The sequence below is a fragment of the Homo sapiens genome, chromosome 2 (assembly GCF_000001405.40).
Source record: "Homo sapiens chromosome 2, GRCh38.p14 Primary Assembly".
Lineage (NCBI taxonomy): Eukaryota > Metazoa > Chordata > Mammalia > Primates > Hominidae > Homo > Homo sapiens.
Window position 1 is genome coordinate 113,822,265 of NC_000002.12, and position 288,358 is coordinate 114,110,622.

At 40.3% G+C, this 288,358-nt stretch overlaps 1 protein-coding gene, 5 long non-coding RNA genes and 2 other non-coding genes across 13 annotated transcripts, besides 17 other annotated features; 2 read left to right on the forward strand and 6 right to left on the reverse strand.

Annotated features, from left to right (window-relative positions):
• Positions 8,512 to 9,711: an enhancer, noted in NCBI's record as "MED14-independent group 3 enhancer chr2:114588353-114589552 (GRCh37/hg19 assembly coordinates)". NCBI's record gives its function as "activates an origin of replication core promoter dependent on BRD2, BRD4, P300/CBP and CDK7 cofactors, and independent of MED14, by STARR-seq in HCT116 cells {active_cell/tissue: HCT116}" and the evidence as "EXISTENCE:reporter gene assay evidence [ECO:0000049][PMID:35650434]".
• ACTR3-AS1 (ACTR3 antisense RNA 1) lies at positions 8,919 to 68,728 on the reverse strand. Its single transcript, NR_110174.1, has 5 exons — positions 68,629 to 68,728; positions 39,200 to 39,297; positions 21,000 to 21,089; positions 9,266 to 9,321; positions 8,919 to 9,164 (listed from the first exon to the last, which is right to left on the reverse strand). It is a non-coding gene; the product is annotated as an ACTR3 antisense RNA 1 (long non-coding RNA).
• Positions 25,869 to 25,972, reverse strand: LOC124906165 (small nucleolar RNA U13). Its single transcript, XR_007088753.1, has one exon. It is a non-coding gene; the product is annotated as a small nucleolar RNA U13 (small nucleolar RNA).
• Positions 39,735 to 39,784: a silencer, noted in NCBI's record as "silent region_11887". NCBI's record gives its function as "represses an Ori minimal core promoter by ATAC-STARR-seq in GM12878 lymphoblastoid cells {active_cell/tissue: GM12878}" and the evidence as "EXISTENCE:reporter gene assay evidence [ECO:0000049][PMID:35858748]".
• Positions 56,199 to 67,503, reverse strand: LOC124906071 (uncharacterized). Its single transcript, XR_007087205.1, has 3 exons — positions 65,799 to 67,503; positions 59,510 to 60,055; positions 56,199 to 57,725 (listed from the first exon to the last, which is right to left on the reverse strand). It is a non-coding gene; the product is annotated as an uncharacterized LOC124906071 (long non-coding RNA).
• Positions 64,338 to 64,387: an enhancer, noted in NCBI's record as "active region_16428". NCBI's record gives its function as "activates an Ori minimal core promoter by ATAC-STARR-seq in GM12878 lymphoblastoid cells {active_cell/tissue: GM12878}" and the evidence as "EXISTENCE:reporter gene assay evidence [ECO:0000049][PMID:35858748]".
• Positions 64,398 to 64,507: an enhancer, noted in NCBI's record as "active region_16429". NCBI's record gives its function as "activates an Ori minimal core promoter by ATAC-STARR-seq in GM12878 lymphoblastoid cells {active_cell/tissue: GM12878}" and the evidence as "EXISTENCE:reporter gene assay evidence [ECO:0000049][PMID:35858748]".
• Positions 67,196 to 67,505: an enhancer, noted in NCBI's record as "active region_16430". NCBI's record gives its function as "activates an Ori minimal core promoter by ATAC-STARR-seq in GM12878 lymphoblastoid cells {active_cell/tissue: GM12878}" and the evidence as "EXISTENCE:reporter gene assay evidence [ECO:0000049][PMID:35858748]".
• Positions 67,626 to 67,715: an enhancer, noted in NCBI's record as "active region_16431". NCBI's record gives its function as "activates an Ori minimal core promoter by ATAC-STARR-seq in GM12878 lymphoblastoid cells {active_cell/tissue: GM12878}" and the evidence as "EXISTENCE:reporter gene assay evidence [ECO:0000049][PMID:35858748]".
• On the forward strand, positions 67,670 to 140,332 carry ACTR3 (actin related protein 3). 3 transcript variants are annotated; one of them, NM_005721.5, is made up of 12 exons: positions 67,825 to 68,059; positions 90,908 to 90,963; positions 94,620 to 94,744; positions 105,081 to 105,191; positions 109,037 to 109,132; positions 112,015 to 112,122; positions 117,695 to 117,838; positions 119,922 to 120,095; positions 129,215 to 129,307; positions 129,456 to 129,581; positions 133,359 to 133,442; positions 135,096 to 140,332. In NM_005721.5, exons 1-12 carry the CDS (start codon positions 68,016 to 68,018, stop codon positions 135,189 to 135,191), a joined length of 1,257 nt encoding a protein of 418 aa, NP_005712.1. In that variant the 5' UTR covers positions 67,825 to 68,015; the 3' UTR covers positions 135,192 to 140,332. The 3 variants fall into 3 exon arrangements, 2 of the variants coding, with proteins under 2 accessions (NP_005712.1, NP_001264069.1); NM_001277140.1 differs by lacking the exon at positions 67,825 to 68,059 and adding an exon at positions 68,334 to 68,514 and having other exon boundaries at positions 135,096 to 139,290; NR_102318.1 differs by lacking the exon at positions 94,620 to 94,744 and having other exon boundaries at positions 67,670 to 68,059; positions 135,096 to 139,290.
• Positions 67,748 to 68,403: an enhancer, noted in NCBI's record as "H3K27ac hESC enhancer chr2:114647589-114648244 (GRCh37/hg19 assembly coordinates)". NCBI's record gives its function as "activates a minimal SCP1, AML or CMV promoter by ChIP-STARR-seq in naive H9 embryonic stem cells {active_cell/tissue: H9 hESC(naive)}" and the evidence as "EXISTENCE:reporter gene assay evidence [ECO:0000049][PMID:30033119]".
• Positions 67,796 to 67,855: a silencer, noted in NCBI's record as "silent region_11888". NCBI's record gives its function as "represses an Ori minimal core promoter by ATAC-STARR-seq in GM12878 lymphoblastoid cells {active_cell/tissue: GM12878}" and the evidence as "EXISTENCE:reporter gene assay evidence [ECO:0000049][PMID:35858748]".
• Positions 68,096 to 68,355: a silencer, noted in NCBI's record as "silent region_11889". NCBI's record gives its function as "represses an Ori minimal core promoter by ATAC-STARR-seq in GM12878 lymphoblastoid cells {active_cell/tissue: GM12878}" and the evidence as "EXISTENCE:reporter gene assay evidence [ECO:0000049][PMID:35858748]".
• Positions 68,486 to 68,535: an enhancer, noted in NCBI's record as "active region_16432". NCBI's record gives its function as "activates an Ori minimal core promoter by ATAC-STARR-seq in GM12878 lymphoblastoid cells {active_cell/tissue: GM12878}" and the evidence as "EXISTENCE:reporter gene assay evidence [ECO:0000049][PMID:35858748]".
• Positions 68,586 to 68,765: an enhancer, noted in NCBI's record as "active region_16433". NCBI's record gives its function as "activates an Ori minimal core promoter by ATAC-STARR-seq in GM12878 lymphoblastoid cells {active_cell/tissue: GM12878}" and the evidence as "EXISTENCE:reporter gene assay evidence [ECO:0000049][PMID:35858748]".
• Positions 79,854 to 79,943: a silencer, noted in NCBI's record as "silent region_11890". NCBI's record gives its function as "represses an Ori minimal core promoter by ATAC-STARR-seq in GM12878 lymphoblastoid cells {active_cell/tissue: GM12878}" and the evidence as "EXISTENCE:reporter gene assay evidence [ECO:0000049][PMID:35858748]".
• Positions 144,568 to 144,862: an enhancer, noted in NCBI's record as "tiled region #10480; HepG2 Activating DNase matched - State 5:Enh". NCBI's record gives its function as "activates a minimal TATA promoter and a strong SV40 promoter by Sharpr-MPRA in HepG2 cells {active_cell/tissue: HepG2}" and the evidence as "EXISTENCE:reporter gene assay evidence [ECO:0000049][PMID:27701403]".
• On the forward strand, positions 147,058 to 205,818 carry LINC01191 (long intergenic non-protein coding RNA 1191). Of its 4 annotated transcripts, NR_148507.1 has the most exons (3): positions 147,058 to 147,339; positions 148,365 to 148,489; positions 184,755 to 185,046. It is a non-coding gene; the product is annotated as a long intergenic non-protein coding RNA 1191 (long non-coding RNA). The 4 variants fall into 4 exon arrangements; NR_148509.1 differs by lacking the exons at positions 147,058 to 147,339; positions 148,365 to 148,489; positions 184,755 to 185,046 and adding exons at positions 157,305 to 157,864; positions 205,577 to 205,818; NR_034128.1 differs by lacking the exons at positions 147,058 to 147,339; positions 148,365 to 148,489 and adding an exon at positions 157,305 to 157,864.
• On the reverse strand, positions 155,405 to 157,720 carry LINC02992 (long intergenic non-protein coding RNA 2992). Its single transcript, NR_034130.1, has one exon. It is a non-coding gene; the product is annotated as a long intergenic non-protein coding RNA 2992 (long non-coding RNA).
• Positions 157,173 to 157,322: an enhancer, noted in NCBI's record as "active region_16434". NCBI's record gives its function as "activates an Ori minimal core promoter by ATAC-STARR-seq in GM12878 lymphoblastoid cells {active_cell/tissue: GM12878}" and the evidence as "EXISTENCE:reporter gene assay evidence [ECO:0000049][PMID:35858748]".
• Positions 157,413 to 157,602: a silencer, noted in NCBI's record as "silent region_11891". NCBI's record gives its function as "represses an Ori minimal core promoter by ATAC-STARR-seq in GM12878 lymphoblastoid cells {active_cell/tissue: GM12878}" and the evidence as "EXISTENCE:reporter gene assay evidence [ECO:0000049][PMID:35858748]".
• LOC124906194 (small nucleolar RNA U3) lies at positions 183,176 to 183,391 on the reverse strand. Its single transcript, XR_007088772.1, has one exon. It is a non-coding gene; the product is annotated as a small nucleolar RNA U3 (small nucleolar RNA).
• Positions 205,819 to 219,803: 13,985 nt separating the features above from the next.
• LOC124907876 (uncharacterized) lies at positions 219,804 to 221,063 on the reverse strand. Its single transcript, XR_007087206.1, has 2 exons — positions 220,915 to 221,063; positions 219,804 to 220,296 (listed from the first exon to the last, which is right to left on the reverse strand). It is a non-coding gene; the product is annotated as an uncharacterized LOC124907876 (long non-coding RNA).
• Positions 279,256 to 279,757: an enhancer, noted in NCBI's record as "H3K4me1 hESC enhancer chr2:114859097-114859598 (GRCh37/hg19 assembly coordinates)". NCBI's record gives its function as "activates a minimal SCP1, AML or CMV promoter by ChIP-STARR-seq in naive H9 embryonic stem cells {active_cell/tissue: H9 hESC(naive)}" and the evidence as "EXISTENCE:reporter gene assay evidence [ECO:0000049][PMID:30033119]".
• Positions 279,758 to 280,257: an enhancer, noted in NCBI's record as "H3K4me1 hESC enhancer chr2:114859599-114860098 (GRCh37/hg19 assembly coordinates)". NCBI's record gives its function as "activates a minimal SCP1, AML or CMV promoter by ChIP-STARR-seq in naive H9 embryonic stem cells {active_cell/tissue: H9 hESC(naive)}" and the evidence as "EXISTENCE:reporter gene assay evidence [ECO:0000049][PMID:30033119]".

Below are 288,358 nucleotides of genomic sequence, written 5' to 3' on the forward strand. Positions count from 1 at the left end.
TTGGACCTGAGATAAGTCCCATGACAATTGTGCTGTCATCAGAAGATTAATTTATCTCAGACATGTCAGAAAAGGGGTTGCTCAGGTGACCTAAAAGTTCATTCGCTCTACAGCTGGAAACTTCACCTTATGTGAGGTGGGATTTTGTTTGATTTTATTTAGCTATAAGGAAGACAGCTTGAATACACGTTTCTCCAAAAAAGACATACAAGTGGTCAGCAAGCATGTAAAAGGATGCTCAACATCAGTGGTCATCAGGGAAATGCAAATCAAAACCACAGTGGGGCACCACTGCAAACCAATAGGATTTCTAAAATTGAAAAAAAAAAAAACTGGGAAAATAGTCCCAAGTCCCTCTGGGGAATCCCCACAGTGCCAGGCAAATTGAGATGATTGCTCACCCGAGGGCCACCGATAAAGCAAATGGACCGTGGAGAGCTGCTGTTTGTATTGATTCCTGTAACCAAAAGGCCACGGCGGGCAGAAGTGATTACAATCTCTTCTGCCATAGGAAATAGATTTCTATGTCTTCCCCTGGTGTCCTGGGGCTCAATGCTGCCTTTACCCACCTTGGAAGAGTTACCAGAGTCCAGAAACAATTCATGACAATAAATCATAATTCAGGTTTAAAAGCACCAGAAAACACATCCCACTGGTGAAATTCTGTCTCACCCAAATATTAGCACCATGCTGGAAATTTACAGCAAAATTTAGAGTATATCGTACTGAAGACAAGCCAGGAAGAAAAAGAAAAAGAAAAAATATATAATATAAATAGAATTCCTGCCAACAAGCAGAGATTAAGTAAATCATAAATTCTAACCTGAAATTAAAACTATTGATAAAAAGTGTTCACGAGAGATGAAGACTTTCAAGATTCTATGTGCTTCCCCGGCTAAAAAATGTCCTAGAATCTTAATCACAGCTCTCTGAAACATCCATTTAATAAAATTTATAAATATACCCAACCTCAAATCCGATCTATCAGAATAAGCAATATAATATTAAAGGATTGTCATTTTATCCATCAAAACTAAATTACTTGTGTTCCACAGGGAAGATATAACATCCATTTATAATCAGCTACCAATGCTTTTGAAAATACATATTTTCTTTTACAATGAGATACATTAATGTTTTGAGTTTGGGGAACCCCAGAGACAATGACCATCAGAAAGTAGGTCCAAGCCCAGGCGATATAGGGAGACCCCATCTCAACAAAAAATTCAATAATTAGCCAGGCATGGTGGTGCATGCCTGTAGTCCCAGCTACTCAGGAGGCTGAGGTGGGGCCCAGGAGGTCAAGGCTGCAGTGGCCTGTAATGGTGTCACTACGCTCTAGCCTGGGTGACAGAGTGAGACCCAGCCCCTCCCCACCCTCACTTCCCCCAAAAAAGAAAAAGGAAAAGAAAATTCCTTCTCCAGGAATTTTATTCAGGCTCCTACATTCTATCCAAGAAACTATAAAGGAAGTGAACAAATAGTAGTAGCAAAGCTTTATGCAAAAGAAGTTACATCTCAATAGCAATACCAATGATGTGGGCCTACCCTGACAGTTCCTTAGCTTCTGTGTAGCTCATCCAAGTGATGTCTTACCATCAGCAGAACCAGACGGTTTTATAAAAATAAACTGATATGCAGACCTTTTCTCCAGGATTCATGCAAAGAAGATAATTACAATTTAAGATGAGCTGCCAAACTCTTCCTCTTCACATGATGAGCTTGTGATTTCTTAGCTGTTGCACATAAAAAAGACATTTGACCAAAAATGACTCAATTTGTTATATACTCTATAAATTTTTTTAAAAGACACCCCCTTTTTCTTCCTCCCTTCCTATCTTTATCTATATACCATCTATCTATCTATCTGTCTGTCTGTCTATCTATCTATCTATCTATCTATCTATCTATCTATCTATGTATCCTGATCTATCTATCTATCTATCTATCTATCTATCTATCTATCTATCTATCTATCTATGTATCCTGACTTTCTACAAGAGAGAGAAAAATAGAGAGAGCCAGACAGTTTTACAATTGGCAGATGCCAAAGGCATTTTATGGCTTTGGAAGTCAAACACGTTTGTTACTCAGTTGATAGATTCCACATGACAATCATAGGATGAGTTGGTTGTTTTTTCCAAGGCGTCACTACATCATGCTTCTCCTCTTGCTTAAAACTGCTCAGCGTCAGTGGTGTCCCATTCCTCAGCAATACACTTCTTTGTCATTAACTTAAAGCCAAATTCCATACTACTTCTATAATGAAACCTAAAAGAAAATCTTGGATTTCAGTGCATCCTGTTAAACTTCATTTGGTAAATGAAGGAGGCAGCTGCTGAGGAAAGCAGATGAGAAGAGGACGTGGGCTTCTATCATCTGCTACCACAACACCTGAGGCTGGTACGCCTGTCCTCAGGCCCAGGGCCCTCTTTCATTAAGCCGAAATAATAGGACTGCCTCTTTCCCTCTCACGTCCCTCTATTCAGGTTGTCTTTTAAGGACTTTTCCTCGCTCTGTTGCCCAGACTGGAGTGCAGTGGTGCAATCTTAGCTCATTGTAACCTCTGCTTCCCATGTTGAAGCAATTCTCATAGCTCACCCTCCCAAATAGCTGGGATTACAGGGGTGCACCACCGTGCCCAGATAATTTTTGTATTTTTAGTAGAGACAGGGTTTCACCACGTTGGCCAGGCTGGTCTTGAACTCCTGACCTCAGGTGATCCACCTGCTTTGGCCTCCCAAAGTGCTGGGATTACAGGCGTGAACCACTGCACCTGGCCAGATAAAGCTATTATTACCCAGATATAGTTTTATTTGATCCAGCTTCTCACAGCTTCGGAAACAGTACAGGATCCTGCTTTCCTTGAAAATAGATGCCTTTGAACCATCCACGTCCTAGGATAGATGTCACACTACATAATTGTAGTAACTACAAATTCAAAAATAGTTTAAGGTGCAAGAAGGCCTTGCGTGTTCCTCCCACCTTACTTTGGGCTTAAATGGATCAACTTTCCATTGTTTCAACTGTGAGTTTTTCAATGCAGGGAAAGAAGTTCCTCTCCTCAGGAAGGGAAAGTGTGGGAATACTTCCGGGGAGGAGTGCCGTGTCTCGTTGAAGAGTAGGGAGAAGGAACAGAGCGTGCTCAGCTGAGTCCCTTTGCTGTATTCTGTTTCTCTGTCCTGCCTCTCCTCAAGAACCCCTCCTTCTGAATCTCCATGAAGTAATACGCTTTTTATATCAGGATCTGGCCCTACAGTGGAGAGACCTAAAGTTTGGGATGGGTTGGATCAATTTAGAGGGAAGTTATTAGGGAACCCGATTTTGTCTAATGTCTATGCTTTATTCTCCAAACTAGCCCTTTCAGTAATAGAACTGGGCTTTCTTTTTTCTCCAAGCTGCCTGATTTTTCTGTTCACTTCTGAAGTGGCTTTTAAGTCAAAGGATTGATAGGAAATTATTACTTCTATAGAAACAAAGAATCCCCAAATCCTAATGGCTAAAACAACAAAGATTTATTTCTCACTCCTGATACATGCTCACTGGGGGTCTGATCATGTGTTTGACTGTGCATTGCCACACAGTGGGAGTTTAAAGTTCTTTTTTTTTTTTTTTTTTTTTTTGAGACACATTCTCACTCTGTTTCCCAGGCTGGAGTGCAGTGGCATGATCTTGGCTCACAGCAACCTCTGCCTCCCAGGTTCAAGCGATTCTCCTGCCTCAGCCTCCTGAGTCGCTGGGATTACAGGCGCCCACCACCATGCCTGGCTAATTTTTGTATTTTTGTAGAGATGGGGTTTCACCATGTTGGCTAGGCTGGTCTTGAACTCCTGACCTCAGGTGATCCACCAGCCTCAGCCTCCCAAAGTGCTGGGATTATAGGCATGCACCACCACGCCTGGTCCTTTTTTTTTTTTTTTTTAAGAGTTCTTAAAGACCAATTTCAAGTATTAGCACCACTGAGTAAGACTTTATTAGAAAATAGAACTAGAAACAATTTTCAGATTTGAATCCTGGGATGTAATTACAAGGACTGTGCCAGAGTAGTGTTTTTAAACTCAACGCTTTCTATCGGGGAACCACATTTATAATAAACAGCAAAAAGAATTATCATCGACAACTGAATAGGCCTTTTCACATCCCCCAGATCTGCTGAGAATTATTTTTGGGAATACTTAATTCAGAGCTTTTCTTTCAGGGTGTTGGCACTTTCCCTTTTTGGATATGAGTTATACAAGACTAACCTCTATTATTTCTGGATTACATGTCAGTGATGGAAAATGAATTGAGTGCTTTGAGGGGGAAAGAAATCATTACCAGAAAGATGAATAGACCGATTGTACTGGATTACTAAAAGTCAGGGCTCTGGAAAGATCTTTGGTTTGATTTTCCGGGAAACGTATCTTCTTGGATACTCTTCAGAGTTGTGATAAATTCCTCCAGCAGCAGGTGGGAGGTAGGCCTATTCATACCACACTTTCTCCTGGCCCTGGGCTTCCTAGGCTGACTTCAAAGAGAGGCCTTTTCTTTGGTATGTGGTGTTTAAAGAAAAAAACTGCTTTGAACTCTCAGATTTCAGGCATTTGGGAGACAGTCAATAGCCAGCCAGATTTACATGTTTATCACTTTTGCCATAGGATGCAGAAAACTTTTTTTCCCTCACTCAGTGAACAATGGTATTTATCTGCTCCATAGGTATATACTATGTGCCAGGTAGTACTGTGTACTGATGATACAACAATGATCAAGTCTGATACAGTTCTTACCTAACAGAGCTCTCAGTTATGGAGAGGGAGATGGATCTAGACAGGTAAACAGCTTACAATTCAGGGTGAGAAATACCATGATAAGGACATACCAGATGCTGTGGGAATCATACAGATAACAGAAAACCAAACACCACATGTTCTCACTCATAAATGGGAGTTGAACAATGAGAACACATGGACATAGGGAGAGAAACACCACATACCAGGGCCTAATGGTGGGTGGGGGGCTGGGGGAGGGACAGCATTAGGATACCTAATGTAGATGATGGGTTGATGAGTTCAGCAAACCACCATGGCACGTGTATACCTGTGTAACAAACCTGCACGTTCTGCACATGTATCCCAGAACTTAAAGTATAATAAAAGGAAAAAAAGAAAAGAAAAGAAAAGGAGATCAGAGAAGACTTTCTTAAAGAAATGACTTGTAATTTTGATCTCAGGGATCGTAAGTCATAACTAGAGGAAGAGAGGGTGAGCAAAGGCCCTGAGAGTGGAGAGAGCATGGCATATTTGAAGGACTGAGGGTAGAAAGTATGTCTGTAGGTGAAGGGAAAAGACACATTTTTTAGGGAATTGTTGAACAGGAAAGGAATAAGGTGTGAAGTTGTGCAAGGTCCTGGAATGTCTAGAAACACCTGTTAGGACTTGTGGCCTCTATCCTCAGGGAAAGTCACTGAATGGTTTTTAGCAGATAAGATGCATAATTGAATGTATGTTTCTGGAGACCACTTTGATTGTTTTATTGCAAATGGATTAGAAGAGACAAAGTCTGGAGACGGGAGTTGGAAAGACCAATGAGGCATCCAGGTGAGAGATGGTGGTAGCCTGAGATTATGTATTGGTGGTGGAAGGCACAGACTGGGTGGATTTGAGAAAAGCTTAAAGGTGGAATTGACAAGACTTGGTGACAGACGTGATATGGATGGTTTAGGAAAGGGAGGAATCTAGCGTAATACTGAAAAGGCTCAAGGTTCTGGGTTGGCAGTGAGATCATTTAGTGAGGCAGGAAACCCAGGAGAAAGAGCAGTCTTGGAGGTTAAGATCATGAATTCAGTTTGGCGCATGTTGATTTGAGGTATTTAGTAGATACTGTTGATGACCCATTCATATCCCCTTGACCAACCATTGAAGCGAGAGGCAAAATTGCCCAGTGGCTGAAACAACAGGCTATGGATACAGTCAATGCATGTTATAAATCCTAGTTCTTTCAATTAACTAGCTGTGGGTCATGGTACAACTTCTCTTATCTGTTTCCTCCTCTCTAAATTGCAGACAGTCACTATGTCATGGGGTTGCTATACATATTAAATACCTGTAACTTATAATATAATTTCCCATGTAAACTCCATCATCAAGCAACATCTGAACTCTGCATGGGGGAAGGCTCTTCTCTCCTTGTCCACTAAGCACTTGATATTTGTGTTTGTAATTATATTACAGGTATTTTCATATCAGTATTGTCTTTATTGACATAAGCCCTCAGCAGTAGTGTATTAGTTTCCTACTGCTGCTGCAACAAATTAGCACAAACTTGTTGACATAAACCAACACAAATTTATTACCCTGTAGTTCTGGAGGTCAGAAGTTTGAACTGGGTCTCATGGAGCTAAAATCAAGGTGTTGGCAGGACTACATTCCTTCTGGAGGCTCTGGGGGAGAATCTGTGTTTTTTGCCTTTTTCTATTCCAATTTCTGCATTCCTTAGCTTGTGGCTCTTTTCCTCCATCTTCAAAGACAGCAGGTAGCATCTTCAAATCTCTTTCTGCCTCACTCTTTGGGCTCCCTCTTCTACTAAAAGGATCCTTGTGATTACACTGGGCCCATGCAGATAATCCAGGATAATCTCCTTATCTTAAAGTCAGCTCATTAGGAGCCTTAATTCCATGTGCAACCTTAATTCCTCCTCGCTACGTGTGTTAGTCCATTTGCATTGCTATAAAGGAATACCTGAGACTGGTTAATTTATAAAGAAAAGAGGTTTATTTGGGCTCTGCAGGTTGTACAGGAAGCATGGTGTAGGCATTGGTTTCTGGTGAGGGCCTCAGGAAGCTTCCAATCATGGCAGAAGGTAAAGGGGTGCAGGAGTGTCACATGGCAAGACAGAGAGGGAGCAAGAGAGGAAGGGGAGGTGCCAGGCTCTTTTAAACAACCAGCTCTCACAGAAACTACCAGAATGAGAGCTCACTCATTACCACGGGGTGGGTACCAAACCATTCATAAGGAATCAGCCCCTATAATTCAAACATCTTCCACCAGACCCCACCTCCAACACTGGGGATCACATTTCAATATGAGATTTGGAGAGGACAGGCATCCAAACTACATCACTATGCAACATAACATACTCATAGGCTCTGGGGACTTATGGATTCTTTTTTATTCATAGCTCCATTTTTCATACTGTCTTATCATTGCGTTGTGTCAAACTCTTCTAGGACTAACATTTCCAAATCTTGTGATATTCTTGTACGTAATACATGTTGTGCAATAAAAGTATATCTGGCCTGAAAGCAATAGTGATGATTTTTATTTTATTATTCATAAGTTATATAAGAAACACAGAACTCAAACTTTCAAGTGATATACTAAATATGTGGTAGAAAATAAATATCCATAGGACATTTTCCCCAGTCTTCCTAACAGTGACAAGATAGCAGCTGGAAGATTATGAGAAAGCAATAAATATTAAACACCAATGGAAACAGTGGCTGCCTAAAGGCACCCAGAGCACACGGTCGATCTTTACTAATGATTCTTCCCCAGACCTAAAGTTCTCTATTGGCACTACCCCTATAAAGCTTTAATGAGCTCTATTCCACTCCGATCTGGGAAGGGAGAAGTAAGAAAGGGAAGCAGAAATGTAGGTGTCATAAATATGAACAAAGACCCTGGAGTATGAGAAGGCAGCCTCAGCCACCCACCCAACCATCTCTAGTGCAAGAGGCCAATTCACACAGGGGCCACAGCCCAGGCTGCCAGGCTGACCTGTGCTAAAAGAGGCGTTCCCTGAAGGCTGCTGAATGGTCCCAGCTGGCCACAGCCTGAAACACTTCTTAATCTATCTGTCTCTAAGTAGAAAAGTCAAATAAAGTCATTAACATCTCTGCAATCTCTACAAGATTGATCGGCAGATTAGCAGAGGATCCAAGAGAATGGGACCCCAGCCTAGCAAAGAAGCAGGCAAAGTTCCCCAAAGGTATGTTGTAGGTAACCCTAGGCAGGGTAAAGGAACTGTGCACCAAAAGCATTTAAATAACTTCCTGGAACCCCCCACATCCTCATTTGCAGATACATAAAATTGGCATTAATGACCTATCACATGAAAATTGCTTCTACTTTCTGAATATGAATTAAGCATCAGACCTGGCACTAGGTACATGATAAGTATTATCACTAGTTCACTGGGTTCCTTTCAGCACCTACAATGAACAGAGAGGGCCAATTGCGGTGGCTCACGCCTGTAATCCCAGCACTTTGGGAGGGCAAGGCAGGCTGATCACCTGAGGTCAGGAGTTCAAGACCAGCCTGGCCAACATGGTGAAACCCTGTCTCTACTAAAAATACAAAAAATTAGCCAGGCATGGTGGTGGGCGCCTGTAGTCCCAGCTACTTGGGAGGCTGAGGCATGAGAATCGCTTGAACCCGGGGGGTAGAGGTTGCAGTGAGCTGAGATAGCGCCACTGCATTGCAGCCTGGGCGACAAAGTGAGACTCTGTCTCAATAACAACAACGACAACAAAACACACACACACACACACACACACACACACACACACACACACAGAGGGATCTGAAGCCAGAGAAGTTCAGTTACTTACCTAAGGGCACACAGCTGATACATTTCAGGGCTGGGATTCAAATTCAAGACTTCTGACTCCAGAGCCCTACCGTTCAACCAGGAAGTACCTTATACAGTCTTTTCCACAGATGGTTTCTTCCTCAGTGGGGGAGTGATTCAAATCATCAGCTCATCTTGTCCTACGACAAGTGGCTTTTTCTAGGTTTATTTGGGACAAATGCATAAACTAAAAGCTATGCAAGAATATCAGCAAGGGAAATAATGAATGAGAGCTAGGTATATTGCTCCATTCTGGATCTCCAGAAAGGGTTAACTTTTGGCAATTTAGCTGAAATGTGGGAGAACAGATGTGTAATACTTTATATCAACAAATACTTATTTAGTGACATCGCCAGAAACAAAGATGGCTTCTGGTATTTCACACCTAGCCTTCGGGAAGGCCTGTTAGACTTGATTTTCCTCTCTGCCTTGGAGAGACACGAAGTTGCTAAGCTACCATGGGGAAGGCAACTTCTGCTGTAATTGCTTTCCCAGTTTTGGTGCTGCCCTAGAATCTTTGGTTCTCCACGTTTGCTGAGTCATCTTCACACTGGCACCTAGAACAATGACAACGAACTGTAAAAGCATGTCACTGGGTACGTCATGACCATCCACCAAAGTCTAATTAGCTGGTGCTTTCACATGGGAGAGTACTTACTGTCTATAGCCACTGTGTTCTTGTAAAAACAGGCTAGAATTACTCCCTCGCTCTTTCTGAAAGAAACAGGGAGAGGGTTAGGGTTATTGTGTTGAAAGAGAACAGGACAATTACGGCCACAAAATCAAATCACAAGCAAAACCTCGTTGATACAACTCTATTTGGGGTTTTTTGTTTGCTTTTTAAACTTTTTATTTTAAATATTATTATGTAGTGGTTTTGAGTTTTTAAATTTAATTAATTAATTAATTTATTTATTTTGAGACAGGGTCTCACTCTGTTGCCCAGGCTGGAGTGCAATGGCATGATCTTGGCTCACTGCAACCTTCGCCTCCCAGGTTCAACCAATTCTCCGGCCTCAGCCTCCCCTGCAGCTGGGATTACAGGCATCTGCCACCATGCCCGGCTAATTTTTTGTATTTTTAATTGAGACAGAGTTTCACCATGTTGGCCAGGCTGGTCTTGAACCCCTGACCTCAAGTGATCCGCCCGCCTCGGCCTCTGAAGGTGCTGGCATTACAGGCGTGAGCCACCGCACCCAGCAGATCACCATGATAAGGATACAGAACAATTCCATCACTCCCTAAAAACTCCCTCCTGTTCTCCCTTCATACTCACCTGGCCCTAGCTTCCGAAAACCACTAACCTGTTCTTTCTTCCTATAGTTTTGTCTTTGAGAATGTCATGTGAACGGAGTCTGACAGCCTCTAATCTTGAACACTGGCTTCTTTCAGTTAGCATAATGCCTTTCTGATTTATCCAAGTTGTTGCAGGTATCAATACTTCCCTTTCTGGCTGGGCACGGTGGCTCATGCCTGTAATTCCAGCACTTTTGGAGGTGAGTCAGGGGGGATCACTTGAGGTCAGGAGTTCGAGACCAGCCTGGCCAACGTGGTGAAACCCGGTCTCTACTAAAAATACAAAAATTAGCTGGGTGTGGTGGCACACACCTGTAATCCCAGCTCCTTGGGAGGCTGAGGCAGGAGAATCACTAGAACCCGGGAGGCAGAGGTTGCAGTGAGCTGAGAGCACACTACTGCACTCCAGCATGGGCGACAGAACAAACCTCTGTCTCAAAAAAAAACAAACTTTCTTTCATTTTATTGCTAAATAAATTTTTTTGGTATTAAACTTTTTATTTTAACTATTATTATATAGTAATTTTGATTTTTTAAATTTTATTTATTTATTTATTTTGAGACAGGGTCTCATTCTGTCACCCAGGCTGGAGTGCAGTGGCACGATCTCGGCTCCCTGCAACCTCGGCTTCCCAGCTTCAAGCAATTCTCCTGCCTCAGCCTCTGCAGTACCTGGGATTACAGGCACATGCCACTACGCCCGGCTAATATGATGGCCGATGAATGTATCATCATCCTTAACATCTTAAAAGTTAATGTATTTATTAAATTGAGGTATAATTTATATACCATAAAATTAACCACTTTACTTTGGTTTTGAAAAAGAAGAAATGGATCACGTGATAATCCTCATCCTATAAAAAGATAACCTTTAAGCTGGAAACAGATTTCTGAACATGCCATGTTTGTCTAACTTTCTCTGGCTTCCTGCCCCTTGTTCTTCTGCCTTTGGAGAAAAAAAATCAAATTATTTCTATATTTGGAGAATTGTTCAGTACAAGTTCCTTCTCCATCTGCTTGCACTGATGTTATTAAAAAATGTTCACTCTTTTCTATTGATTTCATATTGGCTCTCTAACATTCTACATAGTATTTTTATTAATTAATTTTTTAAAGATAGGAATACTCATATTTTGCACAAAACACAAAGTGAAATACTGGAAATACTGAGGTAAGTCTCCCTTACCCTCTCTCTTCCAGCAACTCAGTTCCTTTCTGAGGCCAAAATTTTCTCAACTTTCTTAGGCATCATTAGAGAGCTATCCTATTAATTTACAAATATATACATATACCAATGTATACAAATATATGTATATAAACATATACAGAAGTATACAAATATATGTGTATATGTGCATACAAAATATAGATAGGTGCATAATAAAATAAATGCATATACATACATACACATATACCTTTTCCCACACACAAATAGGGGCATATTCTACCAAATGTTCTATGCTTTACTTTTTTCTGTTAATAATAACCCTATTCTTGGGATTCTTTCCAGAAAAGTACATTTATAGGAATCTATTGTGTCCATTTTACTATATTTTAAAAGTATATCATAATTTACTTAAAACCATCCCATTACTGGCCGGGTGCAGTGGCTCACACCTGTAATCCCAGCACTTTGGGAGGCCGAGGCAGGCGAATCACGAGGTCAGCAGTTCCAGACCAGCCTGGCCAACATGGTGAAACCCCGTCTCTACTAAAAATACAAAGATTAGCCAGGCATGGTAGCGGGCGCCTGTAATCCCAGCTACTCCAGAGGCTGAGGCAGGAGAATCACTTGAACCCAGGAGGCGGAGGGTACAGTGAGCTGAGACCGCGCCATTGTACTGCAGCCTGGGTGACAGAGGGAGACTCCATCTCAAAAAAAAAAAAAAAAAAAAATCCCATTACTGTTATGTACATTGCTTCCAAACTCTGCCCTTACAATGTCTTTTTTCTTTTTTTCTTTTGAGATAGAGTCTAAGTCTGTCGCCCAGGCTAGAGGGCAAAGGTATGAGCTCAGCTCACTGCAATTTCCACCTCCCAGGTTGAAGCGATTCTCTTGCCTCACTCTCCTGAATAGCTGGGATTACAGGTATGTGCCACCACGCCCGACTAATTTTTGTATTTTTAGCAGAGACGAGGTTTCACCATGTTGCCCAGGCTGGTCTGGAACTTCTGACCTCAAGTGATCTGCCCACCTCGGCCTCCCAAAGTGCTGAAATTACAGGTTTGTGCCACTACGCCTGGCCTGCTGCCCTTATAATGAATACGCAATTTTATTTAAACCATTTCACACATGTGAAACCAACTCTGTAGGACAATTGCTTATAAGCGGAATTTTTGATCAAAAAGTATGTACGTTTCTGCTTTTGAAGGGTATTGCCAAATTATCCTTCAGGGAAATTGCATCAATGTGCACTCTGTTAGCAATGGAGCACAAAGTTTCTACATAGTCTATGTATACGTAGTAACTATTATAACATAGTTTCAGACTAATTAATAATAAATATTCAATGATTAATATCAGGAAATTAGCATTAATGGTTTCTCAATCTTTATTTTCACAACATTAACATTTTTGAAGAGTGTTGGCCAGTTATGTCAAAGAATAGCCTTCAATTTGGGCCTGTTTTTTTCTGTAAAACAAAGAACCAGAGGGGGCGGGGCAGCATAAAAAAACAAAACAAAGAAACAAAAAAACAACAAACAGCCAACTGCAGGTGGGAGGCGGTGGCTCATGCCTGTAATCCCAGCACTTTGGGAGGCCGAGGCGGGCGGATCACCTGAGGTTGGGAGGTTGAGACCAGCCTGACCAACATGGAGAAACCCTGTCTCTACTAAAATGCAAAATTAGCTGGGCGTGGCAGCACATGCCTGTAATCCTAACTACTCGGGAGGCCGAGGCAGGAGAATCCCTTGAACCTGGGAGGCAGAGGTTGCAGTGAGCCGAGACTGTGCCACTGCACTCCAGCCTTGGCAACAGAGTGAAATCCGTCTCAAAAAAAAAAAAAAAAAGAGAGAGAGAGAGAAAGAAAGAGACAGTGAACGAGGACAAACAACTGTGCATGTGTATTTCCAGACCATTTTCAATTGGAATAAAAAATCCGACCTTTTCTGAATCCAAAGCCCTTCTTGATAATGAATATTCACTGTCGCCCTCCATATGCAAATAGCAAAGTTATATGATTATATGTATACTATAAAACAAAATGACCCTTCAAACTTTCTTATTATTTTATTTATTTATTTATTTATAGAGACAGGGTCTCACTATGTTGCCCAGGTTGGTCTCCAACTTCTGGGCTCAAGCAAGCCTCCCACCTCAGCCTCCCAAAATGCTAGAATTACACGTGTGAGCCACCACACCTGGCCTTGATGTTTTGATATATGTATCAAAACATATTGATACATATATCAATATGTGATTGTAAAATGATCACCACAACAAAATTAATTGACATATCCATCACCTCACATAGTTACCATTTTCATGGCTCACTGCAGCCTCAACTTCCTGCACTTGGGTGATCCTCCCACCTCAGCCTCCCGAGTAACTGGAACCATACATGCATGTCTCCCATCCTGGCTAATTTTGTAATTTTTGTAGAGATGGGTTTTCGCCATGTTGCCCAGGCTGGTCTCCAACTCCTAGGCTCCAGAGATCTGCCCTCCCTCAGCCTCCCAAAGTGCTGGGATTACAGGTGTGATCCACTGTGCCCAGCTTCTTTTTTATTCTTGTTTTTACTTTGCATTCTCTTTCCTTTTGGATATTTCTTCTTTCTTTTCTTTTCTTCTTTTTTTTTTGAGATGGAGTCTCGCTCTGTCGCCCAAGCTGGAGTGTAGTGGCATGATCTCGGCTTACTGCAAGCTCCGTCTCACAGGTTCAAGCGATTCTCCGGCCTCAGCCTCCTAAGTAGCTGGGATTACAGGCACGGGCCAACATGCCCAGCTAATATTTTTGTATTTTTAGTAGAGAAGAGGTTTCACCATTTTGGCCTGGCTGGTCTCAAACTCCTGAGGTCGTGATCTGCCCACCTCAGCCTCCCGAAGTGCTGGGATTACAAGCTTGAGCCACTGCGCCCGGCCTCTTCTTTCTTTTCTAACTTCTTGAATTGTATATTAAATGCTTAATTGACTTATCCTTAATATTTCTTTTTGGTGTAAACACATTTTAAGGCTCTATCACTCAAGATGAAACTTTAGCTGAGGGTGGCATAAAAGCAGATTTCCTGGGTCTGGATCCCAGCTCTTCACTTACTAGCTACAAGACCTTGGGCAAGTTATTTCATTGCTCTGTGCCTTGGTTTTTCCTTCTTGTTCAAATCACTTATTCTTTGTCCTTATTATGTTTTAAATAGTTCATCCATCATTATCTGATGTGCATGTGTCAATTCTCCCAGTTTGAGAATTAACATATTCCAGGACATTTTTTCTTTTTTTAGTGCATACAAGTACATGATGATTCTATCCTCTTGGTGAACTGTTCCTTATCAGGGTGTTGTATCCCTCTTTATTTTTTTATTTTTTATTTTTTTTAGACGGAGTCTCGCTCTGTTGCCCAGGCTGGAGCGCAGTGGCGCAATCTTGGCTCATTGCAACCTCCGCCTCCTGGGTTCAAACAATTCTCCTGCCTCAGCCTCCCAAGTAGCTGGGACTACAGGCACGGCTAATTTTTTGTATTTTTAGTAGAGACAGGGTTTCACCATATTAGCCAGGATGATCTCGATCTCTTGACCTTGTGATCTGCCCGCCTCGGCCTCCCAAAGTGCTGGGATTACAGGTGTGAGCCACCGCACACGGCCCCCTCTTTATTCTTAATAATGCTTTTTTGTCTTAAATTGTATTTTTGCAAATATTAGCATTTTTATACCAGGTTTCTCTTGTTTGGAATAGGTGTTGACAGGTTTACATTTTTTCATATCTTCATTTTCAAAGACACCCAGCTAGCGTGTGGCAAAGCCAGTTTTATTCCTGCATCCCCTAACCCCCAGTCTATTATTCTTTTTTTCGTGTCTCAATGTCTCAGGTCCACCTTCTTTCATGATTCAACATAAGTCACTCTTCACTTTGAGGCTCCCCCAGCAACTCAGTCTATCATGATTGCTTCCTCTTCTGAGTGCTCAATGTCCACAGTACCCATTTGGTCCTTAAAATCTTAAAAGTATGCTACCTTGGTTTTGTGTTGATCTCTATCCTGGAAGTTCCTTGAAAGCTACAATATGAATTATATCTCTTCTGCAGACTGCTCCAAAATTACTTTACTAAGGGGGGCTAGTGGTACAATCTGATTGGGAAGGGAGTGCGTAGGGGACTTGTCTGGAAGCTGCATTTGCATAGCAGACACTTCATTTTATTTGCAGTGATTGAGGGTGAGTGTTACAGAGTTTAGGAAGAGGTAAGCTAATGCCCCCGTATACCACTCTTTCAGCTGTCACTGACCTCTACCGGCTTGCCTATGATAGTGGTTTCCAACAAATTTAGCTGCTCTTCAAAATCACCAAGGGAGTAAGATTTTTTTAAGTACTTATTTTCAGATCTCCCTCCAGAGCCACTGAGTCAGAATCTCTTGAGTGGAGCTTGGGAACCTAGTGTTTAAGGAGCTCTGTTGAAATTCAAGACATCTAAGCACCTGGTCCGTAGGCAATAACTGCTTGTAAATACAGGATGGGTACCAAGTCGGGAAGCAGAAAAGCTTTAATTGACATTCTATAATAATATATAAGAAAGTGATATCTGTTTCCAAACTCCCATTGCTACAAATGGTTTAGTGTAAAATAAGCTCTATTCAATCCCATTTAGTAAGCATTTCTATATGAAAGAGGCATATAATAATAACAAAAGTAATATCTGACGTCCGCTGAACACCTAATACACACCAGCACTTTGTCGAATGTTGTATGTACACTGTCTCATTTATTATTCACCAGGCTTCTCTGTGTGCTCTATAATCAGGGTCAACTTATCCATTAGGCTCACTAGGCACTATGTCAAGGGTCCATGACACTATTAGGGGCTCATGAAAATGTTTTTGTTTATTTTAGCATCAGAAAGGAAAAAAAAAGAACAGAATCCCTGTTGAATTATATTAGCCTTTTTACCAACACAGTCACAAAATATAGTTGGTAATCATTTTCATGGAGAAAGGGGCCTATGAAGGCAAAAGTTCCTTGGGCCTCTGAAAGTCATAATGCAAGCTTCACCATAATCATTCCCATTTAACAGCTGAGGAAGCTGAAGATCAATGAAGATGAAAATTTAAACTTGCCCAAAAGCCACATCTCTAGGAAACGGCAGAAGTGACCTTTGGACACAGGTCTGTGGGACTCTACTGATGACCCTTTCAACCACCACACTGTATACTGCACAGCATTATTTAGCAAAGAAGCTCATACTAAGTTGAGAAAACAGGTTTGTTGTACATTAACCAGTTAGAAAATCCTTCAAGAAAAGAATATAAATTAATGTCTAAATTCAGGGACAGACCCAGATTGCGTGGGGCCTGAGGCTTTTACAATTTAAATGATCTTCTTAAGACAATACAAAATTATAAATAAAAATTAGCCACACAGTCTTGGAGGGGACTGTCCAAGTTAAGGGGCCCTCAAGTGTAAGCCTCCTTAGCAACATGGCCCATCCGCCCTTGCCTAAATGTCTTTGGGTCTAAAGAAAGCCAGGGTAGGAATCAGTGTAAACCAGGGCATATCAGCAAAGGACTCAAGGAGGAAATGGGACTTTGCAGTATGGCTGTGAGTTGGGCACCCTGAGTGCAAACCCTGGGGGCCAAGTGTGAGCATAACATGTTTAGAGGAAAGCAGAGAACTCACCCAACTGAACCTACTGTGTCCGGGGTAGGGAGAGGATCCAGGGTTCCCTGAGGAAAGTGAGGCCTGTTTTGTTTAATTCATTAATTTATTTATTTTTAAGACAGGGTCTCACTCTTTCACCCGGCTGGGTGCAGTGGTGCAATCATGGCTCACTGCAGCCTTGACCTCCCAGGCTCAAACAATCCTCCCACCTCAGCCTGCTAAGTAGTTGGGAACTACAAATGGCTAGTTTTGTTTTTTGTTTTCAATTTATTTTTTTGTAGAGATGTGGGGGGAGGAGTTCTCCCTGTGTTGCCCAGGCTGGCCTTGAACTCCTGGACTCAAGCAGTCCCCCAGCCTTGGCCTCCCAAAGTGCTGGAATTACAGGTGTGAGCACTGTGCCTGTTTTAAATACCAGGATGGAGGCCAGTGGGAATCCTTATACTTATTCCTGGGTCTTATGTCATTACCTAATAGTAGGGCAGGACCCTTGGGAGGGTCAGGAAGAGGCAAAGAGGTCTAATTGGGGGGATTAATCTGAGTGTGTTTTAATAAGCACCTGAAATTATGGTTGGCTGGGAGGAGGGAAGAGAAAAAAAATGAGTAAGCGTCAAAAAGGCTCAATCAAGTAGATAATGAGGACTACAGGGGAAGAAGAGTCAGCGATCATTTATGCATTTCGAGCATGGATCACTGAAGGAACGGTGTGAGATTGCCAGAAATGTAGAGACCGGTTACGTTTGGTTCTAGAGAAGTTAAATCCAACAAAATAATCACAACAGAGAGGCATCCTGAACTAACTTGACCAGACCCGCTGGCCTTAGCCTTTGCTGTTGTTTTCCAGTTACCAATGCCCCATCTGATTGACACTTGTTTTTCTCAGTTGTGTTAACAGCATTAAGACATTACAGTCAAGGTCGGCCTCCTCTTCTTTCTGGCTAGGAAGCTGTGGTGTTATTTTATACACACACACACACACACACACACACACACACACACACACACACACACATTTCCGTCCACAGTTCCTGGACCATATCTCCCAGAGCCCTCGTTACAACCTTTCGTTATAAGGTTGGGTGTGTTAGGCCTCAGGAGCAGATTCAGAAAACAGAATCTCTCTGACCTTTTCCTGCCCTTCTTTCACCTTCTGGAAGGCAGGACTCTAGTCTTACCCCACCTTTCTGACTACGGGTCTTAAGATCCTCTCCAGAGATGCTCCTGCCCTATAAGCCGGGGGAAGAAATGCTGATATCATGAATCTTCCACAAAAACCCAAGAGGACTGGATTCAGGCAGCTTCCAGATAGCTGAACACACGGAGGTTCCTGGATGGTGACCGCCAAGGGAGGGGATGGGAGTTCCGCGCCTCTTCCCCCATACCTCACCCTGTGCATCTCTCCGTCTGTATCCTTTGTAATGCCCTTTATAACAAACCAGTAAACTTTTTTCCTGAGTTCTGTGAGCTGCTCTAGCAAATTAACTGAACGCAAAGAGAAGGTGTAGGAACCCCAGCTTGAAGCTGGTTGGTCGGAAGTCCCAGAGGCCCACATCTGCAATGGGTGTCTGTGGAATGGGCAGTTTTGGGGACTAAGCCCCAAGCCGATAGAATCTGATGCTATCTCCAGGTAGACAGTGTCGGAACTGAATTGGAGGACATCCAGCTGGTGTCTGCTGCTATGTGAGTCGGGAAATTCCCCGCATATTTAGGCAAAGAAGTCTTCTTCTTTGTTGTTGATTGCTGCTGAGGTGGTGTGAGGGCCAAGAGAAAACTGGGTTTGAGAGTATTTTTCGAAACAGAAGCACTTTGCCTTTAACATGGCTTTTGTTAAACACCATCATTAGAAGATTAGTTATAATTCAACTCCCAGAGTTACAACCCTCTCCTCTGCCTTTCCAGGTGAGCGGCCAGAGGACTAGTCACAACGAAAATAGAAAGAGGAGAAGGGATTCAAGAGGGCATTACAGAGGTATAAAAATCAGAGGCCCAGAGCAGTGGCTTATGCCTGTAATCTCAGCACTTTGGGAGGCCGTGGTGGGCAGATCACCTGAGGTCAGGAGTTCGAGACCAGCCTGGCTAACATGGTGAAACCCTGTCTCTACTAAAAATACCAAAAATTAGCCGGGTGTAGTGGCGGGTGCCTGTAATCCCAGCTCCTCAGGAGGCTGAGACAGGAGAATCGCTTGAACCTGGGAGGCAGAGGTTGCAGTAAGCCGGGATCGTGCCATTGCACTCCAGCCTGGGTGACAAGAGCGAAACTCCACCTCAAAAAATATATATATATATAAATAAATAAAAAATCAAGGAATTATACAGAAATGGCGAAAGAAAGGAAAAAAGTTAGATTGGTGAACAAAGTGCAAAGAAGTCAGCAAAATGAGGAGGAGGCTCAAAACTAGAACTTGCTTTTTGGGATATAAATTTCTCTGTAAGGAATCCTCTCCTCGCGCCCCCCACAGGAAGTGGGGAACATCTTTCCTTTACCCCCTGTGACTCCCCAGGTTGCAGTCAGTGCTTCCCATTGCAGAGCCTACCAGGTTACCAGAGACCAAGGGAGCTGGGAAATGCTAGTTCCTTTTTATAGAGGAAGAGTAAAGAAGAGTTAACACACAGAGGGGTTAACTATCCTTTTGCTCCTGATTTGTAACTTTATTATATTGTGATCAGGGAATATGGTCTATATAATAATGACTGTGTTGTTTGTTGACTCACTTTGAGACATAAGACATAGTCAATTTTTGTAAACTTTTTTTTTTTCAGATGGAGTCTTGCTTTGTCACCCAGGCTGGAATGCAGTGGCGCGATCTCGGCTCACTGCAATCTCCGCCTCCTGGGTTAAGCTATTCTCCTGTCTCAGCCTCCTGAGTAGCTGGGACTACAGGCATGTGCCACCATTCCTGGCTAATTTTTGTATTTTTAGTAGAGATGGGGTTTCACCATGTTGGCCAGGCTGGTCTCAAACTCCTGACCTCAAGTGATCCGCCTGCCTCGGCCTCCCAAAGTGCTGGGATTACAGGTGTGAGCCACCACATCCAGCCAATTTTTGTAAATGTTCTAAGTGTTGTTGTGTATTCTTTATTTGTGTGTGTGTGTGTGTGTGTGTAGTGTTCCACATATTTCCGTAAGATTTGGATCATTAATTGTGTTATTTGCACAATAAAAATAAATGTTTTTGAGTCATATGACTATTTTGTCTGCATGAAGTCAGTTTTTGAAAGAGGTTTTTACCAGCCAGGTACAGTGGCTCATGCCTGTAATCCCAGAACTTTGGGAGGCTGAGGCAGGTGGATCACCTGAGGTCAGGAGTTTGAGAACAGCCTGACCAACATGGAGAAACCCCATCTCTACTAAAAATACAAAATTAGCCAGGCATGGTGGCACATGCCTGTAATCCCAGCTACTCAGGAAGCTGAGGCAGGGAAATCGCTTGAACCTGGGAGGCCGAGGTTGTGGTGAGCCCAGAGAGCACCATTACACGCCATTACACTCCAGCCTGGGCGATAAGAGTGAAACTCCGTCTCAAAAAAAAAAAAAAAAGAGGTTTCTAAAAATCTCTCATTATGATTATGGATTTATCAAATTCATATGTCATTTATATGGAGAATAGTCTATAAAGGAACATTAATGGAAATAGTTGGAAGGCTGGTGCAGTGGTCTGGGTGAGACATGGTGGTAGTTTGGCCTAAGATGGTAAGAATGTGGAGAGAACAGGAGAGAAAGCAATTAATCCTGATTCTTAGGTTTCTGGTGTGGACAAATGATGGTATGGTTGGTGGTACCAATTACCAAATGGCATGCCACTGAGCAATGTTTTTCCTTGAGCACATTACATAAACTCTCTGGATTCTATTTTCTTATTTATCAAAATGGATATAACAATAGATTGTATTTCATAGTGTTATTGGGATGGTGAGAAGAGTTAATATATGTAAAGTGCTTAGCACAATATCTAAGTCGTTGTTCAATGTGTGCTTTTGTTATTACCAATTAGGATATAGTTAAAGGAGGGAAACTTTGGGTTTGAAGTGGGAAATGAAGTTTTTCTGCGGAGGCTCATGACATGTGAGTTGTTTTATAAGTTATCTTTCAGTAAAGAGGGTCTGAGTCATCTTCGCAAATGCTGGCAGGGCTGAAAGAGAATGGAAGTGAGAGAAGACCACTGGAAGGTCAAAGGCAACTTTCAAGAAGTAGCAGAATGCAGAAAAGATTTTCTTAAGGTTGGGAAGGTAAATTATGGTTTCAGGCCGAGAATGGGGAGACGTTTCACAAAGAGATGAAATAGCTGACTCTACTTACTTTCCTTTTTTTTTTTTTTCAGTGTCCCAGTGTGATTGATTCTGGGTAAGATAGCCAGCCGTCCGCAAAACGCTGCAGGAGAGCACAACTCTGGGAAAAAATGACAGCAATTAACAGAGTAACAGGAACTTACAGAACAACAGTAACTTACCTCGAGTGTGATTTATCATATGATTTTAGTAAACAGATTACGCTAGCGACAGTTGCTAAGAAGTCTGTTTTAAATTTTTGGTGCAAAAGGAAAAAGTGATTAACTTGACAAAGATTCATAAGCACATATGTTTCCAGCTCTGAGCTGTGGGGCAGAATGAAAACTGAAGTTGTGGATTCTATAGTATTCACTGCCTTGGCAGATTTCGATGTGAGATTATGCATGACTACACCCCTCCCACAAGTTTCCATAGGCTTAGGAATTTTCTTATTAAGGCTGTTATGCAACCTGCATTTTAGCAAGGGCATACAAACGCACGGAAAGAATATTCCCATACAGAAATCTTTTTTTTAACTTTTGTTTTTGTTTTTGAGACAGTCTCGCTCTGTCGCCCAGGCTGGAGTACAGTGGTGTGATCTCGGCTCACTGCCACCTCCGCCCCCAGGTTCAAGCTATTCTCATGCCTCAGCCTCCTGAGTAGCTGGGATTACAGGCATGTGCTACCACACCAGGCTAATTTTTGTATTTGTAGTAGAGATGGAGTTTCACCATGTTGGCTAGGCTGGTCTTGAAATCCTGACCTCAGTTGATCCACCCACCTTGGCCTCCCAAAGTGCTAGGATTACAGGCATGATCCACCGTGCCCGTCCCCCATATACAAATCTTGACTTATCTGTATGCCCCTTCACTGGGTTAGTGCTGAGTTGCTTTTTCTTTTCTGTATTTTTAAGGAGAAAGACATTGCTTTAAGCCTACTGTAATTGAAGCCATCTTTCATTAACCAGTTTTAGATCTATCACAAATAAATTATAAGCTAGATTCAGTTATGAAGCCATTAACACACTTCCCGTAAATAGAAAATGAAAAGCAAGCTTTGCGTAAAGGTAGGAGACTAACATACAATTCTATTTTGTTGACTTCCGGAAATCCCAGTAAAACTACCAGTAAATAGATATTTTAAGGCTTAAACCCAATAGATGGAGAGAGCTGAAGAAGGGACAATTTTGGAAGCTGGAAAACAGATGAATACATAGGGATAAAATGAGCAGATTTGAGAAATTTAAATCCCACCAGGCAGAAGAGAAAACTAAAAACTAATCTGATTTATAGCATATCTGAAGACTTGGAAACTAATGGCAGCAGGTCCCTGAAGAAGTGAGGGTAAAGGGGATATGGACTAAATAAGGAGGATTGTTTGGAAGTATTCTTTAGGAGGAATTTGATTGGATCCGTAGCCTTCTCCCCAGATCTGTGTAGCATCCCAGAGACTGCACCTTCCTTAACTGGCAAAAGGGTGAAGTTTATTTCCAGAATGGGGTAAAATAGATGGTTCTACACTGGGAGAACACCAGTGCAGTTGAGTGTGAGAGAATTGTACTAAAAATAGTGGATTAAGTGAATTCATGCATATTAGCTTCTGGGATACCCAATACATATCCATCTTTTCCTTCTCTGGGCCAAGAACACTGAAAGTTAGACCTTCACCCTCCAGGCAGGACATGGAGTCTTCTCTGGGAAATATGCTTGGTCCATGATGAAAGACCTGACCTTGGAAAGATATTGACATTGGAAGTTCCCTCAGTAGACCCAACCCACCGTGATGCTCTTACAGTGAAACCCACATCAGACCAGCCCAGCTCTCATATTCTCAGGGCTTCCAGCCAGTGTTTCAGTATCTCACTCTTAAATATTATCAGATACAAAGATGATAAGATATGTGAGGAAAGCCTTTAACTTGGAAGATAGAAAATGAATAAAGAAAAAAAGTAATGTCAAGGAAATGAAGATAAAATAAAAGTCAAACCTCTCACAAAGAGAAGCTACTATAACCACAAGACAAGAAAAGAATTCTACGCAAAAATAAACAAGCAAATAAATAAATGGAACAAAACACATACAGAAGATCTTGAAAATTAAATACATAGCTGAAAGGAATATTTTATTTTCTTTCTTTGTTTCTTTTTTTGAGACAGGATCCTTCTTAGTCACCCAGGCTGGAGTGCAATGGCATGATCATAGCCCACTGCAGCCTGGACCTTCTGGGTTTAAGCAATCCTCCCACCTAAGCTCCCTGAGTAGCTGGGACTACAAGTGCATGCCACTATGCCTGCCTAATTTCTTTTACGTTTTGTAGAAATGAGTCTTACTATGTTGCCTTAGTTGGTGTCAAACTCCTGGGCTCAAGTGATCCTACAGCCACCGCCTCCCAAAGTGCTGGGATAATAGATGTGAGCCAATCCACCCAACTAGAAATTAATATTTTCAATAGAAAGGTCAGAATGTAAAGTTGAGAATTTTTCCAGCAAAAAGAAAAGGGAATGGAAAACAGGAGATACAAATGTCAGACAATTAGGAAATTGGTCAAGGGTGTTAGCATCTGTGTCCATACCCAAATCTCATCTTGTAGCTCCCATAATTCCCATGTGTTGTGGGAGGGACCCGGTGGGAGATGGCTGAATCATGGGGGTGGGTCTTTCTTGTGCTGTTCTTGTGACAGCGGATGGGTCTCATGAGATCTCATGGTTTTAAAAAACGAGAGTTTATCTGCACAAGCTCTTTTTTTTGCCTGCTGCCATCCATGTAAGATGTGACTTGCTCCTCCTTACTTTCTGCCATGATTGTGAGGCCTCCTTAGCCATGTGGACTGTATGTCCAATTAAACCTCTTTCTTTTGTAAATTGCCCAGTCTCGAGTATGTCTTTATCAGCAGCAGGAAAATGGACTAATAGAGCATCCAAAAGAAAAAAATGAAGAGAAGTTAATAATCTGAATTTCCAGACAGAAAAATGTATTAAGTGAATACAGTCTTAGGCTAATGCACACATTGTGAAATTTCAAACATTGAAGACAAAGAGAAGATCCTGCAAGATTGTAGAAAGGGGAAAAATATACAGGTCATATACACAGGATCAGAGATTTATGAGAATAAAAATGTTCCCCAAAACTTAGGGAAAGGCAGTTGTTCTGTAGTCATAATAAGAAGTAGCTATCAAAAACTGGTTTTAAACCCATGTAATCAATCAACACAATTCCCCTCAATGTACACACTTTTACAAACCAACACATCAGAATCAGGTCTTTGTTTCTGAAAAACAGCCAGTCATAGATGGATTCACTCCTGTAAAAACACCTTTGAGTGGTGAACGATCAATAAAGTTTCCCCTCCCCTAAGGAACTGTGATTCTGCAAATGATGACATCCTACTGAAGTCTCTGAACTCCCTGAACTCATGCTTCCTCAAAACCGTAGTAGTCTGCTCCACATGGAAAGACAGTTTCTGACCATCATAGCTCTCACTAGAGCAAGGAGTAAATTCAGCTTTGTCCTTTTATTTCAGATATTAAGTGGTGGTCTCATCATCTTTTGGCATAGACTTTTAACTTGTGAACAGGAGGACTGGCTACAAAGCAATGGAGAAAGGTTTTCAAAATGTTAAGAGAAAATAATTAACGATCTAAAATTCTACTTCCAACCAAACTAGCACTTAAACACAAGAATCGAAAAAAAATTAAAAAAAAAAAGACATTTTCAGACATGCAAGATTTCATACAATTAATTTACTGCTCATGTACTCTTCCTTGGGAAGTCACTGAAGGAAATCAAGCAAGAGGAAAATGTGGATTACTAGAAACATGAGATCCAATACAGGAAAAAAAGCAGAGGACAGCCCCAGGATGATGGTAAAGAGAGATCCCAGCATGGTATCTGATTCATGCTGCAGCTTGTATAAATTACCTTGTGCTGCATAACAAACCAACTCAAATCCCAGTGGCTTAAAACAACCATCTATTTAGTTCACAATTTTGCTAGGCGGTTCTTCTGGCTGATCTTAGCTAGGCTCACTCATGCATCCATGGTCAGTTGGCAGTTTAGCTGGGGCTGACTGGTTCCAGATGACCTCACTCAAATGCCTGACACGTGTCTTGGTGTTGGCTGCAGTGATGAGATGACTGGACTATGTTTCCCTCCTCATCAAGAAGGTGAGCCTAGTTCATCACATGACAGCGGGGGTCCAAGAGCCCAAACCACAAGGACTCTTCAAGCCTCTACTGTGTCATATTTCGTTGGTCAAAGCAAGTCACATGGTCAAGGTCAGAGCCAAAGTGGAAAGTATACTCAGAGTTACAGAGCAAAGGAACACAGACACAAGAAAGGGAATCATTGCTATTGTTGCTGTTGCTGGCCTCATTTTTTTTTTTTTAAGTAAGGATAAGGTTTTGTTTTGTTGCCCAAGCTGGTCTCAAACTCCTGGGCTCAAGTGATTCACCCACCACGATCTCCCAACATGTTGGGATTACAGATGTGCACCACCGTATTTCATGTTTATTATTTTTTTCATTATTTCATATTTAGTTTTTTATTAGTTGTCTCCCCTAACAGAATGTAAAGTCCCATGTGGGCAGCCATATTTGCCCCCAGGTGCTGAAAACCGTTTCTTTAGAATAAATTAATGAAAACAAAAAATACATGCAGAAAGGAAAAAAAAAACACAAATCTTTATAGTGGCTGCTTTGAGAGAGGAATTGAGAATTTGAGTGTCAGGAGTGGAAGAGCAGGAGAAATGGACTGACTTTTACTTCTTTAGGTCCCCCTGTCTTCCAATCCCTACAGGCTTCCGGGTCCAAGTGGTGGCCTCCACGGCGCTGCACACCCACAGAGATTCATGAGAGTGTCGAAGGGAAATGTGAGAACATCTATTTATCTGCTATTTATTTTCATGTCAGATGGGCAAAATGTTGACATCATGACAAGGTTTGAGGATGGCACATCCCACACTTGAATGTGAACACCTAATCATCATGCTTATGAACTACAAAAGCATCAACATATTTATGTTTGCTTTCTTCCTAAGAGAAAAAAGGCATTATTTGTATTTAATTTACAGATTTTTAGTACTTGCTTATAATTTATAAATTATATTCTAGATTGCATGCTCAGTGATTTTGCTGACAAGAGTATGGAATCAAAGACATTTGGTCTGAAGAAGTTTAGTTACAGACTAATAGCCCATAGGTCTTGTAAATGGTGAACGTGTTTGACTTGTCTTGTACTGTTTTAAAATGATTTGAATAAAATCCAGAGATTTCACATAAAATTCCAGATTTCTGGCTGTTTTTTTTTTTTGTTTTTTTGTTTGTTTGTTTTTGAGATGGAGTCTCTCTCTGTCCCCCAGGCTGGAGTGCAGTGGCATGATCTCGGCTCACTGCAAGCTCTGTCTCCCGGGTTCACGCCATTCTCCTGCCTCAGCCTCCCGAGTAGCTGGGACTACAGGTGCCCACCACCACGCCTGGCTAACTTTTTGTATTTTTAGGAAAGATGGGGTTTGACCGTGTTAGCCAGGATGTTCTCGATCTCCTGACCTTGTGATCCGCCTGCCTCTGCCTCCCAGAGTGCTGGGATTACAGGCGTGAGCCACTTCTGGCTTTTTGAGACACTAGAGGAGCTGGCATTACTGGACCTGTGATGTGCTGGAGCTGGTGAGCATGTGAACGTTTAGAGGTGTGTGGGTGTGTGTGTGTTTGTGTGTGTACGTGTACTCTTGTGCACCAAGGTCTTCCTAATGGCTTCCTGTGGGTTCTCCTATTCAGTTCACTTCACTCATTTATCAGCCTGGCCTTGCAGACATTTTAGTTTCTGGCCCTTTTCTGACAGTTTCTCAACATCAGCCAAATCATTGTGCCTGCTAGCAGGGAAAGTGATGAGATTTGCTAATAATGTAATTTTTTTTTCAAAAAAAAATGACTGATTTCAGAGCTACTGCTACCCTAACACTACACTTACTCACTTTCAATCCTGGTGAGTAAGAATAATAGGGCATGTGTTGACACACCAGAAACCAGGCTTAAAAGGGGAGTGTGTCCTTGTGAATCACCATTACTCAGGTGCGTTCTGGCTGAAAGCAGGCTGACAACCACTGATCTGCAGTCCACAGTTTTGTACCTTGATATTCTAATTATGTGTAGTCCTCCTTTGTTACATATGTAACTACAGCTTCACAGGAACTTCTTGCAGGTACTGCTTTATCACATATATCACCATGGTTTGCATAGTGAAATATAGAGAGATGGTAAAGGAATACACACACAGATGTATGTACATAGAGTAAAAGCAGGAAGAGAATGTCTCATTTTTGTTTTGTGGTCTGTCTTTAATATCATTTTCTCATTCAATCCTCATAATAGTCATATATGGGTAGTATTTTTCTTTTTATCTTAATTTTAGAGATGAGAAAATGATGCTTAGAAAAGTGAAATAAGGGCCGGGCATGGTGGCTCACGCCTGTAATCCCAGCACTTTGGGAGGCTGAGGTGGGTGGATCACGAGGTCAGGAGTTTGAGACCAGCCTGGCCAATATAGTGAAACCCCGTTTCTACTGAAAAATACAAAAATTAGCCGGGCGTGGTGGCGCGCTCCTGTAGTCCCAGCTACTCAGGAGACTGAGGCAGGAGAATCACTTGAACCCAGGAGGCGGAGGTTGCAGTGAGCCGAGATCGCGCCACCGTACTCCAGCCTGGGAGACAGAGTGAGACTCCATCTCAAAAAAAAAAAGAAAAAGAAAAGAAAAAAAGAAAAGTGAAATTAGTATTCCAAAGCCCCATAACTACTAAATGGCAAATCCAAGATTCAAACCCAGGTTTAATTCCAAAGGCAATGGTCTTTACTAAGTAGTATCCCCTACATTCCAAAAAACAAAAAATCTCTTAATAAGATATTGAAATTTCTCCAATAATATATTTCCAACAAATGATTTAATTGTCACTGAAAATAAACTATAAAATCAATATATTCTGCTACAGCCAATGGAGAAGTTAAAGATGTCTTCAGCCACATTAATAGAGGGAAAACTACAAAGGGTGCCCCAGAGCAGAATTCAGTGCAGGTTTAAGTACATGGCCAAAAAAAGCTAAAACCTTAACATTTAAAAATTTTTATCAGAGGTTAGAGATAACCTTGAAAAATAATAGACCATTTACTTGTTTCAAAAATGACAGATTGCTTCTTGGCCGCAACTTCTATTTACCAGAGACAAAAAGTAGAGACTAAAAGAATTTTTTTAAATACAAGATCAAAACTCCAGTTTCATTCATTCAGTAGGAGGCTTTCCAATATGACCAAGGGGCACTGTTGGACAAAAGAGACATAAACAGTTTAAAGCCTCAGGCTCCACTCACAAGAAGTTTATCATTCACTAGGGGAGCGGAGGAGTCTACCTCTGGGTGCAAGAAAGTACTAAGTCAAGTGAGGCCCCATTCCAAAGGGTCCTGACAGCCAGGCAGAGAATTTTGGACTGACAGCTGTCAAAAAGGGAGTTTGGGGCAGCAAAGCATTAAGAGGCCACTCTGTGCCCAGGCTGCATTAAACTCGGCGTGTGTACTACTGAGAAAAAGAGATGTGGTAACCAGAGGCTTTCACAATGAGATGAGATAAGGTAACAGTCTAAAATAAATTAATCGAAATGGTTCTGAACATGATAAGATGTAGGGTTTAGATGAGAGAGGGTGAGGCAGCTGCTAAAAAAGAAGAGATGTACATATTTCTCCAGCAGAAACAGGTTATGCAATCCAGGGCAGCTTGTACAATGGAAGGAAAATATGTTAATTAGATGGAAAGTGGACTGTCTACTATGGGTGTGTGTGTGTTGGGGAGCAGAATTATAAGTGAAAAATCAAAGATGAACTCCTAAGCAGAGCTTTCATGGGGTGATATAAGGGAGGTTTTGGGTTGTTTTTTTTTTTTTTTTTTTTTGAGATGGTATCTCGCTCTGTCTGTCGCCCAGGCTGGAGTGCAGTGGCACCACCTCGGCTCACTGCAAGCTCCGCCTCCCAGGTTCATGCCATTCTCCTGCCTCAGCCTCCCGAGTAGCTAGGACTACAGGCTCCCACCACCACGCCTGGCTAATTTTTTGTATTTTTAGCAGAGATGGGGTTTCACCATGTTAGCCAGGATGGTCTCGACCTCCTGACCTCGTGATCCACCCTCCTCGGCCTCCCAAAGTGCTAGGGAGCCGAGGCATGAGACACCGCGCCCGGCCGGGAGGTTTTTTAGCTTCCTTTTACAATTTTTCTATTTTTTTCTAATTGAATAACTAATACATGAATATATTTTCCTTGAAAAAGTTACAAAATTTATAGGTCAAAATGAAGTCCCCTTTGACCATCTCTCAACTCTACCCTGCCAAATCCCAACACCCTCCCCAGTGTATCTTTTTTGGAAATCTGGAGTACAAGCATATGTAGTATTTCAGCATGATGAACAAAATTAAAAAAAAAAAAAAACAGGAAAAGGAAAGCTTGCAGTAATCATAACACTAACACCCTTTTATTAAGCAGGGGCTGTGTTAGACGGTTGCAGATAAGCTATTAGCTCATTCAGCAAATGTGCTGTGAGCAACTACAAAGTACCAGGAGCTGGGAATACAACAATGACCTCAAGGCGAGCATAACCACTTCCAAGGTTGGCATCATTTCCCACAATATACTGATAAGGAAAGTGAGACTCAGAAAAATTACACAACTCACCCAAGGTTACTGCAAGTTGAGCGGTAGTGCTGGGATTCAAATTCTGGCCCTCCTTCTACAACTGTCTTCAAAGCCTGGCTCTCCTTCTACAACTATCTGATGGTTTTTAAACCATTTGTTACAAAAGTGGAAGTCTTTTTAAATTTTTTAATGAAAATATAATAAAATTACTATATTGTAGTTCAATATAGAGAAAACAAACGTAAAAGTGGATGTGCTCTGGTTCATTTGAAGTGGCCTACGCAGAAAGATGATTTTGTTTTTATCAAGAGGACGGGAAGAGATTGCTTATATGAAATATCCCAAAGGCCCAAGTCTTCTATTGCCAAACAGCTTTAGGTGTAACTACCAGGCATCCTTGGTAGAGATCATCAGGGCCAATGAATTACATACTGGGCAATGCCTGGGAATTACAGATTCCTATCCTCCTCCCACTACTTGTGACCCTCCATTGCTAATTTTGAATTCAATGGGATTCAGAGATCCATTGTAAAAGGGTAGTTAAAAGCTACCCTTTGGTGACTCTGATGATCAACCAGGTTTGAGAAGTAATTCTAGTACAACTTGTTGTTTTGCTTAATTCATCTCCTTTAGGGATCCTGCTTTGCCACCCCATCCTCCACCCACTCTTTCGATTTAGAAACAACTGACGAGACTTGTGCCGTAGGGACACTTGTGTGGTATGCCCAGCACTAGTGGATTACCATCCTGGAATGCCTTGGTTTCCTTCCTTCTGCTCTGATTTTTTATTTCTACTCACCCTTCAGTTATGAACCACATAATCCTTTCTAGAATGATACAGGTCTGGTTATTCCTGGCCCTAGTCTAATCATTGCTCCCTAATTACTGCTTTAACTTCACATTTATCGTTGGTGAAGTTTTAAATTCCCTCCCATGTAATACCAGGGATATTTCATGCGGCATCTACGCTTTTTTCCTGATGGTGTGTCCTAGTAGGACTCCATGTGCCTCTGCTGCATGAATCTTCCCAGATCAATCCCAGCTTCTGTACTCAGGACACTACTGTTTATTGCAGCAATCATTTTTATAATATCCCCCAATGAGCAGTTATTCAATGTCTGCTTATTTCCAATAATAGAAAATTCTTTTTATTAAAGAACCTGTTCTGCTGTTGAAGAAGAGGAACTGCTTTAAAGAAAGATTCCACCAGATCTTGAGCTAAACCTAGCTTTTCTGTACTTTCTGCCCATTGGTTCTTCCCTCCTGAACAGTGGTTCTCAATGTGGTTCAGCCCCAGCAGCAACAGCTTCACCTGGGAACTTGTTAGGATTGCAGTTCTCAGGCTCCACCCTAGACCTACTGAACAGAAACTCTGGGGAAGAGGCTTAGGGATACAGCCCCCGAGGGATCTGATGGACTCAAGTTTGAGACCCTCTGCATTAGAAAGCAAAGCTTCTTCTAGACCACTGGTCTGGATACTTTTAGCCTGGCCTGGAGTTTCGGATCACAATGAGGCTACATGTGTTGTTGGCTCAATCCCCAAAAGACCCTTTAGTTTTCCAATGCAGTTTATCTCTTGGTCTAAGGGCATAATATTGATTGTAGCCTTTGGAGGGGGTGGAAACAAGTGAAGCTTTCAGTTCTGTGTTTCTGACCATGTTTAGGCTTTCCTGGGGACAAAATATTCCTTAGGCTTTTTCACACCATTGACCAGGCACACAAAGCAGTCAATATATTTCCAGCATAAACACAGAATACTAGTTTTTGATACACAGTGTGTCTTGTATATATTTAACAGATAGATGGTTTGGAATACCTGGGAGCTATGAGGGTCAGTTTTGGTCAACATCAGGGGTGGTTAATCACAAGGACTTCATGAGGGCTGTGAGAATTATGGTGAACTTTGATAGATGGAAGTAATGCAATTAAGTTATTAATTAGTTATGCTGGAGTTAATCAAAAGAGAGATAACCCTAGGTGAGCCTAACTTTTAGAAGATAACGTTTGGCCAGGCACGGTGGCTCACACCTGTAATCCCAGCACTTTAGGAGGCCAGGGCAGGAGGATTGCTTGAGCCCAGGAGCTCAAGACCAGCATGGGCAAAATAGAGAGACTCCATCTCTACAAAAAAATATTTAAAAATTAGCAGGGTGTGGCAGTGTGTGCCTCTAGTCCCAGCTACTAAGAGGCTGAGGTGGGAGGATTTCTTGAGCCTGGTAGGTCAAGGCAGCAGTGAGCTGTGATTGTACTACTGCACTCCAGCCTGGACAACAGAGTGAGACTCTGTCTCAAAAAAATAAAAATAAAAAAGAAGAAGGTAACTTTCTTGAAGGTGAAGACTCAGAGAGACTCTGCTGGCATAGAAGAAATCAAACCGTCCTTAAGAAGAGGTATGGGGAGCTGCAGGAGCCACTTTGTAAGAAGCTGAGGGTGACCTCTTAGAGTTGAAAGCAGTCCCTGACTGAGAGTTAGCAAGTGTTAGCAATGACCTTGGTCACTGTCTTAGTCTGAATGTGCTGCTATGACAAAATACCTTAGTCTGGGCAATCTATAAACAACAGAAATTTATTTCTCACAGTTCTGGAGGTTGTGACAGTGAAGATCAAGGTGCCTGCTGACTCAGTGTCTGGTGAGAGCCCACTCTTCATAGATGGCCCCTTCTCTTTGCAAAAGGGCAAAAAGGGCAAACAAGCTCTCTGTGGACTCTTTTATAAGGGCACTAATTCCTCCCTCATGACCTACTCACATCCGAAAGGCCCCGCCTTTTAATAACATGACTTTAGGAGTTAGAGTTTCAACATGTACATTTGGGAGGGGGGACACATAAATTTAGACAATAGCAATCAATGTACTGCAAGGAAATGAACTGTGCCAACTACCCGCGCACCTGGAGGAGGACCCTGAGCCTCAGATGAGGTCATGGCCCCAGCTTGCAACTCCTTGTCTGAGCTGGTGAGACCCACAGCAGAGGGCCCAGGTAACCCACACCTGCACTCCTGACCCACAGAAACTGTGAGAGAACACATTTGTTTTAAGCCACTATGTTTGTAATAATCTGTCATGCAGCAGTAGAAAAGCAATGTACTACACTTCAGCAAATTGTTGCAGTCAGAGAGAAAAGTTTCCAAAGTTAGTTACCACTGTGCCCCCAAAACAGTGAATGTTGAATAAGCCTTGACAGTAGGTGGAAGTTTGGATGACCATGTTTGAGAAAGGAGGGTGATGAGGGGCAAGCGTCCTGTTGAGAAAGAGGAAGTTATGTGCTGCTTTGTGAGAGGGCATGGTTACTGATGTGCACGTGGCTACGTGAGAAAGGCCTCAAGCCCTGTGTTCTTTTAGGACCATTTAGGAATATTGGAGAGATGTTTCAAGACCCAGTGGTAGGAGATTGAGGCACCAGTGGTGGAAGCAGTCTCTGGTGAAGTGAAAACTGAGGACCTCTGCAAGGCCACACTCATTGGGTCAGGAGGGTTTTTCTCCACTAAGGAAGATAAAATCTTGTCCACAGATCAACCATGGATCCTGACAATGCAGCAGTCAGTAAAAAGGGCTCCTGCACCCACTGAGTAATGAGGCAGTGTTTCTCTCTCAGACTCACCCGGGGCACTGTCCTCTGAGCGGATGCATCCTCCCTCAGACTCACCCAGGGTGCTGTCCTCTGAGCGGATGCTTCTTCCTCTGCCACAGACTTGAGTAGCATCTGCAGTGTCCCTCTGCCTGACTTGCAGCTCGGGGATGTCCTGTGCTCAAAATTCCTCTTGCCAACTGAATGGACTCCCTCACCTTCCCTCTGACTGTTATCTTATTAAAAACCTCTTCCTGAACTGACCCCATCGAAGCCTTACCACTAATTTCTGCTGGTTTTGATCTAAATAGGGTCAGCCTCAAACACTATCCACAACTGCTCTGATTTCACCAAACTGAATTCTTATTAATGTGACTGAATAGGACCCTTTTTGAAAGAACACGTTTTTTAGGAATTGACTGAAAACAATTAATGGGTGGACAGCTTTCATGTGGTTTGAACTTAGGAGAATCTGAAGTGGTAGAACATTGACTAAATTATTAAAATTACATACTGAGGACATACAACAAGCAAAGTGCTATATCACATACTATGAAGATTCAGAAAGTGGAAGGTGTGGTTCATCTTCATCTCATCTTATTTGGTAGATAAAATAGAACATAAGAAATTAACAACACAAAACACACATAATAATTTAATATGGCAAAACAGCAGGCTGATTACCAATGAATGATAAGAATAAAAACTTCGATACAAGTTCTACGAGGACCAAATCACTGTGAGCTCTTTGGATCAGGAAACTTCCTGGATGAGAAGAAAAGAAATTCAAATAAAATTTTTTTTTAAAGAGACACAGTCTCACTGTGTTGCTCAGGCTGAAGGTGAACTCCTAGGCTCAAGCAGTCCTCCTGCCTCAGCCTCCTAAGTAGCCTGGGGTGGTAGGTGTGTGCCTTTGTGCCTGGTAAGAAGTAAATTTTTGATCTGGATTTTAAAGGCAATGCTATGGGCTGAATATTGCCCCCACCCCCAAATTTAGATGTTGAAGTCCTAACCCCTAGTATGCCAAATGTGACTGACTGTATTTTGTATATTTTAAGATAAAATCTGCTATGGTTTGAATTTGTCTCTTCAAAAATTTAAGTGTTGCCAATGTTATCGTATTAAGATGTGGGGCTTTTAAGAGGTGTTTAGGCCATGAGGGCTCCTTCCTCATGAATGGAATGAGGTGCCCTCATAAAAGGGCTTGATGAAGGAAGTTTGTCCCTTTTTGTCCTGCTGCCTTCTGCCTGATGAAGGGAGTTTGTCCCTTTTTGTCCTTCTGCCTTCTGCCTGATGAAGGAAGTTTGTCCCTTTTTGTCCTTCTGCCTTCTGCCATGTGAGGACACAGCATTCCTCCCCTCTGGAGGTCATGGCATTCAAGGCACCATCTTGGAAGCAGAGATAGGACCCTTACCAGAAAATGAACCTGCCTGTGCCTTGATCTTGGCCCAGTCTCCAGACTGCTAAAAATAAGTTTCTGGTTTTTTTTGTTTTGTTTTTTTTTAACAAATTATCCAGTCTGTGGTATTCTGTTATAGCAGCACAAACAAAGACAGGTTCTATAAAGGGATAATTAGGTTAAAATGAAGTCATTAGGGCGGGCCCTATCTAATATGACTGGTGTCCTCATGAAAAGCATAAATTAAGACAGACACACAGAGAGGAAAGACCCTATGAGGATACAGGGTGAAGATGGCCATGTACAAGCCAAAGAGAGGCCTCAAAAGAGATGAACCTTGTGGACACATTGGCCTTGGATTATAGCCTTCAGAATTGTGAGAACAACTTCTGTTGTGCAAGCCACCCAGTCTGTGGTATACTCCATTATAGCAGCCCTAGCAAAGCAATATGGGAAATACCTGGTAACATTTACTCTTTTGAATATAGAGAATTAACTGATTCTATAAGGGAAAGAGGAGATAAAGAGAGCAATAGAAGAGACTGGATAAAAACAAGAAGATGAATTTCAGGAAATAGTGAAGATAGCAATAAGAGGATAAGAAAAAGTGCACCAGGGATCCCCAACATGAACTTTTGCTGAGGAAAGAAAATCAAGATTACTTACTCCAACAGGGATACCTTTGTCTTGAGACAGTGGAGAGAACTTCATGGGCTCAATGAGAAAAAGGCAAGGAAGAAGCAGGAGAGAACTTTAGGGAAGTGAATGGAATGAAACTAAAAGGAAGTGAGAAGCACTATGGAGATACCTCAGCTACTTAAGACAGAATACAGGAAGGGGAAGTAACATGAATCCCAAGACTAAAGAAAGTAAAACATGAAGAATGTGAGGGAGTAAAAGGAGTTTGAAGGAAAACTGGAGGAGCTAAAAACGAACCATACACATATGGGCCAAGTGTTATATAAGCGAGAAACAGGTCACTGAGATAGCATTAGATCATTCGAGCTTGGAGTCACTGTTTACAGGGATCAGAAAAAAAAGGAAATAGGGTTTAATTTTAAGATAAGAAACAGGCTGGGCACGGTGGCTCACGCCTGTAATCCCAGCACTTTGGGAGGCTGAGGCGGGCAGATCATGAGGTCGGGAGTTCGAGACCAGCCTGACCGACATGGTAAAACCCCATCTCTACTAAAAATACAAAAATTAGCTGGGCGTGGTGGCATGTGCCTGTAATCCCAGCTACTCATAAGGCTGAGAATCATTTGAACCCGGGAGGCGGAGGTTGCAGTGAGCCGAGATCATGCCACTGCACTCCAGCCTGGGCGACAGAGCAAGACTCCATCTCAAAAAATAAAAATAAAAATAAAATAAGAAACAAAGTTATATGGGAAGACTGGACTTGGACATCAACTTTTTAAACCTTTCCTGGATCCTGTGAGCCAATAAATTCCTCTTTGTGTCTAAGTTAGTTCAAGTTAGGTTACTGCCCTTTAAAATCAACCAACCAAAGTAATAAAAACTGTCAATGGAGGAGGAGTGAGACATTTCTTTTTGGCTATGTTGAATAGATGAGATATAATTTACCCAAAGTGTAGTTTACAGACAAGCCAGTCACCACACAGCCCACTTCTGGGGGTAACTGCAGAGCCTACAGGTCCTACTAAGAAGGTGGCCATGTTCTATGCCACGTTCTCTGCCCCGCTTCCAGAACCCCTCAGCCCCCAGTTCTCCCAGCTCAGCTGACTAGAATCAGGAATGTGCTCATGATCCAAAGGCCATCAGTTTTTCTATGGGTTTATGGCCCACGAGGAGGTTTAGCATATAGAACCTCTGCTTCAATAGGGATACTACTGAGTCAAACAGACATTATTGCCTAGAAATTTCATGTGGAACTGACAAATTGTGAATAAGTTGAAGTTTTGAGTTATCAGAAAGGAGGAGTGAGCAGTTATGAACAAGCAGAAGCTATAGGTAAGCCAAAATCAAACGGTATTTATAGGAGAGTTGAAAAATTAGTAGAAATGGGAATGGTAGCAGTACAGTTGGAGGGATGCTGAGTCACTGCATTTATGGGATCCCTGAACTTGCCAAGGCAGCAAGAAGATGACTCAGATTGGTGACTCTTCCACTGGATGCTTCTAGTTCCTGAGTGACTTCCAGAGTCCAAGAGGCCCAGCTCGACAGCTTTTCTTGATATGCCAGAAGGTCCTTAAAGTCCTTATTTCCATAAATACCGTCACGATACCCCTGCTCCCATCACCCAGATGAACCGCTGTTCTTTGTAGTGAAATGGTCTTAACAAACATCTCAATAATAACATTGGCTAACACTTATTTAACATGGATTATGTGCCAAGCACTGAGATATTAATTTTACACATTGTACCTCACTTAATTTTCTCAACAATCCTATGAGGCAGGTACATATTATTCTTACCAATTTATGGATGGAGAAACCTAACTTAGAGAGGTTACCTTGCTTGTCCAAGTCACATCTTCTGTAGGGGAGCTAAGTCTGAAGCAGATCTGTATAACTCTAGAGTCCAAACATGTAATTATATTTAACTTCTCTCAAGTTACTCAGTTCCCTTGGGATCATTTCGGGTGTAGAGAGTGTAAGTAATTTAACTTTAAGTCATAAAATAAGAAATGTAGCAACCAGAACTAAAAGGGGAAAAAAGACTCATCATGAATATCACGTGTTATAAAATAATCATGTGTCTTGCTGAAACTTCATAAAAGAGAAGTTCTAGAAAGTTATCCCAAAGCAAGAAGTGGTGAATGGGAATTTATTACTAATTTTAGATACATAATATGTGCCAGATGTATTGTCCTATTTGAACAAATGGCTAAGGAAAATATGTATTCTTTGTAGTTTAATAGTGGCCTCAATTTTCCTAATTTGCTTCATAAAGTCTTACGCTCTTGACAGGGAATTCTCCTGCAAAGGGGTTTTTAGAAATCAACCATGGATGTAGAGAAGAGACTACTTTGCATAAAAAAAAGAGAAGTGAAACTGTAGAGTTTAAAAAAAAAAATGTGGCCAGGGACGGTGGCTCATGCCTATAATCCCAGCACTTTGGGAGGCTGAGACAGGTGGATCACCTGAGGTCAAGAGTTCAAGACTAGCCTGGCCAACATGGTGAAACCCTTTCTCTACGAAACGTACAAAAATTAGCTGTGTGTGGTGGCGTGCGCCTGTAGTCCCAGCTACTCAGGAGGCTGAGGCAGGAGAATTGTTTGAACCCAGGAGGTGGAGTTTTCAGTGAGCTGAGATTGTACCACTGCACTCCAGCCTGAGCAACAGAGCGAGACTCATCTCAAAATAAATAAATAAAATAAAAAATATATGTGTAAGAAAAATAAACTGTGAGATATGAAGTGTAAAATTTCAACTCTTCTAATTATGCTGAATTAATAACTAAAATTTATTTTTCAAAAACTGGAAAATTTAGCAGAGATGTAGCTATTTAAAAATGAATAATAATGTTGAATATGTGTTTGCTCCATGAGGGCATAGATTTTTGTATTTCCTTCACTACTGGATCCTTAGAAGCTGGAACAGACTCTGTTATATAGTAGATGTTCAATAAAAATCTGTTAAATAGAACAAATAAATGACTGAACTCAGAAAACTGAGATTATTCTCTGAATTGTATCTCTAAATGATATACGAGCAAGTCATTTAGCATATTTGGATGCAAGTTTTATTTATTTATTTGTGAGATTTTTGTGTTATAAAAGATACTGCAAGGAGAGGGAATTTGTTCTACTAGACATAAAACCGAACAGCATGGCACTGGTTTAGGAACAGGCAATAAGTCAAAGGAACAGACTAGAAAATGTAGAGATAGACTTTGTATACACACATACACACACACTCACACTCACACTCACACTTATTTAAACAACATCAGTATATAATATAAAATGAATTGTTTATGACATCAGGCCATTGATTAAGATAAATAATATTAATTCCCTTTCAAGCCATATACAAAGCTAAATTCCAGATAGATCAAGGACTTGAACATGTTTTAATAAAAAAGCAAAGTATAGTCGGGCACGGTGGCTCATGTATGTAATCCCAGCACCTTGGGAGGCCAAGGTGGGTGGATTTCTTGAGGCCAGGAGTTCGAGACCAGCCTGGCAAACAAGGCAAAACCCCATCTCTACTAAACATACAAAAATTAGCCGGGCATGGTGGCACACACCTGTAATCCCAGCTACTACTCAGGAGGCTGAGGAATGAGAATCACTTGAACTTGGGAGGTGGAGGTTGCAGTGAGCTGAGATTGCACCACTGCACTGCAGCCTGGGTGACAGAGCGAGACTCTGTCTCAAAAAAAGAAGCAAAGTATAAAACTACTAGGAACAAAATTCACAAATTCATAGAAATGTTTTTTATAACCTTACCGTGGTGTATCCTTTGTAAGAGTAATGCCAGGCTAGGCCCAGTGGCACATGCCTGTAATCCCAGCACTTTGGGAGGTTGAGGCAGGTAGATCGCTTGAGCCTAGGAGTTGGAGACCAGCCTGGGCAACATAGTGAGATCCTGTCTCTGTGAAAAAAAATAATAATAATAACTGGGTGTGGTGGTACATACCTGTGGTCCTAGCTACTTGGGAGGCTGAGGTAGGAGGATTCTTTGAGTCCAGGAGGCAGACGCTGCAGTGAGCCATGACTGCACCACTGCACTCTTATCTGGGTGACAAAAAGAGAACATGTCTCAAAACAATATTTTAAAAAAGAGTAACACCAAAGCCAAAACTATAAATAAAACAGATTACAGTATGAACAATTATGTGCATTAGAGTGCAGGAGAAAATAAAAAGTGTTATGGAACTAAGAGGAAAACTTGGACGATTGAAGATGGTACCATACATCCAGGCTAATGATGTTACTTTAAAATATTTCTTATGCCTGTCACAGCGGCTCACGCCTGTAATCCCAGCATTTTGGGAGGCTGAGGTGGGACAATTGCTTGAGCCCAGGTGTTCAAGACCAGCCTGAGCAACACAGTGAGAACCTGTCTCTATGAAAAATAAAAAATTAACCAGGCGTGGTGCCATGCACCTGTGGTCCCAGCTGCTCAGGAGGTTGAAGTGGGAGAGTCACTCGAACCCAGGAGGTTGAGGCTGCAGTGATCGCACCACTGTACTCCAGCATGGGCAACCGAGGGAGACCCTGTCTCAAAAATAAAATAAATAGAATATTTCTTAAATTATGAAACTTTTATCGCATTACCAAAACTTTAGGGAAATAGAAAATAGAAAAAACATCCCCTGAGTACAACACAGTGACTATCATTTTTGCTTATTCCCTTGCAATATTTTTCATAGGCATTTTTTTGCTAAGATATTTCACATGCCATAAAATTCACTCCTTTAGAGTGTACACTTTAGTGGATTTTAGTATATTCACAAAGATGTGTAAGCATCACCACTCTTTTAATTCCAAAACGTTTTCATCCCCCACCCCAGAAAACATGACGGCAACCCATTAGCAGTTACTGTTCACCCCCACTCCCTCAGCCAAAATCTACTTTCTGTCTCTGTTTGTCATAGGCATGTTTTAAACCCATTTGAATTATAGAAGCCTTCTTTGTTTCATTTAAGTGTCTATCAGAAACAAGCTTTCCATAAGTGAACAGTCTTCAACCTTTTGTACAGAAAATCAACTCTAAAATGTTTGCAGAGGGCAAAATATAAAAGGAAGAAAAACAGAAAGAAAAAGGGTCATTCCAGGATACCAATTAAAAGATGAAAATGTACACAATTTATAAGCAAGTATACAACACAGGTCAAGAAGTGAATAGGGATTCTTTGATGCTTTCACTTTCTTAGTAAAAAAAAAAAAAAAAAGAAGAAAAAGTAAATAGGGCCAGGAGCGGTGGTTCACGCCTGTAATCCTAGCACTTTGGGAGCCAAGGCAGGTGGATCACCTGAGGTCAGGAGTTCGAGACCAGCCTGGCCAATATGGTGAAACCTCATCTCTACTAAAAATACAAAAAATTAGCCAGGCATGGTGGTGGGCGCCTGTAATCCCAGCTACTCGGGAGGCTGTGGCAGGAGAATCCCTTGAACCCAGGAGGTGGAGGTTGCAGTGAGCCAAGATCGTGCCATTGCACTCCAGCCTGGGCAACAAGAGCGAAACTCCATCTCCAAGAAAAAAAAAAAAGTGAAACAGCACTAGGTCAGATTATTGAAGAAAGGAACATTTTCTGGGGTCTGATGGTTTTACTATTGTGTTATCCTCAAAAAAATTTTTTGACCAAGGCAGTACACGCACATATTTACAAAAAAGTCAACAATGCTGAAGAGCTTATTGTAAGAGGTAAGAAAGCTTTGCCAGTCCTTCCCACCCCCAACCCACCCCGTTACCTTCCACTCAAGCCCTAGAACAAGTCTGACTTCTTAACGGCTACAGTTTCAAAAATTCTTCTGGGTGGTTACTTCCCTATCTCTAAATAATACAGTTATATCACCACTTCTTTATTTATCAGACAGACAGGCTTTATCTGTGGACTTCCTTCCTATTCTGATAGATGAGAACTTAGTTCACTTACACCCTCCTCCCTCCCAATATGGATGTCTCATTATTTTTAGTTCCTCTATTGTAATTTTAGGTAACTTATTTACTTGAATTCCTCTTTGTAATTTTCTTAATATATGAATATTTGCTTCCTGTTCTGCTAACTGTAACTTGTATCTCTCAAGTCCCCACTTTGTGTGGATCTTCTTCCCTTCTACTTCCAAAATTCTGTCTGCATGTTGTTTTCTAGATTTCAATAGACTAAGTGAAAAAGTTCAAAGGACCAGCACAATGGAATATGAAGTTTTAACAAATGACATTCAAAAAACTGTGAAGTGGTTCACGCACATAAGCAAGAAACTAATATAGGAACACACATCCATCCATCATTCAGCTTTTTCAAATCTTAACATTATCACATATTTGCTTCCCTTTAAAAAGAGAAAGCATTGTCAGTCCACTGAGACCCCATGTACTATTGATTGTATTTCTCTTCTACCTCAATATTCATCATTATATCAAAATCGCTCTTATTAACTCAGCATTTACCATTCTACCACTTGATTTTATACTTTTGACACATACTTTGGCATCCATAAACATTGTATATTAGGCTGGGCATGATGGCTCACTCCTGTAATTATAGCATTTTGGGAAGCTGAGGCGGGTGGATAGCTTGTGCTCAGGAGTTTGAGACCAGCCTGGGCAACATGGTGAGACCCTATCTCTACCAAAAATACAAAAATTAGCTGGACATGGTGGTGCACACCTGTAATCCCAGCTACTCGGGAGGCTGAGGCAGGAAAATCACTTGAACTCGGGAAGTGGAAGTTGCAGTGAGCCGAGATCGTGCCACTGCACTCCAGCCTGGGTGACAGAGCGAGACTCTGTCTCAAAAAAAAAAAAAAAAAAAAAAAAAATATATATATATATATATATAATATACAATTTTGTATGTCACACTTAAAATTTAACATTTTTATTGACACAATTTCATTCATTAGACTTACCATTCCAAATATCATTTGATAGTGTGCCTATCATCCTAATTGCTTACTATTATAAATGATGCTGGTATAAGTACATTGGGTATTCTTAGCATAAATGGGGGAAGGGAACGCTAAGAAAAATTAGCAAATAAATTTTTAAAAGAAAAAAGATAAATGTGGGATATTTAGAATTTACCTTTGGATTCAATGGAACTGGGTTCTGTCTCTTATGCATTAATTATGTTTTAGCCTAACCTAATAGCTATGAAGTTCTGCTCACAGAATTTAAAAAGATCTGGAGACATTTATAAATGAGAAAAAGCATAGATGATAATAAAAAATATATGTGTACCTACAATTAATCAATGTTCATCACAGTTTTTTTTTTTTTTTTTTTTTAGAGGCAGGGTCTTGCTCTGTCACCCAGGCTGGAGTGCAGTGCTGTGATCATGGTTCACTGCAGCCTTGAACTCCTGGGCTCTGGCAATCCTCCTGCCTGAGCCTTCTGAGTAGCTGAGACTATAGATATGGGCCACCACACCTGGCTAATTTTTAATTTTTTTTAGTAGAGATGAAGTCTTGCTATGTTGACCAGGCTTGTGGGAGTTCAGTCAGGCTGGTGGAAAAAATTTTAAAGATAGTTATAAGAAATAGACACAAACCTTCTTGTAAGGCTGGAGAGGGTTTACATTGCTTCAGTAACAGATTTGGCTGAAAGCAGCCTAATCCTCTCTACCTTTAGCTGATAGCAAAAATGAAAATAACAAGGGAATGTGAGGAAGTTTATCTAAATAGCTTGCTTACTCATGTGGTCCTAAAACCAAACTTTGATCAACCTCAGGTGCATAATTGCTCTCTACTCAGGGGGTGAGCAATGTTAATTACCCTCTAGTGGTGTTTACTCGAGACCTTTGTCATTTAATCTGTATTAAATAAATGTGAACTTTGCTAGCTTATTGAGGTGATGCTCCAGATGCAGAGCAGAGCCCCTTAGCCAGACTGACAGGCAAAATATCTGTGTCAGTGTATGTCTCTCATCCATCACTGGTTCAGGGTCTGCGGGCTGGATTCCTGCACAGGCTGGTCTTGAACTCCTGGGCTCAAGCAATCCTCCCGCCTGAGCCTTCTGAGTAGCTGAGACTACAGATATGGGCCACCACACCTGGCTATTTTTAACATTTTTTAGTAGAGATGAAGTCTTGCTGTGTTGCCCAGGCTGGTCTTAAACTCCTGGGCTCAAGAGCTCCTCCTGCCTTGGCCTCCCAAAGTGCTGGGAGTACAGGCATGAGTCATGGTGCCCAGACGGACATTTTTTTAAAAATAAAGGAATACTCCTGAAACGCTGAAGTCTTCTTTGTACCCCTCTGTGATAACATGAATAGCCTCTTAATGACACCAAGGAGCAAGACAAGTTAGTCCCAAAGTAGCTCACATAGATGATGATAAAGGAATGAGGGGTGGGTGTGATCTATGCAAAAAACCCTTACTCTTTAATGGGTTGCTGTTTCTAACATAATTGCAACAGTACCCTACATTGCTATAATGCATTATAGTTTTCAAAGTGCTTTTGTGGCCTCCATAATAGAGAGGTTGTGAGGTAAGCTTCAACCACGGCTGCCCTACTACCCAAGAGTGGACACACAATGATGAATAGGTCAATTTCTGCCTCTTAGTTTCTTAGCTAGGGAGGGGCACTTACTGGAACAGCACAGAAAACAGAGTCTTTGGCCCAGTTGGAGAATCTTTATCAGGTTATGCTACTTCAAGCTTTCCTCCTGTTAAATGTGAGAGGAATAAATCCCTGTTCCTTGGATCAGTGTGACTCTGAAACAGCTGGAGGAGAGACAGCTTTAGGCAGGTTGAAACAGAGAGCTCCAGCATATGTACTTTTTTTTTTTTTTTGAGATGGAGTCTCGCTCTGTCTCCCAGGCTGGAGTGCAGTGGCTCGATCTTGGCTCACTGCAAGCTCTGCCTCCCAGGTTCATGCCATTCTCCCGCCTCAGCCTCCCTAGTAGCTGGGACTACAGGCTCCCGCCACCACGCCCGGCTAATTTTTTTGTATTTTTAGTAGAGACAGGGTTTCACCATGTTGGCCAGGCCAGTCTTGAACTCCTGACCTGAGGTGATCCACCTGCCTCAGTCTCCCAAAGTGCTGGGATTACAGGCGTGAGCCACTGAACTTGGCCAAGTGCACTACTTTTAAAAGTTAAAGTATTATGCAGCCATGAGGGAATATTGTGCAAGAAGAAAGCTTTTACAAGAAAAACTTGAAACATTGGTATTTTTGCCTCCTTTTTAACAACTAGAGTCGTTTTGGGAGTTGTTTCTTGTCGAAGAAACAACCCATGTTTATTTTCCCAGTATGGCAGGACCATGTAGGAAAGCAAAATTACCCCTCAGGAGAGGAAATTCTCTGACACTCTATAAGGCTCCATAACCCTCCTCTGAACTGTGGCCAACAAGATTGGGTAGCACTTTTTAAGGTAGTTTAAGAAAAATAGGCTGTGCATGGTGGTTTATGCCTGTAATCCCAGCACTTTGGGAGGCCGAGGTGAGTGGATCACCTGAGGTCAGGAGTTTGAGACCAGCCTGACCAATATGGTGAAACCCCATCTCTACTGAAAATACAAAAATTAGCCGGGTGTGGTGGCGGGCACCTGTAGTCCCAGCTACTCGGGAGGCTGAGGCAGGAGAATTGCTTGAACCTGGGAGGCGGAGGTTGCAGTGAGCCGAGACTGTGCCACTGCACTCCAGCCTGGGTGACAGAGCAGGACTCCATCTCAAAAAAAAAAAAAAAAAAAAGAAAGAAAGAAAAATATATAGTGAGCCCAATAAAGCTGTATAATCTAAATCAAACATGACTTGCATGCCTGGAGACTTTGCACTAGAAAAATATTTCTACCTAAAAAATCAAATTTTATTTTCTTTCTCACAAATATTCAATCTGCTTTCATCTCAGTTCTTCCTACCTTGTCAAACCTCTCCCCACATTTCCTATTCTTTTTCTCTCCAGCCTGATATCTCTCATTATACTGCTTAAGAGAAATGTTATGTTACTATTCTTTTCTCCCAGAACTGTTTCTCTGGTTCTTTAAGGTGTCTGAGTACACACTGTGCCTTCTTCCTTTTAGCCCTCTCTTCTCCTTGTTCCCTGAGCCTTACCTTTATGACCTTAGAACTTCAAGTTCCCACTACAATTTTAAATATAGACTATTTTGCTTTTCCTCCTACTAGGGAGCTTAAATTGCCTCTAATTACACTGTTTTCCCGAGTCCTTCCTCTCCTTTGCAATTTAGATATAGCACAGAAGCACATTTTGCTTGACTGTCCTCTGAACTGTCATGCTGTTTTGATGTGGTTCTATTGTCCAAGAGTCTTGGTTAAATAATAGCCCAGCATCCCACCTGTGTTTAAAAGAACTGCTTCACAGGCAAATCAAAAAGCCCATGGATCCGAAGTCACAATGGGCGTTGCTATTCAAACAGCACCAGATTGCTATTCAACGCTTGGTTGAAAAATAAATTTCAGTTTCATTCACCTAATATATTTCCTTCTATTTTGTAGGATGGTATGCTCTTACTTCAATTTGGACTTGTTCACAATTGAACGTTAACATAGCCTTATAGATTAGCCTGTTTTCATTGGTCCAGAGTATTCTCCAAATAAAGCAGGGTCTGTGCATTTTAAGCAACTCCCCTGAACAATTTCATGGGCATTCTCAAATTTGAGAACTACCTGAAAAGCTGTGTTGGAGAAAAGAACAACCAATGAATGTGGCAGGACAGAATATTGAACATTAACTTCCCTTTTCCTCTTCTCCCATCTGTTCTCTTCCATTATCCCTACCCGTCCGCTCAGTCTCGTTATTCAGGCAACAGTTATTTTGCCATTATTTCCTCAAGAAAGGAACAAAAGTAAACACAATTGCTTTCTGATTTTTTTTTTTTTTTTGCATTTTAAAATGGACTTTGAAACCATAAGCAAAGAGGTGTTTAAGAGTCTTTCCAAAGCCAAAAATGAAGGTTTTGAAATTTCAAAGTCACTGCCTTGAAGAGACTCGAGGTTTGGAGTGTGTACAGTATGTCGGAGCTGGACTTTTCTCCTTCCTGAGACTAGATAACGGTCTGAATCCAAGACAGTTTTCATGATTTCAGAGGAAGTGGTCAAGTGGTCTGTGAGGTAGACCTTCTGCTTAAGAGCAGTCAGGAGGCCGGGTGCCGTGGCTCACGCCTGTAATCCCAGCACTTTGGGAGACCGAGGTGGGCGGATCACCTGAGGTCAGGAGTTCAAGACAAGCCTGACCAACATGCAGAAACCCTGTCTCTACTAAAAATACAAAAAATTGGCCGGGCACGGTGGCACATGCACTCCAGCCTGGGCAACAATAGTGAAACTCCATCTCAAAAAAAAAACAAAAAAAAGAGAAGAAAAGAAAAGAAAAGGAGCAGTCAGGATGTGTGCCTCCAAAGCTGAGGTAGACAAAAAGATACCAGAGTTCTAGAGGCCTGCCAGGCACAGCAGCAGCAGCAGAAGGAAGGTGTGGGCGAGAACAGGGCAGCCAGGCGTGTGCCACCTCCCAGACACAATTATTGGGAATGGAGGGCAAGTGGTGATGGGAGAAAATCTTGACTTAATTGATGTCAAGATTAAAGAAATGCCACCTGGTGGCATTTAAGTTCACACATAGGTAAAGAAAGTTATGCATTTACTGTGAAAGTCATCCCACTATTTAGTAGAAACAGGAGATCTGGATTCTGGTCAAGAGTCTCTTTTGCCAACTGTGGCACCACTGAGCAGCGGCACAGCTTTTGTGAATCCTGGGTTCTTCATTATTAAAATGGGGACATTAGCGTTGGGTTGAGTATAAGAAATGGACATTTTTGCAGGTCAAAAATGGTTGAATATTTGCATTTTCATATGATTCAACCGAATACTTACTTCACAGGCATAAGGAAAAAAATAGAATAACATACTAACAACTGTCCCTGGAGTAAGTACTTAACAAATACATGATTTATAAAGAAGATATGTGAAAGATATTTGTAAGTACATGATTTATAGAAAGATATGAAAGTATGTAAACCCTTGTGGTCTAATGGTCACAGAATAATCTGAGCTTAATATCCCTGCTCCCTACCATACAGAAGGCAAAATGCCTATTAGGGGTTTTCTTTCTTCACCCTCTCCTTCTTTTTCCTCCTCCTCTTGACTCCTCCTCATCCTCCTCTTTCTTCTTCCCCTTATTAATGTCTAAAAAGGGGCTGAGCATGGTGGCTCATGCCTGTAATCCTAGCACTCTGGGAAGCTGCGGCAGGTGGATCACCTGAGGCCAGGAGTTTGAAACCAGCCTGGTCAACATGGCAAAACCCCATCCCTACTAAAAATACAAAAATTACCCAGGTGTGGTGGCAGGCACCTGTAATTCCAACTACCCGGGAGGCTGAGGCAGGAGAATCGCTTAAACCCGGGAGGCAGAGGTTGCAGTGAGCCAAGATTGTGCCACTGTTGTCCATCCTGGGTGACAGAGGGAGACTCTGTCTCAAGATAAATAATAATAATAATAATAATTTCTAAAAAGGTAATACATTTTCATAGTTCAAAAACCAAAAGGTATAAAAGGAAATACAGTAAAAAATTTCCTATCATATCACTGTCTAGAGTACTATTCCTTATATATTTTCCTGATTTTTGAGTATTTTAAAATGTGAGTGTTGGATATGAGTGTTGGATTTAAAAAGTTTTATGATAATTTGTGTATATTTGTGTGTGTGTGTGTGTGTGTGTGTGTGTATAGTAGTCCAAGACTATCAGTTTATGAATAATAAGAGGAGACCCATGGAAAACCAGTCCCTTTGACCAAGTTCACTCAGATAATCAGCAGCAGGGCTTGGACATTAATTACAGTTATCCAACATCCTTTGAGGTCTCACATGACAAATTACAAATATGGAGTGTAAATGTAACCCACTTTGCTAGGCAAAAAAAGCCCTGTTTTTTTAAAAAATATATATTTTTGGCTTATGGGCAACAGAAGCCAGGGAGACGTACAGTCAAACCTCATTTCTCATGGCTTTCATATCTGCAAATTCTCCTACTCATTAAAAGTTATTTATAACTCCCGAATCAATACCCACAGCACTTTTGTGATCATTGGCAGACATGTGCAGAAAAGAAAAAAAAATTGAGTTGTTGATTGCACACATTCCCAGCTGAATTTCAACAAAGCAACACTCTGCCTTCCCACTTCAGCTTTCTTACTATATGTGTGTCCTTTTTCTGTTTATTTAGTACCATGTTTTTCACACTTTCGTTCTTTTTGGTGGTGATTTTGCTGTTTAAAATGGCCAACAAGTGTAGTGCTAAGTGCTGCGTAGGGTTCTTAAGCACAAGAAGGCTATGATGTGCCTTATGGAGAAAATACGTGTGTTGGATCAGTTTCACTCAAGCATGAGTTATGGCGCTATTAGCTGTGAGTTCAATGTTAACAAATCAACAATATATGCTAAAGTGTCTTTAAACAGAAACACACATAAAACAAGGTTATATGTTTGGTTGGCAAAAATGTTATAACCAGAAGCTTGCAGAAACCTAACCCTGTATTTCCCTTAAGAGCAATGGTTCATTATTCACTAATTCAATGTTTACAGCAACTTTATAAACTATAACTACCATGAATAATGAGAATTGACTATGTTTTAGATCATAATACCTGAAGTGAAGTTTTCCATCATGGTTTTTAGTTCTTAGAGTCCATTTAAGTTTTTTAAAAATATGATAGCTATCCTATCACATCCCACATTCTTGAGATTAAAAAATTAATCTTTTATTTGGTACAGAAAAGGCTCCTGCGTGCATTTTTGGAGGGGCTGGACCGCTGAGGAAGTCATGGTTGGCTCAAGTGGTTTAAATGCATTGCTAATTTCATAGCCTCTGAACCACTTATGAAACAATACTGATGATATGTCAGTAGCTATGTTTGCAGCTCCTTCAGGAATGCTTATATCTTTTACTGCTGGTAAAGAAGAAATTTATAGTAATAGATTTTTTTTTTTTTTAGATAGAGTCTCACTCTGTCGCCTAGGCTGGATTACAGCGGCTTGATCACGGTTTACTGCAGCCTGGATCTCCCAGGCTCTCCTACTGTAGCCTCCCCAGTAACTAGGGCCCCCACACAGGCATCACCACACCCAGCTCATTTTTTTATGTTTTATAGAGACAGGGTCTTACTATGTTTTCCAGGCTGGTCTCAAACTTCTGGGCTCAAGCAATCCTCCTACTTTGGCCTCCCAAAGTGCTGAAATTACAGGCATGAACCACTGCACCTGGTTTATGGTCATCTTAAGTAGAGACTTATGAGTGCGTATCATTGTATCACCAATCTGAGACTCAATTTTATCTTTCTGTTAATAGACAATGCAGTTTTTCTGTTAATTACAATGAAAATCAAGGGTTGCTTAGCAAGTTTTTACTCATAACTCCAAGTTTTGTGACTTATAGTGAGAAATGGGTATAATTCTTTGTGATTTGTTAAAATGCAGTATTTCGAGGAGGGATAACATATAAAATTTAACAGTTTCCTATCATTATTTTTATCCTTTTGAACCACTGTATACTACAGATAGACAAAGGCAGCTTTGGCCACTTACTCCTCAGTGTGACTAAGTTGACCAGATGTTTTCCAGACCACAGGTTCTGTCAAGAGACAGTGTGGAGAGAAATGGGTAGGCAGGTATGGAAAGAAGAGTCAGAAACAGATAGTGAGCTAATCTCTACAAATGGCTCGTTATGGCCTGAGCTGTGTTCTCCTCCCCGCAAAAAGATATGTTGGAGTCGTAATCCCCAGTACCTCAGAATGTGGCCTTATTTGGAGATTCGATATTTACAGAGGTAAGCAAGTTAAAATGAGATCACTATAGTGGGTCCTAATTCAATACGACTGGTATCCTTACAAAAAAGGGGAAATTTAACCACAGATACAGACACACACATAGGGAGAGTGCTAGTGAAGGTGAAGTCAGAGATTGGAATGATGTAGCAGAAGCCTAGGAATGCCAAAGATTGCCAGCAAACCACCAGAAGCTGGGAGAGCCACATGGAACAGATTCTCCTTCACAGTCCCCTGAAAGAACCAACTCTCCTGACACCTCGATTTCAGACTTCTAGCCTCCAGAGCTGGGGTCAATGAGCTTCTCTCATTAAGCCATCATCCAGTGTATGGTACTTTGTTACAGCAGTCTTAGCAAATGCATGGTTCCTCACTGGAACCATGAATTTCCATGCATTTATTTCATTTAAATAATAAAACGGATCCCCTTTGTGGCTTGTAGTTCTGTTCCATTTCAAAAATCCAGAAAAAAGATTTGTTCAGAAGCTAGAAATGATGAACTGGATCTTGCCCAAGGTCATAAAACCACAAAACCCTTTACAGAGCACAAAAGTCTGATTTTTCAAAGCTTCTCTCAAAAGATGGGTCACTCCTTAGTCATTTAGGCCACTGACAACTGCCCTGGACTCTTTATTTATTTATTTATTTATTTATTTATTTAATTTTTTTGAGACAGAGTCTTGCTTTGTCGCCCAGGCTGGAGTGCAGTGGCGTGATCTGAGCTCACTGCAAGCCCTGCCTCCCGGGTTGACGCCATTCTCCTGCCTCAGCCTCCCAAGTAGCTGGGACTACAGGCACCCGCCACCACGCCCGGCTAATTTTTTGTATTTTGTTTAGTAGAGACAGGGTTTCACCATGTTAGCCAGGATGGTCTCGAGGTCCTGACCTTGTGATCCACCCGCCTTGGCCTCCCAAAGTGCTGGGATTACAGGCGTGAGCCACTGCGCCTGGCCTGGACTCTTACATATAATAAGCTTGACTTATCGTACAACTTATAATTGATGCTTTCACGTCATGGGAAGATCAAATTAATGCAGAGAGCGACTACGTTTCTGGTGGGAGAGCAGCAGGGGTCTTGAGAGGAACAGCAGTGTTGACTGTTTCGCTACCTACTCTGGGTGCTGATTACATCTTTCTTTCGTGCAGGCAAATCCACTTGGAGCTATTTTGGGCTCACTGTGGGCATCATTCTTTGTATACTCTGCTCCTTTCCCCCATAGTTTCTCTATTGATGGGGGATTACTAAAGAATGAAGAAAAGAACAAAATGAAAGTGGCTTTTGAAAAATTTTAAATGACTGTCACTATGTAACATATTCATTATTTCATGTCTCCACTGGACATTTTGGAGATGTGAGCCTTGCAATACCTACATGAATGCTTCTATGATTATGATTATTGTTTTGCTCTTCGCCTAACAACTTGCCAAGTATTGTCAACCTCAGTGTGTGAGATGGGGTCCACTCAAACATCAGGGCCGAAGTCAGGTAGTTCAGTTAAGTGAATTTGATACCAGGAACTAGTTACAAAGGAGTTGGAAGGGCTGGAAAGCCAAACTGGAGAAGAAGGGGAACCCCAGAGTAACAATAGCAGGAAGCCTCTACCGTCTACCTCTAGAACTGGGGAGGAGCTGAGTTAACAGAGTCCTGGAGCCATTGCTGGGGAAGAAGAACCCCAACTGCAGAGGAAAAGTGGCCATTGTGAAGAAGGTGATGGTGGAGAAGTCGTCTGAATCAAAGGGGAGAGGATATGTTGGCTCCTTTATCTTTTTATCTTTCATTGTCCTAATTCCTTCTGGGCATGGTTAAATGAGCCCAGGAAATGCAGTTGGCAGGAATCAGCTTCCTGTGACATAGACAGAGTAAGAGAAGGACAAAAATAATGAATCTGAGAGCAAGCAGGCAAATGACCAGCACATTAAGCCTAGCACACAGTATGTTATACGGGATTTGGGGTAGCAAAAGATGAAGGCAGGTCAGAGAAGCCACAACTAGGGGATGGGCAAGGTCAATGAGGTATGACGGGTATTGTATACAGGAAGAGGGTCATAAACAGGAGTGGAGTCAATACAGGAGACTAACATATACACATCATAAATATTAGTAGAGAAGCATAAAATAGTCTCCTGGAGATCAGGGAAACAGGAAATTATAGGTTTTCAGGATAATTCAGCCATATCCAGGAAACACACACAGTGAAGTAACAAAGAGTCAATAGGCTTAGAGTGGTACAATTCATTATGCACATGTAGGAATTCATTCCAAATAATAGGCTGAAATGTAGACATGAGAATCCAAAAAAGATGTTTTCTTAGTTTTTGCCAATATCTTAGCTACGTTTTTTTTGGTTCAACAAAGTAAGTTAACAGTCATATCTGCTTGGAAATTGTATTTAGGCCAGGTGCAGTGTCTCACGCCTGTAATCCCAGCACTTGGGGTGGCTGAGGCAGGAGGATCCCTTGAGCCCAGGAGTTAGAGGCTGCAGTGAGCGACAACTACACCACTGCATTCCAGTCTGGGTGACAGAACAAAAACTTATTAAAAAAAGAAAAAAAAAAGGTCGGGCGCGGTGGCTCACGCCTGTAATCCCAGCACTTTGGGAGGTCGAGGTGGGCGGATCACGAGTCAAGAGATGGAGACCATCTTGGTCAACATGGTGAAACCCCATCTCTACTAAAAATACAAAAATTAGCTGGGCATGGTGGCATGCACCTGTAGTCCCACCTATTCAGGAGGCTGAGGCAGGAGAATCGCTTGAACCCGGGAAGCGGAGGTTGCAGTGAGCTGAGATTGCACCACTGCACTCCATCCTGTCGAGACTCTGTCTCAAAAAGAAAAAAAAGGAAAAGAAACTATTGAAATAGCTGATATTAGTTTGCTTACTTGTCGTTACTCTTTTTCATGATGGATTATAAAGAAAAGTTATAACTATTTGAATTTTCTGCTGATTTGAAGTCTCTATAAACAGTACATTCCTTTTTGGTACACAGAGGGCACTTATCTGCAAGAAAGGCAAAGAAAATGGAAAAGTTAATGAAAGAGGAATCATCCAATCCACGAACAGAATGAAACCACATACACAGTGAAGAAACTTGTCTTACATTTTCTTCCTTATATTACTTATCATTCATGGTAGTGACTACTTTGGGGCTTGAGTAAAGCTTCTCTAATTTATTCCATGTAGCATCATATGTGAAAAAGACAAATAGATACTTTAGACATGATAATAACACTTTATTTTTTATTTATTTGTTTATTTTGAGACAGAGTTTTGCTCTTGTTGCCCAGGCTGGAGTGCAATGGTGCAATCTCAGCTCACTGCAACCTCTGCCTCCTGGGTTCAAGCGACTCTCCTGACTCAGCCTCCCAAGTAGCTGGGATTACAGGCACGCATCACCACGCCCAGCTAATTTTTTGTAATTTTAGTAGAGACAGGGTTTCTCCGTGTTGGCCGGGCTGGCCTCAAACTCCTGACCTCAGGTGATCCACCCACCTTGGTCTCCCGAAGTGCTGGGATTATAGGTGTGAGCCACCATGCCTGGCCCATAACACCTTATTTAAAAATAATCTGTCTGGATCCATACAACTTGTCTGGATAACTAAATTGGAAATTATTCCTTGTTTTAAAGTAATTCAATTGAAAATTTTTAAATTTTTTTGTTAATCAAGCACTTTTTGGTGGAATCTAAATTAACACATGTAGGAGATGCCTGTTTCACTAATTACACAGGCATCTTGCAGTAATTAATGTCTGGGAGGAAGGAATGTCTTTTGCTTACTCTCTTCTTCTTCACAAAAATGTGAATTTTGGAAAGCAATAATGGAAGCATGTAGAATTATAGAAATACAAATGTATATAACTATCACAAAAAAATGAGGCCAAAGGACTATTCAGATATAATTAGGCTATGGTAGCTGTAATTATCTAGGAAATTAATAAAATTCATTCACCTAGAAATTATTAGTGAGCATCAAATATGTGTCAGCACTAGGCTAGGGTCTCAGAACGTACAGATAAATCATAGTTCTGGCTTCAGGGAGTTATATAGATTAGAGATAAAACCTAACTACAGGGGCTGGGCACGGTAGCTCATACCTGTAATCCCACCACTTTGGGAGGCCGAGGCGGGTGGATCGCCTGAGGTCAAGGAGTTTGAGACCAGCCTGGCCAACATGATAAAATCCTGTCACTACTAAAAATACAAAAGTTAGCCGGGAGGTAGTATGTGCACCTGTAATCCCAGCTACTCGGGAGGCTGAGGCAGGAGAATCTCTTGAGCCTGCGGTGGAGGTTGTGGTGAGCTGAGATCACGACACTGCACTCCAATCTGGGCGAGAGAGTGAGACCCTATCTCAAAACCCCAAACAAAACAAACAAAAAAACCAAACCTAACTACAGGGCTATGAGAGATGACTACTGGCAAGGAGCCACAGGTAGAACAAAGGGGATGTGTCCCCAGGCAAAGGGTAGTCAGCAAGCCTGCAACCTCAGGGTTCCCGGATCTGAGCCTCTGGCTCTTGGCTAGGCAGGCCCCAAGCGTTGGCCTCCTGCCATGGCAAGCTCCAGCCTGGTCTCCCACCTTGAGCTAACATTCATATGTTGTAGACACAGCCACGCTTCCTGCTTACCTGTCACTTCCAGTTCTCGAAGGCACCCTTTTCAAATGAAAATCCGCCCCTTTTCACATCAAACAGCTCATCTGGTCCTGTGGATTACATTTCTCAGAAATGCCTCTGAACATTCGCCTCCTCTCCACCCCCACTGCCTCTGCTACAGTGCAGGTGCTCGCCATTTCTGATTTGTTCTGTCACACACTCGTTTATCAGGTCTCTCCATCTCCTGTTTTGACATGCTGTAAAGCAATTTGCCACTGGAAAAAAGGGCTCTCTTTTTTTTTTTGAGACGGAGTCTCGCTCTGCTGCCCAGGCTGGAGTGCAATGGCATGATCTCGGCTCACTGCAACCTCTGCCTCCCAAGTTCAAGTGATTCTCCTGCCTCAGCCTCCCTAAAGTCTGGGATTACAGGTGCACGCCACCAAGCCCGGCTAATTTTTGTATTTTTAGTAGACGTGGGGTTTCACCATATTGGCCAAGCTGGTCTCGAACTCCTGACCTCAGGTGATCCACCCGCCTCGGCCTCCCAAAGTGCTGGGATTTCAGGTGTGAGGCATCGTGCCCGGCCTCTCTTTCCAAAGTATGTTATTATTTTTCCCAAGACCCTTTGACGGATCCTCATTTCCTACACACAGTGGTTCTCAAACTTGGATGTACTCCAGAATTACATAGGAAATTCTTCATTTTTTTAGACGAGGTCTTGCTATGTTTCTCAGGTTGGTCTCAAACTCTTGACCTCGTGTGATCCTCCGGCCGCAGTCTCCCAAGTAGCTGAGATTATAGGCGTGCCACTGAGCCCAGCTGGAAATTTTTTTAAAACACAGATTCCTCTGAATCAAAATTTCTAGAAGTGAGGTCTGAGCAATCTGTATTTTTAACAAGTTATCCAGATGGCTCTTTACTGTCAGTCTGGTTCCAGCTGAGGGAGTTTTAGAATTACAAGGCAAAGTCCAAACTTAGCACACAAAGTCATTCACATCAACTCTTCCCCTGTACACACCCTATGTCATAGCCAGAGTTGTAACCCATTTCTTAAACACCCAGGGTTCTTTTAAGTCTCTGTGTCATTGTATGTTATTTTCTCTAGAATTGCCTTTAACCTCCTTTCCACCCTGGAAAGCATTCCCTAAGCCATCTTTGAAGCTTTCTTTGATCTCTAACTTAGAGTCCTCCTCTCCTTCTAAAGCCCTGTGTTAATCACTTGTCATGGTGTACTTTAATTTTTACTTGCCTGTTTCTCTTTACGGTACTTTGACTTCAAAGGGTGGGGCTGCAAATTAGTCATCTCCTTAGAGTCCAGCCTTGTTCCTAGTTCCTAACTGGCACTTAATATAAACGAATGAATGAATGGACAAATGAAGAGAATGCTAGTTATGATAAAGAATTGGCCGTGTATGAGACTACTTCTCTTTATGAACTAAATAATTATATGCCTTTCAATAAAATACTAGTACACGTAGCTAGCACAAGCTCATCAGCATTTGAGATGATATGGAAACCAAAATAAACAAATGCTACCACAAAAACATAATGACTGCTTTCCCCAGTGCAGGACTGATGGAATCATCAAACATTGAGATTAATGTAATGTTTGGCAGATGTCCAGTGTTTTTATTTTTCATTTGCCTTTGTGTTCATTTATGGACTAACAATATAATAAACACACACATACTCACAGTACATCTTTTTTTTTTTTTTTTTTGCAAAGCCCAGTTTTCTTCATCGCATATCTTTGTTTTCTTCAAGTATCCCCTTACTTAATGTTGGTAGTATTTTTTTTAATGAAATATAAATCCCTAACCACCAAGCAAGAAATGAGACTCTTAATTGCATCAGTTTACAGTGCAATGTGAGTGTAAATAGTGTAAATTGAATTTTTAATGGACTTTTTTTTTTCCCGTTTTTGCTTGCCTTACATTCATTATCCCTCCCTGGGTAATAAACATTTATTTTTCCCTTTGTAACCACTCCTCCCCTTCTGTCCATGTGGTTCTTTTTAGTGGAGCTGGTGGTAGGGATGTGGCATGAGATTCAAGCTTGGCCACCTGGAGTCACTGTGTTGTGCTCCAGAAGGACACCTGATCCAAGTCAGCCAGTAAGAGTGAGCCCCAGGATTTTTGCTTGGACCACTGAGGAAAAGTGTACTCTGCCCTGTGGCTGATCAACCATTAGGATATAAGCCATTGTTGTAGCTGTGTGAGTCAAGCTACCTGAGAATGAGGACAACACAGTGGCAAGCAACACCAAGAGAGAAAAAGAGGCAGATTCTGATGACATTTTTGAGCCTTTGCATCCAGCTATGCCTGAATCCAATTTATCCCCTGGAATTTACACTTACTTGAGCTCCACCCACTTGAAAGAAAACATTTCTTTTTATTCTTAGCCTGATTTGAATTTGGCCTCTCTCATTTACTACCCAAAGTGTCTTGACCACTAGAATATTATGCCAGACTTTACAGCATCATTGAATTTGCCACTTTCCAGAAGAGTTGTGTGAATTTTCAATGTAGCTTTTACCTTCTATGAGTATCTAGAGATATATTTAAGTAGAAGTACTCCACTAGTTTGTTGTGAGATCTTAAGTCACTTAATTTCTCTGTACCCTAGTTCCCTCATTTGCTAGACCTAGGGAGCTATAATGTTCCTTCTGCAAAATTCTTATTTTGTGAAATATTCTAGAATGTCTAACTGATACACTGCTAGAACAACTGACTGCTATTTAAGAAGAGTTGACTGCTATTTAAGGATCATAATTCTCTAGGCATAAGTGCTGTGACGGCACAGCGTGTGCATCGGGGCTGAGGGGTGGGGTGGAGCAGAAAGTAGGAGGAGAAAGTTTGATAAACTTCCTTTTGGATAAATTGAAAACAGTCAAATAATTTATAATTTCTTATATTATCATTATTAGCTTCTTCTATAATTAGGAGACTTGTTCCAAAATGTGAGAATTGTCACAAGTTGTCAAATTCATCAAAGGAAGAAAATGGATGTCTCACAAAAAAGTATGCTCAGTCCAATTTCTTCTCGTCACACTGGAACAAACTGAACAGTTTTACACAGAGATGAGAAGCCTGGACATTTTTCAAATATGTTTTGAAGAGAATGGCAATGCCTGAGACAGAAGTAGGAAAAAGCAATGAATATTTAAAAATCTGAGCTGGTGTAAAACTAGAAATAGTTTTAGTAAGAACAATGTGATGTGCTACACTAAGTGAAATGTATACATTGGGCCACATTATAATCAAAAATAAGAATGTACTTTTATTCATCTTTTATTTAAACAATAATCAAGGTGGCGGGCGCGGTGGCTCATGCCTGTAATCCCAGCACTTTGGGAGGCCAAGGTGGGTGGATCATGAGGTCAGGAGTTCAAGACCAGCCTGGACAACGTGGTGAAACCCCGTCTCTACTAAAAATACAAAAATTAGCTGGGTGGGGTGGCATATGCCTGTAATACCAGCTGCTCGGGGGGCTGAGGCAGGAGAATCGCTTGAACTTGGGAAGTGGAGGTTGCAGTCAGCCAAGATTGTGCCATTGCGCTCCAGCCTGGGTGACAGAGCAAGAGACTCTGTCTCAAAAGGAAAAAAGAAAAAAAAAAAATCAAGGTACCATTTGTACCATTTCCTGGAATTTCTCCAAAGTGGCAAGGTCACATGTTTATACATTAGACTCCCAGTTTAACACACAGCAGACAATAACTTTTTTTTTTTTTTTTTGAGATGGAGTCTCGCTCTGTCACCCAGGCTGGAGTGCAGTGGCACAATCTTGGCTGACTGCAACCTCCGCTTCCCGAGTTCAAGCGATTCTCCTGCCTCAGCCTCCCGAGTAGCTGGGATTACAGGCATATGCCACCATGCCCAGCTAATTTTTGTATTTTTAGTGGAGATGGGGTTTCACCACATTGTCCAGGCTGGTCTCAAACTCCTGACCTCATAATCCAGCCACCTCAGCCTCCCGAAGTGCTGGTCCACCCTTCCTTCTTTTCTCCCTTCCATCCTTCTCCCTTTTATTCCATTTTTCTAAATATTAGACCATAGTACAAATCAAAAGTCACAAACTGATAGGCTGCAATGTAGATACAGCTGGGAAAATGTTTTGTTTGCAGAACACTGGGGAAATTTAACATGAAAAACTGGAAGATCTCAATCCACATGGCCACATGGTAATATTATTAATGTTGCAGGGGCTTTCCAATTCAACATGTCCTCTGCATCCCTACTATTTATACTGCCACTCATCCACCTTTCTGTATTACTGGCCTATCACCTATACACGTTTGAGTTTATATTCTTCTGGCTTTACTTAGCAACTTACCTTTTATATTTAACATTACAACATGGTATTATCAATTAGTATTCGATTCAGTTGCATATAACCAAAAATGCCAAATTATACTGGCTTAAACACTAAGGATTTATTTTTCTGTCATATAAAACAAGTCTGGAGGTGGGTAGTCCAGGGCTAATATGACACTCCAGTGTCACAAGGTACCTGGGCTCCTTCTATTTATCTTTTTTTTTTTTTTTTTTGAGACGGAGTCTTGCTCTGTAGCCCAGGCTGGAGTGCAGTGGTGCGATCTGGGCTCACTGCAAGCTTCGCCTCCCGGGTTCACACCATTCTCCTGCCTCAGCCTCCGGAGTAGCTGGGACTACAGGCGCCCGCCACCACGCCCGGCTAATTTTTTTGTTATTTTTAATAGAGACGAGGTTTACACCGTGTTAGCCAGGATGGTCTCGATCTCCTGACCTCGTGATCCACTCATCTCGGCCTCCCAAAGTGCTGGGATTAGAGGCGTGAGCCACCGCGCCTGGCCCTATTTATCTTTTATAGGACATGGCTTCCAGTCTCAAGTTCAGTTTGTCACCCATAATGGCCAAAGAGCAGTAGTCACCTTACCTGTTTCAGGCAGGAAGGGCAGAGGGCAAGAAACAAAATGGTGCTCCTCCTGATTGAGTCAGCGTTCTTTAAAGATGTTTTCCAGATGTTCCACCCAGCCGCGTTTTTTTTTTTTTGAGAGACAGGGTCTTGCTCTTGTCACCCAGGCTGGAGTACAGTGGCATGATCATGGCTCACTGAGGCCTCAATCTCCCAGGCTCAAGCGATCCTTCCATTTTAGCCTCCCAAGTAGCTGGAAGTAGCTGGGACCACAGGCACATGCCACCATACCCTGCTAACTTTTTCATTTTGTGTAGAGACAAGGTGTCACTGTGTTCTCCAGGCTGGTCTGCAGTTTCCAACTCCTGAGTGCAAGTGATCCTCCTGCTTTGGCCTCCCAAAGGGCTGGGATTACAGGTGTGAGCCACTGTGTCTGGCCAAGCTACTTCTACTTATATCTCATTGGTCATAACTTGATCACACAGCCACATCCAGCTACAATGGAGATTGAGAAATGTAGTCTTTTGGCTGGGTACACAGCATCTGAATAAAATCCAGGCATTGTTACTAAGGAAGAAGGAGTAAGTGTCAATCTCTGCTCCATAACTCTCTAGGTTAATACACACAGATGGAGGAGATTGCTAGTTGCCCCTCAAGATCCAGCCTTGCCTTCTGGGCTAAGAAAGCCCCTGAGATTTACCTGGCCATAGTGGCACTGGGAACAAACAATGTATTTCTAAATCTTCTGATTTTAAAATCTTTCAGAATCACGATTTCTCCGACATCAGTATTTTTATGTCTTTAGAATTCAACAAAATGAAATTCCTAAGTCTAATATATGTGAATATTAAGTTTTAGCAGATACTGCTACATAACTTTCCAGAAGGGTGTGGCAATTCACATCTCCACCAGTGATCAGCATGTTCATTTTCCATACAGCTCTGGATATTTTGTCTATTTTAAAATATCTTCTTCTAATCTATAATTTAAAAATGTAACTTAGTAGGAATTTAATTGTTCATGTAACCAAATCTTCCCATTAATGGCTATGGGTTTCTTCTTTTACTTCAGAAAGTCCTCCCCACCTTCAGAGTATATAAACATTTTTTTCTAAATTCCCTTCTAATTTCTTATAATTTATAGTTTTATTTTTGTTATTTGATTCATTTATTCTCTCAACAGATATTTATTGAGCACTTATTATACGTCAGGCTCTCTTCAAACTCTGGTGAGAGTATTTTCTAACTGGGAGAGACAACCCTAGTTGATAAGAAACAAACAAACCAATAAGTAAATAAGACATTTCCCCCAGATAATTAATACTTGGTGACGGGGGAAGACAGTGAGACAGGCTACTTTACACTGGCAGGTCAGGAAAGGCTTCTCTGAGGAGGCAAGTGATTCAGGATTAATTGATGACTGGTGGAGAAGTCCGGGGAGTGGACACAGGTGGGAACAGCCTGGTGGGTGTGAACAGCAACAAGAAGGTTAATGTGGCTTCATGGAACAGGGTGAAGATGAGACAAGCTGAACACTGAGGTGGGCACCAGAACATGGAGGGCTTTGTAGGTCCCAATAAGGAGTATGGATTTTATTGTATACTGGAGATTTGTCATCCATCTAGAATCTGTTTTTATATATAAGAAAAGGTGTATATGTTTGCGCAAGTGTGTGTGTGTGTGTTTGGGGGGGCGGGGTGGGGGCAGACAGGGCGTAACTTTTCTTTAAATTAGAGTCAAAATTTAATTAAACTATTCATTCTTTACAGGCAGTGAGGGGATTAGGATCTTATCCCACAGAATCTCACCTCATTTCAAATGTTGTACAGATATTATCTGAGATATATTTTCAGGCCGGGTGCGGTGGCTCACGCCTGTAATCTCAGCACTTTGGGAAGCCGAGGCGGGTGGATCATTTGAGGTCAGGAGTTCAAGACCATCCTGGCCAACATGGTGAAACCCCATCTCTACTAAAAATACAAAAATTAGCCGGGTGTGGTGGTACACGTCTATAATCCCAGCTACTTGAGAGGCTGAGGCAGGAGAATCGCTTGAATCCAGGAGGTGGAGCTTGCAGTGAGCCGAGAAAACGCCACTGCACTCCAGCCTGGGCGACAGGGCAAGACTCTGTCTCAAAAAAAAAAACGAAAAAAGAAATATATTTTCAATGAAATCAAGCATATAATGACTATTTTTATCCCAGCATCTTGGCTTCTTCAGGCTGCTATAACAAAGCATCCCTAGTGGAGCATCCCTAATCTGAAAATCCAAAATCCAAAACGTTCCAAAATCTGAAACCTTCTGAACACTGACATGACACCACAAATGGAAAATTCTACATGTAAATACACGTAAATACAAACTTTGTTTCATGCACAAATTAAAAATATTGTATAAAATTACCTTCAGGCTATGCATATAAGGCATATATGAAATATAAATGAATTTTGTGTTTACCCATGGGTCTCATCCCCAAGATGTTTCATTTTGTATATGTGCATACTCCCAAATCTGAAAAAATCCAAAATCTTAAATATCTGTAGTCCTAAGCATTTTAGATAAGGGATATTCAATCCCTTATCCATAAACAATTTATTTATAAACAACACAAATTTAGGCTTTGTAAAAAATAGAAATTTGGCCGGGTGTGGTGGCTCACGCTTGTAATCCCAGCACTTTGGGAGGCCGAGGCAGGCACATCACTTGAGCTCAGGAGTTTGAGACCAGCCTGGTCAACATGGTGAAACCTTGTCTCTACCAAAAATACAAAAATTAGCAGGGCTTCGTGGCATGCGCCTGTTGTCCCAGCTACTCGGGAGGCTGAGGCAGGAGAATTGCTTGAACCCGGAAGGCAGAGGTTGCAGTGAGCCAAGATTGAGCCACTGCACTCCAGCCTGGGGGACAAGTGAGACTCCACCTCAAAAAACAAACAATCAAACACAATATAAATTTATTTCTCATAGTTCTGCAAGCTGAGAAGTCCAAGATCAAGATGTGAGCAGATCCACCTTTGGTGAAGGGCTGCTTTCCATTTGATAGATGGCTGTCTTCTTGTGTCCTCACATGGTGGAAAGGGTGAGGCAGTTTTTTGAGGTCTCTTTTAAAAGAGAACTAATCCCATTCATGTGGGGGTCTGCCCTCATGACCTAATCACTTTCCAAAGGCCCCACTTCCTAATACCATCACCCTGGGGGTTAAATTTTCAACACACAAATTGGTTGGAGAGTGAGCGAACATAGACATTCAGTCTATAGCCCCCAGGGATGTAGCCACTGAATAAAATAATCTAGAACTTCATCTAGAGGCAGTTTATAAGTCACATAAGAAAACCAGTTTTACTTATAGTCACATAAAACTTTTGATAAAAAACAACCCTAGTTGATAAGCCATTTGTTTACTGGACTTGGCTCTGAAGAAATGACTTTTGGCTAATCCTCAAAATGAAATCTACTCACAGAGGGCAAGATCTGCCACCAGTGAAGATGTTTAAAACAATGTGCTGTAGGCTTTGAAGGCAAGTCTAAAGAAGAGCTTCTAAAAATATTTTGCACAATGGTAGCATTAAAAGAGTAGGCACATGGGCCCCAAGATAACATCTGTGAAGAGGAGGACCAGTGTGTGTTTCCTTTTGTATGTTTAAGTACTAAGTCAGTGATTACTTTATAATTAAACCATATTCCTCTTGATCTGTCCATAATAAGGTCACTCTGTAATTTATAATAGGCTTCTTACCAAATTCAAGCTTTACAACAACCCTATAGGTTAAATATTCCTGTGAATTTTATAGATGAAGAAACAGAGTAAGTGAAAGAGTTCATACTCAATTCAAGTCTCTTGAGTCTAAAATCAGTGCTCTCTCTACATAAGAAGTTAGTTGCTAAGATCACACAACTTGAGAAGAGAGAAGACAGTTTTCACAGTCCCTCCCCTCTGACCACTAGGCTGCTTGGGGTACTTTTACAACTTACCTGCTCTGAATTAAGGCTCTCTGTGAATCTGATTCATCTGCCAATTTGCAAACAGTCAGCCCTGTAGTACGTACCTAAGTTGATTTTTAAAATACTATTTCTCATCTTAAAATAATGGAAATTGAGTGACATAAATTTCCTGGACACTTTTTAAGATCCAAAGACAATTTGCTAATTTGTCGTTACAATTAAAGAGCCCCCCAAAAGGCGTAAGAACTGGATTTTGACTTGGACTTCTGTTCCTTAGTTTCTTTAACATATTGGGGGCCGGGAGTGGTGGCTCACACCTGTAATCCCAGCACTTTGGGAGGCCGAGGCGGGCAGATCACGAGGTCAGGAGATTGAGACCATCCTGGCTAACACAGTGAAACCCCGTCTCTACAAAAAATACAAAAAAAAAAAAAAAAAATTAGCCGGGTATGGTGGCGGGCGCCTGTAGTCCCAGCTACTCAGGAGGCTGAGGTAGGAGAATGGCATGAACCCAGGAGGCAGAGCTTGCAGTGAGCCGAGATCGCACTACACTGCACTCCAGCCTGGGCGACAGAGCAAGATTCCATCTCAAAAAAAAAAAGAAAAAGATATTGGGAAAACTCACTTAAACTCTATGGGCTTCTGTACCACTAAGGCTTCTCAAATTTGATGCAAGTAATGGGAACTTGCTGTGGCTAACTTGAGCCACAGGAGAAGGATACTGCAAGACTCACAAATGCTTGAAAGTTTCGGAACAGGTTTGGAAATGGGTAAGAACCAAGGACCGGGTTGACCTGAACTGAAAGGAAATTGAGGTGCTATTAGGGACAAATATGAAATGAAGGATGAACTGTCTCTGACATCCTTTGCTTCTGTGTTTGGAGATGAGTAAGCAGGGAGTGGGTGCATATGCAAACAGGGTGGTCAGAAATGCTTTGGCCGGATGTGTGACTGAAGGCTATGTGCAGCTGAGGAAGGCTGGGCCACCACAGTAGCAGAGAGGCTGACCAATTTGGCATGCAGCAAGCAGGAAGTAGAAGGGATCTTAAGCAAGCAAAGTGTTTGGGTAGACAAGATTATGAGGAATGAGCACCAATGACATTTCCAACAAGCACTGAAAGCTTCCAAATGCTTCTAACAGTTACTGCCTGTACAAACACAGGACAGTCTTGACTATGTGAGACTGTGACAGTTTCCTCATGCCTATGAAATGAGAGACAGTACTTAGCACTGACATGAGCTTCATATTTGAAGGCAGCAAACTACTGAACCACATGTAGCTTCCGAAATCAAAAGATGCAAACTGGCAGACCACAGGTCAGATATGACATGCAGAAAAAAATTAGTTACTATCTTAGCCTAGTTTGTGCTGCTTACAGAATATCAGAGACTGGGTACTTTATAGAGAACACAAATTATTTTTCATAGTTTTAGAGGCTGGGAAGTCCAAGATCAAAGGGCCATCATCTCGTGAAGGCGTCCCTGCTGTGTCAAAACATGGTGGAAGGCATCACATGGGCAAAAGAGAGAGAGGGAAGCGGGGGCAAACTCCTTTTTATCAGGCACCCAGTCCTGTGATTCATTCATGAAGACAGTGTCCTCCTGGCCTAATCACCTCTTAAAGCTCCCACCTCTCAGCACTGTTGCACTGGAAATTATATTTCTCACACATGAACTTTGGGGAACACATTCAAACCATTACAGTTACCAAAGATAAAAATGCAGATTTCAGATTTCTCTTGGGGAAGAAAAAAGGCTCTGGCAATACCAGGGCTGTATTTCCACATGGCAACAGTTGTCTGTTGCCTTCTGTTGGGTTGTGGGCTCTCACATTGCCATACCCTCCTCATGGCCCCCTTCACTCATAACAGTACCTGCCTAGACCTCGAAGCACTAGTTTCCAACCCTGCTTGAGTTAACTACTTCCATGACAACTGTGCAAGGCCAGAGTGTGGGCAGCTACCTTGAGGGCCACCGGCATGGGCTGCCCAAGTGACCGAGGGCACTAACCTCTGCTCTCGAAACTTCTTTGGTAGGATCTCTTCACTCCTGACTTACTACTTGTAACTGCTGGAAACAACCATTTATTCTACCCCTACTAAACCACATCTGTCTTTTCTGTCAGAGCCAATCTTCAAGCATATGCTTCCTCAAAAGACTTTAATTACCAGGTAGTAGAAGCGGCAGCAAAGAGTCCCCATCTAGCATCTTCTAAAATGTAGTGGAGAAACCAACGACAACGAATCTGAGACAACCAGTTGTTTGACTTCTCTGAAAACAACCTCTAAAAAAAGCCTTCTCTCGTGAATAGCTGCAGACATGCTGGGCACTAATTGATGATGATGCCCTTTAGTGAGTCTCCTCTGCACATACCTGATTCCATTTGGATGCTGGCCCTCACATACTTCTATCTGCGAACTCCGGAACACAGAATATCATACAATGTATGATTCAATCTGGACTCTGCTGGAGCCATTCTCTACAAAGCAGACACAACTTTTTCTTGCCTAAATCCTTTCAAGTTGCTTTATTTTTATTTTTAAACTAATTACCATAAATCTAATTTATCAAGCTGCTTTTAAGATAAACTTTAAAATGCTTAGAGCAGTCTACAAATTCTTGCACTGTTTCACTCTTCCTTATCTCTCAGTCTTCATCTCCCATTGCATCTTCTCTGACTCTTTCATATGGATCTTCTTTCAATTTGTGGAAGAAGCCAAGCTTGTTCCTGCCTCAGGTCCTTGACACTTGCTGTTCACTCTCCTGGGAGACTCTTCCCCCCATCTTAGCTTTTAAATACCAGCTGGTCAGACTCCTTACCTGCCTTCCACCTTCCTCTCATTCTCCCACTCCTCGCCTTCATTTCTCAGAGTCCTCCGCTCTCTTCTTTCTATTGCTCTTAACACAATTTGTCTGTTTTCCGCTAATCTGTAAACTCTACAAGAGCACTTAACTATTTTGCATCCCACCGAATATTCGGAGTCAGCACAGACCCCGTCATAATAGAGTAGGTAAGCAATGCTTACCTGTCAAATGAATGAATGAAACACCCGATTCATCCCCCAAGCCAGCTTAATACATTAGATGATCTTATGGACTGAATAAGACATCCCTCCTTTTAAAGAATATTTTTGTTTTAGCTTCACATCAGCAAACCCCGAACGGTTCATCCTAAGATAAGCCTGGTAGAGAGGAAAGATACTAACCTTCTAGGGTCCTAAAGTGGAACTAGGAACTTATTAGATATGCACATTCTCAGGCATTATTTCCGATAGCCCAGTCAGAGAATTCTGGGGGTATGGCCCAGCAATCTGTTTTAACAAACCTTTCAGGTAATTCTGATACACACTAAAGTTTGAAAGGTTTCTTTAAGGCTTTCCAGTTTTCTTTTCTTTTTTGGAGGGATGGGGGGGGGTCTCCCCATGTTGCCCAGGCTGGTCTCGAACTCCTAGCCTCAAGCTATCCTATCCTCCCACCTCGGCCTTCCAAAGCATTGAAATTACAGGCATGACCCACTGCGGCTCGCCTCCGTTTCTAACTTAAAAAAATTTTCTTTGGAGGGGAGCCTTAATCCTTTCTATTATCCTGCTAGTAGAATCTTACTACTCCTGAGGGTAATCTTTGTCATAATCCAAAAGCCTTGAATAAAGGCCTATTTGTATAGTTATGCAGAATATATTCCTGGGAGGTTTGCCTTCCTAGGAGCACAGGTCGGCCCTGGGAGGTGGGGGTTGGGGGGCAGGGCTGCATTCTAAAGTCCTGTAACAACGCACAAGTACAACTGAATAGAACTCGGAACAAAGGCATCAGGGCCACGGTGCAAGTCTTTGTTCATCCGTTCCCCGACTGCTCACCCTGTCTGATACCGCTCTTTTCCACCCAGAAAAGCAGCCACTCAAGTTTTAAGAATGGATGTATGCCGCGGACGTTTTCGATTAGGCCGTTTTCTCTCAGGCACTGGAGGATATTCGTGGCTGCAGGAGGCGCTTCCACCCTTTCCTCAACCTAGCAAAGAAGTAACTGAAACTAACCCAAGGGTTACAACCGAAAAGCCCCTTCCAGCTTCAGAAGCAGAACTGGAAGCTCGGATAGACTTCTCCGCCTCTACACTCCTGGAAAACCCGCAGTGGATTTCACCAACTTCAGGATCGGAGCCCAGGCAGGCGAACGTACCTTATTGCGCATGCTCGCTAGCCCCTCCCGCTCGGAGCGGAAGGGGGAGCGCTGGGGGCCTGGGCCTGGCCTGGCCGGGGCGTCGGCACCGGCGGCCATCTTGGCTTCCCGGGGAAAGGCGGCGTGAGGGGAAGAAGTTGTAGGGTGGGGGCAGGAGTGAGGAGGAGGGAAGAGAGAGGGGGAGGAGGCCGCGGCGGGGCAGGGCGGGGACTGCCTGCCTGCCTGGGTTGCGGAAGTGATAGCCGCCGACCGAGCCTGCTGCTTTCTTGCTACTGCTTCGGCTTCCCGGCTACCCCCCGGACGGTGAAGGCGGCCCAGCTGTGGATGGTCAGATAGCCCTTGTCTCCCGCCGCCAATCTCTGGCCCCTAGCAGCACGGAGCAGACGGCGGCAGCAGCAGCAGCAGGCGAGGAGGAAGATGGCGGGACGGCTGCCGGCCTGTGTGGTGGACTGTGGCACGGGGTAAGGGGGCTTACGGGCGGGGGTGGGGAAACTGAGGCGGAGGAAGGAAGATGGCGGGGGAGGGAGGAGGCCGGGAAATGAATGGTGCGGCGAGGTGCCGCCGCCGGCTGTCAGTCCTAGACCCGCCGGCCAGCGAGGGGTGGGGCCCGCAGCCAGGGCCTCGCGGGTCCCCTCGTTTCTCCCTCCTGGGACTGGGGCGGGGGCGCGGGCCCGAGATTCAACCCCCAACCCTCCCAGCGGCTTTCTCCGCGCGACCCCTCCCGGCCCTTCCCCCACTACGGTGGGCAGCGCCGCCCAAAGGGCGCTGGGGACGGTCGTCTTGGGGGTGGTCCCCGGGCCCGACCCATCCGGCTTTCCTTTCCCTCCGCGCCCGTTTTTGCCAGTCGGTTTGGGGACCCAGGGGCCGAGCTCGGGGACTGGCCTGGCAGGGGAGCTAGAAAAGAGAAGCGCTCCTGGTAGGTTTGACAAGATCGCTGTGACAACATTCTGCCCAGGGTGTGGGTGGGGAAAGGGAAGAATCGGACTCTGAAAATGGGAACCTACAGTGGGGCTTTCATTTGACCACCCACCTTCTCCTTTCGACTCCTGGTCATTTCCATCTCCCTCTGCGTTTTAACCGGTGAACCAAGTCACATTTTAATTCGAGGGAGAAAGATGTCATGTGTTACTTCTGTAGCCTCAAAAAAGTCCCCCAGTGAGCAAGCGCGCTGCAACTTCCTTAGTTTTGTCAAAGCCGCTTCCTGCTTTCAGTCTTTTATACCCTTATAAGGTAGTTTTTAGTTTCCAACCTGAGCACATCTTACTAGAACTTTTAAGCAGGTTTTAAAGAGACTGAATTACCGGTGCTTGGTGTCCATTTATATGACTTAAAAAAATGTACTTATGTTTCATGGAGTGGGGGAAAGGAAGCACCCTGGAAAATAAACTAATTTAAGTTGTATTCGTTCATTCTGTGATGGTATCTTGAAGGAAGCAGGAAGGTATAGAGGTATATAGGAGGGTGTTTAAGTTGCAAATAGTTACTCGTAGATATGTAGGGTAGTTTGCGAAAATGTAGAGTGGCTTTAAAGTGTGGTCGTTCATTTTGTATTAATAGACGTTTTAGAGAGTTGTACCACACTCATAACTGCATAGAGAATAGACTACCCTTATTTTTATGTAGAATCACTGCTTCAGGATGACATATAGGAAAGTGGTTTTTTTTTCTGTGCTGATGACATCTCTCCAATTCCCAGAACACTCCCAGTTTTTTTTTTTTGAGGGGGAAGTCAGTAAGAGGTGGACTGTCAGGCTTTTTTTTTTATTATTAATTATAATTATTGATTTCATTATTGTTACTTAAAAGATTGTGTGTCCTTCACTCTTTATGTGAAATTTCTTTAATCTTCATTCTCATAACTAGCTAGTGTGGCAGTTTCTAAAATCCCAGTTAGGTAGAGAGAAACCACCAACTTCTTAATATTCTCCTAGGAAAACACTAGCCTTGGAACTTCTATGTATTTTTTTGATGAACACTTTATTTAAAAGTTTTTCCTTAATTCAGTCTCATTTCTCTGAACCAATAATTTTTTTTATTTCTCCCTTCTTAGTCTAATTGGTGAGTATTTTTATGTCTAGGTTCAGTTTTAAAATTAGATTTGGCCTGAGTCAGTAGGATAGGACTTTTCAAATGTGTTTTGTTAAAGTGACGAATATTGCTACATAATTAATGCTTTAGAAATTACTGCGTTTTCAAAAAAATAGTGTAAATAATTGTGGCCCTGAGAAATAATATGGTAACATCTCAAGTAGTATGTTACTTTTCTAATCTCCATTTTCCCCCTTTTGAAATAGTTTCGAATTAGTATACAAGATGTTTCATTGAGATAAACTGTCCTTAAGTGACCTCCTTTCCTAAAGGGCAACCTTGAATTTAAAACATGCTGAATGACCAGTAGGATCGGGAAGAGGGGTTCAATTTAACCTAGGCTATTTCTGTTTTAAAATTACGATTATCACAATAGTGTATTTTTAAGTTATTACATTGGTTTCTCCAATAAGGAGAGGTTATTAACTGCACATTGATGATTTGAATGGAACTGATTAGGAGTCCCCTTGCCACCTCACTCTCTTTTACCATTTGTCACAATCTGAAATTCCCCCTTTAGAGTTTCAGTTATTTTGGTTCTCAAAAGCCTTTTTGGTCTTACAAGTTTCCAGTGGTGCCTCCTGGGAAGTTACACCTTCAGCTTTATTTGCACATGGAGGATAAGTCCTTGAGGTTGAGGACCCTGAGATAAACATCTCTAAGTATGGCCTTAACAGGGAGCTTTTACATTTCAAAATTCTGTGGTCCCCGAATGCAAATTGTGCACCTGTAATTTGTCTAATTTTTTTTATGCTTTAGAGAATGCATTCAGCTCTGAGGTCTCTAAATTACAATTACTCACTTAGTTTAAGTAAAAAGTTATAACCTGAATCAGGTTGCTCATTTCATTCATTATATAAATTAGGGGAAAGGTGGCTGAAAAAAAGTGGCCATCTGTAAAACTTGATCGTCTTAGATAGGAAAGCTGTTAAGAGTTAGGAAACTTGAAACTTAAGCCCAAAACTTTTAGGGATCGTCCAGCAAAACTCAACATATGAATCACCTAGATTCAGGTCATAAAAGAGAATACTTATTTTGAAAAGAATTTGAAAAGAAATGCTTCATTCACATTGATACCCTTATCTACACACTTTTTTGGTCTGTATTGGAAAGCATTGTAAAATACAGTTGGGGCACATAGATTCCCATTGGTGGCTTGAAAACTAAATAACAGAACTCAAACCTGCTATTAGTGGTGAGAAAAGCATTTTCTTTAAAAGGCATTCACAAACATTTTTTAAAAAAACATTGTAACACTTGTATGATCATCCTAAGGTTTTTTTTTTTCTGGGCGGTGGAAGGGATCGTTTTTTAAATGTGTTTTTTGCTTTTTGTTTTTTTGTTTGTTTGTTTGTTTGTTTTGAGATGGAGTCTTGCCCTGTCGCTGGGCTGGAGTGCAGTGGCACGATCTCGGCTCACTGCAACCTCCACCTCCCAGGTTCAAGCTATTCTCCTGCCTCAGCCTCCCGAGTAGCTGGGACTACAGGCACATGCCACCACACCCAGTTAATTTTTCTCTTTTTAGTAGAGATGGGGTTTCACCATGTTGACCAGGATGGTCTCCATCTCCTGACCTCGTGATCCACCCGCCTCAACCTCCCAAAGTGCTGGGATTACAGGTGTGAGCCACCGCGCCCAGCCTTAAAGGTTTTTTTTAAATGCATGTTTTTACTCAAGTTTCTCCATCATTCAAGCCAAATGAGGGCGCTCCTTATTAACTCCTTGTTATATCGTAGCTTGGTTACAGAGCTGCATTGTGAATTTCCTTTTCCCTTTTATGTCTTTTTTTTTCCCCTGGTAAATAAAATATTGGTAAATTAGTTCCACTGATTATGATAGCAGAGGTTAATATAGCCCTATGGTCAAAGTCTTGGATATATTCATATCTGGAGCAGATTAAGGAATTTTGCTAACTGACTTCAACTTCTTAGCAATCTTAAAATGTAAGCTTAAATATCTTGTAGGTGTCAGTGAAAGAGGAGTATGTTCATCTTGTGGCCACAATTCAGCAATTAGTGCAGATAAGAATGATCTTGTTTGAAGAGCAGTGGGGAAAAGCTGGGTAAATGAAGGAAGGTATATGTGGGAAGTTCATGTTTCTTCCATGAATTCTGTGCGTATTGTTTAATAATAATGCTGTTTCTTTTTTTTTTTTTGAGATGGAGTTTTGCTCTCATCGCCCAGGCTGGAGTGCAGTGGCATGATCTTGGCTCACTGCAACCTCCTTCTGCCTCCTGGGTTCAGGTGATTTTCTGCCTCAGCCTCCCAAGTAGCTGGGATTATAGGCGCCCACTACCACGCCCAGCTAAATTTTGTATTTTTAGTAGAGACAGAGTTTCACCATGTTGGCCAGGCTGTTGTTGAACTCCTGACCTCAGGTGATCCACCCACCTCATCCTCCCAGAGTGCTGGGATTACAGACATGAGCCACTGCACCGGCTTAATAATGCTATTTCTTTAGCCATCTCCAAAGGCAGAAATATTCACAATAGCTTCTTAACCAAAAAGCACTCATTGAAATTCTTATTCCTTGATGAGTCATGCTTTGCATGCTGTTTGAAGTAAGTACAACAGACATGCTCCTAGTGAGAAGTCAGACTCTTACTTAGACTTAGCGAAAGACTCTCCCTCCTTTCCTGCCTGCCAATTTTGTGTTGAAATATTGACTTTGGATTGCAAATACTATATTGCGGTGAACGAACTTTCAGGCTTATTGTAAAACACAGTTCAGAATTTTAGGCACAGAACGGAAAGGTCCTGTGGAGGACCTGCTGGCCATGCTTTCTGTGACAGCTATTTTTTAACCTAATTTTATAAGTGAAAAAACAGAATGAGAGAATTTAAATTACCTTTTTGATGCCGTCTACCTGGCAGGTGGTTCGATCTGCTATTTGGACCTGAGTTCTGTATTTAAGTCCTGTGTTCTTTCTGTTAACACTCCGGGGACTCCTGACTGCCTTTTCAGAACTTTATGTGTTGCTTCATTGTTGTTAGTAAAGTTAACTGTATTTCTGTTTAAAGAACTCTTACAAAAAAAAATCTCAGCCTTATGAATTTGATTCACCTAATTAGAGAAAACCCTCTGTGTAATCTTTACTTGGTTTAGGTTCCCCCCCCCCACCCCCCTGCCGATATGTGAATGCCTAGACTATTTCCTTGTTACTTTGCTTAAATTTAATCTCTAGAAAAAAATTACTCTCTAGGTTGTGTTTCTCAGGAAATAATAATAGCTAGCATTTATCGAGAATTGTATGTCAGCCCCTGTGCTAAATGCTTTATATTATCTCATTAACTTTCACAACAACCTGGAAAGTATTATCTTTGTTTTATAGGCTAGAAAATTTAGTCTTAAGAGAGGTTAAGCTACTTACCCAAGATACTGTAGCAAGTAAGTATGGCAGAGCCACTACACTAGATCTTCCTTCCGTAGAAGATGAACGTTTGACATGGCTTGGTGCATAGTAGGAATTCAAATCTTTGTTGTATGAATGAATGAACAAGAATTAGGAGTATGGTTTTTAAAAAAACTGTGCATCAGAAACACCCCATACCCAGTGACTCAGAATCTCAAGGGTTGGACTATGAATATTCATTTACATAGGCTTCCTAGATGATTCTTCAGCAGCCCATTCAAGGGCTAACTTTGCAGAAATTCTGAAACCTGGTATTGGCGGTGGAGTTGGAGCAGAAGAGATAAGTTAGGAAAAGATTGGTTTTTTCCTTTCTTTTTACGTTTCTTCTGGCAGTTATATTTCGTGTTATTTTATTTACGGGTAGCAAAGGCTTTGTAGTTATCTGTTGTTGAGTTCAAGCTCTATCACTTAATAGCTATATGACTTTATACACTTCAACCTCTGCAGGTCTTATTTCTTCCCATCTGTAATTTGGAGATGATAGTGTATACCTTATAGGTTTTTTTTGTTTGTTTTTGAGACTGGGTCTCTGTTGCCCAAACTGGAGTTCAATGGCAAGATCATGGCTCACTGCATCCTCAAACTCCTATGTTCAAGCTGTCTTCCTGCCTCAGTCCCCCGAGTAGCTGGGACTACAGGCACATGCCACCATGTGTGGCTACTTTTAAAAATTTTTTGTAGAGATGGGGTCTCACTGTGTTGCCTCAGGCTGGTCTCAAACTTCTAGCACAAGTAATCCTCTTGCCCTGACCTCTTAAAGTGTTGAGATTACAGGAGTGAGCCACCATGCCCAGTTTTGTTTTGTTTTGTTCTGTTTTTTGATAATGTGTGAAAATGGTTCAGCACAGTGCCTGGCACACAGTAAGGGCACAATATATTTTAAATATAATAATTGGTTGGCTTTCTTTTTTTTTTGAGTTTCAGTTCTTAAAGAAAGGAATACAGTGTGTTATGCTTATTTTCTTATCTCCTGCAGGCCTTGGCCTGCCTACCACACACAGTTCTCTGCACAGTCAAAATGTTTTTGCTGATTTGAGAGATTGAAGGAGGTATAGCTAGGACTTGGCAGTTGATTCCAGTGGATTGTAAATAGGCATCAATGAATAGTTCAAGATTGTAAGCCTGAGTGATTGGGACAATAAGGGAGTTAGTTTTAAGAAACTGAGTAAAATTGGAATTTGTTGTTGAATTTGGAATGATGATTTATAATTGGAAACATTCTAGAGGAAATTAAAAATACAGGACCTTTGGGAATGAAGGTGGATATTTGGGAATCATAATTTGTTAACTGAAGCTAATAAGATGAGAGCATTCAGAGAGAAAAGAACGGAAAGATTGAATATCAGTTTCCCTTCTTTAAAAAAATTGTGGATATGTGATCTAGCTTCTTGAGCATCACAGTGACTGATTGGCTCGTGGTAATTGATCGCTATGCTGACAATCTTATCTCCACCTATGTCATTCAATTTTCTAAGAGGCAAAATCCTTAATCAGGAGGAGAGTTTAGCTCTAGCTAAATTTCCCTTGTCCAGCATGCTCCTGCTCCCCCAACTTGTGGAAACAGCTAAAGGATTGGACTAGGAGCAGAAGTTTGGAATGGTTAAAATGTAGCAACATGTGTTTCCTGAAACAAAATTCCACTATAATAAAAAAAGCATTTGAATGCTCCCTTGTAATTCTGTTGGAGCTTGTTGCCTTTTTTATGACACAACCATAATCAGTGATAGACAGTAGCATAAAGAAGCAAGAGCAAAGCAATTAAGTAATAATAGCACTACAAAAATGTGTGCTGTAGCTTACCAAACACGACATTTATGAATTATTAGATAGGAGATAAGGTGATGTTATTGGATTGTTTTAAATTTAGTTCTTTGAAATAGGATAGTGACTAATATTAGTTTGTGTGCTGATTTTATAACTTTATATGGGCCTTTATATCAGGAAACAACGTAACCTACATAATTGACTAATACCAGAGCAAAAAAAAGAAAAAAAATTCTAGTTTTTTTAAAGGACGATTTTGCAGAATTTTAATAATAATTTTGTTTCAGAATTTTCAAAATTCTTTCCAAACTGTCGATTTAAACTCAAGCCATTCTTACATACTCCTTGGAACCAGGAAAGGAATAGCTTGAATTTGTGTGGCCAGATGTTATTTTTTTTTTTTTTTTTTTTTTTTTTGAGGCAGAGTGTTGCTCTGTCACCCAGGCTAGAGTGCAGTGGCGTGATCTTGGCTTGCTGAAACCTCCGTCTCCAGGGTTCAAGCTATTCTTCTGCCTCAGCCTCCCGAGTAGCTGGAATTATAGGCACCCGCCACGATGCCTGGCTAATTTTTGTGTTTTTAGTAGAGACCGGGTTTCACCATATTGGCCAGGCTGATATTGAACTCCTGAACTCAAGTGATCCACCCGTCTCGGCCAGATGTATTCTTTCAGCTTTCCTTCTGCTCCCCAACCCTAATACATACCTGAGAAGAATATTCATCTGTTCGGATACTCAACATGCCATGTTTTCCTCCTGCCGAAGGACATTACCTAAACGTTTTATTTTTAAACATTTTGTCCTTGCTTTAAGACTTTGTGTCATTTGTGAAAATGCAATGCTCTTGGGAAGGGTTTCTGTGCTTTTCAGTATTTAGTGTAAAGGAGAGGTTACAATGAGGAGGATAAAAGTCCTAGAGAGAGAATTAGGGTGCAGAAGACCTTGTAGTTTAGGGTTGGCTTAATCTACTGTAAACATGTAAACCATGTTTTTAGTATTAGTGTATGACAGGACACAAGTGTTTGCCTAGTTATAGAGATTATTTTAGTTAAATCTAGTGTGCTTCTGCTATAAGCATTTTTAAAATTCAGTTACTCAAGGGTACAAATATAGCATTTAATGTGTATTTGTGAAACTTGCTTTAGTAAATTAAGGGAAATGCCTAATGACTCACACAGAATTATAGAGCTGAAAAGGGATTTTGAGAGATAATTTAATCCAGTCTTCATTTACAAATGAAACAGAGGCTCAGAGTTGAGAAATGTCTTTTGGGAGTGTTCCTAATTATTAATTGATAGTATTGTTGAGTTCTCTTAAATTTTCTTGTGAGTTCACATTTATGAGTTAATAGTTGAAATTAAGTAATTGGAATAACATAATGTATTTTATTTATAGTTAAAGTAGTTTTAGTTGAAGCCTACATCAGAATTCTTCAGTGTTTCGTTGTAATGCAGAGGCATACTGTATGGCACACATGAGAAACTAATTTTATGTTTCCCAATAATAATGTTTTAAACCAAGTTTAGAGATATTTTAAAAGTTGTGCTCTGTAGGTGCCAGGACAGATGACTTTCATAAAATGAATGCTCTCTTTAAAAAAATTTTTCTTTATGGTTTCAGAGATTTATATCTTTGGATTTTAATTATTAAAGATGTATTAAATGGGATGTGTACCAATCAGCCATTTCAAGGCCCTTTGCACGTTTTGTTTTGGATGTTATTACCTTTTCAGAAGCCCTGTGAGGTAGTTACTGTTATAAATAATCCCATTTCAAAGATAAGTAGTAGATTTAGAATTTTAGTCCTGGGGTAGTCTCATTCCAGAGCTCACTGCTCTACTGTTCCCTAATTGAGATACATCCAAGGAGAGTGGTCAAATTATTAGTCCAGTTTTTAAGAGTGTCCATTTTATACATACTTAAACCCAAAGCTACTAATTTTTAGTACAAATATGAAACATATAGGGAGGTCTTAGTGACCAGTTCACTGATTTGATTAACCTATAACACATTAAAGTGAAATATGGATTTGCTTACTGCTTATTTGAGTATTGCAAGGACTGATAATTGCTGATAAATTCAGGGCAGCTCAAGGAAATGATGCTAATTACATATATCTTCAAAAGGAAGGCATACATATTTCTGAAGCTGCAATTTGAAAATGAATAATCTCCACTGATGCATTACTTACTGTAATTATTTTACTCACTATGTATTATGTGCTCATTAATGACTGCACAAAACACATATGAAAGTAAAAAAATAGAAGAACTTAAAGTAATCAAGTATTTATTTCAGTCTCAGTTCTGTGCTGAACACTATGGTATATACAAGAAAACTAAGGCATGATTTTATACTTGAGGTTTACAGTTTAGTTTCAAAGATGAAACTAATATGTGTGAAATAATTATGGATGGCTTACTAGCATTTAATTGTTTGGGCAGATTAATAAGGGCTGTAGTATTTGGAGGATGATTTATGAAGAAGCTGAACTTGATCAGATCCTTGGAAAAGCATAAATAGGATGTGATAGATATATGGGAAGAAGGACTTCAAATCTAGGATGTGAGCTAAATTGAAAGCTCCATAGTGGCAGGGATTATTTCTTTTTTGTGCATTCTCTATTCAAGTGATAGCGTCCTGCATGATATTTAATAATGCCCAGCAAATATTTTACTGATAAAGGGAAGTCATGAAGGAGTTTCAAAGTATTTGGGGGATGGGTCAGTTAGGAAATTGCCCTGCCTGGAATTCAGATATTTCTGTTGGGAGCTGTGGGACAGCAAGTAGTTTATTTACTCATCTTGCCTTATTTCAGAAGGATTTTAAATGGGGCAGAATGGTTTGCGATTTATTTGATAGACAGTAGTGGATTGTGTAGATCATTAAGCAAAAGAGTGATAAAAGGTAAATTTATGCACTATTAGTCTGGGTCTAGTATTTTACTTTATACAGCTTTATTGAGTTATAATTCACATACTGTAAAGTTTACTCTTTTAAAGTGTGTAATTGAGTAGTTTTTAGTATAGTCACAAGGTTGTGCAACTATTTCCAGTCAATTTCATTTTTTTTTAATGCCTGGATGCCACTTATTGGAATCCAATCAATTTTAGAACATTTTCATGACCCCAAAAAACCCTACACCCAGTAGCAGTCACTCTCCGTTACCTCTACCCTCAACCCTTAGCAAACACTAATTTACTTTCTGTCTTTATGGATTTGCCTATTTTGGCCATTTCATGTAAATGGAATCATACAATTTGTGGCTTTTTGTGACTGATTTCTTTCATGGGGCAAGTGCTGACTGCTGTAGTCGTTGTCTTCAGTGGTGATGGACGTATAGCAAAGGGACTGGGAAAACGTTGAGAATCTTTGAAAGCAAAATTAAAGGAATGGGTAGAGGGATAAAGGAAGGCCTATGGATAAAGGAAAATCATCTTGGGAAGGAAATGTTTACCAAATACTTAGTGAGTTTTATTCACTGTTAGGTCCTTTAATCCTTATGACAACCTCATGAATTTAGTTTTATTCCCGATGCATTAGGGATAGTCTATGATCACAGGATCACAGGCTAGTAAATGGTGGAACAAGCATTCAGTCATGTCTTCTTTATTTCAAGGTTCATGTTCTCCCCACTAGTGAAAAGGAGTTAAGATTTTAAGGTTTAGGCTTGAAGGGACCAGGAGAATGTTTCTGTTGACACACAGAGTAGGCGTCCAGGTTCTTCACTCAACAGTCCATCAGTATTTTTGTGTCAGGTTAAACATTGACTTGCATGTCATGAGAAAAATGTTGGAGGGAATTGGAAAAGTTTTTTAAACCATTGCTGTTTATCTTTATAGCTAATATTGTCTTACTCTACTTGACAAATTTCCCTGTGAATCAGCCACTGCATTCTTGTTTTAAAAGTTTCTGGCTGGGCACGGTGGCTCATGCCTGTAATCCCAGCACTTTGGGAGGCCGAGGCCGCAGATCACCTGAGGTCGGGAGTTTGAGACCAGCCTGACCAACACGGAGAAACCCCATCTCTACTAAAAACACAAAATTAGCTGGGCGTGGTGGCGTGTGCCTGTAATCCCAGCTACTTGGGAGGCTGAGGCAGGAGAATTGCTTGAATCCAGCTACTCGGGAGGCTGAGTCAGGAGAATCGCTTGAACCTGGGAGGCAGAGGTTGTGGTGGGCCAAGATCGCGCTGTCGCACTTCAGCCTGGGCAATAAGAGCGAAACTCTGTTTCAGCAACAACAAAGTTTCTAACACCAAATTACCTTTTTGGGCTTTGGTATTGTATGACGAAAACTGGGTAAGCTGAGAATTAAGATATTATGGGAGTAGGCATTGGGATCAATTAGTAAACTCTGTTTTCATTTGGGATTTATTTGGTAATCATATCTTACATAAAATTATATAAGATGTACTTTATTTTTATGATATGGTAAGAGTATAAGCAAGTCATTCATATTAAGATAGAATTATTTGAACTTTAGTGGTTGTCAGTGTTAAGGTTTTGGAAAGAGTTGTGCTAGATCATTAAAGTCTCTTCTATCCTTAAGCTCTGGGGTCTTATATTTATTTTGTTATATCATTTCATTTGTTGAACTATTGAAAGTTAAAACTTGTTCCGTATGTAGAGGCACAGGCAGAGTAGATTTAGCATCATTCTTAAGGGCCCTATAATTTTCAGAATTGTAATGGAACATTGGCTTCAAAGTCACCACTATATTAGCCCCTAGCAAGAGAGTGTAATTGTACATGTTTTAATGTACAAGCATTTGCAATTTGTAAAATTAAAAATAATATCCAAGGCAAAGGATGTTAATGCTTTTACAATGCAGGCATAAGTTGTTTTACTACTGAAAAAGATTCTATTAATGGATTTCTTTTAGGTAGGTACAATCAATAATATAACAGATACCTGCATTTGTTAGAATTATGACCCGTGAACATTTAATTATACTTACTTTATCTTTCTTGTTTTAAGGAACAAAAGAGCATTATTGATGACTGTCCCCAAATCCACTTCCCCTTTCCTCAGAGGCAGTTACTGTTGTGACAGACTCGCCTTTTTTTTGGTATAAAACTCATCTTTCTTTTGCTGTTGATTTCTGCCAGTCCAGCCTCCTCTCTCACCTAGCCTTCTTATATTTCTACTATTATTCTTCTAGTCACCAAGGCTTTGATAGCTTCAAAAGTGCTTTTGAATTCTTTTCTCTATATTCCTTTCTCTAAGCAAGTTGTTTTTCTTTTTTTTTTTATGTAAAATGATGTATTATATATTTTATACAAGCAAATTGAGTACAGCTAAACCTCAGCTACAGGATTTTAGAGTACAATAGCAAGTTGTTTTTTAAGTCCCTTACCATCTCCCTTTCGCAGCCAAAATCAGCATTGTAGATTTTTTTCATTACTGCCATAGTAAGAGCTTTTCTATATATTTAACTTGTTTCTCTAGATCACAAAGAGACATTTTTGGTTTAGTTTTTTTTTTTCTTTTTGGAGACAGAGTCTCGCTCTGTCACTCAGGCTGGAGTGCAGTGACGTGATCTTGGCTCCCTGCAACCTCTTTCTCCCGGGTTCAAGTGATTCTCCTGCCTCAGCCTCCTGAGTAGCTGAAATTACAGGTGCCCGTCACCACGCCTGGCTAGTTTTTGTATTTTTAGTAGAGATGGGGTTTCGCCGTGTTGGCCAGGGTGGCCTCAAACTCCTGACCTCAGGTGATCGCCCGCCTGGGCCTCCCAAAGTGCTGGGATTACAGGGATGAGCCACTGCTTCTGGCCACAACATGGTGTTTTGATATAAGTAAACCTTGTGTCATGAGTCTTACAATCAAGCTAATTAATGTATTTGTTACCTGACATAGTTACCTTTTTTGTGTGATGACACTTAAGATCGCCTTTAGGCAAATTTCAACTGTAAAATACTGTATGTTATTAACTGTGGTTACTATGCTATAGCTTAGATCACTAGTACTTATTCATCTTATAACTGGAAACTTGTATACATTGATCAACAGCTCTCCAATTCCTCCATTTCCCAATACCTGGCAACTGCCGTGCTACTTATTTATCAGGTTCTATTTTAGATCCCCATATATGAGTACATTGTTTTCCTTATCTTTGATTTTCAGTGGTTTGTGCCTAAGTGTGGTTTTCTTTATATTTATTCTGCTTGGGTGTTCTTGAGCCTCTTAAATCTCTAAATTTCTGTCTTTCACTAAATTGGGAAAATTTTTAGCTACTATTCCTTTTTATTTGTTTGTTTCTGAGACTGAGTCTTGCTCTGTTGCCCAGGCTGGAGTGCAGTGGCGCAGCCTTGGCCCACTGCAACCTCTGTCTCCCAGGTTCAGCAATTCTTGTGCCTCAGCTTCCTGAGTAGCTGGGATTACAGGCTTACACCACCATGCTCTGCTAATTGTCTTTTTTTTTTTTTTTTTGAGACGGAGTCTCGCTCCGTTGCTGGGCTAGAGTGCAGTAGCGCGATCTCGGCTCACTGAAACCTCTGCCTCCTGGGTTAAAGCAATTCTCCTGCCTCAGCCTCCCATAATTTATTTTTAGTAGAGATGGAGTCTCGCCGTGTGGGCCATGCTGGTCTTGAACTCCTGGCCTCAAGTGATCTACCCACTTCGGCCTCCCTAAGTGCTGGGATTACAGGCGTGAGCCACCCCGTCTGGCCTGTCACTATTTCTTTTTAAAAATATTTTTACTACACTCTCTTCTCCTTCTGGGACCTAAGTGTGTCACTTTTTTTTTTTTTGAGACAGAGTCTTACTCTGTTGCCAAGGCTGGAGTGCAGTGGTTTGATCTCAGCTCACTGCAAGTTCTGCCTCCTGGGTTCATGCCATTCTCCCGCCTCAGCCTCCTGAGTAGCTGGGACCACAGGTGCCTGGCACTGCGCCCGGCTAATTTTATTATTGTGTTTTTAGTAGAGACGGGGTTTCTCCTTGTTAGCCAGGATGGTCTCGATCTCCTGACCTCGTGATCCGCCCACCTCGGCCTCCCAGAGTGCTGGGATTACAGGTGTGAGCCACTGCACCTGGCCACGTGTATCACCTTTTTGATATTGTCCTTGATGAGTCCCTGAAGCTCTTTCCTTTTTCCTTGTTTTCTTTCCCCCCAATTTCAGAATGAATAATTTCTACTGCTTGGCCTTTATTTTCATTTATCTGGTGATATTTCCTTTATTATCAATTACAGGTCTATGTTAATACTCATTGTTGATTGGAAGTCTTTATCTTATAATTCCAGCATTTGGGTCATGTTAGAATTGCCTTCTGTTGAGTGTCTTCTCCCAGGAGAATGGGTTATGTTTTCCTGGTTCTTCCTATGTGAAGTAATTTTGGTTTGTATGAATATAACACTCTTGTTTATTCGTTCTCTTGTTAAACATTTGTTTTTCTTCCAGTTTTGGGTCTTTATGAACTATTCTGTTGTGAACATACATGTACACAATTGTGTGGACAACTGTTTTTATTTTTCTTGTTTCTAGTAGATTCTAACTAGAGGTAGAATTCCTGGGTCAGATGGTAAGTGATAGTTAAATTGTTTTCGTAAGTGGCTGCATCATTTTGCATTCTAACTAGTAATGTTTTTTATTTTGTTGTTGTTGTTATACAACCCTCCCTCCAACTAGTAATGTTTGAAAGCACCTCAGTGCACTTTTAATTTGCATTTTAAAAATCCCATGGAGTTGAGTCTCTTTTCATTTAATAACCATTTCTGTTGTTCTGGGAATGGTTAGTGTCTTTTTGCCTTTCCTTCTTTTGTTTCCTCCCTTCCTGTCCTTCCCTCCCTTGTCATTAACATCTAGGTACCCTTTATATGTTAAAGAGATTATATCTGTCTAGATAATTTGTGTAGATAATTTTTCTCTGTTACTCATTTTTCTTTTGGCTACTTTGGGTGTGTTTTTGTAAAGAAGTTTTTAATTTTTACATAGTTGAAATAACCTTTTATAGTGTATGGGTTTTAAGTTATAGTTAGAAAGTCTCCTGCACTCCAGGGTTATAAACTATATCACATTTTCTTTTAAACTTTATATTTGATACATTTAGATTTATCCTGCTTTAACATGTGCGGTAGGTATCCAGTATTATTTTCTTGGTGGTAACTGCTGAGGCTGGCAGGTCACGAGGTCAGGAGTTCAAGGCCAGCCTGGCCAACATGGTGAAACCCTGTCTCTACTAAAAATACAAAAATTAGCTGGGCATGGTGGTGGATGCCTGTAGTCTTAGCTACTTGGGAGGCTGAGGCAGGAGAATCGCTTGAACCCAGGAGGCAGAGGTTGCAGTGAGCCGAGATGGCGCCACGGGACTCCAGCCTAGGCGACAGAACAAGACTCCGTCTCAAAAAAAAAAAAAAATTTTTTTTTTGTGGTATAATACTCATAAAGTTTACTGTTTAACTATTTCTAAGTGTGCAGTTTAGTGGCATAAAGTACATTCACATTATTGTCTAACCATCACCATCCTCCATGATCCATAACTTTTTTATCTTCCCAAACTGAAACTCTGCGCATTAAGCAGTAACTTCCCGTTCTCTCCTCACATGCGAAGTCCCAGGCAAATACCATTCCACTTTCTGTCTTTATGAATTTGACTTTTCTAGGTACCTTCTATAAGTGGAATTGTACAATAGTTGTCCTTTTGTGATTGGTTTATTTTACTTATAATGTATTCAAGGTTCATCCATGTTGTAAGCATGTATCATGTGTTTCCTTTTTGAGGCTGAATAATATTCCATTGGAAGTATATATCATATTTTGTTTATCCATTCACATGTTGATGGATGCTTGGGTTGCTTCCACCTTTTAGCTATTGCAGATATTGCTGCTATGAACATGCATGTATAAGTACCTGTTCAAGTTCCTGCTTTCAGTTCTTTTGGGTATATACCCAGAAGTGGAATTGTTGGGTCGTGTAATTACTGTATTTAATTTTTGGAGGAACTATTTTATAGTTTTCCACAGCATTGCACCATTTTAAACTCTCACCAGCATTGCACAAGGGTTTCAGTTTCTTTACATCTTCCCCAACATTTGTTATTTTCTTGATAATAGCCATCCTAATGGGTGTAATGGGGTATTTCATTCTGGTTTTGATTTGCATTTTCTTTATTATTAGTAAGGTTGAACATCTTTTCTTGTGTTTATTGGCCATTTGTATATTTTCTTTGGAGAAATGTCATTACAGGTTGATTGCTGATTTTTCAGTTGGGCTTTTTTTGATTGTTGTGTTGTTCTTTATTCTGGATATTAATCCCTTACAGATAGTGATTTGCAAATATTTTCTCCCATTCTGTGGATTGCCTTTCCACTGTTGATAGTGTCCTTTGATACACAAGTTTTTAATTTTGATGAAGTTTTTCTCTTTTTTTCTTTTGTTACTTGTGCTTTTGGTGTCATAGCCAAGAGATCATAGCCAAATTTAGTATCATGAAGCTTTTCACCTTATGTTTTTTTTCTAAGAGTTCTATAGTTTTAGCTCTTGTGTTTAGGTCTGTGATCAACTTTGAGTTAACTTTTGTGTATGGTGTAAGGTAAAGGTACAACTTCATTCTTTTGCATGTGGATATCCAGTTTTCCAGCACCATTTGTTCAAAAGACTGTCCTTTCTTCATCTTAGTAGTTATGGCATCCTTGTTAAAAATCATTTAATTATATATGTGAGAGTTTATTTCTGGGCTCCTGATTCTGTTAGTTCTTATGCCAGTACCATACTGTTTTGGTCACTATAGCTTTGTAGTAACTTTTAAAATGAGGAAGTGTGAGATCTCCAACTTTGTTCTTTTTCAGGATTATTTTGGCTATTCAGGATCCTTTGAGATCCATATGAATGTTAGGATGGATTTTTCTATTTCTGCAAAAATGTTATTAGGATTTTGATGGGAAATGCTTGAATCTGTGGATCGATTTGGGTAAATAGCTTTCAGATATGAAAGTTTGTCCCAAGTCTGAATTCTGTACTAAATGCAATTATCCAGATGGCAAATTTAAGAAAAAATGAAGCCATTTAAACTTATTTTTAAAGCTTATTAGGAGGGAATGAGATCAGGTTGTTTACTAGCTGTCCAAAAGAGAGTTTTTGCTAAATGTAACTTAGAGCAGGGGAGAAGGTGCTTTTATGAATTACTTTTTTGTTTATTTTTTATTGTAATTTTATAATAATTTTTTAAAGACGGGGTCTTGCTCTGTTGCCCAACTGAAGTGCAGTGGGGCAGTCATAGCTCCTCCATGGCTCAAGTCATCCTCCCTGCCTCCCAAGTAGCTAGGACTACAGGTGTGAGCTGCTATGTCCAGCTGATTTTTAAATTTTTTGTAGAGATTTGGATCTTGATTTGTTGCCCAGGCTGGTGTTCACCTCTTGTCCTCAAGTGACCTTCCTGCTTTGGCCTCCCAAAGTGCTGGGACTACAGGCGTGAGCCGTCACACCCAGCTCATGAATGACCTTTTTGAATATCCAGGAAATCTTTACAGAAAATTGCAAGGGCTGTAGAAAAATAAATTATACTGATAGGATTTATAAATTCAAAGCAAAAATTTATTTTGGAAAAGTAAGGTTAAAAGTGGGTTGTTGGCCACGCACGGTGGCTCACAGCTGTAATCCCAGCACTTTGAGAGGCTGAGGCTGGCTGATCACCTGAGATCAGGAGTTGGAGACCAGCCTGACCAACATGGAGAAACCCTGTCTCTACTGAAAATACAAAATTGGCCAGGCATGGTGGCGCATGCCTGTAATCCCAGCTACTTGGGAGGCTAAGGCAGGAAAATCGCTTCAACCCAGGAGGTGCAGAGGTTGTGGTGAGCCGAGATCTCGCCATTGCACTCCAGCCTGGGCAACAAGAGCAAAACTCTGTCCCCCAAAAAAAAAAAAAAAAAAAAAAAAAAGTGGGTTGCTGTGATACACTTGGTCAGGATCCTGAAGAACATCATTATTCTTTAGAGAGCAACAAACATGTATATATGCTTAGAGAAATGCTTAATAGGAAAGTCATTTGAAACCTATTTGTATTATTACAAAAATATTTGAACTTTGTGTCACTGAAAAACAAGAGCCTTGAATTTAAAGATAGTGATTACATCCTTAAATTACAATTTAAAAAGTTCATATGTCAAATGCCAATTAGCTGTTAGCAGTTTTTTTTTTTTTTTGTCAAAGAAAAAGCGAGAGAAACTTCTACCATCTACTTGTACAAAATTTCTTCTTTATGGTGACTATCGAATTTTTAGAGTTCATAAAAATATCTTAAGGATAATATGTAGTTATTTCATGTGTAAAACTCAATAGAATTGGTAGGTTAATGGAGGCTAGTTTACATTTGAAAAGCTTTTATTTTGGAGTTTTAAATAAATTTAATATTTAATATACTTTCTAATTTTTTTCTTTTTCTAATAACAATTTTCAAACCTCTTCCTCTCCTTAAATGTTTCTCATCTCACATATAAGCATTAAAGTATTTTTATATGAGCATTAAAAAGTATTTTTTTAGTCTGAGATTTCTACGGTTCTGTTCTTATTTTTAAAATTATTGCAATGTATTTTCTGTACGCTTATTCTCTGAACTTTGACTTGTTTTTTTTAATTTTCAAATCTTAATTTTTAAAGTTTGCTAGTAGTATAAAGCGAGTGGTTTTAAAGAGTGATTTTTTTTGTCATTCAGCACTTTACTCCCTGCGGGAGAAAATGTGACTTTTTGAAGGTTGAGCCTTCAAAACCTTTTTTAAAGTTTAGTAGATAACTTTACTTTTTTAGATTGTGTCCTGTACCACATTTTTTTTGAGACAGGAACCAAATTAGCTTTTAGAGTCTAAGCAACTTATGAAGTTAAGTAAACTGTGATATTTCCCCTCATATTTTTTAAGAATTGGTGAAAATATTGTTGTCTATGATTATTATCAAATGCTGTAATTTAGCAGTCTGCCTAACTAATGTAGACAGACTTTACATGATTTAGTTCTTTTGGGATATTTAAAATTTAAATCTAAGGTAGTAGAACATTAGTTACTGCTCCCCAAAATGTAGTAGATTATTTTGCTGTGGCATTTAAAATACATTAGAAGTGATTAAATAAATTATGGTATATCCATACAATTGGATACTGTATGCATTTATTCTTGTGTTTTGAGAAGAGCATTTTTGTTTTGATTACATATTGACTGTTTTGTATTAGGTTCATTTGATCCTTTTGGTGTTTATTTTGAAAGTAATTCATTGATGAATATACTCAGCCTAGGAAATTTGATTTTGGCCAAGAATGGGGTCTTGATCAGTCTGGTAAGCTGGTTAAATGAATGTTTCTTAAGGGAATTTCTACTGTAATGTGGTCTGTACTTCAAATATTACTGTAATATTTAGGAGACGATATTTACACACATAAAAATATGTGTGGCTTATGGTTGAAATGAAGATTAGTCAAAAGAAAGGATGCCTGATAGTTAAAATGATCAGGAAAGACTTCCTGGAGAAGTTTTAAGTTGTGATAAAAGTTTTTTTGTTGTTGTTGTTGTTTTTTTTTTTTTGGGAGGGTGCAGTGTGAGCGTAGATAATATGTGAGGGGGGAATAGGGAATAGACAAGATATAAGGGAAAAAAGAGTAGCAGGTGTAGTATGCTTAGAGCTGGGTTTATGTAAGCAAGTGATAGCAGATGCTTATAAAAATTGGAAATGATTATGGAGAACTTTAATATTCAGCTGAAGGAATCAGAGAATGATATAATTGTTCATGTGGATGGGCCTTTAGGAACAATTTTACAATGAACAATTTTACAGAAATGGAAACAAGCTTGTACTTAATCTTGTAGCCAGTAGAGCATCATTTGAAGATTTTTGAGTTAGGCCGTTTGAAATTGGGAAATATGTATTTGGTCTTCAACTCCATATTCGGACATACAACTCCTATAATTCTTAGAAACTCCAAAGTGACGTCTGTTTGAGTGCTAATGGGATGACTGTTGGCTGGCAGCCCCTAGGTAACTTCAAGATGGGGCTGGTCACTTGAAAGACCAAGGCATGATTAGTGAGTTGGGACTTCCAGCCCCACCCTCCAACCACTGGGGCTGAAGGTTAAGTTGATCACCAGTGGCCAATGGTTTAATCAATCCTGTCTATGCACTGAAGCCTCTATAAAAACCCAAAGGACAGAGTTTGGAGAGCTTTCAGATAGCTGAACACGTGGAGGTTCTGGGAGGGTGGTACGCTCGAGAGGGTGTGGAACGTCTACGTCTCTTCCTACACACCTCACCCTGTGTGTGTCTTTATCTGTATGCTTTGCAGTATTATTTATAATAAACCAGCTAATGTGTTTCTCTGAGTTTTGTGAGCCACTTTAGCAAATTAATTGAACTCAAGGAGGGAGTATGGGAAACTCATCTTCAAGCAGGTGAGTCAGAAGTTCCAGAGTCTGGGGCTTGTGACTGGTGTCTGAAGAAGGGGGGCAGTCTTGGGGACTGAGCCTTCAACCTGTGGATTCTGATGTTATCTCCAGGTAGATAGTATTGGAATTGAATTACAGAACACCCAGCTAGTGTCCACTGCAGAATTGATTGCTTTTTTGTTGTTGGGAGAAACCCTCCACACATTTGGTCCCAGAAGTCTTCTGTGTTGATTGCTGTGGTGGTGGTGTGTAAGCAGAGGAAAAAACAATTAGAGCATTGTTTTTAGGTATATTATTCTCTTGTCCTTTGTAGGAGTTCTAGAATTGGAAATACTGTTTTGTCCTGTTTTAGGGTATTGTTGGGTATAGCAGCTTGAATTGTGGTGGTGACAAATAAGAATAAAAGTAGAGAGATTAATATGTGGGATCAGACCAAGGAATAGTTAGGTATTAATAATTCACTATTGGTTAGATAGTAGTAGGCTTTTAGGTAGAGTGTTTTGGTTCAACAGTTTCAGACTGCTTTGTATTAAACAAGTTTTTATTTTGGTATAGTAGACTAGTCATTTCCATTTGTCCACTGGTAAGGTATTAAACTATACTGGATGGGAAGGAGAGCATCTAATGTAGTAGGAGCAGTGTTAATAGTGGCTTGGTGGCATGAAATGAGTTGGAGTGTTGAGAAATTGTCAGCTGTTTTTATGGTTAGGGAGTTTAATGTGGTGTCAGGGCAGCTGGGAGAGGTCAGAGGCCAAATAATAAAGGGACTTTTTTGTATACATTACAAGGAAATTTTTTGTTTTTCGTTTTTTTTTTTTAAAACGTGAACAGTGGGGAACTGTTGAAGAGGTTAGTCAGTAGACCAATATCACTTTTTTCAACAGTTTATGGTTTCCCCTTATTTTTAATGATTTACTCTTATTTGGCACACTTTTTTTTTTTTTTTTTTGAGACGAAGTCTTGCTTTATCACCCAGGCTGGAATACAGTGGCATGATATTGCCTCACTGCAACCTCTGTCTCACAGGTTCAGGCAATTCTCCTGCCTCACTCTCCTGAGTAGCTGGGATTACAGGCGCCCACCACCACACCCTGCTAATTTTTGTATTTTAATAGAGATGGGGTTTCACCATGTTGGTCAGGCTGGTCTCGAATTCCTCACCTCAAGTGATCCTCTCTCCTCGGCCTTGGCACACTCAGTTCTTGAACTTAATTTGGAGGCTAAAACATTCCCCAAAGATATTGTTTATTTATTTGTTTATTTTTTGAGACAGAGTCTCACTCTGTCTCCCAGGCTGGAGTGCAGTGGTGTGATCTCGGCTCACTGCAACCTCCGCCTCCTAAGTTCAAGCGATTCTCTTGCCTCAGCCTCCCAAGTAGCTGGTATTACAGGTGCCCACCACCATGCCTGGCTAATTTTGTATTTTTAGTAGAGTTGGGGGTTTCACCATGTTGGTTAGGCTGGTCTCGAACTCCTGTCCTGGTCCCGTAATCCACCTGCCTCAGCCTCCCAAAGTGCTGGGATTATAGGCATGAGCCACTGCTCCCAGCCTAATTTCTATAGTTTTAGTAGCGAGGGTGTTTCACCGTGTTGGTCAGGCTGGTCTTGAACTCCTGACCTCAGGTGATCCACCCACCTCAGCTTCCCAAAGTGCTAGTGTTACAGGTGTGAGCCACCACGTCAGGCCCCCAGCAGATTTTTTTTTTTCATTTTATCTTAGAAAAAAGATTCTTCAGATATTAGAGTCCAAGAATGTCACAGCAATTACCTGTCTGCTATTTATCAGTGAGTTTGAATATGGAATAATATAAAATGTTACATTCTCTTTAAAGCCTGCTTATAGTTAATAGCTTTTCCCACATAGCTAAAAAATGCCCCACTATCTCCTAAGTAGCCCCCACATACTGCTTGTCAGAGCTCAGCTTTTATAATTTCTAATCCTTATTTATGTTGTTATTTTGTTAGAAGAATGTAGGCCAAGTCTACTGTGACAAAACATTAAATCTTATATTTATTTTTGAATAGTAATTAATTTGAATGGTATGAAACAATGTACAATGAAAACAAATCTCCTTCTCATTTCTGTTCATCATGCCCCAGTTCCCTTTTTTGGAGACAACCAAAATTATTCTTGTGTAGTCTTCCAGAGATACGTTGTGCCTATACAAAATATTTCATATGTTTTTACTCCTCCCCATTAGTTTTATACAGATATACCATACTTGATACATTGTTCTGTATCTTTGTTCAATAAGTAATATATTTTGGGAATTGTTTCCTATCACTATACTAAGAGCTTCCTCATTCTATTTTTTGTAGCTGCATAATATTCCATAGTATAAACTTAGCATATTTCAATAGTTTCCAGTTTGATTGATATTTAGGTTATTTCCAGTCTTTTGCTGTTAGAAGCAAGATTGTAGCTAATGACCTTGATTGTGTATTATTTCACATATATTCCTGAAGGATCAATTTCTTGAAGTGGAATTTCTTTTCAGAAGCTCTGTGCATTTATAATTTTGATAGAATTGTGAAAGTAGGGGTTAAATGAAGTGAAACTATGGAATTTGGTATATTATTTACCTACGATGGAATCTCACTTCATAACAAATGAAATTCTAAGAAAGAAATGTATAATTGCTAAAATATTAGTGAAATCTTTATAAATTATTTTGTTTTGCAGGTATACAAAACTAGGATATGCTGGAAATACAGAACCACAGTTTATCATCCCTTCCTGTAAGTATTTCTTTTAAGCCACAAATGAGCTGATTTAAAAGATCCCCTTCCCTAATAATTTAAGTAAAAGAAGTAATCAGTTCTGAAATCCTAAAAGATTTAGTCCTTTTAAAAACATGATTTGCCAGGTTCTAAGTGTGGCCTCATTTTTGTATGTCTGACTATTCATTTCAGCTTTATGTTTAGCTCCCCATTTGCCATGTCTACTAAATACCTCTTTTTAAAGAAAAAAAGAAATTAGCTGATAATGAAACAGTACCCCAATTTTTAGGGTGATATTGCAGTTAACAGTATGGGGGTATAACTAATTATCAAGTAGTCCATTCCCCATCATATACCTATGAAGACTGTCCTTTGGTTTGTGGATATGACTACTGTTTGTAGGGCCCGTATCTGTTGACGTCCTCACTAAGTGCCCATGTTTCAAAATATGGATGGAAGGACAATATCTCACTATCTCACCTTTAGAGATGTTGACCTCAGCTGTTTTCTAATATCCCATAACCATACTGTTGTATGTCTTTAGAGTATTTTTGTTTTATCCTATTTTTGTTAATCTTGCTTAAGCTGACCATTAACTTTCAGTAGTTTTTAAAAAATATTCTGACATTGGTTTGTTAGTGCTCGTTTGTTAGCATAGGTCTGTTCCTTGATTAACGTACTTTTACACTTTTGACTTGCAAACAGTTCACGTTTTTTGTACATAATATAGTAACACTTCTGATCTATTTGTCTTACAGCCAAATTAAAACTTTTGCATACCAAGTGACAAACCTTTTGAGCCGTTGCTTAGTGGTTCTCCTAGACATTTTAATTTTGAGAGTGTCACTGATTTTTCACAATCTTATTTATGTGACTGAATTTTTTGTATTTCATTGTTATTCATTATGAAAATAAGAAAATGGAAAAATGAATATGTAGAGAGTAATGAAAGCAGTGTATGTTTCAGAATCAATGAAGTTGAGAATAAGATGTTAGGCTTTGCCAAAAACTGGATCTTTAGTATCACTTGAGCACTCATTGGACACAAGAGGTCAACTGTTTTGTCATTTGTGTAGTAAGAACAAAATTAAGTGTGTGGCATTAAAGAAATAACACTGTCTGGCCGGGATCGGTGGCTCACGCCTGTAATCCCAGCACTTTGGGAGGCCGAGGCGGGCAGATCACGAGGTCAGGAGTTCGAGACCAGCCTGACCAACATGATGAAACCCTGTCTCTACTAAAAATACAAAAATTAGCCAGGCATGGTGGTGCACACCTGTAGTCCCAGCTGCTCAGGAGGCTGAGGCAGGAGAATCGCTCGAACCCGGGAGGTGGAGGTTGCAGTGAGCTGAGATGGCGCCACTGCATTCCAGGCCTGGGGGGTGACAGAGCAAGACTCAGTCTCAAAAAAAAAAAAAAAAAAAGAAAGAAAAAGAAAAGAAATACACTTTCAAAATTGCACCTAAAAGGGGAAATGGTTTTAGGGTTTTTATCTACTCCTCACTTTCTAGAAACAAACTTATTTGACTTGTGTGTTTCTCCTATTTTGATACACTTTTCTAGGAATCAATTATGTAAGAACTTAGGCTACTGCCTAAATCTAATACTTCTTTAAAACCCAGAATGGATTTTAGTTGATATTGATGAAACAGCTCATTCGTGTGTCTAGTGGCCTTTATTATTACCTTTTAAATATTTTATTCATGCATGTTTGTTATCTACTGAACATGAAGAATAGGTTTGCTTTTCTTTGTAGTTTTTCTCACATTTATATGTCAATACGTTGATTGTTTTTTGTCTGTTATTAAGAATTCGGTGATACATGTTGGCTTTATTGCTGACTAATGTAGAGGTACTTCTTTGGGCTAGTACTTGACTTTAGTCGTATTTCAGTTTAGTGTTAGACCATCGTGTATGTACTTACTGGTTTCTTTAAGCTACCGTACGTAACACAGTACCAAAAATTGGGTGGCTGAAAACAACAAACACTTAGAATTCTGGAGTCCAGAAGTACAAAATCAATGCGTCAGCAGGGTCATGCTCTTGCTGGTGTCTTCTGGCTTCTGATGTTTCCTCAGGATCCTTGGCTGATAGATGCGTCACTCCAGTCACATGGCTGTCTTCTTAATGTGCGTCTTTACATCATCATCCTTCTGTATCTGTGTTCAAATTTTCCCTTTCTATGAGGACACTAGTCATATTGTATTAGGGGCCACCTTGATAACTTCGTTTTAACTGTGAAGACCCTATTTCCAAACACAGTTACATTCTGAGGTACTGGCGGTTAGGACTTCATATCTTTTTGGTGATACACAATTCAACCTGTAACAATGCTGATGACTTTTAATCTTTTGTGTATAATCTTTTGTTGTGATTGTATATTTCAGGAGACTACTAAAGTTATTTCTGCCATCTTAGCAAAATTGGTTTTGGTTATATTCGTAAATGGCTGTGTTAACTTTTTGTTGGAGGCCTATATAATCTTGATTTTTTGAACCATTGGATCTCATCACTATTGAATCCATTTTTTATCTTATCTCTCTGCCAAAATATGAAGTCTTTGCCATGACTAGTTGCAGTATGTTAAAAATTCATTTGCCTGCTGTAAGAAGGTTTTTGATTTTTGAGTGTTTTTTCTCACCCACCCAGTTTTAATGCTGCAGGTACAGTGTTTATAATTAGCAGATAGAGACATTGCCACTGTCTTTTACTAATGAGTATTGATATTTGATCTGGAAAGCCTGTGCAAGTGGTTCAAGGTTTTTTTTATATACATGCATATTTATTTTTAGGAAATTTATAGTGAGCCACCTGGATGTCTATGTACACTGTAAGTAAATTGCTGGAGAGAATTTCTAGCATTTAGAAGGACTAGATGGTGGATTAAAAATTTTTTTCTTCCAGTTATTTTCTGCCCACTTTCTTAAGGATATAGCTGTTACTAAATGAAAGTAACAGTTGAATGCCAGATCAGTTTAAGTGCATTCAGACAATTATTTTGAATGAAGAACTGAACTTGATGGATTCGTACATTTATAACTTAATCTAAAAATACATAACAAGTTTTAGCTTTCAAACTGTATGCTGGATTTCTGCAATTATTTAAGGATATTGTTGTGGGTTTCACCTAAATGAATTGAGATTTCCTTTTATATATGTAGTTTAACAGATCTGTATTACATTTAAATTACTAGACCACAATAGTAATTACTGTTACTAGACCCAATCACTATTACTAGACCCAGTAGTGATAGGGTAGAGATGTAAAGAAAGTTTAAAAAATTATTCTTGAAGTTTTTTTCTCATTTGTGTTTTTCAGTTTTTTTCTTTCCAGTTGTTCATCAAGCATATGTGGATTTGGTGGGATTACAGTTTTACTGAGAATCAAAGGAGGATTTATATAATTTAAAAAATATATATTTGAAACTTTCCCACAGATGTTGTTTTTCTGGCTTTTTGCATTTGAGGTCTTGTCTCTGAGTGGAAGTTGAGGTTTCGTTGTGTGAAATGAATTTTGTCACTGGTTTCTTATGACTTTTGTGAATTAGTTTGACAATTTAAATAGGCTAGGTCATGTTTTACTTTGTAGTACTTTGTAATGGGAGAAGTGTAAGGTAAAAGTTTTTCTCATTTGAGGAAAATGAATTCTTTGACATGTCTAACTTATTTTAAAGGTATTGCTATTAAGGAGTCAGCAAAAGTGGGTGATCAAGCTCAAAGGAGGGTGATGAAAGGTGTTGATGACCTAGACTTCTTCATTGGTGATGAAGCAATAGAAAAACCTACATATGCAACAAAGGTATGTTTTTATGATTTGTATAAATAACATTTTCAAAAAATAGTTTGTTCGATGCTTGTGCCCTCTGGAATTCACTCTATAATAGACCTTATTAATATCCTCAAACCTCTTCTCAGTAGAAATTTCTTTTTCCCTATGGCATCCTTCCCTGTTGCTTTAACTTTTTTTTTTCTTTTTTTTAATAACCCCTAAGAGGAAAGTTTTAGCCCTTTCAAATGAGCAGTATTTATTTTTCCACACCCACTGGATCTCAGGGCCCTCAATAAAATTACCTTTACTTCCACATTGCTACTTCTGCAAACTTTTTTTCCCCATCTTTATTCAAACTTACACCATTTTTCTCTTTTTTGAAGTTTATGCCATCTGTAAGTGCTGTTCTCTTTCTCCCTCTTTTTCTTTTTCCCTTTTTCTTTTCTACCCTTTTCCCTCCCTCTTTTAATTGAGGTGTAAGTATGTAAGTGTTAATTATACAGTTCGAAGAATTTTTATGACTGTAATCATAACAGGTAAAGAAACAGAACAAATCTAGTAACCCTGAAGCTTTCCTTGTGCTTGTTCACACAGTCACTACTCCATTCCCACCAAAAAATAAATGCTATTCTGACCTTTATCATCTTATTTTTTGACACTGACTTTGTCTGATTTGCAAATATCCTCCTTTGTACTTCTTCCCTTCTCATAATTTATTCATTAATGAACAACTACCATGTGTAAAATACTTTGCCATGTATCGTGAGTAAAATGGTGTATAAAAAAATTTCCCCGACTGCAAGGCTATTATAATGTGGTGGAAAGGAAGACATTGAAGAAATAATTACAAGTGTGTTGGGGGTTAGAAGAAGGGAAACACACACACAGTGCTCTGTGCATGTATCACAGGAGTAGCTAACCTAGTGTGGGGAATCAGGAATGTCCTCGAGGAGTAAATCTTTAAGCTGAGGCTTGAAGAATAAAATAGGAGTTAGCTGCTGAGGTGGGCAGGCTGAGTTGTTTTAGGTAGAGAAACCAATATATGAAAAGGCTTTACAGTATGAGAGGGACTAGAAGTGCATGACCAATATGCCTGAAGCATGGAGAACGAGGTGGAAAGAAGTGAGGAGGCTGTATAGGTAGGCAGGAAAGAGCACTGAATATGTTGTTAGACCATGTTAAAGAATTTGAACCCTATCCTATTGGCAACATTAATGAGTATACCTAGAGGAATAATTTTTGCACTTAAAGTGCAAATATTGGAATCTGCCTGTTTGAACTTGAATCCTGTCTGTGCTAATTTCTAACTTTGTGATATCATTCAGTGACTTAACCTTTCTGAATTTTGATTTCTTCGTCTGTAAAATGGAGATATTATTAGTACTTGAAGATTTTTTTCTTTTCTTTCTTTTTTTTTTTTTTTAAGACAAAGCCTCACTTTGTTACCCAGGATGGAGTTCAGTGGCATGAACATGACTCACTGCAGCCTTGAATATCCCAGGCTCAAGTGATCCTCCTACCTCAGCCTCCCAAGTAGCTTGGAATACAGATGCATGCCACTATGCCCAGCTAATTTTTTGTATTTTTGGTAGAGATGGAGTTTCATCATGTTGCCCAGGCTGGTCTTGAACTCCTGGGCTCAAGCAATTTGTCCCCTTGGCCTGCCAAAGTGCTGGGGTTATAGATGTGAGTTACCACGCCTGGGCCAGGATTGTTATAAGGCTTAAGGAGATGTGTATAAAGAAATTGTTATACTCTAGTGCTTTGAACATAATGGTTACTCAATATATGTTGGCTTATTTTACTTAGAAAAGATTACTCAGGCCACATAGACAATGAAGAGAAATTATTTGGGTAAGGTAAGCATGATTCTGGGAAAACCAGATAATTGACTATTGCTATAGTCTAAGCAAGAGATATTAGTGACGGCAGTGGGGATAGAAATGGAAATTGTGTAAGTGCAATCACACACACAGACATTTAACTTTTATTGTGGAAAACTTCACATGTCAAAGAACAGAAAATAATATAATGAACCCCCATGTGCCTATCATACAACTTTGGTGGTTATAATCTATGGACAATCTCATTTTGTCTATATAATCTTTCCACCCTCAACCTGCAATTATTTTAAAGTAAATTGTACATACTATTTCACTTAACAAATACTTAACTCTTAAATATGAAGGCTTTTAAAAAAGGTAAATATGACACCTTAATTTAGTATGCAGTTTCTTTATCTGATATCTAGTCATTGCTTAAATTTCTTTGATTATTTACTATATTGGTTATTCTGTTTGAATCAACATTAAAATGTGGTCTACTCATTGGATTTAGTTGATAAATCTCTTAAGTCTCTTTTTATCTATAGGTTATTTTCCCTGTGTGTTATGTTTCTTTTCTTTTTTGTTCTTGCCATTTATTTATGGAAAAAAACTTGAGATGTCTTGTAAAATTTCCTATATTCTAGGGATTCTGATTATTACATACTCATTGGGTCATTTAACATGGTACCCTACTTCCTATATTTACTTTTTTTTGTTGTAAATGGTAGTTAAATGTAAGTCTGATTAGATTTATGGGAGGTTTTTGTTTGTTTGTTTTGACAAGGAAAAAGTGGATAATTAAAGAGTAACAGGGCGTGATGAATGGGATATTGGTGATAAGCTAGATGTATCAATTGAGGGTAATTCCCAGCTCCGAGATAGTCTTATTTATCCCTTATCTGCTGAAATTGAGAATGTTAAAGGAAAAACATCTAAAAATTATTTTATTTTATTTTTAAGACAAGGTCTCAACTTTGTCACCTAGGTTGCAGTGCAGTGGCACAATCACAGCTCACTCACTGCAGCCTCAAACTTCTGGACTCAAGAGATTTTCACACTTCAGTCTCCTGAGTAGCTGGAACCACAGGCGTGTGCCACCATGCTTCGCTAATTTATTTTATTTTTATTTTTATTTTTGAGATGGAATCTTGCTCTGTCTCCCAGGCTGGAGTGCAGTGGCGTGATCTCACCTCACTGCATCCTCCACCTCCTGGGTTCAGGCGATTCTCCTGCTTCAGCCTCCTGAGTAGCTGGGATTACAGGCATGTGCCACCACGCCGGACTAATTTTTGTGTTTTTAGTAGAGATGGGGTTTCACCATTTGGCCAGCCTGGCCTTGAACTCCTGACTTCAGGTGATCTGCCCACCTTGGCCTCCCAAAGTGCTGGGATTACAGGTGTGAGCCACTGCGTCCGGCCTTTTATTTTATTTTTTATAGAGACAGGGTCTCCTTCTGTTGCCCATGCTCGTCTCAAACTCCTGGGCTCAAGTGACCCTCCCATGTTGGCCTCTCTCAAAGTGTGGGATTACAGGCATGAGCCACTGTGCCAGGCTTTTAAAAAAATTTTACTTGACATATAATAATTGTACATATTTATGGAGTATGTAGTGATATTTTGATATGTACAGTGTGTGGTGATCAAGTCAATGTAAGTAGCATATTCACCTCAAACACTTATTTTTTTGTGTTGAGAATATTCAGAATTCTCTGTTCTAACTATCTGAAAATATATAATAAATTAACTGTAGTCATCATATAGTGCTATAGAACACTAGAACTTATTCTTGCTATCCAGCTGTAATTTTGTATCCTTTATTCAAGCTCTCCCTATTCCCTTCTTTCCCCTACCCTTTCCAGCCTCTAGTAACCACTTTTCTACTCTCTACTTACATGAAGTCAATTTTTTTAGCTTTTGCACATGAATGAGAACATGCAATTTTTTATCTTTTAGTCCCTGGCTTATTTCACTTAATGTCCTTTGGGCTCATCTGTGTTGCCAGGAATGACAGGATTTCACTCTTTTTTTATGGTTGAATAGTATTGTGCATATATACTACACATATCCGTATGGACACTTAGGTTAATTTCATATTTTGGCTATTGTGAAGAGTACTGCAATAAACATGAGGGTGCAGGTATCTTTGATATAGTAATTTATTTTCCTTTGGGTATATACCCAATAGTAGGATGGCTGGATCATATGGTAGTTCTATTTGTGGTTTTTTGAGGAGCCTCTGTACTATGCTTTATAGTGGCTTTACCTATTAACATTCCCTCCACAGTATATATGAGTTCCCTTTTCTGCACATCCTTGCCAGCATTTGTGATTTTTTTTGTCTTTTGGGTAATAGCCATTCTAACTATGGTGAGACGGTATTTCTTTCTGGTTTTGATTTGCATTTTCCTGATGATTAGTCATGTTGGACGTTTTTTTCATGTATTTGTTGGCCGTTGATGTGACTTCTTTTGAGAAATGTCTATTTAGATTATTTGCCCTTTTAAAAAAATCAGTGTTTTTTTTTTTTTTTCTTGCTGTTGAATTGAATTCCTTATATATTCTGGATGTTAATCCTCTGTCAGATGTACAGTTTGCGGGCATTTTGACCCATTCCATAACTTGTATTTTCCCTCTGTTGATGGTTTTCCTCACAGAAGCATTTTAATTTAATATAATCCCATTTGTCTATTTTTGCTTTTGTTGCCTGTGCTTCTGAGGTCTTATTTGTAAAATCTTTTCCCGTACCAATGTTGTGAGAGGTTTCCCCTAAGTTTTCTTCTAGTACTTTTATAGTTTTGGGTCTTAGATTTAAATCTTTAATTCATTTTGAGTTGATTTTTGTATAAGGTGAGAGCTAGAGGTCTTGTTTCATAAGGAGAAACACTTTTGACTGGGTAGTGTAGAGAGGAGAAAATAAGTTTAATTTTGAACACATTGTGTTTGAGGTACTTGTGAGACGTCTGAGATTTTGTTAGAGTCAAATATGTGGATTTTGGAGGTAAGAAACAAGGCAGAGCTGGAGACAGAGATTCAGAAAGTGTCAGTTACCTTAGACGGGTTGACATTACCTAGGGGAACATATCACAGGGGAAGAGAACTAAGACAGAGCAGTGTGCCAGTTAGGTTTGAGTAGAGGAGGAAAAGTCTGCGAAAGAGACTGAGAATGCATGGGTAGATATGTAGAGGTAAACACTGTAGAATGGTGCTGAGATGAGCTAGAGCCCATAGATAATTTGCTGTCTTTCGCTACAAGGTGGTGATTTGTAACCTGAATGAGAATAGTTTTAGAAGAGTAGTTGGGCTAGATGAAAGTAGGCTTTTGAGTGATAGGCCAGGAAAAAAGTAACAGTAAGAGTACTGTTCATTGAGTTTCAATTGTGATTGGGAGGGAGAGAGAGATGAAGAGACACATTTCAACGTTAAGATGGAAGACATGTCTGAATGCTAATATGAAAGAACTATTAGAGATTAAAGTAACAGGAAAGATAAGGTATAATCAAGGTCTCTGAAAAAGCTGGAGGGATGAGATCCAGAACACAGATGACTGAATTGACATGCGGAATATCTTACATTATAATGGAAGTAAATGAGAAAAAAGGCTAAGTATGGAATCCATTTTACAGATTTGAATTCCTGACTGTTGGCTTCTGCTGCTTCTGCGAAATATGTGGTGGCATCATCTGCTGGTCATGGATGTGGGGAGAAGGTGAAATCTTAGCGGTAGGGGCGGCATTGACACTCGTCATTGTGAAGAGTAAAGAGGAACAGAGTAGAAGAGTAAAGGCTTGCCAGGCAAGGTTAGGTCCATTTGAGAATAATGACTATGAATTCTTAGTCTTTAGCACCCTAGTGCAAATGCTTCTGCGGTATAATCAGCATTCTGGATATAGGCAAGTTTATGTTAGGGATATATGCTGGGTTGGATTTTGGTAGACAGGATGAAAAAAGAACATGTGAAATAAAGGTGATGGGTCAAAATCTAGACTGTGTATATTGATGGCTAGGGAATAATTAAAGCAACCAGTGGACCAAAAGTCTTAATTGGTGTTCAGAAGAGATCTCTTGAGGTGGTTGAGTATGCTAGAATAATAAGAGGTTGTGATCAGAGAAGGGTATACCTGCATTTCAGCGATTGAGAGGTGATAGTGATGATGATATAAGATCTATACTGTGGCCAAAATGGAAAAGAGATACCACTGAAAGTGATGAAGTCAGTCAGTCGAGAGGCCAGAGTTCCTTTCCACTGATTCTGTCCACTCATTTTAAACGCATTTTTAAGTCTTCTAAGTGCTACTAACAAACCAGAACAAAACTTCTCTCAATCTTTATTCCTACCTTCTGTCCTCAGCAATTTAGCTATTTTTCTCTTTCCTTTTAAAACGACACTTCTTAGTGAGTCTCAAGATATTTGATATGCTCTTTGTTAAATCCAATTATATGTAACAGTTTTCATCCTTCTTGATTTGTCTTTCTTTTGCAGGATTACTCTAATGGTTATCTTCCTAACATGGAATATTTGTTTGTTTGTTTGTTTGTTTGTTTGTTTGTTTTTGAGACGGAGCCTGGCTCTGTCGCCCAGGCTAGAGTGCAGTGGCGCGATCTCAGCTCACTGCAGCCTCGACTTCGGGTTCATGCCATTCTCCTGCCTCAGCCTCCCAAGTAGTTGGGACTACAGGCGCCCACCACCGTGCCCGGCTAATTTTTTATATTTTTAGTAGAGATGGGGTTTCACCGTGTTAGCCAGGATGGTCTCAATCTCCTGACCTCGTGATCTGCCTGCCTCGGCCTCCCAAAGTGCTGGGATTACAGGCATGAGCCACTGTGCCCGGCCTGTTTTGTTTGTTTTTATTTGTTGTTTCTATTGTCACTGATTTCTCCTTTACCCACTACTCAAACGTTGGTTTCTCTAGGCACTGCTTTCAGTTCTCCTTTTTTTTTTTTTTCTCTTCTCATAAAATGGGGTGACTCAATGTTTTATTCTTTCATTAAAGACTTTCTCTAGGTGATCTCCTCCATTCCTTTGTCTGCAACCACAGACCAGATCTCTACTTTCAGTTCCTTGACTACATCTTCACCTACCTATTTCCTGGCTCTTGAGTTTTAGTATATCTAAAACAAAACGTATTATATATACTCCACTCTTGTTTATTCCAAGATCAGACAAAACACAATTTTTATGTTTTGATTAATGGATCTGGTCCATCCTAACTTCAAAGCTGGAAACCTGTTGGCATCTTCTGACTTTTTTCTCTTTTTTTTTTTTTTTTTGAGACAGGTGTCTTGCCCTGTTGCCCATGTTGGAATGCAGTGGTGAGATCTTGGCTCACTGCAAGACCCTCCACAATCACTTTGACCCTCTGGGCTCAAGTGATTCTTCCACCTCAGCCTCCTGAGTAGCGGGGACTACAGGTGTGTGCCACCACACCTGGCTAATTAAAAATTTTTTTTTTTTTTGTAGAGACAGGGTCTCACTACGTTGCCTAGGCTGGTCTCAAACTCCTGGGCTCAAGCCATCCTCTCACCTTGGCCTCCCAAAGTGCTGGGATTATAGGTATGAGCCACCATGCCCAGCCCTTTCTTATTCTTATTGACTGAGAAATCTTCAATGTGGCCCCTTGTCGTCCATACCACTATTGGTACTCTTGTTCTCACTTGGTTCTGTTAAGCTTCATTTGAGCTTTCCCAATGCTGCTATAATAGTCTTCCTAAAAATTAAAGCTGTTCTTATTCCCCTGCTTAAAAATTTCTCTGCTGTTTTATTTCTTATAGAATAAAACCTAAATAAAAGGAAAATTTTTGAGAATCTAGTCCCTTTGATCTAGAACTGGTATATCTCTCTACGCACCTTCAAATCTTTTGGCACATAAATTTCTCATTGATAACTTCAGTTTTGTTTTTGTATACCATGCAGTGTTTGTCTTTCTATACATCTTTTTCTGTTCTCCACAAGTTCCTCCATACCTCTCATTCCCCTGCCAAAAAAAAAGCCAGAAAGCAGAACTGAGTTAAGACCCGGCTTAGATATGACCTCCTCAGCGAAACCTTTTCTCTCACAAAACAAGGTGGTCATCTTATTCAAGGAACTATTTATTTATTTATTTATTTATTTATTTGACAGAGTGTTACTCTGTTGCCCAGGCTGGAGTGGAGTGATGTGATCTTGGCCTACTGCAACCTCTGACTCCTGGGTTCAAGAGATTCTCCTGCCTCAGCCTCCCCAGTAGCTGGGATTATAGGTGCCTGCCACCATGCCTGACTGATTTTTGTATTTTCAGTGGAGATGGGGCTTCACCATATTGGCCAGGCTGGTCTTGAACTCCTGACCTCAAATGATCCACCCACCTCAACCTCCCAAAGTGCTGGGATTACAGGCGTGAGCCATCGTGCCACCTTTTTTTTTTTTTTTTTTGGAGACAGAGTCTTACTCTATCGCCCAGGCTGGAGTGCAATGGAGTGATCTTGGCTCACTGCAACCTCCGCCTCCTGGGTTCAAGTGATTCTCTTGTCTCAGCCTCCCGAGTAGCTGGGATTATAGGCATGCACCACCACGCCTGGCTAATTTTTGTATTTTTAGTGGAGACGGGGTTTCACCATGTTGGCCAGGCTGGTCTCAAACTCCTGACCTCAGGTGATCTGCCTGCCTTGGCCTCCCAAAGTGCTGGGATTACAGGCATGAGCCACCACGCCCAGTCGGAACTTTATTTTTTTTAAAAACCTGTAGTGTAATATTTGTTCGTATATATTTCTTTTGCTAGACTGAGTTTTTTGTATGCTGGATGTCTGTGTCCTTAGCATTTGTGCCAGTGGCTTACAGTAGGTACACAGTAATAATTGATGAATAAATAATACTTAAAACATTTGAATTTGTAAACTTCTAATAATGTTAAAAATTGAATGATAAAGTAAACTGCAATTTTTTCCTTCCTTAAAGCAAACTGGGGAGTAGAAGTCCTTTTATAAGTATAATGCCTTAAAAAGTAGTGTGGAAACTAGAGTAAGAAGTAGATGTTAGGGATTGATACTGCAAGGTATTTATTTCTTTGTTCATTAATTTGTTTAACTTTAGGTATTGAATGTGTATTATGTTCATGGAATTATATTCTGTTGCAGAGGTTCACAAACTTTCTCAGTGCCGTTAGGGTCTCAGTAACGTTTTTCACTGTGCCACCTAGATCGAAAGAAATGTCTGATAGTTCTGTTTATTAAATACCTAGGTCCAGGCAACTTAGTAGCCACTTGAAAAAAATAAGACACTTAAATTGGAAACGTTATTTCACTGCTGAGTAATCACATTTCTGTTAGGATGCTTAGGCATCGCTCAGCTTCTCAAACCTGGAATCAGATGGGACATTGCCACCCTGATTTCTTGTTTTATATCGATGTTATTTTATGTGATAACTTGGTTTTTATGCCAGCAACTGCTGACAAACCAACTTCTGTAAGAAATAATGTCATTGAAAGGAATATATAATAGTTTGATTTATTGTTGAAACTGAATTACTGTGACTTGTAGATCACGCAGTGTCCAACTGATGTTGAGTAACACTATATTTCCCTGGAAAATTTAAAATAACTTTGCGGCGCCCTTGTGAATTTATGGTAGTACACTGGGGTGCTGTCTCAGTTCATTTTCTGTTGCTATAATGAATACTTGAGACTGAGTAATTTATAAAGAAAAGAGGTTTATTTTGGCTTGTGGTTCTGGAGGTGAGGAAGTCCAAGATGAGTTGGCCACATCTGATCAACCTCTGGTAAGGACCTCATGCTGCTTCATAACATGTTGGGGAATGGAAGAGGAAAGGGACAAAATACAAGGGACAACTTCACTTTGTAACAGCCTGCCTTCAACCCTCTGGAGAATTAACTCAGTCCTGCTGAGAACTGCATTAATTCCTCTAATGACCTGATGACCTCTTAAAGGCCCTACCACCTCTCGATACTATAACACTGGGAATTAAATTTTAACATGAGTTTTGGTGGGAACACACCACATCCAAATCATAGTAGGTATCTTAGCACACAGTTTTGGAAGCATGACTCTTAAACATTTATAAAACTTTTCTTATAACATTTTATGTGCTTGATTCTTACAATTATTCTAGGTATGTACTTACAGGTGCACTTTTTATATTCGGCATACAACAAATACTTGTTAATGGCCTAATGCATTAAAAATTAAGGAAATTGTGATAAAGTATAGTTTTTTAGGCTTAATTTTTGTAGGCTAACTTATCCTTTTATTACAAAACTTTTAAAATCTAGAAAGACTAGTACAATGGTCTTCCATGTAGATTTAACAGTTTTTAACATTTTGACATATTCACTTTGTTTTTATTGAACCATCCATCTGACAATGCGTTATTGAACTAATTTATCTTTAAATCCTTAAGTACACATCTTTTAAGGATGTTCTATAGTATCACACCTATGAATATATCCTCATCTAATATCCACTAATGATCTGATATTTCCTTTTTTGTATTTTTATTTGTTTTTTATATTAATAAGATTTAATTTGTATTTCCCTTTTTGTTTTAATAGTGGCCAATCCGCCATGGTATAGTTGAAGATTGGGACTTAATGGAAAGGTTTATGGAGCAAGTGATCTTTAAATATTTAAGGGCAGAACCTGAAGACCATTATTTTCTTTTGGTAAGTTACAAGTTATAATTTCACTGAGGAAATTTTTGAATACACTTAATGAGAACATTTTCATCATACTTCTTTGGTATACTTTGGTTATTAAATTGTCATATGTCTAAATGACTTTGTAATAAAGCTGTATCATCTTTAAGACCATCTAGTTATGGCTACAGGAGAATAGTAGTATGTCAAAGCACCACATGTTAAACACTTAAGAAGTGCTTTTGGTAGTTAATGTCTAATCTTTATGATAGAAACAGTAAGTAATGTTCAGAAAAATGTTGGAAACCTGTGGCACTTTTTTGCTTAAAAAACAATAGTCTGATTATTATATCATTGGTATTTCTTCATAACAAAAATACAATATAATCTAACTTTTTATTAAACATCTTTTTATTAAAGCAGTGCATGTTCATAACTTAAAAAATCAAATGACTTTATAAGATTTAAAACAACAAAATAACACTTTCCTTTCTTACCTCTCCCAACCTTTGGTTCATATTCCCCGGAGGCAAACATTTTCAATTTTAACAAAGTTTGCCCTGCTAGTAATCTTTTAACATGTTTCTTTTATTTAACATTTTTTTTTTATTTCTTCTGTCTTTAAGAATATTATACATTATTTACCAACTTCCTAATAGGAAAAATGAGAATTTCCCTTTTTACCTTTTCTCTCCCTCAACACAAAATACCTATCCTTTCCCACTCCTCGCATTGTAGTTACATCACAATTTTTGGTTAAATCAATATTCTGTGTCTTTCGGTGATTGTGATGGACTATAAAGTTGAAAGAACCATACTATGGACACTCATACACCCACAATCTAGATTCGATGATTAACCTTAACATTTGGCTATAATTGCTTCATGACGTCTATCCATCTTTCACTTCATTTTAGTTTTTAAATCACTTCAAAGTGAGTTGCAAATGGGAGTCATTTGACCCCTAAATACTTTAGCACGTATTTCATCAACTAGAGCTATCATTTGTGTATGGTTATTCTTTTCATATAAAATTTACATATCATAAAATCACCGGTCTGCACCATTCAGTGGATTTTGACCAGGGTTTGGCAAACTTTCTAAGGGAGCAGATAGCAAATATTTTTGGCTTTGCAGGGGTTATAGTCCCTGAGGAAACTTAATGAGAACTTTTTATACAATGGTCCCTGTCACAGCTACTCAGCTGTGCTGTTGTAGCATGTTAGCAGCCATAGACAATACTTAAATTCATAGGTATGTCTGTGTTCCAATAAATTTTTTTTTTTTACCAAAACAGGTGGTGGGCTGTATTTGACCTGCAGGATGCATGATGTGATTTGTCCAATCTTTGTCAGTTACATACATCTGTGTAACCTAAACTCTTACCAAGATATAGAGAAATTACTATCAGCGTGGAAAGTTTTCTCATGCCCTTTTGTAATTAATCTCTGCCCCCGTGCCCTAGTGACAACCACTGTTTCTTTTTCATCTGAGATTAGCTTTGCCCATGTTTGAGTGTCAAATAATGGAATCATGCAATATGTGCATTTTGGTGAAACACTTTTACTTAGCATAATCTGGAGATTGAATTATGTTGCATATACTGGTGATTTGTTGCTTTTTGTTGCTGGGTAGTATTCCATTGTATAAATTTGCCTCACTTTATCCATTTTCCTGTTGATGAATACCTGGGCTATTTTTGTTTTTTTTTTGTTTTTGTTTTTGTTTTTTTAAGACAGGGTTTTGCTCTGTTGCTCAGGCTGGAATGCAGTGGATCAATCATGGCTCATTGCAGTGTTGACCTCCCAGCTCAAACAGTTCTCCCAGCTCAGATTCCTGAGTAGCTAGGACACACAGGCCCGGGCCACCACACCTGGGTAATGTGTTCTGGTTTAGAGATGGAGTCTCACTTTGTCACCCAGGCTGGTCTTGAACTCCTGGGCTCCAAGTGATCCTCCCGCCATGGCCTCTCAAAGTGCTGCCACCATGCCTGGCTTAGTTCTAGTTTTTGGTTATAATAAAATAATTTGACCATTGTGAACCTTCTTCTACAAGACTTTTTGTGGACATATGTTTTCATTTCTCTTGTCTAAATACGTAAGTATGGAATTGCAGCGTCATAGGGTAGGTACCTGATTGGTTTTTTAGGGAAACTCATGGGAACTTTTCCCAAGATGGTGAACCTTTTTGCACACCCCCCAGTGATGCATTAGTAATCTGCTTGCTCTATTCAAGATTTGGCTTATCAATCTTTTATACTTTTTTTTTGAGACAGTCTTGCTCTGTCACCCAGGCTGGAGTGCAGTGGTGTGATCTTGGCTCACTGAAACCTCCCCGCCTCCCAGGTTTAAGGGATTCTTGTGCCTCAGCCTCCTGAGTAGCTGGGATTACAGGCATGCACCACCACACCTGGCTAACTTTTGTAATTTTAGTAGAGACAGGATTTTGCCATGTTGGCCAGGCTGGTCTTGAACTTCTAGTCTCAAGTAATCTGCCCACCTCGGCCTCCCAAAGTGCTGGGATTATAGATGTGAGCCACTGCGCTGCTAGCTTGTCAGTCTTTAAAATTTTAGCCGTTCTGGTGGGTGTGTACGATTTTTCATTTGCTTTTAATTTTAATTTTCATTTTCTGATAATTATGTTGAGCAGTCTTTCATGTACGATTGTTATTATTAGCTATTTGTATATTTTCCTTTGTGGGGTCCTCTGATTATCTTTTATGTAGATTTTTTTTCTTGGAGTTTATAATTTCACTGCCTTGGTTTTTAGTTTACTTAATTTTGTATGTATTCATCAGTAAATTATCTCCAGACTTTTAAACATAGCTCCAGAACTCTTCTAAAGAAGTTTAAACACCACAGGGAGTTTAGCTTATAAAGGTTTTATGTAAGGTAACAGTATACTTAGTTGTTTTGCTTTATATTTCTTTTGAAATAATAATTTTAAAAATATTTAATTTTTAATGGATTCAAGTTTTATCACTTTTTCCCTTTGTGATTTGTACTTCAGAAATTTAAGGAGTTATTCCTACCTTAAGGTCAAAAAGAGAATTCTGTGTCTTTTTTAAATTTAAAAATTTTTCTTTTACATTTAAGTATTTGAGATACCTATTAGATTGCCAGTCAGACTCACAAGAATCAGAGGTCTTACCCAGTGTTAATCTTTAAAAATTGAAACAGTTTAAGTGATCATGAGGCATAGGTGAAATATGAAGTCCAAGACTGCCAGATCTCTGAGTCCTTCCTTGCCTCTTTAGAGTGTGTTCTGTCCCAGACTTAACCTGTGAGGTTTCTAAGTGATGTATACAGTCACATAAACAGAAGAGTGCTCTGCAAACATCTTGATTCTATGCTCTTAACAGGTAAATTAATATAACATTTTTCAGAAAGCTGTACCATTAGATCTGTAGAATCTCGGCTTGTTTACTGTAATCCTATATACTTCGGGGACATTCATCTAAAAGCATTACTTAGATGAGGGCTCTCCCACTGGCAAATACCATTGATGTTTTTTCTGGAGGTTTGTCATTACCATATTTAAAGGATGATTTGACTGGACCACCTTTTCCCTACCTCCAACCCTCTCTCTCCCTGCTTCATTTCTTTTTAATGTTTAATCTGTATAAGTGGTATGATATAGGCATTCAGGGTATTTTTTTTTTAAAATGTGAATTACCATACTGTTTTCATATATGTATGGATGTTTGAATTCTCTATAGTTTTCCTTTGATCTCTGTGTCTGTCTTTCTACTTGTAAATTTAATGCATTTTAAATAAAATGTTTGAAATAAATTACTTCTCATTTAAAAATTGTCAAGAAAGTTATCAAAATAATCTGATATTATCTATTTAAAATGTTATTTATTTCAATAGACTGAACCTCCATTGAATACTCCAGAAAACAGGGAATATACTGCTGAAATAATGTTTGAGTCCTTCAATGTTCCAGGCTTGTACATTGCTGTGCAGGTAAGCAAGTTCATACTTTCTAAGTTTGATTCTTACATTTTAACCTAGTTTAATTTGCTGCCTAAAATACGTACTTTTTTTTTTTTTCTGCAAAGGTTTAAACATAATGTCAAAGCATGTTATACTTCTCTCCTGAATTGTTAATTTAGAAGTAATATTATGGGAAGTGGAGATATTTAGTCAGGAAAAGAGAAGTGTTAAAAAAGTAAGTTAGTGGTGTTTGGGTATTTCAAGGGCTTTCATAGGACAGAAATGAAGGAACTAATATTTATGGAATGCTTTCTCTGTGACAAGAACATTGTATATATATTTATCCTTGTAAATAATCCTTTATCATTTATCCTTATAAATCTTTTTGTCCTTTATTGTAGTCTTTTTTGATTGACTTATCTTTAGGTATATTTGACACCCTAATATTTCACTTCTCTTAATTTGTACGTTTATCTGTATGGAACAGCTTCTCTCCCACCCCTCAGGATCAGAGCTGACCTCATTTTTTTTTTTTTTCCCTTGTAGCAGAGGTAATCCCTGACATAACACAAATGCTTTATATGTGTATTAATTCATTATTTCTATTAAATGTAGATATTTTTGTTTCTGTTTTTTGTGGAGGAAGAAAACTAAAGCTGGAAGGCACTTTATTCATAATTAAATGGTTAGCTGTGATACCAGGCAGCTGAGGTCTGTCTGACTTTGCTCTTTCTTGGGATCACACTGGTTTTTGTAACTCCACGGTACACAGAATCAATAAGTGATAATTATGGATGAATATTTTAACTTGGATAGCAAAGAACTTTTTAATGTTTAATGCAATCCATAAATTTAATGAACTGCCTTTTAAATTCTCTGCTGCTAAAAATATTTAAGGAGTCACTTAAACCTGTCATGAACTTTATAGAAGAATTCAGTCTTGAGTGGGAGGCCCTTTTTTAGTTCTTAGAATATGAATAAAATGAGGAGTTGGGAAAATTCATCTTTCACTTGGGAGTTTTTGCTTCTCATCCTATGTTAAATATAATAAACTTATGTTTAACCATATTGTCAGGTAAAGCTTACTTTAAAACACTGGCATCATGAGCTTTGTTTCATTCCTCTGGAGTCGTAATTTGGTTTTTCAGTGATTTCCTTAGTGGCCTCTGAGTGCTCTTAATTTCATTATTTAATCTCTGTTCTGTTTTGTTGATGTTCAGTAGTCAATAACATTTCTGTAACATGATGTGCTGATACATATCTATTCTAGTTTGGGACCGTAACTGTTTACAAAAGACTTGTAAAAGTGATCAGAGATAATTCTTGGTTGTAGATGATAGTTTTGAACTTACTTATAGAGGAAGGATATCTCATAATGAAGTCTAAACAGTATATATATATATAACTAGTATTAGGATGGAATTTTTCATTTTAAGATTGTCAAAAAATAATGTATAGTTCTGTTAGCCTATAGTGATTATGTGGTGATTGTGTTAATATGATCTTGTGTTCAGATAGGAGGGTGACCTAGATAGCTTTCTAGGTCCCTTTTAGCTATTACAGTCCAGGTAGGTAAAATAAGTCCAGTATAAGTTTAGTTGTTTTTAATTACTAGTCATATACTTTGTTTGAGGCTTGGATTGTAAGAAATTTAGTTTTTTAAAAAATGAACTATGTTAATTTCTTAATTCTCACACTTAAAAAAGAATTGTGTTGTATTGTCTGTACCAAGGTTTTTCATAGAAAAATTTTATCAACGTTGCTCCATAATTAAATCATAGTAGTATTTGGAGGTGTGCGATGGCGTTTTCTGTATGTCATATAGTCCTAAACACATGTTACCTTAAAAAAATTTGAAGGTAGGCCTGGCACAGTGGCTCATGCCTATAATCCCAGCACTTTGGCAGGCTGAGGCAGGTGAATCACAAGGTCAGGAGTTCAAGATCAGCCTGGCTGAGATGGTGAAACCCCGTCTCTACTGAAAATACAAAAATTAGCCGGGTGTGGTGGTGGGCACCTGTAATCCCAGCTACTCCGGAGGCTGAGGCAGAGAATTGCTTGAACCCAAGAGGCGGAGATTGCGGTGAGCCGAGATCGTGCCACTGCATTCCAGCCTGGGTGACAGAAAGAAACTCTGTCTCAAAGAAAAAAAGAAAAAGAAGGTAATCTTTTAGTAATAGTTGTTTATAGCCATATATGTATTGAATAACTGGAGGTAGGGTGGTTGTGTACTTTCTGCCTTACATTGCAGTTTGTAACAGGCCAGCCCACGTGGACATAGTTTAAGTTCTGGCAAGTTAGTTCTATACAATTTTTTTTTTTTTTTTTTTTGAGATGGAGTCTTGCTCTGTCGCTCAGTCTGGAGTACAGTGGCATGATCTCGGCTCATTGCAAGCTCCGCCTCCCGGGTTCACGCCATTCTCCTGCCTCAGCCTCCTGAGTAGCTGGGACTACAGGCGCCCGCCACCGCACCTGGCTAAGTTTTTGTATTTTTTAGTAGAGACGGGGTTTCCCCGTGTTAGCCAGGAAGGTCTCGATCTCCTGACCTCGTGATCTGCCCGCCTCGGCCTCCCAAAGTGCTGGGATTACAGACAGTTAGTTCTGTACTGTTTAATGCAATCTTCCACATTTTTAGCTTTAGGACAGAAATAGCCTTTATAAAATATGTAAATCTTACAAATCATGCTCCTAAAAGCAAATGTAAACCTCTAAGTTTGTCTTAATAAAATGTAGGGAGTGAGCTATTTTATTGCATAATACAAAATTAATTTTATGTATTTTCTTTCCACAGATACTACATTTAAAATTGAATAAAGTACTCCAGGGAACTAGTTTTTTTTTTTTCGATTAACTCTTTGTTTTTTTGTTTTTTTTTTTTGTTTTTTTGCCTTTCTTCTTTCTTTGTGCTCAAGGCTGTTCTTGCCTTAGCTGCATCTTGGACCTCAAGACAAGTAGGAGAACGGACGTTGACCGGTACGGTAATAGACAGTGGAGATGGTGTCACTCATGTCATTCCTGTGGTAAGGCTATTTTACAGTTACTGAACAGAACATGAAATAACACATCTGGCAAAGTTAAATTATACGAATTAATGTTACTTTTAAAAAACTTTAAATGCTGCACTATAATTTGGCCATTTGTCCAGTTATAGCTATGTTTTGCTCACCGTTTAAAACTTTTATAAACAATTCAAAATGTTTCTTTTACTGTAGGTTTGTACTGCAATTAAGAAAATTACAAATTGCAATATCTGGAATGGAAGTATATTAATGGCTTTCATTCTGTTTTCCAGTTGGATGTGTGTTAGCCATTTGATGACCTCTTTTATTCATAATTAACAGATTTCAGACTGGTGTACAGGGTAACTGTATAACAGTTAGTTTTAAGTACCTGAACTTTAGTAGATGCTTTATGGTTTGTACTTAATAAAGCATATTAAGAAAAATGCATCAAATTAGATTGTCAGAAATAACATTTTTCTTCCAAGGCCGTTGTGCTTCAGTTCTTAATGATACATCAAGTTTTAAAAAAATTATGCCTAATGAATTCAAAATGACTACTAGAATTCATACTGTTTATTATTAAATGGGTATATAGAGAAAGGTTTATCTTTTAAAGTAATTTTTATATTATAATGAATATCACTTAAGGATTTACATTATTTTGAACTTTTTTTTTTTTTTATTCTCACTCCAGTGTTTAATGCATCAGGCAATGTCTGTTAAAGATTACATCCTCAGGGTGACTACCTTTGGATTAGACTCCTGGTCCTCCACCACTTTCACCCTCATGATATGTCATAATGGTTTTAGTAATAACTGCCATTGTTTAACGATAGCTTAAGATAAAATTCATATACCATACAATTCACTTCTTTAGAGTGTACAGTTCATTGATTTTTAGTATATTCACAAAGTCCATCCGTCCCCACAATTTTAGAACATTTTCATCACCCTACAAAGGAACCCTGTAACTATTAACAGTCACCACCCATTTCCCCTTGATTCCTTCAGCCCCTGGCAACCACGAATCTACTTTTTGTCTGTGTTAGATTTGCCTGTCCTGGCCATTTTATGTAAATGGAGTTAAACACTGTGGTCTTTTGTAACTGGGTGCTTTCACTTAGCCGAACATTTTCAAGATTCATCCATGTTTTAGCACGTATAGTATTTCATTTCTTTTTATTGCCAAATAATATTTCATTATGTGGATATATGAGATTTTATGTAGCCTTTGGGAGGATTTTAGTAAGCTTGGAAATTAGGACGTGTCCAGCATTTGATAGCTTTTTTTAGTTTACTTGGCAGTTTATTTTTCTTTCTTAGTGGTACATAAAATAATTTTTCATCTTAAAATTATTGTTTAAATCTGAAAATCAGTCTGTGATAAATATTATATTTTTCTTTGAGTACCTCAGTTTACTCATTAATAAAATGCAAATAATTGACTTGCCTAAGGTCACCAAATAATAGGTAGTGAGGCTAGGATTTGACCTGGTTCTGCCTTTCTTCAGTCTTTTCTTAACAGCTGCACATCTGAGCAGTACTATCAGCATGTTGATAATTAGAATAGGTAATTTGCAGAATAGAAGTTATCAATATGTAAAAGAATGAGTTTTAGTAAGGACATTAAGAGTGGGTATTCTGGCTGGTATGGTGGCTCATGCCTGTAATCCCAGCACTTTGGGAGGCCAAGGTGGGCAGACTGCTTGAGCCTAGGAGTTCAAGACCAACAGGGCAACATGCTGAAACCCTGTCTCTACAAAAAATGCAAAAATTAATTGAACGTGGTGGTTCATGACTGTAGTCCCAGCTACTCCAGAGGCTGAGGAGGGAAGATAACCTGACCCTGGAGAGGTTGAGGCTGCAGTGAGCCATGATCTCACCACTGCACTCTAGCTTCTCTAGCTTGAGCAACAGAGTGAGACCCTGTCTCCAAAAAAAAAAAAAAAAAAAAAAGGTTGGTGGGGGGGTGCTATTCCTTTTTATTGTTTACTTTTCCCGCCTTCTTTAGAATTAGTAGAGTATTTTTTATTATTCTGTTTTCTCTTTATTGACTTATTAGCTATGCTATATCTGTTGTCATTTGTTTGTTTTTGGTGGTGGTTGTTGTATGGGTTGTAGTAAACATCTTTAACTTACCACTGTCTAATTACAAATAACATTCTACTACTTCATAAATAATAATTATACAACAGCTTTGACCTTCTAGTCTTTGTTCTTATATTGTCATTCATTTTACTTTTATATGTTGTGAACTCAATAATACATTGTTAACTTGTTTCATTTTGAGTGGTGTATTAGTTTGCTAGAACTACCGTAATAAAGTACTACAGACTGGGTACCTAAAGAATAATGTATTTCCTCACAGGTCTGGAGGTTAGAACCAAAAATTGTGATATAACTACAATGTGAGGAGTGGGAAAGGATAGGTATCAGGATTTTGGCAGGGTTGGTTTCTTCTGAAGACTTTCTTCTTGGCTTCTAGATGTCCATCTTCTTTATATGTCTTCACATAGTCCTCCCCATACATGTCTGTGTCTTAATCTCCTCTTCTTAAGGACACCACTTATATTGGATTAGAGAAAGCAACCCTAATGAATTCATTTTAACTAGATACCACTTTGAATACCCTATCTCCAAAAAACAGTCACGTTCTGAGATAGAGCTTAGGACTTCAGCATGGGAATTTGGTGGGGAGGAAAAACACAATTTACCCAGTAGCAAAAAGTTATCTTTAAAAGATAACTTTTTTGGAGACAGAGTCTTGCTCTGTCGCCGAGGCTGGAGTGCAGTGGTGCGATCTCAGCTCGCTTCAACCTCTGCCTCCTGGGTTTAAGCGATTCTTGTGTCTCAGCCTCCCGAGTAGCTGGGATTACAGATGTGCACCACCACACCCAGCTAATTTTTTTGTATTTTTAGTAGAGACGGGGTTTCACCATGTTGCTCAGGCTGGTCTTGAACTCCTGCCCTCAAGTGATCCACCTGCCTTGGCCTCCCAAAGTCCTGGGATTACAGGCATGAGCCACTGTGCCCAGCCTTGAAATTGAGTTCTTTTATTCACGTACCATATCTAGTGCTCTCTATTCCTTTGTGAAGGTCCAGATTTCCACCTAGTATCATTTTCCTTCTGTCAAAATGACATCCTTCAACATTTCTTATAGTGCTGATCTGCTGGCTTTGAATTCTTTCAACTTTTGTACATCCTTTGAAAAAGTCTTTATTCTCCTTTAGTTTTGAAAGATGATTTTTGCTTGGTATAGAAGGTTGACAGTTTTCCCCTGTAGATGTCACTCCACTGTCTTCTGGCTTACCTTGTTTCTGAAAATAAGTCAGCTGTTATTCTTGTGTGTGTTTCTTTGAATGTAATGTTTATTTGGGTGGCTGTCTTCAAGATTTTCTTTTTATTCCTGATTCATTGGTTTTTAGCAATTTGATTGTGATGTACCTAAGTAAAGTTTTCTTTATGTCTCTTCTCCTTGGGGTTCATTGAGCTTCTTGTATATATAGTTTGTAATTTTCATCATATTTGGAAAGTTTTTGTCTGTTACTGATTACATATTTTTTCTCTTCCTCTTTTCTCTCCTTTAGGTACTCTAATCACATGTATATTAGGCTGCTTCACAGTGTCTCAAAGATCATGATGCTCTGTACATTTATTTTTTTATAATCTTTTTCTTTTTTTTGGATAGTTTTTATTGCTCTGTCTTCAAATTCACTATTTTTTCTTCACTGTGTAGTCCACTGTAATCTCATCTAGTGTTTTTCTTTTCATCTGGTAGATTTTTAAATTTTAGATACTGTATTTTTTTCTTCAGAAGTTCCATTTGGGTCTTTTTATATCTTCCATTTCTCTCTTCCTCATCCTCATTGTTGACCTTCTTCATTATATGGAGTATATAGTTGCTGTTTTATTGTCCTTGTCATTCCTCTGTATTGTTTGGTTTTTCTCCTCGTTAAGTGTTGTGTTTTTCCGCTTCCTTGCATGCTTATAATTTTTGATTTGGCACTCTATACATTGTTGTGTATTGTATTTTTGGAGTTCTTTATAAGTATTTAGGATTTTTTCCTGGGACATAGTTAAGATACCAGGAACTAGTTTGATCCTCTCAGGGGCTCCTTTTAAATGTTATTAAGCAGGTCCGTAACAGGTTTTTGTCCAGGGCTGGTTTGTCCCCATTCTTGAGGCAATATTCTTCTGAGGACTCTACTTCATGTCTTGTGTTTGAAAACATCTTTCAACTTTGGCTAGTGGGATCAGGAACTATTTCTGGCTATGTGTGAGCTCTGGTGGTGGTTCTGTCTACTTTTTTCTAGAGGTCCTTTCTCTCACCTTGATGGTTTCCTCACAGGAGTGTGCTGATCAGTATTCAGTTAAGGAGGTACTCTCTTCACATCTTCCCAGCTCCCTGTTGGTTCAACTCCTCCCCCTCCAATAATTTGGCCTACAAACTTCAGCCACTTTGGCCTTTCTGACCTTTAAATTCTATATCCCTAACTTAATGAGACCAGTTTGAGTTCTCTTTCCTATTGTTGTGGCCTAGTAACTCTCCCTAGGCAGTAGGATAGAGTGTAACATTCACGTTATTTGTTTCCCTTTTCTTAGAAAGTATCTCTGCCCTACTCTGCCGATTGTCAAATGTCTGAAAACCTTTCTTTCTTTCTTTTTTTTTTTTGAGACGGAGTTTCGCTCTGTCGCCCAGGCTGGAGTGCAGTGGTGCGATCTCGACTCACTGCAAGCTCCGCCTCCCGGGTTCACGCCATTCTCCTGCCTCAGCCTCCCGTGTAGCTGGGACTACAGGCGCGCGCCACCATGCCCGGCTAATTTTTGTATTTTTAGTAGAGACGGGGTTTCACCGTGTTAGCCAGGATGGTCTCGATCTCCTGACCTCGTGATCCGCCCGTCTCGGCCTCCCAAAGTGCTGGGATTACAGGCGTGAGCCACCGCGCCCGGCCGAAAACCTTTATTTCTTATAAATTGTCCTGTTTTCTCTTTAAATTGAGAGGGTAAGTTCAATCCCTAATATTCTGTCATGCCAGATGAAGGCATCCTTAATATTCTTTCCTAATGAAATTTAATTTTGCCACACTATTTGTTATACTTCTGACACATCAGTAAATTTGTGAATCAGTTCTACAGAATTTAGTTATTTGGCATTATGATGGTGTGTGGAAAGCTTCAGGTTTGTGAAATGGATACATACTTGATTAGGAAAATGATAAGCACTTTGTCACATTTCTTATGAAGCAATCTAAATTTTTTACTGAAATTATAAATGATTTAAAAATAGTACCATCTGATATAAAGTCTGCTATCTAAACCATTTGATATTTATATTTTGAAATTTATTATTTCTATATTGTTGAGTTATTTTAGTCATAGTTATAAACTGTCAGTGGGAAAATAAATCTAAGTTGCTGGCCATTCTTAGTTATAGTTTCTGAGGAATAAAGGTAAGTTCTGAGATAAAGCAGTACTTGAGACTATAAATACACTAACTTAATAAATTGGTCTTTATTGGTTCATATTTTTGGGTTATATTAATTTTCAAAACATTGAAAGTAAATTTGGTATCTTTTTTCCCCTCTCTAGGCTGAAGGGTATGTGATTGGCAGCTGTATTAAACACATTCCAATCGCAGGACGAGATATAACATATTTTATTCAGCAACTGCTGAGAGACCGAGAAGTAGGAATCCCTCCAGAACAATCCTTGGAAACTGCTAAGGCAGTAAAGGTAAAAAGTGTGATAGGAGTGTAATTTAGTTAAAAATTAAAATCACATTTATAACATTAACGTGAGAAATTTTTAATAGAAGAAGAGTACTTGAAATAATCTTGTTAACCAGTTATAAATTATTACCCTTAAATATATTTACATTTTCTTTGTGTTTCTTAAAAGAAAATTATTACAGCAGTTTGTCTTCTGTTTTCTTCATATTTTATATTTGAGAGGAGTAATATAAGAACATTTTACCAAATGACATTAACATAAATTTTTGTGATTATTCTCTTTATTAAAAATAAATAATTATTTCACTATAAAGTCCTTGCATCTCAGTTTCTTCACTGAATTCTTTATTTTAATTCTAAAAGCTTTTGTCATAAAAATTATTTTGATACAATTGATTCATTGTGCTATAGTATAGAAGCAGTGCTTGGCTCAAGTGATAGGGCACATAGAAGAAAAACATGAAGGCTATCTAAAGTATTTTATTAATTTTTTTCTGCCATGTAAGTATTATATCAGTGCTTCATGCAAACTATCAAAATACTTTAGCATCGTCTTTCAAACTTATTATTTGCCACATAACCAAAAAATTTCAGTGGGTTTCACGTGTTTTGAAAAGCAGAACTGCCATGGCAAAAGTAACTTACTTGTCTCTGTTTCCATGGTTTTTTTTTTTTTAATTACCTGTAAATTTTTAAAATTTTTAATTTCTTATTTTTATTGATTTTTTTTTTTTTTTGTAGAGATGGGATCTTGTTCTGCTACCCAAGCTGGAGCGCAGTGGCACACTCGTGGCTCACTGCAGCCTCAAACTCCTGGGCTCACGTGATCCTCCCGCGTCAGCCTCCTGAGTAGCTAGGACTGCAGATGCATATCACCATGTCTGGCTAAGTTTTTGTAGAGATGGAGGTCTTGCTATGTTGCCCAGGCTGGTCTTGAACTCCTGGCCTTAAGCAATCCTCCTGCTTCGGAATCTCAAAGTGCTGGATGTGAGTCACCATGCCTGGGCCTCTTTGCTTGTTTATGGGATTTTCCTTGCTCGTCAGAGCTTAAGAATGAAAATTTATCAACTACTTCCTAGGTAGTAAATTAGTAAATGACTACCAAAAGTTACCCCAAGTTGGTGGCATAAGAATTAAATATATAAAAAGTTAATGTGAATACTACTGATTCAACATCTTTGGGAAATCTGTGAAATTAAAGCAAAACGAGAAAACACCAGAGATTTAAATCTATTCCAGAGAAGATTGATGGTCATTCTGAATGTCTTTAAAGGAATATCATTTCTTTGTCATTCTCACTTCCAAGGTTTGGAGAAGACCTCAAATAGTGTAATCAAATGTCTTCGGATTCCAGTATTTTTTCTCTTTGTGTATTTTGATTATTACTGGTAATATTTGCATCTATCTTGGATGGTGCCTGTGATGTGTAAAAATACTGGAAAAGGAAGTTTTTTTAAAAAAATAAAACAAATATTGGTTGGCAGTTGGGAGTTTATAAATTACAAATATGATGTTATAATCTATAATATATTTTTCAGTGTTTTTGATGAAAACTTTTACTTAGGTCATATAACCAAATATGCAACAAAATAGAGTAATTTATATTTTTAGCCTTTTTTCTTTGCTCTTTTATTTACTCAGACCGTAATCAGTTTTGTTTCAGATAGATATTAAGGATCTATATTAATTTGTGTGGTTATCACAATTATTACTTATTCTTCAGTTCTGTATTTTATTTATTCTCCTTACCTACAGCACAAGATTCATTATTACTGAGACAGAAAATGTTGAATGACATTAGTGAACATTTTCAGGAAATAACATTGAAATAGTAGAAGTCAGCTCTCCAGTCTCTCAAATACTGTTTATATTTAAAGTCAGAAAATATGTGTAGGAGATGAGTATGTTTATTTGTACTACACATATGATAATATCCTAACAAATTTTTCTTCCAGCTTAATTTCCTAATTTTATTTTCTGAAGAGTTTTTTTTTTTTATTGGATTATAGTTTACTGAAAACATGCCATTCTTCTTTACTGTTCCTATAATAAGCAAAAAAAGTTACTTTTGTTTCTTTGTTTTTCAGGAGCGCTATAGTTATGTCTGCCCAGATTTAGTAAAAGAATTTAACAAGTATGATACAGATGGGTCAAAATGGATTAAACAGTATACTGGAATCAATGCTATCTCAAAGAAAGAGTTTTCTATCGATGTTGGTTATGAGAGATTTTTGGGACCTGAAATCTTTTTTCATCCAGAGGTAATTTTTTTTAACGGAATTGTTTAAAAGTATTCAGCAGCAAATATGAATTAATAGATATTCAGAGAGAATTAATCTCAGAAACTTTTATTAGTACACTAAAAGTTTGAGTTTTTATGAAAAGTTTATAAAACATTTTATGAACTTTTTAAAGAAAAAATTTGCTTTTGTTAAAATAAGCAAAATTGTTGCTATTTTTTGCAGATTTAGAAAAAACTTTTTAAAAAATATGTGTGGCTTATGGGGGGGTCATGAAAAGAGGAGAGCCCTTAAATTTTTTTTTTCTTCCCTCCATCATGGACTCAGGTAAAGTTTTGTAATTGAAATAAAATATTTTGGGAAAGGTTCTAGAAAGCTCCCCCCCTCCCTATTTGTGTAAAATGACCATTATACAAAGAACCTTCAATTAACCATTAAAATATATAACTAGTAGCAAAATAGTCTTCTGTCTATGAAGTTTTAGCAACATAAAGGCTTTATTAAATTAAGAAATACATACTTTTAATAATGGAAAATTCTTCTGGTAACTTAGTATCAGAATTGTAACTTTATTAATAGAATTACTAATATTACGTACTTACTCTGCTTATTTAATGTTAAGAATAGTTATTTTTAAAATTTTGTTTATTCACTCAGCAAATGTTAAATGGTTTGAATTTTCATGATCTCAGCTTAAGCACTGGGTATTCAAAGATGAAAAATTATTTTATCTTGCTCTTACTGAGCTCAAAGAATAAAAGAGATGAGTATTTAAACACGTAAGGTTATAGTTGCTTTAATGAGTGTATGTATCTGCTGAGGGCACAGGAACAAAGAGCATGTAAGTCTGCTTGGGAGAACATCTCAGGGGAGATAATGGTTGAACTGAGACTTAAAGGATGAATGGGTGTTTGTCAGTCATGTGTGGTAGGGGAGTATATGTATTTTTGTCAGAAGGTTAGCTAGGCAGAGGTCTTAGACATGAGAGTGCTGGAAAGAAAAGTATAGAGGACAGATTGGTAGGAGAGGGATCCAGATAGGTATTCATGGACCCAGTCTTGAAGGGCAGATATGTTATGCAAGGGAGTTAGCTAGATTCTGTAGTCATGCAAAAATTTTAAGCATAGAAGATAATTGTGTACCATATTAGAAAGGTTACTCTCGCAGCATTGGTTTGGACGGGTTGGAACAGAGGTGTGAATTGTGTTGGAAATAGGTGATTTTACTATAGTATTTTAGATGAAAGATGAATAGTATTTGTGGGTCAGTGAGAATGAGGAAGGAGGTGAGAGAAAAATAGAATCAACATAATCAGTAATTGCTTAGATATGAGGGGAGTAAGAATATGAGGAATCTGTGATAATTCACAGGTTTGTAACTTGGGCAACCCAGTGTGCCATCCACTGAAATTTGTAATACTGAAGGGGAGGAGTAGGTGAAATAGACAAAGATGAGTTTATTATATGCATCTTTTAAAAGGTTCAAAAACAAACACTTGGGTGTTGTAAAGTCATCACCCTTTGTGGGGCACAAAGGAAGAGGTTGGCTGAGAAGGGGCTGTGGAGTAGAAAGGTGAAGAATAGGGCCTTCGTGAACACAGACACGTGGACAGGCTGAGTAAGTAGAGCCTGCAAAGAATACTGAAGATGACAGAGAGGTAGAAGCCAAGCTAAAGGATTATGGTCATAAAATTGAGAGAAGTGAATGTTTCAAGAAGGGAGGGTAAATAGTGCCAGTTGCTGCAGTGAAGTAACATTAGAGGAAACCTTAGAAGTACTTGGAGTTTTTCAGCATCTAGGTTATTGATGATCATAGGGGAGGCGTTTCAATGGAGTGATACGTTAGAGCAGCTTGTTACTTATCTCAGTGAGAGGTGAAGGTTTGGAAATCAGCAGTCTGGACATTCTGAGAGATGGCTATGAAAGAAAAAGACAGTGGACGAGTAAGAATTCAGTTGCAAGAATAAGGCTCAAGATAGTTTTAAATTTTTAAGAGGGCTTACTCCAGTTACAGGAGGGAAGGAATTAAGTATAGGTACAGGAAAATGAACTAGGAAGGGCAGAAGCACAGGTAGGTAGTTGAAGAAGTTCATCATCATAGTTCATAGTTTTAATTTTTTTATGAGGTGGAATCAAGCTTATGTTTTGGGAGAAGGGACTGGACTAAAATTGAGGCCGAAGCGGGCAGATCACGAGGTCAGGAGATCGAGACCATCCTGGCTAATATGGTGAAACCCCGTCTCTACTAAAAAAAAAAAAAAAAAAAAAAAAAAAATTAGCTGGGCGTGGTGGTGGGCGCCTGTAGTCCCAGCTACTCGCGAGGCTGAGGCAGGAGAATGGCGTGAACCCAGGAGGTGGAGCTTGCAGTGAGCCGAGATCACGCCACTGCACTCCAGCCTGGGCGACAGAGCGAGACTTCATTTCAAAAAAAATTGAGGGCTTGTGAAGAATAATGACTTTCATATTTACTGTTGAGGGGAATTGAGAGGGTGACTAGTGAGTACATATTAATAGTATGGGGCATCCATTCTTTACTCAAGGTAGCAGGTTAGATACCCAAAACTTTTAGTTGTGCAATAGTGTCCTCTCGCCTCCCCCAGACAGTTGTGGGAAAGGAGGAAAAGGTTTTGATAAAGCAGAGATTAAAGTATTACAGCATAGAGGAGAGAGCAAGTCCTGAAAGCTGAATTACCTAGGGATAGTGAGGGTACAGGTATTGGAGATCATGATGAAATGACACATAATAATTGTGAATTGGTAGCAGAGGAGTGAGCATGAGAAGGATAAGGAATTGTGGTCAGACTAGTATACTGGAGTGTGAAGGTTTTTGGTGGTACATTTTCTTTGCACTTTATCAAAACATAAAGATTAAGAGGATGTATACACACAATTTTAAAGGTCAAATAACACTGACAGACTTAAAATTAGCAGCTCTTCACCCTCCTGCTGCCATTGTGTTCTATAGAGCATCCACTAGCTTTTAGTTATTGCTCTTGGTAGTAACCCCCAGATTTCTAAATACTGTGATGGTATTGCAGGAACATGGATGGAGCTGTTTCTTGATATGTCACTGTTAGTGGTTTAAATGCTAGCCTCCTTTCAGATTAGTTCTTTCTAGACTCTCTTTTCTTCCAGCCTGCCAACATGTTAGGTTATTGTTATTAGGTAAATCAATAGTATTGTAATATTTATAGTATTATACCTGAGACTGTTGTTCACTTTTGAGGCAAGTAGTGTAATGTGATTCTTTTCCCTTAAAATTCAGCTTTTCCTACACTTTCACCTTGTTTATTCATTTGCTTCATTTTCTTTTTTTTTAACTTTAAGTTCAGGGGTACATGTACAGGTTTTTATATAGGTAAACTTTTGTCATGGAGGTTGTACAGATTGTTTTGTCCCCAGGTATTATTAAGTCTAGTATCCGTTAGCTATGTTTCCTGATCCTCTCCCTCTTCCCACTCTCCACCCTCCGATAGGCCCCAGTGTCTGTTGTTTCCCTCCGTATGTACATGTTTACTTATCATTTAGCTTCCACTTAAAAGTGAGAACATGCAGTAATTGGTTTTCTGTTCTTGCACTGGTTTGCTGAGGATAATGGCCCCCAGCTCCATGCATGTTCCTGCAAAGAACATGACCTCATTCTTTTTTATAGCTGCATAGTATTCCATGGTGTATATGTACCACATTTTCTTTATCCAGTCTACCATTGATGGGCATTTAGGTTGATTCCATGTCTTTATTTTTGTGAAGTGCTGCAGTGAACATACATATGCATGTGCCTTTATGATAGAACAATTTATACTCCTTTGGGTATGTGGGATTGCTGGGTTGAATATTTATGTTTTAGGTTCTTGAGGAATTGCCACACTGTTTTCCACAATGGTTGAACTAATTTACACCTAATATACACCAAGAGAGTATAAGCGTTTCTTTTTCTTTCCAGCTTTGCCAGCACCTTTTTTTTTCTTTTTAAATTGTATTTATTTTTTAAAAATATTTTCTCTTTCCTTCATTTTTTAGGAGGGATGGTGTGAGAATATTTTTTGAGTTTTTAATAATAGCCATTCTGACTGGTATGAGATGGTATCTCATTGTGGGTTTGATTTACATTTCTCTAATGATCAGTGACGTTGAGCTTTTTTTCTTAAGATTTTTGGCCACATATATGTCTTCTTTTGAAAATTGTTCATGTCCTTTGCCCACTTTTTAATGGAGTTGTTTTTTCCTTGTATATTTATTTAAGTTCCTTATAGATGCTGGATATTAGACCTTTGTCAGATGTGTAATTTGCAAAGATTTTCTCCCATTCTGTAGGTTGTCTGTTTACTCTGCTGATAGTTTCTTTTGCTGTGCAGAAGCTCTTTAATTAGATCCCATTTGTCATTTTTTGCTTTTGCCATCTTCATCATGGAATCTTTGCCCATACCCGTGTCCAGAATGGTATAATTTGCTTCATTTTGTTTGTACAGTCATTTATTCATTCATTTATTTATTGGGGTTTGAATTAACTTTCTTGTTATACACGGTCTGGAAGGGAACCGAGGAGGGTGGGTCTCATTCTATATAGAGGATTTTAACAGTTTCTTTTCCAAACAGGATTGAAATATTGTATTCATTGTTTTTTTGCCCCCTGATTCATCCTTGGTCATTTACCTTTCCTTTTAATTCTCTTGCTGTCATTTTAGCGGAGAGTCAAGAGACGGGAGAGATAACCACATGTAGCTGGAAGTTAGGACAGATTTTTGTATGGGCCATTTATATGTGAGTAGATTAATAGAAGTGTGTCAGACCTCATTTCATTTAAGGCACATCAATTAACTTGAAATTGAAATCTTAGAGAAGAATATTAAAGCTCCAAGTTGGGGACAGGAATTAGAAAATTGCAGAAGATCCTGAGCAAATGTCCTGCATGAATAGGATCATGACCACACGATGGATAATAGCATGGGATATAGGAGATGAGCATTTGAATGGAATATGCTTGACAAATGAGCTTAGCTGATGCCTTGGCTTTCTTAAAAACCTTGAAGTAGGCTGGTTGTGGTGGCTCACACCTGTAATCCCAGCACTTTGGGAAGCCAAGGTGGGCGAATCACTCAAGCCCAGGAGTTTAAGACCAGCTTGGGCAACATGGGAAGAGCCCGTCTCTACCAAAAAAATACAAAAAATTAGCCAGGCATGTGGCGTGTGCCTGTAGTTCCAGCTACTTGGGAGGCTGAGGTGAGAGTATTGCTTGAGCCCAGGAGGTCCAGGCTGCAACGAGCTGGCATTGCACCATTGTACTCCAGTGTGAGCAACAGAGCAAGACCCTGTCTCATAAATAAATAACCCAAAGCTTTAGATATGTAAATAAAATGTGTTTCATATTGCTTAGGAAAGGTATAGTTGGCTGGATGAAAATGTGTCTTGCTGCTAATGTTTCATATATCATTTTTTCTATTAATTTGAATAACCTTTATTGTTTCATACACCAATTTTTCTTTATTTTTTAACTTTAAAACATTTTCTGTTGTCTATAGCTTTATGTTCCTTATAAGTAATTTCTTCTATGAGAAACCTGTTTCTCTTTTTAAAAAACCTGTTTTGTTTTCTTTTTTTTAAAGGCTGTTTTTAAAAATCAGTTATATATATGCACATGGTTTAAAAGTCTTGGTCTGCGTATCCTAACAAAAACTAGGGGTGCCCTGCATGTTTCTTTCTCTTGTTTTGTATTTCTAGAGGTAACCACTTCAAACTCTTCTTAGTTGCTTCTTTTGCTGATTACCTCCTTAGCTATGAATTGCTTGGTTATATTGCAACTTCAAATTTTTTTTCAGTGTTAGGCTTTTCTTGTTTTCTTTTGGAAACAGGGTCTTGCTCTGTCACCCAGTGCAGTGGCTGAGTCATGGCTCGCTGCAGTCTCCCCAGGCTCAGGTGATCCTCTCACCTCAGACTCCCAAGTAGCTGGGACTACAGGTATGTGCCACCACTTCCAGCTAATTTTTGTATTTTTCGTAGAAACAGGGTTTTGCCATGTTGCCCAGGCTGGTCTTGAACTCCTGGGCTCGAGCAATTCACCCATCTTGCCCTCCCAAAGCGCTGGGATTATAGGAATGAGCCACTGTGCCCAGCCCTGTGTTAGGCGTTGTCTGTCGAATTCCAACTATGGAAGAGGAAGATTGTCTTTTTTATCCTTCTTCTGTCATCACAGACAGGACCTTTCTATTCCCTTTTCATCTCATTTGTTACATTATAATTTCAAGTAGGTTGAAATTCAGTGCTTATGTTTTTGTGACCACAAATTTTGTTCATATCTGAGCCATGTAGTTAACCATGAAATCTTTTCCCTTCCTATAAGTAACTTTGTTTTCCAAGAAGTCATTAATAAACTGTTTGCTTAGTGCTAAAATAATTACCATTCATTCACCTCCAAACTCTCTTCAGTAGTTATATAAATCTCTTCTCAGGATATTCAGATGTATAGGGTTTATTCATCAGTTTAATTTTCTGAAGTGTCTTTTACATCCCAATCTGAACTTGCTTCTGTCGGTTCCCAGTATAGAGTTGCCATATTCCTTTACTATCATTCTAGGGATTCCCTTTCCCTCTCTCTTGTGTTGGATCTCTTTTTCGTATATCCTATGTCTTTTTCACTCCATTTACATGATCTAAATGAAAAGATTTTGTATTAGTATGTGTCACTTTGATAACATTAAATCTCTTTTCATTGTATGCGCAGCCTGTAAATAATTTAGAACTAATCTTAAAAACTGGAAAAAGGCAGGGCGTGGTGGCTCACACCTATAATCCCAGCACTTTGGGAGGCTGAGGCAGGCGGATCACCTGAGGTCAGGAGTTCGAGATCAGCCTGGCCAACATGGTGAAACCCCGTCTCTACTAAAAACACAAAAATTAGCCGGGCGTGGTGGCGGACGCTTGTAATCCCAGCTACTCGGGAGGCTGAGGTAGGAGAATTGCTTGAACCCAGGAGGCAGAGGTTGCAGTGAGCCAAGATTGCGCCACTGCACTCCAGCCTGGGTGTCAGATCGAGACTCGGTCTCAAAAAAAAAAAAAAAAGAAAAAAAAAAAGAAAAAATTGACACATGCCTAATAATTATCAATACAGTTATAGACTCAGTTTAATAAATAAAGGAATAATGTCTCTCAACTAGGACAACCTAATGATAAAAATGAATGGCTGAGGAGATATACAATACTTGTTTGTTTTTCACTAATTAGAGCTAGATTTTGATTATTTATTTAGAGACAGAGTCTCTCTCTGTCACCCAGGCTGGAGTGCAGTGGTGTGATCATAACTCAGTGTAACCTCGAATTCCTAGGGTCAAGCAATCCTTTTTCCTCAGCCCTCTCAAGTAGCTGGAACTACAGGTGTGTGCCACCATGCCTAGCTAGTTTTTAAATTTTTTGTAGAGACAGGGTCTCGCTATGTTGCCCAGGCTGGTGTCAAACTCTGGGTCTCAAGCAATGGTCCTGCCTTGGCCTCCCAAAGCACTGGGATTATAGGTGTGAGTCACCATGCCCAGCTTCAAGTTGTTTTTTGTTTTTGTTTAAGTTAGTTTTTTAAAAAGTATGTTTTTCTTGAGTGCCAGCTGTTTGGAAATAGTAAGTTTATTTTGACTATGGTATATCATCGTTTGAATATATAGCTGATGTTTGTTATTCAAAGTAGATGTGCCAAAAAGTTCTTGAGAGCGCTGAATTAGTGAACACTGAGCTAGCTATTGCTCCTAGGGGAAATACAGTATTAGGTTTCTTTGAGCCTCTGGTAACATTTTTGTTATCCCATTAACATATACCCTTGTTTCATGTGTGTTTCTTTTTAAAGGCACTGCATTTAGTATATCATTTTAGTATATTCATTTATATTCAATAGCACTAGAACACATGTCTGAACAAAGCTATCTAACTTGCTTTTTCTCTGTAAGACACATCACAGCCTCCTTGTGTTTACTAGCCAGCACTTGAGCAGTATGCTTGGGGGCCATTTTAAATAATGAAATCACTAACAAAAATATGAAAACCGTGCCACTAAATAGAACTGTGAAAAGGACACTTGTTTATAGTATGAGAGCTGAAACTAGATAGCAGAGTATCATCTTGTTCAACCTCAATGGGGAATGTGCACATCAGTGGACTCAAATTTTTGTTGCTCTACACGTGCATGTCCATGAATAACCATATTTTGATTTGGGGAGTAACAAATATGTTTTAGCGATTAGGTAAATTCACAAATATGGAATCATGAATAATGAGATTAGACTACATTTATTTATTTCATCCCCTATTGATGGACTTAACGGGTTTTTCCTCTTAGAAACAAGGCTATAGTAAATATGCATATGTAATAGCATACATGTTTGGGGAGTTTCTTCAGAGTTTGTTGTAAGAAGTGGAGTTACTGGTATGTGCATTTAAAATTTTATTAGCTATTTGTATTAGTCCGTTTTCATACTGCTAATAAAGACATACCTGAGACTGGGCAATTTATAAAAGAAAGAGGTTTAATTGGACTTATGGTTCCACGTGGCTGGGGAAGCCTCACAATCATGGCAGAAGGCAAGGAGGAGCAAGTCCTGTCTTACATGATGGCAGCAGGCAAAGAGAGAATGAGGAAGACGCAAAAGCAGAAATCCCTGATAAAACCATCAGACCTTGTGCAACTTATTCACTCCATGAGAACAGTATGGGGGAAACCACCCTCATGATTCAATTCTCTCTCACCAGGTCCCTCCCACAACACGTGGAAATTATGGGAGTACAATTCAAGATGAGATTTGGGTGGGGACACAGAGCCAGACCATGTCACTATGTTACTATTGCCAAATTATTCTCCATAGTGGTTACATCAGTGTATACTCTCACAGCGTTATATGAAAGTTTCCATTTACCCAGATTTTTGCCAGCTCATAGTATATGTATGACTTTACATGTTTGCTATTCTGATAGTTATAAAATGGTATATATCATCATAATTTTGAGTTTTCTCTGATTTCAGTGTCTTCAATCTGAATCTGTTAGAGACCAGTATTAGTGGTTTCTAAAAGGCCTTTTGTTTTTGAACTGAAAACTTTGTTTAACCTTTTATTGTGATATTTGTCAGTAGTGATATGATCTCTATTATATATCCAACTTATTTTTCAGTTTGCTAATCCAGACTTTACACAACCTATCTCAGAAGTTGTAGATGAAGTAATTCAGAATTGTCCTATTGATGTCAGACGTCCTCTCTACAAGGTATTTATAGCAAAATTGTTATTCAAGGTCTTACTTTAAAAAAACTTAAACACCTCTCATAAAAAGGATATAATAGCATTTCAGTACTATATATTATATCTTTAAACTTTTCTCTTTTTAAATATTATATTTATTTTCTCTCCACTAGAATATTGTCCTCTCTGGAGGTTCAACCATGTTCAGGGACTTTGGACGTCGCTTGCAAAGAGATTTGAAAAGAACTGTAGATGCCCGGCTGAAATTAAGTGAGGAATTGAGTGGTGGTAGATTGAAGGTTGGTTTTCCCAATTATTGGTGAGAAGGTTGAGGGTGCCTTCCTTGATTAGGATGAGAAATATTTGCCAGCATTCACTCTGATTTAGAAAAATAAGAGGAACCTGTCAGGTATTCTAATGGAAATGGTTAATGTTATAGATTTATGTCTGTGATATTCTGGATCATTTGATTCTTCTAGGATATTGTCTGTATTTCTGGAAAATAATTCTTAGTAATACCTGTGGAAAGACTTTTTTTTTAAATACCTCTCTCATAGATAATTAATATAGTAGATTTCTTTGCATACACCAACAATCAAATTAATTATGGATCCACAAAATGTTTTATACTATAGAAGGACAGCAAAGCTGAGTTGAGATTGATGCCATTGTTGAGTAGTCAAGCCTGCTCTCAAAAACTGACTTTAGCTCCCACATAGCAACCTCAAAGTGTGCAGTCAAATCGGTGGTTTAATAAAGTAACCTTTGTATTACATGTCCTGGACCTTTAGGCTTGAGGTTAAAAAAAATCAAAATTAATTTAAAATTCTTAGATGTCTACTTTCTATATTTAGAGATAGATTCTTCATTTTTTTCATCCTTGTTAAATATTGAAGCAGAACGTTGATTTAGAGGAATGATATGGCTTTTTTCAAAGCTGTTTGAAAAAAGGTATTTCATGTGAATAAAATACCTTCTGCTTGGAAGATTACCAAGAATGAGGACTTTATCTGAGACTTCCATAATCATTCAGAATTACTTAAAAGTAAAGCACAGCACTCTAGGGTTTGCTGATTGTTGAGAAATTGCATGATGGCTGACTGTTGTCAGTGCCTATATTTTGATTATCTTGAGTAAACCTATCCCTAGGAATGCAGTAAAAAGTATATGTTTTGGGTGGAAGGCAAAATATTGAACTCTGTCCCTATAATGTCATGACTTCACACTTCAGGAAGTCTACTCAATAGACTTTTAAAATGTTGTGTTTGCTTTTGCATCCCCTTCCCAACCAACCAAACCACCAGCCCACCCCCATTCATCCATTCATTTGCCCATCCGTCTACTCCCCTTACCCACATATCTATCTACCCTACCTCCTACCTAAAAAAGAAGTCATTGGGTTTTGCAAGTATAAATTCTCTGTACTGAGAATCCTACTAACCACATTGATTATGTGAATGAACATAGTGCATGTTCTGGTTTTTTTGTTAGAATACTTAAAAGATTGAAGTTGATTGTCCTAATGGTATGGTTATGGATGTATTAAAGTAGCTGTTTAGTTTTTAATAACTCATTACAGATATATAAGTACAAAACAATGCTGTATGTTTCTGAGTATAGTATTTTAAAAAAGTGAGATTGTTTAACATTTTTAAGCTCTTTTTACACTTGTAAATAAGAAATAAATTTACCCAGTGATCAGTACCGTATCGACATATTGAAAGAAACAGATTGGGTGTCCCTTTTTTGAATTGCTTCATACCAGAAGTGTTGCAGGTTTTGAGTTTTTCTGGATTTTGGAGTATTTGCATTATATACTGGTTCAACATCCTTAATCCAAAAATCTGAAATTCTGAGCATTTCCTTTGAACATCATGTTGGTGCTCAAAAAGTTTTTGGATCTTGGAGCATTTTGGATTTTCAGACTTGGGATGCTCATCATGTATAGGAAAAACCTTGTGTTTTGGAGGACTCTGCCTTCTTCACCTTAGTTTTACTTGCTAGTAACTTTTATAGATCTTAATAGCATGCCTTTATCTATCTATCTCTGGCTTTATTTTCCTTCAGTCTGTAATTTTTAATGGCAACCAAACAGTTTTGAAAAAAGCCATATCATTCTGTTTCTATAAATAGGTGTGTGTACACACACACACACACTAAATTGTAGATATGATGGTTCATTATCCCCAAACATTTTAGTATATTTCTAAAATCAAGAACATATTACAATTATCAAAATCATGAAATTAACCTTGATCCAGTGTTATCTAGTTATAGAACTGATTCTAATTTTACCGGTTGTTTCACTAATGTCCCTTATAACAAAAGGAAAACAAAATACCTTCTTCCCCCTTATCCAGGATCCAATCAAGGATTGCATGTTTCATTTACTTATTGTGTTGCTTCAGTCTGTTACATACTCAATGTTTTTTGTCTTTCATGAATGAATGTGACATTTTTGAAGAGTACAGCCATTTATTTTGTAGCATATCCTTCAGCTTGGGTTTGTTTAATATTTCTGCTTGAGTAGGTTCAGATTATGTACTTTTGGCAGTGATGCCACAGAATTGATATTGTATCATTTTTAGTGCATTGTATCAGTAGACACATGATAGAATTTGTCCTGTGTGTGAATTTTGAGCTTTTGGTTGAAGTTGTGTCTGCCAGGTTTTTTCACTATAAAGTTATTATGTTTTCCTTTATATTTAATAAGAATCTAATGAGGAGACACTTTCAGACTATCCTGTTTCTCTTTTAAGTTTCAGTCACTAGTTTTTAGCATCCATTGTGATTCTTCCCTAAAACAGTTATTACTGTGGTAGTTGCTAAATGGAGTTTTGCAATTTCTGTCATTCCTTCTATGTTTTTAAGACTTGTTTTACTATAAGCAAGAGTTTTCCCTTCTCCCACATTCATTTATTCTTTTAGTAATATCTATATGAACTCCTGATTTCTCATTTTGTGGTCTATATCTTTAATATCACTGTAATATCATAATATCAGTAATACCACTCATCATTAATTTTAATCCCACATTTTTTTTTTTTTCAGATTTGACCAGTGGGAGTTATTCAAATGGCTCTTAGGTTTTTTTTTTTGATGCAGCCACATCTTTTTTTTTGCCTACTTCTGTACTTCCCGGCACAGCAAGGTGTTTCAGGCTGATCTTGTACTTTCTCTTTTCTGGCCCTGGAATCAGCCCTTTTTTTCTCCTTTTCTTTCTTCAAGACACCCTTGTCTTATTCCTGTTAGTGGAGAACGTTACTAAGAAACCAAGCTTTGTGCTCATTGCTGTTGGGGTATCACTGAGTCTAGGCCTTCTCAGTGATTAGAGCTAGGGGTGTGTGTGTGTTTATACATCTATATCTAATTCTCTACATAAATTAAAACCATGAATTTTTACAGACGTCTCCAGTTATAGAAGGTTCACTCTAGTTTTCTGCCCTTCCATATTGTAATGCCCTTCTCTGACAGTGAGAAACCTGGCTCCTATTATCTATAATATGTTTATGTTTTTGCTTAATCCTGGAATATGTATATGATAGTTTCAGAATTGTTAATCCACACCACTGTGAAAAATAGACCCAAAACTAGAATTCAATATTTGCTTATATTTTATCTTCAGCCTGAAGGCTTATAAGATTCAAAATACTATGCTCACAAGTTGCTTGTGTTAGTCCCTTTCCTCACCTTAGTGTGCTTATGTTTGAAAAAAGTACAATTAGTTTAATTTGTTTTTGTTGTACTTTGTTTTGCCCCAACCTCCCCTTCTTTTAAGGTGTTATTTTTTAGTATGTAAAACACTAACATTTAGATTCTTAAAGTCAGAACTGTATAAAACATGTGCTCATTGTTATTTCCCTTCCATTTATTCTGCTCTGTTCCCTCCCTGTCTCTTCCACAGTGTTCCCAACCCCTTTCCTCTGAGACAGCCAATCTCAATTGTTTCTGGTTTGTAAGATACCACCTGAATTTAGTACAGATATTATTTTTGTATATGTACATTTAAGGTTAAATGACACAGAAGTTGTTATTTGAATTTACTATGAAGATGATCATACTATGTCTTTCTTTAGCCAAAACCTATTGATGTACAAGTCATTACACACCACATGCAGCGATATGCAGTTTGGTTTGGAGGATCAATGCTGGCTTCCACGGTGAGTGTGATGAAGCTTACTTTTATTTTATTTTATCATTATTATTTTATTTATTTTTGAGGTGGACTTTCGCTCTTGTCACCCAGGCTGGAGTGCAATGGCATGATCTTGGCTCACTGCAACCTCCACCTCCTGGGTTAAAGTGATTCTCCTGCCTCAGCCTCCCAAGTAGCTGGGACTACAGGCATGCGTCACCACACCTGGCTAATTTTGCATTTTTAGCAGAGACTGGGTTTCATCATGTTGGCTAGGTTACTCTTGAACTCCTGACCTTGGGATCTGCCCACCTTGGCCTCCCAAAGCAAAGTGTTGGGTTTACAGGTGTGAGCCACTGCTCCTGGCCTTTATTATTATTATTATTTTTTATTGAGATGAGGTCTTACTATGTTGGGCCAGGCTGGTCTCAAACTCTTGGGCTCAAGTGATCCTTCCACCTCAGCCTCCCAAAGAGCGCTGAGTTTACAGGTGTGAGCTGCTGCGCCTGGCTGAAGCTTATGTTTAAATTTATATATATATATTTAAGATAGAAGAGTCCATCAATACTTGGAGAAGAACAAAGCAAATTCCTTTAAATTGTATCTCAAAATAATAGGAAACTTTGTATATATGTGTTTGTAGTATTTTAAAAATTGGAAGTAATTTAAATTTAATTGGAAGTCATTTGAATTTAATTTTTTTTTTTTTTTTAGCTTGCTAGACATTATTTTAGAGTGACCATTTTATACTATGTTTTAAAGTTTATCTGTAGGGAAAGTTCTGTTAAAACTGGTAATTTAGTCATCAGAAGGTCCTTGTTTGTTCTGTTTAAGTATTTAAAAACATTAAGGTAAAAGTTAAGCTTCATTGCATAGAAAGTATGATGTTTTACACTGAATAAAGGGAATTATTCTAAGAATCCTGTCCCCAAATTAAAATGTCTTTAAAGCCCCCTAAAAAGGTGTTCTAGTGTTCTAATACCATTAACCTAGGAAGTATTGGTGCTTTGTTCTGGTAGTGCATGCAATATTAAAATGAAGGAGCTTTTATCTGAATTATTGAATAACTGTACAACTTTGGATTTAAAACCATTTCCAACATAAGAGGTGAAAGTTATTTTTTTCCTCAATTTTAGTCTTCTTCAATTGGGCCATATAACCTAGTTGAGTTTGTGACTTTGCCTTGAGAAATGAGGTAACACAGCATGGAACAGTCTATCTTTTCCAGACCTTGAATGAGGAAGGCAAATGATCTAGACATTTCTTAGAACTAGACGAAAAATAGTCATAGCATGACTAGGAGTAGTTTTATCTGTAGTTAGGCGAATGCCGCTTCTTTACATTATTGGTGCAATGAAAGTATGGGAAAGTCTCAACAGAACAGACTGGACATTTGAGAACCTTCCATTTTTCAAAATTTCAGAATCCTCGCAGCAGGTGTGTGAGACAAGGATTGGGGACAGGAGTTAATTGCTCTTTTGGAGTTCCGATAAAGATTTATAGCTGATTTTAAGTCATGGCTGCTAGAATTTCTAAGCTTTCATGCCATGAATGGACTAATAATAAACATTTTAGACTTAACATCTATTTTAAAGCATCACTCTTAAAGTTTATTTCAATATACCTTCAAGATGGTAGATTTTTGACCCTTATAAAAATACATATTTTTTGTTTTCAGCCTGAGTTCTACCAAGTATGCCACACCAAAAAGGATTATGAAGAAATTGGACCTAGCATTTGTCGTCACAATCCAGTGTTTGGAGTCATGTCGTAAAATTGGCTTCATAGTTATTGGGGTTAGGGAGGTGGGGAAGAGATAATCTTTCTGATTACCTGTTTTGTCTGGATGGCTGGTTTTGAGGTTTTAAACCTGACTTGAAATAGTAACACCAAACATGATTATACAGGAATATTTTAATAAGTGTATCACCATGCAGATGTAGAAGAGAGCGAAAGTGATTGTGTTTTTCTTTAGATTGAATATTTGAATCTTATGTGTAACAAAAAGAAGTGGGTTTTAGTTCTTTCTGTGCCCTGATATTTTGTATATTAATGAATTATCCAAGATTCGATGGGATTTATCAGTGTGTAGATAGCTCTATAATGCTTGAATTGTACACTTCTAAGTGTGCAGTGCAAGAGCTTGTTTATATTTCATACTTTTTATACTTTGAGGAAAAAAAGTCAAAGAAAAATTGTATTTGAGGGAAAAAACCATGACCAAGTAAAGGATAAATTCAAAAAATAGCCTCATGAGACTTGGCATACACACTCGTGGGATTCCAGTTATTATGGAGTGCTTCCATCCCTCTCCACCCCTTCCCCCCAAAAGGTTTTCTTTGCAAGTGCTTTTGGAACTAAGAGCTAGTATCTTGGATTAACTGATGCCTGCTAGTGCTTTCTGATTACTCGCATTCTGTTTCTTGCTTTAAAAGAAGAGTAAAGACAAGAGTGTTGGACCAGTATTGCAGTTCTGTAGTGTCATTTCTTATAAAAAACAAAACAACAACAATAATTTATCAAAATTGGCATATTTAAAGCCTAACATTCTAATAAAGGCACAAATTTCTTTTTAATACTTGTTTCAGCCTCTTTAATCTCTTTATAAGTTAACTAATAAATCTATTTTCTTCAGACTTCTGCAATAGTTCTTTAAAATCACAACAGTTAGCAAGCTGACTTTTGTAATGTGCTCAATACAAATACTTGTGAACTTTTAATATGTTGAGTGCTTTCATTTTGATAACTGGATCTCCATTTGATATTTTCATTTGTATAACTCATTTGCAGTCTGAAAATTTTTTTTAGTGCCAGTCCCTGAACATATCATTGAAAGTTAATTTTCTTTGCATTTTAAAATATCTGGATTATGAAGAAAAAGTGATGAAAATAAATTAAAACTGAATTACCTTTTCTAATGTTTTTTTTTTTTAAGTAATGTAATTCTATTTTGTTTTTATGTATGTGATATCTGTTTCTGTTGAGATTTGGGAGTTATTGAAATCTCTGTAATGTGTATGGTAGAAAATTTCTTGTGACCTTAAAATTTTACCAGTTATTTATAGAAAGAGAAAATGGGAAATGTTTTATAGGCTTTTTACTAGCAGTATCAGTGAACACTTGAACTCCATTATTCATGAAAATAACACGTTAGGATTGGAATACGTCTATTCAAAAGTGAAAGAATATAAAGTGTTTAGTTTTTTGTTTTTACTCTAAAGATAGAATTGGGGAGTAAACTTCAGTTTTTGTTTAGAGTGGATCTGAATATTTAAAATCCTATAATAATTTTTGTGAATCTTCATTCTTTGAGTATGGGATTGTAAAAGACAAACTATATCCTACAGTAGTATCATCATCAGTATCAAAGGTCTCCTTTTTTTACTTGGAAAAGTAATTCACAAACATTATAAAAATACTATTCAAACAGTACCAAAGAGTAGATTAGCAAAAGTAAGTTTTTTTCCCTAGCCTGTCTCATTTTTCCATCATTACACAGACTACTTGGAATGTCTTAGATGTCCTTGTATTGTAATTTTCTGTGTAGGTAGAAATAAATGTAGCTTTCTTATTTTACACAAATAGGAACTTACTGTATATACTGTTCTGCACTTTGCTTTTATTAAAGATCTTTTGATAAAGAACTATATTGATAAGCAGTAAAGATGTCATGCTCCTGGCCCAATAAAATATTGTTAGCATTGTCATAAATATGTCTTTTCCACCGGCGATGGTTGGGTAGTTAAGTGAATAAGCTAGAAAGACATGTTTATAAAGCTATTTGATGACAATCTCAGGCATATTTATACAGAGATGTTCTTAACTGTTTGCTACAAAAACATGAAGATCAAAAACTTTCTTGAAGCTTACGCTTAACTTATTTGGGGAAACAAAACTCCAGCCCTTCTTGTGTATGTTCTGATATCCCTTTGCTCTACTTTTAGAGGAGTGAACCCTAATAGGATGGTAGCAGCATTCTTGTTTCTTTATATCTCTCCTCTGTGATTGTATACCGTTTTTTCAACTTAAAGCAACTTCAGCTGGAAATATGTAGAGGTTGGCCAAGGTGAACTAAATAGTCTGTAACATTGATTAGATATCAAGCAACGTGAGCATGGTAGCAAAAGCACTAACTGAAGCCAGTGATTTAATTTTTAATTCTGATTCTGATAATTGATGATATAGCTCCTCGAACTTTGTTTTTTGTTAAAACTTGGAAAATATATTTGTATTATTTTGGACAAATTATTTGAACTCTCTGGACCTTGATTCAATTTATATATAAGGTAAAGGCATTATACTGGATTATCCTGCAATTTCTTTGAGTTGTTAGAATATAATGTAGCTTATTAATAGCAATATTAGCAGTGTAGTAGATTCTGACTGCAAAACCTAGCCTTTTCTATTGATTCATTAGTGGTAGTAAAGGTATTATCTGATTTATCCTTTTTAATAGGCAGTGCTTTGATCAAGTGGGAAATAGTAATGGACAAATAAAATCAATGATCATTATCTAACTTGATGCCTGCTTTTCAAAAAGTGAGCAAATTTCACATCTTCACCCTTAGACATTAATTCATGGCACCTACTATAAGTACTCATCCTCTTCTTACCTATCTTCTTTTCTATAGGAGATAAAGTGGTTATTCAGACCCCCCAATACAATTTTTTGGTTTGTTTTCACAGCTACTTAAAAGATTAAAATAACTATTCTTGCAGATATTTCTAGGAATATTTTTAGAAATAATATGAAATACAGGGATAATAGGCCAATTATGATCTTTATTTTTAATTTCTACAGAAAAGTACTAGAGAATATATCTATAGAAACTTCTTTCAGATAACCCTAAAGATGATACTAGAATGTTTATAAAATTATTGAGAAGATTATTTGTGTTATAAAGCTTATTTGTACCATAGTAAAGGATGTTTTTGTTCCTCTTCATTCTGGGCTAATCTGTCAATACTGAAGTCCAGTCTTTTCCCCCTTTTCTTACCAGCTCAACCTTGATTCCTGTGACCCATTCTTTCTGATCTTTCGTAGTTCATAGTCACCAGGCATGAGTACCTTGGATAGCCCTCTGAAGTCTGTTACCACCCAGATTTCCAACTCGGGTTAATTGGTACTAATTCTATTAGCTGGTATAAATAATCCAAAATCTGTGCAGACTCTGGGAGCAAAATGTTCTACTCAGTTTGGAATACTGTGCCTTAAAATATATTTCATTGTAACAGCACCTTGTATATATAGTTGGCCAAGGACAGAGTTGTTACAAGTTACGTGGAACTTTCATAGCAAATCTTGACAGTAAATACCTTGTTCTTGTATTAGGTCTATATCCTGAATTGACCTTTAGCAAGAATCTTTAGATCTGCTGGAGGGCTGGGATGGCTTTTGGACTTCAGTGAAAAAGAATTTCTGCTACTCATTGTTGATAACGCTTCAGTACTGTATAAATGTTTATCCTTTTCCACGTAATTTGTTTTCTATGATATGAGAACTTTTATTATAATTTGCCTCAGTCTTGATAGAATCTTAACAAAAATAAAATCTGTGGTCGTCTGAGGTATTCTCCATGCTATAACCCAGTTTAGCTGATGCATTTGGAGCTTGGGTGCTGAAATTAAATATAACCTATTTGAGTTAAGGATTTATTACTAGTGCTCCAGTGGTCACAGGAACAATAAAAAAGGAACAACGATAGAAATACGTGATCTAGGAAAGAAGGCAACTGAAAAACCTGAAAGAAAAAAAATGAAAGATTAAAAGTATACGATATTCTATTTTGATTTAGCAATTACTTGTTTTCTAGTGTTCTGTCAATTTTTGGTGACTTTTATAATTACATTAAAACTAAGATGCTGAATTAAAATAAAGTTTCTCTTTTATTCAAGCACCAACATTCACTTATATTACCTATATATTGCATCAAGTTTTGAGCCTTCAATCCCAGAAGCATTGATTGACTGTCTACTGTGGTTCAAGTACTGTGCATAAAGATGAATAAATATTCTGTCCTTGGCTTAGTCTAATAGTAAAGGCACTCTTAGAGGAGGGACAAATATTTTGCCTAGATAAGATTTGAGAGATAGTAAGTGCGGAATTTCTCTTCATAAAAATGGTAGTGTTAGTTGTTTAGAGGGAGAAGTCCAGCTATGTAAGGTGAAAGTGGGGCTTATAAAAGTGGATCTATTGTTTAAAAATTAGTACTTTGCTCCTAAAATTTTTACCTAAGTGTTACATCCAACAACAGATGAAAGTAATTCGACAGTAGCATCTGCTTTATTCATTTCATATTTCCAGTGCCTGACATATTGCTTGGCATATAGTAGTTTAGTGGATGTGTTTGATGAATGAATGAGTAAAAATTATTTTTCATGTTAAAATAAAACTTTGAATTACATGAGTATACAACTTTTGTTCCTTCAAAATACCCATATTTGTCAAATATGACCGAATTACGACTTTTTTTCTGTTCCACTAGTTTCTACCTTAGAAGTGACATTCTGCGTAAGGTAGTGGGGGATTACTAAGTGATCATGACTTTTCTGAAGCAGGTCTTAAATAATTATCTAAGCCTTCAGTCATTTCAAAATCTCTGTAGTGTAAATGATCACAGGCTCTAAATCAGATTGTTGTACAAGGTAATTGACATGTCCTGAAATGTAACATTCAACATTAACAGTAGAAACAGGCCTCATTTCTCCCTCTGGCTTTTATTGATCAATTTTGATATTGTCCAGATCCCATGTTAAACCACTTGATTTAGAGATGACTTAATTCTAAACTTCCTCCATTTTTAATTAATAAGATTCAAGGTTGCAGTAAATTGTTAATCTTATTTGGAATTATATTAGAAAGTCGATATCGGAATTGGAACCACACATCTTTTTCTTATTGTGGGTACATGGGATCTTTCCCAAATAAATTCCTGAGCAACAAGAAAATCTGAGACTTGTTTTAAATGCTAAAATGATTAGTTGGAATAATGTATACATTCATGAGATGACTAAAGCACTAGTGGGGTAGTTTCTACTGCAGTAGACTGATTTTTCTTAGCCCAAACCTTGAAAGATGAATGTTTTAGTAGATGGAGAGTAGGTGGGGATGATATTTTAGATATGGCAGAAGCAACTTGAGTTACAGCAATTGGGGAGGGGATTAGAATATTGTGATTAGGAGAAGTGAGGAGAAGAGTGGGAGAGAAGACTGAAGGATATCTGACACCTTCAAACACACCCTCAAACACAAACATTGGCTAAAAAAGTTGATGCAGTTCAGGGTGAAATCACACACATGATTGACATAAATAACATTGTGGAAAAGTGACTTTGCAAAGACCACACAGGTAGTTGCAGAATAGAACTTACTGGTTATAATTTTTTTGATATTTTACTGAATAGCATATGGTTTATTAAATTTTTTTCAAAATTAATTTGGCAACATTTCTTAGCTTCTCTGACTCATTCTATTGGGAAAGCTGATAGCAAGATTCCTGTGCTAGACTACTAGAGGGAGGTATCAGATGACCAAGTCATGTCTGATACTATAGTTACCAGATAGTTACCAGGCTAATGTGCTGAACTAAGGAAGGAGCCTAAAACTCAGCAGTCTTTTTGAGATTGGATTGGACTTTATGAATAGGCAATGAGCTCTTAAAAACGACATTCCATATACAGAAAAACTATGGGGATTTCAGACTGCCTAATTTAGCTTCTCCACGGGGCATACTTGAGGTCGTTCACATTTTGGCTATGTATCTCCACATTGGTGCTAAGTTTGTGTACCTCGTTTCTGATTTCACTAATGCTGAAAGTTCAACTTGCCAGTGACCTAAGTGGATCTTTTATGAATTAGAAAGTACCTCACTTGGCTTTTGAAGACTGGTAAAACATTTTTAGGCTACAAATAAAAGGGAAGTTTGTAATGATGTTATAAAATACAATGCTTGGCATGTGGCAGATGCTTAAACATTTGTTGAATAAAGTTATCTTCCTTTTAAGATGGTCCATTGAAAAAATGGAGCAGCCGTTATATGTCTATATATGTTTTAATGACCTCAAGCTCAGAGATCTGCTAGTGATCTCACCTTTAGATAACATCTGAGTTGAATGTCTGTGGAGTCCCCTGCCACTGGTATATCTCAAAAGAAATAGCATTATTTGGTCTGGGCAGTACTGTCTTTGTCTATTTATCTATCTTCACCTCTATAAAGTGGGAGGTTGCAACTCTGTGGGCAGTATTCCTCAGGGCACTAGAACAATGAATGAAATGGTGTTACGTATTTTCCCCTCAAGGAGAAATGACTTCTTAAACCCCAAGTGGAAGATTTTTCATTCCGTCATTAGTATTCTAGTATTCTTTTTGAAATTGAAGTAGCAACATGCCTTTGACCTGTTTCACAAAGTTGACAAACGACTTTTTGAGACATTTAGCCAAGAGATGGAAGGAGTGGCAGATGTGGCTTCTGAGCTTACTCCTTCCGTCCACCCACTAGATGTCTCTCTTTTCTGCCCTTATCTGTAAGTGAATATATTTAAATAAGGCTTGCTATTAAAATCAAATTGAATCTGGACTATGGAAATAATGCATTTCATTTTCTTATTTAAAGCATGCCATTTTCAGTAATATACCCATGACTTGAGTAAAACCAAAGATGTTCTTTAGGGTATGACAGTAATTTGCAGTGGGATTTATTTATCAGCAGTATTGATTTGGAACATTCTATATGCTAAGCACTCTTCAAGATGCTGGGGGTAGTGGTGAATGAAATACGTGATTTTTGCATTCTGGAACTTTAAAAGTATATTCAAGCTACAGCAAAGTAACGTTAAAATTTCAAAATCAGAAATAAGATTGTTTACATTCTTGCATTAATGAAATCCAGGAGAGGTAAAGGATTGAGTAACATTCTAAGATTTATTTTTTTTTGCCCTTGAAATTCTCTTTTTACAGTACTTGCTAGTGTTCTCTACATTTTTTTAAGGTTAGACTTTGTACAGTTTCTCCAGTTGAAAAGATGCGAAGTTAATTGCATAATTACTGAAACGTAAGACATGTTCATCCCTTAATATTACATTACACATACATGATAACTGGCTTTAATTCATCGTGCAGATTTGAGGCACTCATAAACTGGCCCTACATTTGTCCATTGAAAATATATGTACTATAAATGAAGGTTTCTTCCCTGGAAGAGAAAGTTCAGAAACTGTTTCCATATTTGCAACATGTGATCTAGAACTACATAAGTGGTACGTTTTTCATGTTTCAATCTGAATCCTAAGTGATGGCATGGATTGGTTTAACCAGTTGCTCTGTATTATTTTAGCATAGAACTGACCATTGGCATCCCGCTCCCAAGATAATTTTCCTAAGGTGAGCTTTACCATGGAAGAAGATTGTGATTTTGATTTTATATCCCAAAATATATTTACTCAAAGTATGCTTTCCTCTGTATCCTAATAATTTAAGTTGGCTATTTTCCACAGAAAATTTCAATAACTTAAAAATGCTCAAAGTTATAAAATTACCTTAAGAACGAACTCAAAATGTATGGTGTTCTGAGGTCCAGGCGTTATGTGCTCGGGGTCCCTTACATCCTTGGCTAGATCATTACCCTTTCCAAAGTAGCTGGCCTCCTTGGGCTTATTATAAACTTACAAATGAGCAACTATAGAAGGAAGTAAAGTTCCTTAAGAAAGTGGATGCGGGCCATTTTAGCTTAAGTAGTAAGCAAACGAGCTGAAGCTACACTTATCAAGAAAGCAAACAGCTTTCTTCCATGTGCTGCCAAATTCTTTTAGAGTATCCTTATAAAACCTGCAAAATGGACTCAAAATTTATAGCTTAAAGCTAACACTTATAAAGAAGATCCGCATCCCAGGTTGTGAGTTTTGGGGATAGCACTTCAGAATGAGATAAAAGCTGCTTGAGGTTAGATACATATGAAGGCTTGTAAATATTTTGAAAAATGGAATTAATATGTGTTCTGGCAGCACAAAAGTCTTTTAGGTAGCCTTGAGTTATTTTAGAGTGAGGGAGCTTTCCCTTCACATCTCATTGTGCCAAGTAGGACTCCTGCTCTAAGATGTCTTACACACCTGGCTCTAAGCAGCAGCTGTAGTAATGCATATGTGATGTCGCTGCTGACCTCAAGAGGGGGCTCCACACATTGAGTAAAAACAAAGCAATCTTACATGGAGAGGCCTTCCTGACACTTGTCATCACTGCTGCCTTTGAATGTGTACCTTAGTGTCATCTCTGAGATAAGGGCCAGTTCTAATACATGTGGCTGATCAACAGGACATGGTTGAATACTTGGTAAGGACTTCTCTTTAGGAATGGTTTTCATGTATTAATCTAGTTTTAATTAATCTAAACATTGATGAACTTGATTATATTTTGGTGCAGAGCTGAACTGCTTTATCAGATGGGAAGTTTTGTCTCATGTTCACTAAATCCAAGTAAGTTTACCCTAGAATTATTAAAAACAGAGAGAAGTTCTAGTTTCATGTCTTTCACGCTTCTGAACAACAACTTTTTGTGCTATCTGTTCTCTGATTTACACCCACCAGACTAATTTACAAACAACTCCTTGCAGTGTATTAACGTTTCATGATGAGATGAAGTGGAAAGTGTTCTATGACACAAAAGCCCTTTACTCAAGGGGTACCGCAGGGTTGAGAAAAGCTTTCCACTCCAAATGGTGTCATTATGTTCTCTATAATGGGTGCGATTGTTTAATAATGACATATTTGAGCTGAGATGATTGAACATACATTATTTGAGTAATAAAAACTCAATAGGCTATGCCTTTTTAAGCAGTTAATGTATGCCTAGGGTAAGATAAGACAGAAAAGCCTCGTTGTCATCCTCCATAAAAAGAGCAAAATCTTAAAGGTGCAGGTTTGAAAGTATATTTCTGTAAACGGGATTTACACAGAAGGCTATCCTGTGTGCATAGCTGTTTCCTTTGAAAAGTTCCCTTTGTAGGAGCAACTTTGTTGAATAGATTCCTATTGAAATCCTATTAAAATAATGGTTTTTTTCCAGCTGAGGAGGATTGGCTTGCCTTCAGTTTTGCAAGTGGGAAGCTCTTCTAATTTTAGGAGAGCTCCCTAACCTGCCACTTGACCTAACCTCTTTAGGTTGATGAACTTGAAATACTGCTGCTTCTTGGTAATCAGGTTCAGTCCAAAATTTTTTTCTAAGTATGTACCATATAAGAGACACTGTGCCAGACCTTGGCGGGAATACAGTGTACTTTGTATTTACAGTCTCGCATGGAGACAGCCCTGAATATTACTAACCAAAATGCAGGACAGTGTGTGTTTAGTGTTGTAACGGAAGTGAGTAAGTAAAAATTAACTCAGACTGAGGAAGTATAAATCTGTCTTGTCCTTCATCACACACAGATAAAGCCAGGAGACAATATTTCTCCCAAGGACCTGCTACAGCTATAACCTGTCATAACTCCCTTCGAGTGACTATTTCCCTTCTTACTCGCTGAGAAACTTTCTTCTCTAAAATCACAGACTATCAGAAAATCTACGGTTGAAAGTTCTATCAGTAAGAATGAAACATCCCACTTTTACATAATTCACTTTGACAGAGAGAAGCAGCCTTGATTCCCAAAGGAAATGCAGAACTTCAGATAAGGACTTCTTGGACACACATTCCACATCTATCTTAACTATAGTTTCCATGGATACAGGATCCTAGGCCCACTTGCACACCTGATCCCTTTAGACACAGCCCTGCTTTGTTCTGAGCCTATGGAAATGCTGATTCATTTGAATTTTACCCTACCCTTAAATCTTAATTTCTGTGGTTCCTCTGTGTATAGTTTCCTTCATGATAATGGGTCATCTTTGTCAGACTATAGGTTTGTTAACAGTATTTGATACTGCAGACATGAGACCACGAAAACTGTATTGATTTTTTTATTTCAGTAATTCTCAATTTAGCATTATATATGTGTGTGTATTTACATAATATGTAACATATATCCCTTTATCCTGTTTTTTCCACTTTTAATGGTTTTGCCTTTTTTTTTCCTTTTTTTTTTCTTTTTTTCTTTTTTTTGAGACAGAGTCTTGCTCTATCACCCAGGCTTGAGTGCAGTGGCTTGATCTCACCCCATTGCAACCTCTGCCTCCTGGGTTCAAGTGATTCTTGTGCCTCAGTCTCCTGAGTAGCTGGAATTACAGGCATGCACCACCACACCCAGCTAATTTTTGTACTTTAGAGACGGGGTTTCAACATATTGGCCAGGCTTGTCTCGAACTCCTGACCTTAAGGGATCTGCCCAACTCTGCCTCCCAAAGTGCAGGGATTACAAGCGTGAGCCACCGTGCCCAGCCAGTTCCACCTGATTTTTAAAATTGCGTTGGCCAGCATTGGACACACAGTAAATGTTTAATAAATACTTTCCACGTTGAATCAAAGAAGTTTCCTATCTTAGCTATTTCCTTGAAACTTTCCTGAAGTTTGAAACCTAACAGATCATCAGTGACGTCCTCATCACAGTTTCACCTCTGCCTAATAAAGCACAAATTACTCTTAAGCAGTGAGGCGCTGTGCAGTTGAAGCCTTTTATAACTCCATTTGTCTGCAGTCACCTAAATGTCAGTGGACAGATGTGTTTGTCATAGTGTGTGATAAGTGCAAATAACCCTTGTTAGTAGTGTCATTAGAGGTGAAATAGATGCATAGGAACTAAGAGGTCATAAGCTGTCAGGTTTTACTCTAAGGAAATATAGAATGTCATTTGCACCTGAAAATGTGCAGAAGTAAATGGACAATTCTTCACCCCAATCTGTTTTTCAAAGCTTTGCATGTTTACATTTGTTCATCCACTACCTTAGTCACAGCATAGTGAAATAAACCATAAATTAAAAATAGCTCAGCGTACCACTGAAGAATCAATAGATCTGAATATAGTAGCGTAGAAAAAGCTTCGGTTTACTGGATGTACCTTCAAGGTGGACCATACCCTTTAGGTAGAGGATTAGTGGAGAACAGAAATCTCTGCCTCTCTATGGCTAGAAGTGGATCTATGTCATTGACCTACCTACAGTGGCACTTTTCCTTACTTGAAAGTTGGGTATACAGTGACCTCACCTACTCATAGAACCTGCAAAAGTGGGAATTAATAGAAAAAGGCTTTTGAGTAGCCAAAAAGGATTTGATAAAGTTAATATTCTAAGTTAGCCTGTTCTCTTACCACATAGTATGTCTCCTCAGTTCTTGTTTGCTTGATGCAAAGTTCTGAAGCTTAGTGACAAGGGACTTACCTTTGTCCCTGTTCCTACATCCTTCTAGGCTCTAACTGGTTTGATGAAGCGTGAGTAGCTCAGAGATATACATGCCAAGAACGGCCTGGAACAGTTTTATTGCCCCTCCCCTGCCCAACTCATTGAAGGAAACAGGAGGGAGTGAACCCGTCTCTTCTGCTGAATCCATTGCAGTCCACTTTTTTGTGTTCTAATGAGTATATTAAAATTGCAGTCTGAAGTCATTTCAGAGCTCCTATCCTTTACTACAAGCTGACTTAGGTGGGACTGCTCCAGCAACTTGGGGCTAAGAGGCACAGGGTCTGACTTCTCTCCCTGCTTCCCTACTCCTGCTCCATTAAGGGTGAGAGGTTGGGGAGTTTGCTGTCCTCTCTGTGATGACTTGTTGCTGCCAATCTGATTCCTAATGCTGTAGATTTATTAAGGCTAGATGGTGGAAGATTGGGCCCTGATGACAACGGAGCCATCCTGGGTTCCTCTGACCGTGATGAACCTCCTGGGAGAGGCAGCCACAGCTGAAGCACACACAGCTCCCTTCTGCTGTGGCAGCCCCACGAGCCTGCAAACCCCCATCTCATCACAGCCTCGGTTCTCAGCTCTGAGGCTGGCCAGACCTCCAACTGGTGGGTAAAACGCAGACATTTCCAAACACCAGGAAATATTTTCTTGGGTGGGTGGGAGTTGGGGGACAAACTGAATTTCTCCCTTGGACCATGAGAAGGAGAGAGAACCATTCTTGAGAAGAAAATTATTGTGAGGTGGTAACGCTCTCTCCCTCTGCAGCTGTCTTTATTGCCCCAGTTGGGAAACACTGTTTTATACATCACTATCTTATGTGTCTGCTGATGGAGTTTGCTGATGCTAAACAATGTCTCCAGGTCTCCAGGATGGTTTTCTTCCTGTCTGGGTCTCTTTCTACACCTCCTGCCAAGTCCTGCCTGCCCCAGTCCTTCTCTGGGGAATGGGTCTAGTTTTCAGGACCAGATGCATTGCCAGAGATTGTCAGACTGTGTCGAGCTCCTTTTCTCACATTTGATGGAAACAGTCTACACACATCAGCAAGCCCTGAATGCACTGTGTTAAATTAAAAATAACTATAAGCTTCCCAGTCATGGTCTTAAGTCTGGTTTTGATCATTTTTCCATGAAAGATTATTTAATTAAGTTAAATTCTTTAAGATAAATTGGGTTTAGAAATGATTAATAAGAGAAAGTACTTAAAGGAGTACATCCGGAAAACAAAGCTGCCAAGTAGGTAAATATAAAATTACTATCAAGCACCTACTATGTGCCAGGCAATGTTTTAGATATTTTGCATTTGATCCTGCAACCATTTCATGAATTAGCGTTGCTAACTCCATTTACAGAGGAGAAAATTGACAGTTGGTAAGGATAAAAGACTTGACCAAGGTTACAGAGAGTATTGCCTAGACCCTTTTGGATACAAGTAACAGAAAACTCCAATTCCAATTATTAATTAAATAAGAATGTCCTCTCACATCAAAGCAGTCTATAGGTAGGTGTCTCCAGGACTGATTGATTTAGTGGCCCACCAGCATCATCGGGGGTCCAGTATTTTCCCACCTTTTGTTGTGTCATTCTCAGCATGGAGGCTCTGTCCTTAGTTTGTCTTCTCCCTTTGTTGACAGATGGTGGTTGCTATTTCAGGCCCAGACATAATCAAATCCATGTGAAGAAAAGAGATTTCTTCCTGCGTGGCCCTTTGTAAGAGAAAGAAAATGTTCCTACAAGTCTTCCAGAGGAGTTCTTAATGGTGAGAACTGCACCATGTGTCTAGGTTGAATAGATTTCGAAGACAGGCTTAGTGAGACACCAGGTGAAAGGGTGTGTCCTACTAGAACAAAACCAGTTCTCTGTTTGGAAGAGGTGGGGAATGTACACGTTCATTGTTGGATACACACCAGCATTGTCTGCTGCACACAAAGTAGAGCAGGGATTCAAACCCCATTGTGTCTCATCTCAAACCTGCGTTTGTGTCTCATTCCCTAAGTCACACGCATGTGGGGGCTTACTGTGTTTGGCTATTATGAAAAATAGGATTGTAATAAACCCCAGATTTTGAGCAATTTACACTTAAGATTATGTTTGGGTTAGATAAACATTAAAATTTGTTCACTTTCTCTGAACATTGGCCAAATGGTGTGTGGAACCAGTTATGGTCTTGCAGAGTGTGGCTTTCTAATATTTAAAGCATTTAAAATTTATTTCCTTCTATCTGGTGTTAATAATCTTTTTAATATAGTGTCCCTCTCTCTCTCTCCCCTACTGGGGAGTGGTGGCTAATGAGGTTGGAAAGGTAGAGAGAGAGAAGAGGCCCTTGAATGTTAGGTTAAAGGATATAGATTTTTATGTTCCCTAAGGAATATGGAATCATTGAAAGTGTTATCCAGAGAAAGACATCACCCAAGCTATAATTAGGAAATTAATTTGTCGGAAGTGGATGAGAAGAATTGAGAGAAAAATTTGAGGTTTTACTTTTGTACGGGGTATGGCTCTCAGTCACCTGAGTCTGTTTTGCAGGAAATGCCCATTTCCTTATTTTCTTCAGGTTGTGTTTCAAGTTCCATTCTGCTGGGCTTGTAGGAAATTCAGTCTGAATATCATGATTTGGTACTCCTGCTTTCCCAAGCATGTTCTCAAATACGGAAAGATGACTAGGAGTCTGGGAGTCCTGGGAAGGATTCCTAATTTCCATCCCATCATGGTTGCCGTGGACGTCTTTGAAGCTGGGAGGCCTCCTGTGGCTTAGGGCATAGGAGCTTGGTCTCTAGGGACCAGGCTTTCTAGAGACACCACACAGCCATCCCTTCTGAAGTAGTGCTGCCTCTTCGGGTCTGCCATCAGTATGGCTTAGGAGGTTGCTCTCTTCACCCTCTCAGTCTCTGACCTCTTTGCAAACTGCATTCGGTGAAATTTATAGACCTTATTTATAGTTTGATGTGCTCTGATGAATTGAATACTCACATAAGCACACCCCAATCAAGATATAGCATATTCTTGTCACTCTAGAAATTCTCCTGTGCTTCCTTCCAGTCCATCCCCTCCCTACCTGGAAGCAGTCACTCTTCTAAATGTTATCCCCATAGTCTAATTTGCCTGTTCTAGAAATCCATATAAATAGAATCACGCAGGATACACTCTATAGCGTCCTGCTCCTTTTACCCAACATTGTATATGTGAGACTTGCCTGTATTATAGAAATCAATAGTTCATACCATTTTGTTGTTTAGTATTTCTTTTCTGTTGCTGAGTAGTATTCCACTCTTTTATCTTTTAGTCTTTCCCTCTCCTCCTGTTGTCCTCAAAAGCACTAACTGTGCTTTCTTCAATAAAAGCCAGGAAGCCTTCACCTGAAGCCAAGGATGCACAGGGTGCTTATTTTTTCATGGAATAGAGGAGGGAAAAGGCAGCACAAAAAACACAAGTTAGTATCTCAGGCAATTGGTCTGCCACATAATTATTCAGAGAAGAGACTATGAAGGCCTGGATTAGGGTGGAGCATGGGAACAGGGAGGAGAGGGGGCTATGAGAAGGCTAGTGCAGTGGTGGCATTGATGGGATTTAGGACATAATTAGACCTGGGGAAAGGCAGTGGAGGAAGGCCAATGCTGAGTTGTTTAGCCTGGGAGGTGACTGAGGTGACTGGTGTAGAGGTGAGGATGGATGTTGGTACAATATCTAGAATAAGAGGAGCCTATTTAGGAGGGAAAATGGTAAGTGCAGTTTGGTACCTGTTGATTTTGAGGGGTATATTGGAGATAATATCCATTATCTAGAAACAGATCGCTAGCAGAACTGAAAGTGAAGATAAAGAGTAATACATGAAGAGGTGAATGCTGAAACCTTGAGAAAAGAAAGGTAAAGGAGGGAAATAAGCCAAGAACAGGGCTTCGGGGAATGGCATGCAGGGGACCCAAGGAGGAAGAAGAGCCAAAAAAGGAAGGAGGGGGTGGCCACAGTATTATGAGTGGGAGCAGGGTGTCCTGGGAACGAGGAGAGCAAAGGACATGAAAGAAATAGCTGGCAGAAATGCCAAAGCCTACAGAGAGATGACAAAGATAAAGACTGAATAAAAGGTCATTACATTTCCCAGTTGGAAGATCACTGGTGGCCTTTGAGGGATCAACTTAAGAAGGGAAATGGGAATTGAAGAGGATTGCAAGGAGACCTGGAGTAAGGGAGAATAATGAGACAGCTCCAATCATTGGAAACAGCTCTTGTTATTTTTTTTTTTTTCAAGAAATATGCACTTAAAGAAGGAAAAAAGCTCAATGGTTGCGTGAGGGCTGGAGGATAGGTTGGAAGCGGGTTGCTTGGGTTAGTTCTCCTGGAAGCCTCGAGCATACCTGTGCGCTGAGGCTAAGGAGGCAGAAGTGAGAAGGGGCGGGTTTTGACTCAAGCTCCCAGAAGAGGCAACAGATGGTGGGATGGAAAGTGAGAGAAAAGTGGATTAATTCTGGAAAAGAGTGAGGGGTCAGTCCTCTTCTTGGAAAGCAGTGGAGGAGAGGATGGGTGATACATTCCAGGATGAGGAGGGAGCAGTCCCAGCTCTGGTTGTTTTCCAGCATGACCACAACCCCTCAAGAGATTTTTTTGCTGTATTTACTCTGAATACATGCGATTTATAAAATGTGCCCTTTAAGGACCAGGAGGCAGGATTTTGAAGCAGCACCTATAAAGGAGGCCTTTTCCAACAGCTCCAGGCAAGACAGTAGAGATGATCCCCCAAAAGTCAATCGGTAATCACTCTATCGTGTTCGTAGCAAATGGCAGCAAGTCCTAGGTTAGGAACCGTACTATGAAGTGTTAATAAGAGACACTGGGCACATGTCCTCTGATCAGATTAATCAGAGGCCAAACTACACGGCATTAACAACAGACATTAGCATTGGCTGGGTAGGTTGGCAAGGCGAAAGTGGGAAATACCAGACCTTGGATTCAGAAGCACTTGTCTGCACTCATTTTCAGAATTATATCTGCAGCACAAAAGGGACTCCCAGCATGTTGAATTGGCTTCACAATTAACATGATGCTTGGAAGCACACGGTTTGCTCAGGCTTGAGTTGTTCTGTGCTGCTTGAATGCACATCCGTTGGTGGCACACACAGGGGAGCAGTGATGCTGTGGTGTTTTCTACCTGACCTCCACAGGCCTGGCTATGTCCTGGAGGGCTCTGCTTGCTAGAAATTTGGCTACTCTGTAAAGGAATGTTACAGTTCTTGGAAATTCTAGTGAGTGTTCTCAGTATGCCCAGTGTGACAGGCCCAAATATACATCTATTAAACATACAGGAATGTATTTGTTGACCTTCTAGGGAGAAGGCACGTGTCCAAAGCTGCCCCACTTGCTCACATTGTGGTGGCTTCTGTATTCTGTATTACAGATTTTATCACTGATACCTCTAGAAAAAAGTGTCACTTCCCACCTCCCTTTCCCATTCCTGTGGATCTTGAGAATTTTTGTCAGTTTCTTCTCTTATCATGGTCTAACCCCAAACAACTTACAGTGGGTGCCACAGGTGTTAATATACAAAAGAATAAACAATATAGCTAGGATGATCTCTTCTTTCTGGAAGATTACTGTACACAAAGACACTACTTTTTCTAAACATTTAGAAATGAATTCCTAGAATTCTGTCATTGCAAACTGAGTGGGAACAATTCAGAAACTGAAGGCTGCAAGGGTTTGTCTCCTTCCAACTTCAGCCTTCCTTTCCCTCTCCCACAATGACCCTGGCCTTTTTGTGTGTATAAATTACCTCTGTCTGGGGTTGGATGGGGCACTGCGCTAAGCCTCTGGGAGAGGATGTGCTCTAGGCCTCCAGGAACTCATACGCTGTGACAGATGGTGGCAAATTAAACTGGCAGTTGAAAAAGCCAGAGTGTTTCCAGGGCTTCTGCTAGAGGAGTGGTTCCAGAGGGGTAGAGTCAGGCAAGATGAATAGCTGGAAAGTGGCCAAAAGCATTCCGTGAAAACCTATGTAGAAGAAGCTATTCCGGACCCTGTGTGTGCACACAAAGATAAAAGAGACCTATTTCTGTCCTATAATCTAGTAAGATTGACAACACACTGAAGGGAGCAGGGACAATGCTAGGCTGAATAGGAGTAGGAACAAAGGTTTATATGAGAGTGAGCCCAAAATTATAGCTGTAGTGTGGAAATGTGTGTGGATGGGTGAGCCTTGAATGACATGGTAAGAATGAGAGAAACTGAATGCTGCGGCTGGCCGGGACCCTAGGGATGACCTAGGCAATCCCCTCAATTTAAGCATGAGGAAACTGAGATCCCTCCCCAGCAAGGTGAAGTGACTTGTCCAAGGTCAGGGTCACTTAGGTACTTGATACTCAGTGATTAATAGCACAAATAATATCACCAGCGGCTAAGATGATCAAGCACCTATTGTACTCACTAGATTAATCACATCCTCACAGTAGGTTATTTTCGCTTGACAGATGAAGAAACTGAGACAGAAGAGGGTAAGTACCTTGCCCAAAGTCATGGAGCTGGTAATTGTTGGAAATCATGAGACTCGCACAGCAGTTGGGCTCCAGGGCCTATGCTCCTAACCTCTGAGCTACATGGCCCCTTGAGCCTCTAATTCCTGGGCCAGTGCTGCTTGTCCTTGAACCGGGCCTGGAAGGGGTTGGGGAGACACTGTACTCTCCTAAACAAGGGAGTGACCTGATGCAGGTGGCATTTAGTGATGCTTCATATGGCTTCAGTGGTCAAGGTGGACTAGAGAAGAAATGGAGAAGGGAGACCAGGTAGGACATGATCTAAATCCAGTTGTGATGCACATCTGGACTGCAGCAGGAATGGAAGATGGCACTGGACTGGAATGATTAGTTAGCAGTCATTTATTCTACAGTGTGAATTAGCCTGTCCTGTTGCTTATCCTGTGGGAAAAGAAAAACAACTGAAGGAAGGAATGGAGAGAGGGGAGAAAATAAAAAAGAGGGGAGGAATAGTATGTAAAGGGAAGGGCAAAGGAGCAAAAGTAGAAATGGAACAAAATTGATGATGACTTCACAATATTCCTCACCTAGTCCCTGGCCTTTTGGGTATAGTTTAATTTAAACCATCTATTTCTGTCAATTTCTCATTGAAGGAAGAGAACAAGAACAATGCCATCTCCTAGACAGCACGAGACCTTAACAAGGTAGTAGAAATCTCATGAGGAACCCAGCTGGTGTTCACAGATCAGGAACTCCCACAGGGAAGGACTTGCCACCCCACTGCTAGGACCCCATCAGAAGACGGCCCCATCAGCATGCAGCAGACACTGATGGGACCCCATTAGCAGACAGCAGACAGCTAGCTCTATGCTATAGAGACCCTCCTCATCCAAGGTCGCAGCCTTCGTGGGGCAACCCACATCCAGTGACTGACTGACACAGAAGGACAAAGCCAGGCCATTTTAGCCCAACATGGGCAAGCCTGACAGGCCATTAAAACTCCAAAGCTCCCTGTAGGGTGGGCCAAGACTCCTGCTGTGCCCTCTCACAGCTCAACTCCTCCCTCTACCCACTCCTGCCTCATCTCCCTTCCTTCCACAGGTATGGATCGGAGAACACTCCTTAATAAATCTCCTGCCCACTGAACTCTGCTCAGAGTCGGCTTCTGGGGAGCCCAGGCAGCATCATGGAGATTCTCTCTGGCTGCCTCATCTCTCCCCACCAAAACTCCAACTTCCTTTTGGTTAGGGAGTGCCTCCTTCCTCCTGCACCATGCACTTCCTCCACAAACCGTTTACATCATGGGGGATGATCTTTCCTGTGGAGACAGCCTCTGCTCTTCAGCTGAGGCAGAGGCTTAGTGGCCTCCCTTGCTGAAACCTTCAAACAGGCTTGGGGCAGGTTGGTTTATCTCCCCGTTGACAGCAGGTGTATACGGAACATGGAATCCCTTAACATTTTTTTGATTAGAAGCATGTTTTTTTTTTTTTTTTTAATTTCTGTGAGACCCCCTGGGTCAGGCTTCAGGATCTGCTGATAGACCTTCATCAGCAGGGGTGTGTGTGTTTCTGTGTGTGTGTGTGTCTAAATGTAAGTAACCACCAGAGCCTGCTTCAGTAATCAAGGGGAATTCATTGTTATAACAGAATAACCCATGAAGTTCAAGGGCCAGAATGCAGCCCAGGGATGTGGACTGCCTCAGGGCATAGGCAGAAGGGCCTCTCCAGCTGTCTCTGCTCTGGGCTGGTACTCACTCTGCAGGCCAGGCAGGGCTGCTGCTTTGTGCACATGGCAGCAGCAGCATGCCCCTAAGCGCTGGGGTCCACCCCACCGCAGATCCAGCTGCACTTGTTCGTGGTTTCTGAATACTGGTTCCAGATCTCAAGAGAGTGAGAATCTGACTGCCCAGCTTGAGCAAGTGGTCAACCCTGCTCACCCTGCTGTTTGGGGGCTAGTCCCACAAACATGGCAGACACCCCCGACCTCCTATAGGGGGTGCAGAGTCTCAGAGAGAGGGGCTGTGGTGAACAAAGGGGACAACCCTCCACAAAGGGCCCATGACACTGTGCGAACATGCCCACAGAGGGGTGGGTGCACCAATTAGAAAATGTTCGCATGAGATATGACTAGATTTCCCAAGAGACAACTCTCATAGATCAATGTGCCTGTCACGGAGGAGCAAGGAGTACGCTTGGAGAGGAAGAGGCAATGGGTAGCTATTTAAATTCATTGTAAACTGAGAAAACTGTAAACAGGGATGACGCTGCTTATGACATAGTCACATACACAGTGTCACATAGTTAAGGGGATCAGCCACATTGAGTGTGGATCTCTCCTCCTCTCGGAGCAACGTTCCTATTGACATTCGGAGAGGCACGCTGCCCCCAGATGCTCATTTTCAAACACAGGACGTGAGCAGTTTCACAAATATCCACCAGATGGTACCTTCCTACCAGAAATTAGGTTTCAGGTTGTGAAAATCCAAATTGTTTTTCCATTCCACGGACAAGCTATAGAATTAGATGCCTATCCTGGCTACGGTCAGAGGAAAGAAAATGGGTGAGAACCAATTCCAGGGAACGACCCACGGAGTTTTTATTCTCAAGAATACCAAACAGAACTTGCAGGGTCCTTTGTGTGGTGGAGGGAGGCAGCTGCTGTGGATGAGTCATGGAAAGGCCATGTGCAAGGGAAAGACCTTGAGGTTATCTCCGGAGAGGGGTTGGTTGTAAACATCCTCAATGGCACCTTTGTTTTATCCCACTAGTTGCCAAATACCTGTGATTCTGCACAGCGCTCCTGGAATGCTCAGAAATTATGACTGGTTACTCTGTCAAAGAAAGTCTTTGTTGTAGAAACTTCCTCATTTGTTCAGGCCTTTGGGTTCTAAGCCCTGAGCCATAGTCTCCCCCGGTTGTTTGCCTGTGTGGGCTAGGGAGGGTGACTGATGTTCACCGTGGGGTGACCACCTTGTCCTGGTTTGGCAGCTGCCTTCCTGCCTTTAGCAGTGACAGTAAAGCAAACCCAGGCGGTTGGTCATCTCGGTGCACTGAGCTGTACACACCAGGGACAGTGCTGGATCCTCACGCAGGTTCAATGAGCTGGGCGATTTGAGGTGGTAGATGCCGTCTTCACATGATTAATCATTTTGTTCTTGGCATTTTCCTAGTAGGTCTCCCTGCTTCCTTTTGCCAGAAAAGGTAAAGTTCTGGAGAAAGAGGTTTTTTCTTGGCTTTTGAGTTCAGGCCTTACAGAGGTAAAACCGAGTAGATGTGGGAGAACATGTGGTAAACAGATACAACTTTCCCGGGATGGGGAGAGAAAAATAGTGAAACTCCATCTCCACTAAAAATACAAAAACTAGCCCGGCGTGGTGGCACGCGCCTGTAATCCCAACTACTTGGGAGGCTGCGGCAGGTGAATCACTTGAAGCCGGGAGGTGAAGGCCGCAGTAACGCTGTTCCCTGCATTGGATGAAGTGCTCCCCACCAAACTCTCTCACCGGAGAGGGTGGGATCTGCGGGCTCCCTGGGTGGCTTGATTTCGACACCCTGTGGGCTGCCTTCCACTCTGGTACTTTCCTCTGCCTGCTGATGCTTGAAATTCCTTGAACCGGCCACACACACCTGCTTTCTGGAATCAGAACACTGGAAAGGCTTCCTGGGACGGGAGAAGAGTGATTTACATTCCTGCCGAGGTGTAAAGCTGCGGATGGCAGGTTCTCTCCTGAGAACCGGCTTCAACTAGGAGGAGGAGGTTGGAAGCAGGACCCCGAGCTGACCTGTTGACCAGGAGAGGAGTAAGCAGAAGGGAGGCAGGAGCGGGCGGAGGAGAGAAGGCCGGGGAGCCGGGATGGGGGTCACCGCCCCCGGGGAGCCGGGATGGGGGTCACCGCCCCCGGGGAGCCCGGATGGGGGTCACCGCCCCCGCCCCCGTGATGCCGAGCTGAAAAAGACAGTCTCCAGGTAGGATAATCCGTCACACTAGATGCATATAGCTTCATGCAAGAAGAGCGACTGTTGCGCTGTCTTCTACCCCCTTTGGCCGCGATCCCGTGACAATGCCGGCATCCGGGCACCAACTGGCTTTTGCGAACCGCTCTCCGCTCCCCGCCCGGATTCCGAAGCCCGGAGCCGTTTACAGTTTGAGGCGCCGTGTGCCGCCCCCTGGTGGCCGGAGGCCGTTACTGTCGCGGCTGAGGGGGCGTCCCGGTGTATCCGCAGCGCGCCCTGGCCGCCCTCTGGTGGCCGGAGGCCGTTACTGTCGCGGCTGAGGGGGCGTCCCGGTGTATCCGCAGCGCGCCCTGGCCGCCCCCTGGTGGCCGGAGGCCGTTACTGTCGCGGCTGAGGGGGCGTCCCGGTGTATCCGCAGCGCGCCCTGGCCGACCCCTGGTGGCCGGAGGCCGTTACTGTCGCGGCTGAAGGGGCGTGTCCCGGTGTATCCGCAGCGCGCCCTGGCTGCCCCCTGGTGGCCGGAGGCCGTTACTGTCGCGGCTGAGGGGGCGTCCCGGTGTATCCGCAGCGCGCCCTGTCCCGCCATATACATTCCGTGCTTTTCAAACACCCGCCGTGGGCTAAGCATGGGACCCACGTGGGGCGGGGACACACGGCGATAAAGAGCCAGGCCCTCGCTGCCAAGGAGCTTTCCCGTAACACCGATGCATCAAACAAAAGGTAGTAAAAGTGCCTGGGTTTTTGCGTTGAAATATCTTTCCCTTCAACTCCCCACAAGGTGCTTTTACTCCCCGTCATCACCACCGCCTGCCAGAGGCAGTAAACTTGGGTCCAGCGGGCCCCTGTCAAGCTGCATAACCACACAGTGAGAGGCTGTCTAGAGAAAGGCGTTTGTTCAGGAGCAGAGCGTTGCAACGGTAACACGCATGTCATAGTAAACTGTGCATATTCGAGGAGGCAGAGGAAGAAAGGAAGAGGAAGGTTTTCAAAGAGAAAGTAAGGAGGATTTCATAATTGTTTTCAAATGGTTATCCTTGGCTACAGAGATCAATAACAAGGGGTTGCCAGTCCAAGGTTAGACAGGCAGTTGCTGGGCGAATGTCCTTGTGGAGGTTTTTTTTTGTTTTTTTTTTTTTATATATATGTGTAAGGCTGTGATGGCCTTTGTGCAAGGTTATGGTTTTGTAGAGCCTTTTGTGTTAGTTTTTGTTATCAGGCATACAAGTGTGGGAGTGCTTTCTTCTTAGCTTTCCCTAGCTCTATTTGTCAAGTTTTTTTTGGTTTGTTTTTTGTTTTTTTTTCCCAAGATGGCGTCTTGCTCTGTCACCCAGACTGGAGTGCAGTGGCACGATCTCGGCTCACTGCAACCTCCACCTCCTGGGTTCAAGCGATTCTCCCGCCTCAGCCTCCTGAGTAGCTGGGAGGTGCCCGCCACCACGCCCAGCTAATTTTTGTATTTTTAGTAGAGACGGGGTTTCACCATGTTGGCCAGGCTGGTCTCGAACTCCTGACCTCAGGTGATCCGCCTGCCTCAGTCTCCCAAAGTGCTGGGATTACAGGCGTGGGCCACTGCGCACAGCCTGAGTTTTTTTTTTTTTAAAGAAAAAACATTAGTAACTCCATTTTGATTCTTACAACTTCCACACCACCTAGCACTTTATCTCCAACCCTCGGGGACAGCTGGTCTTGTAGACTCTGGCAATTCTAGACAATAACCTCACAGACAAACCATGATTACTCATTTCCCTGGGGCATGGCTGCTCTCAGCCCTTCTACATCCCCAGTCCTACTTATTTGCTTATCTCCTGGCCAGGCAAACCTCCTTTCCCCATGAAGTCCTTCCATGCCTGCTCCAAACCCACATGGCCTCTTTATTCTCAGGACTTCTCTCTACCATTATTTTTTTCGTTTTTTTTTTTTTTTTTTTTTTTTTTTAATTTTTATTTTCCAAGTAGACGTGAAGTTCCCCGATGGCTGAGGCTGTGTTACACCAATTTTCTACCCATCCTTCCTTCTTAAATTATGTCCCAGAGCTCCCAAGTTTCTCTTTTATTATGTACAGAAACTGCCTTCTTCCTTTCAAATATTGGGGCTACACTTAGGCCTCATCAACATATTCCCTCACCAGAGATGGGAAGTAGTTAAGTCAGGATAGGCTAAGTTATTGGCAGTAACAATCCTCAATCTCTGTGGGTTAAAATAACAAGGTTTATTTCTTCCTGATGTTTCACAACTACCGTGAATCACTTAAGGATAGGGTTGCCAGATTTAGCAAAGAAAAATACAAGACATTCAAATTTGAATTTCAGATAATCGGCGAATTTTTTAGTATAGGTATGTCTCAAATGTTGCATACTAAAAATTATTATTTTTTCCTAAAATTCGGGTGTAACTGGCCATCCTGTATTTGAGCTGACAATCTTGCTGAGGGGTCTGCTCCGTCTCCTCACTCAGGACTCAGGCTAACGGTGCCTCCACTCGTCAATAGCCCAGAAGAGAGAAAGGGGATGTGGTAATTTGCACACTGGCTCTTGGAGTGTTTTTGGATGGAGTAATCTACAACACTTCCAATCGCATGTCTTTGGTCAAGGCTAGCCAGGAGGCCATTCCTAACCTGGAAGGGGTGGGGAAATGAAGTCCTACCCTGTGCTCAGAAGAAGTGAGCACTAGGTTATTGGTAAACAGCCCAAATCACTACCATGGTTAGAGGTATTTCCATAACTGCTGTTAGGAAAAACTGATTTCTCCATCTTATTAAAAGAAATTAGAGGTGAGGGTGGGGGTGAAGGCAAAAGAAAAAAACCAGAAATTTGTATTAAGCATAATCTTTTTCCTTGTAATTTCTATCTAGTGGTTAACCATTGCTTTCTAGTGAGCAGAAAATAGCTTTCCATACCCACTTAAATATGTGAAAATAAGTAAATGTTGCATTCCCTTATCTTTTCTTCTCAGGATTAGGTGCCTCCCCATTTTTTTTTTTTTACCACACTTTCCTCATACGATGTAGTTTCCAGAACTTTATTTACCATTGATAATATATACTAACTGAATTGTAGCAGGCTGTATTCACTAAGTGAGCCAAACCGCGCCCAGCCTCATTTTATTATTATTTTGTGGTTCTAGATACAGACTAGACTCAAACATAGAAGAAAGCAATTTATTTTGAGATGGTGGCAAGTCAGGGGAGCCTCTAAGTCCTACTTGTTGGAGTTTTTTGGTTGCCCTGTGACCTCTCGCCTTTGGCTTCCTCATTAGATATTAAAGACATTGGCGGTAACACTGGAATGGATGTGAAGATGGGAGAGGTCTACCCATAGCCCATTCTACAGAGCAGAACTGAGGCTCAGATATTGAGGTAGATTAAAGATGGCTGCCAGTTCAGTGCCACTTGTCCCGTTGAACTGTGAAGTCTTATCCCCCTCCTTGGGTCTGCACCAGCCTTGATGACTTGCTCACTACAATGTGGTAGAAGTGATGGTGCATGACTTCCAAGGTTAGATCAGAAGAAGCCTTGAAGTTCCTGCCTTGGTCTCTTGAAACAACTTACCGTGTAAGAAGTCTGACACCCTGAGACCGCCATGTTGGCACAGTTATGGGTGGATGCTCCAGTAGATGGATCCAGCTGAGCCCAGCCCTCCAGCCATTCCCACCCCCAAACCATGGGTGAAACTGTCTTGGACCCTCCAGTCCAGCCCACTCAACATCTAAATACCACAGACTGACCTCAGCTGATACCATCACCCAGTTAAAATGTGCCTGAAACTGACCCACAAAATCATGAGATAAACTAAAATGGTTGTTGTCCTAAGCCACTAAGATAATAGAGCAGATATATATGCACTTAACACTCTCTCCCGGGGGTCTGCTTTTCCTTTCCCCATTTTGTGTTGCACGCCTGGTTGTTCTCACAGATTTCATGAGTGGGGAGGTGTGATGAGCCTGGGATATTCATCTTCAACAGAAACAATCCAGATAAACTCTTCATTCAAACAGGGTTTGGGCTGCACTGCAATTTTGTTGTCAAATTGGATTTGGAGGTGCTCAGGTTTAGCAAGCACTTCCATGGGAAAGAGAACTCTGTTGGATGGTAATGTAAGAGGACTCTGTCTACAGAAATAAGGTGAGACAGCTCAGTGCAGTTTAACAATTGTGCCATGTGCTTAACTAATCTCTTTCTTACAGTTACTCTTTGAAGTGAGTATTGTTTCCATTATACAGACAAGTAAATTGAGGCCAGGCAGCACAAGCAGTAAGTGCCAGATGGGATTTCAAACCAGGCTTGTTTACCAGATAGGCTACCATGAGGTTAATGCCCAAGAGACAGACCTAAACATTCATTTTATAAATGAGAAGACTGAAGACCAGAGAGATTAAGTAGTTTTGCTGCTGTGCTCTATAACTAACCACGCCTTTTCTGGCCAGTAGACTCCAGCCTGATCCTCAAGGCTCTCTGGAGTGTAGGCCAAAGCCATGCTGAGTGAGTGTCTTCGGGAGTGCTATTTTACGAGGGAAATAGAAGAGATGATATCTGTACTTCCATTTCTAGTATGTTCCCAGAGAAAGCAAGTCCCTGATCACCTTCTGTTTCATTCGTGGCAGAAGGCTGGGGACTGTGATTTGGTGGATGAACAGTTAGTACCTCCAAAATGCTGGATTGCTGTCATGTGCTTTTCTCTGGAGAGAGCATCCTCTCAAGAAAACATCCATCCCTGTGATCTGGCAGAGGTCACAAAGATAGTTCCATCTTTGCTCCACAGCACGGAAAACGGGAGATATAGTAAATCAGTGGAGCTATTCTGGGATCACAGGCTACTCAAAAGACCATTCCTGGCTTCTCTTGCATCTCTCAGGCTGCCTGGGCGCGGGACCCAAGTCAGCATCCATCAGCAGCAGGGGGAGTGGTGCAGAGGCTGGTGCGGAACGTTACGTATTTACAAATAGAACAAGGACCCGGTGTGACTTGGATAAAGAGAAGTCCAAATAGGGTCAGAAATTCTAAGTTGAAATCACTCTGGAGATTAAGTATTTATGAAGCACTTTGTACCCACAAAATGAATTTGAATCATTTATCATCCAAACTCACAGTGTCATAGTAACATATAAGTATCTGGGTTATGGCTAAGGACCCAAACTTGAACTACTACCTGTATAAAAAGGGGACATTTTTATGCACGTGGGTCCTGTTTTTAATGCTATTGTGGAGCAAAATCAAGAATTTTAAAAATAAATACCTGAGTCTTGATCCAGACCCATCATGACTGTGGAAACCTGTAATTCTCTCCTGTGACACTTCTGAAATGGTGGCTCTCCTGTCGCAGGCAGCAGTGAAAGGCGGATTCTTTCCGATGAATCTCTAATAACCCTCCCTTCTTTGTCTCACAACGTGGTGATTTGCCTTGTGTAGCTCTTTATGTTCTGAGATGAGCAGATGACAGATTGGGATGCTGGAGATTTTGAATGTGCACACGGCTGAGAAGACCACGCCAGTTGGCTTACATGCCGAATTCAAGGTGAAAACTGCTTTGGGTTGTGGTAGTTGAAGCTGTTTGCAAAATCAGGAGCTGACTGTGGCTCTGCTGGTTATCCAGAAGCCTCCAGGAAGTCATAGTACATCTCATTTCTCCTCTGACTGTTCAAATGACCTCTTTCACAAAAATACTTCTCTACTTAATCTACCCTCTCTCCAATTGTCTAAAACCCCACTTTACTTCTTAGAATTATTGACCATAGGATCTAAAAGGAATTGTATAGATTATTTCATCCAACCTTCTTATTTCATTAATGAGGAAACTGAGAGTCTAAAATGTTAAAATAAGACTAGAATACAAGTATTTCAAGTCTTCTTTCAATCTTGTAATGTTTGATTTTGTTAAACATGTATCCCATAGCTACATTGAATGCTTTTTACTTTGGATTCTTCTCCATTCCCTAGTATGCCTTACTCAGGGCTCATTCATAGCACAGAAATGTCTGATCAGCAGTTGACTGGTAGTGGCTGCCTGGAGTGCTCTGCTTAGGAGGAGCCAGCGGAATAGATCTCACGGTTTCTCTCCAGATGTGACCTCTACTGAGATAACTTTGATCACCCTAGCTAAAAAGTGTCGTCTCTCCCCGATTCCCTTAGGCACACATTATCCCCTTTCCTTACCTAATTGTACTCCTATCACCTCTCATTAACTAAAATTATTTTTCTTGTGTATTGCCTTATTTCCCCACGAGAATGTAAGTTCCAAGAGGGCAGGGACTTTGTTTGTCTCAACCACTGCAGGGTCTGCTGTGCTTATGAGAGTGCTGACATGTAGGAGTCACTCAATAAATAACTGTGGAATAGATGGCCAAATGCTGCCATTGATTAGTGATGTCTGCCGTGGGCAATGGAGAGACAAATTACTGGGGTCAACGCAAAGCTTTTGTCACCGGTGGTTATTGGCCAACCAACCAATCCCAGATGCAAGACTGGTTTCCTTTTGACATTCAATTTAATTCTGGGCCATTGTGGGATAACCAGTTATTAGATACTCTGGAAGGAAGAATTCCCTGAATCACTAGTTAGGCAACTTAAAAGAAGAAAGGCACATTTTCTGCTATCTCTTCTCCTCATTGTCTTATTCATCATGACACTTCTACAACGTTGCAGAATTCTTAGCACATAGTAGGCGCACAATAAATATTTATTCACTGATAATTTGTGCTTTCTCAATGTCATTTTAAGAGGATTTTGTAAAACTTTCCTGCTAATCTGAAAGAGCTGCACCACAGAACACAGTATATAGCTCAAAGTACACAGTACGTATTGGTGTGCCTGATTGAGACTCAGGTGTACAAAGCCATGAGCAAAGTTCAGGTAAATATCCAAATTAAACTGTTCTAAAGTAGGTTGAGCAGCATCCTTTACCTTAGCCCTGAATATTGGCTGTTCTTAAAGTAGGTTGAGCAGCTTCCATTACCTTAGCCCTGAATATTGGCTGTTCTTATCCATCTTCTCCTTGAAGTCAATATTTGAAATAGGCTTTTGTGAGGCAGGAGAGGCTTAAGAAAAGTAAAAAAACCAAAGAGGGATTTAGTGCTTAAATATATTTATGAATTCATCTCAATTTCTCTTTATCTCTTTTTAAAGAGCTGTGGTATATGTGAAAACGTTTGTAGCAGGTAGAGGTTTTTGAAAATTGGCTCATTTTTAACCCAGTCGATACTGTTGTTTCATGTCAAAAGCAGGATATGATGCAGTGCCCTGATAGATCTGATTTACTGTTCTCTAGGACTCTGGGGTTGTATACCATCTATACTCTCCCAAATTTGATGGTGTCAATATGACCTAACGTTTAATTATTTGCATAGCCTATTTAAAATTAAAATAGCAACAGGCTCTGAGTTCTTTTCAAGCTTTAATACACTCTCCCTTTAAAAATATATTTTTCATAAATTACTCTGCTGTCTGGCAGGCCATCCCATTCTTCAGTTCCTGTAATAAAAGGGGATGGTGTGATGTGGGTGTGAAACGCAGAGGAGAGCACCATGGTTAAACAAGAGCGGACACTGATCAAATCCATTAATCAAAGTGCCTTTTAAATCTCTGCAAGTTGAGAACTGTAGCATCCAGGGATTTGATTAAAGAGGAAATATAAAATGGCAGAAGAGGCCAATAGCTGCCTGGGCAGGTCACCTCTCAGAGCCCCTGATTAATGGAACGTGGCTTTCAATGGAATTTGTTTTCTCTGAATCATCTTTTGGAGCTTATTTGCTAAGAAAAGGTGGATTTGAGCTGCAATATCTCCTTGTGGCTATTGGAAAAACACCAATACGGCAGAAACTTGAAAATCTCTTCAGGCTGGCCTCTTATGCCTTTTCCTCTTTGGATTATCCCAACTCCCCTGATTTCCACGTAACCCAAATAACTTCACAAGGGTAACATCACTGTCCAATTTCAGTGTTCTAAAGGCAAGGATTCCTAAGCACTATTGAAGCAGGTTTTTACCCTAGAGGTGAATACCTATTATCATCAGTGCCATTCAGTCGTTTGTTGGCTTGTTTGTTCATTATTTTATTTAATCCATTTATTCAGAAATACTTCTTGAACATTTATGTCTAAGCCCAAAATTATATGTCAGAAGAAAGGTGAAAAGCCTCCGTGCCTGTCCTCTAAGTGCCTTCAGTGTGGTGGAGAGAGGTCAAGAAACACCTGCTATAAAATACGGCGAGTTCTGGCTACCCTGGAGGCTATGCCCTGGAGGAATGATGGGAGCAAGTAGGAAGGAACTCTGAAACCTCTGGGGGGTGGTGTTGTGGAGTGTTCCCAGGGAGGTTCTCAATTGGAGAGGAGTTGGGAGGTTGGGCAGGGGGAGAGCCAGGGCGAGTGAAGGCACCTGCGCTGAGTAGAGGAGACAGAGCATAGAGTGCTTGGGAATGGCAAGTGCAGCCACAGTGTGGAGGATGCAGGGGCAAAGGTGTGGATAGGCCAGCAGGAGCCTGTGGGAGAGGACTTCTATTTCAGGGGGAGATGGGAAGCCATTCCAGGATTTTCAATGAGGAACATGCTAGAAAGACAGCTCCTGGGGCATTGTGGAGAATAGGTAAGAGTTGGAAAAGATTTGAGTGAGGGAGAAAACTAGGAGCTGAGCCCAAATCTTGGAGAGAAATGGCTAGAGTATGAGCTAATAAGGGAAGTGGAAAAAGGAAATTTGAGATGTATTTGAGAAATCTACAGGATCAATGTGAGGCAAGCCAAATCTGGCGAGAAGTAGGACTTCACCTGTGTTCAAGGTTGCATTTACTTTGGTTTGCTTACAAAACCTCAAATCAGCAAACTAATGCCATTTGTGGGATTAGAACAAAGACCTCCCACTGCCCTTCTTGTTTCTAGAGGTTTCCCATATTTTGCAGATGTTGGTAATCCACTTAAGTGACATGCCCACCAGGCCAGAGAGGCTAAGAACTGTGAGTTTTATGGGCTTGGTTACATTAGCACCTAGAATCACTAATAGTTCCATGCAAGGCAGGTCACACTCCTCACACTAAAGTCTGAATTCTGGGTCTTGAAGTTCTGGATTGAACAATTTTTCTTTTCTCTCCATATGATTCTGGACCTGAACACTTCTTATCTATTTTGTGATCTTTCTCTGGGTAGGACTGGCCAAAGCTTATGATACAAAGCTTTGTATCATGAAGGGAAGAGTGTAGGTGGTCTCCCAGGCTGCTGGTTCAGGTGAATGGGTACATGGTCGTGCCATTCATTCACCTTCATGGTAAACACAAAGAAGAGATAGGATTCGATAAGGTAAGAAACTTTAAGGTATGTGTGCTTGAGCTGTTTGTTGGACTCCAGAGAGGTTTAGGTCTGGAGTTGAAGTTTAGGTCTCCCTGGGATAGTAGTAGATATTTGAGATTTAAAAAAGATGTGGCAAAAACCATCATTGTGTGTGAAGGATGGAGGATGTGTAGAACATCAGGACAGAGCCCTGTGAAACATTCATATTTAATCAGAGGAAGAGAAGTGCTATGGACTGAAGGTTTGTGTTACCCTCAAATTCATAAGTTCAAGCCCTAACTTCCAGTTTGATGGTATTTTGAGATGGGGCTTTGAGAGGTGACTAGGGTTAGATAAAGCCATGAGGATGGGGCCTTTCTGATGGGATTAGTGGACTTATAAGAAGGAAGAGGGAGAAGTCTCATTCTCTCTTTATGTGCATAAACTGAGAAAAGGAATGTAAGGACATAGCAAGAAGGCAGCTGTCTGCAAGCCAGCAAGAGAGCCCTCACCAGGAACCAAACTAGCTGGCACCTTGGTCTTGGACTTCTCAGCTTCCAGAACTGTGGGAAACAATTTCTGCTGTTTAATCTGCCCAGTCTATGGTGTTTCGTTATAGTAGCCCAAATTGACTAAAACAAGGAGCCTGTAAAAAAGAATAAAAAGACTAACAAGGCCAGGTGAGGTGGCTCACGCCTGTAATCCCAGCACTTTGGGAGGCTGAGGTGGGTGGGTCGCCTGAGGTCAGGAGTTTGAGACAAGCCTGGCCAACATAGTGAAACCCCATCTCTACTAAAAATACAAAAAATTAGCTGGGCATGGTGGCAGGTGCCTGTAATCCCAGCTACTCGGGAGGCTGAGGCAGGAGAATTGCTTGAACTCTGGAGGCAGAGTTTGCAGTGAGCCGAGATCGCGCCACTGCACTCCAGCCTGGGCAACAAGAGCAAAACTCCTTCTCAAAAACAAACAAACAAACAAACAAAAAGCTAACAAGAGGGCTAAGGGGAGAAGCAGGGCATAATAGCTCCATGGAGGTGAAAGAATTAGGCTGGTGTAAAGAGAAATGGCAGTTCAACTGTGTGAAAAAAAGATACAAATTTCGGGTGTGCATTGGGCTCATAGGTCTATTTTGTGCTTAAAGTTGTTGTCCACGTGTGTTATATGCAGCACTTTCAGATAGAATAAATGAAGAAACACCCATTCTGATCACCAACATAGTTGTAATTAAAAATTTAGTTTTCTTATATTACAATGGTGACAACTATTTATTGTAGGAAAAAAATTAGATTAGGATAAAGAAAAACCAAAAATATGTAAAAGAAATATCTTTGCTAATATTACTATTCAGTGAAACTGCTTTTATTAGGTTGTTGCAAAAGTAATTGTGGCTTTTGCTATCACCTTCAATGGCAAAAACCACAATTACTTTTGCACCAACCTAATTAAATCTCTGGTTCCTGTATGCCCTTCCTTGCTCTTTTATTCTGTCTCTTCCACATTTACATATTCACACGTATATTTACACGTTCACACGTATGTATAATAAATAAACGGGATCGCATTGCTGTGTAACCTGCTTTTTCAATCTAATGAACGCGTTCTATGCCAATACATATTTATCCATAGAATAATTTTTAAAATGGCTATAACCAATCTCCTATTGTTGGACATTTAGGTTGCTACTATAAATAACATTGTAAGGACTATCTTTATGGCCACAAATTAATTCTTATTCTTAATTAGTTGCTTGGGTTAACTTCCTTAAAGTAGAATTGTAGAATCAAAAAGCATTCACATTTTTAAGAAAGCATCGTTAATATCCAACTGTTTGTATGTTATATATATGCAATACTGAGAGATAGGCTTTAAGGCAGGCTTTGTTAACTTAGGTAATTGTTGAATTAGGTTATTGACTAATCCATTACCATTTTATTGAGACCTATATGCAGCTCACTATGCATATTTAGGTAACATGAATACTAAAATATTTAGAGCAAATTCTGATGGCAACTTTTAGTTATTTTATATCAAGGAAGTGACTAGAATCCATAACTGGTGAGGCCAAGAGAATAATCTCTCTTAAAGGCTATTTTAGATATTTTTCTGTTATCCATATGCTGCACTTATTTGTGCTAAGTTCTTAGTATTTACTTGCTCGCTTGTTCAATGTTCTGTCTTAAGGTACTGAATTTTTCTTAAATATTTTCGTTGGAAGATTTTATTGCTTGCTAGTTGCCTGCTTTTCTACAGATGAGAAATGCCACTGTGAGGTCTGTCTTCTCCCTTTCTAGGTAGAAGTTCTGTGCTCCCTGAGGTGATGAGTACTTTTGGGTACCATGATGGCTGAGGAGCACTTTAAATCTCTTCTGGTGGGAAGAGCTCCATCTAGGTGGTAATCTGAGCTGAAAATGGATCCTTCACTTAGTAGTATTGCGGTGATTCCCATGCAGGGCTGAGCACATGACTGCTTACCCACCTCATTCATCCATGCAGTAAATAGTTATCAAGGATCGGCTATGTGTTGGGCACTGATTGATGACACTTGGGAGCAAAACAGACAGCACCTCTGTCCATGCGGGGCTTTCGTTCTTGCAGGGGGCTCAGAATAAAAAAAAAATCAAGATTGTATTACATGATTATAAGTGTCATGGTGGCAATAGAACATATTCATATAATACGTGTGACCGGGGTAGTGGTAGGAGACTGTGTCACTGGATTGGTTGAGGAGTTAATGTTTGAGCTGAGAACTGAATAACAATTAAGAAGTAGCCAGTCTTGGGAAGATCTGAGGAAATGATACTTAGCGGAGAAGAATGTAAATGTAGAACCCCTGAAGAGGACTAAGTTGGGTATGTTTGAGCCACAGAAAGAGGGCCAGTGGGTCATTTTGAACACACAGAGGGTGGTTAGAGATGAGCTGCAGGCAGGTGGGGAAAGATGATGTGGAGTCTGTAGGCCACAGCAAGGAAAACTGGATACATTCAAAGTGTGATGAGAAGCTTTAGTGTGTTTTAAGCCAGAGAGTGACATGACTGTTTTACATTTAGAAAAGTTTGTGGGAAATGGATCCCTAGTTTAGCCAGGAAATTGCCTGTTAGGAAATCAATAAGGAATTTTTAGAATATGAGAACACTAAAACCGTGCTGAATTCTTCTGAAAGGCTAAGTTAGATGAGGGCAGAAAATCATCCTCTGGGTTCAGCAGGGTGGAAGCCATTGAGGACTTGGGTAAGAGGGTCTTCATTTCAGAAACGATGATGGAAAACTGAGTAGAGTGGGCTGAGGAGAGAATGGCGATCTGGGGGAAAACTGAGATGAAGAAACTCTGGGCCTGGGTCAGCCACACAGCTAAGGCTAGAAGCAAGGCGAGGTGGTGAAAAAGGGACCAAGGGAAACTACATACTGAGCAAGGCAACCTCCAGCGCCCTTGGCTTTCTCAGCAGTCACAATACTGGCAGCCATCCCTATGTGTGCAAGGCAGGAGTCTGGGGGACTTCTGTCTGGAGAAACTGTCTAGTGAAGACAAAAGAACTCCAGATGCTGACATCTGACGAACCTAAAGAAAGGGGCCAGATACCCACCCCATGACTGTACAGTGAGGTACACCAGTGAGTATACTGCACTCCCACACCCATGGCTTCTGGCTGCATTCTCATGCCTTACTTTTAAACATATGCAGAAACCCAAAGAAGAACATACATTTGAAGCATCCTCTATTGTGAAATACAGAGACCAAACCTGACAAACAGGAAAAAAGAACCCAGAGAAAACAGACAATGTAGAGACCAAACACTTCAAAACACCATAATAAATATTTTCAGAGACATAAGAGGAGATTTTACATACATAGAAAAAGAAGAGGGTACTATTGAAAAGGACCATTCAGAGAAAAAGATAGAGGATTGGAATTTTAAAATATGATAGAAGAATTGGCACAGAAAGTTGAGGAAATCTTCCACAATGTAAAACATAACAAGAACAAAAAGAGATGGAAAAAGAAAAGTTAAAAAATTGACATCACTTTGATAAAATAAAAATGAAAGATAAAGCTTAGGAGTTTGTCAAAATCAAAATGTTAAGCTACTATAAAACAGAAAATTTTTAATGCTGGGTATTAAATGAAATGAAAAAAGCATATTTATTGACATAGAAAGGTAGTTACAATCGGCCGGGCACGGTGGCTCACGCCTGTAATCCCAGCACTTTGGGAGGCCGAGGCAGGTGGATCACAAGGTCAGGAGATTGAGACCATCCTGGCTAACATGGTGAAACCCTATCTCTACTAAAAATACAAAAAATTAGCCGGGTCTGGTTGCAGGCACCTGTACTCCCAGCTACTCGGGAGGCTGAGGCAGGAGAATGGCGTGAACCCGGGAGGCGGAGCTTGCAGTGACCCGAGATTGCACTACACTGCACTCCAGCCTGGGCGACAGAGCCAGACTCCATCTCAAAAAAAAAAAAAAAGAAAAAGAAAGGTAGTTACAATCATTTAAGTTAAAAAGTATGGTTTACAGAATAATCGCTGGTTTGTTAAATTAAAAAAGTTATATTCATGCAAAACAAACCATAGAATATGTACATCAAAGTAAGCTTATCATTGGATTGTGATATTATGGGTTATATTATTTAGGGTAGGCTGAACTCTTATAACAAATAGACCCCAATATTTAATGGGCTCAAACTGTTTTCCAACAACTCTATTGAGGTATAATTCATATGCCATACAATCACCCTACTTAAAGTTACAATTCAGTGTTTTCCAGTAAATTAACAGAAATGTACAATCATCACCATAGTCAATTTTGGAACATTTTGGCCACCTCAAAAAGAAATCCTGTACCCTTTAGTTATCATTCCCCCGCATTGCCATCCTCCCAACCCTAAGCACCCACTGGACCTCTGTCTCTGTAGATTTCCCTATTTTAGATATTTTACATATATGAAATCATATGATATCTGGTTATCTTAGTTCAATTTCTGTTGCTTATCAGAATACCTGAAAATGGGTAATTTGTAAAGAAAAGTCATTTATTTCTTGTAAATATGGAGGCTGAGAAGTCCAAGTTCAAGGGGCCACATCTGGTGAGAGTCTTCTTGCTAGTGGGGGCTCTGGCTTGCCAAGGGGGCTGGGTGTGCTAAGGTGCTCTCATGTGCTAGCTCACATATCTCTTTCTTCTTTTAAAAGGCTAACCATGATAACCCATATAATCTGTCAATCCACGAATGGATAGGTCCATTGATAAAGGCAGAACCCTCACTGAGTGTGCTAAGGTGCTCTCATGTGCTAGCTCACATATCTCTTTCTTCTTTTAAAAGGCTAACCATGGTAACCCATATAATCTGTCAATCCACGAATGGATAGGTCCATTGATAAAGGCAGAACCCTCACTGAGTGTGCTAAGGTGCTCTCATGTGCTAGCTCACATATCTCTTTCTTCTTTTAAAAGGCTAACCATGATAACCCATATAATCTGTCAATCCACGAATGGATAGGTCCATTGATAAAGGCAGAACCCTCATCATCCAATCACCTCTTAGAGTCCCCACCTCTCAACACTGCCACACTGGGAATCAAGTTTCAACACGAGTTTCAGAGGGGATATTAAAACCATAGCAGTGGTCTTTTGTGACTGACTTCTTTCACTCATCATAATATTTTCAATTTCATTCATTTTGCAGCATGTATCAGCACTTCATTACTTTTTATGACTGAGTAATATTCCATTGTATGAATACACCATATTTTGTTTATCCATTCATCAGTTGTTGGACATTGTTTATTCCCCCACCCTATTGGCTATTACAATGCTGCTATGAAGACTTATGTGCAGGATTTTGTGTAGACATATGTTTTTATTTATCTTGGGCATATACCTAAGAGTAGAATATATGTACTTAGGAGGGTCATATTGTAACTCTATATTTAATTGTGTAAGGAATTTCCAGATTGTTTTCCAAAGTGGCTGTATTATTTAAAATTTTCACTGCACATGAGGATTCTGATTTTTTCACATCCTCATCAACACTTGTTATATGACTTTTTAATTTTAACCATCTGTAATCGGTATTAGGATTCTCCAGAGAAACAGAACCAATAGAATAAATATGTATGTATGCATATCTATCTATCTATCATCTATCTGATATAGACATATGAAAGGTAATTTGTCAGAAGAGGTGACTCATGTGATTATGGAGGGTAAGAAGTCCTACAATGTGTTATATGCAAACTGGAGAACAGGAAAGTCAGTAGCATGACTCCATCCAGCTTTGAAGATCTGAGAACCAGGGGAGCTGATGGTGTAGCTCTTAGTTCAAAGCAGAAGGCCTGAGGAACTGGGTTGGGGGGCACTGATGAAAGTCACAGAGCCTGAAGGCCAGCGAGCCTGGAGTTTTTATATCCAAGGGCAGGAGAAGATGGGTGTCCCAGCTCTAGAAGAGACAGAGAGAGAGAGAGAGAGAGAGAGAGAGAGAGTGAGCAAATTCTTTCCTTTGCCTTTTTGTTCTATTAGGGCCCTCAGCTGATTGGATGGTGCCTGCTCACATGTGGGTGAGGGCAGATCTTCCTTATTGAGTCCACTAGTTCAAATACCAACCTATTCTGGAAACAACCTCACAGAGAGACTCGAAATAATGCTTTGTCAGCCATCTAGATATCCCTTAACCCAGTCAAATTAACACCTAACATTAACCATTACAAGTTCACTCTTTGTCAACTTGGCATCCACATGCATCTCCTTAAGCCATACTTAATCTTCAAATAAAGACAATAACAAGGTCATAGTTCAACCTAACATGATATGCCTGAAAATGCCCCAAACCGTTCCTGAGAAGAGGAGGTAAAGCCCTTGAGTGACATTTACTCTTCTTCTGATAGTCCATAATTTAAATACTATGACATAAAATTAGCAATACTTGAATACTGATATAAAGTTAATACATCTTATATTACATGATAAAGGAATAGGAGAGGAAATGAAACAAAGGTATTTGCTTAATATATGTATATATACACACAAACTTTTTTTTATACTTTAAGTTCTAGGGTACCTGTGCACAATGTGCAGGTTTGTTACATGTGCATACATGTGCCATGTTGGTGTGCTGCACCCATTAACTCGTCATTTACATTAGGTATATCTCCTAATGCTATCCCTCCCCCCTCCCCCCACCCCATGACAGACCCCAGTGTGTGATGTTCCCCATCCTGTGTCCAAGTGTTCTCATTGTTCAATTCCCACCTATGAGTGAGAATGTGCCATGTTTGGTTTTCTGTCCTTGTGATAGTTCACACAAACACATTTTTTTTTAACACAATAGGGAAAAATACTCATGACAGTTACAGTCCTTACTTCTGTAACTGGTCACATGATCATAGCTGGTAATGGTAATTACCTTTTTGTACTATCCATTCTGTATTCCCATTGTCTTCAACAAGCACCTTAGCTGGTGATGGTTTTCTCACCTGGTGGAGTGACCTAAACCTTCATTCCATTTGTAGTCCTTCATGGGTTGGGTTGTTGTATTTTCCCACTGACCTTAATCACAGGGCATAGTTATACAAAGAGATACCCTAAGGGATCTCCTCTATTCCAGACATACTCTTCCTTCCTCCACTTTGGAATAGTAGTCCAGTTTCCCAGTGGTAGTCTGGATCGATCATGCCAGCCAACACTGTAATTCCCTTCTTAGCCTATTGACTCAGAGACATGAAAATCCCAATGTGGCTGGGTGGCATCTTAACCTTCAGTTGAATGGAGTCATTGTTGTGTCACCTGATGGAAGCATTCTTCCTTCTGGAGCTAACTTCTAGGCTGGCAGAGCATAAAGCTGTGGGAATAGGAAGCAAAAATTTGCTAGTGGGTCACCAGGGATAATGGTGAGTGGTGGCCTTTCTATTTCCCCTCCTTGATTCCTGGACCCATGAATGCTGAGATGAGAGAAATAGTACCATATATTGGATTCTGATTCAGAGCATATTTAGCCGTCTGGAGAAATTTGTTCCAGCCCTACAAAATATTGTCACCTAGCTGCGCTGCATCTGTGACTTCAAAATGACATTCCACAATTTTAGCAAGCCAGCTGCTTCAAAATGATGAGAAACACGGTAAGACCAGTGAATCTCATGAGCATGAAACCATTGTCACACTTCTTTGGCTGTGAAGTGAATTCCTGTTCTCCTTTTCCCCTGCAAAGGGAAGTGATGGCTCAGGGGATCCTCCTTGGCAGTAGGATTTGTTGAGGGTGAGAGTGTAGCATGTGATGATAGCATTGGGGTTCCAGGGTGTAGGTGTGTCTGAGGTGGTGTCAGGGCTGGGATGTGGGATGTGGCAACTCTGGCCCGAGGGAGGGTGCAGTAGCAGCTTTTGCTCAGGGGAGGGGGAGCAGTGTGGACTCTGGGCAGCTGTGTCACTAGTGCAGCTTTGACAAAGACTGTGGGGATCCCTGGTGATAAAAATTGTGGGTTTCTGTGGTGGCACTGCAGATCTGTGCCAGGTTGCATGATGGGGTGATGCAGGTAAAACGCTTCCTATGTTTTTCTACGTGATCACTCTCAGTTTTTCTTCTCTACTGGGTTGCTGCATCTTCTTCACTGTACTTTGGAGATTTCCTGGATTTTTTTCTGTTTGTGGTAGTTGTTAAATCATCCATTGCATTTGTGGTGGGATGTGGGTTGGGACTTCCTAGTCTCCCACCTTGCTGATGTCACTCTCTGTAGAAATAGTTTCTGAGGTCAGTGTTTAATATTTGTTCTAACATCAGGGCTCCCCCTAGTTGTCTTCTTCCCCACTTCTCTCCTATAAACTAGCCAGCCTACAGTCTAGGCTGTATCTTCATTAGATCCATGAATCTCTTCCCACTACAATCTCCATTGTTCTTGAGAGTGCCCTTAGGCTTGAACGTCCCTAGCTCTGTTGCAAATAAAGTCAGTTCCTTTGGGAAGAGTTTAGAAGCTATTTGTTTTATGGCCAGTTTTCCCTTCTAGGCAAAAATCTCTGAGTCAGGACTCTGGAGCTGGGGGTAGGGACAGTGCCAAGCCTCTTTTTGAGTGACACCCATACTCTAGAAGCTTAGGGGATGGGCTGCAGCCTAGGGTTCTCTCAGCTTGCCAGTCCTGGTGTGGAGCCACTGCCTCATGAATGAAGGCAAGGGCTATCAGGGCCCCAGTATTCTCAGTGTGCCACGTCCAAAATGAAGCCTTCATTTCATGGCTGGGAATTGGGAGGAAGAAGGGAGCACCCTGCATCTTGACTGCAGTCACCCAAGACTTGGCCTTGGCAACAATATGCTAAGGGCAGAATAAGAAATGTTACAGTCTTGCCCTGTGTTCTTGACTATAGTAGTCTGGAGTGCAGTTTCCACATCACGGAACAGGTGGGGAGGGAGATAAAAGGAGTCTTCATTCAAATACCACAGACCTTCACATTTTGTACTGAATTTTTATATATTCTCTTGAGTAGATGTTTCTTCATTGGCTTAGGGTAAACTCAAGTCCATTTCCAGAGGTCATTTATAGATCAAGACTCATATTGACTACGCCATTGTAAAAACATGGTTTCCAAGGTTGCTGTCGTCTTGGCTATTCAGTTTTGCAGGAAGAAGAAAGAGTGTAGAGGAGTGTCCACGGGGGATTTTATTGACCATGCCAGAAAGTAGGACACATCACTATCACTTATATGTTATGAGTGGGTAGAAATAATGTGTCTCACTCACCAGTGGAATGCAAGTGTTCACCCCAGTGGTGAGGGAAGTTGGGAAGTGCCATTAGCCATGGGTTTAACAGTTTTGCCACATGAGTACTTTAGATTTTCTCTTAGCTTATTTGTATTTTCTGATTTTGCACAATGGATCTATATTTCTAATACAATGTAAATATAAATAAATTAATAAATAGAGAACAAGCAGTAAGGAAGTAAGGGTAGGGAGTATAGACAATCCCTTCTAAGAAGTTTTGCAGGTGCCATTACTGGAGTGAGAAACTAGGTTAAGAAAAGGTTTCTAAATATGACGATTCTGGCATATTTTTGAAAGAATTATCCAGAAGACAGGAAACAACTATTAAGTCTTTGAGTTGGTTCTCCCTAAATGTTATATAGAGTGTCTCTTTCACTTGAGAGAGGAGAGGGAAATAAAGAAAGAAGGGTTTCAAAATGGTCACCCTTGCTGTTTCTTCTCATTAGACTGTAAGGTTCAGGATTTCAAAGCTTTCCTTGGAACATTTGGAAGCAGAAAAAAAAAAAAAGAAAAACCACCCACAACAAAACCAGTGCTTACTGAGCCTGACAAAGTAACAAATTGTGGAAATTTCCAAAGCTAATTATTGCTGTTTTTCTAAAAAATTCCTTTGATATGCTAAGAGTTGTAATTAGAGTCATTAAATACAGAAACCCTTGGGTTGCAAAGAACATAGGAATAACCCACTGATGTGTTGATTATGGGTGGGTTGCTATTTATCAACAGAACTTAGCCGTGACATACAAAATGAGACTGTCATGCAGTGGGGCTGCCTTTGCAAACTTTCATGGAGTTAACTCCAATGCCAGACATCTATTGGAAAATTCTATGACAGATAAAAAGAAGGCACTGTGGGAACATATAAGGAGAGAAGTTAATTCTCACTGAGGGAATTGGGATCAGCTTTAGAGAGGAGATAGCATTTGAACAAATTCCAGAAGGCCAGTAGGGATTTAGACAGGAGATCTTGGAGAGAAGATATCCTAGTCTGGGAGTGCCAACATGGCTTGAAGGCAGAGGACAGGCAATAGGAGGTGTTAGGAGTTAGCTTGGCTGTGGCTGGTAAATGTGCAGAAGCACAGTGGAAGGTCAGTCCAGAGAGGGAGTGACAGCACAGCCTGGAGGATGGAGGGTGATGCATGCCAGCTTAAGAAGCTGTGCTTTTTACTGTTAGTTCTGACCAGTTTTTAGAAAAACTAATCTACTAATAATATGGAGGCAGGGGTGAGGATGGAAGAAATATTGGAAGTCGACTAGAAGGAGGTGAGTGCACAGTTTGTTCAGGAGGTGATGACACACTGATTAGCGCTGGCAGAGAGATGTGGGGGAGATATTAAGACACCCCTAGAGTGTGAGGAGGACTTTTTACAGCTTCCGGAGAGGAAAAAGTGGTTATCACAAGTCTGCAGGGCTCTTTGAGCCTTCCCCAGATGTGGAACAGAGAAAGTTTGAAGTAGATGCCATTTTAAGAGCCAGGACATGGATTCTCCCTCTCTGCAAAACGTCCTTGCAAACTCTCGAGGGAAACCAGTGCTTCATGTTGTTAAAGTTTTACAAGTTATGGCATAAATTGTTCTTCAAGTGCCGAATGTAGTGACCAATAAATCACCGAGAGGATTCTCTGAGATTTGCAATTGTGGAATTACAGATTTTGTACCTAGTCTTGGATGCACTGAGCTGGGTCTACTCTGAGGCAGCAAGCTGCAACCCTGCCCTGTCCAGTCACCTCACTGTCACCTGGAAGAATCCTGTTCTTTAGTGGAAATAAGTCACAGACGTCCTCAAAGGCGAACGCTCCAGGTGCACCCCAGAGAGCTGCCCCACTAGCTCTGACTGGCTGATGCTGTGTTTGGCTCCAAGCACTTCTTGCTATAAATCCACCACAGGTGTCCTTACTCTCCATCACCCAGTCCTTTGTTCCGTCATTGCCTCATATTCATTTAGCAAGACTTCACTGAGAACTTAGAGACTCGCTGCTTCCCTGTGGGGCTACAACAGTAAACACCACAGACAGGCGCTGGTGGCGAAGACAGCCAAACAGACCAGGAATTACAAAACACTTCGAAAAGTGCTCTGATGGGAGAAACACAGAGTGCCGAGGGAACATGTGGGAGAGATGTTGGGGAAACTTCTGGAAGGAAGTGGCCAGGTGAGAACTTCAGTCATTTTGGATGAGTTCCTCTTCCTATGCTCCAGCCCCACATACTATCTTCCATGCATTCTGTTGATTCTCCGCTGTGACATCTACCAGGTCAGTCCTCTCCTTTCTATTATTTCCCATAAATAATTTTTCCAACAGCTTCTCTGGGAGGCAGAGTTAGGAAACCAGGCAGGCCCGGACATTCCAGCTGTGTGGCCTTGAGCAAGTCACTGAACCCCTCTCAGTCTCAATTTCTTCATCTAAAAAATGGGGACAACAATGCCTTACTCGCAGATACATCTTGAAAAACAAATAAGATAATATTTTAAAAAACAGCCCAAGGCCTGGCATTTAAAAGATAATCATTCCAGTTTCCTTTCTGAGCCTGCAGTCTCTTCTTTTGTTTAACATACTCTCCTCACAGCTGCCAAATTCATCTCCCCCAAACTTTAATCTTATCTCTCCCTTGCTCAAACATTTTCAGATCCCATAGCCTATGGAATAAAGGCTGTCAGTCAGGATCCCTGCAGAAATGACTGAAGAGAACATAAGGAAGGAGAAAGGCAGGGGTTCCAGGAGCACAGGGCAGGGGCCTCGCTCACACAGGCCGTTGGACATCTGGAAGCTTCCCCGAGGAAGTGATCCCAGAGCTGAGAGATAAAGGCTGAACTAGGCAAGAAAAAGGTGAAAGGAGGTGTCCAGATAAAGGCTGTTAGGGAGGAAGCAGCCAGTAGGGCTGGAGTGCAGAGAGCAGGGAGGTGATGAGATGGACCAGGACCTGTAGAGAACCCAGAGCCCAGTGGGTCGAGAGTTTGTCGGATTATTTGCCAGATGTGAAGCAATGAGAGCCGTGCCAGTGTTGTTTCCTTTGTTGTGTTTTGTTTTTGTTTGTGTTCGGTGAGACAGGGTCTTGCACTATCACTGGGCTGGGTTGCAGTGGTGCCATCTTGGTTCACTGTAACCTTGACCTCCCAGGCTCAAGTGAATCTCCCATCTCAGCCTCCTGAGCTACTGGGATTACAGGCATGCACCACAATGCCCTGCTCATTTTTGTATTTTTTGGTAGAGATGGGGTTTCCCCACGTTGCCCAGGCTGGTCTTGAACTCCTGAGCTCAAGTGATCTGCTTGGCTCGGCCTCCCAAAGTGCTGGGATTACAAGGTGAGCGACCGCACCTGGCTGTGCCAGCATTTTAAGCTGTTGCTTGTTGACATATCAGTTTTTCTTGCTTGGACAGGATAATCTCTGTATACCTTATGGTGAACACCACAGGTGTTCAATACATTTAACTGACCAGGTGAATGCAGTTGTAACTATAGAAATGGAGGGAGAGAATTCTGGTCACTGCATCTTCTGATTTTTCAGGTGAGAGTTCCTTGAAGCTTCACTGCAATTCCCCAGCCACAGAGTGTCTGAAGACTGCTGCAGGTCCAGTTTGAGTTGCTTTTACTCTCCAGGAACACACAGATGTGACTAAAAAAATCTGCATTCCCCTAAAGTAACAACATTCATGCTACTCCAGAGACCCAGACAAAGGGGAATTAAGCTTGCTTGAACTTGAGCCTGGGGACCAGGATGCTGATGGAGGCTTTGCAGATTCTTGGGTCTCCATGGAGACGAACAGACTCTGGCAAAATTTCCTTCTTGGGAGAAAGGCAGTGTTGGCTGCTTTCTTTCCTCTGGCCACCCTGAGAATGCAAGACTCATAAAAGTGCTGTGTATAGATTCTCTGCAGACACGGGGCCATTTTGTACCATTTCTGGCCTCTTCAGAGCCCTTCTGAAGTGCTCTCTGGCATCCAGCATCCAGGGTGTCCAGCTGCCTCCACAAACAGCAAGAGCTCATCAGTAATGGGTGACACAAGTCACACAACCAAGAGCCATGTGTCTGGTTCATAGCACCTTATGCAAAGTGAATGCTCACTATGGTTTTTAGCAAAAAATGTGTGGAGAATAAAGAGGAATAATAGCCAACTTTCCAGGTGACTGTCTTCCTTAGAGCTGAGAAACAAAAACACATAGTTCAGGCTTCTCAAATGTTAAGGGCTTACACTTAACCTAAAATTAACCAGAGATCTGGTTATAGAGAAGCTTCTGATCTGATTCAATAGGTCTGGAGTGTAGTTGGAAGCTCTGCATTTCTAACAAGCTCCCTGGTGGTGCTCATGCTACTGGTTCGAGGACTGCCCATAGGGCCAACAAGGAAGTAAATGGGGCAGCCAACTGTCAGCCAAATTCTGAGCCAGGGCAACAATCACACTTGATTTTATGTGCATGAGGTCCAGTGTAGTGTTGGAAGATTCAATTCTTTTACACCCGTGGAAATATATGAGCATGCATACTGTCTTCGTCTGTTAGTGTTGCTGTGAAGAAATACTTGAGGCTGGGTAGTTTAATAAAGAAAAGACTTTTATTTGGCTCACAGATCTGTAGACTATACAAGAAACATGGCACCAGCACCTACATCTGGTGAGGCCTCAGGCTGCTTTCACTCATGGTGGAAGGCAAAGGGAGCCAGTTTGCAGAGATCACATGCTCTGTATGTGTGTGTGTGTGTGTGTGTGTGTTTGTGTTTGTGTGTTAGAGAGAGAGAGAGAGGGAGAGAGAGAGGTGGGGAAGGAGATGCCAGGCTCCTTTTTTCAGGAAGAATAGGGTAAGAACTCACTCATTACCTTGAGGATGGCACCAAGCCATTCATGAGGGATCTTCTCTCATAACCCAAACATCTCCCACCAGGTCCCACCTCCAACACTGGGAATCACATTTTAAAGTGAGATTTGGAGGGGTCAAACAAACCAAACTCTAGCATATACCAAGCACATGAGTTGAATGTTATCTTTACACCAAACAGACTAGTGTTGTGGGCAAGTCAATATAGCACATGATTTTGAGTGATTTTTTAAATATTTCAGAATCATTGAATATTTTTAGTTTTTTTTTTGGTCATAGCTTCATTCCCTCAACAAGTATTTACGGAATATTTGTAATGTACCAAGCATCTCTCGTAGCAGTGGAAGGTACTCTTCCTATTCTCCTTAAGTTCCCTGTCTAGTGAGTGAGGCAGAGATAAAACAAAGAATAATAGTATAACAGTGTCGTGATAGTTCACACCAGCATTGTAGAGCAGCATTATGTGAGCCATAGATTTTAGCTGCCAATGTAATTTAGAATTTTCTAGTTGCCGTGTTTAAAAAGGTAAAACAACAACAAACCCCATGTGAAATTAATTGTAACAGTATATTTTATTTTAATCCACTGTAGTCAAAATTATCCTTTCAATTTTTTTTTTTTTGAGACGGAGTTTTGCTTTTATTGCCCAGGCTAGAGTGCAGTGGCACAATCTCGGCTCACTGCAACCGCCTTCCAGTTTCAAGTGATTCTCCTGCGTCAGCCTCCCAGGTAGCTGGGATTACAGGCGCCCGCCACCACGCCCAGCTAGTTTTTTTTTTTTTTTTTGTATCTTTAGTAGAGATGAGATTTCACCATGCTGGTCAGGCTGGTCTCGAACTGCTGACCTCGTGATCCACCCGCCTTGGCCTCCCAAAGTGCTGGGATTACAGGTGTGAGCCACCGTGCCCGGCCTTATCCTTTCAATTTGTAATCAATCTAAAAAGGTGTTCGTGAGACATTTTGCTTTTTTAAAAATGCTAAGTGATAGAGGATATTTATCCCCTCCAAATCTCATGCTGAAATGTGACCCCCACTGTTGGAGGTGGGGCCTGGCAGGAGATGTTTGGGTCATGGGGGCAGATCCCTCATGCATGGCTCTGTGCTCTTCTCATGCTAATGAGTGAGTTCTTGCTTTATTAGTTCCCAAAAGATCTGACTGTGGAAAGAGCCTGGAAACTCCTCTTCTCTGTTGCTCCTTGTCTGTCCATGTAACATACCTGCTCCCCCTTCACTTTCCACGATGATTGGAAGCTTCCTGAGGCCTCACCAGAAGCAGATGCTGGCAAAATGCTTCTTGTATAGGCTTCAGAAGTGAGAGCCAAGTAAATCTTTCTTTGTAAATAACCCAGCCTCAAGTATTCCTTTATAGCAATGCAAAATGGACGAATACACTAAGTTATCAGAATCGGGTGTGCATTTTGCCCTTACAAAACATCTGAACTTGGACTAGCCATGATTCACACACTCAGTAGCCACACATCTGAGACAACTGCAGTAGTCAACCACAGTGCAGGTCTATACAGTGGAGTCGGGGACAACTGCCTTTGCTGTGGAAGCTGAGGGGTGGGTCAGGGAAAGAGGTAATCTACTGCACTGCAGAGAAGGGTGGGACGGTCACATCTGGCGGGGGTAGAGAAGAGATTCGAGAAGCTTCTGCTACCGGTCCCAAGGAATAGATGGGTGTGGTGGGGAGGTGGGTAGCCACTCCTGGATATAGTTGAGAGAGCAGGCTTGGTGCTTAGAAATGGGCTCAGGCAGAAACCTCAGTGCTCTTTCATCCTGCCTCGCTCAGCTTCTCTCTCATCGGTGGCTGGTTGAGAGACTGTTGTGTCCAGGGGTGCAGTGTTTCTGGCTTCTTGTTCTAGCCCAGTGAATCTATTCTGAAGGGGTTCTGAGCCCAGGATGGAGCTAAGCCTTGTGGCTTCTGTTCACTGAAGGGTGACTATCTTCTGTCTTCCTTCAGGGCAGGCTTGCTGTGACCCTGTCCTCCTGCCTGTTTTTCTCTTGCTCCTAGAGCTCCAGTGCTGCTCTGAGATGATGCCTCAGTGGAGCCTCTGGCCCTTCAGGAAAGGAAGTTGCTGCTCTCAGGAGCTCTTTCCAGTAGGCTCTCCCAGTCAGCTAGAGCAGTGGCCATAATCAAGGGGCACTCATTCTGGTTCTGACTCAGACCAGAAAGGTGAGGCACTGTGTCAGGCTTTTTACAAACATTCCCAACTTATCTCCCCACTTTTTTTTTTTTTGAGATACCACTCAGACTTATGTCCTCTCCCTCTCCCTCTGCCAGAGGAGGAGAAGGACAATCATCCATGGCAAAAGGTAGTTGCAGTGAAGCAACACCAAAAGCCGGCTTCACCTCAAGAGAGGATGCTGCACCACCACCCGGGGGTTTCCGGGGCTCTACACGTTCAGAGAAACTTCTCTAGTAGCAAACTATAGAAACAATCCCTGAAACTACAGTCTTGCAATTCATTCCTCTTAATAAACCAGTGGGCAGGTATTGTCGTGCCCATTTTACAGATGTGAAAACCACAATGTGATACCACCTCACTCCTGCAAGAATGGCTGTAATTAAAAACTGAAAAATTAATAGCTGTTGGCATGGATGCGGTAAAAAGGGAAGACTTCTATGCTGCTGGTGGGAATGTAAACTAGTACAACCACTATGGTAAAGAGTGTGGAGATTCCTTAAAGAACTAAAAGTAGAACTGCCATCTGATCCAGCAACCCCACTACTTGGTATGTACCCAGAGGAAAAGAAGTCATTATACAAAAAAAATACTTGGCTCACACATGTTTATAGCAGCACGATTTGCAATTGCGAAAATGTAGAACCAACACAAATGCCCATCAATCAATGAGTGGAAAAAGAAACTCTGATATATATACATATCCAGTGGAATACTACTCAGCCATAAAAAGGAACGAATTAGTGGCATTTGCAGCAACCTGGATGGGATTAGAGACTATTATTCTAAGTGAAGTAACCCAGGAATGAAAAACCAAATATCGTATGTTCTCACTCCTAAGTGGGAGCTAAGCTATGAGCATAAGGATGACACAATGGACTTTGGGAACTCAGGGGGAAAAAGGGTGGGAAGGGGGTGAGAGATAAAAGACTACTAATTGGGTTCAGTGTATATTGCTTGGGTAATGGGTGCACCAAAATCTCACAAATCACCACCAAAGAACTTACTCATGTAACCAAATGATACTTGTTCCCCGAAAACCTATGGAGATAAAAAATTAAAAAAATAAAAAATAAAAAAGAAAGAAAACTGGGGCTCAGGAGATGAAGGCACTGGTGGAAGATCCAATAAGTGATAAGTAGCCGAATCAGGATGGAAACCGAGGCGATTGTGCTTCCCAAGGCCCCTGCTTTCTCCACAGCACACTTCTGCAAACACATAGATCCCAGAGATGTGTGTCTTGTACTTTGTACAGTAATCAGTCAACAAGTGTTTATTTAAGACTGACAGATGGGGAAGAATGCTATGCCAGGTGTGCAGGATATTGTTCCCTCCTTAGTGGCTTACACTCTAGGATGACATGCAAAAGCCTGTGATAGGTGAACAAGCAGTGAAATAGCAAAGAAACAAACAAACAAAAATCAAAATAGCTTCAGGATTAATTTGTGAGTGAGCCTAGATCCAATCAGCATTTAAATTCATAAAAGCTTTAACCTTGGCTGGAGGAGTGTCAGGCAGCAGCTTGGACATAGGTGAGGCATATTTTGAGCTGAGGGCAAGTGGGCCTTCCTAGACTTCCTAGAATCACACTTATAATTTGCCCAGGATTTAAATCTTATTGTTTTCTAACTTTTCCAGGCAGCAGTGAGGATGCCAGAGTTCATGGGTTTCTAGAAGACAAGTTTTCAACTGCAGATACAAACATCAGGACGTCAATGTATCTGCTAGGAGACACCCGGACAGTGTTGAGAACACAGAACCTGGAGGCTAAACCCCCAGCTTTCTATGCCAGCTGAGAGTCTGTGGGCACATTACTCAGCGTCTCTGAACCTCATGCTCCTCCCCTGTGACATGTAGATTGCTAAACCCATCTCACAGGGCTATCTTCTGCATTTAAAGAATAAAATAACACATGAGGGGTCTATCAATGTTTCTGACCTATTTATTTATTGTTAATCCTTTCTCTACACCGAATACTCTAACTAACCTTTTGGATTCTCACTTAATGAGAAAAAGCAAAATTAACTTGAGCAGCTTTGCTATGAACATTTGCAAGTAGTTTCAGGTGGGAATTTGCCTTCATGGAGAAGAGTGAGTGGATCTACATGGCACAAACTATTTCTTGACAACTCAAAAGTCATTCCCAATCTCCTTTCCCCTCAGGACCTCTTGCTCAGAGGCCAGAGCACCAAACGCTTGCTTGTACGGACCATGCAAGTCACTTCCGCCCCATCCATTCTCTCATGCTTCTATGCATTACTCAACAGAGAGTATGAGGACATTTAGTATGTGCCAGGCACTATTTTGGTCACAGAGGAGACAGACAGAAAGGAGAAATAGGTACAGTCATGCTCCACATGAAGATGTTTTGGACAATGACAGATGGCATATACAATGGTGATCCCATAAGATTAGAAGCCCATATTTTTACTGTACTTTTTCTATGTTAGAATATGTTTAGATACAGAAACACTTACCATTGTGTTAAAATTGCCTATAGTATTCAGTACAGTAGCCTGCTGAATAGGTCTGTAGCCCAGGAGCAATAGGCCATACCATATAGCCTAGGTGTGTGCATGGTAGGCTATACCATCTAGGTTAGTGTAAGTAAAATCTAAGATGTCCACATAATGATGAAATTGGCTAACCACATATTTCTCAGAACATGTCCCTGTTAAGTGACACATGACTATATATGCGTTAGATAATGCTATGAAAAATAAAGCATAGAAGGGATGGGGGAAGGGAAGTTGGAATGATGAATAGGAGGGTCAGGGATGGTCTCACAGCAAAGCTGAAATGTGAGCAAAGGCTGAAGGAGGTGAGGGGGTAAACTGGGAGGTTACAGGTGGACATCATGCCAGACAGAGAGAATAGCAAGTGCAAAAGCCTACTTAGGGAGCGTGCCTGGCCTGCGATAAAGCAGTGGGAGCCCGGGCTGGAATGTGCAATAGGAAGAGACAGGAATATGCAGCAGGGGTGAAGTCAGTGCAGAGACGGGGCGGCCAGATCACGCAGTCCTCCTAAGCCCCTCCGAGGAGCCTGGACTTTACTCTTGAGTATGGTGGGAAGCTGTTGGAGGGTTTGGAGCAGAGGACTGGCACGGTCCCACTTTTCCTTCAATGTGCTCACTGTGGTTGCTGTATGGAGAATAGACAGAATCAGGGAAGGGAAGAAGGTGGGAGCCATCCTAGGCACTGGCTCATATGATGGCACCTAGGACCAAGGGTGGTAGTGGAGGTAAGCAGACATCAGCAGGAGGCTTCTCGAAAAGTTTTTGATTTCCTAATAAAAAGAGACAGACTGTGCTGAAATGGCCCTTCCGCCTTTCCTCTTCTTCATGGCCATGACACTCTGACTTGCAGCAGCCATTTTTGGCTAAAACACATGTAGAGACATCATCCAGATATCGTTGAACCATGTCATCCAGGTATCATTGAACCTCCGAACAAAGGGCAGTGACTGCCTAGCTGCAGAGTTGTTCTTTTGTGAATGAACAAACTCCTGCCTGGGAATGCTCTGCAGTCAGGCTTTCTGTGGCTTGCAGCTGAATGCATCATCTTCAGTGAAACCATGCTCTCAAAGACTCCCCGCTCTCCTGAACCCCTTCACCAAGACCACACCAACAAGAAAGGCCAGATTCGAAGCTGCCCATGAGGTACTCCAAAAAGCAAAAGGCCCCTGTGTGACTGCAGGGGGAGGGGATCTCAAACACATTCTCTCTTAATCCCCATTCATCTGAGCTAATCTCCAAATGGACAAAGTAATCAATTTAAGTAATAAATATGGCTTATTCCAAGGGCTGAATAAATGGCTGGAACAATTCCCCAAACTGTGGTTTCCATTGAATAATTGAAATTATGCAAGGGTATGGAAATTTTTCAACAAATAAAACATGTCTGAAAATCTATTAAAGATATGTCTGCAAAAATCATTTGAAAAGGCCCAACTCAGCAATAAAAAATAAATTACATTTCCATTCTTGCTGTTGCTCCCTTTGGGAAAGAGCCCATTACAATCCAGTTCGTGGACAAATGAAACAGGCACATTTCGGAATAAACGACTCCCCATGTTCTAACCAGGAGGTTTAGACCACGAGATAATGATTCTACACTGAAAATAGCAAAACATCCCTTCCCTTCTTGTTGCTCCGATAATATATCTGCTGTTGTGTCTCATCAGTGGGGCTTTTGGAATCTGAGTTTTCTACCTGTGAATTTGAGTGACAGACAGCTTTGCTCAGAGATGTTAGAGCTCGTGTGGGCCAAGTAGACCAGCCCTATAGGGACCAAAGAGTTCATTGGAATCTCTTATTTGTGTTTTCGTCTTATCCTGAGCAACAGGGCTCAGAGGAGAAAGGCTCTCCAAAGGCTACACTGGAAAGTTGACCAAAGGAATGTAATTTTTGAACTGTGAGTTTAAAGGCCTTCTGGGTAATTTGTTTCCAATGTGATGCAGCTTTGTGAGTTGGCTTCAAAAGTTGGTTGAGTTTGTGGCTCCATCAGCCTCCTACACTGTCCTCTTCATATTGGGTTCAAAGCTGCTTCCTTGACTCCTCTTCAAATAAAGACCACATAGCTTAAAGTCATAATCTTTTTTGCTTCTGTTTCTTCTCGTTGGTTTTTATTTTTGCTCTGAGAGCTGGCCTGCATTTTGCTAAATGCCTTGGGCAAGGCATGATTTGTGGCTTCCCCTCTCCAGATGGGCATCAGCATTTAGACGCTGCACATTTGTGCTGGATTGGGCTGGCCATCCATATTTACCTGCAAGCAGAGGTGATTCATTCTCTGGGAAACTTGGCATGGAGAAGAGACATAACTTCTCCTCACAAGAAGTCCAGACCTCCTCTCTACTGGGAAATAGCAGAGCCATGACTGCATTGCTTACAGAAAGCCAGTTGCCTCTAGCCCCAAATTAAAAAAAAAAAAATCATTTGCCCACATGAATGGCCTGCTGCATGGAAGGCAGGCTGTTCAGTGGGGGTGAGATGATAACTAGCGGTTGAAGTAGGGCTGCTTCCTCCAAATACAGAGAAAACTACAGCTGTGCTACTAGTGTTTATCTTGTAAGCAAGGGAAGTGGATCTCTTAAACAAGACCAAGGCTCTTGCTGGGCATGGGAAGGAAGGTGGAGAATGGTTGTCTTTTTTCTTCCATGGTGAGAGCAAGCCTACTGAAGATTAGAAACAGAAGGCTGAGATGAGATGATTGCTTGAGGCCAGAAGTTTGAGACCAGCCTGGATGACATAGTGAGATCTCATCTCTACTAAAAATAAAAAGATTAGGCCAGGCGTGGTGGCTCACGCATGTAACCCCAGCACTTTGGGAAGCTGAGGTGGGCAGATCACTTGCGCTCAGGAGTTTGAGACCAGCCTAGGCAACATGGCGAAACCCTGTCTCTACTAAAAATACAAAAATTAGCCGGGTGTGGTGGTGTGCCATGTGCCTGTAATCTCAGCTACTCGGGAGGCTGAGGTGGGAAGGTCACCTGAGCCTGGGGAGGTTGAGGGTCTGGTGAGCTGAGATGATGCCCCCGCACTCCAGCCAAGGCAACAGAGTGACACCTTGTCTCAAAAAAAAGCAACCCACAAAATTAGCTGGGCGTAGTGCTATGCACTTGTAGTTCCAGCTACTCAGGAGGTGGAGCTGGAAGGATTGTTTGAATCCAGGAGATCTAAGCTGCAGTGAGCTATGATTATGCCACTGCACTCCAGCCTGGGTGACAGAGCGAGAATCTGTCTCTAAAAACAAACAAACAAACAAAAAACAGAAACAGAGTGCCTTGGTAGTAGAGTTGTGAGCACTTTCTTTTTTTTAGACAGTCTCACACTATTGCCCGGGCTGGAGTGCAATGGCACAGTCTCGGCTCACTGCAACCTCTGCCTCCCGGGTTCAAGCAATTCTCCTGCCTCAGCCTCACAAGTAGCTGGGATTACAGGCGCCCGCCACCATGCCTGGCTTATTTTTTTTGTATTTTTTAACAGATAAGGGGTTTCACTATGTTGGCTGGGCTGGTCTCAAACTCCTGACCTTGTGATCCACCCACCTCGGCCTCCCAAAGTGCTGGGATTACAGGCGTGAGCCACCATGCCTGGCTGAGTTGTGAGCACTTTCTATCTGCCGGACACAGAGCCCAAAGACTTTATATATTTTAATTCATTCACTCAACAAAGCAATGTCATGAGGAACCTGCTCTTATTAGCCCCATTTTACAGGTGAGGAAAAGAAAGCTTAGGGAAGGCAAGTGCCCTGCTCTGGGTCCCCAGGTAGCAAGGAGGGTGGAAAGATTTGGAGGCAGGCAGTCAAAGCCATCAGTCAGCCTGTACAGGACTGCTTTAAGGGCTGCCAGCATGGCTTCTGTAGATGCTCAAGGTGTGTAGAATTGAGTTTCTATTTCTTAGTGACCTGAAATCTGCTCTTTTACTCAGGTGTGAGCACCTTCTCCCTTAAATTCTCTCTCGCTGCCTCTTCCTCAATCGCCCCTTTATAATCCAATAAAAGGACTAGCAATGGCTACCCTGAAAGGGGAAGTTGCTTTGGGAACTTTCGGCTTACAGTAGTTCTCTTTTATTCACAGGGGATCTTTCCCAAGACTGTCAGTAAATGCCTGAAATTGCACCGAACCCTATATATACCCTCTTTTTTCCTATACATATATATCTATGATAAAGATTAATTTATAAATTAGGCACAGTAAGAGATTAACAATAATAACAAAATAGAACAATTATAACAATAAGCCAGCATCAATACTCTTGTGCTTAAGGCCATTATTAAGTAAAATAAGGATCACTTGAACACAACCACTGTGATACTTGGACAGTCAATTCGATAATTGAGACAGCTATTAAATGACTAAGGGGTGGATGGCACAGACAGTGTGGAAATGCTGGGCAAAAAAAGGATTCCCATCCCTGGCAGGATGGAGGAAGACAGCCTGAGATTTCATCGTGCTACTCAGAAGGGCATTCAATTTAAAACCTATGCATTGCTTATTTCCAGGATTTTTCACTTAATGTTTTTGCTTGACCGTGGGTAACTGAAACCGCACATGAGGGGGGACTCCTGCGCTTGTAGTGGAGCAGTGGCAGGCTGCACAGCTGACCTTGGCAGCCCTGGACCCTGGGACAGTCCATCAGCCTCACTGATTTTTCTCCCCTCAGTGGCAACCTGAAAGTAGCTTCACCTGTGGCTTGAATAGCATCCGGTAATTTCACTGTGGATTGTTGAGTTCACTGGCATGGCTGGAGGGGATAGCAGTAGAAGCATCTGTCAGAAGCAAGGCAGAAGCAAGAGAACCAGTAGGGAATACAAGGGACCATTTGCCAGTGCCCTGCTGCCACAATATCTGGTCTCCCAGGGTAGTCGGGCTGTTGACTGGGAAGATAACTGAGATTAATGTGACTTCTGGACCCCAGGAGGGTCTCTTTCCCTACCATCCATGTGCCCCATTCCTATCCTGATTTTTGAAATGTTATAATTAAACATTTTCATTTAAGGCTCCTTATCTTAAAAATCAATGGTGGATTAGCCAATAAAATGAAAGAAAGGAGAAAAGATTTTTTTTCTCTTTTTTATTTTTTATTTATTTTATTTTATTTTATTATTATTACACTTTAAGTTTTAGGGTACATGTGCACATTGTGCAGGTTAGTTACATATGTATACATGTGCCAGTCTGGTGTGCTGCACCCATTACCTCGTCATTTAGCATTAGGTATATCTCCTAATGCTATCCCTCCCCCGACCCCTCACCCCAAAACAGTCCCCAGAGTGTGATGTTCCCCTTCCTGTGTCCATGTGTTCTCATTGTTCAATTCCTACCTATGAGTGAGAACATTCGATGTTTGGTTTTTTGTCCTTGCGATAGTTTACTGAGAATGATGTTTTCCAATTTCATCCATGTCCCTACAAAGGACATGAACTCATCCTTTTTTATGGCTGCATAGTATTCCATGGTATATATGTGCCACATTTTCTTTATCCAGTCTATCATTGTTGGACATTTGGCTTGGTTCCAAGTCTTTGCTATTGTGAATAGTGCCGCTATAAACATACGTGTGCATGTGTCTTTATAGCGGCATGATTTATAGTCCTTTGGGTATATACCCAGTAATGGGATGGCTGGGTCAAATGGTATTTCTAGTTCTAGATCCCTGAGGAATCGCCACACTGACTTCCACAATGGTTGAACTAGTTTACAGTCCCACCAACAGTGTAAAAGTGTTCCTATTTCTCCACATCCTCTCCAGCACCTGTTGTTTCCTGACTTTTTAAAGATTGCCATTCTAACTGGTGTGAGATGGTATCTCATTGTGGTTTTGATTTGCTTTTCTCTGATGGCAAGTGATGGTGAGCATTTTCTCATGTGTTTTTTGGCTGCATAAATGCCTTCATTTGAGAAGTGTCTGTTCATATCCTTTGCCCACTTTTTGATGGGGTTGTTTGTTTTTCTCTTGTAAATTTGTTTGAGTTCATTGTAGATTCTCGATATTAGCCCTTTCTCAGATGAGTAGGTTGTGGAAATTTTCTCCCATTTTGTAGGTTGCCTGTTCACTCTGATGGTAGTTTCTTTTGCTGTGCAGAAGCTCTTTAGTTTAATTAGATCCTGTTTGTCAGTTTTGGCTTTTGTTGCCATTGCTTTTGGTGTTTTAGACATGAAGTCCTTGCCCATGCCTATGTCCTGAATGGTAATGCCTAGGTTTTCTTCTACGGTTTTTAACGTTTTAGTCTAACATTTAAGTCTTTAATCCATCTTGAATTAATTTTTGTGTAAGGTGTAAAGAGGGGATTCAGTTTCAGCTTTCTACATATGGCTAGCCAGTTTTCCCAGCACCATTTATTAAATAGGGAATCCATTCCCCATTGCTTGTTTTTCTCAGGTTTGTCAAAGATCAGATAGTTGTAGATATGCAACATTATTTCTGAGGGCTCTGTTCTGTTCCATTGATCTATATCTCTGTTTTGGTACCAGTACCATGCTGTTTTGGTTACTGTAGCCTTGTAGTATAGTTTGAAGTCAGGTAGCGTGATGCCTCCAGCTTTGTTCTTTTGGCCCAGGATTGACTTGGCAATGCAGGCTCCTTTTTGGTTTCATATGAACTTTAAAGTAGTTTTTTCCAATTCTGTGAAGAAAGTCATTGGTAGCTTGATGGGGATGGCATTGAATCTATAAATTACCTTGGGCAGTATGGCCATTTTCACAATATTGATTCTTCCTATCAATGAGCATGGAATGTTCTTCCATTTGTTTGTATCCTCTTTTATTTCATTGAGCAGTGGTTTGTAGTGCTCCTTGAAGAGCTCCTTCACGTCCCTTGTAAGTTGGATTCCTAGGTATTTTATTCTCTTTGAAGCAATTGTGAATGGGAGTTCACTCATGATTTGGCTCTCTGTCTGTTATTGGTGTATAAGAATGCTTGTGATTTTTGTACATTGATTTTGTATCCTGAGACTTTGCTGAAGTTGCTTATCAGCTTAAGGAGATTTTGGGCTGAGACAATGGGGTTTTCTAGATATACAATCCTGTCATCTGCAAACAGGGACAATTTGACTTCCTCTTTTCCTAATTGAATACCTTTATTTCCTTCTAATGCCTAATTGCCCTGGCCAGAACTTCCAACACTATGTTGAATAGGAGTGGTGAGAGAGGGCATCCCTGTCTTGTGCCAGTTTTCAAAGGGAGTGCTTCCAGTTTTTGCCCATTCAGGATGATATTGGCTGTGGGTTTGTCATAGATAGCTCTTATTATTTTGAGATACGTCCCATCAATACCTAATTTATTGAGAGTTTTTAGCATGAAGGGTTGTTGAATTTTGTCAAAGGCCTTTTGTGCATCTATTGAGATAATCATGTGGTTTTTGTCTTTGGTTCTGTTTATATGCTGGATTACATTTATTGATTTGCGTATATTGAACCAGCCTTGCATCCCAGGGATGAAGCCCACTTGATCATGGTGGATAAGCTTTTTGATGTGCTGCTGGATTCGGTTTGCCAGTATTTTATTGAGGATTTTTGCATCAATGTTCATCAAGGATATTGGTCTGAAATTCTCGTTTTTGGTTGTGTCTCTGCCCGGCTTTGGTATCAGGATGATGCTGGCCTCATTAAATGAGTTAGGGAGGATTCCCTCTTTTTCTATTGATTGGAATAATTTCAGAAGGAATGGTAGCAGTTACTCCTTGTACCTCTGGTAGAATTCGGCTGTGAATCCATCTGGTCCTGGACTCTTTTTGGTTGGTAAGCTATTGATTATTGCCACAATTTCAGAGCCTGTTATTGGTCTATTCAGAGACTCAACTTCTTCCTGGTTTAGTCTTGGGAGGGTGTATGTGTCGAGGAATTTATCCATTTCTTCTAGATTTTCTAGTTTATTTGTGTAGAGGTGTTTGTAGTATTCTCTGATGGTAGTTTGTATTTCTGTGAGATCGGTGGTGATATCCCCTTTATCATTTTTTTTTGCATCTATTTGATTCTTCTCTCCTTTTTTTTTTTTATTAGTCTTGCTAGTGGTCTATCAATTTTGTTGTTCCTTTCAAAAAACCAGCTCCTGGATTCATTAATTTTTTGAAGGGTTTTTTGTGTCTCCATTTCCTTCAGTTCTGCTCTGATTTTAGTTATTTCTTGCCTTCTGCTAGCTTTTGAATGTGTTTGCTCTTCCTTTTCTAGTTCTTTTCATTGTGATGTTAAGTGTCAATTTCGGATCTTTTCTGCTTTTTCTTGTGGGCATTTAGTGCTATAAATTTCCCTCTACACACTGCTTTGAATGTGTCCCAGAGATTCTGGTATGTTGTGTCTTTGTTCTCGTTATTTCAAAGAACATCTTTATTTCTGCCTTCATTTCGTTACGTACCCAGTAGTCATTCAGGAGCAGGTTGTTCAGTTTCCATGTAGTTGAGTGGTTTTGAGTGAGTTTCTTAATCCTGAGTTCTAGTTTGATTGCACTGTGGTCTGAGAGACCATCTGTTATAATTTTTGTTCTTTTACATTTGCTGAGGAGAGCTTTACTTCCAACTATGTGGTCAATTTTGGAATCGGTGTGGTGTGGTGCTGAAAAAAATGTATATTCTGTTGATTTGGGGTGGAGAGTTCTGTAGATGTCTATTAAGTCCACGTGGTGCAGAGCTGAGTTCAATTCCTGGGTATCCTTGTTAACTTTCCGTGTCATTGATCTGTCTAATGTTGACAGCGGGGTGTTAAAGTGTCCAATTATTATTGTGTGGGAGTCTAAGTCTCTTTGTAGGTCACTCAGGACTTGCTTTATGAATCTGGGTGCTCCTGTATTGGGTGCATATATATTTAGGATAGTTAGCTCTTCTTGTTGAATTGATCCCTTTACCATTATGTAATGGCCTTCTTTCTCTCTTTTGATCTTTGTTGGTTTAAAGTCTGTTTTATCAGAGACTAGGTTTGCAACCCCTGCCTTTTTTTGTTTTCCATTTGCTTGGTAGATCTTCCTCCATCCTTTTATTTTGAGCCTATGTGTGTCTCTGCAAGTGAGATGGGTTTCCTGAATACAGCACACTGATGGGTCTTGAGTCTTTATCCAATTTGCCAGTCTGTGTCTTTTAATTGGAGCGTTTAGTCCATTTACATTTAAAGTTAATATTGTTATGTGTGAATTTGATCCTGTCATTATGATGTTAGCTGGCTATTTTGCTCGTTAGTTGATGCAGTTTCTTCCTAGTCTCGATGGTCTTTACATTTTGGCATGATTTTGCAGCGGCTGGTACCGGTTGTTCATTTCCATGTTTAGTGCTCCCTTCAGGAGCTCTTTTAGGGCAGGCCTGGTGGTGACAACATCTCTCAGCATTTGCTTGTCTGTAAAGTATTTTATTTCTCCTTCACTTATGAAACTTAGTTTGGCTGGATATGAAATTCTGGGTTGAAAATTCTTTTCTTTAAGAATGTTGAATATTGGCCCCCACTCTCTTCTGGCTTGTAGAGTTTCTGCTGAGAGATCCGCTGTTAGTCTGATGGGCTTCCCTTTGTGGGTAACCCGACCCTTCTCTCTGGCTGCCCTTAACATTTTTTCCTTCATTTCAACTTTGGTGAATCTGACAATTATGTGTCTTGGAGTTGCTCTTCTTGAGGAGTATCTTTGTGGCGTTCTCTGTATTTCCTAAATCTGAATGTTGGCCTGCCTTGCTAGACTGGGGAAGTTCTCCTGGATAATGTCCTGCAGAGTGTTTTCCAACTTGGTTCCATTCTTCTCGTCACTTTCAGATACACCAATCAGACGTAGATTTGGTCTTTTCACATAGTCCCATATTTCTTGGAGGCTTTGTTCATTTCTTTTTATTCTTTTTTCTCTAAACTTCCCTTCTCGCTTCATTTCATTCATTTCATCTTCCATCACTGATACCCTTTCTTCCAGTTGATCGCATCGGCTCCTGAGGCTTCTGCATTCTTCACGTAGTTCTCGAGCCTTGGCTTTCAGCTCCATCAGCTCCTTTAAGCACTTCTCTGTATTGGTTATTCTAGTTATACATTCATCTAAATTTTTTTCAAAGTTTTTAACTTCTTTGCTTTTGGTTTGAATTTCCTCCTGTAGCTCGGAGTAGTTTGATCGTCTGAAGCCTTCTTCTCTCAACTCATCAAAGTCATTCTCTGTCCAGCTTTGTTCCATTGCTGGTGAGGAACTGTGTTCCTTTGGAGGAGGAGAGGTGCTCTGCTTTTTAGAGTTTCCAGTTTTTCTGCTCTGTTTTGTCCCCATCTTTGTGGTTTTATCTACTTTTGGTCTTTGATGATGGTGATGTACAGATGGGTTTTTGGTGTGGATGTCCTTTCTGTTTGTTAGTTTTCCTTCTAACAGACAGGACCCTCAGCTGCAGGTCTGTTGGAGTTTGCTAGAGGTCCACTCCAGACCCTGTTTGGCCTGGGTATCAGCAGCGGTGTCTGCAGAACCGCAGATTTTCATGAACGGCAAATGCTGCTGTCTGATCGTTCCTCTGGAAGTTTTGTCTCAGAGGAGTACCCGGCCCTGTGAAGTGTCAGTCTGCCCCTACTGGGGGGTGCCTCCCAGTTAGGCTGGTCGGGGGTCAGGGGTCAGGGACCCACTTGAGGAGGCAGTCTGCCTGTTCTCAGATCTCCAGCTGCGTGCTGGGAGAACCACTGCTCTCTTCAAAGCTGTCAGACAGGGACATTTAAGTCTGCAGAGATTACTGCTGTCTTTTTGTCTGTGCCCTGCCCCCCAGAGGTAGAGCCTAGAGAGGCAGGCAGGCCTCCTTGAGCTGTGGTGGGCTCCACCCAGTTCGAGCTTCCCACCTCCTTTGTTTACCTAAGCAAGTCTGGGCAATGGCGGGTGCCCGTCCCCCAGCCTTGCTGCCGCCTTGCAGTTTGACCTCAGACTGCTGTGCTAGCAATCAGCGAGACTCTGTGGGCGTAGGACCCTCTGAGCCAGGTGCAGGATATAATCTCCTGGTGCACCATTTTTTAAGCCTGTTGGAAAAGTGCAGTATTAGGGTGGGAGTGACCCAATTTTCCAGGTGCCGTCTGTCACCCCCTTCTTTGACTAGGAAAGGGAACTCCCTGACCCCTTGTGCTTTCCGAGTGAGGCAATGCCTCGCCCTGCTTTGGCTTGCACATGGTGCGCTGCACCCACTGTTCTGCGCCCACTGTCTGGCACTCCCTAGTGAGATGAACCCAGTACCTCAGATGGAAATGCAGAAATCACCAGTCTTCTGTGTCGCTCACGCTGGGAGCTGTAGACCAGAGCTATTCCTATTCGGCCAATTTGGCTGCCCTCTGAAAAGTTTTATTTTAATGAGAAGATTCAGACTTTTGTAATCAGAAAATCTATAAGGAACTCATTTATATTACACCATACATGTAAGCTATGTGTAATTTCAAAAAATAACGTTATATTTTGAGTTACATACATAAGCACCTGTGGAATGCCAAGGTCTTTTTATAGCTTTTAGTGTCTATTAGTGCTTTAGGTCTTAATATGGGCCTAGTTAAAATATAAGCACTCTTGAAAGATCACAACTTTCCATTAGTTTTCTATTGCTATGTAACAAATTACTACATATTTAGTGGTTTAAAACTGCCCACAGCTGGGCACGGTGGCTCATGCCTGTAATCCCAGCACTTTGGGAGGCCGAGGCGGGCAGATCATGAGGTCAGGAGATCGAGACCATCGTGGCTAACACAGTGAAACCCCATCTCTACTAAAAAAATTACAAAAAAATTAGCTGGGCTTGGTAGCGGGTGCCTGTAGTCCCAGCTACTAGGGAGGCTGAGGCAGGAGAATGGCGTGAACCTGGGAGGCAGAGCTTGCAGTGAGCCGACATCCCGCCACTGCACTCCAGCCTGGGCAACAGAGCAAGACTCTGTCTCAAAAAAATAAATAAATAAAATAAAATGAAATACAATAAAATAAAACAATGCTCATGTATTTGCTTTGTAATTTTTGGCAAGTCATTTCCATTTTTGGACTTCAGGTTTCCCCTCTGCAATGTGAAGTGGGAAATTGGTGAGTTGGAAGCATTTGCTAAGGGCCTTGTCAGTTTAGACATTCTGAAACTTGGTTCCAAGATAACAGAATTCTCTAATTTTACAAATTTTTGTCATTAATGACAAGGAAGTGTGACAAAAGGAATGAGAATGGCTCAAGAAAATGGAAACCTATGGAATAGCTACTGCTAATGGATCCCTTAGGGTTGCCTTGGTGTATGAAAAGAACTTTCAAATTGTAGTTTATGTCAGAGAAGAAGCAGGCCAGGAGTGGCCAAACTTGTGTCTCACAAGTTAATTCATTCAGGCACTCTTATCCTCAAGCATCAGGAAAAAAACTCCGTAACACACAAGTTTCAAAAATTAAAATAAAACCCAAGGCCAGGTGTGGTGGCTCATGCCAGTAATCCTAGCAATTTGGGAGGCCGAGGGAGGTGGATCACTTGAGGTCAGGTGTTCGAGACCAGCCTGGCCAACATGGTAAAACCCCATCTTTACTAAAATACAAAAATTAGCTGGGCGTGGTGGTGCATGTCTGTAATCCCAGGTTCTTGAGAGGCTGAGGCAGGAGAATCCCTTGAACCTGGGAGGTGGAGGTTGTAGTGAGCCAAGACCATGCCACTGTACTCCAGCCTGGGTGATAGAGTGAGACTCCATCTCAAAAACAAACAAAGAAACAAAAAAACAAAAAAAAACCACCCCAATAATAGCAAGGCTTCTTATATTTAGGAGCAGAGAGTGAGAAAGACAGTATTTCCTCCTGTCCTCCTTTAGACACAGTAGGATTGTACTTCTCCCCTCTGAAGATGGACATTCTATGTGATTTTTCTGTTCAGTGGAATGTGAGTGGAGGAGGGGCAGGTCACTTCTGGTTGGAAGTATTTGAGAGCTGGTCCTGGTGTGTGCTTCTCTTCCCTCCTGCAGTGACCATGCAAGTAGGTGTTGTCTGGAAGGTGCAAGAACTTAGGTTATACTTTGCACGACTGAGACATAAACCATTGTTATTTTAAAGCTTCTAAGACTTGGGGGATGTTTGTTACTGCAGCATAACCCAGCATATCCTGACTGATACAGCAAGAAACAGACCACACAGTTGACAAATAGCAGAGATTATGATCTAGAGAAATATCAGTTTTTGGAAGAGGAATTTAAAAAAAAACTCTGATAATCCAAATTCCCGGACAAACTATTCAGATTTTGTTTTTCTGCTCCCTCCCAGGCTTGAGAGAGTTGCTGAAATGTTAGAAAGCAAATAGCAGAGATCTGAAAGAGACGGAAAATCAGTTTGGATTCACAGATTGAATTGCCAACCTCTGGCCAACTGAGAGTTGCCAGTTTGCAAGCTTGATTTTCTTAGGATACACCTTTTACAATATCTTCTAAAATCTTCTCCTGATCTGCTTGTTTTAGTTCTGATGGGCTGCATGCAGTAAAGACATTGGAGTCCTGTCTTTAAACTAAATAATTTAGGATTTCTTTTTACGCTGTTGCTATGTTTGGGCCAATGTGTTTCACCTGCTTTCTTAAAAAACTTTTCCTGCTGCTTCTGACTCAGATCGATTTCCTGGAATATTCCTCTGAGCTAACTCTTTGTTCTCTCTCTTTCTTTCCTTCCTCAAGAGGAGGCTCTGTTACAAGTCAAACATCAATCCCCAAATCTAAAATTTAAGTCTTCCCCCTACTGAAATTGAGCCTACATTAGTTTTCTCAATACCTCCCATCCCATGAGATGGTCATTCTCAAATCCCAGAAGAGATAACATAAAGTTCAAAAGTAGGTATAAGTAAGCTTAGAAAAAAATAACCAACTTATTTGCTTGTTTATTTTTAAATCAGGTACTAAACAAACTCATTTTCTTTCCTTCTTCAAATTTGATTTTTAATCAGCAGTATACTCATGTGGTTCAAAATTAAAAAGATGTAAGTGAACATTTAGTAAAATGTCTCAGTCCCACCTCCTTCTCCCAGATTCCCAGTGCCTCTCTCCAATATGATTTATTATGTACTTTTAGGAATATATATTATGCATAAAGGATACATTTATATCTTTTATATAGCCCTTCTTTTCTCTCTTTTATACAGCTAGTATCATTCTATCCTTGTTGTTATGCTCCTTGTTGTTTTTGCTTAACAGTATATCTATCTTGTAGATCTTTCCACAGCAGTATATAAAGAGCTTCTTCAGCCCTTCAAATTCTGTTGAGTTCATTTAGTCAAATTTCATATTGATGGACATTTAGGTTGTTTTGAACTTTTGTTTTACAAACCCTGTTGCAGTAAATAATCTTTTTTCTAAGCCAGTTTGCATTTGTGTGAGTATATCTGTGGAAATAATTTCTGGAAGTAGAGTAGCTGGGCTGTTGTGTTAGCTTAATGGTGAATTTAAGGCATGAATGGGTGAGACTTCAGTGTCTATGCTCAAAAATATACATATTCTCCCAAACCGCACTGGTCAAGCCTAGCATATATATTTGTTCATAATTTCCAAGTGTTATCCTACCATACATCCACTAAATATTTATTTTGTGACTATTGTGTGCCAGGTGCTAAATAGGTGCTTGAGAGAAAGCAATAAAGAAAAGGTGTAAGAATGATGCATTACTAATGACTCATAAGGCAGGAGGGCAGTGTGATGATTAACTTTATGTGTCAACTTGGTCGGACTATGATGACCAATCGTTTAGTCAAACACTAGTCTAGATGTTGTATAAAGATATTTTTAAAGAAGTGATTCACATTCGCAATCAGCTGACTTTAGCAAAGCAGATTACCCATGACCATGAGATTGGGCCTCATCCAATCAGTTGAAGGCCCAAACAAAGACTAAAGTTTCCCAAAGAATAACAAGGAATTTTCCTTACCACTGTAATATAGTAACCCTGCTTGAGCCTCCAGCCTGCTGCCCTGCAGAATTTGTACTCAAGACATCAACTCTGACTTGAATTTCTAGCCTGCTGATCTGCCCTACAAATTTCAGGCTTGCCAGTGGCCACAACCCCTTGAGCCAATTCCTTAACATAAATAGTTCTCCCTGTATATATCCCATTGGCTCAGTTTCTTTGGAGAGCCCTGACTAATACAGGCAGGAATGATGACCTCCACCCAACAGATGAGCAAGCAGAGGCTGAGAGGGTCCATCCACATCCTCCTAGGAGCCCAGACTCTAAAACCAAAGCTCTTTCCGTTGCCTTGCCTTGCAATATTATTAAAACTCAAGATAGGATATTCACAGTGGTAATTCCATTACAGAATGTTAAGCATGTCTAATAAAGTGGCCAAGAGATGATTATAAATATTTCACTTTTTTACTTGATTTCTTATTGAAATGGAAAAGAAGCTAGTTCTTTATTTTATTTCATTTTATTTTAAGTTCTGGGATACATGTGGTGAACTTGCAGGTTTTTTACATAGGTATACATGTGTCATGGTGGTTTGTTGCACCTATCAACCCATCATCTAGGTTTTAAGTCTCGCATGCATTAGGTATTTGTCCTAATGCTCTCCCTCCTCTTTTCCCCACCCTCTGACAGGCCCCGGTGTGTGATGTTCCCCTCCCTGTGTCCATGTGTTCTCATTGTTCAACTCCCACTTATAAGTGAGAACATGCAATGTTTGGTTTTCTGATCCTGTGTTAGTTTGCTGAGGATGATGGTTTCCAGCTTCATTCATGTCCCTGCAAAGGACATGAATTTATTCTCTTTTATGACTGCATAGCATTCCTCACATAGTGTATATGTGAGGCTAGTTCCTTCTTATTACACAGTCACCATCTTGAACATACTTTCCCCATCACTCCTCTTTTTAATGTCCTTTTCTAGGGTAGCAGATGTCTCTTGAAAGCCTTTGTCTTCTCCTTTCACTTCCTTATCCCTAAAAACTATCACCTGAAGCTTGAAAATGTATTTTTTCTCTCTCTTCTCCCTTTTGTCCTGTTCAGAATCTCTATACTTGCAGACCTGAAGCTGACCTGGCTTGAAGGAATTCTTCCTTCTTAGAGGTCATAGTGAATAGTTACACATGATTCTTCATTGTTCTTGTTTTACAATAATATTTTCATTCCTATGAACTACAGTTATTGAGAATGCTTACACTAAACAAAAGTTTCTTAACTTTGAATCTTTTCACTGAGTTTCTTCAGTTCTATTTTGGGATTGAGCTTGGTGTGGATTAAAGTATTATATAATCGCCAGGGGTTGGGGGATCAGAAGATCTGCTCCTATTGGATTCATCACCTTGGAAAAATCACTGAACACAAAGATTATTTAGTTGCTTGACCTGTAAAATAAGCAGGGATTAATTTCTGAGGCTAATTACTGAGAAGGTGATCTCTGAAGTGTCTGGCTTTGAAATTTTGAATAATTCTTTCTAGGCCTTAGGTGGAGGAGAGTGCTTGGCACCATCTGTGTTGCCTGAACAAGTCAACACCACTAAAGAAAGTTCCTTTTTCTAACATGATTTTTCAGTGCAAATGCAGAATGTTTGGTCTTATATTGAGTCATGAAACATGTCAAGGATGGTTTATCATCAGTCTATAACAAGCATAAAAACATTTTAACAGTTTTAAGGGATATTTCATTCGTCCTGCACTTCTCGATTGTCATAGCTTCCTTTTCTTCCTTCTTTCTTTCCTTCTCCTTTTGTTTAATCTTTTCCATGGCAACTACAACTTGTGATTCCTAACATTGGCTGACTTTACTGTAACATGTTCCCACACTGCATAACTTTTCATGAACTATTATGAAATATTTCCGTAACGACACGAAATATTCATGTGTACATCAAGCTTCTACCTTGAGGTAACTTTTGTGTTTCAGTGTCTCCACGGACTTTTTATTTTGGTGACAGATGTGTTGAGATAAAATTTACATATCTCACAATTCACCCATCTGAAGGATATAATACAATGGCTGTTAGTATATTCCCAGAGCTTTTAACTATCACCACAATCAATTCTAGAATATTTTCGTCTCCCCCAAAAAGCCTCTATGCCCCTTAGCAGTCACTCTCCTTTCCTCATTCCCCAACCCCAAGCAACCACTGATCTACCATCCATGTCTGGATTTGCCTACACTGGACCTTTCATAGAAATGAAATCTTACCATATATGTTTCTTTGTCACTGGCTTCTTTCACTTAGCATGTTATTAATGTTCATCCATGTTGTAATACTCATCAGTATTTCATTCCCACTTATGGCCAAATAATACTCTATTTTATGGATATAGCATATTTTGTTTTTCCTTTGATGGACCATAGCTTTCTTCCCCCCACCCCTATCTTCCCAAACTTAGTCTGAGAATTCTGCTAAGAAATGTCAACCTTTCAAAAGCCATCAGACCCGAAACCCACAGCTGTTTCCTTTACCAGAATCTGCCTTATCCGTAGGTTGGAAGAGCACCCCCAAGCTGTTTGTGTGAAGAATACATACAAGCCAGTTGACCCTTTGTTAAGAACAGGAGACTTCTCAGGTGGCACAGGCTGGAATTGGCTTTATCACATACTCTCAAGCAACACTTAGCCTCTTTAAGCCTCGGTGTTGTCATCTTCAAAATGGGAATTATACTGGTACCTTTCTATGGCAGAGACTGCTGGTCAGCCCTACTTACCGCTCTCACTTACAAAGTTGATAGAACCCCATTTTTTGACTAGGCATATGGCTGTCCAGGATGGAGACTGCATTTCTTAGCCCCTCTTTTAGTTAGGTATGGGGCCATGTCAATACCTTCTGGCCGATGATCTGTGAGCAAAAGCATCATTTAGCAGCTCATAAGATCCTTCTTTAAAAAGCATCTTGAACTTGCCCTTTTTTTCTTTTTGACTTTGTCTCTTCCTCTCTCCTCTGTGGAAGCTGATACTGTAATCTCAGATTATGAAATCAAGGTCAAGAATACAATAGCTATGAAATAGAATCTGATCCCTGAAGTGGAGGCTATAAGTCACAGAACCTTAGCTTGTGACATAGGATTAGTTGAAGTGGCAGGCAGTAGGTGTGAAGATACAGATATTGCAGGTTAACAAAAAGGAACCTGATTATGTCCTTTGTGGGGACATGGATGGAGCTGGAGGCCATTATCTTTAGTAAACTAACACAGGAATAGAAAACCAATTACTGCACGTTCTCACACGTAAGTGGGAGCTATAAGTTGGCACAAAAGCAATTGTGGTTTTTGCTATTAAAAGTAATGGCAAAAAACCTCAATTACTTTTGTATCAACCTAAATAAATGATGAGAACACATGGACACATAAAAGGGAACAACACAAACCGGGGCCTATCTGAGGATAGAGGGTGGGAAGAGGGAGAGGATTAGGAGCAGTAACTAATGGGTACTAGACTTAGTATCTTGCCAATGAAATAATCTCTGCAACAAACTCCTGCGACACACATTTACCCATGGAACAAACCTGCACGTGTACCTCTGAACTTAAAATAAAAGTTAAAAAAACACAGATATTGCAGGCCGGCCAGCTGCTGAACCTTGCTAGGTGGTGGCAAAACTTTTGATAAAAACTGTTCCTTGAGTGTGTGGGGAGCAGACCAGGACAGATTGGGTCTACAGCATTAGGAAACTGGTGGGAAAATTTTGGCATGCAGTGCTCGTCGGCTGGTTCTTGACACTTGACGTAACAGAGATGATCTCTGGCCAGAGTTGGTGGTGTCTGAAAATCTAAGTCAACTGAGAGTCCGATAACCGGGGGCCTGGCAGAGTGGAAAGCACTCATTCCATTTGCACTGCAAACTGAAGCAGTGGCTCACGACTGAGGGGGCAGCTTGACCAGGAGATAAGTTTATGGCTGCAGGCTTTTCTTAAGCATCTTCTATTGAGAGTTGACTGGCAAACACCACCATCGGCAAAGTAAAAAGGCAAAAGACAGCTGGGCGCTGTGGCTCACACCTGTAATCCCAGGACTTTGGGAGGCTGAGGCAGGTGGGTCACGAGGTCAGGAAATCGAGACCATCCTGGCTAACACGGCAAAACTCTGTGTCTACTAAAAATACAAAAAATTAGCTGGGCGTGGTGGCAGGAGCCTGTATTCCCAGCTACTTGGGAGGCTGAGGCAGAAGAAATGCTTGAACCTGGGAGGCGGAGGTTGCTGTGAGCCGAGATCATGCCACTGCACTCCAGCCTAGGTGACAGAGCGAGACTCCGTCTCAAAAAAAAAAAAAAAAAAAAAAGACAAAAGGCAGCACAGATGAGATTGGGTGCTGCCTTCCCTCTACAAGCCTGTAGTTCAGATGGTCTCATGGTGGCCAGTATGAAGATGAAAGAGAAGGGTATGGCATGCAGGAGCTGGTGAGTAACAGACCAGAGTGGGGTTGGCAACCCGGGCAAATCTACTGAACAAATCTAGCTTGCCACTTGTTTTTGTGTGACCCTGAGTTAAAAAATGATGAAAAAAAATTTGTGGACATTTGTTTTCTCTCTTATTACATAAGTACCTACATAATATCCTTGATTTTGCCTTTTGGCCCAGAAAGCCTAAAATATTTACTATTTGGCCCTTTACAGGAAGCATTTGCCAAACTCCAGACTAGGGTCTTAGGCGTAAATATTAGGTCTAGATAGGATCTTGCACACAGAGTGACTGACTGCAGGCAAATACATAGGTAAGAAGTTTGAGGGAATTTTATTGCTATAAGCAACCACTATCTTCCCTGCAAAAGCCTGTAATTGTTCCATCCTTCCAGCAATGCCCCTGATCCCCAACCTGTATGAGCAGAAAGTAGGCTATGCAAGCTGGCAGCCTCCAAGGACAGCACACTCTCCAAGGCCTTCCCCACTCTTCCAGCATGACACACACGGTGCCAGATGGGCCACCAAGCAACTTACTCCACAGCCTAGGAGGGGCCTTCTCAATCCTTGCCCTGTGGGATTTGAGAAACTACAATGGCCAGTGACTGCCATGTGCTTCCTGAGCCTCTCTGTTACTGACAGTAGTCTTATTTGCTGTTATTGAGTGTTACTCCATCATTGCACATTGAGTTTATGCATGTGTGTCCTTTAGTTGATAGGCCACTGAGCTATGGGCAGCCACATGTGTTCCTGATGGAAGGGACTGAGTATCTCCCAGAGATCCTGGACACGAGGAGACATGCTGTGAGTGGATGTCTGGAAGCCAGTCCTGAGAGAGAAGACTCTAAATCCAGAATTTCTTCAGGCATTTCAAACATTTCTATGTTGTGTGCATTATATAAACAACACCTATATAACTTGTCTTAAGAAAATAAAAGCAACAAGATTAACTGATCCCTTGGAGTGCATATTGGGCCATGGGCAATGTTCACGGGCTCCCTTCAAACTCTAGAAACACAGAGGATACAACTTTTACATTTTAACACACAAACCTCAGGGGCTCCATCTCAATCTATAATCACTCTTGGGAAAGGGGTGAATTTGGTCACACTGTTTTGTGCTTCTAAAGTTTTAGATTTTTTTCATTTTTCTCATGCAATATTTTAAGATAAAATATCTTTACTCTTACTTTTTCTCCTTTGAGGGACAGGTAATTCTCATTAATTAATTACACAATCATTAGAATTATATTTTAGTAAGTTTAGATATTAGAAAAATAGTACCATCAATATGGCATTATTGATAATACCACCAATAATAACCAAAAATAATACCATCACATTGGTTCTTACATGACCTAACATCATTGTTAGTAACATCAATGTTACTAACGTCACTGTTAGGTCCTGTAAGAACCACTGTGATTACTCAAGTCCTTTTTAATATTGATTTTTAATGGCTACAATCATAATATACACAACATTTTATGTATTTTTAAACTAAATATTATGAAAAATAAGCTATGTTTTTACATAGTCTTTTAAATTGAGTGTTTGAATGGCTGTACCTTGTTCTCTGCAGTAGAGATCTGTGCTCTAGGCATCTATTGCCATGCAACAAGCCACTCAGAACTTAGCAATTTAAAGCCACAACAATCATTGTATTATCTCTCCTGGTTTGTGTGTGTCAGAGGGTTAGGAAGAACTTGGCTGGATGGTTTGAGCTCACAGAGTTGCTGTCACAACTCTGGCTGGACCTGGGCAGCTGGGGGCTGGGGGTGCCTCCTCTCTTTTTATGTAATCTTAGAGCATCTCAGTGTGGACTTCCACATGGGCCAGTTTGGGCTTCCTCACAACATGGCAGCCTCAGGATGCTGGGACATCTTATGTGATGGCTCAGGGCTCCAGCACAAATATTCTAGCAAGCCAGGCAGATGGTGCATTGTCTTCTGTGACTTTCACATAGCACCCCTTTGGCTGTACCCCACTGGCTAACTAGCAATCAAGGTCAGCCTTGACAAAGGGAGGGGATATGTCTCAGTGGTAGAAGGAAGGAAGAGTTTGCAGATATTTTAAAATTGCCACAGTTCCATAACTAGTTTAGGTGTTCTTTTTTCATTGGACATTTTTTTACTTGTTTTCTGCTATTAAAAAGAATGTGACAAACATCTTCATGTATATAGCTTTTCCCATATTTTGTATGAAAGTAGAATTATTAAATCAAATGATATAATCTTTCATATGGTTCCTGAAATATATTGCTACATAATTTTCCAAAAGGATTATGTCAATTTATAATGCTATATGCAATGTAGATGACAATATTTTTGATACACAATTACTGGCAATATAAATTACCATTAGACTTTTATTTTGTTAATTTAATATGTACAACGTGTACCTTAATGTTTTTTTAATTTGCATATTTTTATAATTGACAATGTTTTCTTTTGTGTTTGTAAATTTATTTTCTTATTGTCTTCTGCTTTATTTATTCGGGTCTTAGCATTCATTGCAAGTTGCATTAACTTTTTTTTCACCAAGAATTCTGAAGACAATCAAAGCATTAACTTTTATGCCTCAAAAATATCAATCACTTCTATACTGTATTTGTCAAGTGTATTTTTTCTTTTGTTAATAATTTTCCTTTTAGTGTGGGTATTTTAATTTTTCTATCAAATCTGTTCATTGTTCTAATTTATTTTATCACATATATAGTACTTAGAAAGTCTTTTATCCTCCAAACTTTCCAGATGTACTAAACTGTCAATTATGAGCATCTATATTTGTATTTTCGTGATTGTAGCTTTACATTGAACTTCTTAATTCATGTAAAATTTATTTATTATATTAATTGTGTCTAAAGTCATTCTTCCCCTATTGCTAATCAGCAAAACCAATATTATTGAGTATTTCTACCTTTATGTTTATTGATTTATGTCTTTTTATATGTATTATGTTAAATTCTTATTTTCTAATATAATCTAATTCTGGACTGTATATTCTATATAAATTAGTCTTTAAGTTGTTTTTTTTTTTTACTATGCTTACCTGTTTTTTTTTCTCTTAGGTGAACTTTAGAATTAATATGTACTAAGTTTGAAGAAAAAATTTGAGAATATGATTGATATTGCCTTAAAGCTTGAAATTCATCTTGGGAGGACTTTGCAAAATTTAGTTTGCAAATACAGATGCATTGTGTATCTCCTCAATTATTAAGCTTGTAAAGAATGCTTTAATTTATAGTACTCTCTACCTGTGTCTACATGCTTGATTTAAAAACCAAGGTTTCTTCACTTCTTAAGGGCTACCTGTAATAGACAGATACTGGACCGGGCTTATGCGTGATAGTCTTTTGATTGATGTTCATGCAGTCAGGTTTCTCTTGAGTAATCCTTTCTTTCAGTTCTTTCTTTATTACTTCCTTCCTTTCTTTTTTTTTTTTTTTGCATTTTATTCAAAACACCTACATAATTTTTGTTTTAAAGTTTTTTTGTTACACCTGATGTTCAGAAGCCAAACAACAGTTAGAGTTGATGGGGCTGGGGAAGGAGGGTTTGCAGATTTCATTCTTAAGAAAGAAGAGAAGGCCAGGAGCGGTGGCTTACACCTGTAATCCCAGCACTTTGGGAGGCCAAAATGGGAGGATTGCTTGCATCCAGGAGTTCGAGACCACCCTGGGCAACAAAGCGAGACCCATATCTCTACAGAAAAATAAAAATAAAAATAAAAAAATTAGCTGGGCATGGTGGTGCACGACTGTAGTCCCAGCTACTCAGGAGGCTGAGATGGGAGGATTGCTTGAGCCTGGGAGATTGAGGCTGCTGTGAGCCGTGATTGTACCACTGCACTCACCCTGGGTGACAGAGCGAGATCCTGTCTTAAACAACAAACAAACAAACAAATAAACAAAAGAAAAAGGAAGTGAGGGAGCAGAGCTGGTAGAAGCTGAAATAGCGACAATTTTCTGAGATTATACTCATGGGGTTCAAGATGCATGTGCAATCCATGTCTCTGCTGGGGCCAACACAGTATGTCATAGAAAACGACCACAACAGACATGCCCCATCTGGAAATTCTTGACAAGCTTGGAAGCCTGGGCCCTTTCCTGCTGCCATCCAAACAGTGAGAAGGCATTGATGCCATCTGTTGGGCAGAGGGGCCCGTAGGCTGCCCACATCATGGGATGTCAGGGCACCAGGAAGGGGCCACTTCCTAGCCTGTCAAATTATTCCCCTTCTCCCTACTAGATCACATCTGAAATTTTTTTGAGGAGAACCTAAATATTTTACTCCATAGTCAGAAATGAGGGGCAAAATGTCTGGGAGAGAGGACCCTTAGATTGAAGTGTAGATAGTGAATAGCACATCCTCTTCTATCTCTGCAAGCAGGTGGGCATTCGGAGTGTGAGGACGGATCGGGTAAGTCAGGGTTATGATGACAGGCAAAGGGGAACAGAGCGAAACACAGGGAGGACATACATCCATCACTCCAGATACACATTTGCTCTCACTGGCTGGGTTTGTGGAACTGGGGCATCTGGAAAGATGTGTGGGCAGTCATGAAGGCATGCAATGGCTGATGGTCCGGCTGCATAAGCCCGTGTTCATTTTAAATGTCCGGATCTCTGAAAGGCAGACACATAACAGTCACGCCTCTCCTCCAGCAGGATGACCCCACGGTGGAGCCATTTGAATTGACAATCAGTTCCAGTAAGCACTGAGAGGGCTAGAAGCCTTATCCAGGAAAAGAGAGAGAGAGAGAGAGAAAAAAAAAGAGAGCCAGGAAAAAGGGACCAAAGTGGGAGGGAGGAAGAAAGGGGAGCATAAAAGTCTCAGAAGTTGCCAAACCAGCCATCATCGTTACTGTGCACTGAGGAAATGGGATTCACACTCCATGTCACCACCAAAGTCACCTCTGCTGAGTGTCACACTGAAGTCCGCGCTCCAGTGAAGGCCAGCCGAAGCCGATTCTTGTTTCAGGCAAAACCTCCCATTTAACGCTGAGGGAGCACATATATCACACACTATTAAAACTGCCAGTTTCCATCCCTTTCACACCATTAGTAGAATATATATATATCATTAAAGGAAGTGAGTTACAATATAAAAATATGGTAATTCAGACTGGCAGGTCACAACTGACAGCACATTCAGGAGGCTGCTTTCCCGAGCTGTCTCTAGAGACCCTATATTTAGCAAAAAGATGTTTCCCAGAAAAGTTTTCATAAATATTCTCCATGGGGGAAAATGTATATTTATCACTTCATATAAAAAGAAATCTAAAACAAATGTTTTAGTAGCTGACTTCTCAGAAATTGGATGGATATTTTTAATCCATAGCTGGGAGAATTTTTCTTATAAACTTGATAAGAGTCAAGAACTGCTGTAGCCTGGGTACCCACAGTGTTATTAGTGGAATTATCCTTATTTTTCCCCCTTCTTTGTCCTCTCTGCAGCCATACTGAATACCCCATGTTCTGATTCTGGTGTTGGAGAGTGCATTAATCATGTTTTTAATTCCATGTATTTTATGATGCTTTGATATCTTGGGGCTTTGCTGACTGGGGAGAGACTGCCCTCCTGGGGCTAGCTAATTCCTAGAGATAGCAAATGACTCCCCTGTGAGCACAACTTCCATATGCAAACCAATGAATCCAAAGCCCATATTCCCCAAACACCTACTTTATGAGGCAACTTTCCCTCTGACCTAATCAGCCCGGGGCCAGGTACAACTCAGACAACTCAAGACAGCCCTTAGGCCCCAGAGCCCGCTGAAACGATGCAAACTAGCCAGTCCTAAACCTGCAGAGCCTGGATACCCTGCCTTGCCCATTCCCTCCCTCAAAAACCTAAGTCTCTCACCCACACTTTCTGCTTGTCCCCTCCAGCCTCCGGACTGACCTAGGGCATCCCCTGCTGCCCCCAACCCCCATGGTGTGGCATGCCCCTTCTCTTAGGAACTGTGAGTAATAAGCTATCTTTTCCATTACAATCATCTCCTAATCTGTTTGCCTCACTAGAATGGAATAATGATAAAGCCGTTGTTTCAAAACAGAGAGGTGGAAAAAGATTTCACCAATCTGCTCTCCAATGGCTCACAGTATTGGATTGAAGGATTATCCCTTAAACTGCATATAAATAATCCCAGCTTGCCACTGCTGTGTCATATTTGGTCTCAGTTAAAATGAGACTTTTATGGCTCAGTGGGTCATCCTGCCTACTGTCTGAGGAGAAACATACATTGATGAAAAGCTTCAGAATCCAGCTGCTCCAGGAGAGAAGCATAAGGAAAATGAAATCCAAAAGGCTGACGTTAGATAAGGCAGGCCAGGCACTACGGGAAATTCAGTGAGAAGAGAAGACTACACAGAAAGAGGCAGATTGGGGGAAAAAAGAGTAGCACTTGCTGCAGGTGGAATAAGGTGGAGCAAATATGATTCAGCAGATTCCTTTTAGGCAGAGCACGGGGTTCTGATGAATGCCTTGCAAATGAGCTGGGCCATAGGTTCGTTCCCAAGTGTGGCAGGCCAGGTCTCACTAATGCAGGCCTCCATAACAACTGTTTTAGTACTCACTGAGCAGGTAAGTGAAATATTAAAAGTTAAAAGAGCTAGTGCCCTTATACAAAGGCTGGAATATAACAAAAGCTCGCCAAGAGTTTTGCCCAGATCTTTCCTGGGCCTTAAACCATGAAAAGATAATGAAGGAATTCTTAACGGGACTATTTAGGATTAAACAAGTTTTATTTGGGGGTCTGAAGAAACTCCCCAGGCCTCCACAAACAAGTTTATTGGGGGTCTGAAGGAACTCCTTAAACCTGCAGGTTAAGGGTAATCACCTAGCACCTGGACCCATTTAGATTAAGTAAATTTACTGAGGCTCCAGGGGAAGGTCTTCAAGACTCAGACCTTAGCTATTGTAGATTAAAAGAAGCTATCACTTATGTCTTTAGAGGAATGCATGCTTACATTTAGACATGTAGCTTAGAAGGTATATAAGCTCTGGAAAACTTGGTAATTTTGAGTTGGTCTGGCGATATTTTCTGAGCCTTCTCCTGGTAACTGGTTACAGAAATAAAAAAAGCTCTCTTCCTCCCTAGTTCATCTACATCTCGTTATCAGGCTGCAAGAAATAGCAGCCCGACCCTCAGTTTGGTCTGGGAGCACAGGGACACAGGTAAAAAATGCTGAAGTGGCTATGTTAGGATGTCACGGTTTTTAGGGTAAGCATACATGGAGAATGGGCTTCACTTCCTTAGTGTGAGTGCCCCATGGGGTACATTTAGGGGCTATGTGAGCCTCTCTTCCAGGAGGCACTGACAGAGGAGTCATCCCCTAGAACCTGGAGGCATTTGCCTGGAGCAGCATACGCTGGAAGGGAGGTATTTTGAAGCTGGTTCCAAGCAGAGCTGAGAGATTGTGCAAAGGCAAGAGAGAAAGGGAAGGGGAAGGGTTTACACAAGGCAATTATATGTACAGATTTTAATTAAATTTTTAAAAATTGTGGTAAACATATAACATCAAATTTACCATCTTTACCATTTTAAGTGCACAGTTCAGTAGTGTTCAGTATATTCATGCTGTTGTTACAACAGATCTCTAGAACCTTTTCATCTAGCAAAACTGAAACTCTGTACTCATTGAAAAACATTCTCCTTTGCTCAACCCTCCAGCCCCTGGGAACATTATTCTGCCTTTAGTGTTTACAGGTTTTACTGCTCTAGTTACCTCATATAAGTGGAATCACACAGTTGTCTTTTTGTAACTGGCTTATTTCACTTAACATAATGTCCAACTTGTAACGTGACAGCATTTCCTTTCTTTTTAAGGCTGAATAACATTCCTTTGTATGTGGACACTAAATTTCCTTTATTCATCCATAAATGGACACTTGAATTGCTTCCACCTCTTGGCTATTGTGAATAGTGCTGCAGTGAATGTGGGTGTGCAAATATCTCTTTCAGACCCTGCTTCCTATTCTTTTGGATAAATACCCAGAAGTAGGATTGCCAGATCATATGGCAGATTTTCATTTTAAAGATCATTCTAGTGACTGGGTATAAAATAAATGGGATGGGACAAACATTGGAGGTAGGGAGACTTGATTGAAGAGTTTAGGCAAAAAATAACAGCTTCTTTTTTATTGTTTTTATTTTTTATTTTTTTACTTCAATAGGTTTTTGGGGAACAGATGGGGTTTGGTTACATGAATAAGTTCTTTAGTGGTGATTTCTGAGATTTTGGTGCACCCATCACCCAAACAGTACACTGTATCTAGTGTATAGTCTTTTATCCCTCACCCCCCTCCCACCCTTTCTCCTGAGTCCCCAAAGTCCATTGTATCATTCTTATGCCTTTGCATCCTCATAGCTTAGCTCCCACTCACGAGTGAGAACATATGATGTTTGGTTTTCCATTCCTGAGTTACTTCACTTGGAATAATGGTCTCCAATTCCATCCAGATTGCTGCAAACGCCATTACTTTGTTCCTTTTTATGGCTGAATAGTAGTCCATGGGATATATATATATACCACATTTTCTTTATCCACTCTTTGTTTGATGGGCATTTGGGCTGGTTTCATATTTTTGCAATTGTGAATTGTTCTGCTATAAACATACATGTGCAAGTATCTTTTTTGTGTAATGACTTCTTTTCCCCTGGATAGATACCCAGGAGTGGGATTGCTGGATCAAATGGTAGATCTATTTTTAGTTCTTTTTATTGTTGTTGCCCAGGCTGGAGTGCAGTGGTGCAGTCTCAGCTCACTGTAACCTCTGCTTCCCAGGTTCAAGTGATTCTCCTGCCTCAACCTTCCCAGTAGCTGGGACTACGGGCATGGGCCACCACGCCTGGCTAATTTTTGTATTTTTAGTAGAGATAGGGTTTCACCATGTTGGCTAGGCTGGTCTTGAACTCCTGACCTCAAGTGATTTGCCCACCTTGGCCCCCCAAAGTGCTGGGATTACAGGCATAAGCCACCACACCTGGGCTACTTTTAGTTCTTTAAGGAATCTCCACAGTATTTTCCATAGTGGTTGTACTAGTTTACATTCCCATCAACAGTGTAAAAGTGTTCCCTTTTCACCTCATCCACACCAACATCTATTTTCGTTTTTATTTTTTTGATTATGGCCATTCTTGTAGGAGTAAGGTGGTATCACATCATGGTTTTGATTTGCATTTCCCTGATCATTAGTGATGTTGAGCATTTTTTCATATGTTTGATGGCCATTTGTATATCTTCTTTTGAGAATTGTCTATTCGTGTCCTTAGCCCACTTTTTGATGGGATTGTTTGTCTGTGTTCCTTGGATATTAGTTCTTGGATATTCGTCCTTTGTCGGATGTATAGATTGGATGTATAGATTGAGAAGATTTTTCTCCCACTCTGAGTAAACAAAGGGTTGTCTGTTTTCTCTGCTGATTATTTCGTTGTGCAGAAGCTTTTTAGTTTAAGTCCATCTACTTATCTTTGTTTTTTTGTTTGTTTTGTTTTGTTGCATTTGCTTTTGGGTTCTTGGTCATAAAGTCTTTGCCTAAGCCAATGTCTAGAAGGGTTTTTCCAATGTTATCGTCTAGAATTTTTATGGTTTCAGGTCTTAGGTTTAAATCTTTCATCCATCTTGAGTTGATTTTTCTATATGGTGAGAGATGAGGATCCAGTTTCATTCTTCTACATGTGGCTTGCCAATTATCCCAGCACCATTTGTTGAATAGGGTCTCCTTTTTCTACTTTATGTTTTTGTTTGCTTTGTTGGAGATCTGTTGACTGTAAGTATTTGGTTTTATTTCTGGCTTCTCTATTCTGTTCCATTGGTCTATATGCCTGTTTTTATACCAGTACCATGCTGTTTTGCTGACTATGGCCTTATAGTATAGTTTGAAGTTGGGTAATGTAATGCCTCCAGATTTGTTCTTTTTGCTTAGTCTTGCTTTGGCTATGTAGGCTCTTTTTTTTGGTTCCATATGAATTTTAGGATTTTTTTCTAGTTCTGTGAAGAATGATGGTGGTATTTTGATGGAAATTGCATTGAATTTCTAGATTGCTTTTAGCAGTATGGTCATTTTCACAATATTGATTCTACCCATCCATGAGCATGGGATGTGTTTCCATTTGTTTGTGTCATCTATGGTTTCTTTCAGCAATGTTTTTGTAGTTTTCCTTGTAAAAGCTTTCATGTTTTTTGTTAAATATATTCCTAAGTATTTTATTTTATTTTTTTTGCAGCTATTGTAAAAGGGGTTAAGTTCTTGATTTGATTCTCAACTTAGTTGCTGTTGGTGTATAGCAGTGCTACTGATTTGTGTACATTGATTTAGTATCCTGAAACTTTACTGAACTCATTTATCAGTTCTACAAACTTTTTGAATGACTCTTTAGGATTTTCTAGGCATATGATCATGTCATCACCAAATAGAGACAGTTTGACTTTCTCTTTACCAATTTGGATGCCCTTTATTTCTCTTGTCTGATTGCTCTGCCTAGAACTTCCAGTACTATGCTGAATAGAAAGGAAATAATAGCTTCTTAAGCTAAGGTAGGAAAGGTAGAAAGAGAGGAGTGAATGGATCGCCGGTAGAAAGATCCTGATTGTGCTGCCTCGTGGGTGAGTCAATAGTGGGGTTCAGGTTTCTGGTTTGGGTAGCTGGCTGGATCACCGAGTCTGTCACTGTGGTAAAAGCACAGGAGGAAGAGGTGGATTGGATGCTAACTGTGTTTTGGAAGGAGACTCAGGCAGCAGTGGGGGAAAGCCTGGAGATGTGGAGGCCAGCTTTGCAGTCCCAAAGAGTGTCTGGGCCTTGGTGGCAGCAGCAGAAATGGAGAGGAGAGCCCAGACCTGTGCCTGGTGACCTGTTGACTGAGGGGCCTTACAGGAGAGATATAATTTTGACAAGATTTCGAACAGATGGTTGGTGATAGGAGACTAAGCTGCCTAAAATATTTATAACAAAATTTTTATACTTTTAGATAATTTGGTTTTAAGATATCTGTGAAATATATACAGATATCTAGTTGAGAATAATAGAATACTAGTTTAGTACTTTTTTATACTTAAATAGTGTTTTAGTACTTAATTATAAGTTTTAATTAAAGCTTAGCGCAGGGGTCAGGGCTAAAGATACGGATTTAGAAATCAGTCATCAACATGTAGGTGAGAAATGAGGTCACAGGATAAGTACAACTCTTTTTGAGGCAGCATCTTTCTCCGTTGCCCAGGCTAGAGTGCAGTGGTGCAATCATAGCTTGCTGTAACCTCCAACTCCTGGGCTCAAGTAATTCTTCTGCCTTAGCTTCTTGAGTAGCTGGGACTACAGGTGCATACCACCATGTCCAGCAAATTGTTTTATTTTTATTTTTGTAGAGATGGGGTCTCACTATGTTGTTGAGGCTGGTCTTGAATTGCTGGCCTCAAGTGATCCTCCCACCTTGGTTTCCCAAAGTGCTGGAATTACAGGCATGAGCCACTATGCCCAGCCTGATAAGTGAAATTTAAACTTAGGAAGGCAGAATGGAGGGTTAAGGGTAAAGCTTGGTAGAACACCAAAGTTAGGAGCAAGTAAAGAAAAAAGAGCCAGAAAGGAGAATGGAAAGGGCCAGAAATGAAATAAAGGAGAGAGAGATGCTAGAGAATCAAAGGAAGGAAAACAAAAATACGGCAAATAAGACTTTTGGGGTTGTGGCCAATTCTGGGCTAAGAGTGTGTGAATAGAGCTGACATACAGGGAGTGCTGTCCTATCCCTACCTTGAACCATTTAATTAGCCTGTAAACACAAAGTTTTCCCAAGTTGATGATGTCATATTTCTGTTTCTCTGTATAGACTAGTGGTTCTCAATCGGGGGGAAGTGTGATTTTGTCCCCCTGGATGATACATTTTTGGTTTTCACAGTTTGGACAGTGGTGCTATTGGCATGTAGTGGGTAGAGGCCAAGAATGCTTCTGAACACCCTATCATGCGGGGGATAGCCCCCAAACAAAGAACCATCCAGCTTAGCGTATCAAGTGACAAAGCTGAGAAACCCTGTTCTAGACTTTGTTGGATACACTCGTTCCACACATCTTTTTAAGGCTTCAGGCATTGTGTTTACAGTGAGAACTGTCTGCCACCACATGGCATCTAGCTCTTTCTAGTCTGTGGTCCATCCACGGGGCCTTTTTTGAAAGTGAATATTTGAAAGATTCTAGCTACCAGTCCACCTTTTCAACCAACTCGATCTGTACATTAGTACAGTAATTTTAGAAATACTTTTTAATACACGCCATAACAGTATTAAGGAAAATTTATTCAAAGAATGTAACATCTGAACTCAGCAAGGTTGCTCTTTATATAGTAATCCCCCTCCCAACTGCTGCTGTAAGTGCACTCACTGTAGAGTCTAGGAGTGAAAATGAGTCTTCCTTGAACTCTCAGTATTCTTTGAAGCTTCAGTCCTGCTGATAGTCCCAGGCCTGTTGGTTACAGAGCCCTACGTTCTCTTTAGCTTAGCTTATTACACTAGAGGGTTTTTCTTTCTTTCTTTTTGAAAGCACTAGCTAATGACTCCATTTCCTAGAAACCAAATGGTATTAATTCCTACTGCTGGGTGGCCAAGCTTCCTGATTTTCCTACCTATTCCTGTGGGGCCTGTCCCCAGGACTCATTTCTGCTCCATCAGTGGCATGGAAGGGGTGCAGCAATGGGGGATGCTGTGTGTTCACACCATCTCTTGCCCATATGTTCATCTCCCAACTCTCAGAGCTTGAGGCTGGAGAGTCTGCGTGGGGCCTCTACAGCTGGGGTAGAGCCTGCTCTGCCACCTGTCTAGTGGATAAGACGTGGGCAAGTGACTCAGTATTGTTTTTTATGCTAATTTCCTCATGTAAGATGAGAATAACAGTACCTCTTGCAAAAGCTGTTTTTGGTAAATACATGTGAAGTGCTCAGAGCAGAGCCTTGCATGTTGCAAGTCCTCAAAATAATGGTAGTGACATTAGTTATTAGATACCGTTTTAGTTTCTTAGGGCTGCTTAAAAGTGCACTACAAGTTGGGAGGCTTAAAATAATAGAAATTTATTTTCTCATAGTTCTGGAGGCTAGAAGGTCAACATCAAGGTGATGGTGGGGACACGCTCCCTCTGAGAGCTCTAGGGAAGAATCCTTCCTGACTTCCTAGCTCTGCTGGTGGCTGGCAATCCTTGGCATTCTTTGGCTGGTAGCTGCATCCCTCCAACTTTTACATCTGTCTTCCTGTGGCTTTCTCACCTGTGTGTATCTGCGTAGCTCCATGATCCCCCTGCCCTTGTAAGGACCCCAGCTATTTAGCCTGAGGGCCTATCCCTTGTCCAGTGTAACCTCATCTTAACTAATTATATCTGAAAAGACCATATTTCTGAGTAGGTCATATTCTGAGGTTCTGGATGGACATGAATTTCAGGGGACATTATTCAACCCCCTATAGCACTATTAAGGTTAATCAACAAATTCATATTGGTTTAGCAATTGCTTCTGTTAAGAAAAACCTACTGAGATGTTTAAATTTTTTAGACACACTTTAAAAGCTGGTTCTTTGAAACACTCTGTCTGTGATAGCCTGCACACCATTCTGTAGAGATAATTTACAAAAAATCAAAAACAGTGTTTGATTCAGACTTTGTCTCGCATGAGAGCTGGCAAGGAGAGGTGGAGTGGGCAGAGGAGGCTTCCAATTCAGCCCACCACCTGTCTACTGACAAGGTGACAGACCTCCATGCAATCAGTTCAGGCCACAGCAGCTTCTGTAATGGAAGGAGTCACCTTTTTGGCTTATGCTAAACAGAGCTGGGCCTTTGCGTTCAGAACACTGAGCCCCACGGTGCCCCAGTGCGGCATCTGAAAGCATGTAGTAAGACAATGGTGCCTGCCAATACTCTATTTATGAGCAGAAAAGCCACACATAGATCTCGTTAGGCCGGGTGTTCCCTCCCCCAGGTTTCCCACGTGGGAGAGACTGCCAGGCACACAGACTTATCTGTGCATTCCCTAGCATATGCTGCCTAAAGTTTCTCCCTGGTCCCAGTCCAAGGCACGGGCTGATATCCTTTTCATTCTTGTCATGTGTGAGTCCCAGGTGATGCTAACAAGGCAATATCTGAACATAGTCAAATATATAAATACCCATTTAACTTTCACAGAACACACCTGAGAACATTCAACCTTTTTATATTTGTTGATGATGGTCCTAACAGGCACATCTTCAGGAAGGGTGGTTTGTGAACCTCTATGTGCAACACAAATCACCTGGGGATCTTGTTAAAATGTGGATTCAATTCAATATGTCCCGGATGGGTCCAAGATTTTGCATTTCTAGCAAGCTCCCAGGTGATGCTATGCTGCTTGTCTATGGCAGGAGCAATGGGTAGTTTAACTAGCAAGGCTCTATGCCAATGGCCCTACATAAAACCTTCCCCAACAGGTCTGTAGCCCAGTGAAAGGGTACTTTTGGAATAAAGCTTATGGAATCTGAGGGTGAGAAGTATACTCACTGTCTGAGGGCTGCATCTATGTGTAGAGGAAAGAATGCCAAGGCAGACACTGGGGAGCAGGTATTGTATTGTCCTTGCTTTGCTACTGACTAGCTACCTAATCTTGGATCCATCATTCTGCCTCTCTAACGCCTCAGTCTATGAACCCATGCAGTAAGTGTAATAGATGTAATATCATCTTTAACTACCTTTCATTTGGGGTTTTTGAAAATTAACTTAGGTGATGTATTTTCAAAAACATTGTGAAAAGTGCAAAGCACTATTAAAAACAAGTTATTATTTCCCTCTAGGCTGTCGAGAGAACAAGAAACTGGGATTGGTCCCAGCAGAAGAGAGCTGTGACCCAAACAGCTCCATTCCTGGTGTCATTACATGCCTCTTTGAGAAATGCACCCTTCAGAGTGCTCCAAGACAAAAACATGCTCAACCATAAAGATTTTATTAATAATTTCTAGCAATTTAATGTATCTAGCGTTCACTCAGCTCTTTGTATGCACAAGACATCATGCTTGGGTTGTGGATGTGTCAAGATAACTAAGGCAGAGCTCTGGCCCTGGAAGATTTTAAGCCTGTGGTAAGAGACAGAGTCCAGTGCAAGGTAGAGAGTGGACCCATGTGTAATGGGGGTGGCATCTCCACTGTCTAGTGCCACTGAAGTATCCTGCTGGCTTGCTTCTTCCACTTCCCACCACTGCTGCTTTTGTGCCCCAGCCCCCATTTCTGGGAGTCTTAGGTGCATCCTGGGTAATGAGAGGCAGTGTTGTACAGTGGTGGAAACCAGGGACCTGAAGCCAGACTGCCCACGTTTGAAGCTCAGCTCAGATTCTTTATTTATTTACAGGTTATTTAACCTCTTTGTGCCATGGTTTCCTCATCAGCACACTGGAGATGATATAGGAGTAAAACTGGCTCTTCACATTCATGGTATTCTGTATCCATGGATTCAACCGAGCATGGATCAAAAATATTTGGAAAAAAAAAAGCAATACAAAATAACAATATGACAGTAAAAATACAAATTTAAAAATACAGTAAACAACTATTTATGTAGCATTTACATTGTATTAGGTATTATAAGTAATCTAGAGATGATTTTAAGTATACGGGAAGGTGGGTGTAGGTTACATGCAAATACTGCACCATTTGATATAAGAAACTTGAACATCTGTGGATTTTGGTATGGGGTGGGGGGTCCCGGAACCAACCCTCCAAGGATACCAAGGGATGACTGTACTTACTGCTGAGGGTTGCTTTGAGGATTTAATAAGTACATTAACATAAACACACAGTTGCACACACAACACAGTAAGCTCTATGGTTAACTAGTATCTTAATGTTGAATATAAAGAAAATCCACACAAGACAATGAGGGTGGGGCTCAGCTGGTGATGAACACAGGCAGAGCACAGGCTGCTGAGGGTGGAAGGCTCCAATAACACCATGAGATAAACACCGAATGGGGCTTCTGATGTGGACAGCCTGGCACATTATGTGGTAATTCGTGACTCCAGGTGCTGGCTTGGCTTTCACCCTCTGGTGAGGCTCACCTGCCACCCCCTGGCACCAGCCATCTGGGGCCTGACTCCGGAGCTGCCCCTCCTCTCACCCTGAGCCCCCAGACTAGAAGGTGTATCTCTCCTCCTGATGTCTTTTAAGGTTGCTGTAAGAGGATGGGTCCTGAATGGCCTTGGCGTTTGCGGCTCCCCCCAGCCTCCTGCTTACAGTTATCAGAATAACTGTAGAATACACTTAGAATGCAACGTCCCGAGGCAAGGAAGAACTGTCTAAAACAGCTCAGGCTATATCCTCATTCCTCCTAGAACAGGATGTCTTGTACTGCTTGAGCTCAGTGATTCCAGTTATTCCTAGAGTATAAAATTCAGGGTGGAGCATTTTTGGAGTCCCTTAATTGCTATATAATGTGGGTGAGCACGGAAGAGACCTCATCCACCCTGGGCAGTTTTCCTGAGCTCTTGGGAACTGGTTCAGTGGATCCTAGGCTTTTGTTTATCATTGGTGCCTATCTGTGAGTAGTAAATTTGCTTTGCCTGACATGTTGTTGCTTTTCCTGACAGGTTGTATGAATGTTATTTCTTTCCAGACTCATGCAAGTGGCAGAGAACATTTGCACTCACATCTCATGGCCCTCCCTCTTGATGACCTTCTTCTTGTCTCCCCGAGGATAGAATGAGTTGGAAATAGGGTGGTCTTCTTTTCTCTCTATTCTCAGTCCAATTCTATGGTGGTGCATAATACCACAATATACTTATCTCAGACCTTCTTATCTTGGATCATCTGCTGTTTTAGCAGTAAAATTTATAGACATTCATTCTCTCTATATAACAACCCTATATCTCAGGCAAAGTGGAGGCCAGGGGAAAAGACACATGCACAGACATAGGGGCAAAACCACAAAATTCATATCAAGATATGAAGCCTGTACCTGTATGGCAGGAAAAGTACAAACACAGAAAAATTAGAGCAGAAGAGGGTGGCAGCAACCAACCAGCATGTATTTGTTAATTGTCATTTCCATGCAAGATGCTGTAGGGACAAGCAGGAGAAATTAGGTCTGCAAAGCCCAGGTCTCTCAGTGGTGTGTGACTAGGGACAGATCAACGTTCAGAGAATGTGAGAGTGAGGAATATGTTCACTAAGGGAAGGTCCAAGGTGTTGAAGAAAGAATGCCAGCTTCCTAATTGTCACCTCTTCCATAAGCCTTGTTAGCTCCACCCTGGAAGACTTCATTTATCCATCCATTCATTTACTCAACAAGGGTTTTTGGTAGACCTTGCTCTTTTCTATTATTTCAGGCCACCTAAAGCTATTACAATGGCTTATACATTTCTCATTATTATGTGATAAACAGCCTACCTCCTTTTTTGTAACAGTGTCAATCAACGTGAATGTGGCTTTCCATGAGAATTCCAAGCTTGACAAAATGAAGAGTGGCTCTACCACGTACTGGCTATATGATCTCGAGCAAGTTGCTTAATCTTCCTGAGTCCAGTTTTTTCACTCACCAAATAAGAATGATAATAGTTGTATTAGGCAATTCATATTTCCATAATAAAATACCATAGACTGAGTGGCTTAAACAACAGAAATCTATTTTCCCACAGTTCCGGAGGCTAGATGTCTCAGATCATGGTCCAGCAGGGTCAGGTTCTGGTATGGTGTCTTCCTGGTTAGCAGATAACCACCTTCTTTCTGTGTCCTTACATGGTAGAGAGAGAAGGAAAGAACTCTAATATCAGGTTAGGGCCACACCCTGTGATGTCATTTAATCTTTGTTACCTTTTTAATGCCCCAGTCTCCTAATATAGTCACATTGTGGAGTTAAGGCTTCAACATAAAAGCTGTGGGAGGGCATAATTTAGTCCACGACAGCATGCATGTGGCCGTTTTCTGCAAGTGTCTTTCCCAGTGATGGAGGCAGATCTGGAGGGAATCGACGAGTGCCAGCCCCAGCCCTCCTCAATGAGGGACAGGACCTAAGCTGATTAATGCTCCCGGTGATGGCACATTTCTTCTAGGGAGCCTCAACAGCTGCTACCCTAGTCCATGGACATGTTCAATGACTTTAAATGCAACAGGCAGGGGCCTGGGCCCTACTCCCCAGTCTACCAGAAGACTTCTGGGCCCTGGGTTAAATTAGCAGATCCAAATGTAAACACCAGGAAAGGACACAGACAGACTTCTACCTCTCATAGCAAAGTTCTGCTCCTTGCTAAGACAAAAACATCCAGTTATACTCTTCTTCCAGAATGAATGGGCTCTTGCCTTAACCTAAATAATTTTAGAGAGGCCACTGAAATGCTTCTTCACGAAACAACTATCTGCTCCAAAATGGGTTTTTTGCTGCCGAAATGTATTAAATAATGGAAGGGCTGAGACTTGAGAAAGTCAGTTTCCTTACTACTAATTAAAAGCATAAATTCATATGTGATGAAGTTCTGCTTTGCTGGCCATGCCATTAAAGTTCTTTTTTTCTTTTTCTTTTCAGCTTCCCAAGTAGCTGGGATTACAGGTGACCACCACATGCCTGGCTAATTTTTCTATTTTTAGTAGAGATGGGTTTTACCATGTTGGCCAGGCTGGTTTCAAACTCTTGACCTCAGGTGATCTGCCTGCCTTGGCCTTCCAAAGTGCTGGGATTACAGACGTGAGCCACCGTGCCCCGTCTATTTTATTCTCCAGTTTTATTGAGGCTATTTTTTCTCCAGCTATTATTGACAAATATAAATTGTATATATATATAAGGTGTAAAACCTAATTTTTTGAGACAGGGTCTTCGTATCACCTAGCTGAGTGCAGTGTAATGATCATAGCTCTTCACTGTGACCTCGACTTCCTGGCCTCAAGCGATCCTCCTGCCTCAGTCTCCCAAAGTGCTTAGATTACAGGCATGAGCCACCATGCCTGGCCTTGATGTTTTGATATATGTACACATTGTTAAATGATTACCACAACCAAGTTAGTTAACATGTACATCACCTCCCATAGTTGCCATTTCAAGATGAAATAAATTCAGCTTTTTTTTTTCATTTGTATTTATTGTACTTCTGATTGTTATCTGCAAGGCTTTTTGCTAGAAGGAAATATGGAGAATGTGAAGTGTGAAAAGCAAGTTCCCACTATTGGAAAGCTTCCAGTATAGCTTGAAAAACAAAATATACATATCTGAAAAGATTAATACAGTATGGGAGTTAATAATTCTTTAGGAAAACAAAGTGGGTATCCATCTGCGTTTCGTAGGGCCATGGTGAAATCCTAAATTCATGAGTAAAAGTGAGGTGTTAAGGGCCTCCAAAATACTGGTTCAATAGGTGAATAAATGCATGCATGATAGCCAATGGGGATGGGACAAGAAACTGTAGTAGCCAATGGGGGTGAGGCACAGGACACATGACAACCAATGGGATGGGACACGGGGGTCATTGCAGGCCACTGAGCCAAAGCCTTGGAGAACACAGGCACTCAGCATGGTTGAGCTGAAGCTGCAGTTGTCAGTCACTCAAGGATCTCAGCGAGGCTCAGCCCGGGGAGTATTTGGATCACCCATCAATTCACAGTGCTCATGGGCAAGAATGAATTGATTCAATTTTTTTTGGTCTTCCCACTTTTTGCTTTTCAATGGATAGAGCAGATGGAAATCTTGTTTCTCAATTATTCAGTGTCCCCATTTGATCTGAGTACATCTGGAAAGAGATTATTTGAATACATTTGCTTTTTAAAAATGAGAGTGAAAACAGACATGGAGTAGAAGGAGGGGGATTTTATCTTTTTCTCCCTGCCTGTCCCATCAGTATAGTTTCCCAAGAAAAACAAAGAAATAAACTCTTACAACATTAAGTCACAGCAGGGACTACTTCTGTTCCATTCCTCTCATCTCAAAATAAACTTAATTTATAAGGACTGGGAGGGCTACAGTGATATTCTGCAATGCAAATAAAACACAGCATGAGCACATACACAGGAAGAAAGTTTCTGGGCTCTGTAGAGAGGCATAAAAAGTTGGGGCAGGCATTAGAAATGATTACTTTGGAAATGAATTGCAATTTTCCATTTTTAAGGGAACATATGTTGCTACAGTTTTCTCTTCCTGGATTGACTAGAGGGTGGCCTTTAGCCAGTTTTTTACCCTGATCGATTTGGCTGACTGGATTGGGTTTGAAATACCCATGACGATGCTGTTCTTTCAGCATCTTCACTCCCACTTATTTCTCGTCTTGGAGCCCAAGGAGTTCAGAGCAATGTCATCACTGATTGTATTTCAACTATTTATTTTATCTGGCAATTAAAAAGTGTGCTAACCAAGCCACGGCTGACATACCAACTGAAGCATGTCCAACCATCACTTTTCTGACGCTCCAGTTACAAGGCAACAGCAAAGACTGAAGGACAAATCTTTTTCTGACCTTTTTATGAAGTTAGATGATGATATTGGACAAGGCAGGGATCTAAGACTAGCTCTCAGCAAAACAGTGAGGGCAGAAAATTTGTCTTGGGCACTGGCTACCTTTTTGCTCTGCTGCTGGCCTTTCAAGAACTCTCTGCAGGTTTCATCTCCCACCATCCTTGTTCTTCCAGTTAGGCGGAGGGCAATCTGATGACTGCTCATGCCAAGGTATCAGAGACACAGTGAGCTACCCATTTTGAAACTATTCAAATGTATTAAATAATGTCTGCAAAGGGCGAGGCTTAACTGCAAAACAAGTTAACAGTGGAATTTCAGGCACAGTAAATCTTAGATTGGGGAAAATATTAGAGAACATAAAAGCTTTCTTGATATTTAAAAAGACACATATCTGTCCATGCATCCATCCATCCGTCCGTCCGTCCGTCCGTCCATCCATCCTCCATCCATCCGTCCATCCATCCATCTATCCAGACTTCATCTCAGTTTGTTATTTATGATACTAGCTGGCTATGCTCAGACATTTATGAGCTTGAGGTCTCTTTTAAGGTGAGGGCAGAGTACTCCTATCATATGCTCTACATTACACCTGTGGAATCTGACCCCTCCTCCCTGCACATAGGGAAGGGTCTGGTTATGGGCACAGTTTGAAGGAACAACATTTGTTGCATTTGCTCTCTGTTTCCAACTCTTCTCTTCCCCAAGGGCTATTTGGGGACCCTAGGATGCCCTTTATTTCTTATATTTGAGACAAAATTAAGGTTACTAAGTGAGACTAATCACTAGAACGTGAAAAGTTTTAAATGGTAGCTGAATCCCAAAAGTAAATGGAGAGAAACTTACCATTATTGAACAAAATCAGTGAAAGGGACACTCAATGATTTAATTTAATGCTTTAAAATTATTTAGATTTATTTTAATGGCACATAAAAAGTGTTATTGACACTCAGTATTTAAAGCAGAGTCATTGCCCCAGTGACCGTGGAGTAGTTTCTTAGACACTATGATCAAAGGAGCCAGTTTGTCAGGAGGCAAGAGCAATCTGGCTCTAGGGGTCTCCCTTTTGGCAAGGATCATACACTATTGACCATGGGGTCTGTTTAACAAGGAGATTGGACTGGTCACCACCTTCTTTTATGTCTCTTTGATCCTCCCTTGGGTCACTCCTTCCCCCCAACACATCATGTATTTTATGTCTAGTACTGTTTTGAGTGCGTTCCATAGATCAACTCATTTAGTCATCATAACAACCCTAGATGTAGACACTCTCATTATCCTGACCCTAGAGGAAACTGAGGCACAGAGAGATTAAATGACTTGCTCATGGCCACAGATTTTGTGAGCAGCAGTGAAGGAATTTGAGCCAAGGCAGTGCCTGGCTTCGGAGTCCGGGCTGTTGACCACTCCACACCTCTGTCTCTTGTCACACTCTCTCAGAACTGATTTATGTGTTTCGTGTAGCAGTTACCCCACTCTCTCCTCTATTGTGGTTGTATCATCATGTCCTCTTTTCCACCACAACACTATGGTCTTCCTGGGATTAGGAATTGCATCTTATATTATTCTCTGTGATGTGTTGCTGGCACATAGTGGATAAAACACACGTGTTTGCTAACTTTATCACAAAGTAACGTTAGAGTAATTCTCTGGAAATATACCAAGTGAAAAAGCATGCTTGTGTATGCCCTGGGATTTTCTGCCTCTGTTGTCCTCAGCCCAAGGGACTGGGAGAGGAGCCAGCTTGGGCCTTTCTCCTAGGTTCCAGTGGGGAACTTGCTGAGACCCGGAGAGGGGTTCTTGGTGGGCTGGGATCAAGGTGGGCTTCTTGGGTTGATTATCTCTGTCCTAAATAATCTTACTGTTGCCACAATGCCATGGGTACAGATGGAGTGAGAGAATCTCCGAGTTGAAAGAGGCCCCTGGAAGGTAACTCCGGGTAGATGACTGTCTGGCCTGCGGGGCAGGTGTCTGTTTCCTTCTGGAAGATCTTCAGGGTGAATGATGGTGCAGTTTTCCTCAGTTACTCATCTCTGATTTCACCTTAATTTGGACTCCTCCTTGTGAAATAATGTGAGCTTTCATATAAAATTCAATATAATGTAGAAGAGTTGGGTTAAAAATAGCAGTAGAACTCACGCTTTAAAAGGAACAACAGGAATAGATGTTCCCAGGCACCTAGGATGTGCTAATTTAACAGTTTTTCATTGATCTTGGCTTCAAGCTTTCTACATCAAAACCAAAAAGTGAACTAAAATTACATAATTTTCCTTGTCAGATAAAAGAAATCCTTCAAAAATTTTGATAAATAATAAATGTTCCTTTGGATTAAACTCAAGGTGGAATTTACCCACAAGTTGCTTTAAAAGGAGCATTTAGTCATTAGTGAGCAATGTCTTTAAATATGAATGACAGCACGTTGCATCAGGCCTATCCCTGAGGCATACCTTACCAAAGATGTTTCCATAGGTATTTGGAGGTTTATGTTATGGTAGCAAGTTGGAGAGCAAGCATGCAAGGGTGTTAGCATGTGCACACACACGTGATCACCCTGACTCATCATAAGAACCCTGTGGAGGTCAGCAGCACAGGTATTAATGTCTTTATGTTTCATGGCAAATAAGTGGTAGGTCTGGGACTTGGAGCCAGGGCTTCTAACCTGAACCCCTTGCACTGTCTATGTAAGGTCCAAATCCTTGGCTTTCTGATGACTTAATAATAAGACAACCTAAAGATCCTAGGAAATCATGTGGTTGGTTGTCTATTACAGTGGCTCCCTCAATATTCAGTCTATTGACAATCAACTTATCTAGCAAATGTCTACAGCACTGATCTTTAGTATTATGAAAATTCTTCATTGTTGATTAAAGTGATTAGGGAGGACAGGTGTGGTGGTTCACACCTGTAATCTCAGTGCTTTGGGAGGCCAGGGTGGGAGGAGCACTTGGGGCCAGGAGTTCAAAGACCAGCCATGGCAACATAGTGAGACCTTGTCTCTACCAAAAAAAAAAAAAAAAAAAAAAAAAAAGCCAGTCATGGTGACACAGACCTGTAGTCCCAGCTACTTGGGAGGCTGAGGCAGGAGGATACGTTGAGCCCAGGAGTTTGAAGCTGTGATGAACTATGATTGCACCACTGCTCTTCAAGCTGGGTAACAGAGCAAGACTCTGTCTCAAAAAATAAAATAAAATAATTTAAAAAATTTAAAAAGTGATTGGGGAGACAAGCTCACCATTCTGTTGAAAAAGTAACAAGCTTTAGGTCTTCACCCTGACAAAAGTTACCCTACATGGCAAATGGGTCTTACATCCACTAGTTTTAAAAAGGCACAGGGAGGCTGTCTTCCTCTGGGCTGAGATAGGTCTGAGGTTGCACGTGAACTTGGCAGAGATGGTTGGTGACGGATGGTTGGGGAAAAGCAGTGCTGGCACGTGGGCCATGTATTAGTCAAACCAGAGACAGAAACATTTCTGTTAAAAGAAAAAATACTGCAGATGTAAAAATCATTGGCAAATGTATATGGTTTAGGCTCAAAGGTCTGTATTATTTATTATGAAAACATTGAGGGCACACATTACCGGCCAAACGCTTCACTCACCAAAGAAGGATCTTAGAATAATCTCCGTGAAACTTCTGACTTTAAATTTAGCTGCGTCGTTGGAATAGGCCCACTAGGATGAGTTTTCCATGAAGTGCACTCTTAAGTGCACTTATGAATGAAATTACTTTATGGGCAAGCTTGTTTATGGGAAATTGGATATAATGTGCCAAATGCAACTATCTGAGCCCTTGTGCAATGAGAAGCTGAGCTGCTTTTTTGGACAATAACCAGCCAAAATGTTCGAGTACTTCTGATACTATTAGCGACATTATTTGAGCTTTCCACATGCTCCGGACAGTGTCCTAAGCGCCTTGTGAGTCTTAGGTTAATCTTCATAATCCCTATCTGGTGGGTGTTACTGTCATTCCCATTTTACGGATGAAGAAGATGAGTCAAAATGAAGTTAATTATCTTGGCCAAGGTTACACAGTTGGTAAACGGGAGAGTCAAAATTCAATCCTGGGTAATCTAACATTATAGACTCTATGGTGCAAAGTGTAGCAAGAGGGGGCTTTGGAAGATTAATTGTATGACAGTTGTTTGATGCCCACACAACACCTTCCTCACCAAGGATGTCTGACTTGGGGTGGGAATCACACAACAGGTGAGTTCAGGGTGGGGTTTTTATAAACCTGACTCTCTACTTCTAGGGTTGAGAGCTACAGAGTCTGATACTGCTTCACTTGTCTCTTTCCATGACAGAGACATTACAGAGATACTGATATTTGTGTCACGTCTAAAGTTCTGAGGTGAGATGGAACTTGTAAGTTTAGGAGAGATTCCTTATCCAGTTCCTCAAAATAAACTGCAGTGATGCTACCCAAAGAAGTGGAAAGATGCTGCTAGTTGGGAAACAGCACCTGTCTGCTACAGCATGCATCCAACTTGCCCAGCAGCTTAGCGTACCAGGAAAGCAGCTCATTAAATCGTCTCAGACATGGCCACGTTTAGCACCATTTACATGTGAGATTATTTCTGCCCTGGGACTATCACTCACTCCCTACTCAGATTTCAGCACCAAAATGTCAAACTGGCCTTTTCCCCTCCTATTTCAATTACCACTGTCCTAGATGGATCCCTCATTACTCCTTTCTCAGGTTATTGCAGTTGCTTTCTATCTGCTGTCCCTGTCTCCAGTCCCCTTACTCTTTGATTTTGTCCTAAGTACTCATTTAATAATTAGCCTCTATAGCACAGATTCTATCCTGTTACCCTCAGCTGAAATTTAAGAATTTCTTTACTTCTTTTGAATGGTTTTAATGATTCTCTAAAACCTTTCCTTTGTCTATTTATCTAATTTTCTTTCTGGTGACTTCTCTTGACACATTAGGCCTCTCAGCTAAATGTTGAATGTTCTCTACCCCCTTGCTATTGCTTATACTATTTTCTCTAACTGGAATATTTTCAATTTCATCTCATAACAATTCTACTCATCTTCTGAGGCTTACACCAGATAATGAGTCTCTGAGATGCCTTCAGTAATCAACTATATTTGCCCATATGGTGTTGCTGTGTTCTCAACTCCCTTTTATGTATTGTTTCTGTATTGTTTAGGATATTTTGGATTGCAGAAACAGAAACTAACTTTAGTTAATCTAAGGAAAAAGATAATTTGTGTACAGATATAGAGAGTGTCATAAGCCACAAGGGCAGGGATGCAGTTAGTCAATTGGAAGATAACCAGGAAGCAGAACATTTACAGAATCCCTCTCTGTCCATGTCTTTGTATTTACCCCATTCTCTCTCTTTCTCTGCAGAATGATTTTCTCTGCTTCTCTATTCAACATGCCAACGTTTCCAAATACAGCTTTTGATAGGATTTTCAGTCCAATCCTTGATTCTCAGGAGAGTAATACAACTGGCCTGTCTTGAGGAATATGTCAGGCATAGGTCCAGTGGGCTGTGGCTAGTGAGGGGCGTTATCATGCAAACGTAGCTGTTGAGGACCATCTGAAAAGTGGGGGGGGGGTGAGTTTCTGAAGAGATGGGGCATCAGACAATTGGGGCGGATCAATAATTTAAAAAAGTTTCTGCTACAGTCTCTACTAGGTTTTCTTAACCTCAAGAATACAAACGATATTCTCTTTCTTATTTGTTTAATCATCTCCAAACTCTCATCTTCCCAAGGTCTAAATATGGCTGGTCATATAGTGACACTCTGCAAAATAAGGCAATTTTGTTAAGGATGATACATGTAGGAGAGTAACAAGTTGTTAAATGTTATTCTTACCCTCATCTCAGATTTTCAGTGAAGATTCCAAAGGCTGAGAACAAACCATCTACTGCCAAATATCCACACTCATAAGACAGTGTGCTAGACAAGACCACCTGAGCAGAATGTGCAAGGAGGCTGTGAAGTTGCTTCTGTGCTCACTGGCCTACCACCCACTTTCAGCAATTGTAGGGGGAGAGACAGAAGAAGAGTGGAAAGAGGATTTCTTCAGAGAGACCTGAGAGGGTTCTGTGCATTTCTTCCACCCTCATTAATACTTTTCACTGATTTTAAGCCAATGAAGAAGGGATTCAAGGAAATTACTCAGAAAGCCCGTCCACATTCCTTCTAATTTGGGATACTTAGAGATTGACATCTTATTCTCACCCAAAATGAATACAGGCAGGTGGCTGGGGCTGTGTCCGGTCAGCAGTCCAGATTCAGCAAAAATCTAGATAGAGATAGCTGAAGTGAGAGTGAGCTGAAATTCTGCCAATGGTGGGATAAAGGAATATATCATCTGGGAAGGTAAGTCTTAGTGGGGAGATGGCTTAGATGAATCCTTTTGGTCACCCAGGAAGGTCACCTGGAAGGTTGATACGACCCTAACTGAGAGATGAGTCCCTGGAAGCAGAAGTGAAAGTTCAAAGCAGAAAAACATTGCATGAGGCAACAAAACTGGAGTCAAAAGAAGAAAATCTCTGGAAAACAGCAAAGCACATCAGGAGAGGAAGAGTCCACTTCAGACACCTGCAGTGGCCGAACGGCACAATCTCCAGATCTCAACTATGCCAGCAGCTGGTGAGTAGAAGAGGAGGTGGAGCAGAGAAGAGAAGAAAGGTAGAGTTAACCACTGCCTCTTCTCCATGGCAGGCTTCCAAGCCTGAGGAAGGTGCCAGATGAGGGAGAGGAAAGGGCTACGTTAAATAGGAGTTTCCACATTGTATGGCCCTATATGGAATTTATGTGATTATACGATTAGACCTGGCTCATGTTCTGCTCCTATTACCCTTCATTGGACATTTTTATATCTGAAAGTGACCAAAGCAATGGGAATGTGCAGCAAAATTTCATCAAAGAGGTGGTAAAGTATAACTGTGTTGATCAAACTTATGGGGAAAAGTGATGAAAAATAAAACTAGTTTTTGCTTGTTCCTGATTAAGTCTGGTTTAGTCAATAAAACATTATTGAAGTTCAAAAGGAAGAGGGAATCACTGTGGGTGAGGATAATCAGAGAAAGTACCATGGAATAGGAAGGGCTTGAGCTGAGTTTTAAAAGCCTGGGTTGGATGCAGATAGATGTCCGACCTTGTTCTTACCTATGAAGTATTTATGACAAAAACTCATTTTCTGTGCTCATTGGTTCTTGGAAGCTCTGAAGATTCTGACACTAGTCAAATTGAGATGGAGCAAATGGACTGTGCAAATCTTATGCTATTTACTGACCACTGGACAGGAGCTAAGCTTGACAGAGGCTTAGCAGTGAGTCAGGAATGTTACTTGAAAGGCTTAGGCTGCATCTTGAAAAGTCTTGTTAAAAGGCAATGTTTGGGGAAACTTCAGTGAGAGGCCAACACCCAAGGCAGCATATCTCTATTAAATGACTTGGCATTGATTCAAAATATTCACATTATTTGAGCTCAGATAACTCAAATTTGGCTAGTCTAATACATATGCCACTGAAAGACTGAGATTGTATTTCTTCCAAAGAATTTTCACATCTGATCTCATAACATCTGTGTGAGAAAAGGAAGGATGAGGATTACTTTTCTTTTTTCATAAGAAGATTGCATGACTTGTTCATATTGACATCGTAACAAGCCATAGTCCATTAATATGAATTACATTATACTGGGAAGTTCTGTTTCTGGCAAGAGGTATCCGAACTTAACCTCTACTCAGAAGAAATTCTTCAACAGCTAGAACAGGCAAATTCTTATCTATTTCTATCACGACATGTAATAGACTACAAAAATGGCTGCAAATTATCCCCCTCCCTCCATCTGCATCCCTTGGTAGTGTTACCCCACACTGACTCTGGCCTTGAGACTAGCTTTGGCCAATGGAAATTAAGCAAATGAAATACAAGTAGAAGTTCAAAAAACACTTGTGTATTGGAACTTTTTCTCTTGATGTGCCTGGAACACAGGTAAATGAGCCCATGGCAAACTGCTATGTGATGAATCATGTCCTCTATACATTCATACATTTAAATCTTAACCTCCAGTATGTTAGAATGTGACTGCATTTGGAGATAGGGTCTTTAAAGAGGTAATTAATGTTAAGTGAAGTCACGAAGATGGTTCCTAATCCAATAAGAATGATGTCTTTATAAGAAGAGTAGATGGGACACAAACACACACTGAAGAAAGATCATCTGAGGACACAGGGAGAAGATGGCACCTGCAAGTGAAGGAGAGAGGCCCTCAGAAGAAACAATCTTTATGACACCCGGATCTTGGACTTCTAGTCTTCAGAACTGCAAGGAAAGAAATTTCTATTGTTTAAGCCACTCAGTGCCTGGTACTTTTTTGTGAGAGCCGTAGCAGGCCTAGCACCAGCTTACTGGAGGATGAGATATCAGTAGAAGAGAACTGAGGCACCCTAGTGAAAAGCCAGCCAACTGCCGGACTCATGGTGAGCCAGGCTAGCCCACCCAGCTGCAAGCTGACCTTAGGCATCTGAGGAAGCCTAGATGAGATGAACTGACGTCAGTGAGAGAAGACAGAGATCCCTGGATGCTTCTTTCATTTCATAGAGAGGCTTGCTGGGCACATGTTTGTGTTACAGGAAAGGGACATTGCCCCCCCTTTGTGTCCTCTTTTTATAAGTAACTGGGATAGTCACTTTGTCAGGGAAGGGAAAAATAGTCTACTTGGATGCTAGCTAGTCCAGAAATAGGTGCCAGATTTTCTTTTAGGAACTCTTCTAGAAAGTTGGCTGCCAAGCACCTGGTGACCTCCGGCCCATGGGAGCATGATGCCCCTTCTGCCAGGGGCACTATTGTTGTGGGAAGCTGAACTTGAGTGCATGTCCCCCACTGTGAGAAGGGAGGAGCCCTCAGTGTATACTGGCTCCTTGTCTGGGAAACCCCATGTGAACTCCAAGGACGTTTTCGGACAGTCCTTGTCATACCACACTTTGATGGTCTGTGAAAACCCAAACAAAGTCAAAGAGAAAGAAGAAGCAGGTTGCATCTTAGATTCTCACTGGACTTTCCATTGTAGAAAGGCAAATTCTTGGTTTTCTCGCTAACAGATGGAAGAACCAAAGATAATGCTATGGAACTGTGTCATTCCTCATATATAAAGGTGATTTATTTTTCCAGTTAGTGGGATAGATCTGCCCTGAGCCATTTACTGATTCTTGCTAAATTTCCCTATTGTTCAGATGAGCACATTTTCTTAAATGGCTGGTTGGATTCAGGAGTGCTGTCTGTGACTGGAGAATAGATGGAAATGAGCTGAGTTAAATGGAGATCTTAGTCACCTTTATCGTATTGTTGTTAGCTTTCAGTAAGTTAAGCTAACCCACAAGGCTTTCTCCCAATGTCCTATCCTTATAGTGCCTGTTCCGTGTGGACTGTGAAATCTGAAGGAAAAAAAAATTCATGTTTTAATTTGTCCTTTCACCTTTAGACTCAGATTTAGACATTGGTGCTCATAAAACTACTCATAAAAAATTCATGTTTTAATTTTTCCTTTCACTGTTAGACTCAGATTTAGACATTGGTGCTCATAAAAACTACTCTTCTGGACTATTTCTGCTCAAAATCAGCTCACAGAAAAAAAAGTACAGTATTATTTCAAAGGAGCTCACTGTTCTCCCTCCCTCCTTCCCTCCCTTCCTCCCTCCCTCTCCTTCCTTCCTTCCTTCCCTTCTTCCTTCCTTCCTTCCTTCCCTTCTTTCCTTCCTTCCCTTGAGTCTTCCCTTCCTTCTTCCCTTCCTCCCTTCCTTCCTCTCTTCCTTCCTTCTTCCTTCCTTCTTCCCTTCCTTCCCTTCCTTCTTTCCTTCCTTCCTTTATATTTTAAAGCACCATAGGATCAATAGGTAATTCTGACACTTCAAGAATAGTTCTTCATATCAGTTTTATTCTGATATCTGCTGGGACCAACATTTCAATTTCAGTGGGAGTCTTTTGAAACCTGCTTACAGATAATCTGTCTGAAGTCTTTGATTTGGAAAAGTGAAAAGGGGAAAGAGAAGTGACTAGGTTTTTTAGAAGTTTTTGAGATCAAAGGATTTGGTTAATCCTTTATGATGTTTGCTATAACTTTATAAGTTTGGGTTTGCAAGATTAGTCTCCACAAGTCATTTCCCGCTGCTATTCTACCACTACGTGGATGATGTTTCCTGGGTTATAGGTTCATGGAGCCCACAAGATCTCTTAGGTTTGGTTAAATTCATCGGTTCTCACCCTGGGCTGCATATTAGAATCACCTGGGGAGGCTTAACATTTACAGCCACTCAGAACACATCATTAAAGTAATAAAATCATATTCTCTAGGGGTGGGACTAGGAATCCGTACTTTTAAAACTCTCCAGGTTATAATGTGCAGCCAGGATTGTGAACCATTTAGACAACGAAATCAAAGAAAATATAATAACCATCCCCACGGAATTAATCTTTTTTAAAAAACCCCCAAAGCATTGAAGTGAACTACTAAAAGCCAGCATACACATTACCTTTAAATAGGATGTATAAATTAGGTTAGATTGTAAAATTCAAAGAAACAGAAAGACCTTTGTATAATTAGGTGCCAATTTAATGGAATGGTCTATGTTTTTCAATTATTGTTTGACCTTCTCTAAAATTTTGTGATTTTTCACTCTGATTTCCTCAGTTTTGAACAGGTATTATACACTTAGAATCTTTCTGCTTATAGTCAAACATCTTCCTTCTCTGTAAATGCGCACGTATGTTCAAGATCTGCCAGTGAGCTTAAGTGTCTGCAGGACTTTTTTCTCTGTCACATGGTCAGTTTACTCTCTTATCAGATAATGTTAACTAAAGTGTTGTTACCGGAGGTTGTGAACCAGCAACATTAGCGCACCTGGGAGCTTGATAAAAATTCAGAAATCCAGATCCTACTACAGATCTTATTGAATCAGAATCTGCATTTAACAAGATTTCACAAAATTCATCTGCACCTTAAGTTTGAGGAACATTGCCCTAGAAGAAAACCTAGGCATTACCATTCAGGTCATAGGCATGGGCAAGGACTTCATGTCTAAAACACCAAAAGCAATGGCAACAAAAGCCAAAATTGACAAATGGGATTTAATTAAACTAAAGAGCTTCTGCACAGCAAAAGAAACTACCATCAGAGTGAACAGGCAACCTACAGAATGGGAGAAAATTTTCACAACCTACTCATCTGACAAAGGGCTAATATCGAGAATCTACAATGAACTCAAACAAATTTACAAGAAAAAAACAAACAACCCCATCAAAAAGTGGGCAAAGGATATGAACAGACACTTCTCAAAAGAAGACATTTATGCAGCCAAAAGACACATGAAAGAATGCTCACCATCACTGGCCATCAGAGAAATGCAAATCAAAACCACAATGAGATACCATCTCACACCAGTTAGAATGGCAATCATTAAAAAGTCAGGAAACAACAGGTGCTGGAGAGGATGTGGAGAAATAGGAACACTTTTACACTGTTGGTGGGACTGTAAACTAGTTCAACCATTGTGGAAGTCAGTGTGGTGATTCCTCAAGGATCTAGAACTAGAAATACCATTTGACCCAGCCATCCCATTACTGGGTATATACCCAAAGGGCTATAAATCATGCTGCTATAAAGACACATGCACACGTATGTTTATTGCAGCACTATTCCCAATAACAAAGACTTGGAACCAAGCCAAATGTCCAACAATGATAGACTGGATAAAGAAAATGTGGCACATATACACCACGGAATACTATGCAGCCATAAAAAAGGATGAGTTCATGTCCTTTGTAGGGACATGGATGAAATTGGAAATCATCATTCTCAGTAAACTATCGCAAGGACAAAAAACCAAACACTGCGTGTTCTTACTCATGGGTGGGAATTGAACAATGAGAACACATGGACACAGGAAGGGGAACATCACACATCGGGTCCTGTTGTGGGGTGGGGGGAGGGGGGAGGGATAGCATTAGGAGATATACCTAATGCTAAATGACGAGTTAATGGCTGCAGCAAACCAGCATGGCACGTGTATACATATGTAACAAACCTGCACATTGTGCACATGTACCCTAAAACTTAAAGTATAATAATAATAAAATAAAATAAAATAAAATAAAATTAGAAAAAAAAAGAAACTCTTTTCCTATTTTTGCACATGCGTTTGCATCTGGCTTTTTCCTTCCTAATGCAGGCATATAAAGAAAAATAAAGTTTTCTATTAAGAACTCATATGTACATGTGTGATTCCTGCCTTTGTATTTTAACTGGAATGAATTCGCAGAGCTCCACAGTCACTTTTCTTAATGTTAATTTTTTGTTCATTGAAAGTAGAAGCCATGTCATTTTCAGGTGATCTACAACTTAAGTTTCTTTTTAGTGACAACAAAAATTAAACTGTGACTTGATTGACAAAGGTTGTTTCAATGAAGATTAGGGGATCTATTCTGGGCATGAATTTTTAAGGAAGAGTACCTTGGGTCCAGAGTCAAATCTTGGTTGATTAATATTGCTGTTCTTTGTTTCCCAGCATGAGGTACTGTTGCAGTCTGAAGTGCTTTGTAAACCTGAATTGCCTTGTTTAGTAAACAGGATGATGATCTCAGTCCCTTCTGTCTTGGTATATTTCTTATTTACCTTCCCCAGTTAACAGGTCTGTTAACATGTTTTGGGCTTTGGGTTGATCTGTCAATCCTCGACATCAGAAGGACCACGGTGTCTAGTAAAGGCTGGTTCCAAGTAGAAATAATTTACTTTTCATGCTGACAGTCCAAGAGAAAGATAATATGAGACTTTTGAGAGCAAGCATCTCAAATTGAGGTGAAGTCCCCACTGATCGTCTAACCCACCTGTCTCTTCTGATAACACCCCTGTTTATCACAGAGAATGGTTGTCATCGTTAAGAGAGTGGTACGATGACCACAAGGGGACAGTGCATTGTTACAATGAATGCCCCAAGGTTTGGTCCTTGGACATCTTTTCTTCTCTTTTTACACTCACTCTTCCCTGCAACTCATGGCTTTATATACTATTCATTCATGTGCTGATGACTTTAAATTTATGTCTCAATCTCAGACCTCTCGCAGAAGTCTAGGCTCATATATTCCACTGTCTTGACGTCTCTACTTGACTGTCCAAAATGCATCTCAATTGTCACAAGTCAGAAATCAAACTCTTAATCTTCTCCAGCAAACTCACTTCCTCCACATCTTCTCCACCTCAGTAAAGGGCAACTCTGCTCCTCCTGTCACACAGTCTAAAACCGAGAAGTCATCCTTGACATGTCTCTTCCTTCTTACTCTACATCCAATTCATCAGCAAGTGCTGATATATTCCTTCAGAATATCCCCAGAGTCCCCCTAATTCTCATCACCCTCTCCCCCATCACCACTGCTTGATCCGATCCATCCTCTTACCTGGATTAGTGCTGTCCCCTGCCTGCTTTCACCTTTGTCCTCCTCCCTTCTATTCCCAACAAAGCAGCTGGAGGATCCTTTTAAGTATAAATCAGATCAAGCCAGCTGTCTGCTCCTAACCATCTACAGCCCTCTGTCAGAGCCAAAGCCAAAGTCAAGGTTGGGTGCGGTGGCTCACGCCTGTAATCCCAGCACTTTGGAAGGCTGAGGCAGGTGGATCACCTTATGTCAGGAGTTTGAGACCAGCCTGGCCAACATGGTAAAACCCTGTCTCTACTAAAAATACAAAAATTAGCCAGGCATGGTGGTGGGTGCCTGTAATCCCAGCTACTCAGGAGGCTGAGACAGGAGAATCGCTTGAACCCAGGAGGTGGAGGTTGCAGTGAGCCGAGATTGCACCACTGCACTCCAGCCTGGCCCACAGAGTGAGACTCTCAAAAAAAAAAAAAAAAAAAAGCCAAAGTCAAGGGTGTACATACCTTTCCGAACTAATCTCCAACTGCTTCCTCATTTGCTCATTGTATGGCAGGTTGGGTTTTCCAGAAGCAGACACTGAGAGGGAATTTGTTGTGCTGGATATTTATTAAAGATCAACACTTGTTTGCAGAAGTGGGGTAAGGCAGGATGGGGAAGAGGAGATGTGAACTTTGAAGTCAGTCCAATAAATCTGGAGGCAGCTCTGCAAGGAGCGTGGGTGCATATATGGTCTTTCAGGGTTGTCGCCCATCAGTCCCAAAGTTACACCTTTTCAGCCTGTCATCAGCCATGGGATGAGCGATGTCCTGAGAAGAGTGTGACATGGCACGAGGCAGCTCTCTGCAGCTTAGGCACCTCTTGAAGGACCAGACCAGTAGATACTGTTGCTGACCACCCTGAGCAGTGCATGCCCATGTCCACTGCGTGGTTGGCTTCCTCAAGCAAATCCAGGCCACTCTGCCCCAGGGCCTTTGCACTTGCTGAAATGTGCTTCCATTAGGTACTCTTCATATGTCTTGCTCCTTCATCTCCTCAGGCCTCTGCTTAAATGCTATTTTTGAATAAAACCTCCCTCCCCCAACCATCCTATTAACAATGAAGACTGTCCCCTAACACTCATATTCCTAATACCCCTTTCCTTCTTTACTTTTTCCTTAGAATTTATTGCCATTTGATATACTGCATATTTAATCTCTGGCTTGTTATTTTCTGTTTCTCCAGGTAGAATGTAGGCCTCAAGAAGGGCTTGTCACATGCTACTACATTTAGTAAAAGGTGTTTCTGGTATTGGTTTCACGAATTTGGACCTCCTGAAATTTAGAATTGATAATATTTTGAGATGCTTATATTTTCTCCCTAAAAGTAACAAGTGTCTAAGATAAATAATGTAGAATTATACATTATAAAGAGATTAATGTTTAAACTGTTAAGAAAAGTAAATGTTCTAGAAACACTTACTTGTATCTCCACTTTGATGTGTTGATTAAAAATAATTCTCTTTTATTAACTAAAGCAAATTTTGCAACTCTTCTTGGTAAATAACCTGGTAAATAATGTGGGCCTCTTGGATGTTTTTTGTTGTTGTTGGGAAGAAAGATAAATGTATTTAAATTTTTTAATTTATATTTTTCCTTAGTCAAGACAAGTCATTCTATAATTAGTTCTTTGTTTTCTTGTTGTTTTACCAAACTTAATGTTGTATGGGGACAGGGAGACACCAGCCTGCAGTGTTGGGATGAGCTGAGGCATTTGATGGTGGGCTGTGGCATGCTGTTTGTTAATATTGTCTTTTTTTCTTTTCTTTTTGCATTTGATACACACAGGAAAAAATAATCAGCAGCTTTGGTTAAACAATTTCAAAATTCCTTTCAACTTGGCCCTGATTGTTTTCCTCTTCGAACTTCCCCTCCTTTCATCCACACTCCTTCCTGCTGCTTTCTCCTTAGATGACCCAAACTATTCTGCTCCATACCCAAGTCATTCTTTCTAGGGGAAAAAAATACAGTTTGGCCAGGCACAGTGGCTCACTCTGCTACTGAAAAGGGGTCCCCATCAGGACCCCAAGGGAGGGTTCTCGGATCTCCTGTGAGCAAGAATTTGGGATGACTCTACAGAGTAAAGTGAAAGAACGTCTACTAGAGAAGTAAAGAAACAAAAGATTGGCTACTCCATAAACAGAGCAGCACTGAGGGCTGGTGGTTGGCTATTTTTATGGTTGTTTCTTGATTACACGCTAAATATGGGGTGGATTGTTCATGAGTTTTCTGGGGTTTCCTGGAACTGAAGTTTCCTCTTCCTTTCAGACCATATAGGGTAACTTTTGGACATTGCCATGGCATTTGTAAACTGTCATAGTACTGGTGGGAGTGTCTTTTTAGCATGCCAATGCATTATATTTAGCATATAACGAGCAATGAGAATGACCATGTTGCTTTCGTCACTATCTTGGATTTGGTGGGTTTTGGCTGGATTCTTTACCATATCCTGTTTTATCAGCAGGGTCTTTCTGACCTGTATCTTATGATACCAGTCCTGCAATCTCCTATCTCATCCTGTGACTGAGAATGCCTGACCTCTTGGGAATGCAACCCAGCAGGTCTCACCCTATTCAAGGTGGGGTCGCTCTGGTTCAAATGGCTCTGACAATGCCTGTAATCCCAGCACTATGGGAGGCCAAAGTGGGAGAATCATTTGATGACAGGAATTCAAAGACCAGCCTGGGCAACACAGTGGGATCTGGTCTCTATGTTTTATAAATAATAAAAAATAAGACTTGAAAAAGAGAAAAAAATCAATTCCGAATGCTTGGAAAACAGCCTTCCTGCTGGTCACCCCTGATTCTGATTGCAAGGTGATTCAGCATGTCTCTGTCCGTTGCTAATCATGTTATTGCTAGCATGACTTTTTCTATGAACTTTATCAAGAAGATCTTTTAAATATTAAGATGCCTTAAGATTTTCTAACTGGTCCAATTCTAGCTACACATCCATTATTAAAAACAAAAATAGAGACAACTTTGGAAGAACCCAGTGCTTTTCCAACAACCCCTCAAAAGACATTGAGTATGGATGTTGCAACGGGGAACAGGGGAATCCAAGGACCTGAATGCTCTAAATGCTGCCTGTGGCATGGTTTGAAAACCACTGAAATAATTTTTATGTTTCTTTCGTCTTAATCTGGCAGTCATTTATACACACACACACACACACACACACACACACACACACACACACACGCAGACACACACACATTTGAAAGTATGATAGGCCTGGGGCAGTGGCTCATGCTTGTAATCCCAGGACTTTGGGAAGCTGAGGTGGGTGGATCACCTGAGGTCAGGAGTTCGAGACCACTGTGGTCAACATGGCGAAACCCCATCTCTACTAAATATACAAAAATAAAAATAAAAATAAAAATTAGCCAGGTGTGGTGGTAGGCACCTGTAATCCCAGCTACTTGAGAGGCTGAGGTAGGAGAAATGTTTGAACCCAGGAGACGGAGGTTGTGAGGTTGCAGTGAGCTGAGATGGCGCCATTGCACTCCAGCCTGGGAGAAAAGAGCAAAACTCCATCTAAAAGAAAGAAAAAAAAAAAAAAGAAAGAAAAAAAAGAAAAAAAAAAGCAAGTATGAGAAAGAATAGAAGGAACTGACTGTAAGCTTTTTAAAAGTCCTGTTCATTATTGTTCTCTCATCTATGTGGTGCCTGGCACATAAAGGCAGTTAATAAAAGTGCTTACAACACCAAGGCAAATCATCAACACCAGCATTACAGTCTTTATTTAATGCAATCCTTAGATATCTTTAATATCATGTTACATTAAAATGTTCAGAATTTAAGAAACACAGAAGAACATTTAAACCAAATATGTAACTAATTTCAAATATGAAAATGTGTAAATATATTATAAAACACAAAGTAAAAATATAATAAAATGTAAATGATAAACATATGTCCATTCTAATTTGAATTATTAACAGTTAAAACTAATGCAATAAGGTAGCATAAAAAGGGAACCAAAATTACATAAAAAGCAAGAAAATTTATTTTAAAATAAAAAATTAGATGATTAAAATATTTTTGGAAAGTAACAACTTAAAAAAAAAACAGCAAAGTGTATTAATAGGGTCATCACTGAGTCATTGACAAGTGAATTTTGTGCAAAATTTTCCACCTGATGAAATGACCCTTTTTGGACCCCATACTAGATAAAGGTGTGGAGAGGAGAAAGTTACGAGTTAACTTCAGATATTTTCTTCTGATTCCTTCAATTTCAAATAATTCTTTCCTTTTTGTAAATATGTTGAGATCTTTCTGAACTTTTCTTTTTTAGGAAATGCACTGTGTTTTATTTTTACTAAGCTGTAGTTTTGTTTCAAAGAAGGGTACTCTGGTCTTTGTTTTCGTATGTATAGATGGAGATTCCTCCGCAGAGGGACTCGTATCAATTTTAACACCATCACACTGTATATATTCTATTTACACAGAGAGTTTTTGATCCAGAATGGGAAATACTCTTACAGTAAGTCTTGTGTTGTTCTTTGTCATTTTTTTCCACTTATGGGGGGAAGAGAAGTATGTTTTCTGATTTGTTCAAATTAAAATGTTAATGCTGTATATAACTTTTCAGATATATTTTACATTATAATTTTTAAATTTTTTTAAATTAAAGTTTTTGGTATCTAACCAACAAAATACCACATTTTGGGTACAAAAATAGCATAGAAATTAAGCATGCCAGATACCAACCACAATCACTAATCAATATGAATTTGTTGCTTGAATTTGGTAAGTGCTTAACCAATAGCCTGGGGCTTTAACTCTCAGAAAATGTTACTTCTATTTTACAGAGGAGAAAAAAAGAGGTTCTCACAAATTATGGAATTTTCTAACGGTCATAGAGCTATTAGAGAAAATGGTGCACTTGATGTTGAAACCTGGTTTAGCGTTCTGAGTCCAAGGACTTGTTTTCCTTGGCAGTGAGGGTGACCCTGTATAAAGTCCCGCTGCCTGTAGGGCAGGTGTTCCCAGTGACTAGGCGTTCCTAATGACTCGCTCTCTTACCAGGAGGCAGTCACAAACACTTAGAGGAGGGGCTTCACAGGGGTGTCGGGACTCCTTCTTCCTTGGGCTCTCTCCTTCCTTCCCTCTATACCCTCCATTCTTACTGACTTTATTATGCCAAATTACTCCAAGTGCTCAAAGCTGAAGACCACTGTCCATTGCCCAAGAGGTTGAAGGTGGGGATCAGTTCTTCTGTGATCAATATTGGCCTTTCAAATGTCTCAGATGGACCATCTAAATAACAACACTTTATTGTGCTAATAATGTGTCCCCTGTGGCATAACTTTGAGGAGTTACTATGCTAATATCCACACACACAGAGACACACACACACACATACGGTGGGGGTGGCAGAGAAAGAAGGGCATAAACCCTGACCTGCCTCACAGCTGACCTTGCTAGTGACCATCTTTTCCCTTGCTCTTGACCCAGGCTCCTGTAGTTGGCCCATGTGAGTGATGAAACAGCCCAGAAGGCCTTATTCTCCAGATTTTATCAACTAGCACATCTCTGCATATCACACAGGATTTGAATGAGAAGGCTGCAGGTGTCTAATATTGATTACTGTTTTAAGAGAGATGATAACAGCTTTGGCCAAACAGGCTGGAAATTCACATTGCTTAGCTGTCTCTGCAGCTGCATTTATTAGGAGGTGATGCTTGATGCTGCTCCATTCAGTCACTCTTCAATTCGAACCTAAGTCCCTCTGGTGAGGGAGAAAAAAATTCTCTGGGGTCCATATTTAAGAGATTTTTAAGCCATCGGCCTCTCAGAGACATGCCAGGAAGATTTCTCTCTCTGAATGTAAAGCCCCACATTTGGGTGCCATGGAGTTTGCAATCCCACTCACTGGGTTCCACGTTGCCTCTGCTTAGTGGGTGCTTGTTTTTAAAAACCAACTTCTCTGTAAGGCTGAGCATATTAAAGTCTCTAATGCCTTTATTTGAAATAATTTTCCAGATTTCTTTCCTCTGTGACAGGGAGAACTGGAAGCAAGGGGTGCAAGATTCTGAGGGGAAGGATGTAGTTGAAGTGAGGAAATGCCTGTGAAAAGGGACAAGTGAGAGCACCAAGGGGGGCTTTTTGCCTGCCTCCTGGATTTGCGAAGGGCCAGTGCTGACCTTTGGGGAGCACCCAGAATGCGCCACTGACTGGGGAGTCATTTGATGTATTGCCAATGAGTTTTTCTTCTTACCAATAGTATCCATTCTACAGATGAAGAAATCGATGCTCAGAGACCCTAAGTGATTTCTTTTTCAAGTGACTATGCAGAGTATTCTGGAGCAGAACCAGGCTTGTTAATTGCCTATTTCAATGCTGTCTTCATGATAACACCCTATTCATTATGCTCAATTTATGTGAAGGCATTTTAATGTAATCAGTGGCTTCTATAGATAGGAAAACACCAAAGCCTGAATCAGATTCCCTAAGAATTAGAAATAATGTTTCTGAGATATCTGGGTTTTAAATCTCAGCATTGGAAGCACCTGAACAGTCATCCAATCCAATCCAGTCTCCTAGGCAATGTGCAAATCACATTCTGGCCATCACGGACACAGAGCCATTTTTTATGGTTTCAACCCTTCCAGGAATGGACAGCCCACTCCTTTGTCAGACTGGGAATGATCAGAACCTCTTCATCCTGTGTTTAAAACTGTCTCTCCATAAACTCTTCCAAAGACTCAAGTTCTTCTCTGGGTACTGGTGAAAAAAGGCAATTAATTTTCCCTCTGATAGTCCTTTAAATATTAACAGAGAGTTACCATGTCTTCTCGTTTTTAAGGTTGAAGGTGCAGAGAACCTTTGATCACTCCTTACCTGGGTATTCTCTCAGCTTGGTCACCACTCTGTGGACATATTTTGGTTTTCAACATCCTGCTTAATACATGAAGCAGAACTAAAGGCAAGGACAGTAAATGTTGTCCAAACAGCATCTTTACTGGCCGGTATACAGGAGCCATGTCAACAATATTCTCTTCCTGTTCAAACAGAATCTTCCCTTCTGTATGTTTAAGGTGTTTCTTTTGTACCATGTGAACATACTGATGTATTCACGAATCTCTACATCTGGAAGCCTCGTTGACACAGGCACCGAGCTCCTTTTCTCCTACGCTGATTTCTACTGGTCAGTTTCCTCCACCAGCTCACCTGAAGATGCTGTTGATGGTGTCCATTTCAAGAACACTGGTGACCCTGCTAAGGGTGCTTCTTCTCGGTGTTTCTGAAGCAGTGGTCTCCAGTGGTCTGGGGGCAGGACTGGGCTGTGTGAGAGGATGGTGAGAGAAAAGCTTCTCCTGAGGGTGGGCTACGGGTTTTCTATTCTGTTGATGTCAGAGTCCCAGAAAGGTTCCCTTCAAAATTGGTTCTCCAGCAATTGGGCTTCACCCTCTAACAAAAAGAGCCTCAGTTCCAATGAGAGAGGCCATGTAGGGGGGGCTATTAGGCAACCTTCACCCCTGTATCATGTCTTCTCTCTCCCCTTAGCCTCCTTCTTCTTCTCGATCTTCTCTCTCCTTTCCAATTAGAAAAGAGTAATCAGATTTCAGGGCGGAGGCAGACAGAGGACTTCAGGAATTGACTGCAAAGGGGCAGATGTGTACCGTGATGGGGAAGTAGTGAGAGAGAAAGGGACAGGGGAGAGGGTGCTGTCCACCCCTACAGTGCTGAAGCCCCTGATCTGCCTGTAAAAGGACAGTGATTATAACTGTTTAAACATTAAAATAATGCTAATTTAAATAACTATCTCTTAATGTTATTTGGGGGATTAAACTAGTATGTTAAGGACTTTGAACAGTGCCTGGTGTATGACAAACTCTCAGAGTTTTCTGGGCAATGATGGTGGTGATCGGCATTATTCCTGGTGCTTTTGAAACAGCAAACTTTGGGGAAAGAAACTTCCAAAACAAAAAACATCCTCAAATTCATATTCTTTCATGGCTGCAATAAACATATAAAGATTGCTATAATTTCTGAAAACTTTTTCTCGGTTTAAAGTTTTCAGTCAGTCTTCTATGATTTTCTATTGTGCTTGGTAGGTTTGTTTTACTTCTCCTGGCCACTTATTCCCTAAACAATGCTTCAGTCAAGCTTTGCAAAAATAATAGAATACTCACTTGGCTGAATATTCCAACAGACAGAGAAAGAAGATATTTTTCATTTTTAGTAAAAATTCAACTTTCATATTCTTTGTGTGTATTTATTTTCTTTATGCATACTTAGATTCAAATTTGAGCCTGTCTCCCATAGGTTTGTAGGAAATAGAATAGTATATATTTTGTTAAGACATATATATATATGTCTTAACATATATATATGTCTTAACACATATATATATATATACACACACACACATAAAGACAAATGAGATTTGAGATTACATTTACATATTTTCTGGTAACTTGTTTTTCACATTAATAATTTATCTCTTTATGTGTTATCAAATACTTTTTATTTATTTTTTTGGTGGTTACATAATATTCTTTAGTATGGATGTTTTTAATATTTCAGATTTTCAAGTAGTTTGGTATAATCAGATCTGAGCCTGTGCAGGCAGGGCAAATGGGAAACACTAGGAGCCAGAGGTGGATCTAGTGCATCCTTTGTGGGCAGGTGACCCTCACAAGTGATTTGAATTTCAGCAAGCCCTTCCCAAGGGTTCAGCTCTATCCCAGTCATGGCTGTGAGTTTCTCCCCGAAACTTCTGTACTAATGGTTTAAAAACAGATGGGAAGGGGGAACACTGCAGATTCCTCATTGCAGCTGCATCCACTTGGCACAGGGTGCAGGGTTGAAATAGCACATCCTCACTAACTTCCTGGCTCTGCAGTTTTTTGTTTTTGTGATTAATGTCCAGTGCAAAGGTGAGTAATGGAGCAATTCATTGTAGTAATTCGAGTTATGGAGAATATATGGACTCCTTCGCTCAGCATCCCTTTCTTCAACTCCTTGTCGCATAAAAAGAATCATTACATTGGAGAATAGGATGCCATCAGCCACAGGACCAAGCAGAGATACAATTCATGCGACCCAGGTGCTTCCACTCCCTCAGATTAATAATTAACACTTACAGCCTTCCTTTGCAGGACTGGAGGATGCTAACTGGATGGAGAGGGTGAGGAGAAGAGCTACCAATGCCTTCTCTTGGGCCCTATTTTTTTTTTTTTTGGCTGTGGCCCAAGGAGGACAGGTCAAGTATAAATGATCCACAACTGCTTCTAAATCAGTTTCACTCTTATGACCTATACCATCATCATTATTCCAAAGTAACCTTTGAGCCCTGGAAGAAGTTTGGGAGGGGGTTCAGGGAAAGAAACCACCTGATTGGCATAGAAGAGGGACCTCCTCCTCCAGTGGGTCCAGGAAAGTGTGGCCACTGCCCCTTTGCAGAGTGTGGGAGAGTGCAGGAGGAGCAGGTGTAATAGCATATGAGGGTGTTTGTGCTGCCTCCCCGATTCAAAGAAATTGGTGGGACATCTGTGCACCTATCAGAGCCTGAGGCTGAGGACCCCTAACTCCACCAGCTTTGGAATGAAGTGATAGTGCATTGCCCTAGTGTTCCCATAACTGTATGGGTAACCACGTGGGGTGGAGGTGGTGGGGAATGCATTAAGGCTGGATTTCTTGCTATGGCCTATGGGGATGCAGTTATACTGTTTTGGGTGTTGATGTTAATTGAAGTATTTCTGAACCAATTAGACCTTAGGTTCCTCTTTTATTTATCTAAAGTAGATATCTCAAAGTTAAATGGATTGAAGTGCACCTTGATGGGGCTGAACAGTATTACAATCTTTCTTGAAAAAATTCTCCACTGGGGGAGAAGGTGTGCAAAGGTAAGCGAATAAAGGAACTGGCTCAGCCTGTAGTGTTTACTTGCATTTTGGCAAATAACTTTCTCCTGGTGTGCTGTATGAGCATGTCCCTCTGTGCTTGGGTGTGAGAAAGGAGAGAGGAGGACAGGAGAGGAGAAGCGGACATGCCCATCAAACCTACAGCACCACAGGGATTTCCTGCCATATTTGAGTGTTGGCCATTCCTGTCTCATCACTATAACTTCTTGGTGGGAAGGGGTTTAGGCCAGGGTGTGGAAGAAGCCCACATCCTAGCTCTCTCCTTCATTGACCTTTCTGTCTTAGCACCTGGGGCCTGTCTACACAAATAAACCCAATACATTGGATCCTGACGCCAGATTTTTATTCCCGAAGATATGTAAACAACATTATCCAACTCCAAGGAATGGCAGCTTATGTTATCTTTACAAAGTCTCTGTTCCATTTTGCAACGCCTAAATTTCAGAAAGAAACTTCATGTGCAATCTGTCTTTTCTGCTTCATATATTCCAACTCTAACCACACTGAGGCTCTCTCTCCATCCAGCATGTGTCTGATTGAAAATTCCATTCAACTCACTTCAAATATGTATTGAGCACTTTTATGTTGACAGTAAAGTGGTAAAAGCCATAGGGGATACAAAATAAACATAAAGCACAGTCTCCAGCTTCAAAAAGTCTGCTGTGCTATTGGGACCAACATGGAGAAACAGCAAGATACCAACATGAGACAGAATATGTTTACTCATCAGAATGTGTTGTTCTGACATCAAGTGCATTGGATGTTCCAGAAAGGAGTTCTCAGTGAGAGCCAGAGTTGTCAGAACAGAAAGGTTTCTTGGAGAGGCCAGGGCTGATGTGGGGCTTTGAAGGATTGGGAGTGTTGGAAGATGTAGCAAGATCACATGCAAAACATTTTCTGTTATTTCAGATTCTCTACAGAAGCCTTAAAGTTGAAAACAACATGACCTAATTACTCCTACAGTCTAAAGAGCTCACCAAGCTGCTGTCAGACATAGACAGGGCTTACTCAGAGGTGGCCAGGACATCCTGTGATCCTCGCTGCCCACTCCCCACTTCTGTACCCCCTACATACTCCTACCTGTTTATAAAAGCAGAAGATTATGAATGCTGCAAGAAGAGGCCCTTGCTGGGAGTTTTAGAAGTACACTGTCTGCCTAGTGAAAGTGGTGGGGCATGTCCTCTCCCATCTGAAAGAGGGAGGGGAACTACCCCTCCCCCAAGATGAGAGAGAAGAGCCCCATAGCCTCCTCCTGGGCTTGATACTTGCTAAGAAATTGAAACTGTAGGCCTGGTCCAAAGTTGCCCCCAAAAAAGAACATAATGAGAGAGTTCTTGTGTGAACTTGGTACAAACCCCTGGAAGCGAGAAGGTATTATGAGCATAAAGACTGGTACCTGCTTCTTGCAGGGGTAATTTTGAAGGTGGGTGCCAGTGGGAGCAGCCTGTGATGTCAGGACTATGAGACTGCCTGCATTCCCACCACTTGGACTGCCAGGGATTGGTCAGTTTCCTGGGGACCACCTGGATGCTGTGGCACATAGGTGGTCCTGGGCCATCACTGGGACAGACTGAAAAGGGTGGTCTGGCAGGTGAGGACTCAGCCACCAAAAGCTGTGGATGTATGAAGGGGTGAGAGGAGAGGGGAGGGAGAATACAGGAAGTCAGGAGGGGTTTCTCCTCCTTGTCCAGGTATTGTGTTGTGTAGAAGCCGTAGGAATTGAAATGGAGTCAGTTGTGCCAAGCCTTAAAAAAATGGAGTGGGGAGGCCGTAAAGGAGGGGCTCTCACGCACACATTCCTATGATAACAACTATTACGAGGAGTTTCTGAAAACCATAACCTTGAAGAAAGGCCACCACAACCTTACACAAAAAATACCTCTGAGAGGACGCCTGCCCCAGCAACTGCCTGTTTGATGTCGGACTGGTGCCACCCTTGCTATTGATCCTTGTAGCCAAGAATAATTATTTCAAAACAACTTATGCAACCTTCTCCATTTTGCCTCTCAAAATCCTTTCCTTCCCTTGCCTCTCTGGGTACAGCCACGGTCCCCCACGGGCTGCCATGGCACACATATTCCTGGATTGCAATCCTTCTTTCCATTCTGGAATAAACTCATTATCTTTGGCAATTCTCTCTCTGTTGTTACTTTAGGTTGACAGCAGCATAGAGTCCCCTGGGATCACCCCCAAAGTTCATATGTAGCCCCAAAGTGGAACAGTTGTCACGTCGAGGTGCTGCTGGTAAAGAATGACACCAGGTAGGCAAAGTGTCCTGACTTTCTCTCACCTCCTCCTGGGCTCCTGATCTTGAGAGGAAGGGCGACCAGGTGGAGAGAGATGGAGGTGGAGGAAGAGTGAAGGGCCAGGCCAGGCCCTTTCCCTCCAAAGCTGTAAGTCAGGCATGGACTGGGGGAATGAGAAAGCCTTTACATTGCGGGTGAGATTTGATTTTAATTGATACTGGTCAGGGCTTTTCAGTTCCTGAAAGGTGAGTCTGAATGATTCAGATGGCACTTTTCTTATGCCTGAGAGGCCCTGGACAGCTGCGGTCCTAAGATGTCAAGGGGCATGGAAGGGAGAGGCTGCAGAGTTCCACCAAAGGGTGTTTTCCTGGCACCCAACAAGGGCCAGTAAGCAGTTACAGAGACACAAGGATACTAGGAAGGGGAGTCTGGGAAGAGGGAGGAGCAGCAGGGAGAACGGGATAGGGTGGGCCTGAAGTGTTTGTGAACCTCCCCGAGTCCACCTGTGGAAGGAGAGAGGATGGTGGGGAACAAGGCTGAGAGGAAAACAGCATCTCACTGCAGAGGTCTTGATCTAGGACTTCAGCATTCTTTTTTTACTTTTTTTTTGAGGCGGAGTCTCGCTCTGTCGCCCAGGCTGGAGTGCAGTGGCACCATCTGGGCTCACTGCAAGCTCCACCTCCTGGGTTCACGCCATTCTCCTGCCTCAGCCTCCCGAGTAGCTGGGACTACAGGCGCCCACCACCACGCCCGGCTAATGTTTTGAATTTTTAGTAGAGACGGGGTTTCACCGCGTTAGCCAGGATGGTCTCGATCTCCTGACCTCGTGATCTGCCCTCCTCAGCCTCCCAAAGTGCTGGGATTACAGGCGTGAGCCACCGCGCCTGGCCGACTTCAACATTGTTGAGGGAATAAGCAGCAACAGGAGATTCAAGCAAATGAACACAAAGCAACATTCTACAACTCAAGCAGATTCCCTGGGAGGGGCTCATTCTCTGCAAAACAACCCTTCCTCCTGACTCCATTTTTTTAAGGCTTGGCACAAGTGACTCCATTTCAATTCCTATGGCTTATCTTCCTCCTGTCCTGGGCATTCCCTGCAGCCAGCCAGCATCTCTCCCTGACAGTGCTGATTGGGTTTGTTGTACCAGGTGGGTTTCAGAGTCTGTCTTCTCATGACATTATCCAATAGCTGTTTGGAAACAGAGACGCAGATAAGGGGGATTTTTGGGAGGAGGGACACTCTATTCCTATTTTTCCAGTCACCATGAGGGTGGGAAAGACCTGCTGATCTTGCCTTTGTGTATCACATTCCGGGGATTTGTACCAAGTATCTACTGTGTATCCAAATTGATTTAAATCAATTTGGACCCAGAGATGGCAGTTTAATTTTCAGTTTACAAAACAAATGAGGAACAAGTAGGAGAGACGAAGGTATTCTTGTTTGCAGGGTACTGAGAAGGATGATCCAGCAAAGTTCCTTTATGAATGGATTTCCAGAGGGCGTTAATTATGATCAGTAGGCTGGAGCTTGGGGAGACACACACTGCTCAAATCAGCAATCAATAGCTGTCTTGTTTATGTACTTCTGTATGCCTGGCTTGCATTTGCCTCTATAGAAGTTAAACATTTGATCTGCACTCTTGGTGGGGGGTGGTGGTAAGAAGTGCCTTGTTTTTATAAATCAAATTTATCCTGACTTTAATTCTCCAGTGGGTGAGAAATTAGATCTCAGCCTTTTTTGGAAGACCACTCCATTTCCATGCAGGTACAGAAGGATCAGGGAAGTGGGAATGGCAGAAAGGCCTCTGGTCTGTGGAGCATCATTGTGATGGTTAAGATTCTTGTGGTTCAAGCTTATGTGGTCCATTTGGAGGTGGTTGGCTTCACTGCTTTCCTGTCGAGCATTGGCATGGCATCTTGGGCTGCTGTCCCCAAAGACAGCTCTATTGATGTGTAATCTCCCAGCATCCCTGAGCTAACTCTAGCACCTCTTCCAGCACTTTAAGAGGCCACAAACATAGTCTGCTTTTCAGACTCCCTTAAAAAAATGCCAGCTGCTCTTGATGTGGCTGCTTCCACTTGCACTACCTAACCCAACTCCATTGCTCTAGGATCATTCAGTCTCATTGCTTTCATGAGCCGTGGGTCTTGGCTACAGAAGCCTTCATGGGGGAAGAGAGTGTTTCCTCCCTAGTGCACATCAACTTTTGCTCCCTGCAACCCAAAAGCACACAAGAAAAGCTGACACGAGGCTTGAATTCCTTTTTGCATTTCTTAAGGTGGGGGTGGGGGTGGGGTGGGAGGGATACCTATAGTTAGAAGTGATAAGCCACACATATATCATTCTGTCACATCTGTCTAGTCCTTAGAGCACTAACAGTGAGTAGATGGAGGCACTTCCCAGTGAGGAATATAGCTGTGAGCCATCAGCAGTTGACATTCTCAGCAATGCCAGGGTGAGTGTGGTGGTCCTCTGGAGGGTTCTGGACTGAGCACCTTGGTATTTACTACAGTGTATGCCAGGCAGCATCTACTGTTGACCCTCACTGCCCACCTCCGGATTGTTACTCAAACTACATGGGAGCATCTGGCTTTGACAGCCTACCCTGTCAAAGAAGATAACTGAACAAGTAAGGAGACTGATTTTATTCCGGTTATTGCAATAGGGAGAGCACCCAGATCCAGAGATTAAAGTGTCTGAGCAAGGTGTTTTGCCTTAGACTTTTATGAGGAGGGGTAAGCATATTGCAAGAGAGATGGTTTATAGCTGGGATTGCTTTGCAAACAGGAAAGGTCTCAGTTATCTGGGCAGGATTTTTTTTTTCCTTATGGTTGGCTAGTCTCAGAGGCACAAACAGGTCTAATCTCAGCTAATAACTCATGAGATAAGGAATGTGAAGTTGGCAGGTCTGTGTTATAAGTCAAATTGTGTCTCTCAATATATATGTTGAAGTTCTAACTCCCAGTACCTGTGCATGTGACCTTATTTGGAAATAGGGTCTTTGTAGATGTAATCAAATTAAGATGAAGTCATGGGCCAGGCGCAGTGGCTCATGCCTGTAATCCCAGCACTTTGGGAGGCCGAAGTGGGTGGATCATGAGGTCAGGAGTTTGAGATTACCCTGGCCAACATAGTGAAACCCTGTCTCTACTAAAATACAAAAATTAGCCCGGCTTGGTGGCATGTGCCTGTAATCCTAGCTACTTGGGAGGCTGAGGCAAGAGAATTGCTTGAATCCAGGAGGTGGAGGTTGTAGTGAGCCAAGATTGCACCACTGTACTCTAGCCTGGGTGACAGAGTGAGACTCCATCTCCACAAAAAAAAAAAAAAAAAGATAAGGTCATCAGGATGGGTACTAATCCAATACGATGGGTCCATATATAAGATAAGGAGAAGGCAGAGTTGCACAGGGAGAGGAATGCTGTGTGATAACAGAGGCAGAGACTGGAGTTACAGTTACAAGCCAAGGGATGTCAAAGATTGCTGGTGACACCAGAAGCCAGAGGAAAGCATGAAATAGATTCTCCCCTAGAGCCTGGAAAAAGCATGGTCCTTTCAGACTTCAAGCCTTCAGAACTGGGAGATCATAAGCTTCAGTTGATTTAAAACCACCCATTTGTGGTGCTTTGTTGCAGCAACTCTAGGAAACTAGCACAATCTATATCTGGCCTTAGAAACAGGGTCAAGCGAAAGGGCAAAGGACTATTCAGCCATGGCATAGGTAAATAAAACAGGCACCCAAGAGTCTTACGAGAGTCTTGAGAAAGAGTGGATGGCAAGTCTTGCTTAAGTCACGTGGAAGAGGATGCTTTTTTTATGGGAAGCCATTTCAGGAACACAAAAAGATGGGGGTTTCCTTAACCATCACTGTTTCCTGGGAGCACAGGGCTCAACATCGTCAACCCACATAAATCCATATATGGATTTCCACACCTACAAGTTAAATTCTAACCTGCCTGGTCTGATGTCCAGGAGTCAGACCTCCCAACCTCATCAGCATTCTCTGCTTTGCTTGTCATTCTGGCGATGCTCACATACCTCATATCCGACCCTCTGTGTCACTCCGCAAACACACCTTGCTGTTTACTGACTGTGCCTTTGTGAATGTCATTCCTTCTGCCTCAAACGTTCTCTCTTTGTTTCCCCTTTTTTGGTTTCACTTGTCCTTCCATACCCGTCTTTCCGAGGAACCCACCCTCACATCCTCCCTCCCAGACCTCTCTGGGACTTCATGGAAACTAGTTTGGTGCTCACCTTCACGATGTGCTTCTCCCACGGCATCAACGTTCTCATTTCTCCTCTCTCCTTGTGGGCTCTAGCTTCATCCAGGGGTCGGTTCATGCATGTTCTGATTCTCTATCTTGCTGTGAAGCTCAATGCTTAGTATAGAACAGGTGATAAATAGGTATTTGCTGAGCTGAAACAAACTCTTTCTCCTTCACACACCTCTCCCTGACCCTTAGAAATGTTCCCTCTTTAACACTTCATGTTATCTTTTCTTTTATTTTTCCTTGAGAGCTCCTTCACTGCTGTAAGTTCAGCTCTATCAGGTAGGTCAGGTCTGTACTTTCAGGTTTCACTGCCTTCTCAATGTAAGCATTCCGTTTACAGCTTTAGTATTCTAGCCATAGCCAGAAAAAAAAAATCCTTTTTATTTGCATAGGCTTCATAAATACTTTTTTCTCATCACAAAAGGTATCGCATGCTCATTGCAAAAAAAAAAAAAGTTTTGGCAAATAAGAAAAGCAAAACACAAACTCTAAGAACATATAAAATCATTTATACTTCTGCAACCCAGAGGAAACTATATATTAATGTCATATCACTGTACAAAATGAGCATCGTGCTGTGCATTCTATTTTGTAACCTGATTTTTCTCATTTAACATTTCAAGATGAATTTTCCATGTTAATAAACACTCATTTGAAATACCACAAATGCTTTTCAAGAAGGAGTATTGTTAGCATAGAGACAATTTTTTTTTTCTGGTAAGAAGGTCTCTCTGTCCCCTCCTTTTTTTTGGAGGCCAAACCTATTTGACTAAAAAAATTTACAAGTTTGAAGATGCGACAAGTATCTCTCATCAAGGTGATGTAGAGATTGGTGCTAAAAATAATAACTAAAAAGTAAAAGGGCAACATGTTTAATGTGGAGATGTAGCTTACCTTTTCCATCCCAAAGATGGACTTTTTAAGGGACTCAGGTATGTTCAGAATCTGAATGGTAGTGGTAGTGATTAAGGCAAAAAGGGACCCATCATCTTCCTATCACCTTCACCATCATCATCTCTCCATCACCATCGCCATCATCTTCACTATCATCAGCATCACTATCATAACCACCAATACCACTACCATTTTCTCCTCTCCTCCTCCACCTCTTTCTTCTTTTTCTTCTTCACCTTCATCATTTTGTATCATTATCATCAATATTCCCTTTCCAACTTTAATTTCTTAGAGATTTCAAAGTTATATGAATGTGAGGCACACAAGAGCTGAAGAGACAATTTAAAAAATTAGTGGAATATATTTAGGAGTTTTTCCTAAACTATTCTCACCTCTAGGGCTGATTGAATTCTTGTATGTGGAAATATGACCTGTGAGATAATTCTGATATAAGAAGTTTTCTTTCAGTCCTATGAGTTTTTTTAAAAAAATTCCAAAATAATATCCATAAAAACAAGCCAAAGAGAGTATTTTTTACTAGTCTATATTTATATTTATCAAACTCACCCATCTGCTTAATGCTTTAAGGTCAGGCTTTTAGGCAGAAATCTCACATGGAGTTCCCTGCATTATGTAGCAGTTTATCTGGCTAGATAATTTATATGATTTTTTTTTTTTACAGAAATTGTAGGGAATGCATTCCAAATCGTAATATACAAATGGATGTTTACATTTTCTTCTTCAAAGAGGGAAGTAACCCTGAGAAAGATGTCAGAATACCACAGAGCAGACCCTAAGTAAGAGCACCTGGTGTCTCCAGTGGTTGAAATGATGTATTAATGAGTTCTCATTCTCAGTGACATTTTACCAGGAACCAATTAACCGTAGTAATTACATCTCTTCCACTGCGTGCTCTGAAATGTGGAGTGCACGGGTATGGGGTTGCTGTGTTTGCTGAATTGTTTTTTTCTGTATGACAACAATTTAAACAAGTGTGAGTTGTTTATTATGTTCCCTTTACCTTCCTTTTTTGTTTTGTTGTTGTTGTTATTTCTGTTTTTGTTTTTGTTTTTTTGAGATGGAGTCTCTCTCAGTCACCGAGGCCGGAGTACAGTGGTGCCATCTTGGCTCACTGCAACCTCCGGTCCCCAGGTTCAAGCAATTCTCCTGTCTCAGCCTTGTGAGTAGCTAGGTACAGGCACACACCACCACACCCAACTAATTTTTGTATTTTTAGTAGAGATGGGTGTTTCATCATGTCGGCTGGGCTGGCCTTGAACTCCTGACCTCAAGTGATTTGCCCGCCTCGGCCTCCCAAAGTGCTGGGGTTACAGGCGTGAGCTACTGCGCTCAACCCCGTTTACCTTCTGAGTATCTCAGCATAAAAGAAAATTTTGCAAATAATCATTTTTAGAATCACACAGAATACTGGTGCATGCAAATGACAACAACCAAGTACAACCAGAAAGCTGCACCACAGTGTGCTTTAAAAGGTGGCAGAAAACACACTGGGGAGAGAGCACCTAGTTAAGAACGGAGAGATAAAAGCTGCATACCAGATTGCTTAGGAAATGAAAGACTGAGTAAGAGGTCCCGGACAATGGTCTCTTGTTGATAATGAGGTGAGTGCTGTTAAACAGAAAACTTTGTTGTTGTGTCAGAACTGCTGAAGATCTTTCTAAAGTTTCAGTTTTCTAAAGTAAGGGACCTTTCTATGCTTCAACTCCTTTCCTGCAAAATGGGAAACATGCCTCATAGGTTTGTTGTGAGGATACGTTAATATATGCAAAAGTACTTAGGATGCTGTCTGGTATATTGCAAATGCTTAGTAAATACCAGTTGTTATTTTATTAAGTCTAGTAAACATAATTTGGCATTCTAAAATTAGGAACTTACAGAGCTATGGTCTCCTTTTTAGAAAAGAGCACTATTTTTTTTGTGAAACATAATATATCATGGGTAAAAATTAAAATAGTATACGTCTTAGTGTGTTCAGGTTGTTATAAGAAAATATCATAAACTGTGTCGCTCATGAACAACTAACTTATTTCTCACAGTTCTGGAGGTTGCTATGTCCAAGATGAAGGCACCAGCAGATTTGGCATCTGGTGAGGGCCCTTTTCCTGTTTCATAGATGGTAGCTTCTCACTGTGTCATCACATGGTGGAAGGGACAAGGCAGTTCCCTGGGGCCTCTTTTATAAGAATGTTAACCCCATTTATGAGGGCTCCACGCTTACTACCTAATCACCTCCCAAAGGCCCCACCTCCTAATACCATAGCCTTGGGAATTAGTATACTCAAATAAAGAAGGAAAAGACACTAAAACTAGCTCAAATCTGAAAAAGATATGCACTGTTAAAATGCTTTACAGAATCCTTTTAGCACCAATCTCTCTATAAATAAATATGGATATATCACAGATAGATCTAATTTTATAGTGGATCATAATATATTCTGTAACTGATTTTTATCACTTACGCAGCAAATATGTCCTAGATATTTTTTATGTTTAATATGACCTCCATCATCATTTTTAATGGCTGCATAATATTCTGGCAAGCATTTGAATCATACCCCAATTGTCTAATCCTCCAGCAACGAATATTTAGATTGCTTTCATCTTTTTTTGCTCAATAAAATTCCTTATGTATGCCTCATGTGCCACTTATGCATTTAATTCCTAATTGTAAATTCACAGATATAAGATTTCTAGGTCAAATGGTTATACATTTTATATTTTGAATCATATTTTTCTTCTGTTCTTTTAAAAAGGTTAAACTAATTTGTACTCAACAAGGATAAGATTTGCTAGACAGAGATAGGAGACAGCAGAGAGGAAGGATATTTTAAGTGGAAGGAACAGTGTGAGAAAAAGCAGGGAGTTGGGGAAATATATACTTTCTTGGGAGAGTCTTCATGTTTTTTTATTGAGCTTGCTATTTTTCACTCAAGAACATCTTATGGAAACCTCTTCATACAACTGATATTCATTCTTTTAAAAGGCGTGGTGTGGGTGAGCCCTAATTTATTCAGCCTTTTCACCGCTATTAGTCATTCACTTTTTTAAACACCAGGTAACACCATCTCTCTTTCCTCCAGGATCAGTTGTTCCTTGTGTTCATCTCCATCTTTCCCTCTTGTAGGGGAGCCCAAGACCTTCCCTGGAAGACTGTTCAATTTTGTTGGCAAATGTTTATCCAGCTTTATTCTGGAGTCCGTATTTCTGTTGCCATTTATTCTGAGTGCAGCATGTGGAGCCACCCTCAGTGGCTGCTTTGGACTATTGCATGTAAAGCCTTGTTTCTTCTCTTGCTTCTCACTTCACTCTTGGTGCCTCCTTACCGAGTGTGGTCGACAGAATAATGACCCCCAAAGATATCTGCATCCTAATCTCTGGAACCTGTGAATATGTTACCCTACAAGGCTAAAGGGACTTCACGAAGTATTATGTTAAGGATCTTGAGATCAGGAGATTTTCCTAGATTACCTGGGTGGACCCAATCCAATCACAAAGGTTCTTAAGGCAGCAAGGTCAGAGTCAGAAGAGATGTGACAATGAATACAGAGGTAGGAGTGATGTGGCCACAAACCAAGGAATATGGGCGGCTTTTAGAAACTGGCAAAGGCATGGAAACAGATGTTTCTCTAGAGCCTCCAGAGGGGATGCAGGCTTTGATTTTGGTGTTGGGGCCTCATTTTAGACTTCTGAACTCCAAAATTGTTAGAAAATAAATTGGCCTTGTTTTAAGCCACTGGGTTTGTGGTAATTTGTTACAACTGTAATAGGAAACTAACACGGCAAGTCATGGAAGAACTGTGCAAAGGTGAAGGGAGGATTGCTTCCCACCCGCATAGCCTTTCTCCTCAGCATACTCTGTGCTGTGGCTTCCTCCATCTAATGATCAACAAGGACACACTCCCTTCTCCTTTTCACCTTCTGGAAGGCTGCACACATGTGTTCTCGATCAGTGATCCACCCTTCCTATCCTTAGTGCTCCTGTGAGCTTGCTCTCTTTTCTATCTTTTTATCATCGCAGTAAATTTGGGGAAGGATAAGAGGTTCTCTTCATATTAGTGGTATCAGAATGTTTCAAAAAGTCGCATTATTTTCGGCTGGGCACAGTGGCTCATACCTGTAATCCCAGCACTTTGGGAGGCTGAGGTGGGGGTGGGGGGATCAACTGAGGTCGGGAGTTCGAGACCAGCCTGGCCAATGTGGTGAAACCCCATCTCTACTAAAAATACAAAAATTAGCCAGGCATGGTGGCGTGTGCCTGTAATCTAATCCCAGCTACTTGGGAGGCTGAGGCAGGAGAATCGCTTGAACCTGAGAGGTGGAGGTTGCAGTGAGCTGAGATTGTGCCACCGCACTCTAGCGTGGGTGACAGAAAAAAAAAGTCTTTTTATTTTAAAGTCACAGTTGACAAAAATGGCCCATCACAAGTAATGCTTCTGGCTTTCCCTCAGCCTCCCTGAAGCCCAACACAGGCATTTGTGAGACAGCTGGTAGAGATTAGCAGTGCAGACTCTGCAAATTGTGCGAAGATCTTCTTCATAGAAAGATAACAGAAATGAAACAGCAACCTTGGCCTTATAAGCTCCAGTCTCCTATCCACTGTACCAGTTGTGCAGCCATCTGATGCGGATTCCAGCCAAATCCTGCCTCACTCTTGGCCCTGGGCATGGCCCTGCAGTCTTGCAATGAGAGAAAACATTGTTTTTCTCTAGGAATCTCTGGGAAGATAGTGGAAAGCTGAGCAGGCCTTCGTGGGAGCCCGCGTTGCAGAGCAGTGACTGACTGCTGGGTCTTGGTCTGTTCTGTGGCTGCAGGCAGGGAGCTTATTTCCCTGCAATGGCTCCTTACTTGATTACTGGGCTCTGCTTGCACATTTCCTCAAGTTCTGAAGCTTTCTTGTACTCCATAGAGAGGAGCAGGGCATCCAGTGGATTGGCAGTCTTGGCTTTAATAAGAGGCAAACATTGACTTCCTCCCTAGCCTGGGCATAGTCCACAAAACATGGACTATTTTTTTTTTTTTTTGTTTAAACAATCATATCTGCGACTTGGAAGGCGAAAACACCAACTTTAATCATTTCACTGTTTGACTATTTCTACTATATGAGAAAGTGTCCAGGTTGTAGAAGTCAGATAGATCAGATAGATAGATCGGAGACTAAAATTCAGCACTGCTGCTTTCTATTCAGGTGATTATGGGATTAAATTGCCATAAGTCTCAGAGAATTTTTCTTTCCACTATAAAGGTGGATAATATCTATATCATAGACCTGCTGTGAAGATTAAATGAAATCATAAGCATGAAGCTTTTAGCAAAGGAATGTTCCTTCCCTTGTCTTCCTCTATGGTAAGAACCAACAGTTGTATTTGGAGTTGCTAGCAAGAGCTGATAGTTCTCACATACTTTTTATATCATGTACTCTTTTCTGATTATGAACATTAAAAATGTATGCTTATATAGGTAATTTGAAAAAAAACCAGTGAATATTATAAATGAAACTCTCAATCTCTCTAGAGATAACTACTATTAGCATTTTGGTATTTTTTTCTACTTTTTTTTATAAATAGTGATGGAGCAATTACTTATTTTGCAAGCAAAACTGCAACCTGCTTTTCTCACTTAATGTCACATTGACACTCATCTTGAGAGAGGGATTTCCCCTCTCATCAGCAGTGGAAAAGAGCCACGTTCTTTGTATATAGACTTGTTAGAATTGGATACAAGGAAGGTTAGACTGGTGGTTTGGGGGTGGGATAAACCAGGGCCAGGAGATAATTTGGCCCCCAAAAGGCACCATTTTAGGAGTATGAAACGTGGCAAGTTCTGCAGTTTGTGCAACCCTACTAAGTAATGATTTTCGTGTTTGAAGTTGTCATGGTTGGGCTCTGAGAAGTTCCATAAAGCAGTTTCCTCTGAGCTGCTTGGACTTTACCCTAGACAGGCAGAAGACGGCACCATCACTTGGGCTAAATCGCACCCACCAAATGTCCTACTGCCTGACACCTCTCCATAGACTTTGCAGAGAATACATCAGTTGGTCCTATCTAAATAAACCACAGCTTCTATAAGATGCCAACGCACCCACCAAATGTCCTACTGCCTGACACCTCTCCATAGACTTTGCAGAGAATACATCAGTTGGTCCTATCATCTAAATAAACCACAGCTTCTATAAGATGCCAACGCACCCACCAAATGTCCTACTGCCTGACACCTCTCCATAGACTTTGCAGAGAATACATCAGTTGGTCCTATCTAAATAAACCACAGCTTCTATAAGATGCCAACGCACCCACCAAATGTCCTACTGCCTGACACCTCTCCATAGACTTTGCAGAGAATACATCAGTTGGTCCTATCATCTAAATAAACCACAGCTTCTATAAGATGCCAACGCACCCACCAAATGTCCTACTGCCTGACACCTCTCCATAGACTTTGCAGAGAATACATCAGTTGGTCCTATCATCTAAATAAACCACAGCTTCTATAAGATGCCAACGCACCCACCAAATGTCCTACTGCCTGACACCTCTCCATAGACTTTGCAGAGAATACATCAGTTGGTCCTATCTAAATAAACCACAGCTTCTATAAGATGCCAACGCACCCACCAAATGTCCTACTGCCTGACACCTCTCCATAGACTTTGCAGAGAATACATCAGTTGGTCCTATCTAAATAAACCACAGCTTCTATAAGATGCCAACGCACCCACCAAATGTCCTACTGCCTGACACCTCTCCATAGACTTTGCAGAGAATACATCAGTTGGTCCTATCTAAATAAACCACAGCTTCTATAAGATGCCAACGCACCCACCAAATGTCCTACTGCCTGACACCTCTCCATAGACTTTGCAGAGAATACATCAGTTGGTCCTATCTAAATAAACCACAGCTTCTATAAGATGCCAAGGCCTCTGCAGTAGCACAAGGGCCCAGCATGTGATTAGGATTATGGTTAGTCACTAGAAAAAAGCCATTTAGAAACCATAGTCGGCCAGAGAATCCATATTGGGGCTGAAAGGACTGTCTGAGGATCTTCTGAAATTTTGTGTACTTACATTTTTCTAGGAAAAGGGTACAAAGATTTCATAAGATTTATAAGGAGGTCTATGCCCTCTCCCTAATTATTAACAGCTATTGATCTCAAAGAAAGGGTAGAGTGCATGTTCTTTAGGCAGTCATCCAGGAAAAATGATTTCTTATCATTGAGCTTCAGATAAACAGAGAATTTGAAATGATGTTCTTTGGCAAGAACCTGGAATGCAAATATTCAGTATTACCAAATAAGAAAAGACTTATAGACTTTATATCTACAACTATATTATTCCCCCAATCTTCCTCTCTTCCACCTCTCAATTTATCTGTCATCTGTGTATTTACTACTATTTCTATTGAGACACCAGTTTGGCCAGACAGACCTAAAAGTAACCAACACATTACTTATCTTTTTGTTGCCTTCTTTATCATCCATGTAAAATTGAAATAGCTTTTTACATTATAAGGTTATCGTAAGGATTAAACAGGATATCATATTTGAGGTAAAATACTTACTACAATACTTACTAAACATGTAGTAAGTTCTCATTAAATATTTGCAATTATTATGATAATCCTTATTGACTCTTGATATATTATAGCTTTTAGGCCACTAGGTGCCCAAAAGAATTTCCAACATGTCTCACTCTGGTCTGTCTTCCCTGGCATTGTGCTGTATTTCAGAATACTGAGTGTTAATGATTTCTCTATCATCAAATAGCAAAGCAATTTTCCATGCTTTATTTCTTTAAAAATCTGCTGTTTCTTAAGGATAATTCGTTGGCTGATTGTATATTAATTACCGATAACAGTTGAGTGAAAATCTACCTTGTTTTGTTTGTGCAGCTCTAAGTATAAGCTGTGTTCTGCCGCATTAACAAAAGATCCCAAAAATCTTAGTGACTTAAAATGACAGGGGTTTATTCTGTGCTTCTGCCATATAATGTATAATGAAGTGTCACGGGTTCTGGTTGTGTAGCTTCACCCTGGTTGTCAGAGCAGCCACCATCTTGAATGTTGCAGGTCACTATATTAGTGGAGAGAAAGAGCTCTGGAAGGTTTCCCACTGGCTTTTAAATCCCCCAGCATGGGAATGCATGTGAGACTGCCAATTACCAATAATTGGTAAGAGCCAGTCACATAGCCACACCCAACCACAGGAGATGGAGTAAGAAGAACCATCCTGCCATGCACCTTGAAGAGTAGAAAACCAGACATATTTGGTGAATTTATCCATGACTAAAAAAGTTGATAATGATATTTTAGGTCGTATATGGTGATCAGTTTTGAATGTACAGGCTATTTGGCCATCCCCAATCATACTACATGGATTACTACATCGTGCCACTTCCAGCTAAAAAATGTAACTACTTTGGAGGCCTATGGTGATATCCTGGGATGTTAAAGAAACAGAGAGAGAAGCAGTTGAATCTCTGCTTTGTTTTAGTCACCTTGCGTTTGGGTTGAATGTGTCAAGACTGATGTTTATTATGTGTACAGAAAAGTCATCTTTGAGGCATAATATTCTCTTTGTATGGTGTTTGAAAAGACACTGGGAAGAGCCTTTTGCCCACAGACATGAAAAGTACCTGTTCGGGGAGGGGTTTTTTAGCATCCACCTGTGGTAGTGTCTTCTGAGGGGGAGATGTAGTAAATTTGTTTTTCTTTAGGTGACCAAAAGACATCCTATGTGAAGTATTACAAGGTAGCAACATATCAAGATAGCCTGGACTAGTTTTAGTTACACCAAGTCTTCCATGAGTTGAGAGTTTTCCATTTCACGAGGCATCTTTTTCATTCATTATCTCTTGGATCTTCATAGTTATCATGTAAATTTGATAGGGGTTTTTTCATTCAAGAGAAGAAAGGAGAAAAAAGATGCAAGCTATTTAGTGAGTGCCTGTGTGTTCCAGGCATTGTATGAGACAATTTTGTATATGTGATTTCATTTTACTCTCCCAATAATTTTGTAAATCGTGTATTATTATTGTATAATAAGGAAACGAGGGCTCAGAGTGTTGAAAGGGGTTGCATTCAAAGTGCATTCAAACCAAGTTTTCCTGATTGCTAACATCTACTTCTTGGGCTTGCGTTAATTGGGGTTGAAGGCATGTTTTTGAATTAGTGCTGCCTCTATTCATAGTATTTCTACTTGACACATTCAATTTGACTAAAATGATTAAAGTAACTCTTCCATTTTGTTTGGTGAAGTTATTACTAGAGTCTCATAGAGAGGGCTCTGCGTCAAGAGGGCTGACTGCACTGACATTCTAAACATGTCAATATAGCCTTAAGATTTTCTACACCACTGGATAAAGATTTAAAAAATTATCAATGAATCCAGCCTGATACTCAAAAGCTGTTACTTTCATCTGTCTCTTTTTTTTTTCCAATTTCAACTGGATTTAATACAGATGACTTGAGTAATTTGTCAAAAAATTCCAAGATCTCTGTTTACAGATCAATCAGGAGACACATTGTGTTTAACACACAGCAGACAATAACATCTTTTTTTTTGAGATGGAATCTCACTCTGTCATCCAGACTGGAGTGCAGTGGCACAGTCTTGACTCACTGCAGCCTCTGCCTCCCAGGTTCAAGCAATTCTCCTGCCTCAGCCTCCGGAGTAGATGGGATTACAAGTGCCTGCCACCACACCCAGCTAATTTTTGTATTTTTAGTAGAGATGGGATATCATCATGTTGGTCAGGCTGGTCTCGAACTCCTGATCTCAGGTGATCCACCCGCCTCGGCCTCCCAAAGTGCTGGGATTACAGGCAACAATAATATTTTTAAATATCAAGATGACAATATTTGTTTAACCAACACACACATACACATGCACGCCCACACACACCCTCTCACCCTCACAGAGATCTTAGGGCTTTAGCTGGAGTTTTATTTTCCATTAGTTAGAAGTGCCTTCGGATTTTCTAATTTGATATGTATGTCTTTGATTATTTGGCAGAATCTCCAAAGGTTCAAAACACATAGTAATTTGACATTTTGTTGAAGTGTGAATTCGAACCACAGAGTTGTTGAGAAATATAACTGACTTGTGTAGTAAGATAATATAATTTGTTGAGTAAATTCTATAGCTAGAAGTGAGCTCAGCCCACAGCTCAGCATTTGTATGCCATCCTAGCTGTGTTTTGTCCCCTCTGTCTCATATATAGAAATAACAGAACAAATTATGCTCTGTAGTAGCAATGAAGAATTGGAAAATAAAGAAAGGTCTTTGGTCATATTCCTTCTTCTATTCTTGGGCAGTGACCTCCAAGAGGGTATGGGAAAATAGTTAGGACTTTTAGCAATGTTTATGTTTTAATTCAGAGGTTGGCAAACTATGGCCCCTGGGCTGAATCCACTCTAACCCCCGTCTTTGTAAATAAGGTCTTAGTGGAACACAGCCATGTCCATGGGTTTATATGTCGTGAATGGATAATTTCACACTGCAAAGCAGAGTTAAGTAGTATGTTAAAGACACATGGCCTGCAAAGCCTAAAATATTCACTATCTGGTACTCTAAAAAGGTTTGCTGACCCCCACTTTAATCTTGTCTTTTAAATTTTTTGAATGTTTCATACTGTAATTTTTATAGTATATAATGATAGTACATGTATATAATTTGTAAATAAAACATATATACATGTTGGAAATACATTTTAAAAATCATTTACTTGTATAAGGATACATTCAAAAAGGTTCAGAGACCACAGTTTCAGGACCTGCCGTTTAAGGAATACTTCCAAATGATTGCCTTTGTTGTGGTTAGTGTTCCTAAAGACACACATCTTTTCTTTTTTTTTTAATGCATTGTTTGTAGTTTTGTCATCCAAATTCTGTGGAGAAAGAATAAGCACAGTAGCACATTAGGGTAGCACATTATGACCATATATATATAATATATATACATATATATGTATATACACACATATATATATGAGAGAGAGAGAGAACAAGACAATAAAAGAGGAAAGGAAGAGTGGAAGAAAAAGAAAAGAGAAGAGAAGAGGCAGGCTACCATGTAGCCAGTAGTGCCTGCTCATAGCTAGCCTACAATCTTGAGTGAGATTTGACGGTAAGACCAGCTCTAATCTGATTGCAATAGACAGTGGCCTGCATCTGAAGCATTTGAAAAGCTCCACCCTATGACCAAAAAAGAAAAAAATTCCTCTCAATTTTTCTCAAGGCTAAAAATTCTCCCATTAACCAATCCCTCACATTATGGGATTTGAGGCCCTCTTTAAAATATATTTCTACCCTGATACTCAGAGGGCAACACATTAAGCCAGCTTCAGCCATTAACTCATTTTATTAATTCGCTCATTAGATTACTTGGTGCTCAGTTGCTTGTTCGAAAAGTAGCTGAGAAAAATCTGAAAACAAAATCATTCTTTAGTTTTGGTAAGAATAAATCAACTGAAGCAATCCCTGCCTGCCTCAGGGATGGCAAATACCTGAGATGACAGTGGCTGGGAAAGACAGTGTGACAGGAAGTTTGTCCCAGGCAGCTCTGATCCTGGCCTATCTGCAAGACGGCTAGTCTGACTATGGATGATCAGAAGTCGCTCCTCCTGGGCTTGAAGGTTCATTAGTCAGCAAGGTAATAAGGACTATATATTACCAAGGACCCAAGGCCCACTGAGAATTTCTTGTGTGTGTATTAATCTCGGCAGATCAAAGCCATTCCAAGCTTAAAACTAATCGGCATTAATGAACAGCCTCCTCAATTTCCATTTTTATGATGTGTGCAGCATGGTGATTTGTTTCTCCACTGCCTGAAATGGGATGGCTGACTGATGAATCACTTTCCCCGAGAAGCTTGTCTGTGAGCAGTAATGTTGCAAATGGGTGCAAACCAAAAAATCTGTTCTTACTTCATTAAAATTATGACATAGGCTCCTACTTTCCAAAATTATGCCCTCTCCTCAAACGACTGACTGAAGTTTCAGTTTTGTTGTGTAGGTGGGGTGTCGAGCCAGTCTCTGTGCTAGTGCTGCGTGTCAGAAGATGCGGCTACTTGGGAAAATTTTGAGACACATTCACTTTGCAGGTCAAGCAAGAGAGAAGGCTGTAACAATTACCAGGAGTAGATACTGTTATCTGGATTGAGCTAAATAACAGGGTTTGAAAGGAGGACCAGATCCAGAAAGGCTGGATCAGCAGGGAAGGGGGTTTGGGGAAAAAGAGTAGTGGGGACGAACAAGGTAGAGGGCAGATGGATCACTTTGGTGTTTGAAATTTAGGCTTTAAACCTGTGAACACAATTCATTCCCCAGGATGACACCACTACTACCACCACTACCACCATCATCATCATCAGTCTCATCTTCTAGGCTGGCACGATGTTGATTGCCTTATATATCTTTTCTTATTTTTAATATTCACAGAAACATTTGGAGAGAGATGCTACAATTATTCTCATCTCTTTACATGAAAAAATTAAGATACAATTCAGGAATCATAAAATTCATCCTTTAAAAATGTACATTTCAGTATATTCACGGAGTTGGGCAATCATCACCACTATCTAATTCTAGAACATTTTCATCAGCCCTCCCCAAAGAAATCCAATGAGTTACTCCTCATTCCTTTTTACTCCATAGTTTTGGCAGCTACTAATCTACTTTCTCTGCAGATTTGCTTGTTCTGGACTTTTCATATAAATGGAACTATTCAGTATGTGGCCTTTTGTTACTGTCTTTTTTCACTTAGCATGATGTTTTCAAGCTTCTTCCATTTTGTAGCATGTATCATGTATCAGTACTTCATTCCTTTTCATGGCTGAATAACATTCTATTGTACACATATATCACATTTTATTTATCCATTTATCAGTCGATGGCCTTGGGTTTTTCTACTCTTTTGCTATTGTGAATAATGCTGATATAAGCATTCATGTACAAAATTTTGTGTGGACATAAGCTTTCATTTATTTTGGATATAAACCTAGAAGACAAATTGCTGGTATTAATAATTATATATTTAACTTTTTGAGGAACTGTCAAACTGTTTTTCATAGTGACCACCATTTTGCATTTCTGCCAGCAATGTATGAGGATTCCACATTCTCCACATCATTGCCAAGATTTGTTATGGTCCCTTTTTGATTATAGCCATCTGAGTGGATGTGAAGTGGCATATTATTGTAATTTCTATTTGCATTTTTCTAGTTACTAATCATGTTGAATATCTTTTCATGAGCTTATTGGCCATTTACACATCTTCTTTGGAGAAATGTCTATTGAATTCTTTACCCAGTTTTTAATTGGGTTATTTGACTTTTTATTGTTGAATCATAACAGTACTTTATATATTCTGGGTATTTGATTCTTATCAGATATGTGACTTACAAATATTTCCTTCTTTTTTGTGGGTTGTGTTTTCATTTTCTTTTTTCGTTTCCTTTTTTTTTTTTTTGAGACGGAGTCTCACTTTGTTGCCAGGCTGGAGTGCAGTGGTGTGATATCAGCTCACTGCAAACTCCGCCTCTTGGGTTCAAGTGATTCTCCTGCCTCAGCCTCCCGACTAGCTGGGACTACAGGTGCACACCACCACATTTGGCTAATTTTTGTATTTTTAGTAGAGACCGGCTTTCACCATGTTTTCTTTATAGTGTTCTTTAAACACAAATGTTTTTAATTTTAATCACATCAATTTATCTATTTTTTCTTTTGTTGCTTGTGCCTTTGGTGTCATATCCAAAAAACACTGTCTAATCCAAGGTCACAAAGACTCACTCCTATGTTTTCTTCTAAGTGTTTTACAGTTTTAGTACTTACATTTAGATCATTCATCCATTTCGAGTTAATTTTTGTGTATGGTATAAAATAAGGGTCCAACTTAATTTTTTTGAAAGTGGATATTTTGATATTCAGAAGTCCCAGCCCTATTTGTTAAAAAGACTATTTTTTCTCCATTGAATTTCTTGGTTCCCTTCTTGAAAATCAATTGACCATAAATATATGCATTTATTTCTGGATTATGAATTCTATTCTATTAATATGTGTCTGTCATTATGCAGTGTTAAGCAGTCTTGATTATTGTATTAAGTTTTCAACTTGGGAAGTGTGAGCTCTTCAAATTTGTTCTTTTTCCAGGTTGTTTTGGCCATTTTAAATCCATAGTATTCCTATATGAGTTTTAAGATCAACTTGTCAATTTCTTCGAAAAAGCAGCTGGGAGTTTGATAGGGGTAATGCTCAATTTTCACATCAAATTGGAAAGTATTGCTATCTTGACAATATTGTCTTCTACTCCATGAATATGGGATATGTTTCTATTTTTTTAGGTGATCCTTAATTTTTTTAATTAATAAAATTTATTTTTAGAGGAGTTTTAGATTAATACCAAAAGTGAGCAGAAAGTGAGCTTTTCCGTATAGCCCCTTTTCCCACACATACACAACTGTCCATACTATTGACATCCTCCACTAGAGTGGTGTGTTTGTGGCAATGTATGAATCTACACTGATACATCATTACCAGCAAAAGTCCCTGGTTTCCATGAGGGTTCACTCTTGATGCTGTACATTCTATGGGTTTTGACAAATGTATGGCAACAAGTATCTACCATTGTAGTATCATGCAAAATAGTTTCATTGCCCTCAAAATGCTCTCTGCTCTGCCTATTTATCCCTCCCTCACCTAAACTCTTGGTAACTACTAACTTTTTACTGTCTTTGTAGATTGCTTTTTCACAACATCATACAGTTGGAATCATACAGTATGTTGTTTTTTCAGATTGGCTTCCTTCACTTAATATACATTTAATCTTTCTTCATATCTTTTTGTGGCTTGATAGCTCTTTTCTTTACAGTGCTGAATAACATTCCATTGTCTGAATGTACCACAGTTTATTTATCCATCCACCTACTGAAGGACATCTTGGTTGCTTTCAAGCTTCTTTGGCAATTATGAATAAAGCAACTCTGTTCAGGTTTTTTTTTGGGCAAGTTTTCAGCTCCTTTGGGTAAATATCAAGGAACATGATTGCTGGATCACATGGCAAGAATATTATTTGGTTTTATAAGAAATTACCAAACTGTCTTCCCAAAGTGACTATACAATTTTGTATTCCCACTAGTAGTGAATGAGAGTTTCTGTTTTTCCACATCCTGCCAGCATTTGATGTTTTCAGTGTTTTGAATTTTGACTATCCTAATAGGTATGCTGTGGTATCTCATTGTTTTAATTTGCAATTCCCTAATGACATGTGATTTTTTTTATGTGCTTATTTATCATCTGTATATCTTCTTTGGTGAGGTGTCTGTTCAGTATCTTCTGCCCATTTTAAAATCAAGTTTTTTGTTTTCTTATTATTGAGTTTTAAGAGTTATTTGCTTATTTAGGATGACAATTCTTTGTCAGTTATGTTCTGTAGTAATTTAGTAGTAAGAAGTGGGAGGAGGGGAATATTTCTATAGTCCTGTTCTTAGTTCTGAGTCTTCTGGTGGGCTTGTGCCTCTGGACTGTGAACTTCACCAGTGTTTCTCAGTCCCCAGCACTGCTACCTTTAGGAGGGGCAGAATGACTAGAGAGGCCTGGAATTGGGTATTTTCCTTCCCCCATGTGGAAGGACAGATGAAACTGGAGTTGAGTACTTTCATTCCCTCTGGTAGGTTAGGTTCTAATAAAACTCTAGAAGGTTCAGCTCTGGTAAAATTGTTTCTCCTGAGGGCAGAGTTGTTAGGAATAGAATGCTCTGGCATGTTTCAAAATGGTTTCTTTCCCCTTCCCCTGCCAGAAACTTTAGGAGATATTTCTCCTATATTCACTCTGAAGACCTGGTAGAGCTTCTGGAGGTAAACTCACAAAAGTGTGGGGGCCCCGGTGACTACATCCCCTGGGGTTTTTAACTCCCTGAGTTGTTCACACTGAGCCTCCAGCAATATACCAATTACAGTTCAGGTTTTCCTACCCCAGCACTGGTTCCCAAGGAAGTTTCTGACTGTGGATTTCTCCTTCAGCAAGTTGTGATTCTCTGTATCTGCCTGTTCTTCTCTCCAATTTGAGGGGCAGTGGTTTGCCCTGTGACCTCACTTCTTGTATGCATTTAAGAAGGTTGTTGATTTTTCAGTTTGCTTAGCTTTTTCTTGTTGTTAGAATGAAATGGTGGCTCTAAACTAAACTAGAAGCTGGAAGTATTCCTTAATTTTTTTCAATAATGTTTTGCAGTTTTTGATGTGCTAATTTTCCACTTTTTGGTTAGATTTATTCGTAAGTATTTTATTCCTTTGATGCTATTCAAAATAGAATTATTTTATTAACTTCATTTTTGGATTGTTCATTGCTGAAATACAATTGATTTTTATGCATTAATTTTGTATCCTGTAACCATGCTGAATTAATTTGTTAGTTGCAGTAGTCTGTTTATTTTGTGGGTTTCTTAGGATTTTCTACATACAAAATCATGTTATATGCAAATAGAGATAGTTTTACTTCCTCTTTTTTTTTTTTTTTTGAGACAGAGTCTCGCTGTATTGCCCAGGCTGGAGTGCAGTGGTGTGATCTCAGCTCACTGCAAGCTCTGCCTCCTGGGTTCACACCATTCTTCTGCCTCAGCCTCCAGAGTAGCTGGGACTACAGGTGCCCGCCACCACACCTGGCTAATTTTCTGAATTTTTAATAGAGACGGGGTTTCACCATGTTAGACAGGATCGTCTCGATCTCCTGACCTCGTGATCCACCTGCCTCAGCCTCCCAAAATACTGGGATTGCAGGCATAAGCCACCACGCCCGGCCCCTCTTTTCTAATATGGATGCCTTTTATTTCTATTTCCTGTCTCACAGTCTTGGCTAGAACTCCTAGTACAATGTCGAATAGAAGTGATGAGAACTACTGCCTTTATCTTTTTCCTGATCTTACAGGAAAAACTTTCAGTGTTCCATCATTAAGTATGATGTTAGCTATGGGTTTTCATAGATGTCGTTTATCAGGTTAAGGAAGTTCACATCTGTTTTAGTTTCCTATTGCTGTTACAGAGTACCACAAATTTAATGATCCAAAACATTGTAAATTTTTTTACAGTTCTTGAAGTCGGAGGTACAAAGTGGATTTTAAGAGCTAAAATTATGGTGCTAGCAGAACTGCATATTTTTCTGGAATTTCTATGGAAGAATCCATTTCCTTTCCTTTTTTAGCTTCTAGAGTTTGGTTGTATTTCTTAATTCATGACTCCTTCCTCTATCTTCAAGATATATTACTCCAATCTCTGATTCCACCATCTTATCTCCTTTTTCTGACTTTGACCTACTTGCGTCTCTCTACAACGGGCCTGGCCAAATAATACAGGATTATTTCCTAATCTGAAAACCTTTAATTTAATCATATCTACTATTTTCTAATACATTATTGAAAGTGGTGTATTAAATTCTCCAATTACTATTATTTAATTGTTTTTCTCTCTTTAATTCTGTACAAATTTTCTTTATGTATTTTGTGTCTCTGTTGTTGGGTGCATACATGTTTATAATTATTTTGTCTTCTTTATGGATAGACTCTTTTATTGTTATAAAATGCCCTTCTTTGTCCTTAGTATTATTTTTTGACTTAAAGTCTATTTTGTCTCCCTTTGGTCATGTAAGGTAACATATTTCAGGTTCTGCAATAGGATGGACATCAATGTAGGGGCATTATTCTGCTTACTTCACCTTCTATTTCTGGTTTGTTTTGCATTTTCATCATAAAAGAGTGTTGGGTTTTGTCAAATTTTTTTTCCTGTATCTGTTGAGATGATTATATGGTTTTTGTCCTTTATTTTATTAAATTGATTGATTTTGTGTGTTGAAGCCAACTTGCATTTCTGGGATAAATTCCACTTGGTCATGTGCGTAGTGATTTTTAAATGTTGTTGGACTTAGTTTGCCAGTATTTTGTTTAGGCTTTTTGTATCTATATTCATAAAGATTATTGACCTGTGATTTTCTTTTGTGTGATGTTTTTGTCTAGTTTTTTTTTTATTATTTTATTTTATTATTATTACACTTTAAGTTTTAGGGTACATGTGCACAATGTGCAGGTTAGTTACATATGTATACAGTGCCATGCTGGTGTGCTGCACCCATTACCTCGTCATTTAGCATTAGGTATATCTCCTAATGCTATCCCTCCCCCCACCCCTCACCCCACAACAGTCCCCAGAGTGTGATGTTCCCCTTCCTGTGTCCATGTGTTCTCATTGTTCAATTCCCACCTATGAGTGAGAACATGCGGTGTTTGGTTTTTTGTCCTTGTGATAGTTTACTGAGAATGATGATTTCCAATTTCATCCATGTCCCTATAAAGGACATGAACTCATCATTTTTTATGGCTGCATAGTATTCCATGGTGTATATGTGCCACATTTTCTTAATCCAGTCTATCATTGTTGGACATTTGGGTTGGTTCCAAGTCTTTGCTGTTGTGAATAGTGCCGCAATAAACATACGTGTGCATGTGTCTTTATAGCAGCATGATTTATAGTCCTTTGGGTATCTACCCAGTAATGGGATGGCTGGGTCAAATGGTATTTCTAGTTCTAGATCCCTGAGGAATCACCACACTGACTTCCACAATGCTCAAACTAGTTTACAGTCCCACCAACAGTGTAAAAGTGTTCCTATTTCTCCACATCCTCTCCAGCACCTGTTCTTTCCTGACTTTTTAATGATTGTCATTCTAACTGGTGTGAGATGGTATCTCATAGTGGTTTTGATTTGCATTTCTCTAATGGCCAGTGATGATGAGCATTTTTTCATGTGTTTGTTGGCTGCATAAATGTCTTCTTTTGAGAAGTGTCTGTTCATGTCCTTCGCCCACTTTTTGATGGGGTTCTTTGTTTTTTTCTTGTAAATCTGTTTGAGTTCATTGTAGATTCTGGATATTAGCCCTTTGTCAGATGAGTAGGTTGCGAAAATTTTCTCCCATTTTGTAGGTTGCCTGTTTGCTCTGATGGTAGTTTCTTTTGCTGTGCAGAAGCTCTTTAGTTTAATTAGATCCCATTTGTCAATTTTGGCTTTTGTTGCCATTGCTTTTGGTGTTTAGACATGAAGTCATTGCCCATGCCTATGTCCTGAATGGTAATGCCTAGGTTTTCTTCTAGGGTTTTTATGGTTTTAGGTCTAACGTTTAAGTCTTTAATCCATCTTGAATTAATTTTTGTATAAGGTGTAAGGAAGGGATCCAGTTTCAGCTTCCTACATATGGCTAGCCAGTTTTCCCAGCACCATTTATTAAATAGGGAATCCTTTCCCCATTGCTTGTTTTTCTCAGGTTTGTCAAAGATCAGATAGTTGTAGATATGTGGCGTTATATCTGAGGGCTCTGTTCTGTTCCACAGATCTATATCTCTGTTTTGGTACCAGTACCATGCTGTTTTGGTTACTGTAGCCTTGTAGTATAGTTTGAAGTCAGGTAGTGTGATGCCTCCAGCTTTGTTCTTTTGGCTTAGGATTGACTTGGCGACGCGGGCTCTTTTTTGGCTCCATATGAACTTTGAAGTAGTTTTTTCCAATTCTGTGAAGAAAGTCATTGGTAGCTTGATGGGGATGGCATTGAATCTATAAATTACCTTGGGCAGTATGGCCATTTTCACGCTATTGATTCTTCCTACCCATGAGCGTGGAATATTCTTCCATTTGTTTGTATCCTCTTTTATTTCATTGAGCAGTGGTTTGTAGTTCTCCTTGAAGAGGTCCTTCATGTCCCTTGTAAGTTGGATTCCTAGGTATTTTATTCTCTTTGAAGCAATTGTGAATGGGAGTTCACTCATGATTTGGCTCTCTGTTTGTCTGTTATTGGTGTATAAGAATGCTTGTGATTTTTGTACATTGATTTTGTATCCTGAGACTTTGCTGAAGTTGCTTATCAGCTTAAGGAGATTTTGGGCTGAGACAATGGGGTTTTCTAGATATACAATCATGTCATCTGCAAACAGGGACAATTTGACTTCCTCTTTTCCTAATTGAATACCCTTTATTTCCTTCTCCTGCCTAATTGCCCTGGCCAGAACTTCCAACACTATGTTGAATAGGAGTGGTGAGAGAGGACATCCCTGTCTTGTGCCAGTTTTCAAAGGGAATGCTTCCAGTTTTCGTCCATTCAGGATGATATTGGCTGTGGGTTTGTCATAGATAGCTCTTATTATTTTGAGATACGTCCCATGAATACCTAATTTCTTGAGAGTTTTTAGCATGAAGGTTGTTGAATTTTGTCAAAGGCCTTTTCTGCATCTATTGAGATAATCATGTGGTTTTTGTCTTTGGTTCGGTTTATATGCTGGATTATATTTATTGATTTGCATATATTGAACCAGCCTTGCATCCCAGGGATGAAGCCCACTTGATCATGGTGGATAAGCTTTTTGATGTGCTGCTGGATTTTGTTTGCCAGTGTTTTATTGAGGATTTTTACATCAATGTTCATCAAAGATATTGGTCTAAAATTCTCTTTTTTGGTTGTGTCTCTGCCCGGCTTTGGTATCAGGATGATGCTGGCCTCATAAAATGAGTTAGGGAGGATTCCCTCTTTTTCTATTGATTGGAATAATTTCAGAAGGAATGGTACCAGTTCCTTCTTGTACCTCTGGTAGAATTCGGCTGTGAATCCATCTGGTCCTGGACTCTTTTTGGTTGGTAAGCTATTGATTATTGCCACAATTTCAGAGCCTGTTATTGGTCTATTCAGAGATTCAACTTCTTCCTGGTTTAGTCTTGAGAGGGTGTATGTGTCGAGGAATTTATCCATTTCTTCTAGATTTTCTAGTTTATTTGCGTAGAGGTCGTTTGTAGTATTCTCTGATGGTGGTTTGTATTTCTGTGGGATTGGTGGTGATATCCCCTTTATCATTGTTTATTGCATCTATTTGATTCTTCTCTCATTTTTTCTTTATTAGTCTTGCTAGCGGTCTATCAATTTTGTTGATCTTTTCAAAAAACCAGCTCCTGGATTCATTAATTTTTTGAAGGGTTTTTTGTGTCTCTATTTCCTTCAGTTCTGCTCTGATTTTAGTTATTTCTTGCCTTCTGCTAGCTTTTGAATGTGTTTGCTCTTGCTTTTCTAGTTCTTTTAATTGTGATGTTAGGGTGTCAATTTTGGATCTTTCCTGCTTTCTGTTGTGGGCATTTAGTGCTATAAATTTCCCTCTACACACTGCTTTGAATGTGTCCCAGAGATTCTGGTATGTTGAGTCTTTGTTCTCGTTGGTTTCAAAGAACATCTTCATTTCTGCCTTCATTTCATTATGTACCCAGTAGTCATTCAGGAGCAGGTTGTTCAGTTTCCATGTAGTTGAGCAGTTTTGAGTGAGTTTCTTAATGCTGAGTTTTAGTTTGATTGCACTGTCGTCTGTGAGACAGTTTGTTATAATTTCTGTTCTTTTACATTTGCTGAGGAGAGCTTTACTTCCAACTATGTGGTCAATTTTGGAATTGGTGTGGTGTGGTGCTGAAAGAAATGTATATTCTGTTGCTTTGGGGTGGAGAGTTCTGTAGATGTCTATTAGGTCCGCTTGGTGCAGAGCTGAGTTCAATTCCTGGGTATCCTTGTTAACTTTCTGTGTCGTTGATTTGTCTAATGTTGACAGTGGGGTGTTAAAGTCTCCCATTATTATTGTGTGGGAATCTAAGTCTCTTTGTAGGTCACTCAGGACTTGCTTTATGAATCTGGGTGCTCCTGTATTGGGTGCATATATATTTAGGATAGTTAGCTCTTCTTGTTGAATTGCTCCCTTTACCATTATGTAATGGCCTTCTTTGTCTCTTTTGATCTTTGTTGGTTTAAAGTCTGTTTTATCAGAGACTAGGATTGCAACCCCTGCCTTTTTTTGTTTTCCATTTGCTTGGTAGATCTTCCTCCATCCTTTTATTTTGAGCCTATATGTGTCTCTGCATGTGAGATGGGTTTGCTGAGTACAGCACACTGATGGGTCTTGACTCTTTATCCAATTTGCCAGTCTGTGTCTTTTAATTGGAGCATTTAGTCCATTTACATTTAAAGTTAATATTGTTATGTGTGAATTTGATCCTGTCATTATGATGTTAGCTGGTTATTTTGCTCGTTAGTTGATAAAGTTTCTTCCTAGCCTTGATGGTCTTTACAATTTGGCATGTTTTTGCAGTGGCTGGTACCGGTTGTTCCTTTCCATGTTTAGTGCTTCCTTCAGGAGCTCTTTTAGGGCAGGCCTGGTGGTGACAAAATCTCTCAGCATTTGCTTGTCTGTAAAGGATTTTATTTCTCCTTCACTTATGAAGTTTAGTTTGGCTGGATATGAAATTCTGGGTTGAAAATTCTTTTCTTTAAGAATGTTGAATATTGGCCCCCACTCTCTTCTGGCTTGTGGAGTTTCTGCTGAGAGATCCGCTGTTAGTCTGATGGACTTCCCTTTGTGGGTAACCTGACCCTTCTCTCTGGCTGCCCTTAACATTTTTTCCTTCATTTCAACTTCGGTGAATCTGACAATTATGTGTCTTGGAGTTGCTCTTCTCGAGGAGTATCTTTGTGGCGTTCTCTGTATTTCCTGAATCTGAATGTTGGCCTGCCTTGCTAGATTGGGGAAGTTCTCCTGGATAATGTCCTGCAGAGTGTTTTCCAACTTGGTTCCATTCTCCCCGTCACTTTCAGGTACACCAATCAGATGTAGATTTGGTCTTTTCACATAGTCCCATGTTTCTTGGAGGCTTTGTTCGTTTCTTTTCATTCTTTTTTCTCTAAACTTCCCTTCTTGCTTCATTTCATTCATTTCATCTTCCATCACTGATACCCTTTCTTCCAGTTGATTGCATCGGCTCCTGAGGCTTCTGCATTCTTCACGTAGTTCTTGAGCCTTGGCTTTCAGCTCCATCAGCTCCTTTAAGCACTTCTCTGTATTGGTTATTTTAGTTATACATTCATCTAAATTTTTTTCAAAGTTTTCAACTTCTTTGCCTTTGGTTTGAATTTCCTCCTGTAGCTTGGAGTAGTTTGATCGTCTGAAGCCTTCTTCTCTCAACTCGTCAAAGTTATTCTCTGTGCAGCTTTATTCTGTTGCTGGTGAGGAACTGTGTTCCTCTGGAGGAGGTGAGGCACTTTGCTTTTTAGAGTTTCCAGTTTTTCTGCTCTGTTTTTTCCCCATCTTTGTGGTTTTATCTACTTTTGGTCTTTGATGATGGTGATATACAGATGGGTTTTTGGTGTTAATGTCCTTTCTGTTTGTTAGTTTTCCTTCTAACAGACAGGACCCTCAGCTGCAGGTCTGTTGGAGTTTCCTAGAGGTCCACTCCAGGCCCTGTTTGCCTGCATAACAGCAGCGGTGGCTGCAGATCAGCGGAGTTTCGTTCACCACGAATGCTGCTGTCTGATCATTTCTCCGGAAGTTTTGTCTCAGAGGAGTACCCAGCCGTGTGAGGTGTCAGTCTGCCCCTACTGGGGGGTACCTCCCAGTTAGCCTGGTCGGGGGTCAGTGGTCAGGGACCCACTTGAGGAGGCAGTCTGCCCGTTCTCAGATCTCCAGCTGCATGCTGGGAGAACCACTGCTCTCTTCAAAGCTGTCAGACAGGGACATTTAAGTCTGCAGAGGTTACTGCTGTCTTTTTGTTTGTCTGTGCCCTGCCCCCAGAGGTGGAGCCTACAGAGGCAGGCAGGCCTCCTTGAGCTGTGGTGGGCTCCACCCAGTTGGTGCTTTCTGGCTGCTTTGTTTACCTAAGCAAGCCTGGGCAATGGCAGGTGCCCCTCCCCCAGCCTCGCTGCCGCCTTGCAGTTTGATCTCAGACTGCTGTGCTAGCAATCAGTGAGACTCCGTGGGCGTAGGACCCTCTGAGCCATGTGCGGGATATAATCTCCTGGTGCGCCATTTTTTAAGCCGGTCGGAAAAGTGCAGTAGTAGGGTGGGAGTGACCCGATTTTCCAGGTGCCATCTGTCACCCCTTTCTTTGACTAGGAAAGGGAACTCCCTGACCCCTTATGCTTCCTGAGTGAGACAATGCCTCGCCCTGCTTCGCCTCGTGCACGGTGCTCTGCACCCACTGTCCTGCGCCCACTGTCTGGCACTCCCTTGTGAGATGAACCTGGTATCTCAGATGGAAATGCAGAAATCACCCATCTTCTGCTTCGCTCACGCTGTTTTTGTCTAGTTTTAATGTTTTGATAATGCTGGCTTCATAGTATGAGTTGAGAAGTGCTCCCTTCTCTTCTAATTTTTGGCTAAGTTTGTGAAAGATTAGTGTTACTTCTTTAGGCATTAGAGTATACCAGTAGAGCCACCTGATCCTGTGCTTTCATTTGGGTGAGGCTTTTTGATTACTAATTCACTCTCTTTTCTTGCTAGAGAACTATTCAGAATTTCTGTTCTTTTTGAGTCAGTTTTAGTACTGAGTGATTTTCTTAGAAATTATCCATTTCATCTAGATTATCTAATTTGTTGGCACACAATTATTTATAGTATTCTTTTATAATTCTTTTTATTTCTGCAAGGTCCAAAATAATGACCCCTTCCTTCTTTCATAACTACTAATTTGGTTTTTCTCTCTTTCTTTTCTTTGTCAGCTTAACATTTGTCAATTTTGTTCATCTTTTCAAAGAACTAATTTTTGATTTTGTTGATTTCCTCTATTGTTTTTCTATTTTTTACTTCATTAATTCTCACTGTATTTTTATGATTTCTTCCTTCTTTTTCCCTTGGGGTTAGTTTGCTCTCCTTTTTCTAGTTTCCTAGGGTGGAAACTTAGGTTATTGATTTAAGATCTTTCTTCTTTTTCTATGTAGGCATTTACAGCTACACATTTTTTCACAGCACTATTTTCATAGTATGCCATTTGTTTTAGTATATTGTATTTTGTTTTCAGTAATCTCAAAATATTTTCTTGTTTCCCTTGTGATTTCTTCTTTCTTTCATTAATTATTTAGAATTGTGCAGGTTAATTTTTACAGTTTTTGATTTTCAATTTTTTCTAATGATTTCTAATTTTATTCCATTGTCAGAGATTATACTTAGTATGATTTCATTCTATTTAAATTTACAAAGGCTTTCATTATGGCCTATTATATGGTCTATCCTGGAGAATGTTCCTTCTGTATTTGAGAAGAATGTGCATTCTGCTGTTGTTGGGTCGAATGTTCTATACATGTCTGTTATGTTTAGTTGGTTTATTGTGTTGTTCAATTCCTCTATTTGCTTAGTTATCTCTGTTTTTCTAATACATTATACATTATCCAATTATCATTATTTAATTGTTTTTCTCTCTTTAATTGTGTACAAATTTGCTTTATGTATTTTGGGTCTCTGTTGTTGGGAGCATGCATGTTTATAATTATTTTGTCTTCTTTATGAATAGACTTCTTTATAGTTATAAAATGCCCTTCTTTGTCCTTAGTATTTTTTTTTACTTAAAGTCTATTTTGTCTGCTATTAGAATAGTTATTCCCATTCTCCTTTTATTACTGTTTACATTGTATGTTTTTCCCATCCTTTCACTTTTAACTTACTTTTGTCTTTAATCTAAACTGGGTCTCTGGTAGATAGCATATAGTTGAATTATAAATCTCTTTTTTTATGAATCTCTTATTTGAATTTCTGCCTTTTAATTGGCATGTTTAATACATTTGTATATAATATGATTAACATAAGAATTATATCACCCATTTTGCTATATTTTTATATGTGTTATGTGCTTTTTGTTCCATTTCCCCATTATTTTTTTCTTTTACATTAAATTGATATTTTCTACTATACTATTTTAATTCCTACTTTTATTTTTAATTTTTATTATATTTTTCAATTTATTTTCTTAATGGTCACCATGTGGATTACAATTAATGTCCTAACTTATAATTGTCTAGTTTAGATGAATACCAATTTAATAACAATATTATAGAAAAGCGCTGTCTAGCTCTATTCCTTCTTCCTACCTTTACTCTTATTGTTATTCAAATTACATCTTTATACACTGTGACCAAGAACACAGATTTGTAATTATTGCTTTATGTAATTGCTTTTTAAATCAGGAAAGATAAAATAGCATTAAAAATATATTTACACTGTCTTTTATCTTTTACCTGTGTACTTTTAACAGTGCTTTTAATTTCTTCATTAGGTTTGAGTTGTTAACTATAGTCCATTAATTTCAGCCTGAAAGACAACATTTAGAATATCTGGTAGAGAAGATTCGCTAGTGATAAATTCTCTAAATTTTTGTTTATTTGAGAATGACTTAACTTTATTTTTGAAGTTTAGTTTTGTTGAATATATAATTCTTGCTTGACAGTGTTTTTCTTTTGGCACTGTGAATATGTCATTCTTTAGCCTTTATAGTTTCTGATAAGAAATCAGCTGTTATCTTTTTGGCAATCCTTTGTACCTGATGAGTTGTTTTTCTCTTGCTGCTTTCAAGAATTTTTTGCCTTGGCTTTTGATGGTTTGATTTTATATGTCTAGGTATGAATATCTGAATTTATCCTACTTGGAGTTAATAAGCTTCTTGGGTGTGTTATTAATGTTTTTCATTAAATTTGAAATGGTTTCAGCTATTATTTCTTCACATATTCTTTCTTCCCCTTTCTCTCTTCTCTGCTTCTGGAACTCCCATTATATGTTTGTTGGCCCACTTGATACTGGCACAAAGCTCTCTGAGGTCTCATTAGTTTTTTCATTGTCTCCCTCATACTAGATAATTTAAATTGATCCATCTTTATGTTCACTGATTTTTTTCTTCTGCCTGCTCAAATCTGCTCTTGAGCCTGTCTGGTAAAGTATTCATTTCAGGTATTATACTTTTCAACTGCAAAATATGTATTTATCTATGTAAAAAAGTAATTTCTTTTTATTGGTAGTCTCTATTTGCTGAGACATGTTCTAATATTATTCATTAGTGCCTTAGACATGGTTTTCTGTATTTTAAAAAACATATTTAAAATAGCTAATTTAAAGTCTTTCTCAGTTAAGTCTAACATCTCAATTTTCTCAGGGACAATTTCTATTGACTGCTTGGGTTGTGTGTGTGTATGTGTCTGTGTATGGGCCATGCCTCCTTTTCTAAAAAATTATTTTTATTTTTAATTGACAAATAACAATGTATGTATTTATAGGGTACAATGTGATATTTCGATGCATGTATACATTGTAGAATGAGCAAATCAAGCTAAGTAACATATCCAACACCTCACATATTTATCATTTCTTTGGGATTAGAACATTTAAATTCCACTTTTTTAGTGATTTTTGAAATACACAATATATTAATATTAACTGTAGTCATTTTGCTGTGCAATAAAACTCATTTCACCTGCCTAACTGAAACTTTATATCCTTTGACCAAAAATTCCTCTTTCTCTATTCCTCCTCCCCAAATCCCTGTTAATTACAATTCCTCTGTCTACTTCTATGAGTTCAACTTTATTAGATTCAACATATAAGTGAGATAATGTGATATTTGTCTTTCTGTGCCTGGCTTATTTCACTTAGCATAATGTCCTTTAGCTTCATCCAGTTGTCACAAATGACAGAATTTTGTTCTTTTTAAAGGCAGAATAGTATCCCATTTGTATATATCATGTATTTAAAAAAATCCATTAATCTGTTGATGGGAACTTAGGTTATTTCCATATTTTGGCTATTGTGAACAATGCTGCAGTTATCATAGGAATGCAGCTAGCTCCTTGAGAAGTTGATTTTAATTCCCTTTAATACATACCCAGAAGTGTGATTGCTGCATCATTTTTAGTTTTTTGGGGAACCTCCATACTATTTACAAAATAGCTGTACTAATTTGCCTCCTTGCCAACAGTATATAATGGTTGCCTCTTCTCTCCATCTTCACCAACACACATCTTGCATCTTTTTGATAACAGACCTTGTATTAGATGTGAGATGTATTTCATTGTGGTTTTAATTTGCATTTTCATGATGATGAGTTATGTTGAATATTTTTTTCATATATTTGTTGGCTTTTTGTATGTATTCTTTTGAGAAATGTCTATTCAGGTCCTTTGCCCATTTTTAAAATAGGGTTATTTGCTTTCTTGTTATTGAGTAGTTTGAGTTGCCTATGTATTTTGGATATGAGCCCCTTAGCTCATGTATGATTTGCAAATATTTTCTCCTAATTTGAGGGTTGTCTTTTCATTCTGTCAATTGTTTCCTTTGCTATGCAGTAGCTTTTTAGATTGATGCAATCCAGTTTGTCTCTTTGCTTTTGTTGCTTGTGATTTTGGGGTCATATGCAAGAAATCACTGCCCAAGCCAATGTCATGTAACTACCTCCTTATGTTTTCTTCTAGTAGTTTTATAGTTTTAGGTCTTATATTTAAGTCTTTAATCTATAATGAGTTGATTCTTATATAAATGGTGAGATATGGGTCCAATTTCATTCTTCTGAATGTAGATAACCAGTTTTTCTAACACCATTTATTAGAGAGACTGTCCTTTCTCCATTGTGTGTTCTTGGCACTTTTATTAAAAATTCCTTAACCACAGATGTTAATTATGTTAATTTATTTCTGGGTTCTCTATCTGATTCCGTTGACTAATGTGTCTGTTTTTAAATCCCAATATTTTGAAGTTGGGTAGTGTGATGCTTCAAGCTTTGTACTGTTCATTCAAGATTGCTTTGGCAATTGGGTTTTTTTATGGTTTTATATAAACTTTAGAGTTTTTGTTCTATTTATGTGAAGAATAACATTGGAATTTTAACAGGGATTGCATTACATCTGTAGATCACTTGGGGTAGTATGTACATTTTAACATTATTATTTCGATTTATGAACATGGGATGTCTTCCCATTTATTTGTGTCTTCTTGACTATATTTAAAGCCATAAAGCATTGATTGATCAATGCTTTATAGTTTTAGGTATACAACTTTTTTACCTCCTTGGTTAAATTTAGTCTTAAAAAGCATTTTATTTTATTTTTTGGTTATTTTCTTAGGGCCATGGCTTTGTGTTTGTTTGCCTGTCTTATAATTTTTTGTTGAAAATTGAATTTTTAAATAATATAATGTGTTGATTCTGGAAATTATATTTTTACCTCATCTTTTTTTATTGGTTGTTGTTTTTGTTTATTTAGTGACTTTCATAACTAATATTATTTTTTCTGTATTTTTTTGTCCTATATGGTTACTGAACTCTCTGCTTGGTTATGTTAGTGATCAGCTAATAATTGGCTAAATATCTTCCTAAATGACTAGAGCCAGTAAGTCTTCCAGTCTCTGCTGAGGGGTCTCTGTTCTCATGTTGGTGCATGCTTTTAACATTCAAACAGGCAGTTTACAGCTACACCTTAGCCTTTACCTCCTACTTGTGTAGAGTGTTAAGGTTATCCAGAGGTAAGAGTTTAGGTCCTTCTCATGTCTCTTTTGAGCATGTGTACAGCTCTACCTGCAAGCTTAGCCTACCCATACACGTGGCCTTCTGTATTATCAGAAATATGTTAGAGCTGTTCAAATCCCTGCATAGATATCTTACTACCCAGATTTTCCTTTTAAGCTTTTTTGTCAGCCTATTGTTACTCTAACTGTATCTACCACTTCAGGCAACCACAGAGTTAAACAATTGCCTATGATGGTTTCTGAGAAATGACCAAGAAGAAAAGGCTGTTCACAATGAGCAAGGTGCATGACAACCTTGCAACTAGAGCCTTCCAAAGAACCACCAGATAGATTAAATCATTACAATTCTCTGTGAATGGAGCTTTGTAGGAGCCCCAACCTTGCTCTGCCCCTTCCATGGCTGCCATGCTGCTGGCTTGCACCATGATCATGGACTGCTAAAAGTCAAGGCTATACTGAAGCTGGACTGGGAAAGGGAAAGTTAAAATGTCCTAGAGCCCACTGACCTTACCTAGATTTAGCCACTTTTAATTTTTGAATAACAACTCCTTGGATTGATGTAAGCCTTTGGTTAGTTTCCAGTGTTCTGAGAGAGTTGATTCTGATAATTTTTTTTTCAATATTTCTCATTGCTTTTATGAAGGAGAGAATTTTCAGAGGGCCTTAGTTTGCCATTTTCACGAATGTCACCCCTATTATTCTTATTTTTCAGGGAAGAAAATAGAAGCCCAGAATGGTTAAGAATTTAGGTAACTTTCTCAAGCTAACACAGCAGGGCAGGAATTGAGATCAGACAGAATAAATCCAGTGCCTGAACTCTTAATCACTATTATGTACATGAATGCGCATGTTATATGCTCTGTTCAAGACTTCCAAATTTCTCACCAGCTACCCTGTCCAGGCACCCCTGAAATCTTCATTATTAATCCTTTGGATTGAGGCATTTTTAATTCCTGTTAAAGGGCAAAGCAAGATTCTTTTGTGGAAATTACATTCATTAACATGTCATCATCATTTGGTCAGTAACATTGGGTTGCATTACTTACATTTAACATAACAGAAGAACTCTGCTTAGTTAGTAAAACAAAGAAATATGCATTTTAATTAGCAATCACAGTAAAGTGATTTTTGCCCCCGAGATGCAGATTAGAGGCTTTATCAGCATGCCTCACCAACTTGGAAATAACAAAAAAGTGTGTAGAGATTTGCATTGTGAGCTTTTATTCAAGAAGAAACTTGGGAATTCACCAGAAAAGTGAAGGTCACTTTAGATCTTGGGGAAGAGAAAGTCAGCAAGCAGACTTCGTGGTGGTATTTGGCTGAGACCTGTGAGTGAAGCCCTGGTATGTGAGGAGGTGGAGAGTCTCCCTCTGTAATCCAGCTTTGTACTAGGGATTCCTACAACTCAGGCCATGGAAGAGCACCTTGTCCCTCCCACGCTTTGGAGGTAACTTGAGGAGAGGCCAAGAGACTGTGGAGGGAAAGACACTGAGACAAAGGCTGCAGACATTTTTCTAGTCCTGAGACCAATGGGAGGATGTCATTCTAAATCTGGATTTATCCCAAGCTGGGCAGTGTTCAGTGGCCTGGCAGCAAGGGCTGCTGCAGGAATTTGAGTCTCAGGCTAGAGACTGGAGTGCTTGGCCTGGAGTGGGGGAAGGGCTCCCACAGTCAGAATTGAGTGGCCAGTGTGGAATGCACTGCAGCCATAGGTGCTAGAGTTTGACTCTCTCCATTTGCAGGATTGGAATAGGAGATTTGCTGAAGATCTCCATACTGTGATTTTGTCTGCGCAGTGAGATTTGCAAAGAAGAACTACTTTGCGACCTGGGGCCAGTCTGCATGTGACAATGCTGGGTGCCTCAGCTTCCTCCCTTGATCAAATGGAGGAGTGAGCTCCTCTGGTTCTGAGGAGTAACAGGGATGTGGATCCCATACCCATTCATCTGGATTAGGAGCTTGGGCTGCCCTCCCTTCCTGTGCAAGGAACTTGGTGCTGCAGTGGTTTCTCTGCACCTCACCTGGTTATATCTCTAGGCATTTAGTGCACCTGCTCGCTTGAATTAGGGGCTTGGGCTGCCCCTCCCTTCTTGTGTGGAGAACTTGATGCAGTGGCAGTTTCTCTGCTTGTGCCTGGGCATGTCTCTGGTGTTTGGTGGCTGTCCTTCAGACCTTCTCAGAGCTGGTGCTTGTGCCTGCCCTTGGGAGCCCAGCTCTCTGTGCATTCCGCAGACCACATTAGCAAAGATATGGAATCAGCCTAAGTGTCCATCAGTGGATGGTAGAATAAAGAAAATGTGGAAAAATACACTACTCGGCCATAAAAAAAAATAATAAAATCATGTCTTTTGCAGCAACATGAATGGAGCTTTGCTATTGTGAATAGTGCTCTGATAATCATGAGTGCAGGTTATCTTTTTGATAGAATGATGTCTTTTCTTTCGGTTAGATAACCCAGTAGTGGGACTGGTGGATCAAATAGTTCTATTTTTAGTTCTTTGAAAAATCTCCATACTGTTTTCCACGGAGGTTCTTCTTATCATCATCATCTGTGTCTTCCTGTTCCGCTCCTTTGCATCAGCCTCAATAGTGGAGGAAAATCTTTACGGCATCTAGGGATCAATGCAGTTTGTGTTAAAAAAAAAAAAGTGTTCTATTAACAGTTCACCCAAAGAAACCACCAGGAGTATCTTCGCCATTTAAACATATTGTGTCATAAGTTTTATATATATATATATATATATACACATATATATATACGTATATATATACACATATATATATACACATATATATATACATATATATATACACATATATATATACATATATATACACATATATATACATATATACACATATATATATACATATATATATACACATATATATATACATATATATATACACATATATATATACATATATATATACACAAAAATACACAGATGATATATTTATAATAAAATGCATAGAGATAATAAAATACACAGATAAAGCTAGATCTATTTTTATAT

Excerpts from the sequence above, each read along its gene's own strand:
- ACTR3 (NM_005721.5), top strand. The coding sequence starts at position 68,016 with ATGGCGGGACGGCTGCCGGCCTGTGTGGTGGACTGTGGCACGGG. Across the intron at positions 68,060-90,907 it reads GTGGTGGACTGTGGCACGGG|GTATACAAAACTAGGATATG; the intron begins GTAAGGGGGCTT and ends TTTGTTTTGCAG. Across the intron at positions 94,745-105,080 it reads AACCTACATATGCAACAAAG|TGGCCAATCCGCCATGGTAT; the intron begins GTATGTTTTTAT and ends TTGTTTTAATAG.